The 279,371-nt window shown below is 33.0% G+C and overlaps 4 protein-coding genes across 5 annotated transcripts in view; all 4 read left to right on the forward strand.

The window, feature by feature from the left end:
• LOC114332058 (uncharacterized) overlaps positions 1-9,299 on the forward strand; it is a 20,473-nt gene extending 11,174 nt beyond the window's left edge. Inside the window, exon 2 of the mRNA XM_050660935.1 lies at positions 7,990-9,299. Within this exon, the coding sequence (XP_050516892.1) occupies positions 7,990-9,129 (1,140 nt within the window). The 3' untranslated portion in view covers positions 9,130-9,299. The remainder of the gene's footprint in view (positions 1-7,989) is intronic.
• Positions 9,300-33,350: 24,051 nt separating this feature from the next.
• Positions 33,351-171,333, forward strand: LOC114332053 (lysosomal alpha-mannosidase). Of its 2 annotated transcripts, XM_050660943.1 has the most exons (17): positions 33,351-33,542; positions 35,205-35,307; positions 42,026-42,107; positions 60,394-60,579; positions 66,603-66,808; positions 75,933-76,066; positions 79,715-79,848; positions 81,126-81,348; positions 83,443-83,657; positions 84,346-84,542; positions 103,833-104,032; positions 117,819-118,171; positions 120,572-120,857; positions 135,427-135,559; positions 143,057-143,163; positions 156,945-157,109; positions 170,993-171,333. In XM_050660943.1, the coding sequence occupies exons 1-17, from the start codon at positions 33,453-33,455 to the stop codon at positions 171,167-171,169; spliced, it is 2,991 nt and encodes a 996-aa protein (XP_050516900.1). In that variant the 5' UTR covers positions 33,351-33,452; the 3' UTR covers positions 171,170-171,333. The 2 variants fall into 2 exon arrangements, with proteins under 2 accessions (XP_050516900.1, XP_050516902.1); XM_050660945.1 differs by lacking the exon at positions 60,394-60,579 and having other exon boundaries at positions 33,356-33,542.
• Positions 111,118-114,660, forward strand: LOC126891690 (52 kDa repressor of the inhibitor of the protein kinase-like). Its single transcript, XM_050660946.1, has 2 exons — positions 111,118-111,483; positions 112,045-114,660. Exons 1-2 carry the CDS (start codon positions 111,291-111,293, stop codon positions 114,423-114,425), a joined length of 2,574 nt encoding a protein of 857 aa, XP_050516903.1. The 5' UTR covers positions 111,118-111,290; the 3' UTR covers positions 114,426-114,660.
• A 9,232-nt stretch (positions 171,334-180,565) lies between the features above and the next one.
• Positions 180,566-272,223, forward strand: LOC114332057 (lysosomal alpha-mannosidase). Its single transcript, XM_028281764.2, has 17 exons — positions 180,566-180,779; positions 188,251-188,353; positions 188,413-188,494; positions 203,976-204,161; positions 204,269-204,474; positions 208,755-208,888; positions 216,258-216,391; positions 223,428-223,659; positions 224,251-224,465; positions 235,429-235,628; positions 247,159-247,358; positions 251,041-251,393; positions 252,872-253,154; positions 258,789-258,921; positions 264,521-264,627; positions 269,656-269,817; positions 271,961-272,223. The coding sequence occupies exons 1-17, from the start codon at positions 180,690-180,692 to the stop codon at positions 272,114-272,116; spliced, it is 2,976 nt and encodes a 991-aa protein (XP_028137565.1). The 5' UTR covers positions 180,566-180,689; the 3' UTR covers positions 272,117-272,223.
• Positions 272,224-279,371: the final 7,148 nt, after the last annotated feature.

Here is a 279,371-nt window from a genome sequence, read left to right on the forward strand (position 1 = left end):
TACTTGTGTCAAATAGCATGTAATATTATTTGACAATCTAAATTTATTGGACATGTATGGTACATTAAAAAGTATGTACAGCCGGTTCCTAAAAAAACTGATACGACTCTTAGTAAGATTTGATCATGTTGAGCAGTGTATTTGATTGATCTGACATTATATTTATTATGACAGACAAATAATAAAATAAACAAACAATAAGCAACTGATTACATATTATGTTAATTCATAAATTGTACTAATTATTAAGGTCTAAATGTTTATATTATTTTGAATTCCTGTATTTTATAAAGAGTATATTATAAATGATAGTTTTTACATCAAATAGATCACATAATTATTGTAAACGTGGATTATACAACAAATTATACAACAAATACACAACAAACGTGGATTACGTTACGAGAGTACTGTCATTTGAATCGTAATATGATTTTTTTCGAATCATGAAAAAACTAATAAGTATTTTAGAAAAATTTAAACGCAGGATGAAAGATTACATTATTACCGAGGGCGGAAAGCCCCTTAGAATAAACAATCAGTTTCTATTGAATGAAATATTTGAAATTAAATATCACACTTCTCTTTTATTTTCAGCCCTGTAACTTATTAAAATAAATATTATAGAAGTTTTCAGGGACTTTCAGCCCTCGGTAATAATATAGTCTTTCATTCGGAGCTTAAATTTTTCATAAATATTTATTAGTTTTCTCAGGATTCGAAAAAATGAATACCTACAATTAAAATACATTGAGAATTTTGACATGCGTCACAATTTTGCATTAACTCAATGTAAAATTCTAAACTGTTGAATTCCAGGTTCCCTAATTATTTGACATCAAAAGACATTAGAAACTATTTGTAGAGTATTGAAAACAACTGTTAAAATTGGTCTACATAATTAAACATATTCCAAAATTTTGTAAAAATGTAATACATTTCAGTTTTCAGCCCAAACTTAGGCCACACACAATGCAATAATGTTCACATTTTTGAACTGTCAATATTTTTATTTTATCATCTATTGTTTAAAAACAATACAGTTGATAAGATACCCTCAGCTGCGGAGAAAGTATTCCTAATAATAAAGATTTATAATAAAGTCTAATAACCGTGGAACAGAATAAGCTATCTGACAAATTTTAAGATTTGGCAGTGACATTGACAGTATGTAAATATTTAGTATTTATCCTTCAAAATACACTGCTCAATTTTCTACAAAATACGCTTCAAGAGTCGTATCAGTTTTTTTTGGAACCAGGTGTACCTACCTAATATAATTTCCTTTCTTTTTATCATACTTTGTTTAACAATCAGAATATTATACATTCTATAAAGCAGGGGTTGGCAAACTTTTTTTAGTAAGGGCCACAAAATGTTTTTGGTCTATTGCCAAGGGCCGCAATATTTTTTATCTTTACATGTTCGAATTTTCAACTTTTTATTAATTTTGTTTAGAGGAGGCTATGGTTTGAAATCAACATTTTAAGCATTTCTGTATGAATTTTATTCACAGAAAATTATTATTGCTGTTTTTTTTATGACGATTTTTGAGTTTTTGATCACTCAGAAGCCAAAATAACATTTTTTTGTAAAAAAGTATGCAAATCAACATATTTAGTATTGCTAAACAAAAAATAAGCATAAAACAAAAAATATCTCGACAGCTTTACCTCACGAAATGTCTAAAGAAAATAAATGATAAATTTCAGGTGGATCTGTCAAGTAGCTTTTACCTTTTCAGTTAGATTTTTAGTTGAATTGGTTTTAGTGTGGAAAGCAGTTTTGAGAAAAACTGGAACTTTTTTGTCTATGAAATCGTAAAGTGATGCACACCGGAAAATGTTTTTGAATCGCGGAGTAATCTGCAAAGGAGAAAGTGAACAGCTGTTGAACGTCTTTTACTACGCTCAAGCTGCTGCAAAGCGAGTCGAAGGTGGGGATATCAAGAATGCAGTATTTCCGGTAATTTTACTCCGGTCAAACTGAAATTTTTAGACGGTAGTCTTGAAGTTATGTACTTTCAAAAATAATAGTTTTATTGTAAAACGAAAACTAGAAACGTCTTATATTTCAATTCAATCAGAGAGTGTCATAAACACCCTATACTTCAACTATTTTTAATTGAAGGTGTTTCATTGGCAACATCGCACTTAAAACGAGTCACCAATAGTTCTCTTGTCAGCTTTGCAGTGGCGTACCAAAATAATATTTTAATTATTTATTATTTATATAAACAGGTAGGTAAGTAATTACGTAAAAGTTAAATCTAAGATCTATGTAATTATTAAATTATCATGTATGTTTTGACAGGTATTTTCTAGTTTTCTAACAAAATAAAGTAAATATTCTTCTGAATCTATTTCTTTGTGGCATCTTATGCAATTACGTACAGTATGATGCATGTTTGAAATAAATTCGTTATTTCGTAAGCCACCGACTTTAAGGAAAAGTCCTGAAACAGGTCGATTTTTACTTTTAAATTATGATTTTTGAGACATATCGTACTAGTGACGTCATCCATTTGGGCGTGATGACATGATCGATCATTTTTTTAAATGACAATAGGGGTCGTGTGATAGTTACTTGAACGGTTATTCAATTCTCTATTCAGCAATTTAAACATTAACATAATTATTTATACAGGGTGCTCAAGAATTATTTTTTTTTAATTAAATTGGCTCAAAAAAGAAGAATGTATGAAATTTAATTAATTTTAAAATACATTCTATTGCTGTCAGAAGACAGAAAAAAATGGTTTTTGATAAATAAACATTGCTTTTCGCTTAATTTTAATGTTCGAGCTGCCACCCATCTGCCCCTTGACAGTTTAAACATTATTTAATTTAAGCGAAAAACAATGTTTATTTGTGAAATCAACAACATTTTTTCTATTTTCTGAAAGCATTAGAATGTTTTTTGAATTAAATAAATTACAAACATTCTTCTTTTTGCGTCGATTAATTTATTAAAAATAATTTTTCTTAGACACACTGTATGAGTAATTATATCAATGTTTATATTACTGAATAGATAATTGAATAACCCTTCAAATGAGCTAGTACACGACTCCCATTCTCATTTAAAAAATTCACCGATTACGTCATCACGCTCAAATGGATGACGTCATTAGTATGATATAAATCATAATTCAAAAATAAAAGTCGGCCTGTCTCAGGATTTATCCTGAATGTCGCTGGTTTACGAAAGAACGAATTTATTCCAATCATTTGCACCATACTGTATCCAATATTAGTTATGTATATTAATGATTATACACTATTTTACTTGGAAAATAAGCCACAATATAAGTTGAAAAAACAATTCATTTGACGTTTCGACTTCCACTTCTGAAAGTGATAGGTACCTATTAATATTTTGTATTTTGATAACGATTTCCGAAGTGGAAGTCAAAACGTCAAATAAATTGAATTTTCAACTTAAGTGTGGCTTATTTTCGAAGTAAAATAGTAAATAAAGTAAAATTTTATTAATAGAGAGTACCTATCTATAAAGTATTTATGTATTATCTATTACAGTATGATGAGTGTTTATAATAAGTATTGAGTTTCATTTACTATCCTTGATCTTTGGGAACCGCGTGAATATTATTTTGCAGATATTAAAACGTGAAAGAATAATGGCAAATGGCACCAACAAAAAGCAATGTTTGGTTTCATTTTAATGAAGTAAGAACAAACTTGCTGCAATTTTTGCTCCAAAGTTTTAAAAAGATCAGAAAATATTTCCAATTTACACGCCTATTAAAAATAAAAACATGGTGGAGTTTTTTTTTAATCAAGTAAACGAAAGAAAAAACGAGAATACAAACAAGAGTGAAGACAATGAATCGAAGATTAAGATTTACTAAATAAGTCTACTTTAAAATGTACATATAATATATTATGTCTGAATTGTCAATATTAATGAGTGAAATAAAATTAAATTATTAGAGAAGAATTTTTTACCAAGCATCAAAAACAAAATTTGATTAAATTATTAAAGTTTTGTATTTTGATAGTGATTTCCAAGTTGGAAATTGAAACGTCAAATACGTTTAATTTAAAACTTAAATTGTGGCTTGATCCCATGTCACAAGAAAAAAACACCCCACGTCTACGTCTATGCAGATAAGGACACCTGTTGACGGGTAAAATATTTCTTGGATTTTCACCCTTACTTGGACGTAAATATATAGACCAGCGAAGTATTGATAGGTTACCAATGATTCACAGTGTTCAAGGAATTTGTTCAACTTAGTCGCTCGTAAATATGACCCATAGACCGGAGGTATATTGTTACCGAGGCAAATTTTATGAAATCATCTTCCTTTTTCCCTTATGCACATTGGCAAGGCATACCCAATAAAAATGCCCCCGGTATAAATTTAGTTTTAAAATTTAACATTGTTGCCGATAGTTCTCAGCTCAATTTGTAGATAAGTCGCCTTCAATTAAAAATGGTTGGACTATACCCGGTTTCAAGCTCCTAAGCTATCATCAGAGAGCGTATAAAAATGACTTTATCTGAATGAACTAAAACAAATCCGACTGCTAGTACCGATTCACAACAAAATAACACGAAACGGGTGCCGCGCCGTGGCGGTACCCGTGTCGTGCAGCATTGGTCCGAAATTTGGCTTAATGGCTTGCATTGCAAAAATATACAAATTAATCTATAATTTCTAGTTCAATGTAGACTGGTACGGAATCAATTTGAACTAAAAAATGATTTCTTAGAAGTGATAAGGAAAATTATATATCTTCAAAATCTTTGAAACGATTTTCAAATTCTGTCAACAAATTACAAAGCTTTTCTTTATAAATTTTAAACTTATTTTCTGGTACATTATTTAATGATTTTAATTAGGGAAATTATTGAACTAATTCTTTCTTTTTTATATGATCAATGAATAGTTTTGAATAGTTTGAGTTTCATTTAAAAAGTTTCATTTTGCGTTCAAAACTTATAAATTTAGCAAATGTGTCGCATTTTTTCATATCTAAAAATATAGCAATTTCCTCCCTTAACTCACAGCACCTTTTAAGAACCTTTTCTATACTTAATATGACTGTGGTATCTATAAGACATCAGTATGTTTTGTCTCTAACTCTTCCAAATATGCTATGAATGCACGATGATTTAATCCTCTTGAACGAATAAAATTAACAACATTAGTTGTAATTGAAATGACGTTGTCTACTTGCAAAACATTTTTGAACAATACCTGCTGATGGATTATCCATTGAAAAAGTACCTAATAAATCATGTTCTGGAAATTGTTCATAAACGTAATCTTTAGGTTTTCTCAACATTACAATATTTGCTCCTCTTAAATTTGGTGCTTCGTCAATTGTTACACTTACTAGGTAGTTACGGGTTAATTACGGGAAACTTTGCGAAAAAATCACCCGCTGCGAAAGTGTTAATTAATAGCTGCATTATCAGTAGTAATTGCACAAGAGCTCTAAAATTCTAAGTATATTAATTTTAGAGTTCGAGTGCAATTTGTTGCGATTATTTCATGAATAAAACTGTTCAAAACCAAAATTTTATTGTAATTTATTTATGTAAGTACATATTAGTACAATTAAACACAAAGTTTTTATAAATATTTGACGATTGAAAGTCATCACTTTTATAATTTTTAAAACATTAATTGTCATTAATGTCACTGAATGTATTTTTTCGTAACAACGAAGGGCATCTGACGTAATATACTTAACGACGTGCAATTATCAAAAATTATCGATTTAATTCAGATTTCTGTAGCTTTCCATTGGTCAGAATCTCCTATGAATGAAATAATCTATATAATTATTAATATTAGCGATAATTAAACAAAAAAATCTTTAAATGAAAATAATTCACTTTTTTCCGAGGGCCGCAAAAAAATGTCTAAAGGCCGCATGCAGCCTGCGGGCTGCACTTTACCACTCCTGCTAGAAAGTGTTAACTTAAGAGCTGGACCCCTATAAAATTTCCTAAACTGTTCATAGTGCTTTGGATTTCATTTCTAGTTGGAACTTTTGTAAGTTATGTTTCAGTTTTTCTTATTTTTGCCAAAGTATTTCTGGAGATTTGTTGTAGTGATCTGTTAGTTTTTATACAAAGATATTTGTAAGTTTGTCTTATGAATAATCTGTTTCTGTCTATCTATAAATAATAATCTATCTTCATCTCCCTCTTTATAACCAATTCTGCTTTTTCATTGGCGGATTGATACTTCTATGAAAGGTTGTCACTTCATTTTTTGCGTGGTCTTCCAATACTGCTTCTATCAATCTCTTGCTATTTTGACCATAAGTGTTTCTCATATTCTGCTTAAGTATGTGGTTATTCCATATTCTTTTTTTCTATTTAGTGCCCATTCGTTTATACACTGTTTACATGGTCTTCTAATGTCTTTACTCTTCTTTAGATATTTCTGCGTATTTCCTGTAATTCTTCTCATTACTCTCATCTCTACTGTTTCCAGTATTTTTTGTGTTGTGGCTGTATTGGGTCCTGTTTCTGATGCATATGTCTTTCTTCGTCTGACACTGGCTTTACAAATTCTTAATAGGGCAGTCAGTGAGGGTATTTGGCTCCGAATTCCATCCTAAGACATCGATTTAATACTTGATATTTTCACAGTAAGTAGGGAATAGCGGAATAGCTCAAGAAAAAGTGTACCCTATATACTATGGCGCTTTTATCTTGGGGTCTTTTATCTTCCACTCCTTCAAGGGGGTGGAAAATTTTTTGGTTTCGAATAACCACGCAAGTCGCTAGACAACCTAAGTCTAAGCAAAAACTGTTCTATAACTTTTTTTTGAAAACTCAATTATTTTTAAGTTATTCGTGGTTGAAAATTGGCCGTTTTCATTAAAAAATGACACCTTTTCGGACGGTTCTTTGCGAATATCTTAAAAACCATGCATCTAACTAAAAAAACTATATAAATCATTTTTGTAGACTATAAAAAAAGAAAGAGATTCGTTTCTTCATAAATCTTCTAGTTATGATAAAAAAAGAGATGTGGTAGGTTAGGTGAAAACAGTTTGCTATTTTGGTGCGTGCTCAAATTGGTGTAGTCAACTTGAAATAACAGAGAAACAGTCGATTTTAGGTGTATAATGCTACTAATACCTTTTGTAGTGCTTAAAAAGACCTTTAAAATAAGCAATATTAAATGTCGATTACATTTAAAATAAGCTAGATATGCTCAAAATCCCTCATCCACCAGAATTTAAATGCATCTCTTTCCTTCTGCAATACCTTTTATTATAGTGTTATTTCTATGTTCAAAAAGTTGGACGATTTTAAAATGAATGGTTTTTGATAAAAATAAGTTCAAAGTAGAGAGCGTATTTTTAAATTTTTTTAAAAATCTTCCATTTTCTCCATGAAACTCGAAAATGAAAGAGATACGAAAAAAAGATACCGTATAAAAATGTACGATTTTTTAGGATTTCCTGAGAAAAGTAATAAATATTTTTGACAAATTTAAACGCAGAATGAAAGATTACATTATTACTGAGTGATGAAAGTCCCTGAAACATTCTATAATATTTATTTTAATAAGTTACAGGGGTGAAAATAAAAGAGAAAATTTAGTGTGATTTTTAATTGCAAATATTTCGTTCAAAAGAAACTTTTTATTTATTCTAAGGGACTTTCGGCCCTCGGCAATAACGTAATCTTTCATTCTGCGTTTAAATTTTTCAAAAATACTTAAGAGTCGTTTTCTCAGGATTCGAAAAAAATGAGTACTTTGAAAACACATTGGAACTTTTGACAGCGACATTTTGCGCCTTTCTCCTTAACCAAATATATACTAATATTTTAAAAGCCATTATAGTTTAAGGGTTATAAATACTTAATATTTATATAGTTTTTTGGTTCTTCTCTTTGACTGAAAATTTGAATTATACGTATTTTGATAATATATGTGTTAATACATAAGCGTTTATTGATTATAAAATTATAATTGTTTTATGTTTTTAGGTGTGCTTGGAAAAAATTCACGAATGTCCAATTTGTGGTGAAGAAATGGCGAGTTTTTTTCTGCTTCGACACTTTGATTCCAACCATAAGGATGCTATATTAGATTGTCCCGCGTTTGTTTTCAAGTTAAATGATCTTTTAGAAATGCCTAGTGTTTATATCTATCAAGAAGAAGATAATTTGTTTTTTCTGTATATTAGCTATACTAAGTCGGAAAATACAATAAAATTATATTTGGTTTATATTGGGAGCTATGAACTCGCTAAAAATATATACCATCAATTTACTGTAAGTAGTGAAAACAAAGAATTTGATGTTGTATTGGACCCAAGACTATGTACTGATGATTTTTTTGTTGTGGATATATCACATATGTCAAATTTGATACAAATTAAATTTAAACTAATCGACCGTAATCTCAAAGTTTTGACGGCACCTGAAATTAGTAATGCTGTGAGGAAACCTGTAGTCACAAACGCTCCACTTCAGAATCAAATTCAACACCCAACAAAATTTAATCTAACATGTTATTATTGCAAAGCGTGTTGCATTTTTTCATTGTCTTCATGTCGAGTTAAGTACTACTATCATGACAAAGAATATAATTATGTATGTTACTATTGTAATCAGTTTTTCGTGAAAGCTGATGAAATTGATGGAATAGATATTCCCTCTGACATATCTGGGATAATGGATTTTTTCCAATGGGAGTGTCGTAATTGTTGTGGTGAGATTTATTTTTCTAGTATGCAATCACATGAAATAAACTGTAAACTAGGTAGACAATTTGTTTGCCCTATAAAGAATTGTTGTGAAAAAGGGATTGCTAACCAAATGATCAAACATTTGAACGAAGGGCATAAGTGTAGGGCATATGGGCCTCACTTTAGACTTTCTAAATCTTTTTCAAGTTGTTACGTATTTGCAAAGGAGTATATTGTATTTTTAAGTGTAACTAATACATTAGATTTGCCATCAAGTCTTGACCATGAATCTATTCGCTTGGAACTATTAACAAAAACTGACGATGATGGTAAAATTCCACGCGCTTTGTTTTTTAATAGCAAGAACGAAATTTTAACGGATTATTCCAACATTCTATCTTGCAATTTAGTATTTGTAAAAGTTTTTGTATACTAATTATAAAATACTGTTTATAGGGGAGTCAATAGAAATTTTGACTTCGGAAAAAATCAAACAAGATAGAACTTTTTGTAATTCGATTAAGAAATGTTTAATAAACAACATATCAAAAAATTCTACTCCAGAAGTGGGTGCTTCATTTTTTATTAAACAAATGAACTGCGAAATTAGTTGTTTTTTTAAATAACTCCGAAAATATAAATGCTAGAAAAAACTGACTTGACCATTGAAAAACCATTGAGAAAATTTTACAAAAAAAACCTTATATAAAGATTTTTCTAAAATTAAATCTGTATCTTCTATAAATTTTTATTTATAACGCTAAAGTCGCCCTTCTCACAAACATTGGCGCACTGTAAACTAGCATTCGGCGAAGTGCACGGTTGAGTTATTTTAATATAATTCTTTAACTAATGGATCAAATGAAATTTTACAAATTGGACATGAAAGAAGAACAATTAAGCTATCTTACGGTTATAATAAAAATAAATAAAATATATGGGCATAAGTACGGTGTGGGCAGAAAGTGAGACTTACATGAAATTTGTTTAAAAATGATTTAAAAACGTATAACTAATACAATTTTACCTAGAAAACTCTCAAATTTGCACTCAAACATGTTACTAAATGATGTTTTATTCAAATAAAATATCCAAAATTTAATTCAAATGATACGACGTCTCAAAAAATGTGATTTTTAAAACTTTTTGTAAAATGTATTTTTTCAGAATTACTACCACTTTAAGACAGTATTACTCAAGTTTGAACAGATTTATTACAATTTGATAGGTGTTTTTTAAAGCATAGGATGTAGTCTTTAAAATGCACTTAATTATTTTACTTTAGATGTGAAATAAACAATTTCTAAACTTACCTAAAATACATTTAATAATAAGCTTGAACAATAATAAAAATGTTCAACAAAAAAATTTTTTTGAGCTCTCATACAGTATGTCGGCGTATCTTGGAACCTATTGTGTGTGAAAAAATGGCTTGGATGCGAGTCCGTTAGCCACAGATTTTTATTTTATTTTTACCTTTCCCGTATCGAGTTTTTAATCTGACGATAGTAGAAATATCTTGCTTTGGCAGGTTATATTTAAATATGTATTCAGGTGGCGGAGGAAGTTCTTGATGTAAAGAAAAATATAAATTTTTTGACATGATTGTAATATTTTTCCATTCCTTTCTCCATATTTTATTTATTCTAACTTTGTCATTTATTGCATCTGTCGATAAGATGTGAGTTAGTATCTCACCTTTTTTTATTGCATCTTTGGCCAACTCATCCACTTTCTCATTACCCAGTATACCGGCATGCCCTTTTGCCCATATAAATACTACTTCCACTTTACATAAAATTTTTGATTTGTATGAACTAAAATCAGTATTTTCAATTGCATATATTGCAGATCTGGAGTCTGTTATTATCACAGCTTTTTCAATATTATTCTCTTTGATCCATTCTAGAGCTTTTTCGATGACTATAATCTCAGCTGTAAAAATACTACTAATACTAGATAATTTGTAATTATTATGTTGATGGGTATTTTGCACATACATAGCACATCCTACTCCTGTTTGATTTTTAGAACCGTCTGTATAAATTACTGTGTAATCCACAAAGTCGCTCAGTATAGATTTTACTAAAATATTATTTAAATGATTTGATTCTGTATATTTAGGAATTATGATTCTGGGTTTTTTTATCAAAGTTTGAACCTATTGATAACTTTTTTATTATCAGTTTTAAGAAAAATACTCTGCATGGTCTAAAATCTATGGCTCAACCGTTGAATATCAAATTTTATCAATTTTTATACGAGGTATGTTGTCAAAAATATTAATTTTACTCAAGAGTAAAGTACCTACCTTTATATTTCACAATATCGAAAATTGTTATTAAGAAAAGTTGTTTGCAATTAAAAACTATCTTTCAATGTTCAATTACATCTAGATCTGGATCCCGCGTATGAAAAAAAGTTGATTAATAGCAAGCTGAAAATTTGTTAATAGCTTAAGGGTGTCTAGTCGGACAAACTTTAATATATGGGGACACTAAAACAAGGGAAGTTTTAATTGTGGAACAGGTTAAAAATTTGGAACGGTCAGACCACGAAAACGGCACATGTATTTATCACCAAATGGGCGTTTTAATGAGTGGAACATGTAGAATATGTCAAATGACAGGTGATAAAGAGCAGTCTAATTTTTTGAGAGTTTAATCTCTGTTCGGAGAGTTTAAGTCTGTTCTGTCGTACAAAATACATGTGCCGTTTTCGTGGTCTGACCGTTCCAAGTTTCTAACCTGTTCCACAATTAAAACGTCCCCTGTTCCAGTGTTCCCATATATCAAAGTTTGTCCGACTAGACACCCTTAAGCTATTAACAAATTTTCAGCTTGCTATTAATCAACTTTTTTTCATAAGCGGGATCCAGACCTAATCCTTTTAATTGAAATATTGAGAACTATAAAGGCACTTACCTGTTAAGCGAAATTCATATTTTTTTACATACGTCGTATAAAATTGAAAAAGTTTGATATCTGATAGTTGTATCTTAGATTTTAGAACAGGTAGAGCATTTTATGAAGAAATAACTTTTTTTTTCGTATAATTGATAATAAAATAGTTATCATAATTGTAATAAAATGATGATGGGTACCTATCCGTAATTTGAGAAAGAATGGAATTTTTTTTTTCAATTATAAGGATGTAATTTTATATTAAAACAGATTCTAATTCCAAACAAATTTCATAATAACAATTTTTGATATTCTGGGAATAAAAAGATAAGTACTTTACTCTTTAAGGCTATGGGTACATAATTCGCAAATATTTTACGTGTATCCCTACTTTTTCTGTCTTTTACAAAGGATGGGTTTTGAATGTTCTTGGATAACTGTTATTTTTATAATTGCAAATTATTAATTCAGTTAATAAATGTGATAATTTTTTCACTATGTATTCAGTAATTGTAATAATTTATTTGTACAACAAAGACTAATACTCAATCGAGAAAAGAGGAAAAGTGTTAAAGTGATTTTTTAATAATTTATTGTTATGGAACGCTTACAATTTTGAACATCTTTAACAACAAAATACTTGGATCACAGAATATATTATCCTGATATATTCTCTGCTTGGATCTTCCACAAACAATACACAATAAATAACTCTTTATTAAGTTCACGTCTTAAATCAATTATTTATGAAATACACTATATATCAATAATATTTAATCAATAACTCAACATATTCCCGATGCAATGTCAAATCTTTAAAATTATCACTGATTGTCAGTGTCTGACTGACAATATATGCTGACAATATTATATTCGGCTGAGTGCATTGTAAGACAAAGATAGATTTGGAAAATATTACCACGGCATTGTGTTAATTTTTTTCGAATCCTGAAAAATCAAATAAATATTTTTGAAAAATTTAAACGCAGAATGAAAGACTAAATTATTACCGAGGGCCGAAAGTCCCTTAGAATAAATAAAAAGTTTATTTTGAATGATATATTTGAAATTAAAAATCGCACTAAATTTTCTCTTAGTTTTTCACCCCTGTAACTTATTAAAATAAACATTATAGAAGTTCTCAGGGACTTTCGGCCCTCGCTAATAACGTAATCTTTCATTCTGCGTTTAAATTTTTCAAAAGTACTTATTAGTTTTCTCAGGATTCGAAAAAAATGAATCCCCATTTGAATAGCATTGCAGCCGAAAATACGTACCGATCCTCTTAATGAAATTCATGATGTTGACATACCTCGTATAAAATTGATAAAATTTGACATCTGATGGTTGAGTTTTATATTTTAGACTATTTTTTTGGTATACGTAACTTTTTTTGGTAAAATTGATAATAAAAATGTTTCCCATATGGTTCCTAGCATGGACGTATAAACACAGATGGACTCAGCAATACCATACCTTGAATACACACTGTTTTGAAGCTTCGGTACTCCTGGGCCAGAGGGTAAAGGGGAGTAAAACGGGTATCGATAGAATGTGACGCTTCCTCAATGAGCATAAGCGTGCTTGAATTATTACTCGTGGGGATAATAATTCAGGCGTTAATAATAATTGGAAGTAGTAATAATTTATAAAAACACGTTCAAAGAATTTAATTAAAAAAAACAGTATAAATATTAACAATCACGTTTTTATAGAAAAAATAAAAACAATTTTATTTGTTATTAAAATTAATATAATGTCAATATAGTTAAGCTCAAGTTAATTTTTTAATACGTATCAAATAATACTATGATAAAACAAATCAATTAAAAAACATACATTGGTCAAATTAAAGTACCTACCTACATTTATTGTAGTCCAGTCGGGTTAGACGAATAACAAGCCTAACCTTGCATTAGGAACTGCCTCAAATTTTATTTTTCTAATCTTTAGGGGGGTCAACAGTAGTGTAAATTTTAAATCTCGACTAAATTCCGCCGTTGCGTTAGCCGCCATCTTGATTTTAAACGAGAACCGTTTTGGCTCAATATCTCCGTCATTTTCAAATTTTCGATAAAAAGTATGAGAACCAAAATTGTTAAAAATGTGATTTTCTATCATTTCTATTATCTCGAATTATCTCGTTTATTATTAGTTTTACGACAAAAATGTACCTATACAAAAATGGAGAGAATTAAATTCTAAACAATTTTGATTTCTTTCATTTTTTTTGCTAAAATTAATATTTAAGGTAGTACGTATGCGGTAATCTCGCGAGCGTAAGACCTGATTGATTTAAAAGCAATTGTTTTTGTTCAATATCTACGCCATTTTCAACTAAAATTTTCCAAATATGATTTCCTACAATTTCTCTTTAACATTTTTTTATGCGGTTGATATTTTCCGAGTTAAGTGGGAAAATAGTAAAAAGTGGTGGGGGGAGCATAATTACTGAATTGAATCTTGCTTCCGAGATGCACCAAATTTTATAATTCTCTCCTTTAGGGGAGATTAATATTAGTGTAAATTTAAAATCTCGACTGAATTCCGCGGTTGCATTAGCCGCCATATTGATTTTAAAGGAGAACCGTTGTTGCTGAATATCTCCGCCATTTTCAACTTTGCGACAAAAAGGTAGGAACTAAAATTGTTGGAAAATGCAATTTCCTACAATTTCTTTTTCACAATTTTTTTATGCGATCAATATTTTCCGAGTTAAAGGGAAAAATAGTGGAAGCGGAGGGGAAGTATAATTATTGAATTGTCTCATTTATTATGAACTTTACGACATCACTGTATATAAACAAAAATAAAGAGAATTATATTTTATAAAGTTTTTGAAATTCCCAATGAAACACCAACCAAAGTAAGTACATAAGAGACATACATAATAACAATAACTTATATGCATTAATGTCACTTAATTTTATTAACTAGCCGGTTTTATGGGTTGAAGTTGCCTGTCGATATTTTAAGTTTCATGTCAGCTAATATACAGTAGAACCCCGCAAATCCGAACTAATTGGGGGGACAGCCTGTTCGGATTCCGAAAAGTTCGGATTATCCGAAAGTTAGCCTTAACTAGTAGTTCAAAGCGTTCATTGTGATTTTGAGTAGCCAAACGTTCTCGCAAGAGTGTGGACAATATTTTTGGACTCAAGTTGACTACGAGAGAACCAAAGTAAGTTTGTGTTTAAAACACTTTATAAACCTATATATTAAAGTATAATATTTATTTTTAAGAAATTTTAAATGTCAAAGTCCTAGTAATCCTACATTGTCCAATATTCTGGCTTTACTCTGTATAATAAACATGTTTTTAAGTTTTTGTCTTGAATTTTTAAATTTTTTCACTTTCCGTTGGTTCGGATTTGCCGAAAGTTCGGATTCGCGGGGTTCGGATTTACGGGGTTCTACTGTATTTTCATATTTCAACATTTTTTTTTAAATTTTGGGCTCTGTTGGGGGAATTTCCTCATTTCCCCCCACGTAGACCCGCCACTGGTTCTCTCGAAAAGTTGTAGTAAATCGTAATTGCAACAATTTCAGCCCTTACACTTTTTGTCGAAATGTTGAAAATGGCGGAGATATTGAACAAAAACAATTGCTATAAAATCAATCAGGTCTTACGCTTGCACCTTTACCGGATACGTACTACCTTAAATATTGATTTTATCAAAAAAATAAAAAAAAATTAAAATCGTACAAAATATAATTCTCCTCATTTTTGTATAGGTACTTATTGTTGTAAAACGATAATAAACGAGATAATCCAATAATTCATTAATTATGCTCAAACTGTCACTATTTTCCCCCCATAACTCGGAAAATATCGACCGCACGAAAAAAATTATAATAAACGAAATTATAGAAAATCGCATTTTCGACAATTTCAGTTTCTACACTTTTTGTCGAAAAGTTGAAAATGGCGGAGATATTGAGCAAAAGCGGTTCTCGTTTAAAATCAAGATGGCGGCGAACGCAACGGCGGAATTTAGTCGAGATTTTAAATTTACACTACTATTGACACCCACTAACAATTAGAGAAATAAAATTTGGGGCAGCTCGTAATGCAAGGTCAAATGCTATCCGGACTGGGCTATTTGATAATGTATTAAAACATACTTTTCAAATTTTTCACCAAATAAGTATCATATAGACCTTTCAGACTCTCTTTACAGACAACAAATCCTAGAAATCCAGTTTTTCTTCTGGTTTCTAAAATATTAACTAACCTATAGGATAGATTGATTATATATTCTTTAAGAACATCTAAATAACTGAAAAACTGTTCTTTTGTTTTAGGGGATAATGGTTTTTTGTATAAATATTTAGGAAATATTTTGAAATCTTTATGTTTTCTCCTAAATTTGCTACCCAAATAGTTCGATCGTCAATATTATTTGGAAACCTACATAGAAAAATAAATAATTTTTTATTCATTTCACTAATTGATTTGAATGCATGAGAAATATCAAATTAAAAAGCTACTAAACAGATCTTTTTAAATCAGATGATGTCTACTTACAATTTAAAAATATATAATTTAATGAACTAATATCTTGTTCAATACATTAATATGAAGGACCCAATGGTACGCCTATGAAAGACATATTTCAAAATGTAAACAGACTTCCTCATCCTTCTATAATGTAAATTTGTAAATAAACAGTACTTACAAATGAAATGAAAGATCCGGATATAAATGTTTAGTTTTTTTTTGCAAATGCAACACTGTAGCACCATTATTATGTATGTTTATTTCACTTTTCACAAAATATCACTCAGAATATAGCCAAAATAGCGAAAAACAACTTTTCCTCAATTACCTTAAAAAGTAAACAAACATGGAATATTTGACATGGACGTTTGTAGACAGAAATGCAAACACCGTTGCCATTTATTTATAGTTTCAATGCTTCTACATATACAATAATTGGTTGATATCTATTATTCAATGATATGAACACTTGATATTTTAATTACCATTCAATATGTAAATTAATATAACTGAACAATTATTATTTTAGTTTGATAGCATCTGTAGACACGACATAAAAGAGTAACATTTTCAGCAATACGCGAATAAGAAATTTTAATAAAAATACGTGACAACATGTGAAGGTACTTAGATTGTGACCTATTCAAATAATTTTGGCTTCACAATTTTATGTAAATAGCTGAGTCCATCTGTGTTTATAGGTCCATGGTTCCTAGCTACGCAGACATTACTGTATAAGAGCTTCTGTATAAGAATTTTCAAATTGTAATGCCATAATCAAAAACAAAGTAGAAGTAGAAAGTAAAATTATGAATTCAACGATATTTTTAATAGTTATTTATGTACCAAGTCAGTAAACTTACTTTTTATCGAACTAGTCTGATATTATGCGCATAGCGAGCGAGGCGAATAACAGACAAGTTCTATAAACAGTCTTTACTGACGTGGTGCATAAAAAATTTTATCGCTAACAATTTGATATTTGTTTTAATACTTAATTACAATTTAAGGATTTTTTAAATTTTTGACGTAATACAAATTTCATGACAGTGATCCAAAGATCTTACACACATAGATTAGGCCCAGTTCCGAAAAATAGCGTAACGCGGAGCAGTTCGGGTCGGTGGTCTATCTATCTCTCTCTCTACCGGCGCTTAGCTTTCTCTCTCTAGCATATGATGGCCGCCGCCTCAGTGTTTACGTCGTTCCATTACTCCCACCTCTTGGTACATACGCTCACACTCGCACGACAGACAAAGATAGCTAGACCACCATACTTCATATCGGCGTTACACCCCGATGCATTGAGTAGCATATCCCTAGACAAGTCTATCCTCTTTACATGTCTCTGCAGTGATCACATATGACTTTTGCATGATGGCCGCTTTCGATTTTTAATCGATAGTTATCAATATGAATAATTACGAAATCGGTCAAGTTTTGTGTGTGTGTGTGTGAGTGAAAAAATGGCTTGGATGCGAGTCCGTTAGCCACAGATTTTTATTTTATTTTTACCTCAATTTATTAGTTTTGTTATATTTATACGTATTTCACTTAAATGATTATATTTGTTTCTTTCAAGTAGTTTATGAGTAATTTAAATATTTCCATTTTATGACAACTTAGTAGATATTCTATACTAATTGGAGGTCAAGTTTTGATTTATCTTATATGAATATAATTACAAAATAATATAGAATTTCACCTTTTGACATTTCAAATAACAATCTGTCGTAAATTTTGTACAATATTGTAATAATTAAAGTAAATCAATTGTAAGTTAACTCAAATAAATTTCAAGTAAATTTAAGGTAAAGTAAAATTCTTCTTTCAGTACAATAAAGTGTTACTTTACTGCTTCAAATGAGGGCAAATGAGTACAATAATGAATGACTTTAGTGACGGTTGGCGATAAAATCATTTATACAAAACTATTGTTATTGTTTAAACAATTAATAAACAATTGGCTGTAAAATCTCTGAGTAGAACTTTTTACTTATATAAACTAACAAAAAAAAAACGTTTTAGAAAGATATAAGCTTTTTTGAATAATTCCGAAACAATGCATGTTTTCGTGATACAGTGGACTCTCTCTATAACGAACACGGATATTACGAGGTTTCGCTTATAACGAGGTACATTAGGTGTTCCATGAAATTCCTATTGAACTATAATCCCCTATAACGAGGCATATTTAGTTATAACGAGAAAAAATGAAATCTGAAAATGTTTCTTTACCTGTTTTTAGGGTAGTAATAGCTATAAATAAATACCGCAACTGTCTGTATATAGAAATGCCCAACATCTGTGTTATTATCAAGGCCAGCCAGTCAAACAGCATGTTTTGCCCTTCATACTTCTAAATTTTGTAAGAAATAATATACTAATAAATTCATGTCAGCAACTGAACTGCATAATCGTCTAGAAGAGTAAAAGCGAACCCACAGGCTTTTGTTGCGTTTCCGTTCAAGGTTCGGCCATTTTCCTCTGTTAACGCGCCGGTGTTTCTGTAATTCTGTAGCTTAGTAGCTTTAATTGGTGAGATACAGAAGTCGAAGAAACCGTAGACGATGAAAATCAAATTGAATTTAATTGAAGCTTTTTTTGTGAATTTTATTAAAAGCACTAGGGATTTTTATTTTTACAGAATTAAAAAGTAATAAACCTCTTTTTTTATTTCATAAAAAATGCTCTTAAGTTTTTAAGATCTACCTGAAGGATTTCCATACCGTAGGAAAATATTGTGGTGTAATTTACATAATAGTAGAGAAACTAAATTTGCATAAAGTTTATTGTATATTGTAATTTTTATTAGTACTTGGCGATAAACTTTCCGCTTACAAAGGCGCCTTTCATTAATCTGTTCAACGCTTCTGAGGAAAGATTGTAGTGATGGAGGATTATTTTAGTAATTTTACAAGTTTACTTTATTATATCAATTTACTATTTTAGTTGGGAACAAGCCGTAAAATTAAAATAATAATTCCTAAGATTTACACGTTTTATTCACTTTGTAAAGATTTTTTGCAAGCCTTGGAGGGGATACGAGAAACGATCGTGCGAGAATAGCGGAGAAATATTGCAACTTTCTTAAAGAATTCATATTGTCAATTGAAATTGTCAAATTGACGTATATTTCATTCTTGCTGTCAAGAAGAAAAATTATATATTGCTCCACAATATTGATATGATATGCAATTATTATACCAGATGTCCACTTATATTTTCCCCCATTTTAACTGCCTATAACTTCTAAACGGCTCAAGATAGAAATATGCGGTGTTTTCGCTGAAATGTTTTATACTCTGGGCTAATTAGCAAAATTCATGGAAAAGTTATTTACCAGCAATTTTATTGCTGGAATCGAATTATAAGATCCTATATATTAATAATATAGGTATGCAAAGTCTGCAGATAGTGTGCTACTTTTTTTATAAACAAAATGGCGCCCGAAAATCGTGTTTTTTTCAATTTTTTCTCTATAACTCCAAAGATTTTAACTTTACACCAAAAACACCCAAATAAAAATTTACCGCAATTAAATTTTGCATAGAGATATGTTTTTCCTGATTTGCTCCGACGAAAATTTTCCTCGGAAAATGCGGGTTTTCCCAACAAAATCTCTAATTTACAAATAAAGTTTTAGGTAAGTAATTATTAATCAATAATTAAATAACTTGTAACTAAAGTGAGATCAAAGCTTTCTTGGTATAGATTGTAATTCCAGAAGCCGGTGAAAATTAAACGAATATTTTAGCAACAATTCAATTGTTAATTAACAATTTACGATCGCAATAATAACCAAAATAATCATGATACATTGATCAAACTTATAAAGATTATAAAGATGAGATGCTTATTTAATATTTTATCGGCAAAATATAAATTTTTCGTTTTTTTGCATAATCTTTAAATTTTGAAAAAAAAAATAGTTATAATACGCTGGTCTAATTAGTAAAGTACAAAGAAAGGTTATTTACCAGCAATTTTATTGCTGGAATCGAATATTATGATCCTATATATTAATAATATAGCTATGTAAAGTCCGCAGATAGTGTGCTACCTTTTTTATTAACGAAATGGCGCCCCCAAATCGTGTTGTTTTCAATTATTGGTCTATAACTCCGAAGATTTTAACTTTACACCAAAAACACTAAAATAAAAATTCACCCCAATTTAATTCTTCATAGAGGCATGTTTTTCCCGATTTGCTCCGACGAAAATTTTCCTCGGAAAATGTGGGTTTTCCCAACAAAATCTCGAATTTTCAAACAAATTTTTTGGGCAAGTAATTATTTATCAATAATTAAATAACTTGGTGAAATAAAAGATTTCTTGGTATAGATTATAACTGCAGAAGCCGGTTAAAATTAAACAAATATGTTAGCAACAATTCAATTGTTAATTAACAATTTACAGTTGCAATAACAACTAAAATAATCATGAAACATTGATTAAACTTAGAACGATTATAAAGATGTGATGCCTATTTAATATTTTGTCGACAAAATATAAATTTTTCATTTTTTTGCATAATCTTTAAATGTTTAACAAAAATAGTTATAAACAAATTAACATTTCTCAGAAATTGTTTATTATATTATAATTTAAAAAAATGCTTAAAATGCGTATTTCAAAGGTCTTGAAAACGAATGCTTTAATATTTTTTTCCAACCTTTACAAAAAAGTTATGAAACAGCAAAGTAAACATACGATTACTCCGTTTTTTATAATTTGTTTTAATTGTTTCAAAGCTTAAAAATGAGTTTATGGTACAAACTAATTACTCTCAAAAAATATCAAACAGTTCAATGGTTATATATTAATCAAAGATTAAAAATGTTTTTTTTTGCAATTTTTAGCCCGAAAATAGGCTTGATACAGAGCCGAAGCTTAATTTTATTTATTAACTACTGTACGTCGCGGGCGGTTGTCGCTTCGAGTGAAAATGTTATTAGCTACGGTACTGTATTAGTCTGCTTTCGCGCGTGTAAATTACAAAAAAAAATATTTATAATCTTTAATTAAAATGTAACCATTAAATTAATAATCGATATTTTTTGTAAGTAATTAGCTTGTACTTTAAACTCACTTTTGCGCTTTGAAAGAATTAAAAAAAAATATAAACAACATAGTAATCGTATGTTTACTTTGCTATTTCATAACTTTTTTGAAAATGGTTGCAAAAAAGTTTTAAAGCATTCATTTTCAAGATCTTTGAAATACGCGTTTTACGTATTTTTTAAAATTAGAATATAATAAAAACTTTCTGAGAAACGTTAATTTGTTTATAACTATTTTTTTTTAAACATTTAAAGATTATTCAAAAAAATTAAAAATTTATATTTTGTTGACAAAATATTAAATAGGCATCTTATATTTATAAGATTTCAAGGTTTGATCAGTGTATCATAATTATTTTGGTTATTATTGCGACCGTAAATTATTAATTAACAATTGAATTGTTGCTAAAATATTCGTTTAATTTTCACCGGCTTCTGAAACTATAATCTAAACCAAGAAAACTTTTATGTCACCGAGTTATTTAACTATTGGTAGATAATTTCTTATCTAAAACTTTATTTGAAATTTAAAGATTTTGTTGGGAAAACCCGCATTTTCCGAGGAAAATTTTCGTCGGAGCAGATCGAGAAAAACACGTCTCTATGCAGAATTTAATTTCGGTGAATTTTAGGGTGTTTTTGGTGTAGAGTTAAAATCTTCGGAGTTATGGAGCAAAAATTGAAAAAAACACGATTTGGGGGCGCCATTTTGTTAATAAAAAAAGTAGCACACTATCTGCGGACTTTGCATACCTATATTATTAATATATATAATCATAAGCTTCGATTCCAGCAATAAAATTGCTGGTAAATAACTTTGCCCAAAAATGGCCTATTCTCCGATAATCAGCCCAGACTATTATTTTAGTAAAAGTTTTGTCTGAATGGTTTGAATTTTTTATATCGCTTTCAAATACGAAAAACAAAACGGCGGATTTTTGAAAAAAACGTTCTTGACTTTTTTTTAACGGAACACCCAGTTTTTTTGTAAATTGAAAGAAAAGTCATTCACCTATCCAGCGATATAAAGTTTTTTAAAATCGGTGGTCAAATCACTGAGTAATTGATTTTTAAAATGAGAGGTGCAACATGGATATCACATACTTAAATAACATAACTAAGCAAATTGATATTATGTTATGTGATTTTCACATTGCATCTCTCATTTTAAAAATTAATTGCTCAGTCATTTGACAACCGATTTTTAAAAATTTTATATCGCTGGATAGGTAACTGACCATTTTTTCAACTCACAAAAAAATATATTGGGTGTTTTAATAAATAAAGTCAACAACGTTTTTTTTCTAAAATTCCCGATTTTTTATTTAAAAGCGATATAAAAAATGGTCATTTAGCTAAAAACTTAAAAAACGGTCATTTGCCTATCCAGCGACATAAAATTTTTTAAAATCGGTTGTCGAATGAGCAACTAGTTTTTAAAATGAGAGATGCAGTGTGGAAATCACATAACATCTCAATTTGCTTAGTTATGTTATTTAAGTATGTGAGAGATGCAGTGTGGAAATCACATAACATCTCAATTTGCTTAGTTATGTTATTTAAGTATGTGGTATCCATGTTGCACCTCTCATTTTAAAAATCAATTACTCAGTGATTTGACAACCGATTTTGAAAAACTTTATATCGCTGGATAGGTGAATGACTTTTCTTTCAATTTACAAAAAAATATACTGGGTGTTCCATTAAAAAGACGTCAACAACGTTTTTTTTCAAAAATGCGCCATTTTTATTTTTGTATTTGAAAGCGATATAAAAAATTCAATCCATTCAGACAAAACTTTTACTAAAATAAAACATTTCAGCGAAAACCGCATATTTCTATCTTGAGCCGTTTAGAAGTTATAGGCAGTTAAAATGGGGGAAAATATAAGTGGACACCCGGTATAAAGGTAAATTTAACTAATTGTATTTTGCTTGCAGTAGTGCATTTTAATAACTAATTTTATTTACTACATATACAATTGTTTATGTTTTAATAACATAACCTGAATCTTATTTTTTCTTCTTATTATTTTTTTGGACTATGGCCTTGACAATTATCCAATAACCTGGGCCTGGATTCCGTGCACTGTAGATATTTACACGTCGCTTTCTATCGATGTCAATTTTCGTAAAAATATTTGAATTTTTAACTTTAATTGAATTATTTTCTAGTTTTGTAAAACATTTAGTAAAACAAGAAAATATTTGAATTAAAACTAAAAATTCAATTATATTGACATTAATAGAAAGCGATCGGCGCGATGTCAATATATTTTAATTTTTAGTTTTAATTCAAATATTTTCTTGTTTTACTAAGTGTCACTTCAACATCAATTAGAGTATAAACTAGTAAAACTAGAAAATAATTCAATTAAAGCTAAACATTCAAATATTTTTACGAAAATTGACATCGATAGAAAGCGACGTGTAGATATCTACAGTGCACGGAATACAGGGCCAGGACTAATATAATTGACCAATATAATTAAAAGTGCGAATAATGTTACTGAGCGTAGAAACCAGGTGTCGCTTTGCCGAACTGCACGGTCCCAATAGTATAAATACGACGATAAACCGCATAATCTAAACTTACGTGCATAGAAATCGGCCCACCTAAAAATTTGGTCATTTTTGAAGTCTCGTATATCCTAAACCTGTTTTCCGATGTAAGTGATTTTTTTAATATGTTATAGCCTTATTCTTCAACAATATTGCTGTAATAATATTATTGCTAAACAGGTAAGTGTTATTTTATACCGGGTGTAACAATGATAGTGTGTTTTTCCCTCAAAGTTCGGAACACCCTGTGGAATATTCTAGCGTATATAAAATATTGAAATTAAAACTCGATTGTAGACTTAGGCTTTCTTAACATTTTGCTTTTTGATTCATGCGCTTATGTTGAATAATAAAAAAGTTAGGTATTTTAACAACTAGCAACGTTCTTCATCAATACATACAGGGTGTTTCAAAATAAGTGCGACAAACTTTAAGGGGAAATTCTGCATGAAAAATAATGACCGTTTCATTTATAAACATATGTCCGCAAATGCTTCGGTTTCGAGATACGGGATGTTGAATTTTTTTTACAAACCGACGATTTATTTACTGCTCTAAAACCGGTTGAGATATGCAAATGAAATTTGGTGGATTTTAAGAGGTAGTTATTGCGCATATTTGATATACAATTAAGAATTTTATATTCACCATTGACGTGCATACGGGTCATATTACCGGGTCATACCTATTACCCGTATGCACGCCAATGGTGAATATACAATTATTAACTGTATGCCAAAAAATGTGCAATAATTACCTAGTAAAACCTACCCACTTTCATTTATATATCTCCTGCGGTTTTAGAGCAATAAATAAATCGTCAGATTGTACGAACAAATTCAACATCCCGTATTTCTGAAACGAAGCATTTGCGAACATATGATTATAAACCTAACGGTCATTATTTTTTCATGCAGAATTACCCCTTAAAGTTGTATTGATGAAGAACGTTGCTAGTTGTTAAAATACCTAACTTTTTTATTGTCCAACATAAGCGAATGAATCAAAAAGAAAAATATTCAGAAAGCCTAATGCTACAGTTGAGTTTTAATTTCAATATTTTATATACGCTAGGATATTCCACAGGGTGTTCCGAACCTTGAGGAAAAAACACACTATCATTGTTACACCCGGTATAAAATAACACTTACCTGTTTAGCAATAATATTATTACAGCGATATAGTTGAAGAATAAGGCTATAACATATTAAAAAAATCACTTAAATCGGCCAACAGGTTTATAAAATACGAGACTTCAAAAATGACCAAATTTTTAGGTGGGCCGATTTCTATGCACGTAAGTTTAGTAGCATCACTTGTTCGCCCTTACTATTCTAACATGTTTGTAAATTTTAACTCAGTTTTCCCGAAACATCGTTTTTGCAGTTCGCCCTTACTCCTCCAAGCTCCTGTCCTGATATTCTTCAATATTATCTTCTACAGCAGAGTCGCGGATAATCCGCCCACGGATAAACCGCTCGCGGATAAACGGCTCGCGGATAAACCGGAGTTGACTGCACCAGTCAAGTTAGTCATGAATAAGATCATGGGTAGTAGCATATACATTTAAAAAAAGGCATAAATAGGCGGAATTTACTAAAAAAGCAAAATATACAAAAAAATAACAAGAATACCGGTCTTTAATTATAATATTGTATATTTCATATTTATAAGCATTTGTTGTTTTATCTATATTTTTGTAATAAATAAAATTTATATAACTTATTTGTTTATTTTATTACCCTAAAATTTCAGTCTTATTTTGAAATTCCAGAGTCACTGAATTTTCTTTGCATATACACTATACAGGGTGTTTCATTGGGAAACGGAAATACTTTAACTGTGAATAGAGGTCACCGAGGCGGTTCTAGGTATACGACATTTTTTGCCCTACCGACTTTTATAACCGACTTACAGGGTGTTTTATCGATTTTGCCAATTTCTTTCCTAAGCCATAGCTTTAGAACCACCCTGTATACTTTCTTGATATTTGGTACACATGTGTCTCATCCAAAACCCAAACGACCGACATACAAATCACAAGAAAAATCCAGGTCCCGATTAAAAAAAAAAATTATAAAGTAATTGTGACCTTAAAACAACACCCTGTATATTAAAATTCTGAAAATCTGTTTGCATATTTAAAAAGAGCACAAAAAACTAAGTCTAACCGTTTACTTAAATTTTTCGGCCAGACAATTTTATGACTTTAATTTTGAAATTATATTGAATTTTTTAAGAACTCTGACATTAAAAAGCAGGCATTATTAACTTTTAATTATAAATTATTAAAGCTATTGAATAAATACTTATTTTAAAATTACGCAATACTTATTAACACATTGGAACGACCCAATTATTAATCACAAGAAAAATCCAGGTCCGGATTAACAAAAAAACATAAAGTAATTGTGACCTTGAAAGAACACCCTGTATATTGACATTTTCAAAATTTGTTAGCACATTTGAAAACACCACAAAAATCTGAGTTTATCAGTTTGCTTTAATTTTAATTTAATTACTTTAATTTTAAAATTAAATATATTGATACTTTTAAGAACACTGAAATTAAAAAGCGGATTTTTAAAGCACTTTTAACAATAAATTATCAAAGTTATTAAATAAATACCCATTTTAAAAATAATCAATACTTATTTACGACATTCGAAAGACCCACTTACAAATCACAACAAAAATCCAGGTCCGGATTAACAAAACAATATCAAGTAATTGTAACCTTGAAACAACACCCTGTATATTGAAATTTTCAAAATCCGTTTGCACATAGGTATGAAAAGAGCACAGAAAACTAAGTTTAATCTTTCGCTCAAATATTTTGGCCAGATAATTTAATGAATTTAATTTTGAAATTATGTCGAAATTTTTAAGAACTCTGGCAACTCATAATAAAAATTTCGACATAATTTCAAAGGTAATGTCATTAAATTGTCTGCACAAAAAATTAAAGCAGGACATTAAACTTAGGTTTTCGTGCTCTCTTCAGGTGTGCAAACGTATTTTAAAAATTTCAATATACAGGGTATTTTTTCAAGGTCACAATTACTTTGTATTTTGTTGTTAATACGGACCTGGATTTTTCTTGTGATTAGTAAGTGAGTTCTTCTAACGCAGTAAATAATAACTGATTATTTTTAAAATTAGCATTTATTTATTAACTTGAATGATTTATTATTAAAAGTGCTTTAAAAACCTGGTTATTAATTTCAGGGTTTTTAAAAATTTGAATATATTTAATTACAAAATTAAAGGTAATAAATTTTTGCACAAAAATCAAAGTAAACCGATAAACTCGGAATTTTGTGGTCTTTTAAAATGTGGAATCAAATTTTAAAAATGTCAATATACAGGGTGTTATCTCAAGGTCAAAATTACTCTATGTTTTTTTGTTAATCCGGACCTGGATTTTTCTTGTGATTAATAATAATTGGGTCTTTCCAATGTGGTAAATAAGTCTTGATTCGTTTTAAAATAAGTATTTATTCAATAACTTCAATAATCTATAATTAATAGTTAATAATACCTGCTTTTTAATGTTAAGTTCTTAAAAAATTCAAAATAATTTCAAAATTAAAATCAAAAAATTGTCTGGCCGAAAAATCGAAGCACACCTAAGACTTAGTTTTTTGTGCTCTTTTCAAATATACAAACAGATTTTCAAAATTTCAATATACAGGGTGTTGTTTTAAGGTCACAATTACTTTATAATTTTTTGTTAATCCGGACCTGGATTTTTCTTGTGATTAGTATGTCGGTCGTTTGAATTTTTAATGAGACATATGTGTACCAAATATTAAAAAAATATACAGGGTGGTTCTAAAGTTATGGCTTAGGAAAGAAATGAGCAAAATCGATAAAACACCCTGTAACTCGGATATAAAAGTCGGTAGAGCAAAAAATTTAGTATACCTAGAACGGCCTCGGTGACCTCTATTCGCCATTAAAGTATTTCCGTTTCCCAATGAAACACCCTGTATACCAGGACATTTAGCACAAAATAAATTGATTGAACACCTAGAGACTTGCAACTTTTAGCATTGTGTTCAGGATGATGTCAGGAAAAAAGTACCTACTATAGGAAAATCGGTGAAAATGCATAGTTGCATTTAGTGAATAAAATTCATCCAAAAGTGCACACAGTCCGTATAATATATATAGTGTTATGCTCTGTATGTCTCTCTTTTATGAGATTGATGAGCAAATTCTTATTTTAATTAATTACTCAATTATTTTAATTATTGCTTATGTAAAACAAAACCAAATTTAAATTAAATTTTCTAATAGACTTTATTCTCAGGGCTATTTTATTTTTGATGCCTTACCTTTGGTTTGTGGCTTCTAGTATCTCTAGTTGCTTACTTCCTCCAGGACAAAACAGGGAAATTAAACACACTCAATGTCATATAAATGTTAAAAAATATTATTTATTTATCCAATGTACCATAAACATAAGATTTTAAAATATGCTAACATTTTAGATTTGTTGCAACTATTTCTCATCTACTAAAATTAATCTTTAATTTTGTTATCTCCTCTGTTTTAACAAAAAAAAATTATTTAAATAAATCGTTATTTATTCTTACAAAATTTAATAAAATTTACTTTTCTCCTTTTGAATTGATTACTTATTTCTTCTTTAAAATTTGGAATGACTAATTATATTATAGAACTGTTCAATACAAAAAATAAGCAAATATGGTGTGGATATAAACAAACTCTCTCCGTTTCACAAATGATTTGACTAACCTTTTTTGTTTCTTCTCTACTTCTTTTCCCGGAATGCTTCGTCCTCGATTCTCCCACACGTACTCTTAGGATGTTGCGAAAGGTCCCTCTCGTCCAAACTGCTTCTCAAACAAACAAACAGGACTCGCTCGAATTATCGACTCGGTTTTCTTTCTGCTCGATATCTTGTGCAAATATATACCAATCGGCTACTCGTTCTAGACAGAAACGGGAATCTTCCTCGGTCACAGGAAAATTAACTTCTCAACTCGGTCAACGATTTCGTTTCAACTTGATTCTGCTCGCAAAGGCCAACTTCACCACTTTACACTGACTTCTCACTTTTCAAAACTGGACTGCTGTCTCCAGATATTCATTACACAGTGCCTATTTTTTCTCTCCTCAAAATCAGACTCCACACTCTCATCCCTTCCATCCATCATTTTCCACCAATCACAAAACATCCTTTCTGCCCACTACCCCGTATTATCATTTCTTAAGAACCAATTTAATTTGTGTACAACTTTCCAATTTGTTAAATTCTGGGGGACATCAAATTACTTTCGTTGTTTCAAAATGCTAAACAAAAAACCTTACATTCTAAACTCAATAAATTTGTTTACCGCTTAACCTTCTTCGAATATTTTTTAAAATGTCTTATTGTCCATTGCAAAGCGAAATAAATCTGTATTGTCTAATCTGACCGCACCATTGTTTTAAATCCGTTCAAAAACCCATTAAGAAAAACCACCTTCTTAACGATTTCACTTTCTGCGAAAACACTGATTACTAATTAAATTATCCTAGTACAATTTTTGGTCATATACAGGGCGATGAAAATCTATAATTTCGTGGTCTCTGATATAAATTTATTTTCTAAATTTTTCCCAAAAAAAATTATACAACAATAGATACCGTTGTACGTCATTATCTACGTCAAAGATCTAAGTTGACATTGTTGCCCAATTACAAAAAATTCTTGAGTTCATTTTAAATCAAATCTGGTAATTAAATTTGTCATAAATTTTTCCTTAGGTACTGAGGTTAATTTTTAGACCTATTGTTGAACATACGTTTTCTAATTCGTGTAGCATTTTTGTTGTGCTTCACCCAGATCTTCGGTGGTAAGTACAGTGGAACTCTGATAAGGCCTCCGATAATCCGGAAGTCCAGCTAACTCGGGCCGATTTTCATCACACAAAACAAACATCTTTCACTTCGACTGAGTTTTTTACCAAGAAATTAACAATACTGTATACAACTGTACGTAATTTAGATGTACTGTGCATATGTATTTCATGTTTTTGCAATATAATATGTATTTGTTTATTATTTATATGTATTTTATTAATTTTTAAATTATTCTCCGGATTTTCGATAACCCGAATCGGCCGCGGTCCCCATTAATCCGACTTATCGAGGTTCCACTGTACTACATCGTCGGCAAAACGTAGATGATTGAGCATTTCCCCATCTATTTTTATTCCTTTATTTTGCCACTTTAGCATTTCAAAGGCGTATTCGAGGACTGTTATTAATAATTTAGGCGAGAGAGTGTCACCGTGTCTCACACCTGGCTTGATATGTATTTCTCTGGTAGTATCATGTAGTTTTACACGAATTGTGGCATTCTGCTACAATATTTGTACTAACTTTATAAAGCGGTAGTCTATTCTACTGTTGTTCCCAGCAGTTATAATGCTGTCTAGTTACACAGTATCGAAGAATTTGTGAAAGTCTACGAAGATAAGTACCAGTGATGTGTTATATTTGGTTATATTATATCGATTTTTCTATTATTAGTCCATTCAAATATTACATTTAGGGTTGCATTTCTTAGAGGAGTCAATTTTATTTTTTTAATGTGTAGGGGGGTTCAGTAGAAGCTTAAGTTCAAGTTTTTGGGTTCGCCAACCTTGTCCCCCGGCTGCCATATTGGAAAAAGGGGCGCAAAGAGCTTTCGCGCTGCATCTCCTAAACTAGCAATCCTACAGAAAATTTAATAACACATAAAATGTAGCAAATTAAATTTTCTTTAATTTTATATTACTTTTTATCGTCAAGTGACTAACAAAAAAGTTATAAACAAAAATAAGAGAAAATTTTGTAAGAAGTTTCCTTTTGGAGGTTATAACTTTTTTCCGTTCATTTCACAATAAAATAACATCATAGCGATTTTGTAGAGGATTTTTCAATGAACAATTTTCACTATAAAATTGTTTAATTTTATTTATTATCTAGGTTTTACAGCGCTCCAAACTTGATCAGATTCTCGAATTCTCATAGGAATACAATGAAAATAATATTTTTCTATCCATATACAGTCTGTCTAATTTACTAACCGTTGCACGTCATTATCTACGTTAGAGATCTAAGTTGACATTGTTGCCCAATTACAAAAAATTCTTGAATTCATTTCAAATCAAATACATCACACAATTTTTGCGGAAGTGGTTTCTACAGCAAAACAAATTAATATTCAATGTAAATAAATAAAAACTTTAGAAATAGAAAACAAGAATTAAGTTAGAATCTTACGTTAAAGTACATAATAAAAACAGTAAATATAATGAAACAAATACTAAAGAGTAAATAATATAAACAAATATGAAGTGTCATCACCGCAACTGTCAAATAAATGTTACCAATTTATGCCAAAATATCACCTTCGTTCGATTATAGTTAGTGTATTCCGAACAAATGTGCTTCATAAAAACGCTTTATAATCCATTTATACAAATTAGATGAAACATATTATTGTGTATTTCTTTAAGTTAACATTAATATAAATCTTGAAATATTATTTCTACGCGTATATAATAAAATATTTCTAGTGGCTGTAATGCCAGTGTACTCGGCAAAGTGATTCTAAAAAAGATCACACCTACCGCCTAAACATTTCGTGTTGGTATCATATGACGTCACGAGTTGTGACGCGGATGACGTGCAACGGTAAGTAAATTAGATGGAGTATATTAGGCGAGCGACATCAACCGTTATGCCGACCACGAAAATAAAATTTAAGGTGAATGACCAATTTTGGTCTATTTTTATGTTTTCGAGGTCGCTGAATCCGAATATGAAGTTTATGTTTATCTAGAGGTGGTGAAACATGTTCAAAAATCAAATTTTGTACAAAAAATCCAAAAATTAATTTTGATGATTTTTCAAATTTACCTCGCTGTATCTTTGGTCGCTGTAAATATTTCCTTTTGAAAATTTTACTGTGTCATCTCTGAAGTATGTAGATAACAATGAAATTTATCCAAAACGTTTAAACACATTAAAAAAAAGGAGTTGTTAATTTTTAAACATTTTGTCATCATATTTCGTTAGTTTCATGTTTACTTAAAAAAGTTAAGTGACAAACTTAGTTTATAATTTTAACCAACACAACATAATAAAATATATTTCATGAAAAAGTTTTCTGGAAAATTTTAAGTCAAAATATCCAATAGGAAAAAAGTTATGTTGCTTCATAGACAAGCGGCACACCCCAAAAAACGCTTAATTCTCGAGATCCTGACCACAGTGTGGTGAATGGCTAATTATCATCATACTTTATGATTTTGATATCAAAAATCATTTTTTTACTCTTCTTAAGAATTTTGCGTTTGCGTCATTCTTCTTCTGAACCGGCAAATTTGTCCTCAAACAACTTCTTGGGCCTTTTCTATATATGCTTAGGGTTATAAGTTTTATAGTGGGGAGAAAGGTCAAAAACAGATTAATAATAGCATAGGAATGTTAAAATCGTAATAAATTGTATGAATAAAAATATATATAGATAGAAAAGTAAGCCTAACTTTTGTTTTTATTGTATCCCTATGAGCATTCGAGAATCTGGTCAAGTTTGGAGCGCAGTAAATCCTATATAAATAAATATAATTAAACAACTTTATAGTGGAAATTGTTCGCTGAAAAACCTTCTACAAAATTGCTATAGTGTTATTTTATTTTAAAATAAACTGAAAAAAAGTTATAACCTCCAAAAGGAAACTTGTTAAAATTTTTTTACATATTTTTGTTTATATCTTTTTTGTTGGTCACTTGACGATAAAAAGTAATAGAAACAAAATTGTAGAAAATTTAATTTGCTACATTTTGTGTTTAATTAGATTTTCCGTAGGGTTGATAGTTTACACGAGATATAGCGCAAAACCCCTTTGCACCCCATTTCCAAGATGGCGGCCGGGGGACAAGGGTTGCGACCCCAAAAACTTGAACTTAAGCTTCTACTGATCCCCCCTATACAATAAAGAAATAAAAATGACTCCTCTAACAAATGCAAGGTATGGCTTAAAAAATGTAACATTTTAATGGAGTATATAGTTTTTACTGCTTTGTAAGTGATCGTTTGTTCCGAATTTTGAGCGGAAGTCAGCCTGTTCTCGGGGCTGGTAGAAATCCAACTTTCTTTCTAGTCTTGTTGTAAGTAACTATTCGGGTAAACATTATATAGATGCAACCCGGAATGCAACCATTTTCCCGGAATGCAACAACCTGTTAGACAAAGGTTACATTTTTATTTGGTTGTGAAGGGCGGGTCCGCTTATCTTTATAACTGTTTTTCTTTTTTTTCATTGCGTCCTGGATTTTGCTTAGTGCGATCTCTGGCATGAGCTCTGAACCCTTGTTGATAATTTTACGTGATGTGGCTGCTTCCAAGTTCGTTGTGTCTTCTCTTTTTGCACTTCAGTTCTAATGTATACGAAGAAGATAATATTCAAGATAATAAATATATTATTACAATCAAAATGTCATTAAGCAACAATTTATGTGAAATGCAAATATAGGTACTTGATGTTTATCGTGCTGATAAACAAATATGTAGTTTTGCAATAAAAATCTTATATTATTTCAAATAATCAGTTTTTATTGTTTTGATTTATCAATAAATGTGATCTTAAAAATATGTATAGCTTTGATTAATTCTCCGGTAACATTATATTTCTCATCTATTGCTAAAAGTTGATGTTAGTTCAATATGGAAAGAAAAAGATATATTTCCTTCATTTTTCTCTTTGTCTCGATACTAGAAGTAAACTCGGACTATTTGGATTCTTGTGCCACTAAGGTAAGTAGTAAAAAATTAATTTTTGAATTCTTTAGATAACAAAGTAGGTACCTACATATTCATTAAGGCACCGTTCACATGACAAGCGCTTAACGCGCGTTTTGATAACGCCCGCCTTAAACGTAAACATTTTATTAACGCGTAACATGCGGGAACAATTTTTAAATAACTTCCTATTAGGCGGAATTTTTTTTTAAACTTACCCATCTACTAAGGCTGTAAATAGTATATTGTACAACAAGTGAGAAAAAAGACACATTTCTCACGAGCGCAGAAGTTTGTTGGCACGAGCAAATCAAGCGAGGGAGAAATATGTCATTTTCTCATGTGTTATAATATTATACACTGTACTTTTTCTATGGATGCGGTTTTGTCAAGAGTTCAAACTTCAAAATGAAATAATTTAGGTGCTTTTAGGTATATTATATGCATAAACTGAAATAAAATACATATACATGTAGGTAGGTTTAAAACACCTACGTGATTTATTTAAAATTCTACTTAACAGTTCTTTTTGAACAGTTTTGAAAGGTAATTCATGGTAAATTTTTCTTCAACACATTTTATTTGACAACATTAATTGTGTTTGTATTGTGCATGTTACCATGGAAACGGCGATCATATTATGTAGGAAAACCGGATGAGAACCCGTGAGAAAAAATATTTGTCACTGCAATGGCCGACTTTTCTAACTGCGTGAGAAATTGTTCGTTTTGAATGTATGTAAGTATGTAGTGAGAGAAGTTGCACATTGTATAGCATCCATAGAAAAAAGTTTATTTTTAAACCATTTTTAATGTTATTGATACTGTTTAAATTCTTATAGAGTACCTATAGGTTCGAATTATTTTCGTAGGTATCGTAGGTACCTACTCTAGTCGAATTATTTTAAATAATGGTACGAGGTTAATTTGACCCTTTACTGCCATAAAGTCCGATTTTTATCCATTTGACAACTACGTGGTCGAATAAGCCTCGTGTTGTCACGAGTTTATTCGTGTTTAATATTTTTCAACAATGTCCACGACAAAAAAAAAAAAAATGGAAAATGTATAATTCATAAATTTCACTTTTGTTTTATAAATGAAGGTAATATTGAGTTTTATTTCAATAAATATCTTATAAAAGTTTCATGGAACTTAATAATGAATTTTTTATTACCTAGGTACTATCTAAGAACTGCGAGAAAGGATGGGAAATAAGCCACAATATTATTAAAAAATGATTTTTATTAACTTGGTTTTTATTTTATTAATAGGCACCCGATTTGGGCGTCGAAACGTTAATAAAAATCATTTTTTAATAATATTGTGGCTTATTTCCCATTCTAAATAGTTAAAATTGTAAAAATGCCACAAGAAAATAGCTTCAGAACAACAATGCGAGAAAGGAATATTGTTTGACACTTTTACAATAAATTTTTATAAAAAATATTCAGTTTTCATTTATTATAAAACAATTTTCAAAAATACATTACGATCTCTTCGGGGTCATGCCCCGAACCACCAGATGAGAAAGTTTCTGACGAGGTCTGTTAGATCTCGTATCGCCATATTTGAAGTCTTATAAAAATTCCATCCCGCCACAAACAAAACAAAGAACTTTGACGGGGTCAAATGAACCTCGTCCCGCAGGTAACCTGTTAAAGATATACTATTTTAGGCGTGTTCCAACATAGAGCCAGATAAAATAAATGTTCATCTGATTCCACATTCTCATGATGATGTTGGATGGTTAAAAACTATTGAAGATTATTTCTATGGAGGTGAGTATTACACAGTGAGTGAACTTTTTTACGATAAACAGAACTAATAACATTGGAATGTAGGTTATTAACTAATAGTAGCAGAGGAAGGGGAAGTCAGATATACTTGTGCTGCGAAGGAGTCAGTGAATCAGCTAAAAGTACCAACTGTAAAGTGAAAAAGGGTAAGTGTGTAGGTAGTCAACACCGACCGGTGATAGTGGATATGGAGATAAACGTGAGGTGGAAAGAAAAGCAAGTAGAAGCACTAGAAAAGTGGTGGAAGTGAAAGGATAAGGTTTTAGCAAGAATGTTTAAGAGTAGCCTAGGTACGTACTTATCAGAAACCCAATTCTCTCTCATATATCTCCATTGCTCTCGTCTAGGAACCATGTCGTAGGTCTTCTTAAGATCTACAAATACCAAATGTAGTAGGTATCTTTTTTTCTCGCCGTATTTCCCTATTAACTTGGCTATAGACATATGTTGTCCTCGTTCCTGGTATAAACCCAAACTCTTTTTCTCTTATCTATGCCTATTTCCTTAACCTTCGGTCTACAGTTCTCTACCACATTTTCATTGTGTAAGAGATTAACTTTATCCATCTAGTCCTAAATGTCGCCTTTATCTTTATACAACGATACAATCACACTCTCTTTCCATGCATTGGGCACATGGGTACCCCTTCTTCCTCATATATCCTACTCATCACTTGCCACAAAATATCAACCCCTTCATGACCTTTATCTACTAGGTTCTTCCAAACCTCCACAGGTATACCATCAGGTACTACTACCTTACCATTCTTCATCCTATTTAACTCATCGACAATCTCGTTTCTCGCTATCCCAGGTATTACATTCTCATTTGGGATCCCGCATCCTCTGCCTCTCTTATGTTTTTTATTTAGCAACTTTCTAAAGCAATACAATATTTACTTTATTTTAATATCAGTCCTTAATACACTTCCATCCGCACTCTTAATTTGCTGTACATGAGTCAAGCCCTCTGATGACTTGTCCCTTGCTTTATAAGGCTGTGTAACCTTTTCATCCCGTTGGGTTTCCGACTGTTCATATACATAGCTGTAGAGACGATCTTTCCTTAGCAGTAGCTACAGCGCGCTTTACTTCCTTCTTTGCTACTTTGTATATCTCCTTATCTTCGTCTGTTTAAACCTAAGATTAAGATACCTTTCCTATTCTCTTTCTTCACTCTAACCTTTTGTCAGGCTACGTATACAGAGTGTCCAGAAACTCTACCGACAAACGAAGACAAGAGATTCCTCAGATAATTTTAATGCAATTTAACCCAATTTACCTAGTCTGAAAATGCTTCCTAAGGGAGCTAGAGCTCTTTAAAGATGGCGTCTTTTAATTAATTTTTGTTAAATACCTCCAGAAAGCTTCAATTTAGAAAAACGAAATTTGGTAAGCATATTTATCTTCCAGAGATAAATCGATTTCATCCATTGCAAATTTCTAGTACCGGTCATAGGCGTCCGTTTTGGGTAGAGCAACGGTTATTTTATTGCATTACTTTTTTATCTTCAAGTTTTAAGCACTTTTGGCTCCGGATTAATAAATTGTGAGATATTCTAGTACAGAAGTACTAGAATTCTAGGTATCTAGTACTAGGTATTCTTGCTTTAAGTCGGTAGGACACACCGTCTTCTAGAAAAATCGATTTGAAAATTTTTCGTTTTTTGAATTTGAAAAAAAAAAACAAACAAATTAAAAGAAAACGGCGTATTTTACCGACTTAAAGCAATAGTAACTTTTAGTACTAGAATACCTCATAATTTAATAATCTAGTGTCAAAACTGCTTAAAAATTAAAGACAAAAAAGACGATAAAATAACGTTGACCTACCCAAAACGGACGCATATGACCGCTACTAGAAATTCCCAATTAGTGAAATCTAGTTTTTCAAAATAGTTTTTTTTAATTTTTTTTTTAATTCAAACAACGAAAAATTTGCAAATCGATTTTTCTAGAAAACGGTGTATCCTATCGACTTGAGCAAGAGTACCTTTTAGTACTAGAATACCTCATAATTTATTAATCCAGAGTCAAACATGCTTAAAAATTAAAGACAAAAAAGTTATGCGATAAAATAATCGTTGTAAGTAATGTGTTTCCACCTTTCAATGTATCCTATCTATTGTCTCTGAACAGCAAAAATATATATGATTGTTTAATGAAATTTATCTGTGAAACTAAAATTAACCTCTAAATTTACTAATCCTGATAATTGAATATATTATGTACATATGAAAAAAGAAGAAGAAGAAGATGTATAATTAAAAAATGTGGTGAGCAACTTGGACAGTCCATAGCGGCCAGCTGCAGCTTTTGAACTGAGTAGAGAGCTGTGGAAGAGTTTGATATGGAACTCTAAGGACCTCATCGCCTTCTTTATGTATGAATAGAAAACAAAAAAGTTGTGACTGGCTAATTGACACCCAAGTTTATGCCATAAAACAAAAAAAAACCCTACCCAAAACGGACGCCTATGACCGGTACTAGAAATTGACAATGGATGGAATCGATTTATCTCTGAAAGATAAATAATATATGTACCAATTTTCGTTTTTCTAAATAGACGCGTTCTGGAGATATTTAAGAAAAACTAATTAAAAGACGCCATCTTCAAAGAGCTCTAGCTCAAAGGAAGCATTTTCGGGCTAGGTGAATTGGGTTAAATTGTCTTAAAATTATCTGAGGATCTCCTGTTTGTCGGTAGAGTTTCTGCACACCATGTATACACACAAAAAACTGTACAACACAACCAGAACAATAACAACTAGAAGAAAAAAGTTTAAGTATGGGAATACCAATCAGAGATGGCTTTTTGTATACAAGTTATGCAGATAACAGTGGCGGCGCCTGGTGTAAAGTATTGGGGGTGCACACATAATATTAAAAGATAAAAAGCCCTTGAGGCCCTATTTCCCTAGGTAACATTTTTAGAGTGTCGTCAAACTGTAAAAATCAAAGGACATTTTTAAAAAATTACAATAAATAATGTATTTTATTTACTTAAAATTATAATTTAGTGTTTAAAAGTTACAAGCAAGTTTTGTAACGAAAGTCAAGTCGCCTGTTATTTTTTTTTAGATAAATTCGGTAATAACCAATTCAGTAAAATTTGAAATTTCCTGAATCATTTTTTTTTTTGAAAACATTGCGAGTGCTGTTAGTCGATCCTAGCCCATAGCCATTCTAAGGAAAGTTTTGGTTTTGATAAGTTTCAATGCAGAGAAACATCGTTCTGTTTCTGCAGTTGTCTGCAGTTGACTGACATCGTAACAAGTAATTGAAGAGTTCAAATTATTTCAGAAAAATCATCTTGTAAATTATTTTCAATCAAAAATTCACTTAAGTGGACTCTCCCCGGATAGTTAAAATCGGATATTCTATTTTGTTCTTTATAATTCCTCTTTTCCAAATATGTAGAAACATGGAAAGAGGTAAAAAGTATTGATAGTAGCACCTACACAATCAGTAAGTTTTTCATTAATCTCCATGTTAAAAAATGATCATTTATAATCCCTACCTTTGCACTTTGGTAGGTATATTCGTAATTAAGAAATTTGGTAATTTTTCTTCTAAATATAAAGAAGAAAATTTAATTGATGTTAAATATTCCACGCTAATATTCACATCCACAAATCCCTTCATGCTTATTATTGTTCCGAAATTCGAACTTCACAAAATTGCATAAGGTTTAACTGCACGTTAAAAATTCCATAAGATCACAGTCGATTTGTGCTCTCGTGGGCTATAGCGGGAAGCGGGGTGTGTGGTGAGTTGTATTTTGCTTATGATAAAGTCATAGGGATAGCAGGCCCCGTGAGAGCGGTGATCGAGACGTTCTGTCTAAAGCCTCGCATTCGTGAAGTTTCCTCGTCGAAATAGAATAACAATAATTAAATATTACTTATTACTTATAAACTCCTTGGATCTGTGGTTTGTGATTTAAATTACTGTATAGTTAGATTAAAATGTTTTTTTATAGAATGATAGATTTTACATATGAATGTTTCTCTGAAAATAATTTTGGGGGTTCACGTGCACATGTGCACTTATGGAGAAACCGCCACTGGCAGATAACCAAGTGGTAACGGCTCAAGATGAAGATATATATGCTTCAAAAACAAGAAGAGGAATACACAAAAAATAGACTAGAATAAAACTACAAGAGACCGAATACTTTAGACAAGAGATCGAACGAACAACAGAACCAGTTAGAGACTTGGAAATGGACGAATATAGGGAAATTAACGGTACTAAACCTAAAACACTCAAATACTTAGGATTCATAATCGCAAAGTATGGAACCACTAAGGCCGATGCCACATTATGCGTTTTGACCGGATGCGTTTCCGACGCATCCGGTGAAAACGCATAGTGTGACAGATCGGTCCGGTTGCGTTGGAAGCGGATGCGTTTTGAGTCATCGGTACGCGCTTACTACCTGCACCAGACTAAACGCATAGTGTGACAGGTCGGTCCGGTTGCGTTGGAAACGGATGCGTTTTCACCGCATCCGTTCAAAACGCATAATGTGGCATCGGCCTATGTTAAAAAATGATCATTTATAATCCCTACCTTTGCACTTTGGTAGGTATATTCGTAATTAAGAAATTTGGTAATTTTTCTTCTAAATATAAAGAAGAAAATTTAATTGATGTTAAATATTCCACGCTAATATTCACATCCACAAATCCCTTCATGCTTATTATTGTTCCGAAATTCGAACTTCACAAAATTGCATAAGGTTTAACTGCACGTTAAAAATTCCATAAGATCACAGTCGATTTGTGCTCTCGTGGGCTATAGCGGGAAGCGGGGTGTGTGGTGAGTTGTATTTTGCTTATGATAAAGTCATAGGGATAGCAGGCCCCGTGAGAGCGGTGATCGAGACGTTCTGTCTAAAGCCTCGCATTCGTGAAGTTTCCTCGTCGAAATAGAATAACAATAATTAAATATTACTTATTACTTATAAACTCCTTGGATCTGTGGTTTGTGATTTAAATTACTGTATAGTTAGATTAAAATGTTTTTTTATAGAATGATAGATTTTACATATGAATGTTTCTCTGAAAATAATTTTGGGGGTTCACGTGCACATGTGCACTTATGGAGAAACCGCCACTGGCAGATAACCAAGTGGTAACGGCTCAAGATGAAGATATATATGCTTCAAAAACAAGAAGAGGAATACACAAAAAATAGACTAGAATAAAACTACAAGAGACCGAATACTTTAGACAAGAGATCGAACGAACAACAGAACCAGTTAGAGACTTGGAAATGGACGAATATAGGGAAATTAACGGTACTAAACCTAAAACACTCAAATACTTAGGATTCATAATCGCAAAGTATGGAACCACTAAGCAAGAGATAACGAGTATATTAGCACAGACAAGAAAAAGTACCAAACAAATGAACTGGATCATATTTTATGATTTACAGAAATGAACAGGAATAAAAAATAAAATGAAGAGAATATAAATTATAACACCTTGATCAGAGAATTGGGTAATAAACAAACGAAATATATCCAAAATTACACCAACCGAAATGGGAAGAAGCTTCAGCGTAACAAAAGTAGATGGTAATAGAAATGAGGAGGTGAAAATAAATAAAAAAAGGCAGATGATCAAGGCATACTAAGCTAGATTGACGAATAACGTTTAATTTGGTATAAACATGTGAGAAGAGCAGATAGTACAAGGAGGATATCAAAGATTTCGGATTGAAACCAAATAGAAGAGGGAAAAAAAGAGGAAGACCACGAAGATCATGGAGGGATGAAGTGGATGAGACCATCTTCTTCTTCTTAAAGTGCCCTCTCCTCAATGGAGGTTGGCTACGACAATTGTAAACTCTTCTCTGTCTTCAGCTGTTCTTATTAGCTGTTCAAAATATAGCCCTATCCATTGTCGGATGTTTTTTAGCCACGATAGTCATTTCCTTCCTAGTCCCCTCTTTCCCTCGAGCTTTCCTTTCACTACTAGTTGAGCGTATTGGTACTTATTATTTTTCAGAAGGTGATCTAGGTATCATGTTTTTCTAACTTTCAATGTGTTGAAAAGATCTCGTTCTTTGCTATTGTATGCAGCACTTCTTTGTTTGAGGTATGCAATGCCCATGAAATTTTGAGAATTCTCCAGTAGATCCACATTTCAAAACCCTCCAATTTATTTATGGTTGATATTTTAAGCGTTCACGTTTCAACTGCACCGAGAAGAGTCGACCAAATGTATCATTTTGATAAACATAGTCTAATTTCAAGTTTAATTCGAGAATCACATAGCATTCTTTTGACTTTTTCAAAAGATTTTCTGGTCTGTTCTATTCTCGATTTTGTTTATAGATCAGAATCTGGCTACTTTCGATTGAACAACCCAGGTATATACTTAAATATATTGACCTGTTCTAAAATGTACCCGCTTGTTATGCAAGGTTTAGGTACATTCTGTTACTTTCCGATTGTCATCACTTTGGTTTTCTTAATGTTTATTTTTATATCGAATTGTTCAGAGACTGAGTTGGTCCTGTCGATGAGTTGGTGTAGACCCAAGTCGGAATCAGCAATCAACACCGTATCATCGGCGTATCTGATGCTGTTAATGTTTTCGCCTTTCACCTTGACATGGCGAGGCCATAGGAAATGTTAAATACCTTTTCTGCTTTTATTTCTACTCTATTTATATGTATACTTTCAGAAAGAAACGATATACACAACGCTGGTGTACAATATGTCTTGGATTCTGTTTTACAAGCTCTTAGGCAAAACGACAAAAGAAGGTAAGTATATTTTGAGTTAATTTATTTCTTGTTTTACGTTTTACTCTTATATTTGGAATTAAAGACACTTTTGTTGTACCTACTCATAAATAAATAAGTTTTAGTAAACTTTTAATATCTAATTAAATAGATAGATAATCATCTTGGAATGTCTAATAGTTGTGGAAAATTTTACATTCGAACAATATTTACTGAAGTTGACTAATCTAATCAGTTGGGAACATCTTTAGACATACCACAGTTTTTAACTTTTATTTCATATCTTACTATACTACTTAATGTAAATTAAACATATAACTGCTTATAGGCATACTTTAAATCGGTACTTAGGGCATTAAGTCTTTAAACATAGTAGCATGGAAATAACTAAAGTGTTAACTTTAGAAATTTTCCCACCTAAGTGGTAGCGTGAAAAGTCGCCATCAGTGCCGGTTTAACTTAACTTCGGGCCCTGGGCGCTGGAGGTTTAGGGGCCCCCTTCATCGCTATTCTTTGTCAGTTTTTTAACAAGAAAACACATGCATTAACTATAAAGGTTTATTGTAAAATCCATAAAATATTTTTTTAAACAAGCAAGAAGAGTACCAAGCTTAAAAAATAATCCAAAAAAATACATTTAAAAACATAAATAAAAAACAGAAAGTTCCACAAAACAACACATGACAAGCAAAAAAACATTCTAAAAAATACATAAAGACAAAAATTAGATCACTTTTTTTCTTGACTTGGCATTTGCAAACTGCCATATAATATTATCACAATTCAGTTTCTCCAGTTCTTCATTCTCTATATACAATAGTATAGTGATATTGCGTCTAGGTTTTCTTGACCCAAATTTGACCTTAAATATGTTTTTATTCTTTTTAAAGTCGAAAAAGACCGCTCGCTTGACGCATTAGAAATTGGTATCGTCAAATAAATTTGCAGTAAAGTTAAAATATTGGAAAAAGTTGCTTTTACATCCTGAAAGAATAAAATTTTTCATAAATTATATGATGTTTATTCAAATTTTGGCATAACGTTACAAATGGGTAACTATGCAAGTTCTCTTTGGTTTCATCAACATCGTTTTTATCTTTCTCGCATAAAGTATTAATTGACGTCTTGACTTCTTCTTTATCTCTAGATTAAAAACCATCTTAAAGCTGATGTTAGATCCTTGTAGCATTCAATTCGAGATTCTGCAAACAGCGACTAATTTTTTAGACTCTAGATTTTCTGCGACAGCAATTTTTTGTCGCTGCGATTACAAATCGTAAGTGGAGTGCTAGCCTTAGAGGCCACTGTGTAATGCCAAATTGCAATTTTTGTAATCGTTTTACTTTTGAATGTTTGAAAGAGTGTGTACCTACCTATTGTTTGGGTATTGGCATTTTCGAGAATAATCTATTCTTTATCTATAAATTAGATTTATGTATATCTATTTTTGTCTTTCGTTTAACTATTTTAAAAGGACTTATTTTGTTTCTATTTTAAAAGAACTTATTTTAAAGCCGAAAAGTGAGATAATAGTTATTAAGGTACCAAGGGTATTATAAGGATAATAACGCTTGAGATATATACGTTGACCGAAAGCGTTATTATCTATAATACCCGTGGTGCCTTCAACGTTTAATGTCTGAGTAAATTCTTCTTTATATACAAAAAATTTGAATGAATTTTGAATTAATTAGTTTTCAAATAAGTACATTTAGCAGCAATAGTCGTAACGTAATTGTGGTATGGTCCTTTTCATGGGCATTGTTCAGTGCGTCACAAATGATAGAAAAAAAATGTAAGTCCGTGATAATACACATTTTTGTAACATTTATTCTAACATGACATTTTAGTTAAATCTGACAGTTGTCACATTTTATTTGCAATTTGGCATAAAAAGAAATCAATTGTGTTTATTGCATTTATAAAATGGTATTTTCTTTGATTTGTATAGTCTTATAAATTGTACAGATTATATTCGTAGATATATTATATAATTCGTAAATAATTTTTTTTTCGATTCGCCATCTATCGACAACTAGAATAAATGTTATAAATGTCTGTAATCACGGACGTGCCCTTTTTTCTGTCACATACAATTTAATGCAGTAGAAAGAAATAGAAAAACTGTGACGCACTGAAAGGTGCCTATGAGAAAAACAATAACCATAGTTTTGCTTAGGTTTTTATTTGTCAACTTGACAGTATTTAACTAGTTATTTAAAAACGCCCAAAGTTTTTAATCAATGACATGGATAAATCTAACAACTTTCTGTAGTTTTTGGAAAAGGGCCCTGCCACAAACACTGACACCGGGCCCCTGTGGGGCTAGGCTACGGCACTGTGTATATGCGTGAAGAGATGTAACAATAGAACAAAGGCGTTTGCAGTGTGTTGGCGTATCTGCGTATGAGATTTTTTATGTAAATTATAGGGAGAGTCATAGGAGAATATGTAAATTATTTAGCGACTTTATATTTTTTTATAAATAAAAGGGACGGGTACCATCGGGGCGCTCGGGGGCCCGGGCCCCTGGGCGCCCGCCCCAAGCGCACAGTGGATAAACCGGCACTGGTCGCCATCTACTCTATTATAGATGCCATCTACCATGACCTACTATGGCCATTTCAACCTCGTTTGGTATCAAGACGCATGCGTACATATGTACAAGCTTCAATAAGAAAACCAACAAGACATCCCTAGAAAATTTTTCTCAATTAAATGCCAGTGTGCAAAGGTGTCATCTACTCTGATAGCTATAAACGAAACAATTTGTTAATCATCATTTTCTGCCTTTGCGGTAATCAAAATATGTAAAATCTAAATTTTCGCGGGCTTCTACCAAATTAGTAAAAATAGTATATTTTCTTGACGATGTCTTCTCCTTCCCAGAAGTTCTCGTACTTCGTGGTTCATGAGTTTTCTAAATTCATTATTACCTAAGTTTAGAGGGCCTGCTATTCTCCGAATTATTTTCCTCTCTAGGATCCTTAATCTTTCTTCCTCTTTCTGGGTCAGACACATTACTTCAGCACCATATGTGATTACTGGTCTGATTGCTGCTTTGTAAATTTTCAGTTTAGTATTCTGAGTAAGCTTCTTACCTTTGAGGAAGTTATTGTATTTCCAGTAGGTTCTGTTAAGTCCAGTAATTACGATGCTTATATCATTAGTTCCATTAACTGAGTCTCCAAGATATTTTTAAAGTGTTCTACCGTTTCAAACTCATATTCACCAATATTTAAACTTGTCACATTAACTGGATTTTTTCTTGAGCATATTAGATATTTTGTTTTGTTTTGATTTATTTCTAAACCCCTTTTGGATGCTTCCTTGCACAACTTCGTAAATTCTTTCTTTAAACTATTCAGAACACTATCAGAATCTAGTTTCCTTACGTTCCAATTTTTTCTTTTCGTGTATTTCTTTGTGTCTTTAATTATTTTCATTTACATATTTCCTATTACTAGAAAATGGTCAGAATGTGCATTTGCACCACGGTACGACCTGACATCTTGAATTGTTCTCCTCCACTTTTTTGAAATCAAAATGTGATCGATTTGATTACCCTTCGTTGACCCTGGCATTAGCCATGTTACCTTATGTTCTTGTTTGTGTTTGAAGTGTGAGCTCATTATAAATGTGTCTGTTTCTGCTGCTAGGTTGCAAAGCATTCTCCCATTAGTATTCGTAATTGTGTGGAGAGTTTCCTTACCAGCTACGTCCTTCTTTATATCTTCCTTTTCTATCATTGCGTTGAAATCACCTAGTAAAATGAATATGTCATTCTTGGGTATATTTTCGTATATCTCTTTGAGTTTCTCGTAAAAATCGTTTTTGTCTTCTTCGTTCGCATTCTCAGTGGGATCATAATATTATGCATTAACGAATGTTAAATTAGATTGCTTGTTCTTTATTCTGACATAAGATAATCTTCCATATATGTATTGCTTTGAAGTCTATCACCTTGTTCTTTACTTGGCTGCTAATTAGGAAGGCTGTACCATTATGTCCTTATTTGGTATCTCCGGAATAAAACATTGTGTATTTATTTTTTCCTATTGCTCCTTGATCTTTCCATCGAATTTCTTGTAGCGCTAAGATTTCGATCTTGTACTTTTTCATCAGTGGCGTAGCGTGAGTGTCGGCCGCCCGGGGCGGAAGACAATTTTGCCGCCCTCTTATTTAGATATTTTAATTTATTGTTTACTATACATGTCATTACATACATTAATTATAGAGAACTTTTCGGTGAGAACAGTAATCAATAGAGAGCGGAATATATGCAAAGTGCATATAGATGCATATATTGCATATTTTCAGACAACAAACACAACATTGCATATTTAAGCTAAACACGATTTATTTTGCATATTTTAAAAATAAATTATATAAAAGTTAAAAATTTTCCTCTCTTAGTTGGAATTTTATAACTTCGGTATGAACGAGCTCGTTATTTATCTATCTATCGCTCATTATTATCTATCTGGATTTTCCCATTACTACCTGAATTTAACAATTATGGGTGTTCCCAGAAAAATATTATTTTATTAGCGTAGCAAGTCGTAGGTACCTACCTGCTTTTAAGGGTCTAATATTTATTTTGTCAGTTTCCGGCCAACATTTGTTTAAAGTTATAACGATCTGATGGACACGAGGTCATGAAGGCTGAACCAGAAGGATCAGGACGATATTATCCTTGGATGGAATAAGGAATGACCGAAGATGGAAAGGTCCAATCGTTTACATTGACGAAACAAAGGCCACGTTGCTCAGTCGGAAGAGATGTGGGCATGGTTCTTTGGGTTGGGCTTCTGTTACAATGATAGATGTTAAATGAATAAACAATGGTATGCAAATAGAGCTAATGAAACGACGATAAACAAAAGATAAATAGATAACATTAACTGATGGTTTGACACTTGGACTCTAAGGAAACGGAAATACTTAATACTCAAACGAAAATATAGGGCGCCAGGTATTTTGACCAAAAAATACTCAAAGGAACAATAATTAACGAAACATAACACAACAATAACAAATTAGCAAGAATGCTACGATAAGACATCAATGTACTAATCTTGAGCTGTAAAAAAATTAAATAAAATACGACATCGTAAGTTTCAATGTAACATTTATTAAAATACTCTACGAAATCTCAATATTTACACAATACGTACAGTGTATACGCAGTATAAGATCGCCAACAACAAAATTAAGAAACCAAAAAATACCTAAACCGTTAATCTATAAGACAAAAGTTGGCGACATAATAACAATCACTGCATATAAATTGGTGTATTCACCAACACAGTAATACTAAAAAAATGGAATGTAAGTGAACGAATATAACTATTAATTATTAACTCAAAAAAAAATGAACTGTAGTTACTCGAAAAAATAAAAAATCCATACTCTAAATAAAAACTAGAAATTTTACCGTTCACTTACAACAAAAAAAAAGAGCTCTTTGTTTATATTTATACCTATCTAACAATACTTAATAACACTCTAATAATACTCAGAAAAATATCTACATAATGTAAATGTTTATAGTTTAAATGATCACCCATTTAAAAATAAAAAGATAATCATCAACTTCATACTAAAAGTATGACCTACTTTTCAGAATGTCACTATCACAAACTGGGCGAAAACTTTAGGTCATTGAACTTATTTCACGAAAGCACACAAAATTGTCCTTGCCCTGGACATAACAAAGGCGTCTCTACTAATTTCTTCAATAAGTAAAAGATGAGTGACTTACTTAAAACATCTGTTAGAGGGTAGGATGGCCCTTTGTAAGCCGGCAGGCTCTCAAGGTGTGGAAGATGGTCATGAAGAAATTCAACTTTACGACACAGTCGAAAGAATAATAGTATTTAACAGTGTTCATAAAATAGCAGCTCGACAACATCATGCATAGGTGGAAGGTGGAAGGTGAAAGGTGGACCCTTTAAAAAAATAGAAAACGAAATTGTACAATTATTGTACATACCAATAAACAATCATTAATACTCTTACCTGCCTAATCGGCGGGGCCCACAATACACGAACAAACTTGATCTCACATAATGACTATATTAACTCAACTCACAAATGATGCAGAATTTTGAGAATTTGTGGTTTTTATGAACCTTTGGCGTCCTTTGTTTGTGGTGGGGTTTTAACCAATCAAAATTATGGGAAACTGTGAGAGATATTCAAGAACAGATTTCCTTACCACTCGTAAAAGGGCTTAGCGAACCTAATACTTAAGATGACTTATGGGATGCAAGGCCCATATCATTCACCAGAAAGCTATTAAAGTCTAACGGTCGACTCTATCGATAGCACATATGTGTTTCTAAGAAAAACACGGCACTAGAGATTCTGAAGTCTACAGGGAAATAAGTTAAAATCCATGTAGCAATGAAAACTGAATTAAATTCTACACTGGGAAAACTTAAACGTTATACAGCTTCCCCCCACGATTTAAACCGTGGTGTAATACCACTGTTTACAATCGGAGTCTGCAGTAAGCACCATAAACAAAAGACTGACCATCAAGCAGTAGCCTGACACAGTTGGTAATGATCTAGACACACTAAAATAAATTTTGGTACTTGAGGTGCTTGAACACAAGTGACCAAATCGGAAAAAGCTAATAAGCAATAAAACTCAAACACCAAACTAAAAAGGGTTATCTCTATGATAAACTAAACGCAAATAAAACACAAAAACTATCAACTATATATACAAGGATTACTCTAATTCTAAACGACTAAGTCAGCAAACACCTACAGTGTTGCTTAAATCCTTAACATAAAACTAAACATTCAACTCGAAAGTCGACTCAAGGTATGGTTCGTTGACTCGCAAGTACAACAACCAATGACAGATATCTACGCAAATGGCTCTAGCCAAACTGAAAAGGTGGAACATACCATTGTTGAAGTTTTGGACGCGAAAATCAAAGTTGCTCCAGCTCAACAAAGGCGAGTGACCAACAAGGTAACGTAGGCAAACTTCGTTATGGTTGTCCCCTCAACCGGTAACTAGATAAGCGTCAAGCAATGCTAAGATTTTGACTGCAAGATCAAAGCAAAAAAGTGTCGAAATTCCAACAGCTGGTCGAAATTTTAAGACAGGGAAAGAAAACAGGTTGGCCAAAAGTTCCGTAAAAATCTTGTGGGGTTAACCACGGCAGAAAATTTTCAATCGAGAAACTCCCAGAAAAACAAGGAATGTAATCAGGACAAGATATGTCTGAATACATTATAAGATATTATTATAAATAACTTTAATAATATCTACTCAACTCAAATAAAGTAAACTCCATTGGAATTAACTCAAAACCAAACGCAAAATTAGCACAAGCAAACTCAACACAAAAATATTTGTCATAGTGCGTCCACTAACAACAAACAAACTCGAGTTCTAACAAACTCGACTATACGCATAGGTGCCTTGGAGTCTCTCATCCAGGACTTTATGAGCTACACTCAAAAATTGCCACGAAATCTTTCATTCGGGACTTTAATAATAACAGACGCACTAGTTATTGCTAGTGGTTTGCTTATTTGATTTCACTTTGCCGGTCTAGGACAAAGCATTTCGCAATCAAACGTTCTTAAAATAAGTATAATGTTCACAGAACACTAACTCAAAAAAATATTTACTGCTATCCCGATAACATGAACCGGAAGAGCCTAAACAAATTCAAACAGCAAGCAGAATACAAAAGCAAATAAACACGAGTAATATATAAAATTACCAAAGCACAATTACTATCTCACGTAACGAATAAATTCGAACTCAAACAAAAGGAACAGAGGAGTTAGTAAAAGTTGCCAAGGAGTTCTCAACAAAGATATATAGAAGAAAATGAACAAAGGAAAGTTAAGATAATTATTGTCGAAATCTACCTTTAATTAGGACCGGAAGTAATTACGCATACTAGACGCCTTATTATTATAATATATATGATAATATATTATTATAAAGGTACTTAAATCGTTAGGTTAAATCACAGGCAGCTCACAGGTAGGGAAGCGTCACAATTTAGTAGGGACTGATGTCCTAAATAGATACAACATTTTATCGAAATAGTATTTTATGTAAGCCCCAAGAACAAAATTTATTCTGCAAATACATCTGGGCCTAGTACGTGCCTGTATTTAACAAAAAAATTCAATTCTTAATAGCCGACACAAAATTGCCAAAACATTATCCGAATTCACCCAAGCTATCGACAGAACAATTAAACCATTACTCGAATTATTGTACTCTAAACTCTAAACAAAAATATTTGCATTATCTGCTAACTAAACATCGAAAATTTATATTCACGAGTCAAACTACTTGTGAAATATAAACAAGCAATAAGATGCTACTTTTTACATCTCATTAATACCTAAAATAGGGTCATAGCCCTTTAAAAATATCTACTATCAAAATAAGTGTATCTACAAGCTTTTGCGGTTGCAACATATGCTAAATAAAAGCTAATAAAATCATTACGCCTCTTTATCTGAAATTAGGGTCAAAAGACACACTTAAATACCTCTAGCCCTGACAGATGTTATTGGGGGTGGAACAAGAATTTTGAAATGTCAACCACCTTATCGTAGGCTAGTCGAAAAATATTAAGATTACCTAACGGTAAACGAAGACTCTACACTGAAAAAAGGAATATTTTCTGGACTGGAAGTAGTTTTGTACCGAATAGATTTTAGAATGCTGATATTGGAATGGTAAAACATAATTTCTCAAACATATTTCACAACAGCATGCGCCGAGGTCTTTCACTCGCGACTAATAGCTAATTGTAAAAAACAATTTCTGGAATGGACAGCTTAACTGCTTTCATTTAAGACTTAAATCACAAACCTAAAACAATAGCATGACGGAAAGCTGCAGGACTCTTTCATTCTCCAGACTAACACTACGCCATGACTAAAAACTCTCTAAAACCACTCAAAACATTCTGGTACTGAAAAACATACGATATCAACTAAATAGGATATCATCAAAAATACATAACCACATAAAAATCCAAAAATATACTGCACAGAAATCATTACAACAATACTATTCTACAAGGTCAGAAAAGATTGGTCATAAAACCGGACAGAACAATATCGTTGAACGACGAAGAAGCATGTACCTTAAAATTTTAGAAGACGACGCAATCATAATAGTGATAATTGCTACTTCTGAAAACAGTTACAAAGCATTTCATAACTCAAAAACGGTACCTAAATGCAATAAAATAAACGCAATACAGTACAAAAAATATACCGCAACACAATACATATACAAAAAATATAAAAAGTAAAATGCACTATACATACACTGATATAATGCAAACTGAAATAAATCACAAAAGTTGCAAAGTACTACACAAAACAAAAGTAAAAATCAAAAAGTTAAACAATTACAACTTCTTTGTGATTTGCTACAAAAAATACACAGCTCAAGATCTAGATACCTTTACCTTAATTAGATACATAACAAAAGACGTATCCCTTTGACATAAGGAAATGTAATAAAAATGCTCAAATTTACTCAACTAAAAACATATCTAAAGAAAAAAGATCGATACTATACTATATACTTCAAAAAATGATACTCTAGAATTCGAAAAGGCAGAAATGAAAGTGTAAGGTACTACACTGACATTTAAATACAATAAGCGGAAACAAACAAACTAAAATGTGTCAAACTATTATTATCTATTAGCAAATAATAACACGAAAATATATTGTCAATAAAAATAGCTGCAAATTAGCCAAACTTGAACAAAAAAAGAAAATCAGGTCTAATAGGAACATGATAAAAAAGAAAATCATGCTTCACGCATAGACAAGAAAATATATATAGCCCGTGAAAAGGCAATTGACAAAGCTCTACGAAATTATGTATAAGGCAACCATAGGTAACAGAAGAAGTCCCACGTAATTTGTATAAGGCTCCACGAGAGGGGCGCCATTTTGTATAACGATCTGATGGACACGAGGTCATGAAGGCTGAACCAGAAGGATCAGGACGATATTATCCTTGGATGGAATAAGGAATGACCGAAGATGGAAAGGTCCAATCGTTTACATTGACGAAACAAAGGCCACGTTGCTCAGTCGGAAGAGATGTGGGCATGGTTCTTTGGGTTGGGCTTCTGTTACAATGATAGATGTTAAATGAATAAACAATGGTATGCGAATAGAGCTAATGAAACGACGATAAACAAAAGATAAATAGATAACATTAACTGATGGTTTGACACTTGGACTCTAAGGAAACGGAAATACTTAATACTCAAACGAAAATATAGGGCGCCAGGTATTTTGACCAAAAAATACTCAAAGGAACAATAATTAACGAAACATAACACAACAATAACAAATTAGCAAGAATGCTACGATAAGACATCAATGTACTAATCTTGAGCTGTAAAAAAATTAAATAAAATACGACATCGTAAGTTTCAATGTAACATTTATTAAAATACTCTACGAAATCTCAATATTTACACAATACGTACAGTGTATACGCAGTATAAGATCGCCAACAACAAAATTAAGAAACCAAAAAATACCTAAACCGTTAATCTATAAGACAAAAGTTGGCGACATAATAACAATCACTGCATATAAATTGGTGTATTCACCAACACAGTAATACTAAAAAAATGGAATGTAAGTGAACGAATATAACTATTAATTATTAACTCAAAAAAAAATGAACTGTAGTTACTCGAAAAAATAAAAAATCCATACTCTAAATAAAAACTAGAAATTTTACCGTTCACTTACAACAAAAAAAAAGAGCTCTTTGTTTATATTTATACCTATCTAACAATACTTAATAACACTCTAATAATACTCAGAAAAATATCTACATAATGTAAATGTTTATAGTTTAAATGATCACCCATTTAAAAATAAAAAGATAATCATCAACTTCATACTAAAAGTATGACCTACTTTTCAGAATGTCACTATCACAAACTGGGCGAAAACTTTAGGTCATTGAACTTATTTCACGAAAGCACACAAAATTGTCCTTGCCCTGGACATAACAAAGGCGTCTCTACTAATTTCTTCAATAAGTAAAAGATGAGTGACTTACTTAAAACATCTGTTAGAGGGTAGGATGGCCCTTTGTAAGCCGGCAGGCTCTCAAGGTGTGGAAGATGGTCATGAAGAAATTCAACTTTACGACACAGTCGAAAGAATAATAGTATTTAACAGTGTTCATAAAATAGCAGCTCGACAACATCATGCATAGGTGGAAGGTGGAAGGTGAAAGGTGGACCCTTTAAAAAAATAGAAAACGAAATTGTACAATTATTGTACATACCAATAAACAATCATTAATACTCTTACCTGCCTAATCGGCGGGGCCCACAATACACGAACAAACTTGATCTCACATAATGACTATATTAACTCAACTCACAAATGATGCAGAATTTTGAGAATTTGTGGTTTTTATGAACCTTTGGCGTCCTTTGTTTGTGGTGGGGTTTTAACCAATCAAAATTATGGGAAACTGTGAGAGATATTCAAGAACAGATTTCCTTACCACTCGTAAAAGGGCTTAGCGAACCTAATACTTAAGATGACTTATGGGATGCAAGGCCCATATCATTCACCAGAAAGCTATTAAAGTCTAACGGTCGACTCTATCGATAGCACATATGTGTTTCTAAGAAAAACACGGCACTAGAGATTCTGAAGTCTACAGGGAAATAAGTTAAAATCCATGTAGCAATGAAAACTGAATTAAATTCTACACTGGGAAAACTTAAACGTTATAAAGTAAACGTTGTATCGTATTTAGTGTTTTTGAAGTGATTGGTATATATTAAATTTAAATATGTCTACCATTCAAAAAAGTGCTTGGATAAAGTGTTTTCCCGAGTTAAAGCTAAGTAAGTGGAGACAAAGTATTTTGCAAGGCCTGTTCCAAAATCGTAAGTTACATTCATTTTCACATTTCATTTTTTAAATGAGGAATTTTTAAAGGAATTTACAATTAAGTGATTCGGTTAATCTTGTTAACACTTTTTCTGCTCATTGTCAAAAAATTCCCGGAAATACAGGGATTACAATTAGAAATAAATTAAAAAATGTTTTAGAAAAAAATGAGGGCTTCGATTGTTTGAGGAAAGTTGTACGTATTTTTGAAGGCAACTTTTCTGAAGATCTTACGACTTGGCAAATTAGTTTACTGCCTAAATTAAAATATTGTCCTATAACATCAGTAGATGTAGAACGAACTTTTTCTGTGTCCAAACACGTTTTTAGTGATAGAAGGCAAAAGTTGCTAGTTGAAAATTTTGAAAAATATTTGATTATAAATTCATACTATAATTTAGATTCTTAATTTAATTATAATATCAGTTTTTGTGTGTCATTTCATTTGTTTTTATGTGAAAAATAAATATGTATTAAACATAAATGTAGGTTGAATTTTTTAAACATAAATGTTTATATTTAATATATTGTTTTATTTTTGAGTATTTTTAATATGCATTTGCATATTTAGACAAATTTAGAAAAAATACCTGCATGTTTGTAGTAAAAGTAATGCATATATTATATGCGCATATTTTGGTAATGTTGTGTTGGATATATTCCGCTCTCTAGTAATCAATATTTTGCATTATACAGGTTGGATTAAATAAAAAAGTTTATCTTAGTTTTACAATCACGTTTATTAATACAAAAAATCTTTTACTTTAACCAATTAGATACATTGATATTACTCAGGTACTAATTACTTAAAATTAGATACACCTTGACGATCGACAAAATTAACTATTTGTAATGGGAAATAAAATTAAATAAAATCAATTTTTAATTAGAACTAGAACGATAATATAATGTTATATTTTTATTTTTATTGAAAAGTAATATGAGTATTTGTTAGAATTAAAAACAAAACCTCCGTCTTCAATTAAAAATTTATACGTCTACATTTTTTAAGAGCAAAGTCTTTTATTGCACCGTCAATGTCTATTGCATCACACACCTCTTGCTCAATAGACAAAATAGCCAAATTAGTTAGTCTAAGGGCCGGTTGTTAGAACGCTAATCAACAATGATCACTATCAAATATTTAATTACTGTCACCAAAACTGTCAATGTCATCTTTTATTGGGTTGCTGAAAACATAATTGATTATAATTATGAGATTAGTTAATCAATTAACATAAGAATTATTAACAAAATTGATTAAGTAGTTTCATAATTGTAATCAATTATGTTTTCAGCAACCCAAACAAAGTTGACATTGACAGTTGGTGACAGTAATTAATTATTTGATAATGATCATTGTTGATTAGCGTTTGAACAACCGGCCCTTAGAGTACTCATTGTGGATCTTAAACAATTTTTAATCAAGTTCAATTTTTAAAAACTCATCTCACAGCTGCAATTGCTTATAGCAACTGTGAAAAATATTCGGAACATTATTAAAATATTGGGCAGAGTATCTTCCAGCTTGGATTTAACAATAAATTTAAATAATTCAAGTGAGTCTGCATTAATCAATGTCGTTGCCTGTAGCAGCCTGTAGCCTGTAGCAGCAGCGAAAGTCCGCAGTGGAAGTTTTTCCAGCTTGAAACCCTGCTCGTCAACTTCGTCAGATGTGTAGTCTAGGTCTAGATTACATTCAGTGTGGTCTGGATCTAATAATATACCCGGGCGGCGTTAGATAAACAAACGTATCCGATGAATTCTGTAGCTGTTGAGAACGCTCACGAATTTCTACAATAACTCTATCTAACGAAGCAAACAGCCTTCGTCTCAACTCATTTTCACAAGGCAAGCTAGCACCTCTAGTTCCGTCATCAAAAATATGCTTTCTTGTTATGCGCCTCCGAGGTTTTATGGAAATTCCAAGTTCTTCACACATATTTTTGCATAACCTACAGCGCCATTTGCCCATTCCTCTCTTTTCTCTGTCAATATCATCTGCAAAGCATTTACTTTCTGAGCGCACAATCTTATGTCAGCTCCCCTTGTTTGTAAATATTTTTGTGCATCATTCACTTCATGTAGCACAGGTTGCCACAGACCCAAAAAACAAAGAAAGGAAAATGACTGCATCGAAACTAGTAAAACACCTGCATCTGTCCTAGTGTTTAAGCTTTCACCTGCCTCTGTCAGTTTTTCCAAAGTGACGAGAATGTCTTTGCAATTATTGACATTTACGGCATCGCCTCTTGCACTCCACCGTGTGTCTTGAATCTTTCTTTTGCCTGTAGTTGCTATCAACGATGTGTCGATGAGGAACAAAAGAATAGCAACGTTCTAAAGTGCCGAAAAAAGTTGTGCTGATTGTTAGTCATAAACGGGGAATTTCCACAAGTCAGTATATATGTTGTTGCCAGTCGCTACAAAATATCATTCAAAGAAAAGGAATTCCCCGAATTCGTCACAAAATAACTAATGAAAAAATCCTTGCCTCTTTCAATCGGTTCAAATTTGTAGTTGCGATAAAAATATAAAATGGTTCAAATATTTGTAAAATATTTTTATTATTTATTGTTAAATTTTGAGGCCTTATAAAAAGTGCCGCCCGGGGCCCTGCGGCCCCTACTACGCTACGCCACTGTTTTTCATCTCATTCGCCAGTTTATGCGTTTTCCCTGCTCTTAACAAAGTCTTAATATTCCATGTTCCTATTCTTATCCTGTTATTTTCGTTCCTGATTTTTATCATTTGCTGAATTATTTCCTAGTTTTTTGGAGTATTGTTTAGATTTGTTATTTTTGCTATATTATTTTCCGTGCTTGGGCTTCCCATGGGAGATCTTTGGCTAAATTTCCTAGCATTATTTTTGTTTTTCTGTGTTCGGAGACTCAGATCAAGGCACAGAGACTCAGATGGATGGGACATATAGAACGGAGAAATCCAGAAGCCGTCATCAAGAAAATTTCCAAATGGAGACCTTTATCAGGCAGACCACGAGGAAGACCCAAAACTAGATGGGAGAACCAGATAGTCGAGGACCTTAAGAAGATGGGAGTTAGAGAATGGGTAACCATAAGCAAAGACAGGAACGAATGGAGAAAATTGTAGAAGATGCCAAGTCACACAACCAATTGTAAAATCAAAATGTTAATGAGGATTGATTGACCGCGACAAACGAATCGGAAGAGCCCAAAGAGGGCGGCAATCACTCCGCTAGGAGTGTAGATGCCATGATGATGATGATGATGACTCTATTTTCTTATTTAAATGTCAACTTTTAATTCAATAATTTACAAAACTGCAAAAGATGCGTTGTATTTATAGGTTAAGAAGGACGAAAAGAGAACTAACAAAATTTAACAATTTTTAACTAATTGACAAAATGTAACTAAAAGAGAACGAAAAATGTAGAAGACAGCAGATGAAAGGGTTTTCAAATACCTTTCAAACGGGTATTTGTAAATTAAAATCCATTTAGTATATTCGAAGATATATAAATATACACCGTTTTTTAGGCGTCAACGCCCTTCCGGTAGGGATCTATGGAGGAGTGTCACCGAGCCGCAAGCCCTTATCCCTTGCCGTACTGCTCCTCCATAGGCCGATCAGACACCAGCTTATTCCAGACCAAGTCGTAGATTCTTTTTAGAATTTTAGAGTACGACGTCAGCCTTTTTATTTTTCTATTCACCGGGCTGGGGCATGAACCTCGATCGCCTCGACCGCATATCCACTATAGCAGCGATATTCAACCTTTTTCTTTTCTGGGCCACATAGAAGCTATTGCCACAGCTTGCGGGCCGCAATCAAGATGAAGTAGTATACAGGGTGTTTCATTGGGAAACGGAAATACTTGAATGGTGAATATAGGTAAATGAGGCGGTTCTAGACATACTAAATTTATTGCTTATCCGGCTTTATAACCGAGTTACAGGGTGTTTTATCGATTTTCCCCTTTATTTCTGGAACCATAACTTTAGAACCACCCTGTATATTTTTTTTATATTTGGATACATATTATGTTACATTTAGAACCCAAACCACCTAACTACTCTACTAATAGTACTAATCACAAGAAAAAACCAGGTCCGGATTAAACAAAATTATAAATCCACTGTGGCCTTGAAATAACATCCTGTATGTATATTGAAATTTTCAAAACCCCTTTGCACATTTGAAAAGAGCTTTAATGGAGCTTCCATTTTTTGCGCAGACAATTCAATGACTTTGATTTTGAAATTATGTCGACACTTTTAAGAACTCAAACTTTCAAAACAAAAATTTTGAAATAATTTCAAAATTAATGTCATTAAATTATCTGTGCAAAAAATTGAAGCACGCAATTAAACTTAGTTTTTTGTGCTCTTTTCAAATGTGCAGACGAACTTTAAAAATTTTAATATACAGGGTGTTGTTTCAAGGTCACAATTATTTTAATTTTTGAAGTTATACTTCTTTACGCGCGATATGAGGGTGAATTTTTATATGTTAAAACCTACGATCCGGGCGCATGCGCATTATAACTTTGTTCTGATTGGATGATCAAATGACATGTCAAAAATTATTCAATATGTCTGCTGTGGCAAAGCTGTGGTTTGATTATTTTTGGTTGTTGCGCTTTGAAATTTGTGTGAAAAGAAACAACAAACAAAAGTTAGTTAATAGTTATACTGCCTTTTTAAATAGTTTTCATAATATCTATTTTTGAACTTTTGGACTATTTTGGACAAGGAAAACTCATTCTAATTTGGTAAGTAGTTTTTATTATAATCATATTGTAATTATACATTTGGATTAGGTTGGAATAAATTTATTATCTCAAGAATGGGGATTTTAGAGAGAAATCCGAAATTAGGTCCGATTTTTATTTTTAAATTATGATTTTTTGGCGTAGATTTATTTATCTAGTAGGTATGTAATGCTTTGATTTACAAGTTTTTATTTTTTTATGCATTTTATGATTGTAAGTATATTTATTATATAATTTTTTTTTCAGAAAATGCGTATTTAAAATTTTTACCAACAATTATTATCGTTCAGAAATCATTTTTTCTTTGTGGCATTTTTCAATGTGTTTGTGTGCGTTTTATTCTTTTATTTTTCTAAATTTTTGGTATTGTCTTAATAAAAATTTTTGGAAAGTAGTAAGTATTAAAATTAGTTTAATATTTAAATAAAATATAAATAAACTGTTTAAAGTACATTATATCAATTTCGTTAAAATCACATAATATGTAATAGAAGTATAACTTCTTACGTGCGTACAAAGTACACACACATTTTTTTTTGTTAATCCGGACTTGAATTTTTCTTGTGATTACTAAATGGGCCGTTGCAATGTAGTAAATAAGTATTGATTATTTTTAAAATGAGTATTTGTTTATTAACTTTAATAATTTATTATTAAAAGTTAATAGTGCCCTGCTTTTTAATCAGAGTTCTTAAAAATTTCAATATAATTTAAAATTAAAGTCATAAAAACACGTGAAATTTGACAAATAATTTGATCACAGGGCCCTTTAGTTAGCCTTCAAGCCGCATAAAAAACGCTAGAGGGCCGCATGCTGCCCGCGGGCCGCAGGTTGAGTATCACTGCACTATAGATTTGTCAATCGTGCGCCTCAGTCCGCTTGGCTAAGCTGATCGAAGATACAGCTGTTTAAAAATAGCCATTATTTCGAAAATATCATTTTTTTTCATTTGCAAACTGATAGTACTTTGGCCGACAATCTCAAATTACCTAAAAATTTAGGCGAATATATAATGTATGTAAAAATTTCTACTTACTCGATTTATTTGTTCAAGCCATTAACTATTTTTTTTTGAACCGCCTACTGATTTTTCTCGTCTGTTTAATTATTCTACAATACTAAAACTCAACGAATTATTATAAAAGATAACAAAACATAAATTTTAAGCGCTTAAGCAAGCCTTTAGGAAGTCGAGAACCAAAGGTATGGCAGTTTTATTGTTAATTTTAATCTGACGTAAAAAATACGTGAACGCTAGTACTGCTGGCAATAAACTATATTGGCATTATAGTGCAATAAACTATGCGTCACTGCATAAACTCACCTTAGGAGGTTTAAATAACGGATGCATTTATTTGATACGTCAGATTAATTGTAAAATTAAAACTGCCATATCTCGACCACCTAAAGGCTTGGTTAAACGCTTAAAATTTAGATTTTGTTATGTATTTTAATAATTCGTTAAGTTCTAATACTGTACAATATTCAAGCACATGAGAGAAATCATTAACATCAACATGTGTTGGCTTCCTTATGAAGCAAAATTTTTATTTTTACTTGGTAGAAAGAATATTCATTAAACATACATATTTGTAGATACATACAAGTTGAGACAGCCTTTTTCTGGAAATGGTGGCAAATCCAACCGGAAAACAAAAGAGAGTTGTTCAAAAAATTCGTTGACAATGGGCAGATTGAAATGGTTGGAGGAGCATGGTCAATGAACGACGAAGCCTGCGTTAACTATCAATCAACTATCAACCAATTTACATGGGGTCTAAGGTAATTTTGATCCACAGGTCAACAAAAAAAAATTCTTAATCTGTTATTTAGTAAAAAATATTTTCTGTTTCTATATATCGAAGATTTAGCAGAAACTCCATAAATAATAAATAAAGTTTGCTTTTGTACCTTTAGATAATGAAAGATAAATATACGGTGTTTTGGCAGATTTTTGAGGAACCGTTGCATTTTATATGCCAGATAGGGGAAAGGGGGGACTGTGGGTGTGAAGCGAGAAGTGGCAGACTGACATGGTAGTGTGCGCGTGAGCATTGCAATAGAAATATTTTATGTGTCGTGAGGCCTAAAAATGTCTTCCAAAAAGTGTAAAAATAACGTGGACTCTTTATGCTATATTTGTGGCGAATTCATTAATTCTGCTTCCTGCTTCCTTTGGCTAATTCTGTAATGCCCAAAGAAAATTACGAGAGCGTTAAAACAGTTTTAAAATATGAAGCGTACGTCTGGCCAGTGATAAGGAATTTCAAAATGGTTAGTTTTTTGGTACGAATGCAAGGCTGATACACTAAATATTCATATTACCTTTGCTTATGGGATAGTAGAGCCGATGTACTTCACTACAAGCAGAACTCATGCTCTCATCGGAGCGAGTTTCAAATGGGGAGCCCCTTCATGCTTTAATGTCTCAACTGCACATAAAATTAAGTCTCATTAAGCAAAAGACTAAGTTTTTCAACCTAATAAAAATATTTGTAAAATAAAATATTTTTAAAAGATTTTTAATTGAAAAACTTATTAGTCCATTTCCCTGGTGACACCTCCAAGGCTTCTACAATATGCAAGCCAAGTGGATGCTGCAGTGAAGACAAAATGGAAGGAATTCTACACTATGCAATTCACAACCCCCGTCTGCAGCTTGGTAAAGTTCCAACGGAAAATGGACCTAGTTACTTTATAGCAGTAATACTAATATAAAAATAAAAATGTATACCATTTTTATTCAGTTGCAATGCGAAGCCAAAACCGTCTTAATTTTTACTTAGATTAGAGAGTGCAGCCATCACTCTTATAGTCTGTTCGCTAAACTCAGACGCAACTTTCTAGATATTTTAGTCGGTAATTTTGCCAATTTTAGCAAAATGGGCAAAAAATAATTTTTAAATAGTTAATAATCACTAAATATTTAGTAATTTTGCCAATTTTTGCAAAATTGGCAAAAAACAAAAAAAAATATCGACTAAAATATCTAGCCAGTTGCGTCTGAGTTTAGCGAACCGACTTTATCGACGATTTCACCTCTTGTTAGAGGCTCTTCAGAGAATGCATAGTCTGCTTCCTCTAATCAGGTAAAAAATTTTCGACATATTAGTCCCCCATTGCAACTGACGTGAAGGAAGTAGGTGCGTAGCGGCATCTGCTAAATGAAAGACTAAGTTTTTCAATCTAATAATTATGAAAAAACCTTTTTTGTTCCGTTTTGCAGTTACAAAGTATCACTACCTCCTTATAGTGCTACAACAATTAAAAACACGAAAGGAAATATAATTATAAAATCAAGTAACAATATAAAATTCTTGGAGTAAAAATCGACTCTCATTTAAGATTGGATGCCCACATAGATCAAATAACAAAGTGTTTGAGAGCCTTGGTTCCAAAGTTCAAATTTCTCAAATCTAAAATAGATGTAAAATATTTAAAAATATTATATTATGCACTAGTTGAATCTAGAATTAGATATGGAATACTTGGGTGGGGCGGTGTACAAAAAACTTATTTAAAGAAAGTCGACATCTTACAAAAAAAAATATTGAAAATAATAACTAACAAAAAAATGACATACCCGTCTCATTTATTATTCTGTGATACTAACGTAATGGATACGAGGCAACTTTATATGTATTCCCTGGTATTATACACATACAACCATAAACATATCCTTCATACATTACCTCATCACTATGAGACTCGCACTAAAACCAACCAACACGTACAATTTTGGGAAATATTAAAAAATCAATAGGACAGAGATCTGCCATGTATCTTGCTCCAAAAGTATTTAATCACTTGCCGAACATATACAAGATATATTTTAATACTCTTAATTCATTAAGTATGGTAAAATCTATATTCAAAAAGTATGTATTGAACCTTGATCGTAATATTGTACATAAGTTATTTGATTGACTTAAAAGTGAATGAAATTTAAAAAAAATAAAAAAATGATAAAAAAAAAAGAATGTTTGCAATACAGTGGTTTGTTAAATTTACCCAGTTCCTTTATTTATAATATAAAAAAATAAAAGAAAATAAATAAATACATGTAAGATAATAGAATGTTTGTACCTTGGCATTTAGTATACACATACTATATTCAATAACTAAACATTGTCACACACTATCCCCGTGTTCGACCAATAGGTTTTAACGGGTAGTGAGTAAATGTTTCTTTATTTTCCAGGATTAACATGTAAAGTTAAAATGTAGAATGTAATAATGTAAAACGTAGAATATAAAGTTAAAATGTATGTATTTAATTCTTGTACTGTGAAATTAATAAACATTATTATTATTATTATAAAAAAAAATAAAAATATTTGTAAAATAAAATATTTTTAAAAGATTTTTAACTGAAAAACTTATTAGTCCATTTCCCTGGTGACACCTCCAAGGCTTCTACAATATGCAAGCCAAATGGATGCTGCAGTGAAGACAAAAGGGAAGGAATTCTACACTATCCAATTCACAATTCACATTTGTCTTCACTGCAGCATCCATTTGGCTTGCATATTGTAGAAGCCTTGGGGGTGTCACCAGGGAAATGGACTAATAAGTTTTTCAATTAAAAATCTTTTAAAAATATTTTATTTTACAAATATTTTTATTAGATTGAAAAACTTAGTCTTTCATTTAGCAGATGCCCTACGTACCTACTACCTTCACGTCAGTTGCAATGGGGGACTAATATGTCGAAACATTTTTACCAGGATTAGAGAAAGCAGCCTATGCATTCTCTGAAGAGCCTCTAACAAGAGGTGAAATTGTCGATAAGAGTGCTGGCTGCACTCTCTAATCTAAGTAAAAATTAAGACGGTTTTTGGCTTCGCATTGCAACTGAATAAAAAATGGTATACATTTTTATTCTCACTAAGCAGTTCGTAAAGGCTCTTCGTCAAGATTCTGAGGCTTTTCAATTTTTAAAACAGTTTTTCCGGAACTGTCTTATTTTTAATATGCTTGACAGCTTCAAAGTCATGGGTTGCAAGATGTCTCTTAAAGTACACATGATACATGCTCACTTGGATCAATTTAAAGACAACTTGGGTGCATATTCAAAAAACAAGGGTAACGTTTTCAACAATATTTAATGAACTTAGAACAACGGTATCAAATTGGTTGCTTGAGACACTCTGCATCCGCTCCAGCCAGACCGGCATTTTTGTATTAGTCTGGGCAGGTTATCGGATAATAGGCCATTTTTGGGAAAAGTTATTTACCAGCAATTTTATTGCTGGAATCGAATCTTATGACTGTATATATTAATAATCTAGGTATGCAAAATCCGCAGATAGTGTGCTACTTTTTTTATAAACAAAATGGTTCCCGAAAATCGTGTTTTTTCCAATTTTTGATCTATAACTCTAAAGATTTTAACTTTACACCAAAAATACTCAAATAAAAATTCACCGTAATTAAATTCTGCATAGAGTCGTGTTTTTCCCGATTTACTTCGATGACAATATTCCTCGGAATATCTCCAACAAAATCTTTCATTTTCAACTAAAATTTTAGATAAGTAATTGTTTATCAATAATTAAATAACTTGGTAATATAAAAGCAGTTTTCGTATAGATTATAATTTTAGAAGCCGATGGAAATTTAATGAACAGTTTAGCAACAATAATTTAATTGTTAATTAAAAAATTACGGTCGCTATAATATTCACAATAATTACGATCCATAAGAATAACTATGATTTTTGTATAAAAAGACACTGTACCTATCTAATGAAATTGGACTATTTAAGCGGCCTCAGGAATATTGTAAAATTATAAACAATTTTTTGGCTTACAAATAGAATATCTTGGGAAATGTTAAATTAAATTAAATCATAAAAATGGTATTGAAAAAAAAAACGGCAGGACGCTTCTTTTAAAAGAAAAAACGTTTAATTGTGATGAGTGGTTCCTGAGACACAACCGGTCAAATTTGACCGGCATTTACGGCAAAGATATAAACAATAGGATCATAGTTTTTGAACCATCACCTTTTTATTTTTGTGCTTTTTCTCCACGCCAATTTTCATATCTGTAAAACACTCATAACATAATATATTATTATTATATAAACTATCGATATTACGAGTGAAAATTGACAAAAATGGCAAAATTCCAATAAAAAATTAGGTTGGAGAAAATGTAATCTCAAAGTTCAAAATCGATATACGTTAAAAAAAATGCATTTTCTCGGCTTCCCAGGGAGCAATATTCTTCATTCTTTTTTTGTTCCCAAGTAACTCGAATAAAAGCCATCTAACTAACGCATTATTAAATGTCAAAGTTGCTTTGGTTTTGTTATAATAAATTAATTTATTTATTATAACAAAAATTTTTAATTTATTTAAATAAAGATGGTTTAAATAATTATACAGCTTTCAAATGAGAATATTTGTATTTTTAACGTTAAAAGGTACACTTGTAGTAAGTTTGTCTAAAAAAAGTCTACAACTGGAAAAATATGTAGTTTTCTTTTCTTATAAATAAATATATCTATTATAACAAAACAAAAACAAGCTTATCATTTAATAATGCATTAGTTAGATGGCTCTACTCGAGTTACTTGGAAACAAAAAAGAATGAAGAAAATTGCGCCATGGGAAGCCAAGAAAATCCATTTTTTTAACGTATACCGATTTCGAACTTAGATTACATTTTCTTCAACCTAATGTTTGATTGGAATTTTGCTATTTTTTGCAATTTTCACTCGTAATATCGATAGTTTTTATTATAATAATATATGTTATGAGCATTTTAAAGATATGTAAATTGGTGTGCATTATAAACTATGATCCTATTGTTTATATCTTTGCCGTAAATGCCGGTCAACTTTGACCGGTTGTATCTCAGGAACCATTTATCACAGTTAAACGTTTTTTCTTTTAGAAGAAGCGTCTTGCCGCTTTTTTCCCAACACCGTTTTCATGATTTAATTTAATTTAATATTTTTCGAGATATTCTATTTGTTTATAAGCCAAAAAATTGTTTATGATTTCAAAATATTCCTGAGGCCGCCTAAATAGTCCAATTTTAATTCTGTAAAGTACATTAGATAGGTACAATGTCTTTTTATACAAAAATCATAGTTATTCTTATGGATCATAATTATTATTGTGGTTATTATAGCGACCGTCAATAATTTTTAATTATCAATTCAATTGTTGCTAAACTGTTCATTAAATTTCCATCGGCTTCTGGAATTATAATCTATGAAAAGAGCTTTTATATTACCAAGTTATTTATTTATTATTAATTATTTATATGGGAAATAAGCCACAATTAAAATGAAAAAAATAATTTTATTAACGTTTCGACGCCCAAATCGGGTGCCGTTGTCATTTATTTATTGTTAAACAATTACTTATCTAAAATTTTAGTTGAAAATTAAAGATTTTGTTGGAAAAACCCGCATTTTTGGGGGAAAATTTTCGTGGAAGTAAATCGGGAAAACACGTCTCTATGCAGAATTTAATTACGGTGAATTTTTATTTGAGTGTTTTTGGTGTTTTAAAATCTTTGGAGTTACAGAGCAAAAATTGAACGGCAACATTTTGTTTATAAAAAAAGGAGCATACTATCTACGGACTTTGCATACCTATATTAATAATATATACAGTTATAAGTTTCGATTCTAGCAATAAAATTGCTGGTAAATAACGTTTGATTGTATTTTGCTAATTAGTCCAGAGCATATTAGATTATCATGGAAGAGTTACCTGAAAAATTTTCAGTTTGCCTCAAATACCCGCCAAAAATATCTAATATGTAGCTATCGTGCTATTATTTCAGGCTACTCAACGATACTTTAGGTGAATGTGGACGTCCCAAGGTTGGATGGCAAATAGATCCGTTTGGCCATAGCAGAGAGCAAGCCTCGTTATTTAAACAAATGGGATATGATGCCATATTCTTTACACGTCTAAGCCAAGATGATAGATTGGCTAGAAAACATACACAAGATTTGGAGTTCCTGTGGACGAGCAATGATAATTTTGGTAATAGTTTTTCTTTTAATAATGAATAGACTTAGGCAAATATGCAAATTGCATATTTTGCATATTATGCATAAACAATGCAAAAATGTTCAATTTTGCATATTTTTATATAAGTGTGCATAAAGTGCATATAGTTTGAAATTTTGATTGTAACTCTTTTTATGTTCATGTAACAAATAACTTGGAAATCTCAATATTTCATATTGTTTTCTCTTGGTATTTAAATTTTTGGTATCGGAATGTATGTAGTAACTAATAAAAGATTTATATTCTTATACTTAGTTTTGTTACGTTTTGTCCTTGACGCAAGGGTTCCAAAATCTGCCAGTTTATATCTCTAGGTAAAAATTATTATGTTGACGGTGCATTTCACTTTTGTTGTAAAATAAGCCGTGAACCCGTGTCTTTGTAATTGTTAATGATTATTGTGCTTTGAAAATGCCGAAAATGAACAGTTCAGTGTCATTAATAAAATCAAACTACACTGTGCGTCAAAAAGAAAAGGGGCGGCCCATAAAATTAGTCATTTTTGATGTCTCGAATTTCCTAAATCTGTTGTATGATTCAAGTAATTTTCTTAAAATTTTATAGCCTTGTTATTTAGCAATATCGTTGTAATAATGTTGTTGCTAAACAGATACATTTTCATTGTATACTGGGTGGACCAATCAAACCGTGTTTTTTTCTCAAAGTTCGTAACACTCTGTGGAATATTCTAGCATTTATAAAATATTGAAATTAAAACCCAACTGTAGCCTCAGGTTTTCTTAACAATCCTTTTTTATTCTTCATTCGCTTATGTTGGATAATAAAAAATTTAGGGTACTTTAACAACTAACTTCAGAAAACTATTACCCAATTAGCATCCTCCAAATTATCATTGTTAGACAGTACCTACATGTTTAATAAAAGAATTTGAAACATTGTATCAAAACGTTAAAAGTAATACATATTTTCCATGATGAATATTTGGAAAGAAAATTTTCCAAAAATTTAAAGCAACCATGGGAAAAAACAGTGGTTAGCAGGTTCTTTCTGTAGTGGTTCTAGTATTAGCTGGGACATTTTCCGAACCACTTAATTTAGAACCAACTATAGTATTATTGTATATTTGAAAAATGCCCGTTACATCAGTCTTAACTGGGACATTTTCCGAACCACTTAATTTAGAACCAACTATTATCTTAAATTGGAAAAATTCCCCAGTTACCTAATCAGTTGATGTCGAAAGAAGTGTTTCTTTGTAGTCAGATTAGAAAATTTTGAAGATCATTTGATAATATTTATTGTTACCACAATTCAAAATAATATAATTTATTTGTTAAATTGCTTAAATATTTAATTACATTATCCAAAAGTATGCATGTTTATCTAGAAAATATGCATGTAATCAAAAAATATTTACAGTATCTTCACATGTTTTCTTAACATGTACCTATGTATTTTACAAACTAAGCTTAATAAGTTAACTTCATATGTTAAGAAAACATGTGAAGATACTGTAAATATTTTTTGATTACATGCATATTTTCTAGATAAACATGCATATTTTTGGATAAAATATTGCATATTTATGCGCATATTTCATACCTTTTTATTTGCATATTTGCCTAAGTCTAATAATGAAATTTAAAACGTACTAAGTAGTATTTTAACACATATGAGGCAAAAGATAACATATTCTTTCCAGTTTATGAAAAAAGTAGGATTCGAGTGTGCTTTATACGTAAGTTCAGCATTTCATCCCTCTATTAGAAGACGTTTCGTATACGAATCAGTACAAAATAATAGTTTGTTATTTCATTATTTCGAATATTTTCTCTCTCATACACCGACTATAATACTGCGCATAGACGCCATCCCCCACCGACACCTTCAGAATCTGTGCACTGTACATACATGTAAAAGAACAAGGTTTGGCGCAAGCGTTACAATTTTGAATTGTATAGATAGGCGTTTTGGAGAATCTGCGAATCTGAGACAAGCGACAATTTACGGAGCTGTAAGAGCAGTAAAATGAAGCGCGATCAACGCGAAATGGGTCCCACCGTGAGTGTAGTGGATGGCCAGATTGAGCTGTAAATCCTGGTCAGGTCATCCACTACGCTCACCGTGGGACCCATTTTCGCGCTTCATCGCGACCGCGATGATCGGCATTTTAATATTTGCGTGTATTCAAATGGCTCAGCGCGATATGCTACGATTCCGTAAAGGAGGCGCTGAGCCATTTGAATACACAAAAACATTAAAATGCGGATCGTCGCGGTCCGTTCCGTAGTGGGCTGTTCCGTATAAGTGGGCGCCGGCCTTTAATGTAGCACGCCTTAGATGGATAGGGCATGTAATCAGGCGAGAGGAAGAGGCCATAGTCAGAAAAGTTTTTGAAAAAGACTGTAAGACTTGTACACACTTCTAAGTAGGTCAAAACGGCAAACAGGTGTATGTTCTCAAAAAAACCTTTGATAGTGTGTAAAAAAAGTTTTATTATCAGCTAAGTACTTTCAACACATAACGTGCCATCATCAGAGCTTCGTCCTCTTATAAAACCTTCATCGAAGAGCAATTGCTAAACGACACAATAAGAAACATGGATACTGGGCAAAAGCCACAGATATCGGGTATAACAACCCCTTAAAATGAATAAATTCACATCTAAATTATTTTTTATTTTAAAAAGACAATTTTAAAAAGACAATGTTATCTTCCTCAGCTTTTTACGCGAGCTCAAAATGGTTTGACTCGCCATGGTGTCTTTTTAAAATAAAAAAAGAATGTGTGTGTGTACTTTGTATGCACGTAAGAAGTTATACTTATATTATTATGATTTAAACGAAATTAATATACTTAACAGGTTATTTTATTTTATTAAAATATTAAATTAACTTTCTTTACCTACCACTTTTAAATTTTTTTTATTAAAATGATACCAAAAATATATATAAAAAAAATGAATCGTCCGGGATTTGAACCCGGGACCTCTTGATCTCCGGTCACACGCTCTACCACTGAGCTATATCCCTTTTGCTTTGACAGGTTACAAGATTTCTCATACATACTGACAAATTTAGTAGGCCGAGTGAATATACAAAATACTTTAAATATATATACTTACTATTATTATAAAATATCTTATTCCCGAGGAAGACAAATCCAAAGACACAAAAATTATAATAAATAATACATTTACTAAGAACACTAATATATCCTTTTATACAGGGTGTCTGCGTAACTTTGCACCATATGGGAAACTTTTTTAATATCAATTTTACGAAAAAAAGTCATTCTTTATAAAGTGCTCTGCATAGTCTAAAACCTAAGGTGCAATCATCAGATATCAAATTTTGTCAACAGTATACGAGGTATGTCAAAAAATATTAATTTCGCTCAAGAGCAAACTACCTTTATATTTCAAAATACCAAAAAAATTTATTATGAAAAGTTATTTGTAATTAAAAACCATATTCAAATATACAATAACAGCCATCTACGAGAAAAAAAATTTCTGAGATTTTCCTAAATTACTGATTCCGAACATCATTTTTATTTATTAGACCTGTAATAACTCTTTTATTAATAATTTTAGGAAAAAAAAAGGTATTCTTCATAAAAATCTGTGCATGGTCTAAACCTCAAGATGCAACCATCAGTTATCCAAGTTTGTTAATTTTATACGAGGTGTATCAAATAATATGAATTTAGAAAGAATTCTTTCTATATTCTTTCTAAATTCATATTATTTGACACACCTCGTATAAAATTAACAAACTTGGAAAACTGATAGTTTTATCTTGAGGTTTAGACCATGCACAGATTTTTATGAAGAATAAGTTTTTTTCCTAAAATTATTAATAAAAGAGTTATTACATGTCTAATAAATAAAAATGATGTTCGGAATCGGTAATTTAGGAAAATCTCAGAAATTTTTTTTTACGTAGAAGGCTGTTATTGCATATTTGAATATGGTTTTTAATTACAAATAACTTTTCATATTAAAACTTTTTCATATTTTGAAGTATAAAGGTAGTTTGCTCTTGAGCGAAATTAATATTTTTTGACATACCTCGTATACTGTTGACAAAATTTGATATCTGATGATTGCATCTTAGGTTTTAGACTATGCAGAGCACTTTATAAAGAATGACTTTTTTTCGTAAAATTGATATTAAAAAAGTTTCCCATATGGTGCAAAGTTACGCAGACACCCTGTATGATATAATATGACTTATGTGCTCTGACAGCGCTGATACATACATACCTTGAAAGATTAGCAACGAAATACATACTGTCTGTGTGCGCATGCGCCCGGCATTATAACATTTCACTCTCGATAGTAAATAAGTATAACTTCAAAAAGAATTTAGATGTGAATTTATTCATTTTAAGGGGTTGTTATACCCGATATCTGTGGCTTTTGCCCAGTATCCATGTTTTTTATTGTGTCGTTTAGCAATTGCTCTTCTATGAAGGTTTTATAAGAGGACGAAGCTCTGATGATGGCACGTTATGTATTGAAAGTACTTAGCTGATAATAAAACTTTTTTTACACAATATCAAAAGTTTTTTTGAGAAAAGTTTTTGACCGAAAAATGGGCCGATAAGGAGCAAGAGGAAGACCGAGACTTAAGTACCAAGACAACTTAGAAACTGATTTAAAATCTATTGGAATTAGAGCATAGAGCATTAGAGAAGAGTTGCCAGAGACAGGGGCGAATGGAGGATTGTTCTGAAGAAGGCTTTGGATCATAAAGAGCTGTGACGCCACTGATGATGATGATACATCATCATCGATAGATAACAAATGCACATGGTTTTATATTATAAAAGCTATGCAGCAAAATAAGATGAAAGTGTAGTAATATTACTTATGAGCCATGTATAGATTTAGTCTACAGAACTAAGTCAGTTTTTAAATACATAATTAACAAAGAACTTGGCGGAAACAAAACCTTTGTAAGTGACAAAAACCCTATAAAACTGTGCAGTTTGAAATGTACTGCATTTAGTAGATCTATTGAAGTTGAAATTAGTAGATCTACTGAAAAATCTGTAGACCCAGTCCCCCTAATTGGTAGGCTGTACGCAAGTTTCCCTATTATTATATCAGTCGTAATTCCTGCAAAATTTTGAACTTTTAGAATACACTCAACCAAACTTATATGGAATCATCTGATATTTTTGTAGTTATTCTTCTTTTGGCGCGATTAAGAGTAAAATTTCATAAATCTGCGCGCATGCGCACACAGACAGTATCATATGGCGTTTAGTTGCTAATCTTTCAAGATAGGTATGTATGTATGTTATAGTCAAAGCCCGAATTTCAGGCACTCCTAGGTTTGACTAGGCAATCCTCAGGTCTGACTGACGGTCTTAGTCAAAGCCCGAAATAAATTACAGTTTCGGCTTTTGACTAGTCAAACTTAGGAAAGACTAAGTTGGTCAGGCAAAGGTCAAAATTTAATTTTTTGAAATCGGGGTTTGACTAGTCAAACCCCGATCAGCTATTTAAATGTCGTAATTTGTTAGATTGGGTTTAATAAAACGCCATTTTTTAATGTTAATGTTTATTATTTTATATTGTCGTAATTAAAATAAAAAAAATAGTGTTGATTCTCACAAGTTGAGGCATTATGGCATTTAGTTTTTCTTAAGTATCTCCAGAACACTTCTATTTAGAAAAATGAAAACTGGTACGCTTATTTATCTCCCAGAGATAAATCGATTCCATTAATTACGAATTTCTAGTACCGGTCATAGGCGTCTGTTTTGGGTAGGGCAACGGATATTTTATCGCATAAGTTTTTTGTAATTGACTTCTAAGCACTTTTGACACTGGATTATTCAATTGTGAGGTATTATAGTATTAAAAGGTATTTTTGCTCCGGTAGGTATGCACCGTTTCTAGAAAAATCGATTTGAAAATTTTTCGTTTTTTTTTTAATTTGAAAAAACATTTAAAAAAACTATTTAGAAGAACGAAAACTGGTACGTTTTGGATATGCGTCCGTTTTGGATAGGTCGACGATTTTATCGCATAACTTTTTGTCTCTAATTTTTAAGCATTTTTGATACTTGATGATTAAATTATGATTTTTCTGATTATTTCGTTTAGAGGAAATTCTGACCATTAGAAAGCTACAGAAATAAAAATTTAAGTGATTATTTTTTGATGATTTTAACTTCCAATCGTATAGTAGGATATTTGATCACGTGTTTAATTCTGTCCAATCAGATTAAAATTATACTGAGAATTATCTACTGTAGAAAATTACCGATAGAATTTTTGTAAGTAGATTGTTTCTGTTTAATGGCAACCAGTTTCCTAGTTTTGACAACTGTCACATTTAAGAAAATATCCATAATAAACGTATTAAAATATAATCTTACGAATATCACACGACAGTAAGAATAAATATGAAAATAATGCTTCATTTTTACTCAAATCTGTTGTCATTTGGAAATAGCCACTCGAGCCCTGCGGGTTCTTGTGTCTATTGCCAGACAACAAATTTTCGAAAAACTGTCGCATTATTTTCAATTAATATATATATTTTTGATAATATCCCTTCGTCAAGCATTACGTCAGATGCCCTTCGTTACTATGCAAAAATGAACATTCAGTGACATTAATGACAATTAATTTTTTACAACTTGTCACAGAGAACACCAAGAAACACGTTTAGCAAATATTCGGGTAAAGATATCAATAAAATATTAGTTAAAATTATTTAAAAAGACAGTTTTATTCATGAAATAATCTCAGCGAAATACACTCGATCTCTAAAATTATTATCGACTTGTTGCCCTCGTGCCACTTTGGATATAATTTCACTCCCCTTCGGGTCGTGAAATTAAAACTGTCAAAGTGTCACTCGGGAAACAAATTGATAATTTTAGAGCTCTCGTGCAATTACTACTAAAATTTTTTTTCAAATTCAAAAAACTAAAAATTTTGAAATCGATTTTTCTAGAAAACGGTGCATTTTATAGACTTAAAGTAAGAGTACCTTTTAGTACTAGAATGCCTTATAATTTAATAATTAAGTGTCAAAAATGCTTAGAAGTTAAAGGCAAAAAAGTTATGCGATAAAATAACCGTTGACCTACTCAAAACGGACGCCTATGACCGGTACTAGAAATTCGTAATTATTGATGGAATCGATTTATCTCTGGAAGATAAATAAGCGTACCAGTTTTCTTTTTTCTAAATATAAGTGTTCTGGGGATATTTAAGAAAAACTAACTGCCATAATGCCTCAACATGTGAGAATAAACACTAATCTATTTATTTTATCTACGACTGATACATAATATATGTATTATACTTGTGGTGTTTGCAATATAATGCCATATAATAATCCCTTAGGGATTAATAATGCGGGATTAATAGCTATTAATCCCTCTGGCACAACAATCACAAAATTCACCACGGAAACAAAATAATCAACCTCAAAAAGTGTCACTGTCAAACGAATAGTATATTTGACAGTTTGTGTTGAGATGGACGAAAATGAAGAATCTTTTAATTGTACACCACCAGAAATTGTAGAACTAGCTACAGCAACAGCATCTACCTTAATACCTTATGTAAATATTTGTATTAAAAACTCTACTAAAGTTAATGATGATTCTCAACCAATTCAGTTTATTAATTATTAATTATTACTATTACTAATTTTAATTATTTTTAACAAATAAAGTTGTTCATTAAAAATCTTAAATTAATTAATTTGTCGTAGATAAAGTAGAGTATAATACTCGCAATAATGGCTCTCATTCCCTCGGAATGTTACTCCCTCGCCGCTAACGCGGCTCGGTTCGTAAATATTCCTCGGGAATAATAGCCATCATTATTGACTCGTGGTATAATCTACTATTAAAATTACGACCATATAAAAATAATAAACAATAAAATTAAAACATAACGTTTTATTAAACCTAATGTAACAAATTACGACATTTTAATAGCTGATCGGGGTTTGACTAGTCAAACCCCGATTTCATAAAATTAAATTTCGACCTTTGCCTAACCAACTTAGTCTCTCCTAGGTTTGACTAGTCAAAGGCCAAAACTGTAATTTATTTCGGGCTTTGACTAAGACCGTCAGTCAGACCTGAGGATTGCCTAGTCAAACCTAGGAGTGCCTGAAATTCGAGCTTTGACTATAACATGTATATTATGTATCAGCGCAAATAAGTCATTAAAAGAATATATTAGTGTTTTTAGTAAATGTATTATTTATTATAATTTTTGGATTTGTCTTTCTCTGTAGTAAGATAATAAAATATTATATAGGTATAACATTTTTATATGTCTATTTGTCACCGTGTTGTTAATTATATCCGAAACTTACGTGTCACTCCGTGGTGTAGTTGGTAGATCAGTGGGTTAGAGAACGGAAGGTCGCGGGTTCCAATCCTGGACGATTCATATTTTTTTTTAATTTTTGGTTGTTTTAATAAAAATTTTTTAAAAGAGGTAGATAAGAAAGTTAGTTTAATATTTAAATGAAATACAAATAACCTGTTAAGTATATTTACGTCGTTAAAATTATATAATAGAAGAATAACTACTTACGTGCGTACAAAGTACACACACATTATTTTTTATTATTTTAGGCGAATTAATTCTAAATTAAATTTTTTTCCATCTCATCTCTCACGAACCTAACTACAGGTTATAGAACCAAATCAACATACCTGCGAGCTATTAAAGCTGGTTCCTCCTCAAATTCCCCCCCAAAACATGACCCTTTGTCTTTTGTATTTATGAACAAATCTGGCAGTTTCTATTCTTGCTTGTTTTCCTCGCCCTCTTAGTACACGAATTCGTTAATCATCTGTTTTTACACATCCTATTTTTGTTTGAAAATAGCACACCTTTCCAATTTCCAATATTCCAGTTTTGGTGTTGAAGATACCAATTTACGTGATCAATCTTGTGCTGTCTGGTTAACCCGGCATCCCGTAACTTCTTCCTGCTATATAATCCTTGGGCACGGTAACTCTTCTTCTGATCATTTCAACTAAAATATTTACACCTAGAGCTTCCAAAAGCTCTAGGTGTCTAGGTTTCAAGTACACAGTGATTCCATATAAGTTTGGTTGAGTGTAAATATATTTTCAGAGGACAGCAATATATTCACCAGTATTATGGACAGCTATTATGCACCAAGTGATTTCTGCTGGGATTATCTTCAGTGCAACTCAGACGCCATCAACGATGATCCTGACAGTTTTGACTTTAACTTAGATAAAAAGGTAAGATAATTTCATCATTATTAGTTGGTGGTACACTTTGTGAGCCTTGGCCTGCCTCAAAACATTCTTCCATCCTTTACTAACCACAATCTACCTTAAATCTTCCTGTACATCGTCCAGATATTGAGTCTAGGTCGCCCCCTTCTTCTTTTCCCTACCGGCCTAGTTAGTACAGTTGTTATTTTAGCAGGATCATTTTCATCCATCCGCATAACGTCAAGCACCCATCTTGGGCTGTATATTTTGATGGCTATCACGATATCTGCATCACCAAAATGTCTATAGAGTTTGAAATTATTTATGATTTATAGATTTTGATCTTGGAACTTCTTGTAAGATTTTTTGATTTTATAAGCTTATCCAGTGCGAATAGACAGCGATTTGCTGATTGGATTCTGTCTTTTATTTCTTCAGTAACATCGTTGTCAGCTGTGATTACGGCCCCAGATACTTAAAACGTTGTACTCTTTCGAAATCACATTTTCGTCGTCACAAATCGACCGTCACATTTTGTCCTATCCTGTCTCTTCGTGTTGTTCTATTTATACACATATATTTCGTCTTCTCTTCATTAATCCCCAATCCTACTTCGCTTGTTACTTCTTCCACCTTATTCAAAATGGCTTTTGCCGATAGGATGGAGTCTCCAACGAAATCAATGTCATCTGCGTATGCTAGTAATAACTTGGGACCTTGAACCGATAGCAGTTCTGTTTTTATTTCGGCCGACCTTATGGCTTTCTCTAATACAAGGTTAAAAAGTAGTGGAGATAACGCATCACCCTGTTTGAGTCCACTGTTGATTTCGAAGCTGTCAGACAGTTTATTATTTACACGTACTTTTGATTATCCACCCTCCATACAGACTTTAGTCAGCCGAATGAGTTTCTTTGGTATTGAGAACTCTGCCATGGTATTCCATACTTGGCTTCTTTCTACGCTGTTATATGCCTGTCGAAAGTCTATGAAGAGATTGTGTATGGATCTGTTATACTCCCATCCCTTTTCTAGAAGCTGTCTCACCTTTTTTCTTATTTATTTGGATGTATTGTTTGTGCAGTCTACCAGTGACCCTAACTAGCAGAATTATGCCACCGTTTCTATAGTTTCGTGTTGCACCTTTAAGTTATTTTGTTGAATTCTGGGTATAGCCGGCAGACCTGGGTGTTAATCAGAAGTCCGATGTTTTCTGCGGCATTTTTGATACGTGTGACAGCTTCCACTGCTTCATTTTGGGTACTTCCAATGATCACGATATCATTGGCATATGCCATTATTTTGTATACTACGGGTATAGATCGTACCCTTTTAAGTTTATTCCAGAATCTCTCATAACTTTTTCTAACGGTAGGTTGAACAGCGTACATGATAGCGCATCTTCCATGCGCAGTCCTCTGTTAGTCGTAAATGGTTCTGAAATATCTCCTTGTACCCGTACTTTACATTCGACTTTCCATATTGCCTTCTTCTTCTTGTGGTTCTGTCCCCCTTAGGAGAGGTTAACGGCTACACTGGCAAATCTGTCTCTGTCCAATGCCGCTCTAAACGCTGAATCAAGGTCGGTCCAGTCTCTGATATTTTTAAGCCATGAAATCTGGCGCTTACCGGGACCCCGTTTTCCTTCAATCTTCCCCTGGATGATAAGTTACGCGAGACGGCACTGTTCGTTTCTCATTATGTATCCTAAGTAGCTAACTTCATAACTTTGATAATCTTTGGCGGATCCCTATCTATACATATTCTCTTTAGGACTTTTTCGTTGACGGTGTGGGTTGGCCAAGGTATTTTCAAGGTCATTCTATAAAACCAGACTTCAGAGGCTTCTAAGGCTTTTAACTAGTTCATCAGTGTTTCATCGAGTGTTCAGGCAATGCAGGAAACGACATCTAAGACTGATATTAATGCTACTGTTACAAAATAAGCTTTTCATTTTGATACAGTCTTGTCGGGCTACCTCTATTCTTCCTTCATCATCGTTATTTTAGGTAAGTCTACCAACCCTTTTGTTATTATAAATTCGAGCATAGCCGAATATTATTGTGGTCTCTCAACAGTGTCGTACGCTGCCTTAAAGTCTCCGAAGATGTACTGACAGTCTATGTCGTACTCCATCGTTTTTTCTAATATTTATCTGATGTATCATATGAGATCAATGGTAGATCTGTTTTTCATAAAGCCTTTTTGGTAGGAGCCTATTATATTGTTAAAATACTGTGCCAATCGTTATTTAAGTATCAGGGGGATACAAACTTTTGTATGCTGTATTAAGAATGGAAATCCCTCTAAAGTTGGAACAGTCAAGCACCTTTCCTTTTTGGTATACTTATAGAGCATATAATTCCAGTATTAAAATCTTCTGGCAAAGCGCGTTTTTGGCAAACCTGTATTAATCCTACTTTGCGAGAGAAGGTTACAAATGTTTGACCGCCACGTTGAAATATTTCTACGGGTAGGTTGTCTGCTCCGGGTGATTTTCTTCTGGCTAGAGACTGAATTGCATTTATTTATTCCAAAGTTGGTAGCTCAATTTCACCCTGTTCTAGTTCTATTATGTCTTCAGCTCTACTGTCTTCATTAAGTACCGTACTTAAGTATGAATTCTTCCTACCTTTTCAGTAAGTAAGATAACTTACTCTTTCTAAATAAATTATTTCTCGTAGTAAAGAAAAGAGAGACGTTCTCACAAACAATTTATTTTACAACTGACGACCGGTTTCGCTGTTTACACTTTGCACAGCATCTTCAGATCCCGGTTAAAGTAAAATTAAATGCTACAAACAACAAAAAACCAGAGTTAGTTAAGTGGTCTGGTTTAAATCAAAAGTTAATGATCAAGCCAATATCAAAGTACATATATTTATGCATACACATAAATACCCACATGTGCGTGCGTATGGTGTGTAACCCTCACACTCACATACATGCACGCATTTATATACAGTGGTAACAACACTATGTCAAGTACAAGATACACACTTACTTTCCGGTATAAGGGAAGAACATATTAGTAGTATTCAATATCATACTTTTTCTCTGCACTTTGCTAAAGGGAAGGTTGGTAGAGGGATAGATTTGAATATAATATATTAACAAAACATTGGCAGGATCTTGAGGGGATTAGTAAGAAATTTAGTAAGAAAATTTGTTTGTTAATATATTACATTCAAATTTATCCTTCTACCAACCCTCCCTTTAGCACAGTGCAGAGAAAAAGTATGATATTGAATACTACTACTATGTACTTCCCTTATACCTGAAAGTAAGTGTATATCTTGTACTTGACATACTTTTGTTACCACTTCATATAAATGCATGCATGTGTGTGAGTGTGAGGGTTACCCACCATACGTACGTACATGTGGGTATTTATGTGTATGCATAAATATATGTACTTTGATATTGGCTTGATCATTAACTTTTGATTTAAACCAGACCACTTAACTAACTCTGGTTTTTTGTTGTTTGTAGCATTTAATTTTACTTTAACCGGGACCTGAAGATGCTGTGCAAAGTGTAGACCGGTCGTCAGTTGTAAAATAAATTGTTTGTGAGAACGTCTCTCTTTTCTTTACTACACTACTATGAACTCACATGCAACCCATTCATTATTTAAATTATTTATCCTTCAAACTACTTTTTTTCTTTCAGGTTGAAGAGTTTGCTGCTCATATTGCAAACTATTCTTCATATTTTAGAACCAACAACATTTTGTATGCCATGGGTGGCGATTTTCAGTATCAAGCAGCTGAAATTAATTATTTAAATATTGACAAGCTAATAAAGTAAGCAACACTTTTATTGCACATAATTTTTTAAATTCCAAAATTATTCTTTCGTCTTTATACTTAAAAAAATATAAATAAAAATTCAAAAATTTTGAAAATTTTTTTATAAAAGGAACCCTTTGTGAAGGTAGGTAAAATTCCTTCTCTTGCAGAATTCAATTTTCATTTTTTTTATGTTCTATGTGTTTAAAAGACTAAATTAAATTCCACCTCCAGCACCTCCCTTCCCCCCCCCCCTCAACAACAAAAATGTCATTTTTTCGTTTTTATTTTTTTTAGGTGGGATGCAATCAATTTAAAAATTTCAAAAAATTCTCACGCATTATTGAGGCTTTTACAAAACTTGTCTATTTTATACACCCGCCGGTTAAGTAGCTATACATAACCTCAAAAAATTTATTTTTTTTAAGCGTACCTATGTATAATTTGTTTTGTGGAGATGCCTGCAGCTCTAATTTTTTTTTGTAGTTTATCAAAAACTTTGTTTACTTCTTTTAAATTTTTCTGTAAGGTCAGCCACCTTACCTAAATTTGAAAAATTGGGTTTTTAGGGGGTTTGAGGTGTTTTCCCATTTTATAGACTTGAAAATAAATCAAGGTTTTTTTATGGGATAGGATATAAAATTTGAAGCAACTAAGTTGTTTAGTACCATTAGGACCCAGTTACTTCAATTCATAAATTACTTCAAACCCATAAAAACCTATTTTGAAGTATATAAAATGTGAAAAATACTCAAAAACCACCTAAAAAACCAATTTTTCGAATTCATGAAAGTGCACACCTTTCGAAAAAATCTAAAAAAAACAGAAATATAGTTTTTGATAAAATACATAAAATAAAAAATATACCTGTAGCCATTTCCAAAAAAATATGCTTTTTTCAAAAAAAAAAAAAAAAAAAATACATTTTTTTTGAGGTTATGAATGCTCAACCTTCGAGTCTATAAAAATAGTATAGTAATAGTAATAGTAATATATAGTAGTAAAGTATTAGTAAAGGTAGTAAAGGTAGTATAGTAATAGTAATTTTGTAAAAACCTCAACAATGCGTGTGAATTTTTAAAAAATTTTAAATTGATTGCATTTTACTTATAAAAAAATAAAAAGCGAAAAATGACGTTTGTGGTGGAGGGGTGAGGTGGAAAAGTTACGGGAAAAAAAGTGTCATTTTTCGTCGTTTTACTGATTTTCATGATTTTTTTTTTATGAAACGATGTTAGGAAACAAAATTATTTTAGTTTTTTAAATAACTACATAATACATTTAAATTTCAGAGGTTTCCAAACGTATCCCGAATACAACAAAACATACAACGTCTTTTATTCCACTCCTTCGTGCTATGTAAAGGCAGTCAATCCAGCTAATGCTCAATTGGATGTTAAAAAAGATGGTGATTTCTTCCCATATAATGAAAACAATCATATCTTCTGGTCTGGTTACTATACATCAAGGTCTACGCTGAAGAGGTTTGAAAGAACTGGAAACAATATTTTACAGGTAATAAATAATGATTTAATTTAATAATTACAGACAATAAATAGATAACTAAAAGCCGAATTGCAAAGCACTTGGAACAGAATATGAAGACACACAAAAGGGGTATGATATTGTCCCATTAGCCAAGCTATGGCAGGTGCTAAAAGACAAAAAAAATCCGCCGATTTACATTGCTGTGAGTAAGTTGTACGATGATAAATATGACGAGTTTAATAAAGATTGAACAAAAAGTAACAAAAAAGATAAAGGTGACCAAAGAACTTCGCCAAGGGTGCTGCATTGAACCTAAGCTCTGTTTAAGATTTATTTGGGAGGGTCGAAGTAGAAAAACAATGGAACAATCATGTTAGTAGAATGGCGAACACAAGAGTCTTTTAAATAGTAAGCGGCAAATCACCAAGTGGTAGAAGAAGCACAGTATATAGAGGTTCCACCTCTATATACTGGAACCTCTATATACTGTGAAAGAAGTATGGGCCGACCGCGCAAGAGGTGGAGTAGCAATCTACCATAGATTGAAATATTATATAATACAAAATGAAGAATTATATAATACACTAAATCATTTAGCGTACATAAGAGTTCACAAACACTGTTCGATGTTATTTATGCGGACATAATATCAAAGAAACAATTAGAATTATATAATATCAGACGAAGAAGAAATCAAGTAAATAAATAACCTATATGAATTTGAATAAGAAATTATAAAATAAAAAATTAAAATTATACATAAAAATATGGAATAAAATAATGGTATACCTATATAAATAATTATATAATAAAAAATTAAAAATTAATATCAAATATGAAATAAAATACAAAAAATAAAAAATAAAAAATTATTAATCAAACAAAAAAAAAAGATATAGCTAAAAACTTGAAATTTTAAAACTCAATGGATATTTTCGGCCAAGGGTCTGAGGCTCACCGAAATACCATTGAGGATATTATACAAGTCAAATGATAACTGAGAACTGGAAGCACTATAAAAATTATATTTTCACAAAAAAAAATAAAATTTAAAATAAAAAAAAAATTAAAAATTATATTTTGTTTATTAAAATTGTTTAGAATTGTTGATTAAAATTGTTTATTATAATTATTTATTAGAATTATTTGTATTTTATAATTTTCAAAATTAGTAATAGATTAGGGCCATTATTAATTAGTTAAATTAAATTAGAAAATTGTTAAAATAAAAATTATATGTATCAACTATTGTAATCCCATCAGGAAACGACCTGGATTAGTCTCAAGAGGTAAGGTCATTTGTATTTATAATAAATAAATAAATAAAAATTTTTTTTTCCATAGACCAGACAGTAAAGCAGCAAGATTGCTAATATAAAGGAAGAAGAAGTAGAAAAAGAGAAAGAACAAGAATTTCTCTTTCAAAGATATTTAAAATATCTGTAACAAGCTAATTGTTGAATAATATTAACCAGATTTACTGCTTTAGCTTATAGGTCTGGATCCCGCGTATGAAAAAAAGTTGATTAATAGCAAGCTGAAAATTTGTTAATAGCTTAAGGGTGTCTAGTCGGATAAACTTTGATATATGGGAACACTGGAACAGGGGCAGTTTTAATTGTGGAACAGGTTAAAAATTTGGAACGGTCAGACCACGAAAACGGCACATTTATTTTGTCCGACAGAACAGACTTAAACTCTCCGAACAGAGATTAAACTCTCATGCAAAAATCAGACTTCTATTTATCACCTGTCATAATTCCTGTCATTTGACATATTCTACATGTTCCACTCATTAAAACGCCCATTTGGTGATAAATGGCAGTCTGATTTTTGCATGAGAGTTTAATCTCTGTTCGGAGAGTTTAAGTCTGTTCTGTCGGACAAAATACATGTGTCGTTTTCGTGGTCTGACCGTTCCAAATTTTTAACCTCTTCCACAATTAAAACTTCCCCTGTTCCAGTTTTCGCATATATCAAAGTTTGTCCGACTAGACACCCTTAAGCTATTAACAAATTTTCAGCTTGCTATTAATCAACTTTTTTTCATACGCGGGATCCAGACCTATTAGCTAACTAGACGAGGTAAAACATTGTTTTCTAATAGAATTTGGGTTGTAGGCTGCCCAGCAAATCAATGCTTTTGGAAAAATGATGAACTTTGTCGATGGAGATCAGGCTGAAGAAAATTTACGCAGTTTGAGGGAAGCTGTGGGTACCATGCAGCACCATGACGCAATTACCGGAACGGAGAAAGAACGGGTTGCCAAAGATTATTCGAGAATTTTAACCAGTGCTATTAGGACGACCGAAGAAAATATCGGAGGAATTATAGGGTAAGACACTTCTTTAGATTGAATGTAAATGTGCGCGAATTCATCAAAATTGTTGGTGCTACGAGCAGATACGTTATAATATGTGTGCTCTGATTGGATTTTCCAATGACATGTCAAAAATTATCCAATATGGCGGCTGTGGTTAAAGAATGTGTTACGGTTGTTAGTTGTGTTTTAAAAGTTATGAGAACAGAGACAAAAGTAAGTTTATAGTTGTACTGACTTTTTAAATATGTAGTTTTTATATAAATTTTTGGACCTCTATATTAATATAGAAAAAAGAATGTGTGTGTACTTTGTACGCACGTTAGAAGTTATACTTCTATACTATTAAAAATTGTATAGAAAATCTGACGTTTTTTTTTTAGATTTTCTACCATTCCTCAAGGGAAAAGCAATTGCTAGGGCACTCCAATTCGTCAAAAAATGACGGATTAACATTATTTTTCGAGAATTTACCAGTTTTAATGATTTTAAAATTTGACGAAAATATAGTAGAAAATTGAAGGGCCCATGAAAAAATTATATTATAAATTTTTTTTCGAAAAACGACTTTTTTAGAGTTTATACGATTCCTCACGAGAAAAGCAATTGCGGGGACGCTACTGTTAATAAAAAATGACGTATTAATCTTTCTAACAGACTCGTATATTTCTAACAGTTTCACACAAATTTTTCTTTGTTTCAGGAAAATTCTTAAAAAAGAAAATGCTACAGATATTAATCTACCATTATCGACATGCTTACTAGCTAATATTAGTGTTTGTGAAGACACAATGAAGGATCGTTCTATTATAGTGCTTTATAATCCTCTGCCACGATTCGTATGGTACGATATAAGAGTACCTGTTCAAAATGCAAACTTTACACTTACCGGTTGTTATGGTAAGTACTGAATATTTAAAACTAGTAGTCTTCTTCTTTAAGTGCCATCTCCGCGACGGAGGTCGGCAATCATCATAGCTGTTCGGATTTTAGAGAAGGCTGCTCTGAAAAGTTCATTTGATGTACATCTTTGCCATTCTCTCAGGTTGCGCAGCCACGATATTCTGCGTCTCCCTATGCTTCTCTTTCCTTGAATCTTTCCCTGCATAATCAATTGGAGCAAGCTGTATCTCTCTCCACGTGTAATATGTCCGAGATATTCCAATTTTCTTGTTTTGATCGTATTTAAAATTTCCATTTCTTTATTGATTTTTCTCAGAATCTCTTTGTATGTGACGTGTTCTGTCCACGATATTTTCGGAATTCTTCTGTACACCCACAGCTCGAATGATTCTGGTTTTTCATTGAATCAGCATTCAAGATTCAAAGTCGAGAAAACGTAGCACCTAGCCAAGCTAACTCTTAGCTCTAACTTAAAATCTCTTGTGCATAGCACTTTTCTCATTTTGTTAAAATTTGTAAAAACAAAACGATTAGCAAAATTATTAGTCATCATCACACAGCCAAATTTGTCCACTGTCGGACATAGGCCTCTTCAAGATATCTCCACCCTTCTCTGTTCTGCGCAGCTGCAATTCAGTTTGTTGCTATTTTTTTGCGTCTGGCAGGTGGTCTTCCACGACTTCGTTTGTCTGCCCTTGGCCGCCACTTTAAAATCTTCTTTGTCCATCTGTTGTCTCTGTCTGGCGACGTGTCCTGACCATTTCCACTTCAACTTCGTAATGCGTTTTATGATGTCTTCCACTCCAGTTCTTCGCCGTAACTCGTATTTCGTATTCTGTCTCTCAAAGTTATGCCAAGCATGGATCTTTCCATTTTTAGTTGTGCTACTTGTCATTTTCTTATCGATGTTTTAGTCAATGTTAGTGTTTCAGCTCCATAAGCAAGCACCGGAAGTACGCACCAGTTAAATGCTTTTCTTTTTAGCTTTATTGGGATGTTTTCCTTGAACACGTCTCTTAGTTTGCCATACGCTGCCCATCCTTAAGCTATTCTTCTAGATAATTCGCATGTTTGGTTGTCTCTACTTATTTGTATTTCGTGGCCCAGATAGACGTATTTGTCAACTGTTTCGATATGGCAGTCCTCCAGTTTCAATGGTCCGCTAGGTACTAAATTGGTCATCACTTTAGTTTTTCCAAAGTTTATTTCCAACCTTACTTTTTGAGAAACTCGATGTAGTTCTTGCAGCATTTCGTAGGCTTCCTTTAGGTCATCGGTTATTTGAATTATATCACCTGCAAATCGTAGGTGGTTTAGCCTTTCGCCATCGACATTCAAACCTCTTTTTTCCCATTCTAACATCTGAAATGCATGCTGCATTACGGCATTGAATAGTTTTGGTGACATGTTGTCTCCTTGTCTAACTCCCCTTTTTAGTTTTATTTTTTGAGTTTGGGTATGGAGGTTTATTGCTGTTGTGCCATTTGCATATTATATATGTTGGAATATCGGTAGTCGATTCTACAATCTCTCAAAGCTCTTAAGATGGCTACCATTTCGATAGTGTCAAAGGCTTTTTTGTAGTTAACAAATACCAGAACTAGCGGCCGGTTGTACTCCACAGTTTTTTCGATCAGGACCTTCAGACAAGTCAGATGGTCATTTGTAGCATACCCAGGGCGGAAACCTGCCTGCTCTCTCGGTTGGCATGCCTCCAGTTTGTTCTCAATTCTGGCAGTGATTATTCTAGCAAACAATTTATACAGGTCGTTTAGAAGACTAATTGGCCTATAGTTTTCGAGGTCTGTTTGATCTCCTTTTTTATGTATGAGGAGCGTTGCAGAATTATTTAGTTCAGCTGGTATGGCTTGTTTTTCTAAGCATATATTGAAAAGGTGTTTGATTGCCCTGTTGAGAGCAGAGCCTCCGATTTTTAGCGCGTATGCCACTACTCCGTCCTCTCCTGGTGCTTTTGAACCTCTGAACCTTGATTCATAATTTTTTGTTCTGTATGTTCTGTCCGGTTTAAGTTAAGTTTATTTGTATATAGTATTTTATAGAAGTCTTCCACTGTTTCTAGCATTTCCTCTCTATCGGATGTTAGTTTGCATTTTTTATGCCAAAATATGGCAAAAAAGCTATTAGTAGAGACGTTATAAAAATTATAAATGTTGCATAACTAGATTCTCTGAGGTCGTGATCGGTTGTACAGAAGAAGCACACACTACAAAGAATTGCGCTAAAAGGAAGACCAGCTGGCAAGGACAAACAGGGAGACCACCAAAGAGATTAAGAGACGGCCGGTAGTCTTTTCTTCATGTGCCTTGTCCGTTCCGAACGTTGGCAATTAACGTGGCTATTCTGACTTTGTTTACGGCAGATCTGAATAGTTCGGTAAATGACAAACCAAACCATTACCGCAAGTTTTGGAGCCACGTGTGTCTCCTCCTGCCTGGACCCCTTCTGCTGTCTATTTTCCCTTGGATGATGAGCTGTAGTACTCTATATTTATTGTGCCTCATAAAGTGATCCTTCTTCTTCTTGATGTGCTTATTGGTGACGAATGTTGGCGATCATCATGGAAATCTTCACTTTATCTGCAGCAACGTGGAAAAGCTGCACAGATGTTGTGTTGAACCAGGTTCTGAAGTTCTTTAACCAGGATGTTGTTCTTCTTCCTGGACCTCGCTTTCCAAATATTTTCCTTGCAGGATGGCTTGTAGGAGGGCATATCTGGATTCATTTCGCATAATGTGTTGTGTCCAAAGTATTTCAACTTCCTAGATTTGATGGTGGTTAATACTTCTCGGTTCTTCCCCATTCTTCTAAGGATTTCCTCATTATTTGTGACTCGATCAGTCCATGGGATTTTAAGAATTCTTCGATACAGCCACATCTCTAATGCTTCCAATTTTCGGCACATATCTTCGTTCAAGGTCCATGATACTAGACGTTTCAGCCTACGGATTTCATTGGCATCGCGCACGTTTAGTTGGGCCACTAACCGATTCGGGTGCACTGACACTTTTTCACTATAGTTGACACTAAAACGATGTATGGCATCTTTGATGGATTCTAAAGGGATATCATGCTGAATGATTTCGTTACTGACGTAGTAGGGAGCATGAACAATATTTCGTAGTACTTTATTTTGGAACCTCTGCAATATGGATATGTTGGAGTTGCTAGCAGTTCCCCACAGCTGGATGCCGTAGGTCCACACAGGTTTTAAGATTGTCTTATATAATAATATTTTATTGTCTATGGAGAGTTTTGATCTGCGACCGATGAGCCAATACATGTTTCTTAATTTGAGGCCAAGTTGCTTGCGCTTAGTGAATATGTGTTTTGTCCAAGTCAGTCGTCGATCCAGGTGCATTCCGAGGTATTTGGCGCTATCAGATTGTGGAAGTTGACAATCAATAAGTTGAACAGGTGGGCACGTTTCTCTGCAAAGGGTAAACGTCACATGTGTTGATTTCAATCCATTTGCTTTAATACGCCATCTTTTTAGCCAGTTTTGGATCTTGTTTAGACTAGTTTGCAGGTTCCTAGAGGCTGATGTTGAGTCAGTGTGGGACGCCAAAATGGCTGTATCATCGGCAAATGTCGCAACAGTGGTAAGTCGTGTTGATGGCACGTCTGCAGTATACAATAGGTACAGAATCGGTCCAAGTACTCTACCTTGTGGAACTCCTGAATTTATTGGATGCAGCTCTGTATATTCACTTCCATGTTTTATTTGGAAGTGCCTATCTGTCAGGTATGATTTTAGAAGTTGAAAGTGGGGATGGGGCAGTAGCTTCTTTAGTTTAACCTGCAATCCTTCATGCCACACCTTGTCGAAAGCCTGAGATATATCGAGGAAAGCTGCTGAACAATATCTTTTACTATTCAGATCCTTATTGATTTGATTTACCACTCTATGAACTTGTTCTACTGTCCCGTGTTTATTGCGGAATCCGAATTGGTATTGCGGAATCCGAATTAGTGATCCGGAATTATCTTCTTTTCGTCTATTATAGTTTTTAGCCTTTTAACATATAGCTTCTCAAAAACCTTGGAAAGAATTGGCAGTAGACTTATCGGTCTGTAGGAAGACAACTCTTCTGTTTTCTTTCCGGGCTTGGCTATCATAACGATCTGGGCAACTTTCCAGATGCTAGGAAAATAATTTAGTCGTAGTATAGAATTAAAAATGTAAGTAATAAGTCTACAGCACTTTTCGGATAGTTCTTGAAGAATTTTTCCAGATACCAAATCGAAACCAGGAGCTTTTTTTATGTTAATTTCTTCCAGAATTGTTTGTTTGACTTCTCTAATAGTGAACTTGTTATGAGGCAGGTCCATTTGGAAGGGTACATTTAGATAGTCGGTGATTTCGTGTTCTTCTTCAGCAGATAATTCTGAAGGAAAGGGCATGAAGACTTTTTTCAGATATTTGCTAAAAGCTTCAGCTTTTTCTTTATCATTTCTGGCCCAGGTGTTATCATTTCTGATTGGTGGATTAGGCAAGTAAGACCTTTTTAGTTTTTTCGTTGCTTTCCACAGCGAATAATCTGTGGCTTCTGTAGGTGTAAGGCTTTCCAGGTAACACTGGATTCCCTGATTTTGTTCTGCTATGATTAGCTCTTTCAATTCTTTGGTGGCTTTGTTCAATTTTTTCTTGTTTTCTGTGGTCCTAGCTTGTTGTCATTGTTTCCTCAAGTGTCTTTTTGCGGCAATTTTTTCTCTGACTGAAGGAGATATTTCATATTTTCCTTGATGCGTTTCATATTGTGGGGTAGCAAGCCGCCTCCTGTATAATCTTGGTCAACTTTTCTGCCTCTACTTCTATGTCAATTTCATTTTTTAATGGCTGATTTAAGGTGATTAAATGATCTAATTTTTCCCTGAATACTCCCCAATCGGTTTTATTATTATATAGGGATGGTCGTTTTGACTGATCCAATATTTTTGAATATATTGATATTATTACTGGAGAATGATCCGATGATAACTCATGGCAGGATTTTGCTATGCATTTTTTAGTATCAACACCTTTTGTGACGCAAAAGTCAATAGCATCGGGAATCTTGTTCCTGTCAGATGGCCAGACTGTTGGTTCTCCAGTAGATATTTGCTGTAGATTATTCGCCTTCATTGCTGAGATCAATGCTCGCCCTTTTGTAGTTGTTAGTCTGGAACCCCATTCTGGATGTTTGGCATTATAGTCGCCACCAGACAGGAATCTGTTTCCGAGTGTGTAGAAAAACCTTTCGTAATCTTCCTTATTATTGTGTTTTGGAGGACAATAAATGGCAGATATCGTTAGTGTTCTATTATTTTCCTCAATGGTCACGCTTGTTGCTTGTAGATAATCTTTGGAGAATTTTTCTCGTTCGTAGTGTTTTATGCTGTCTCGTATGATTATTGCAGTACCTCCATATGCTTTTTCATCTGGATGTTTAGTGTAGTACAGGTTGTATTTTGGGATTCGAAGATAATTTTTGTCAGTAAAATGCGTTTCGGAGATCAGCATGATGTCAATATTTTGATCTTGTAGGAATATTTTAAGCTCTTGGGTATGTTGTTGCAGCCCGTTGGCATTCCAAATTGCTATTTTAAATTTTTGATATTCTGCCATTAAGCTATTTTGTTGATGACAGTGGTGAGGTGGTTCAATATTGTGCTCATCTGCTCCATAAGTTTACGAAGCATGTCTTCGAGTTTAGTCATATTTATCTCTGCTTGATTATTAGCTGTTAACGTTTCGGTCACATTATTATTATTATGAGTACTACTACTTGGAGCCTGGGTATTACTTACTATTTGAGCAAAGGATACGCCTGCTTGTATTTGCTGTGTTGCTGTTGGATGTACTTTCGTTTGTGGGTTGCTTCTTTCTCTTAGTGCTGGATATAGCTTTTGTTGTAGTTGCTTGTGTACTAGACATCCTCTATAATTTGCCGGATGATCACCTCCGCAATTAACACATTTAACATTTCCATCACGTACCTTGCGAGTGCATTCCTTCGTGGCATGGAAATCTTCACATTTTACGCATCTAAACGATTTTCGGCAGTAGGCTTTAGTATGTCCAAATGCCTGGCATCTTGTGCATTGCGGTATTATCCTTTTGGTATGTGGGGGTTCACATTTTATGATGCTGTTGCCAAGTTTTTCTATATTATATATTTGTTTGTTATTTTCTTTGGATTTAATGTCTATATAGAACATCGGCAATGGTAATTTTGTAGTTCGGTGTTGTATGTTGTGGGTATTTACGACTTCATGGCCGAGTTCTAACAGATTTGCTTTTAAATCATTATGGTCCGAGCCATGGTGTAATCCTCTTAGTACGAATCTAAATGTTTTTTCACTTTTCGGTCTAAATGTGTGGTATTCCGTTTTTCTACTGTCTAACTCTTTTATAAATGTGGTAAAATGCATGGCTTCATCAACTTGGACTTTTACTGTTTCAAATCCAGTGGTTTTTATTGTATATTTACCATCTGTAACTTCGTTGAGTAGCTTGTGTATAGGTTCGATAACTCCAACTTTGTATATGGTTACAGGTGGCGGCTTAGGTACAGTTTTTGTGTCCCTTGGTTTGTCATTTTTATTGTTCGATTCACCTTCTTCAGATAAACTACTGAATTTATTTTGTAACTCTAGCGGTTTCTGCAGCCAGTAATCACTGATTTTGGTTTGTTTCCTAGAGCCAATAAGTTCAGGGCTTCTTAGTCTCTTATTATTTGAAACTTCTATCCATTCTTGTTGAGAAGATAGGTCTTCTTGCTGTTGTGGACCACAAAAATGTTGTGTTATTTGTTGTTGTGTATAATTTTGTATGTTTGAAATTTCATTATGATGTATTAAATTATTATTTGACGGGCCGCCACTGCTATCTTGCATTATTAGTTATTTTACTAATGTTAATAATTGATATATGATGATAAAATAATTAAATAAAAACATTAAATAAAACTTTCAGTTTGTGAAGCGAAAAAGTCGTAAATAATAACAAATAAATACCTTTTTACGTTCGCTGATATCAGCTCTCACAGAAACGATAAGTCTGCCCACACCGGATATTTCGCCGTTAGATGCAGTTAAACCTCTTTTTATGGAGCTTATGTTGCTGTTTTGAGTTTTTAATACACACTTAACTTTTGTCTATATTCTGAATGCAAACACAAACTATCTTGATGAGTTTTATTTTCTTTAAAAACACGGCACAGATTAAAAACAGTTTAAAAATGTTTCGTTGAGTCAAAAGTACGACACTATCGGTCTCTTAAAATATGAGGTTTTGTAATATTATACAGGGTATTTTAAAAGATAATTACGTTTTTTTTATTAATTTCGTAGCAAAATTCACACCCTGTAGAATTGTAGTAGTTTGACATCTAAAACTCTACTTAAGTTCAAATGATTTTTAATATACTCTACTATTGTTAAGAATCATTAGTATAGCTAAATTTATAATGTTAGTCTACAGGGTTGGTCGACACTCGGAATGAGTATTTTCTGAGTTTTCTTAAATGGAACACCCTGTATTTTAGTATTGTAATGAAATGATATTTTATGGTACTTTTTTATTTCTTAAGCATTCCCTATACCTAACTGCTTTAATTTGTGCTTAATTGTTAATCGCACCAACAATCCTAATTACGTAGGTATTTTGATAGCTAAACCATTATTGGTAATTTTACGGACCAGTCTGGATTAATATGTATTTATTTCTGAAAAATTATTTGGGATTGAGTATTTTCACGGCCAACCTAATAAAATTTTACGTATTTTTTGTTGCAATTAATGTTTAGCTTGAATCACCAATAACTCACAAATTAAAGCAGTTAGGTATAGGGAATGCTTAAGAAATAAAAAAGTACTATAAAATATCATTTCACTACAAAACAAAAATACAGGGTGTTCCATTTAAGAAAACTCAGAAAATGCTCATTCCGAGTTTCGACCAAACCTGTATACCAAAATTAAAAATTAGCTATACTAATGATTTTTAACAATGGTAAAGTATATTAAAAATCATTTGAACGTAAGTAGAGCTTTAGATGTCAAACTACTACAATTCTACAGGGTGTGAATATTGCTACGAAATTAATAAAAAAACGTAATTATCTTTTAAAATACCCTGTATAATATTACAAAACCTCATATTTTAAGAAAGAAGACATCGAAGAGAATCCAAAAATGTAAAAATATACAGGGTGTCCCATTTAAAAAACGAAGTTATAAGCAACTTCCGGTATAACCGGAAGTTGCAAAGAGATGAAAATATTTTCATTTAATAGATCATCCTTCAAAACCCCTTTATTCCAATTTTCATAACTCTGTTGCCTTTAGTTCTCGAGATATTTCTAATAGGCCAGTTATCTGCCTCACCCTATATAGACTGTGTAAATTGTTACTCTGTATAGTCTGATATGAAATAATTTTCATCCGTTAAACAAATTAGTGAAGGTAAAAATAAATTAAGGGTAGAGTGACGCTAACACCATTTTAACTGTTTAATAATAAACATCCAAATAACATTTAGTTGTAATTACATTAGTCTTATCTCTTTTACTGCGACAAGTAAAAAGAACTGGTACATATACTACAATATTCGGTACATATTTGCCGTCAACTCTGAGGTTTGAAGTCTGATTGCAGTAAAGGTTTCTAATTATTTTCAGATCTTGGTTGTTAATTCCTGCTTCTTTTAGTATTTGCATCATCTTGGCGTGTTGTACTCGATCAAACACTTTCTCGTAATCAACCAGACATGCGTATACGTCGCAATTGACGTCTCTGCATATCTGGAATAAGACTTGTAATTGAAAACAAAGCCTCTCTCGTACCAACAGCATTTATGAACCCGAACTGGTTGGGTGAAATTTGACTTTCACATATCTTGTAAATTCTCGTATGGATTACCTTTAGGAAGAATTTTAGGAGATGACTCATCAGACGTATCGTACGGTATTCTTCGCATTTTTTGGCTCCTGGTTTTTTTGGAAGTGCAATAAACTCAGACTTCAGCCATTCTGTTGGTATTTCTCCAGAGTTGTATATGTTGTTGAATATCTGTGTGATTATTGCTATTGATTCGTTGTCCATCAGTTTGAGTAGTTCTGCTTGTATATTATCGGGACCTGCTGCATTGCCTTCTTTAGCTGTGTTATAGCAGAATAAACTTCCTGCTGTAATATTATTGATATATCATTTACCTCTTTTTCTAACTCAAAGGTGTTATCTCTTTGGTGTTCAAATAGTTTTTCTAGATATTCTTTCTACGTTCTAATTTTACACTGTTTGTCTATAATGATGTTTCCGTCGGAATCAATTAGATTTCCTTTCTGTCTCCGCGATAGTCCACCTGTGAGTTATTTAACATTGTGAGTATCGTACTTTGACTGTAGAGTCTCAATTTCTTGGCATCTCTCCATTGCTTGTTGCTCTTTCGCTTCTCTAATGTTCCGTCTTATTAATATATCGATTGTTTTATATGTGTCCGAGTATTTTTGGCATTTTTTCTTTCGTCCATTAGCCTCAGGATCTCATCTGTTATCCATGATTTCTTCTTGGTTCATCTATCTGCCTTTAAGTGTTTATCCTTTACATTTTGAACTATTTCGGTTATCTGATTCGTCTCTAATTGCAGTCACTTGCTCGTTTAACGTGGCTTGAACCCTCATTTTCGTGTCAGGGTCTTTTAGCATACGTAGGTCGTATGATTGTGATTTCTTTTTCTGCACTATTTTGACGCGAAATATAGGGTGAGGCAGATAACTGGCCTATTAGAAATATCTCGAGAACTAAAGGCAACAGAATCATGAAAATTGGAATAAAGGGGTTTTGAGGGATAATCTATTAAATGAATATATTTTCATCTCTTTGAAACTTCCGGTTATACCGGAAGTTGCTTATAACTTGGTTTTTTTAAATGGGACACCCTGTATATTTTTACATTTTTGGATTCTCCTCAATATCTTCTTTCTTAAAATATGAGATTTTGTAATATTATACAGGGTATTTTAAAAGATATTTACGTTTTTTTTTTATTAATTTCGTAGCAACATTCACAACCCTGTAGAATTGTAATAGTTTGACATTAAAAACTCTGCTTACGTTCAAGTGATTTTTAATATAGTCTATTATTGTTAAGAATCATTAGTATAGCTAATTTTGAAATTTTAGTATACACAGTTGGTCGAAACTCAAAATGAATATTTTCTGAGTTTTCTTAAATAGAACACCCTGTATTTTAGTATTGTAGTGAAATGATATTTCATAGTACTTTTTTTATTTTATAAGTATTCCCTATACCTAACTGCTTTAATTTGTGAGTTATTGGTGATTCAAGCTAAACATTAATTGCAACAAAAAATACGTAAAATTATATTAGCTTTGCCGTGAAAATATTTAATCACAAATAATTTTTCAGAAATGAATACATATTAATCCAGACTGATCCTTAAAATTACCAATAAAGGTTTAGCTATCAAAATACCTACGTAGTTAAGATTCTTGGTGCGACTAACAATTAAGCACAAATTAAAGCAGTTAGGTATAGGGAATGCTTAAGAAATAAAAAAGTACCATAAAATATCATTTCATTGCAATACTAAAATACAGGGTGTTCCATTTAAGAAAACTCAGAAAATACTTATTCCGAGTTTCGACCAACCCTGTATACTAAAATTAAAAATTTAGCTATACTAATGATTCTTAACAATACTAGACTATATTAAAAATCATTTGAACGTAAGTAGAGTTTTAGTTGTCAAACTACTACAATTCTACAGGGTGTGAATATTGATACGAAATTAATAAAAAAACGTAATTATCTTTTAAAATACCCTGTATAACATTACAAATCCTCATATTTTAAGAAAGAAGACATCGAAGAGAATCCAAAAATGTAAAAATATATAGGGTGTCCCATTTAAAAAAACGAAGTTATAAGCAACTTCCGGTATAACCGGAAGTTGTAAAGAGATGAAAATATTTTCATTTAATAGATCATCCTTCAAAACCCCTGTATTCCAATTTTCATGATTCTGTTACCTTTAGTTCTCGAGATATTTCTAATAGGCCAGTTATCTGCCTCACCCTGTATATCCACCAGTGGAACGTGGTCCGTCTCTAAGTCTGCTCCAGGATAACTCTTGACAGATGTAAAGCTGTTTCGGAATCTTCTGTTTACCAAAATATAATCTATGTATTTGATTTCTAATAATTCTCCCGGGTTTGTCTTGAGGGGATTTCCACGTGTACAGCTTTCTAGGTGGTAATTGGAAAAATGTGTTGGTGACAACGAGTCCTGATTCTTCTGCGAATTTTTCTAGGAGGTCTCCTCTGTCGTTTCGGACTCCAAGTCCATGTGCGCCGATGTACTGCATCTTATCTCAGTAATATGATCCATAAAGTGATCCAAGTATTCCAAATTTATTTTTTTTTGAAGTTATTTCTACCTCTCTCTCTTTACCTATCCCGCGTAGTACCTCCTCGTTGGTCACGTGCTCGGTCCAGGATATAAGTAATATATGTCGGGAAACCCACATTTCGGAAAATATGGGAGAGAGTAATTGATAGACGGATACGTGAAGAACCGAAATATCCGATAATCAATTTGGCTTTATGCAGGGCAGATCAACAACAGATGCAATTTTCATTGTAAGGCAACTGATGGAAAAATACAGGAATAAAGAGACCAACGCTCATTTGGTATTCATTGATCTTGAGAAAGCATATGATAGAGTTCCTTGAGAGATTCTGTAGTGGGCACTCAATAAGAAAGGAGTCCCTGACGAATATGTTAAGATTGTGAGAGATATGTATGAGGGAGTAACGACTAGTGTTAGGACAGGTGTGGGAGAGACTGATAAATTTCATGTGAAACTAGGATTGCACCAAGACTCGGTGCATAGTCCTTATTTATTCTCATTAGTTTTGGACCAGATAACAGCGAAACTACAGGGTAGCATTTCATGGTGCCTAATGTATGCTGATGATGTAGTGTTAATAGGAAATAGTGAAACAGATTTAGAACAAAAACTGGAACAGTGGAGACAAGCTCTGAAGGAAAGAGGTTTAAAACTTAGGACAAAACAGAGTATTTGGAATGTTCATTTAAAGATGGAGTTACTACAAATAAAATGGTATCTTTGGATGGTGAAATGATTGTGAAAAGCAATAGTTTTAAGTACCTAGGATCGGTATTACAGAGTAATGGAGAAATATATGAAGATGCATGCAGTAGAATTAGGGCTGGATGGATGAAGTGGAAAGAAGCGAGTGGTGTGTTGTGTGACAGAAAAATTCCAATGAAGCTGAAGGGAAAATTCTATAAAACAGCCATAAGACCGGCTATGATGTACGGAACTGATTGTTGGGCAGTGAAAAAGAAAGAGGAACAACGAATGCATGTGGCGGAAATCAGAATGCTTAGATAGATGAGTGGAGTGACAAAGAAGGATACAATTAAAAATGAGTATATTAGGGGAAGTCTAGGTGTGGCACCAATGGATGCCAAAATGAGAGAACATAGGTTAAGATGGTTTGGTCATGTTCAACGTCGAGACGTTAATCACCCAATACGAAGAATAGCCGAAGTGCAGATTCCTGAAAGGAGTAGGAGAGGAAGACCAAAGAAGACCTGGGGGGAAACGATAAGGCAGGACATGTTGGTAAAGGGGATTAACATTGATATCAACCAAGATAGAATTGTGTGGAGAAATGCAATTAGGGAAGCCGACCCCGTATAGGGATAAGGCAAAGAGAATGATGATACGTATTTCCTTAGATTGATCCCAACTTGAATTAACTGTTGTTCCTAAATAGATGTACGAATCCACGCGCTCAATTCTTTGATTGTCTAATATCAGTTGTCTTGGCCGTTGTTGGGTTTTGCTTACTGCCATCCATTTGGTTTTTGTGATGTTTAGTTTGAGTCCGTATTGTGCCGGTAGTCTACCTCTCAAAAAATACTTAAACAAAGGAATTAGCAGATCGTCAAATCTACTAGAACTAAATAAGAAAAAGAGGAAGACTATATCTTAAAAAAAAAAACTAAAAATTCTTCTTCTTTATAACGTGCCCTATCAAGTCCTCTTAACGTTGGCGATTAACATGGCGAAACTGTGTCTGTCTCGAGCTATTCTAAATAGTTGCTGTGCTTTCTTAATGCCTGTCCACTCCCTGATATTCTTCAACCAAGAGGCATGTTTCCTACCCATTCCTCTGGTCCTTCGATTTTACCCATCATAATAAGTTGAAGAATATTATATTGGTCTCCCCTCACTACGTGTCCAAAATAGGCCATCTTTCTAATTTGATATTATCAAACAGCTCACGAGTAGCATTTGCTTTTCGACACCGTATAAGAGGACTGACCAAATGTAACATTTAATCATACGCTTTCGAAGTTGAAGTTGCAAGATATCATTACAAAAGAATGACCTCATTTTTAAAAAAGTTGTGCGGGCTATCTTTATTCTAAATTTTATCTCTTTATCTGGATCTAGTTGTTTAGTAATATGGCAACCAAGATATTTAAAACTGGGTACTCTTTGAATTATAAATATGATCATTAACATATAACCGTGAATCTTGATGTTCTAAACGGATAAACACCATGTATCCCTAATAACACCAAACATTCCATGAATGTTCCTAGAATGTACACACAGGACATTAAAAACATTCCTGGAATATCCTCAAAAGCACAAGAACGTCCTCTGAATGTCCCAGGAAAGTCCTCTATCGGCATTTTAAACATTCCCTGAATGTCTTATTGGGACATTCCATGAATGTCCATGAATGTTCATAGGACATTCAAAGAATATTTTTTAGACATTCCCTGGATATAGTCGCTGATGTGACATAATACCTCCGATTTGTATTTTCATGAGTTTTGTAAGAGAGACTAAAAACTTTTTTTATAGTCACCTCCTGTTTTCATATGATATTTTTTATCATGTTTTGTAGTAAATTCAACTATCTATTTACTACAAAACATGTCAAAATTTACATGTGAAAACAGGAGATGACCCTAAAAATGGTTTTTCGTCTCCTACAAAATTCATAAAAAAGCAGATATGAGGTATTGTCACATCACCGACGATATACCAGAAGTATATGTGGCCATACCAAATAATACATCCTTGATAAATATCAACTTTTTGTTGCACAAAATATTGTCATATATTTTTTTCCATAATCATCACTACGATGATGATTCATTGTATTGAATTGTACATTACAATTACAATCTGGTCATAACTCACCAATGAGCAATTTTAATTTAACCTAAATTACTACTGTTCCTTAAAATGAAGAGCTTACCCCATAGCGTATTTTATCTAATCTAACAAGATCGTGCACTATTCTAGCATACTCAGGCACACAAGCACTATGCTCTGCTTTTCACTATCACCTATCACTCAAAATAGTTCAAAAGGCTTTGTCCTCTTTAATTTTCTAGTTTGCCCAGTAGTATCGAGGAGCTGGATTTCCTCAATATTCTCGTACTTATGAAGTTGTTGCTCGTGACTTCCTGCCATCTTCTTGATGATTATATCCAGGTTCCATTCCTAGGTCTTAATATTTGTTTGTAAAGTAATAACTTATTATGAATCGACAATGTGGAGTTTCTTCCAACTAGCCAATACACTTGTTATATCTTTCTTTTGCATTTCATAGCCACAAGGCTATACGTTTCCTTCCTGGTTTTTTTGTAGACCATTTTCAGCTGATACTAAAAAAAAAGGACGAAGCTGTTGTGACCAAGTGCTGTCCTTAACTACATTCATCGAAGCTGGCTTTGAAAGACGTGAAAAATCTGCCATAACATTTATAGACCTTACGGCTGCCTATGACACTGTGTGGAGAGAGGGTCTTATTTATAAGTTGATGAAAATCATACCCTGTCTCAAAATTTGCCAGCTGATAAACAATCTACTAACTAACAGACTGTTTCAGGTATATATAAATGATGCACGAAGTAGCGTTAGAAAACTTAACAACGGCTTACCTCAAGGCTCAGTGCTAGCTCCTTTATTATTTAACCTTTATACGGCGGATATACCTGAAACAAAATCGAGAAAATTCGCTTATGCAGACGACCTGGCCATTGGCTTCCAAGATAATAGTAAGGAAGCTGGAGAACGAGCTCTAAACGAGGACCTAACTACACTTAGTAACTACTTTAAGAACTGGCGCTTACGTCCTAACACAAGCAAAACTGAAACCTGTCTCTTTCACCTGTCGAATCAACTTGCGGGCGATACCCTCAATGTAACTCTAAATGATGCAGCTATCAAACATAACAACAACCCCAAATATCTAGGCATCACACTTGATAGAACACTCACCTTCAAAAGCCATCTTACAAACGCAGCCGGTAAACTGAGAACAAGAAACAATATAATAACAAAACTTGCTGGAACAACTTGGGGTGCTTCTGCAGATACTCTTCGGACCTCTGCTCTAGCTTTGGTTTTTTCAGTGGCAGAATATTGTGCACCAGTATGGTTAAATAGTGCACATACAAACAAAATCGATGTCCAACTTAATCAAACCATGAGAATAATCACTGGAACAATAAAATCAACCCCAGTGAGATGGCTGCCTACTTTGAGCAATATTGCTCCACCAGATCTACGCCGTACAGCAGCATTAGTGAGAGAGTATCAGAAAATTGTAGCCAACATACAATTACCAATCCATCAAGACATACCAGACATCTCAAAAGAGCACCAGCGACTGAGGTCTAGAAATCCTCCAATCAGAACTGCCCGAACAATTGGTGATCCCTATGATATACAAAGGCAATGGTCCACAAGATGGATGCCAACAATAGCAGCAGACTATATTCAGATATCCATCCCAACCCAGGGTTTCATCGGATCGGGTCTGCCCCGGCCCACCTGGGCGAGGCTTAATCGCATACGTACCGGACATGGTAAATGTGCTGATTCTCTGTTCAAATGGGGTCGTGCAGAAAGTCCATAGTGTGATTGTGGATCGCCTAGACAGACCATAAGTCATTGTGTTTCAGATTGCCTAAATCGTGCCTACCGTGGAAACCTCCAGGACTTTGTGGAATGCTCCCCAGATGCAATTGAATGGCTATGTAAATTGGACATTAATATTTAGATTCATTCATTATGTTTTGGTGTTTGAATAATATATATTATATTTGTGTATTTATCGTACTGAAAAAGTCCATACGCTAAATAAATAACTAAAAAAAAAAAATAAAATGAATGGTAATTTTTCTATTCTTTACAATTAAAAATCAAAAGAAATCAAAGAAATAGTTACTATTTACAGGTAATATGCATAAATAATTCGTTTCATAAAGAATAAAGAAAATTGAAAACGGATTTTATAATTCTTCTTCTTCTTCTTCGTCTAGCCATTCACGTCCACATCTGAACATAAACCTCTTCAAGTCTTCCTTTCCATTGTTTTTTGTTGTACGCTACTTGTAGCCAATTTTTCCCGGCAGTTCGTTTCAGATCATCTGTCCATCTCAGAGGAGGTCTGCCTCTGGGTATTTTGTGTTCGTATGGTCTCCAGGTTAGAATTATTGTTCTGTGCCATCTGTTAAGATCGCTCCTAGCTACATGTCCAGCGTATTCTCATTTCAATTTTAGTGATTTTTGTACCACATCGGTGACTTTGGTTTTCTGTCTTATCCATGTGTTTGTTTTCCTGTCCTTAAGTGATATGCCAAGCATTGCTCTTTCCATCGCGTGTTGAGTGACTCTGAACATGTCCATATTCTTTTTTATGATTGTCCATGTTTGTGCCCCATATGTTAATATCGGAATAATGCATGCATCAAAAACTCTAGATCTAAGATGTAGTTGAATTTGCCGATTTCTAAGTATATAGTTCAGTTTGCTGAATGCTGCCCATGCTAACTTTCTTCTTCTTTTTATTTCTTCCGTTTGAATTTCCCTATTTATTATTATTTTTTTTCCTAAGTACTAAGTATATATATTCTTCAACTTTTTCTATAACTTTGTTTTTATTATTGTCATCGTTTCTTTGGAGTGCATGACTTTTGTTTTGTTTAAATTTATTTTCAGTCCTATTTTAGAAGATTCTGTGTGTAGTTCTGAAAGCATGGTTTGCAGTTCCTGTAGGTCAGTAGCTATCAGGATTATGTCATCCGCAAATCGTAGATTACTGAGGTAGCGGCCATTGATGTTTATTCCCTTATATTTCCAATTTGGATTTTTAAAAACGTCCTCCAAAACTAAGGTGAACAGTTTGGGCGATAGAGTGTCTCCCTGCTTGACTTCCCTGTTTAATGGTACAAGGTTCGTATATTCATTTTCATTTAGGTAGTATGTAGCTGTAGCTTGGTTCAGAGTTTCTTTTATTAAGTTAATATATCTGCTGTCTATTCTACAATTTTGCATTGCGTTTATTACGGCCGTGTGTTCTATAGTGTCGAAAGCTTTTTCGTAGTCTACAAATGCTATAAAAACTGGAAACTTGTATTCGTTACATTCTTCTATTAATATTTTTGTGGTTAACAGGTGATCGGAAGTTGAATAGCCTTTTCTAAAACCTGCCTGTTCATATGGTTGGTATTCATCTAATTTTCTTGTTAGTCGGGTAGTTATGACTTTGGTGAGTATTTTAAATAGGTGTGACAATAGACTGATGGGCATGTAGTTTTCCAACTTTAGATTATCACCTTTCTTGTGTAATAAGATTACTTTAGAGTTGTTCCAGCTCTTAGGGACTTTGCCCTGGTGTAAACAACTGTCTATAAGCTTAGTTACAATTGCAATGAGTTGCTTACCTCCTTCTAATATCATATCTGTGGTAATCATATCTTCTCCTGCAGCTTTATTTCTTTTCTCGTTTCCCAATGCTGTAGTTACCTCTGAAATTGTTACTTTTGGCATTATTTCCGATCCAACATTTTTTATTAATTTCCGTGCTGGTCTCATTTAATCGTCTTGTTGATGTGTTCTGTAGAGTTCCGTGTAAAATTCTTCTAATCGTTTCAGTATGTTTTCTCTCTAGTTTGATTCCATTTTCGTCTTTTCTCATTAATGATATTATCTGACGTCGTCCTAGTGTTGGTCTGAGGCATTTCATACTCTCATTTTTTTCAATAGTTGTTGTGATTAATGTTTCTTCTTCTTTTCTTTTTGGTTTTCTGATTTTTTTTCTAATCTGCCTATTAAGTTCTCTATATTCTGCGGTTCCCTTTTTGTTAGATTTATTTAAGATCTTCCTTTTTTCTATTTGTTGTAATATTTCTTTGTCTAATTCATTGTGTGTTGTTTTTGGTTTTTTCAGTTGCAGAATGCTTTTGTTTACTGTTTCAGTTATCAGGTTATTCAAATCTTCAATATCATTGGAGTTTATCTGCTGCATGTTAACTTGATTTAATGCATGCATTATCTTTTTATTAAATTCACTATTTTTTATTTCTTCAGATGTCCATTTGTATCTTTTTTCATGTATTCTTTTTCTTTCTAGTTTTTTGTTTATTACTAGTTTTGTTCTTATTAGTCTATGGTCGCTTCCTAGGTCAAACGGATTTTATAATATTTACATAATAATTGTTTAAACAAAAGAGATCCAGCCAGAGCAAAACTAAAAGACAGAACAGCAAAAAAGCCACTAATTTCCATTTTCCAATCAAACTTTTTAGGTTATCCTGAAATGTGATGACCACGGCCTACATAGATACACGCGCGGCAAATGTGAAAATGAACGCAAATCGAATAGTAAATGGCCTCTCTTAAAATATAGGACATTGGTAGTATGTTCATAGAATGTCTTGTGGTAACATTCCACCCATAATTTAATCAGATGTTCACAGAATGTTCCTTGAATGTCCAGGACATTCAAACATTAATAGAACTTTGATAGTACATTCCTGGAATGTTTTGTGTTGTTAGGGATTTTGTTTTTGAACAGTTTATGTTTAGGCCAGACTCTCTTCCCATTGTGTCAATGGCATTTAAAGGGCAGTGTAATCCATTCATGCCATCACTTAAAATAACTGAATCATCTGCATATATGATTGTATTTATCAGGGTTCCATTAACTTTCACACCCCATTCCAAATTATGCAGCGCTTCTTCAAATATTCTATCTGAATATAGATTGAATAACAGTGGGGACAGTATACAACCTTGTTTGACACCTTTTTGAATTTTACATATTTCTATTGAAAATTCACAAACTAAAATTTATATAAATCGTGCAACTTGTTTCCAAAAGCTTTATGATATTTTATGCTTAATGCTATTATTTTAGGTGAGGAAGACTTTGAAATTGTTAAACATATGAAGTATCCATTGGAATTCAACACAACAAGTGAATATGAACTTGTAAGTCACCTGCAACTTCACCCGATGGGACTAAAAGTATTTTATTTGGAAAAAACTAGCAATAAATCAGTGGCTTTAGAAACTAAGTACCTTTCAGGAAACAAAACTTTCACTTTACAAAAGGAGGTATGTATTTATAACCTGAAGGTAGTCACTGTATTAACAATACTATTGATATAGTAGGTACCCAAGTAGCAATTTGTCGACGCGACAACGTTGTCTACCGCGTGGCAACGTTTTCTTACAACGTTGTTATTGCCTAGAAGACGACCCTATTCTGCACTGATTTGGTGGACGATTTTTGAGTTGTCTTAACGTTGCCTAGGCAACCTCCTGTAAGCAACATCGTTTCGTAAGCGTTGCATAAGACAACTGAAGCGACTATAAAAAGCACCTGAGCGTGCAATGGTTGCTCAAGGAGTCAGACTAGTTATGTTTTTTTACCTATATTTTTAACACCTGTATGGTGAATGCGAAAACCAAGAAGTAAACTGTTTTGACATCGTATTGGGTATTTAAATTTATATAAATACATAAAGGACTTATTACCTGATGTGAAATTTATTCTTTCAATGCATCTCAGATTACCGTCAAATATGGATATTTCACCTTTAAAAAACACACGCGCTCCTTTTTTTATTACATTTTTGACAAAAATATGCAAATTTAAAAAATCTAATTTTAATATAAATGTCAAAATTTATGTTAAAGATGTTCTGTATAAATTTAATGTATTGATGGTGCTTTTAAAGGTATCAGAAAATGCCTGCATTTTTTATATTCTGTGTTTTCATTTTCTTTACATCCCAAAAATCTCAAGTAAAACCAAAATGGCGCATTTAACAATATTACCAATATTACTAAAAAAATACCTTATAACCAACCTTAGACGGACGATACAACTTAAGTCCAATCGCCAACCAAACCCGACCGCGCCGACTATCAAAACCATTTTAGAACGCACCCTCTTATTGGGCGACAGAGGTCATGTGACTAGTGTCAAAAGTGTATCATTCTCATTAACAGCGTTGCCACATTTAGTAGATTTCTACTTTTTATGGTAGATTTTTGATATTTTTTATAAAATTCTATAGTTTATTTTTTAACCAGGAGGAGTAAACTTAAAAAGCAGATTCACGCCTAAGAAAGTCACTAGAATATCAACCAAATACATCTTCTTTTTTGGTTGATCATGTCGGCCCTCAACGGTAATCCATAAATATTATATTATATTATATTAATACGTCGCTAAAGAGTTCTAAAAATGACTGCTTTTTATATAAAAGCAGACTAACAATCATTAAAGGAATAACACAGTTAACACAAAAAATCGCCGGTATAACTTAACTAACCTATGAAATTCCACTAGTGTCAAAATTTGATAAATGTCATTACTGTCAAAATTTTATAAGAGTGGAGTAAACTTGCCTGCAGTTGGACCAATTACAAACAAGCATTACAGCGCGGTAAATTTGAATCACTCCTCTTGGTTAAAAACAAACCATTAGTAAGCAATATTTTTTAGTAGATTTTTGGTATATTTTAACAGAATTTAATCCATTTTTTCGAATCATGAGGAAACTGTAATAAGTATTTTTGAAAAATTTAAACGCAGAATGAAAGACTGCATTATTTAGAAAAACCGAAACGTTTCTTTTGAACGAGATATTTGGAATTAAAAGTCACACTAAATTTTTTCTTTTTTTCACCCCTGTAACTTATCAAAATAAACATTATAGAAGTTTTCAGGGACTTTCGGTCCTCGGTAATAACGTAATCTTTCTTTGTGCGTTTAAATTTTTCAAAAATACTTATTAGTTTTCTAAGGATTCGCAAAAAATGAAAACATTTAAAATACATTGAACATTTTAACAGACGATTTGCGCCTATCCCCTTAAGTTAGCTGTTGTTTTTATTATAAAAAATCCCAAATATATCCCAAAAATCCTTAAGTATATTTTAGTTTTTGATTTAGTAGATTTTAGCTAAAAAATGGTAATTACCAGTTAGTGGTTTGGAATAATTAGGTTTCCAATTTTGTGGAATTCCTCTTGGGACATTTAGGACGGATGTGCATATCACTGTATCACTGTATATTTACATGGCCTAAAAAGAATCTACTGATTTTGTGAAAACAAAACTACTGAAAGAGTAAAAACTGACCTGGCAACCCTGTCTACGAAAGCTGATACAAAGATTAAGGTTATCAAATCTCAAATCTACTGATAAAACAATGGAATGGAAACCAGCTATTAAAAAAACAAATAAACAGGTTAAATAAATCGAAAATTTCCATCAAAATAAAATATATAATAATAAGAAAAAAATAAGGTTATACTAAAGTAAATTCTTTTTCTCCTCTGGAAATTGCCGCAAACGTATCACACCTCTAGAACAACACATGATCGTGACGTGACAGACAATTCTACTCAAACTCAACTACAGAGTCGGCCAGGGCGTAAATTAGTTTAGCATTATAACATTTTTAAGTCGTTGAGATTGTTGAAAAAACTGAACTGTGATATGTAGTTGTCACAATGGTAATAAATTAGTTGCCCGCATAACTAAAGGTTGTAACATCGTAATGTCAGTTGGGGTAGGGGACATTGGCCGAAACAACTGAAAATGCTCTCGGGCAACGTTGTATACAGTGCATTTGTTTGTACTGACAACCAATGCGTCGAAAAATTGCTACTTGGGTACTTTACTTCAACTTTTCCTATGCACGAAAATATTTACGAACAACTTCTTATACTAGCTTTCTTTTTAACTCACAGAAACTAGTATCGCAAAATAAAGCCCCTTCATAGAAATCACAATGAGTTAAACAAGGATAAACAATATCGAATGTCTTTGATAACTTATGAATTTTGACGTTTATAATTTTCAATGACAGTGATAGTTATTTGATTTATTTGCATTTATTGTTTATTTGGATTTATAAATCAATAAAGTTTTATTTATTTATCAATAAAGTTTATTTGGTTTAATATTTATAAAAAAGAAATATAATATTTTAGTTAAATAGATGAAGAGTTGCAATACTGACTTTTGGGTCCCCAGACAAAGACGAGTATTAGTAATAACCAAGGACCGGATTAAATTCAATCTGCATTTTTTGCATATTTTTACATTTTTTTTGATAAATTAAAAATGTTGCATTTTTCAAACATTTTAAACATTTTGCATTTTTTCTTGATAAATTCAGAAAAGTTGCATTAATTCGATATTTTAAATCTCAAAGGTTCACTTTCACTTCCAATTAAAAAATTATCAGTCGTAAATTCAATAACTGTGTATAATCCATTTCTTAAGAAAAATGTTTAAATCAGGTAATATTCTTATTCTATTATCTATTTTTGGGACTAGCCGACTAATCCCTAATATAACTGGTCGGTAGGACAACAATTAGTTGACATAGGTTGTAAAAACCTGTTTGCTCTTTGTAGGGGGATAAGCAGGTACAGAAATTTAGATTTTAATATTTAAAGCTGAAGTTCATTTCGTGTTTTAATTCGCGTGTTTTAATTCGCAGTGCGTTGTTGCGTATTATCTTTGACATATAAGTAGTTTAAATTGTGTAAAGAATCATTTTTTCGCCAAAATGCCGAAAGTGACAAGTATTAAACATTTTAATATTGCATTTTTCATAAAGGCTCTTGCATATTTTACACAAATCAATTGCATTAAAATGCGCATTTTTTTACATTTTTTTGGTGCATTTTTTCCGGTCCTTGGTAATAACGTAGTGTTGATAACTCAGTTCAGAAAAATTTGCATTTGTGTCACTGCTTCTCCAAAGGTTTGAATAATATACAGGGTGAGGCAAATAAAGGGCCTATTAGAAATATCTCGAGAACTAGGCTTACCATAATTACGAAGAGCCAAACCGGGACGCAGAAGATGAAGAGGCTCATTTTCGTTTTGCTTTTCGTTTAGTTTGTGTAAAAAATGTGAATATATTTTTTATGAGAAAAAGAGATAAAGTACAATACAAACAACACTAAAAATTTGACCAGTTATATTATTTATTTATTTATTTTTATAAAATTATATTTGCCATAAAATTCAGTACATGACATGTTTAAGTTGAGTTTGCACGTAAACAAGGCATATTCTTCCTCCCGATCGTCAGACCACATTTTTTTCATCCGTGAAAAAATTCTCTCCAGTGGCGCTGAAGTACCGGGTAGACACATAGTAAACTCCATAATTTTTTTAATTCAGCACCTCAATACGATACTTGTGAAAATGGGTGAATAGCTGGACCCATTTCTCGGAATAACTAGTTTCATTAGAATTTTGGAAGAAGCCTTTTACCACAGTATAAAGAGGGGCAGTAGAACCACTCTCCGAAAAATTGGAAGTAAAATCTGTAGTCGCGCATGGCGACCGCGCAATGTTCTTAGTCGCTTTTGCCCCACTCTCGCATTGCTAGTCGCATAGAAACGTACGGGTTTTAACAGGGAAAACCCGCATCCACCACTGGTGAATTATCAAGTGCGTACTGCCGGTATTACTTCTTGAGATCAAAGTGCCGACAGAGAAGTGGTTTTACTGTCCCTTTTTATACTGTGCCTTTTACCATTAACACCTCATCAAATAACTCATCAATCTTTATTTGGGTTTTCGATTGAGGTTTTTGCATTTTATTTATATTTTTTGCTGCTTTTTCGATGTCACTCCAGTTAAGCTCATTTTTCAAGCAGAACTACTCAAAATCTTCGGCTCCGCCGAAGATCTTTTCCCACAATTCTAAATAAGAAATGCAGCGCTCATAGAAAGCGTGAACGTCACTAATGAAGTTTCCGACATTTATCAACATTTATCGACATTTCAACATTATCATTAAATTTATTTAAGAGTTTTAAAAAAATTTGTTTTTCATCCTGTTTTGAAGATTGTTTTTTAACTTTTGTGAACTCCATACCTACATCTGTCACAGTTGAGTTAGTCTTTTCCATAGACTAAACGGTTTTGTTGAATACATTTAACTGTCCGAGCACAAACCAAAAGTAAAGTGCTCCCAGTTCTGTTGTGAAGAAATTTAGCAATGCGAGAGGGTAGTTTACTTGAGCAAGAAAATAAGATTTCAAGCATTAGTGTAGCGGCAGTATCCTTTCCACAGCTGGTAATAAAGACAGCAATCTTGTATTTCCATGTTTCACTAATTTTTTGAACTCGATGACAGCTGTCTCACAAAACTCTTTTAAGTTTGTAACGCGTACTATACGGTATATATACAAAAATATTTGTATATTTTTACAATGATTGCTTGTATTTCGACAGGAAGACCATTAACTGCATGTTGAATTATTTTGTGAACGATGTGTGCGCTGGAACAAATGCCTTTTATGGTAACGCCGATAACTTCCTTGAACCTGGAATAGACGTTGTTGTTGTCTCGCCAGTTTTCCCTCCGAAATTCGTATTACAGTTATCACCACAGAAAGCTGCCATCTTGTTTTCTATTTAGTGTTTTTTTATTATCGACATTATGTGATTTGCCAAGATTTCAGACGTTTCACCGGCGACAAATTAAAAATCGAGTAACTTGACAGACAGATATTCTGTCTCAGGTACCAAGTACGTAACAACTTTTGGTGCCTGTAAATTGAACATCATGTATGTTTGATGTATCTGTTGAAATGCCCGAAAATTTGCATTCTTTTAGCTCGTTGTGTAGTTCATCTCTTGCCATCGGTGCGAGGTGCAATCATTCAGGAGCAATCAGATGTCTTAAATTTATGTATTATTGTGGATTGCTATATGGAATGCAAAAGTAGCTTCTTTAGCAGCAATGGAAAGTTCATTTTCTACGGGTTCAGCATTTTTGAAAAACGATGTTATGGTAGATGAGTTTGCAATGGTACTTGCGCTGGATTTGTGTTTTGAGCACTTTAGACGATCCTTGATCAATGGCTTGGGTGTCGGTGTGGTTCAAGTTTGACCGGGACACTAATGCAAACCGGCCGGGACGCCGGGACAGGGATCTCAAACCGGGACCGTTCCGGTCAAACCGGGACGTATGGTAAGCCTATCGAGAACTAAAGGCTACAGAATCATGAAAATTGGAATAAAGGGGTTTTGAAGGATGATCTATTAAATTAAAATATTTTCATCTCTTTGCAACTTCCGGTTATACCGGAAGTTGCTTATAACTTCGTTTTTTTTTAAATGGGACACCCTGTATATTTTCACATTTTTGGATTCTCTTCGATGTCTTCTTTCTTAAAATATGAGATTTTGTAATATTATACAGGGTATTTTAAAAAATAATTAAGGTTTTTTATTAATTTCGTAGCAAAATTAACACCCTGTAGAATTGTAGTAGTTTGACATCTAAAACTCTACTTACGTTCAAATAATTTTTAATATACTCTACTATTGTTAAGAATCATTAGTATAGCTAAATTTTTAATTTTAGTATACAGGGTTGGTCGAAACTCGGAATGAGTATTTTCTGAGTTTTCTTAAATGGAACACCCTGTATTTTAGTATTGTAATGAAATGATATTTTATGGTACTTTTTTATTTCTTAAGCATTCCCTATACCTAACTGGCCTATTAGAAAAATCATCCCCTAAATATTCATCCCTTAGTTACAACTCCTAACTTAAATTTTTTTAATAGCACCCTGTACCAGGCGCGGATCCAGGGGGGGGGCAGAGGGGGCAATTGCCCCCCCCCCCCGAGAATCTGAGGACAAAAAAAAAATGTGTATTTATTTCTAAATTGAGGATAACGAGTGCCACTGGCCACACAGAAAAGAGCTTTATATATTTAGCGATTGTCCTATTCAAAGTTTGTTTCCGCGTGCAAATTTCCCGTGCTCTCTCGTCGAATAATATTCATTGAAACAGTTCCGTAAAGATTTTAATTTGCTTGCTGTAAAGCTTATAACCGTGCGCACGCCCTAGCGTTAGAAATTAGAAACGGAACTTCGATTAGATTAGATTGCGCTCGACATAGTTCCTTATTCTGACGCTAGAACGCGCGCATGTACAACAACAAATAAGATGCCATTTTGATGTCGGTGCTTATTTGTGCTTTGTTGTTGTTGTGAGCTGATGTTATGAAACGAGCTGCCAAAATTACAACGTTCTTCAAAAAGTTGAAGACAACGTCAGGTAAGGTTACTCTATTTCATAAGCCATAGTAATAAAAGCTAGTAGGTTAGTAGGTTTAATAGTTATTTTTTACGCTTGCTACGTTTTTGTTTACTGTTTAGGCTATTATTTAGGACTCACTAAAAATTAGTTTAACTTTACTTTTATTTTTTATTTATATTTAACGTTTTTTTGTGTTTAATTAGTCTACCCTTTTAAAGTAAAATACATTTTTTAATGTAAGAAATCAGATAAAATCAAATTTAATTGATTAAATGTTAATTTTGTTTGATTTTCACTTTAAAACAATTTCAGATAGCAGTAATGGTGAGACTGAGGGTGCAAAACGAGACGATGAAGATAAACCCGAATCACTTACAATAATTCGAGATGAAGTGGAAGTGGGACAACATGAGCAAAGCTCGCTTGCTGTGTCACAAAACCCAAACTTCGAAGTGGAAGTTTTCGGTAAGCCTTTTTTGTAATAGCGAGCAACAACATATAATCCTGCAAAAGACACATATAGAGGATAAGAGCTTTAAAATGATACCCAATTTGCCTAGAAAAATAATTATTTAGGGGTTGATTTGTTGAGTACGAAAATCAAGTAAATTGTTTTAATAATGTGGATGATAACTTTTAATACAAGTTACATTTTAAATTAAACAAACTATTTCAAGTCTTAAGACCGCGTCCCACCATCAAATAATTTGATCAAACTTGACAGTTAGTGACACAAAGTGACAGTTAGTGACGTCACATCCTGAGTGTTCATTGTGGATAATAATGAAAAACTTTAATTTTAAATAAAGTACAAACAAGTTAGACAACACAATACAAAACATTTGATTAAACTAGACTGTTAGTGAGAGCACAGATTTTTAGAATTTAAAAAAAAAAACTGCAATTGTGACGTCACTTTGACGTACTTGCGGAGTTTGCTCAAACTGTTTGATCAAATTATTTGATGGTGAGACGCGGCCTTAATAGGTCTAGTCGATCAATTATTTCAAGGTTGTGTTTTTTTAGGAGATCCTCTGGCCTTGGATTCACACTCAAAAAGCAGTGGACCTACCAACTCCTCAAGCGAATCCAGACCTACAATTAACTCTGAAGGTAAAGTGAAAGAGCTCTCTTCAAATCATATCATCAAAGATATAGGGCTATATGTAAATAACAAGCCTGATGATTACACAAAATATCTTCTTTTGGAAGAACATTGGAAGCCACCCTCAAACTACGTGTATCCATATTCAGAAAACTCAAAGGGCGTTAAAAGGTATTTGTCTAAAACCCACCTAGAAAATCATACATGGCTTGTACTTTCAGAGTCGAAGAAAGGTTTGTTCTGTAAATACTGTGCACTTTTCGCCCAAGAAAAGGCAGGTCACAATAAGGGCGTGAAGCTGGGGAGACTTGTAATTGAACCTTTGACACGGTTTAAAGACTTAACAGGAAAAGATGGCGACTTGCAAACCCATGAAAGAAGTTTATACCATAAAACCTGTGTAGAAATGGGGAAAGACTTTTTGAAAACTTACAAATCACCTAATAAAGAAGTTATCAATCAGGTATGCTCTGAGCGGCTTCGTCAGGTTACAGAAAATCGTGAAAGGCTAAAGCCCATTATCAAAACCATTATTTTGCTCGGGCGTCAAAACATACCTTTTCGAGGTCACAGGGACGATGGTCCTATCAACCTAGACATTGAGACTTCAGCAGCAAATCAGGGGAATTTCAAAGCTCTCTTGCAGTTCAGAGTAGACGCGGGTGACAAAGCTCTCGAAAAACATCTTAATACATCATCTTCTCGAGCAACATATATTAGCAAAACAACGCAAAATGCTTTAATAGAGTGTTGTGGGGATGAAATTCTGAAAAGAATACTCGAGTCCAAATATTGGTCTATGATGTTTGACGAAACCAGTGATTTGTCTCATAAGGAACAGATTACATTAGTTGTCCGTTATCTTTGGAAAGATGCCGTAAGGAAGGAATTCATAACTTTTATTTATGCATACAATGCAGCAGCAGATGTAAATGGTAAAGAGTGTAAAGAGAACAAACTATCAGGGAAAACTCTAGGTGAAATAGTCTTAAGGAATGTAAAAGAACTTGGCTTAGACCTTAGTTACTGTGTAGGCATAGGTACAGGTGGGGCTTCGGTAATGACATCTGAAGAATCAGGTAGTGTAACAAAGATCCAATCAGAGGCAGTTAGTGCAAAACGGCTTCCATGCTACAACCACGCCTTGAATAATTCTATTTCTAAATCTAATAAGATTCGATCCATAAATAATGCCGTTGGCATTATGAAAGAAGTCATTCACTTTTATAATCAGTCAGCAAAAAGGAATGCTGTTCTAACTGAACACGTAGGAAGGCAACTAGTGAGCCTCTGTGAAACTAGGTGGGTAGATAGACATGATGCAGTAATTTTATTTTTTTGTGCATTGCCAGAAATTGTCGATTCATTTACAGAGATAAGCGAATGGAAAGAGTCCGAGTCAGCCAAAAAGGCCGTATTGTATATCAACTCAATAACAAGCACTGAATTCATTTTTTCTTGCGTTTGTCTGGTAGATATTCTGAAAAGGACCCTTCCCCTAAGCAAGTTATTGCAAAAACCAAACTTAGACTTGAACAAGGCTTCCAATGCAGTGACAGACACACTGACATGTCTGAAGGATAGGAGACGAAATTGTGATGATCATTTCACAGAGTTATACTTGGAAGCTCTAACTACCTCTGAAAAGCTGGGCGTGCAGCTCAAAATGCCCAGAGTAGTGAAAAGCCAAAGGCATAGAGAAAACTACGAAGCAGAGACAGTGATGGAATATTATAGGATGTCCATGTATATACCACTTCTCGACAATGTCATCACTGATCTACAAACCAGGTTCTCCGAAGAAAACCTATTGTGCTTTGACCTCAACCTTTTAATGCCTGCAAATATGTTGAACACCAATGTCAGCGAAAAATGCTTGGAGTTGAACGTGAGGCTGCAGAAAGTTTGCCAGAACTTTAAAACTCTTTTGCCCAGTGATTCTGAAGTGGTACTTGAAGGAGAGTTAAGCATTTGGAGAGCGAAGTGGTCAAGGGAGAAAGAAGAAGGAATGAAAATTCCAAACTGTGCCATAGAAGTACTCAAATGCTGCGATGGAGATATGTTTCCAACTGTACGAACACTTCTACAAATACTTATCACACTACCAGTAAGTGTTGCAAGTGCTGAAAGGTCATTCAGCAGCCTTAAGCTCGTTAAATCCTGGCTACGGACAAGAATGGTTGAAGAGAGGTTGAATGGATTGTGCCTTTTATACATACATCGTGATATTGAGGTGAATGTTGAGAACGTAATTGAGCGTTATGCTAAAGGAGGAAAAAGAAGGCTGGACTTTATTGTTTAAGTTTTATGGAGAAAGTATGTAAATAATAAAGTAATGCTTTGAATCTTCAAAAAAGTGTTTTGTGTTTTTATTTCCCTAACCAAGTAGGCTTTAATGAATAAATCCAATTAAAAACTATAGATTTAAATTACAAAATATGATCATGTTTTAGTCTCTAGATTGTCTAAAAACACGAGTTTTCAGTTACATTTTTCCAGACCCAGACCCCCCGGAAGGTTCCCCACATAATCCTCCTTGCCCCCCCCGAAATCATGCCCTGGATCCGCCACTGCCCTGTACATTTTTTTATAGTTTTGGATGTGGTCTTCGATCGTCTATTCAACTAATTTTCTAAAAATAAAATCGGTTCGTAAATAATCAAGAAAATATCAGTTTATTTTTGTTAATTATGTGTCCCAGACTAATTTGTCCAGGCTATATTTCTTAAACGAATAAAGATTTTCGAATGGGACAAAAACTGATCTATTCCATTTGTATTACACTTTAATATAGTGTAGAAAAAAAATCATCCCTACATATTCATCCCTTAGTTACAGGGTGCTATTAAAAAAAATTAAAGTTAGTGGTTGTAACAAAGGGATGAATATTTAGGGGATGATTTTTTTCTACGCCATATTAAACTGTATTACAAATGGAATAGGTTAGTTTTTGTCTCATTCGAAAATCTTTATTCGTTTAAGAAATATAGCCTGGATAAATTAGTCTGGGACACATAATAATTATCAAAAATAAACTGATATTTTTCTTGATTACTTACTAACCGATTTTATTTAAAAAAAATGTATTGAATAGACGATCGAAGACCACATCCAAAACTATAAAAAAATGTACAGGGTGCTATTAAAAAAATTATAGTTAGGGGTTGTAACTAAGGGATGAATATTTAGGGGATGATTTTTTTCTACGCTATATTAAAGTGTATTACAAATGGAATAGACCAGTTTTGTCCTGTTCGAAAATCTCTATTCGTTTAAGAGATATAGCCTGGCTAAATTAGTCTGGGACACCCTGTATAGTGTAGGAAACAGAGGTTGAACCTCGCAAAATGGACACAAGTCCGGTTTTATTTTTTTTCTGGTATATCAAGGGGTGCTTATTATAAGACTAACTTTTTCTTAAAAAAATTCGCCCCGGAACCCCCTTTTCACCCCTTTAAAGGGGGTAATTTGTGGTTTTTGCGAAACGTAGCCTTTCCTGTAAGTTTTGCAAAAAATTTACTTAATATAGTAAAACGAAGAGAACTATATTTCCTACTATTTATTTCCCGACAGCATATATCTATCACCCACCGTTTAGCGGGGGTGGCGCCCCAAAATTGACAGATTTTTAAAAAAGATGTTTTTAAAAAAATATGTTTTTCCCTAACTGTAATGAAAATTAAGAAGAAACCCTGCGGCAATTAATCACAAATAAGTGGCTAATTTTTTGGTTTAAGTTTCATTTAAGGGCAATTGCAAAGTTTTTAATTACAGGGTGTTACATTTTAAAAAACCCCTTTTTATACTATCTGAACCGCCTATGCTAGAGTAAAAAAACTTTCAGCGACTATCTATGTACTGGTGTTATTTATAAATTTGTATAATGTACCCTAATACCTTGTCATATAGTCCTGTCCTTATTCTTCACGCTGTAAATGTCCAAAGCACGCACTTTTCACTGAATTTAGATAAAGAGTAGTACAAAAATGTTTATTTCCATGAAAAGTTTCAGCAAAAAATAAATAAACTTCCAAATCTGCTCATATTGACTTTTAAATAACCTTTGAGGTATTTATGATTATCTTTAGTACTTAATCCATAACTGCTTACAAAAAGAAACTTAGGTAGTATAGTATACACTAAAATAAACTGGCTCTTTGCCTAACAGCGGCATTTGGCTTGAGTCACGAAAGGAGAGCAGTTTCTAACACTACATAGGTACTGCTTCTAATACCCTACATTTTCAGGAACTTAGAAAAAACTTGATTAAGAACTACGTCAGAACTTAAACTTCCAACTTAACTTTCTCAGAAAACCACTAAAGCGGCTTCTGCCGAGGCTACAACAAACGTCGCTCTTTGAAAACCCAAACTTGAATGACTCTCCTCAAACAAAAAGGCTTCCTTCCAAAATCCCACTCCATTTCTCTCATTCTACCCTACTCATCCAATCAACCTATAAAAAAAAGTTTAATCCTTCCTTATTTCATCATTGACTAATAACAATAACTAACTTCCTACATTTATTATTGACCAATAGGGAAAAACAAAACATATTCTAAGTCCAGCCTACTTAGTAGGGAACCATCAAAAATCGGTTTGCAAAGTCAGAAAACCTCTCCCAGTTCCACAGTTCTCAATAAAAATATTGATGATACCAGGATTCGACACCTGTGCTCTTGATACTCAAAGTAGCACGAATTGTGTATCTAAACTCCAAAAATCGTGGCGCCAAAGACCATTAACTACAATGTAACTCTTTTTTACATCACAAACTGAACGTTAAAAGTTCAATTTTCGAGCGATAATATAAACACAGAAAACCGAAATTAAACATGACTGCAAAATAATATAACGTATTTCTTTAACAAAACTGACAAACTACAATCCCATATTAAATTATACTCATGTTTTTTTTTGGAACAGAAATAAATTCCTTACATTCGTTCTTATGTCTACAGGGTGAGGCAAAATATGTTACATTATACATACACAATATATTTACGATTTTTTTGTTTCTGGGCGAGGCTTAAATAATTGAGTTCTTTTGAACCGTTTCAAAATTCAAGTGATATCCGATACTTCTTCTACCAATTGGTAATTTATCTCTTGCTATTTTGACCACAGGGGTCTACCCCATTCTGCTTATGTGGTCATTACATTCTTTTTTATGTAGTGTCTATTCTTTTACATACTGTACGTTATATTTTCTTCTAATGTCTTCACTTCACTTTCGATCTCTAAGCGTAAGTATTTCCTGTAATTCTTCTAAGTACTCTGATCTCTGCCGTATCCAGTAGTCTTTGTGTTGTGGCTGTTTCGGGTTTTATTACTGATGCATATGTCATTATTGGTCTTACAATGGCTCCATAAATTCTTGATTTCATCTCGGTGTTAATATGTAGGTTTCGCTATATAGTGTTATTTAGGCATCATGCCAATTTATTTATTTTATACTTGATTTTTTTAACTTCTTTGTCCAGGTCTTCGTAGCTGGACAGTGTAATTCCAAGGTATTTTATTTCCAGTACTTGTTCAATACTTGAACCATGGCATCAATTTCTATTTTACATCTGATTGGTTCTTTATGGATTACTATTGTTTATATTCATTCCAAAGATAGTTTTAGATAGATTTATATTACCAAGCTAGTTGTAGATAGGAAATATTGTACCTACTTTATTCTTTTTTTTTAGAACATGAAATTAACATATGATAAAACAACTTCAAAACAGAAACTAACAACAAGCAAAAAAACTGAAAATATTGTTCAAGAATTTTTATATTATCGCAGCAATAATGGTTCAGCTGATAATATTACCTCAGGAGCGTACATTTTCAGACCCGAAAGTGGTACTCAAGCCGTACTCATTCCAGAAGATTCAGACGAAGTTGGTTATATTCAAGGAAATATAGTATCAGAAGTACAACAACGTTTTGGAAAGTATGTAGTACAGACGATGAGGATGATGTCTGATAGTATCAATGGTGTGGATTTGGAGTATATTGAATATGATTGGATGGTAGGCCCACTGGATAACACTACAGTGTAAGTATGTCAACAGAAGTAAGTACACCAGAATACTTCATACAGGGTGCCCGGAAAGTCATTTTACCATAATATTAATGTTTCAACACCGCGCCAATGTTTACTGGCGTTCCAGCGCATAAACCGCAGTTGAGAGTTCAGGAAACTCTCACCTCATTTTGTTCTCACTGTCTGCATGAGAACTTCCCGGCCGATAGATTGGACGAGGCCCTCCAAAATGTCCTGTACCAATGCCCTGGCCTACAAGAATTCCAAATTTGACAGCGCTGGACAATAATGCAATATGGGGTTTTCTTAAAGAGGAGGTTAGAAAAGATAGATATGTTTTGAATGACGATTTTAGAAACGGAGTTCGCCAAGCTTTTACGACGTAGCAACTGTTGTCTTCACAGGTAGGCCAGGGTAATAAGACAAAAATATACCCTGTTCGTGACACTTCAGCAGCCAGGGTACTAAAGCGTTTTTTTGACAAGTAATACCTATAGGAACAAATTGTAACTATTTCCTGCGTAGCATCTGGCGGCCATTTTTATTTATAAACAATTAACTGTCAAAAAATGGCATTTTTCCCTTTTTTTCAAATCAATGGAAAACAGTGAAACTGATGATTTTTTTAGTACAAATATCTTTGAGATTATGGAAAAAGCTTTAAAATGACATATTACAAAGTTTGATATACTCATTTATTGTTAATATAATTGCGAAAAAAGGTCGGAATTGCAAAAAAATTATTTTCGCAATAACTGTTGTAAAAATTAGTGTACAGGTTTGAAATTTTTGTCAATTGAAGGTTCTTTGGAACTTAATATGTGATAAAAATTTCAAAGCGATTCATTCAATTGTTTAAATTTTATTCGAATTGTTTGTCTCAGAGAGCATTTTTTTTGCAATAACATAAATCAGAAAAAAATAACGTTAGAACCATTCAACAGGTGTCAAATGGAAGAGCATGAAGCTATATTTTCAACTTGGTTTAAAAAAAGCGAATAAAAATGCATTTATTAATAATAAATGATTATGCAAATGTATCGTAAATCTTTCCTTATAAACTTTTTGAATAACTTTTTCCAAAAAAATTAACTTTTTTACCCTGTTTTAAGTGCACAACTACCAAGTAATGTTATTTATATCATAATTGATAAAAAATTGTAATAAATATATATAATTTCTTATAAAACAAAAAGTTAAGCTTAATATGTGATAAAAATTTCAAAGCGATTCATTCAATTGTTTCAATTTTATTCAAATTGTTTATCCCAGAGAGCATTTTTTTTGCAATAACATAAGTCAGAAAAAATAACGTTAGAACCATTCCACAGGTGTCAAATGGAAGAGCATGAGCTATATTTTCAAATTGGTTTAAAAAAGCGAATAAAAATGCATTTATTAATAATAAATAATTATGCAAAAGTAACGTAAATCTTTCCTTATAAACTTTTTGAATAAATTTTTCCAAAAAAATTAACTTTTTTACCCTGTTTTAAGTGCACAACTACCAAGTAATGTTATTTATATCATAATTGATAAAAAATTGTAATAAATGTATATAATTTCTTATATAACAAAATAAAAAGTTTATAAGGAAAGATTTACGATACTTTTGCATAATTATTTATTACTAATAAATGCATTTTTTATTCGCTTTTTTTAAACCAAGTTGAAAATATAGCTCATGCTTTTTCATTTGACACCTGTGGAATAGTTCTAACGTCATTTTTTTCTGACTATTGTTATTGCAAAAAAATGCTCTCTGGGATAAACAATTTGAATAAAATTTAAACAATTGAATGAATCGCTTTGAAATTTTCATCACATATTAAGCAGCAAAGAACCCTTATATGACAAAAATTTCAAAGCTGTACACTAATTTTTACAATAGATGTTGCGAAATTATTTTTTTTTGCAATTCTGACCTTTTTTCGCAATTATATTAACAATAAATGAGTATATCAAACTTTGTAATACGTAATATATATAAAGATATTTGTACTAAAAAACCATACCATAAGTTACACTGTTTTCCATTGATTTGAAAAAAAAGGAAAAATACCATTTTTTGACACTTAATTGTTTATAAATAAAAATGGCCAAAATATCATACGCAGGAAATAGTTACAATTTGATCTTATAGGTATTACCTGTCGAAAAAATGCTTCAGTACCCTGGCTGCTCGAGTGTCATGGAAAAAACCTTATTACCCTGGACTAAGGGTATTTTATATAGATTCAGTTCTTTGATCTATCTTGTCTGTTGTTAGGTTTCATTTTGGACAGGACAGATCTGAGTGTATGGTTTTTTAATGGTGTGGTAATGTTGTACTTATTTCCTATCCTTTTTTATTTTTCTGATAAGCCACACGAAAATATTTTCAAAACCAAAATTATCATGTACACATTTTAGCGATACGGTTCACAGCATCGGAAAAGAAATAGTTAAACGTTACTATATCGAGGAAATTAAAAACAACAAGACCTTTTACACTGATTCCAATGGCAGACAATTAATTAAAAGAATAAGAAATGATCATGAATTCCACGATGATGATGTAGAAGCTGCTTCGTCTAATTATTATCCAGTTACGTCAAAGATTTCTATAGAAGACATCAAAAGTGACTTAAAGCTCTCCATATTAACTGACAGATCACAAGGAGGAACGAGTTTAAAAGACGGGGAAGTAGAATTAATGGTAAGTACAGTAACACCTGCCAATAACGGTCACTAAAATGTAAAGTCACTACTGGCCGTTATATGAAGGTGGCCGCTATTTTCAGGTTTTACACTCCACAAATAGTAAAAATTATTTAAACTAAAAAGGGGTAGTTCCCTAGGTTGGCTGTATACCATATAGTTAAAAAACTCTAACATGAAGTAAAAACCACTTCTATGTAAAGGGGCGTTTTCCTACAAATTCGCCGGTCGCTGGTAGCAGCGAATTGGTAGCCGCTACCAATTGATTCAGGCATCGTTAATGCGTTTTAAATAGAACTATTCTCCTCGAAGCTACTGGGTCGCTGCTACCAACGACTGAGTCGTCAGTCGCCGGTCGCCAGTCGTAGGTCTCGTTGGGAAGCAGACTATCGTCCCCAGTCGCCACAAATAATAGTGTTTTTGTTTGTTGCATATTTCTTTAAAGACTATGGAAATAGGTTTAACAGGTAAATATTTGTGTTTATTGTTTATATTTGGTGTATATTTTTTATAATTGGTACGTACTATATATTAGTTGAAAAAGTCGCCGGTCGCCAGTCGTAGGTCTCGTTCGGAAGCAGACTAGCGTCCCCAGTCGCTACGAATAGTAGATAGTGTTTAGTGTTTGTATTTTTTGCACATTTATTTAACGACTATAGAAATAGGTTTAAAAATAAATACAGTGCTCAACAATTGATAAGAATCAAAGTAACATTTTACGCCAAAAATAGTTGTGAGTTTGTAAAAGTTTAATATAATTATTAAAATATTATAAATATATGCAGTCTCTGATGATCAGCCTTATGCTGTTAAAGACGAATTCTTTGAGAAAATCAATGACGAAATTACTAAAATTGGAAGTACTAGGGAAGTGATCATAGCAGGCGATCTGAATAGTAGAGTCGGACAGAAGGTAAACAACAAAGTGGTAGGTCCACATGGAGAAATAACCCAAAATGACAATGGTGAAAGATTAATTCAAACCCACATAACAATTTCATGTTCTTAGTAGATTCATAGAACATACTTTTCAGAAAAAGTATATACTTAGAATATGCGTAATTACCATTGCGAATGTGCAGAGCATATTCTGAGTATATACTACATTACAGTACTTAAACGTTCTATGTATATACTTAGAATGTACTACCGCACTTCTTTTCAGTATATACCAAGAACATACTTTTTAGAAGATTCTAAGGAGGTGCTATAAACCTTCTATTTATATACTTAGAATGTACTATCGCACATATTTTTAGTATATGGGAAGAATATTCCAAGGAAGTGCTATATACCTTCTAGTTACATACTTAGAATGTACTAGGGCACATATTTTTAGTATATGGGAAGAATATTCCAAGGAAGTGCTATATACCTTCTATGTATATACTTAGAATGTACTATCGGACATATTTTTAGTATATGGGAAGAATATTCCAAGGATGTGCTATATTTCTCAGAAGTATGTTTTCAACATCACCCAATCTCATAGGTTCTACTAATATATTATATTTACATATTCTAATTGCATATGAGAATGTATAGTTATTACATTCTACAATATTACGTAAAAAGTAAGTATAAAATATATAAACTTTAGTTAGTTATATAGGTACCTATGTATAATAAATATTATATGGGTAAGTAGCCTAATATATAAAATGTAAGTAATATATTTAGTTATTATGTGCACATCAAAATAAAAATGCTGCTTATATAATTATATAATAGCCAAATATATAATATAATATGTATGTAAATTACTAAAATTTATAGGTATCTATATACATTATACATACTTTTACTTACTAGGTATTTAGGAAATATTGAAGTACCAATATGAATTTATTATTTTCAAGCTGCTTTTTATGTTCTTAAAATGTTTTAGTCCTTGTAGCTAGAAATAGAGTCGCTTCTTCCTCACAGCGTAGACATAAATGCCTTAACTGTACTGGAAACTATTTTCATATTTTGCCTTTTTGTTACCTACCCCCTTCCCTTGTGCAGGTATAAAATATGCAATGCAAGGGTCAGAATAACAATGAATGGCCGTTTCCGGATTCCCGAAAATTATACTTAGGTAAAAATATTTTTATGGTATAAACTCAAATCAAAATGGTGTATTCACTTCAATTGAAAAAGAAACGAGAATTTCTCATTTTTCTTCAATAGAATTAAGTTTTAAACTTTTTTACCATACAATTAAAACGGTTTAAAAAAATGATGAATTAGATAGTTCAGTAGTACCTACCAAAATACCCAAATTTTATTAATTATTCTTAACGCGAAGTTGATAATCTATAGGCTATAACATTCTTCTTCTTCCTATAGGTACATACAGTATATTCTCTTTAAGATATTTTAAAAGTATATACAAGTATGTGTTAAGCATATACTTTTGCATATACTTACGCATATACTAAGAATATTCGATTACGGTATATTCTAAGAATAAACTTTTACGAACATTCCGAGATACTACGTACACGAATGTGCTCAGTATATTCGGTGCAAGAATATTCTTCGAAGCACATGCAAAGAACATGAAATTTAGAATGTTTTTTATGGTACATGCTATGCTTGTACTACGCATATACTAAAAAGGATATACTTCGACGAATGTTGGCAGGATATGCTTAGAACATGATGCGAACATCATTGTTATGTGGGAATATGCGAAAACCATCAGCTAAAAATAACAAACGGGTTTTTTAAACACAAGGAGATACACAAATATACGTGGATTCAGGTAACCAGAAATTTAAAATCGATCATAGACTACGTGATTACAAAACAAAATACAACATTACAAGTAATGGATACAAGAGTATATAGAGGAGTATCATGTGATTCGGATCACTTTATGGTAAAGTCCGAAATAGTTTTTCCGTTTAGATCCAAGAAAACAAAAGAACCACCTGAAGTCACAGAAATTTTTAACACAACAAATTACAACCTGGACAGCTTACAACATGAAAGTACGAGAACACTATATCAACGAAGACTAAATGAAAAATTAGAAGATATAATCCAAAATGTATCCGTGGAAGAAGTGTACAAAAATATAATAGACAGTATGCAAACAGCCGCAAAAGAAGCGCTTGGTTTAAAATCCGAACGCCACAGTAAAAAGCTATGGTGGACCGAAGACATACAAAAGCTAATAATAGAGAAAAAGAAAGCGTACGCACGGTGGCTAAGTACTAAACATCAAGTAGACAAAGACAAATATTTGGACCTACGAAGAACAACAAGAAGAGCAGTAACAGCAGCAAAAAAAGAAATGTGGGATAGGAAATGCCAAGAGATCAACACTTATATAGGCGGAAGGAAGTGTTCAGAGACATGGAAATTTTTAAACAAAATAAAGAACACAGAAAGAAATACTACTTCTATTCAGTTAATATCAACAGAAAAATGGAAAGAATACTACGAGAGTTTGCTAACAGAAAGTAGAGACGAATATACCACCCAATCACCAACAGAAGTATTCGTTGAAGGCGAAGAGATAGTAGTGGGAGTTGATATGGTGAAGAAAGCTGTAAATGAACTAAAAAATGGTAGAGCTCCAGGGCCAGAAAATATTCCTGCCGAATTAATAAAATGTGGCACAGATAAACTCTTTCAAGCACTTACTTGGTGTATGAACAAATATATAAACGGTGTCACACCACCCAGTTTATGGAAAGTAGCTTATATTTCTTCCATTCATAAAAAAGGAAATAAGTTGGATTGCTCAAATTACAGAGGAATATCGGTAACTAGTACACTAAGCCGGGTGTACGGGCGCATTCTTAGAAATCTCATTGAGATGGAGTATAGGGAACAAGAAGAAGAAGAACAGGCTGGTTTCCGCGCTGGAAGGACTTGCACAGATAATGTCTTCTGCCTAAAACAATTAATTGAAAAAAAATCAGCAACCAATCAAGAGACCCATCTCATGTTTGTTGACCTCCGTAAAGCATACGACAGCGTTCCTGTGACTAAATTGTGGAAATCACTACAAGAAACTAACATCAGCTACACTCTAGTCAACGCCTTAAAAAATCTATATGAAAATTCTACATCACAAGTAAAAATTGGCAACACACTATCTAAAAAGTTCATAGTTAACAAGGGTCTGCGCCAGGGCTGCTGTATTTCACCAACTTTGTTCAAGATATATGTTGCAAAAGCACTAAACCAGTGGAAACGTAAATGCCACGGTATGGGTATAGACCTCGGAGAGGTTTGTTTATATACCTTACAATTTGCTGATGACCAAGTGATCATAGCTAATGATAAAGACTCTTTATCATAATAAAGACGACCTACAGTATATGGCAAGAAAACTAAAGGAGGAATATGAACAGTGGGGCTTGGAAATTAACGTGGAAAAAACTAAATACCTACCCATAGGAGCTGAGTTATCCAATATCGAACTAGAGGATAATGAACAAATCACATCCTGTAGTGACTACACGTACCTGGGAGTAATATTCGATAGAACGGGAAAAGACGATGAGGAAATAAAGAAAAGGGTAACACAAGCTAGAAGAACAGTTGGCTGCCTAAATGGAATACTTTGGTGCTCCGAAATAGGAATACAGCGAAAATACAATATCTATGAAACACTTATTAAAAGCAGCATACTTTACGGAGCAGAAACTTGGAGAATAACCGAGAACAACAGAAAAAAATTAGAAGCTGTAGAAATGGATGTGTTTAGAAGATCGTTAGATATATCCCGTAGGGAAAGAGTTCGAAATGAGGAAGTAAGACGACGAATTGGAATAGATGGCTACTTAACAACAGACATTGAGAGGAAACAGTTGATTTGGTATGGTCATGTTCAAAGAATGGAAGACACAAGATTGCCCAAAAAGATCATGCAGTGGGTACCACCAAACCGCAAAAAACGAGGAAGACCCAAAAAGACATGGAAAGAAGGGGTAACCAAAGCAATGAGTGCAAGGGATCTTAGAGAGGGCCAATGGGATGATAGAAGGACGTGGACGTTAGGCATCGGACAACGTCGAAAGACGTTCTAAAACCGATACATATATATATATTAAAATATTAATAACCTGACTTTGTTATCAAGTTTAAACGAAATAAAATAAATTTTGCTATTGTAGTCATGTAGTTATTGTTATTGTCCGTTTTTTCTCTTTTTTACTATCTTCAGCATGGAGTATTTTTACTAACTTTTAATAATGGAGTATTTTTACTAGTCAGTTATAAACTATGACTCGAAGACGTTTAGATATTGTCCGAATGCAACAGATTGTGAGGTGGGTCAACGAAAAGTGAAGTGGCTCAACGTTTGGGGTTTTTACAAATTGGTGAAAATAGAGCTTGGAATCGTTATATCATAAATTGTGTAGGCTCATAACGTTCATGGTGGGGGGTGACAACGGAGTACCAGGCCTGTTGATGACCGATATATGCGAATTATTGCTAGATGGAACCCAACATATTATACCTATTGCTCGCATAAACAGAACATTGCGTAACGCCACTGAAAGAATAATTTCAAACCAAACCGTTAGAAGAACGTTGCATATTATGCGTGGCTTAAGAGCAAGAATACGTTCATATCGTCCAGTAATAATCAGGGAACATCGCGGATTGAGAAGACTATGGGCCGAAGAACACAGCAACTGGACAACTAACGAATGGAGAATCTGTTTATTTACAGATGATTTGAGATTTCGCATAAACAATTCCGATGTTCGTACTTTGGTTTGAAGGAAACGAGGAGAGAGGTAAAATGAAAATTATAGGGTGCCTACAACTACTTTTGGGGGAGGCTCTATTTGCGTCTGGGGTGGTATTTGTTTTGATGGCCGCACCGACTTAGTGGATCTGACAAATTCTACGATGATGGCATAAAAATATAGAGTATGGGCTGTAGAACCAACTATTGTACCATTTGCGGGTTTAATCGGAGAAAGTTTTGTCCTTATTGACCAGTATCCCGTGTCCAGTATCACGGTATTGACAGAATGAAGTGGCCAGTCCTGTCACTAGATATGAACTGCATAGAACTTGTCTGGGCTGCTATAATACAACTATGTAGATGTGTTAGATAATAATACGCTTATAATACGTTAGATGTGAATACGCTTCAACAGTTAAGTGAAACTGTGAAGCACATATGGACAATTTGGCATCAACATTTTTTGAATGCATTAATTGAGAGTATGTAATAGGGCAAAAAGTATAACCCATTCACGAGGAAGTCCAATAAAATATTAGAATTTTTTATTTAAGTTTTGTAGGCCAATTATCCCGGTATTTTTGATTTTGTAGGACACAATTTTAAGTTCCCTTATTTTAATAAATTTATTTTCTTGTTAACATATATTATTTTTGCTTTTGATTATTTATATTTCAAAATATATGTATATTGTCTAATTATAACCAACGAAAAAATACTGCAACGTCAACAAACTTTTAAAATATTTTAAATAATAATTATTATGTATGATCCTTATCTATTGTTGAGCAGTGTATTTGTGTTTATTGTTTATATTTGGTGTATGTATTTAACTATTTTATAATCTACTATTTATAATGAGAAATAACCCACAATTTTACCAAAAAAATATTTTATTAACAACGAAACCCGATTTGGGCTTCGAAACGTTAATAAAATATTTTTTTGGTAAAATTGTGGCTTATTTCCCATTATAAATAGTAGATTATAAAAATGCCACAAGGAAATAGCTTCAGAATAACAATAACTATTTTATACTACATTATTTGAAAAAAAGACACATTAATAAATTTTGGAAAAAACTGTTAAGTACATTGTTATTATGCCTACCTACCTACAGTAATGGAGGCTTTTACTACAGAAGATGATGAGCAACTGATTCATGTTGTTGGCAATTATCCTGAATTTTACGATCCAAAAAATGAATCATATAAGTTGACGGTAAAGAAAGACATTTAATTTCGGTAAATTTAATTAAATAGAGAAGTATTCGCAGCTACTAGCGACTCGGTAGCTGCTACCAATTCGCGGCTACCAGCGGCCGGCGAAGTTGTAGGAAAACGTGCCTTAATTGGTATATTTATTAATGGTATATAATTATACCAATTACATATAAGTGGATTTTACTTCATGTTAGAGTTTTTTAAAAATTATTTGGTACTTTGTTTATTTTAAATTAAAATAAACAATATTATCAGGTGGCTGCCTTTGACAGGTGGCCGTTGACACAGGTTTTACTTTATATTTTTTCTTTTTGTTTCTTTATTTTTAACAAATTAGTTATTTGGTTGACTTTCTCATAATGTTATATGTATGGTACATTCCGTGTCAAATCACTCAGGCAAAAAATTTTGGATCTCCGATTTGTCTGAAAATTGGTATATAGCTTCTGCGGAACGTAAAAATAAGATATTTAAGGTCAAAAAATCTTCTTCTTCTTTTTTTCTCAAATTGTTATTTTATGCGATTTTACAGTGACTTGGTGTTTATTTAAACAAATTTGCATTTTCTGTCGTAAAGTATCAATGAAAAACATTATATTTTAATAGAAAGGACTCAAAAAAGTCATTATATGGCATTATAACAAGTTATTTTGAATCAAAACAAGTTTTTGATCAAATTTTATATTGTAAAAAAACGTTAAAATACCGTTTTTTACATTTTCCTCCATTCCCAAAATAAATCATAATCGATTTGGCTGAAAATTTGCCCACAGATAGCCAAAAGATATGACTTTAAGTGGTTAGAAGGATTTGAATTATATTACAATACCAAAAAAGTAACTTGCAGTAATATCAGACTCAAAAGTATATATTAGTTCAGTCGGGATAGCATTTGACCTTGAATGCCGAGCTGCCCAAAATTTTATTTTTCTGATCTTTAGGGGAGTCAATAGTAGCCTAAATTTAAAATCACGAATGAATTCCTCCGTTACGTTAGGCGCCATCTTGATTTTAAAGGAGAACCTGTTTTGCTCAATATCTCCGCCATTTTTAACTTTTCGACAAAAATGGTAGGAACTGAAATTGTTCCAAATAAATCGTGTTTACAATTATTACAATTTCTTTTTAACAATTTTTGTCGTGAGGTCGATATTTTCGAGTTAATTTTACTTACAGTAGACGCCTATATTTTTGACTATATTATTGCATGTAACTTTTTTGGTATTGTAATATAATTCAAGTCCTTCTCACCACTTAAAGTCCTACGCTTTGTCTATCTGTGGGCAAATTTTCAGCCAAATCGATTATGATGTATTTTGGGAATGGAGAAAAATGTAAAAAACGGTATTTTAACGTTTTCTACACTATAAAATTTGATCAAAAGCTTGTTTTGAATCAAAGTAACTTGTTATAATGCCATATAATGACATTTTTGAGACCCTTCTATTAAAATATTATGTTTTTCATTGATACTTTACGATAGAAAATGCAGATTTGTATAAATAAACACCAAATCACTGTAAAACCGCATAAAATAACATTTTGAGAAAAAAAGAAGAAGATTTTTTGACCTTAAATATCTTATTTTTACGTCCCGTAGAAGCTATATACCAATTTTCAGACAAATCGGAGGTCCAAAATTTTTTTTTGCTCCAAAATTGAGTGATTTGAAATGGAATGACCCATATAAAAGAAATAATAAGTTTTCTTGTTTATTTAAATTTTTTTCTTGTTTAATGGTAAACCTACATCGTAATCAGCAGCATTATATATAGTTCAGCTCAACAGGCCTTAGGTGCCCAATGCTTCAATGGTTTTCTTCCATTTCTTTCTGTCTTGTGCTAGGTTTTTTCAATCTTGTACCCTCAGCGACTTCAGATCTTCTTTTGTTGACTCCAGCTATCTTCTTCGGGGGCGTCCTCTTTTTCTTTTTGTACCAGCCTCCGTGTTTATTAATTCATTGGGAACTCTTCCTTCTTTCATTCTTGATTTATGCCCGAGCCATCTTAATCTTTGAATTTGGGCGAGTGTTGTTATTTTTGGTTGTCCATATATTTGCATTATTTCTTCATTCGTTCTTCTTCGCCAGATATTCCCCTCTTTTAGACCTCCATATATCCTTATAAGGATCTTTCGTTCCCATCTATCTGATTTAACTTTCATGTCTTTATTTAATGTCCAGGTCTCGCTAGCCTAGAGTACCGTAGGTCGGATAACTGTTGTATATATTCGTTTTTGTTGCTTTTCTGCATATTATCTTCGACCTCAGTATCTTAGTTAGACTCCCAGCACTCTTACTACCTTTCGCCATTCTTTTTCCGATTTCTTGGTTCTCTTCGTTCCTATTTGTTAGTGTTACTCCCAAGTAATCGAATTGACCGACAATTTCGAAGTTATATTCTTTACTTGGGCTTCGTATCTTAAAGGACTGTCTCAGATGATTTTCATTTCCCTTCATCACCACATATTTCATTTTGTCGTTTTGTCTTCGTTTATTTGTAAACCATATTCCTCGGCTGTTCTTTCTAGTTTATTGAAGATTTCTCTTAATTCTGCAGGTCTCCTTGTTATTAAGATCAAGCAATATTAAGACAAAATAAAATATTTTAAAAATTTTCTGTTACAATGTAGAAGTGAGTCTTCTACAGCGTTTTCTGTAGAAGAAGTCTTCAGTTTTTAGATCTCTGGTGGTCATTGCACCTTCGACATCTTTTCTTCAGGACCGTTTTGGTCTACCTCGTTTTCTTCTAGTGTACGGAGTCCATTTTTCTAGTATTTCTGGCTATCTATTTTCAGACAAAGCTATATGGAAAGACAAAATGTTGAAAATTAAACTATCAAACAGGAAAAGAAACGAATGAATCCGCAACAAAACAAAAGTGAAGGATGTCTCAACCCAAGTAGCAAAGCTTAAATGGTAGTTCACCGGACACACCCTACGGCAGAAGGATGAAAGATGGACTAAGACAATAATGGACATTGGAGACCTTGAAACCACAAACGAAAAAGGGGAAGGCCACAGATGCGATGATCAGAACACCTGAAGAAACACACTGGGTCAAAATGGATCCAAATTACCCAAGATAGAGAGGCATGGAAGAAGGAGGGGAAGGCTTATATCCAAGGATAGATGTTCAGGCATTCTGTGCAGGTGTGCATACCAGTTGTCTTTTAGCTTTGATTGTGTCTATTATGTCTAGATCAATTTCCATTTCTCTCCTCATATCTTTGTTTCTCACTCTATCAAGTCTAGTGAGTCGCCAAATATTGTCTTCAATAGTTCATTTTCATGGCCTAAATTGTTCATTTGTTTTTTGATTTATTTCTCCAACTTCGGCGCCGAACAACTGAATACCTTCTATTATTGTTTTATAAATTCTTCATTTTATTCTCTTCAGATTTAGCCATACGGCTCACACTCCCTCTAAGGGGAAAATTGACTCATCCCAGATACCTACGGTATCAAAAGGATTGAGCTCTGGTGGGACTCTTTTCGTGTTATCGAGCCCTAGGTGACTTGGAATGCAGGTGTATCTCCCAAAAATTTTCGTACACTTCTGGCCGTTGCGAGTAGTACCGCTTTCTGCATGGTCTTATAAAGATGTTTATTCAGACCCAGCTTTTTAATGTTTTCGAGGAGGGTCTTCGGAATGACTCCAGTAGTAGACATAATAATCGGTATCATCTGGGTACTTTACATTCTCCATTGCCTTCCTATTTGAATTTCCAGATCTCTGTACTTGGTGATCTTTTCAGTAAATTTACTACGTAGATTATTGTTGTTGGGCATCGACACATCAATTAGTGTAGTTTGTCTTGTTAATTTATTAACTAGTACGAGATCTGGTCTATTATGTGCCACTGTTTGGTCTGTGAGCACAGTGCGGTCCCAGTATAGCTTGTAGTTGCCATCCTCAAGCATACTCTCAGGGACGTATTGATAATACGGGAGATGGTCCGTTTGGAGAAGTCCCAGCTTAATAGCTATCTCTTGATGAAGGATTTTTCCCACTGCGTCATGCCGTTCCTTATATTCAGTTGCAGCAAATGCCTGGCAGCCCCCTGTAAGATGTTGGATGGTTTCTTGGGCTTGACATCCATATCAGCATCTGTCGTTTTGAACCTGGGGGTCGTTGATGATATATTTCAGGTAATTTCTGGTTGGTATAACCTGATCCTGAATGGCCAGTAATGAACCCTCCGTTTCAGAGAACATCTTTCCTGATGTCAACCAATAGTTCGACGCTGTATTGTCGACATAGTCTTGGCTGACTCATTGGGATGTCGCCCGTGCAGAGGTTTACCCATCCAGGTGCGCATTTTTTCGTCTTTAGTGAGGTGGTTTACGCATTTCTGGTTCCCTCAGTTTGATCGGTGTTGTGTCATCTCGTAGAGTAGATGTCTCAGCTTGCAACTGAAAATAATTTCTTAAATTAGCAATTTGTTTATCTAATTGCTCACCTATATCCATAAGTCCTCTTCCTCCTGGATTCCGTGGTAATGTTGTTCTTTCTACTGCACTTTTAGGATGGTGTTTTTGTGCCTTTGTGAGGTGTGTTCGTTGAAGATTCTCTACGTCCGTTTTTGTCTACTTAACAATACCAAACGAATAGCTAAGCGCGGAACATGCGTAGGTGTTTAGTGCCTTAAACAAATTTGTACTGTTAAGGTGTGAACGAAGCAGCTGTTTTACCCTTCGTATAAACTCCGCCGTTATCTCAGTTTTCATTTACTTATGGTCAATTTTCCGCGCTTGCTTTACTCCAAGATATTTATACATATCGTTTTCACCCATGGCCTCAATGTTCTGGCCATTTTGCATATCGAATCCTCCGGGCTGTACTTTTCCTTTGACTATATTTAAAACACTGCAATTGTCTAGTCCGAAGTGCATACTTTTGTCATTTGAAAAGGATTCTACAGTTCTTAGCATCTCATCTAGTTGGTTTCGAGTGGAAGCCATTAATTTCAAATCATCCATATACAACAGATGATTAAGCTTCGCCACCACATTGTTGTTATTTTTGATGCTAAAACCTGCGTCAGTGGAGTTCAATAGCTGAGACAGTGAGTTCATAGCTAGACAGAACCACAGTGGACTTAACGAATCTCCTTGGAAAAGGCCCCGGCTGATTGCGATATTTTCAGTTTCGATGTTATTTTCACCAGGTATTTGAAGGTGAATTCTACTCTTCCACTTTGTCATTATATGCTGTAAAAAGGTCACTATATTATCATCGACTTTATATATTCTCAATATATCTATAATCCATTCATGCGGCACTGAATCAAATGCCTTCTTTTAATCAATGAAGGCAGTAAATAGGTCCCTCTTTTTGGAATATGCTTGATTAGAAATGACTGAGTCGATGATAAGTTGTTCTTTGCAACTCATGGAGCCCTTGGTGCATCCTTTCTGTTGAGGCTCTATGATATTGTTCAGTGCACAGTGTTGGTAGATATGACAAGCTACAAAGGATGTGACCAATTTATACAAAGTTGGATGACAAGTAATTGGGCGGTATTTGGCTGGATCTTGAGTGTTATTTTGATCCTTCGCTATTAAATAAGTGGTTCCCTGAGTTAGAAATAATGGTGTTTCCTGCGGATTAGAAATAACATTATTAGTTAGTGTTGATAAGCAATCATGAACACTCCAAAACTTCTTAAGCCAGAAGTTTTGAACTCCGTCTGGTCCAGAAGATTTCCAGTTATGAAGCTCATTGATGATATTTGAGACTTCTTCCGTGGTGAAGGGTTCGTAGAGAGTAATAGTGTAGTATTGGCACTTCTGTGACGTATCTTCTATCCAGCCAGCATTGTTGTTAAGAGCAGCTGGTCTGGAAAGTTGATTTCCCCAAAACTCATGAATTTCTTCTTGGCTTGGATAAGACTTATCAAGATTTTCTACGGTGGAATTGAATCTTCGATAAAAGGCCTTCTCAGCAGTCTCAAAAAGGGCATTATCGAATTTTCGGTTGTTACTCACTTTGTACCTTCTTAGTCGTCCTGAATAAACGGAGAGTTTTTGTTTTATTGTATCCACGCACTGTTGGGCTGTGTTGTTTTCTGGATCATATCTTGAGTGTCTTGCAGTACTCAGTATTATTTCTTCAGCTCTCCTGATAACTTTTCTACTTCTTACACCTCGTATATATTCTGTGACTTGACCAATATCCCTACGCAGTAATTCAATCTTTCCGAGCAGTATTTTTCCCCAGGGTGCAATTCTGTTACCAGTCCTTCCGTTGTTAGTACCACGTCGTGTTTTTATCTTAACGCCCATTACATTAGCAATTGCTGTTGCTGCACAGTAGATTAGCATGTGCAAATATTCTAATGTGTGGGCTTCTACGACATAATTGGGTAGGACTTAGGGGTGTCATGGTGCGGGAACGCCGTTCCGGCACTGGTTAAGAAAAGAAAAAAGAAATAAATAGAGAATTTAGGTTTTGTAAACAAAAATTGGCATTGCGTTCCGGCACTGTGTTCCTGCACTGCTAATTTTGCCATGACACCACTGGTAGGACTTCAGTGTTCACAATTTGTAACAGCGCCGCTAGTTCCTTACAAGAGTTTATTCGTGGTAGCGATGGTCTTCTAAGTGGGTTTGTTCCATTAAACTCCTGTACTGCACATGCCATTTCGCTTACTAGGTTATCACGTAACTCGTTGTTTTCCTGCTCTGTATTGTAAGGTTGAGTTTCTTGTATGGCAAGCTCAGGAATCTGCTCATGACCTTCAACAGGGACTTGATCTTCAATTACTACATCGGTATGAATCTCCCGTTCGACTTCGCTTCTGATGGTATTGCGTCTAGTCTCTGGGATAAGGTTGTTTCTTATAATTACCCGGTATTGGTCTGATACTCGTTGCTCCGATACTTGAATATCTGGGTACGTCCTGCAAAATTCGGCATACAGCTGTTGTCGGTAGCCGATTTTTTCTTGACCGAGGTTTGTCACCTTGTAGTAGAAGCGCAAAATGTTTTCATTAATGGACACAGTCTATTTCATGCGCTGCCTCGGTCGTCCCGCTTGAGTGAGCGCCGGCTGATGATCCAGCGCAGCACCTTCGGCGGGTGGAGCTCTTGTTGTTGTTTGGCTCGCTTGTGGTTGTGTTTGTGGTTGGGCTGTAGCTGATTGTATGACAGGGCCCGCCTCCTTAACACCCTGCCACCGACGTCCCGCATGCTGTCACGTCCAACGCCGGCTCCAGACGTGCCCTGGCGATCCCCAGGCAGCGATCCTAAACATAAATTATTATTCTCCATTCTCATGGGTGTGCATTTTTTACCTACTGCCAGGTGTCAGTTTTTGTTCCACGGCAAGTATCCCTGCTACTCTCTGGCGCTACGAATTGGCGCTACGAATACCCAGAAAGCATCCCCCATTCGCAGGGGGCCGCGCCTGATAGAAGAACTGACAAAAAACTCCCACAGGTTATTCTCTTTATTATTGTGTTATTCCACAATAGTGGTTGTAGCTGCCTGGTGGCTGATCTTGCTTTTGGCCAATCCTGGAATGTATTTCTTCATTACTGCATGCTTTTGATGATATTTGGACTCCCAAGTATTTGAAGGTTTCGGATGGTTTTATAGTTCCCATTTCTAGATAAAATGTTATTAAATATTTCATTTTCAGCTCCATCGAAGGACTTTAAAGGACGACTACAAAGGTGTAGAGGAACCTCTACAAGAAATGGAATTTGATAATTATATTGTCGTTAGAGGTTCGCATTACTTGACAATGGGTTCTTCAGGAGTTTCTAAATATGGTAAGTATTTAATTTTAATTATTATATGAAATTTATCGAATATATTAGGATTTTGTTTATTTTGGTTTTAGCCATTATTAGAGGATTGATATTTTTTGTTGCTTGTTATATTGAACAATTCTTAAAATCTAAAAATATAAAAAAGTTCATTTGACACTTTGAAGTCTGACATTTTGATTTTAATCAATATACAGGGTGATCAACTTCTGTGACAAAGTCCAATATATCTGTTATTATACAATATATGAAAAAACGTTATTAATAAAAGTTATAGACACCTTTAATGTACACATTTTAAAATTAGTGAGAAATATACAGGGTCCTCCATAACACGGTGCCAAACCAAAGTTATGTTTTTTTAAATGAAACACCCTGTATTTTATTCAAAATCTGGTTTCTCTACATTTTTCTGATTCTAGAAATATAACACTTGTCTAGGATTATACTGAGTGTTTCAAAGTTACGAGCACTTTTATTAAAAAATCATACTGATTTGATCGCCCTGTATGTTTCTAACGGTGTAATATAAACTTATTTCTTTAATGCTTTTGACTGTCAATATTAAAGTAGTTTTGCAAAAATGTACAATTTTTTTATAACTACACAAATTGTATACAGGGTAAGTCAAAATTTAAATACAAGATTTTCTTCATAATTTTAAATGGAACACCCTATATTTTATATTATTATCGAAAAGTTCTATCACTATACTTACATATCTTTTAAATATTCCCTATACCTAAAGTTATTAGTTTTTGAGATATTTTAGTTTTATTGTTGATAGCAACATGTATTACTTAGTTATTAATAACAATACTTTAATTTATCAAAATTTATTAAAAAAACTAAATTAAATAAAGAAAAATGTTCATCGTACCTCTTATGTTATAAAAGGTGTTCAAAATGACCTCCCATAACGTCTACACAAGCCTGGAGACGAGTTTAAAAAGACCTACAGATGTTTGTAAGCATTTGTTGTGTGACACTTTGAAAGGCGTTTTGAAACCTTACTCTCATATCATCAACTATTGTTGGAGGTGCCCTATAGACTACGTCTTTAATATAACCCCAAAAAAAGAAGTCACCTTCGTTTAATTCTGGTGATCTGGGTGGCCAGTGAACTGGCCCATCTCTTCCTATCCATCTTTCAGGAAATAGTTCATCGTTGAGAAGTGCGTTGTGGTGAGCAGGGGCTCATATGTTGGCGGATGTTTAATGGTACATTTTCAAGTAGAATAGGTAAATGATTCACTAGAAAATTTAAATAAACCTCACCACTTACCGATTCCTCATAGAGAGAAGGACCTATAACGTAATTGCCTCTGATTCCACCCCAAACATTTAAGGACCATCTTGTTTGACTATGTGTCTGAGCACAGTACGGATTGGTTGTGGAATAATAATGAAAATTGTGTCTGTTTACACTACCATTTTTGTGGAATGTTGCCTCGTCTCCAAAAAAAAAAGGACAAACTCAAAAAAATCTCTCAGTATCACTATTTGTTTTTGTGACCATTGACAAAATTGTACTCTTTTGTATATGATATGGGTGCTTGTTGTTTTTCTTGACTATGTTCTGGATAGATCCATAACTTATATCTTGCTCTCTTGTAATATTTTGAATACTTGTATGAGGATTTTCTGTAACAGGCAGTAAAACATTTAATTAATTTTCATTCGTAATAATGAATTTTGTTTTTTCCTTTGCTTCATAAACAGAGCCAGTACGATTAAACCTGTCTAATAAGTTGTCAAATGCTATCTTATTTGGTTGCTGACGCTGTGGACACCATTCCTTATAAATTCTTGTGGCAACTAATGAGTTTTTGAAACACTCTCCTAAAAACCATATCATGTCTGTCATTTCTTCACGACTAAAATTCATTGTTGGGTAACAATTATAACAATATGGCAAACAATTATAATCAATAACAAAAGTAAAAACGTACAGATATTTAAATTCTTACATCTGACAGTTCTTGTGTCAATTATTTCAAAGCCACCTTAAACAAAAACTTGCAGCAATTTATAGTTTCCATTTCTTCGCGGAAAATTAATATCATTTTGTCAGTAAATATAAAATTGTCGTTATTGTATATAATTTACCATAAAATTGGAGAAAAAATGAAATGCAGTCTAATTTTAATTATCATTAACAAACTCATTGGAGGTTTCTCATATTATGGGTAATTAATTTACTGTAATAAACGTATCTATGAGTTATCGACAATTAAACTAAAATATCTCGAAAACTAATAACTTTAGGTATAGGGAATATTTAAAAGATATGCAAGTATAATGAAAGAACTTTTCGATGGTAATATAAAATACAGGGTGTTCCATTTAAAAATATGAAGAAAATCTTTTATTTGCATTTTGACTTACCCTGTATACAATTTGTGTAGTGATAAAAAAATTGCACGTTGTTGCAAAACTACTTTAATATTGACAGTCAACAGCAGTAAAAAAATAAGTTTATATTATACTGTTAGAGTCATACAGGGCGATCAAATCAGTATGATTTTTTGATAAAAGTGCTCATAACTTTGAAACACTCAGTATAACCCTAGACAAGTGTTATATCTTTTTAATCAGAAAAATGTAGAGAAACCAGATTTTGAATAAAATACAGGGTGTTCCATTTAAAAAAACATAACTTTAGTTTGGCACCGTGTTATGGAGGACCCTGTATATTTCTCACTAATTTTAAAATGTGTACATTAAAGGTATCTATAACTTTTATTAACAACTTTTTTTCATATATTTTATAATAACAGATATATTGGACTTTGTCACAGAAGTTGATCACCCTGTATTTTTTGTACATTTTTGGATGCAAACATAAATTGATTTTCACATAGTAAACTAAACTTCTGCTAAACACGTAGTAAACTACCTGTGGGTGAGGCGTAAAAGACCCCTAAGGCTGGCTACAGCAATATTTTGGATTGTTTGCAAAGTTTGCATTGCTTGTATTTTAAAAGTGGTTAAATGATAGATCCATAAACTGAGCCATAATCGGCTTTAGATCAAACGAGGTTAATACGGAAAGAAAATAGGAAAGTCCCAGATACAGAATCCATTAATAAATATAATAATAGACACTAATTTAAATCTAAAACTTTCCTTATTAGAACCTCCTTCTGTTAACATCCTAAATCTCTGCCTGTCACAATTTACAAGGCATAGAGACGACGAATATAAAAAGTGGAAAGGATTCTACAATATGCAATCACATCCCGCTTTCATTCGTCTAGGAAAAGATACGAAAAAAGGTTTCTTAGTACTCACAATCTGAGTAAAGATAGAAGTGAAGTAAAGGACAATTTATGTTTCATTTCGATTCAGAGGCACGGCACAATCTACAGACAGCTGTTTCTGTTTTAGAACTTCATCAGTGTAGATGCTTGCCCGCCTCTAAATCAAAACGAAACGGGATTGTCCTTTCTCTGTATCTGGGACTTTCCTATTTTTTAATAGATGTCTCGGCAGCGTTCTCATGGTGGATTTTAATCTATTTTTGAAATTTCTCTTAAAAAGACAATCTCCTTTTGTTTTTGATTCAGAGACGGGCAAGCATATACACTGATGAAGTTCTAAAACAGAAACAGCTGTCTGTGTATTGTGCCGTACTTCTGAATCGAAATGAAACATAAATTGTCCTTTAATTCACGAAGTTAATACGATTATTTTATTCATTTGATTCAGGAGATTCATGACATTCAGGAGATTCTGACCAAAAGAAAGCTACAGAAATCTGAATTAAATCGATAATTTTTGATAATCTCCCGTAGTTAAGTATATTACGTCAGATGCCATTCGTTGCTACGAAAAAATACATTCAGTGACATTAATCACATTTAATGTTTTAAAAATTATAAAAGTGATCACTTTCAATCGTCAAATATTTATAAAAACTGTTTGAACACTGTGCCGTCACTTTTCAGTGGCACGTGCGTCGACAGTGGCGCATCAAACTTTCCACTTATGGACGGGATAAATAAATTAAAAGTTAACAGAACTTACTAACAGAATTAATTTTTTTTTATTTTTTTAAGTTCTATGTGATTAACACATAGGATTCATCATGATTTTAACCCACCACCCCCTTCCCCCTGCCCCCACCATCAAAAACTTCATTTTTCGTTTTTATTTTTTTTTTGGTGGGATGCAATCAATTTTAAAATTTCAAAAAATTCAGACGCATAGTTGAGGCTTTTATAAAACATGCCTATTTTTTATAGACCCATAGGTAGAGTGTACATAACCTCAAAAAATGAAAAGAATTTTTGAAGTTATACTTCTTTACGGGCGTAATGACGGTGAAATTTTATATGGGAAAACCTAGCGACCGGGCGCATGCGCATTATAACTTTGTTCTGATTGGATGTTCAAATGACATGACAAAAATTATCCGATATGGCAGCTGTGACACAGCTGTGGGACTGTGCATGGTTTGGTTATAATGTATGCTTGTTGCGTTTTAAAATTTGTAGGAAGAGAAACAACAAACAAAAAGTTAGTTAATGGTTATACTGCCTTTTTAAATAGTTTTCATATTATATTTTTGGACTTATTTACATAGAAGAGATGATTGTTGCATGCCAATGTGAAAGCTCATCAAACTGTGCCTAGTATGAGTGCCGCAGATCTCGCTTATTCAAAGCTAAATAATCTTTCACTGGTAAGTGTTTTATAAATAGTTGATCAAATTTTGTTATGATATTTGAACATAGCCACTTCGCACGACGCAATTGATTGCGAAATTTATTAGTCGTTATACGGGCTCCGATACCTACCTTGAACCTACCAAAATACATAAGTAGTATGTAATACTTTTATTTTACACCTTAATATTCACCTAATATATTGTCTTCTTACCCTATGTTTTGTTGTATTTTTTCAATTCTAAATCATTTCAATTCAAAATCAAAATAATTTGATTTACATAAGTTAAAAATGTCAAAAGGTTAATCTGTTTAGTTAGACGATCTTCGCACATAATGACAAGCTGTGTCTGTAGCGCAGTTTTAATGCGGGTGAATCCCAATACAACGCAAATACCAGCCGCGTGGTAAGTTGGTTCGAATCCCAATAGAAACTTTTATTTTTTTATTTTTTTTATACATTTTATGATTGTAAGTATATTTATTATATAATTTTATTTTCAGAAAATACGTATTTAGTTAAAAATTTTTCCGACAATTAATGTTCAGAAATCATTTGTGGCATTTTTAATGTGTTTGTGTATGTTTTATTTTTTTATTATTTTAATTTTTGGCACTGTTTTAATAAAAATGTTTGAGAAGTATTAAGTATAAATTAATTTAATATTTAAATAAAATATAAATAAAAAGTATATTAATTTCGTTTATAATCATATAATCATATAATCATATAATAGAAGTATAACTTCTTACGTGCGTACAAAGTACACACACATTCTTTTTTTTTTTCAAAAAAGCGTATAACTTTTTTTGAGGAATAGCTGCCGGTCTAATTTTTTCTTAATCTTGTGAGTTTTATCAAACACTATATTTTAAATTTTTTTTCAGATTTTTCCGTAAGTCTCCCCACCTTCAAAAATCCGAAAAACTGTTTTTTGGGGGGTTTTGGGGGATTTTCCCTATTTTATAGACTTCATAATATATAAAATCAATTTTGTTTTTATAGGTTATATGTAACTTGAAGTAACTGAGTTCTTTAGAATATTTAAAAATCAGAAAAACACGTTCAAACCCCCCAAAACCCCCTTAAAAAAAGTTTCTTTGGATTTTTGAAGGTGACCAACGTTACAGAAAAATCTGAAAAAAATTAGAAATATAGTGTTTGATAAAATACACAAGACTAAGAAAAAATTAGATCTGCAGCTATCCCCAAAAAAAAGTTATATACTTTTTTTCAAAAAAAAAATTTTAAAATTTTTTTGAGGTTATATACACTCAACCTACAGGTCTATAAAAAATAGACGTGTTTTATAAAACCCTTAACTATGCGTGTAAATTTTTTGAAATTTTAAAATTGATTGCATCCCACCAAAAAAAAAATAAAATCGAAAAATAAAGTTTTTGATGGTGGGGGCAGGGAGAAGGGGGTGGTGGGTTAAAATTACGATGAATCTTATGTCTTAATCACATAAAACTTATAAAAATGAAAAAAATTAAATTCTGGTAATTAGGGAGGGTATTTTTTAATTTATGTATCCCGTCCATAAGTGGAAAGTTTGATGCGCCACTGTAGACGCATGTGCCACTGAAAAGTGACGGCACAGTGTTCAAACGTTTTCTTTTAGGTTCTACTATTTAAGTTATAGGGTCCCGTCGTGCCTAAAATGATTAAGAATTTTCACCTATAGCGGCTCTTAGTCTATGTGTGTTTAATGGTACTTACATAAATAAATTACAATAAAATTTTGGTTTTGAACAGTTTTATTCATGAAATAATCGCAACAAATTGCACTCGACCTCTGAAATTAATATAGAATTTTTGCTCTCGTGACACTTTGAGATAATTTCACTCGCCTTCGGCTCGTGAAATTAAAACTGTCGAAGTTTCACTCGGGAAAAATTCAATAATTTCAGAGCTCTTGTGCAATTACTACTGATAATGTTGATCTAATCCCTAAATTTTAGTACATAGAATTTTCATTATGTTCAAATGTTGTTGACAAGATTAAGAAAACATATTATGGTGCTTGAAATTTAACCCTCCGTTAGTCGCTAGGATAAACGGAGCATCAAGAGTCGCTACGGTATCAGAGACCGACAATTTAAAAAAAAATAGTTATTGCTATAAAATTCATACAAATATTTTATATTGTGTATAGGAATGACTGAAAAATATTTTTGAAAATGTTTTATTGAAAAACAACAGATATAAAATGAAAAACCCTAGTATAACAATATACATATTGTTATTTGTAATATAAAAATATTCGCTAGGAACCATTTCCCGCAATTCCAGCAAACGTTTTTGTTCGACTTCAAAGGACATCTATAAATAAAATTTGACCAAAACTTACCGATAAAATGCAATAATAAGATGATAAATCTTTACCTGAACTGCAAGTTATGCCAATAAAGTAATAACCACACCGTTAGTCGCTACGGAGTCTTGCACCGAAAATAGCTATAAAACTCGCACAACTGTACCCAAGTAGGTAAGAATGTATACTAACACGAGGTTAGTTGATAGGAAGAGGTACAGAAAGTGGCGGTATAAAATACCAGTTATTTTGTAAATCCCGAATGAATAATTCTGTCGTCGGTGTGTGACACCGATAGCGACTAACGGAGGGTTAAATCTTTGTCAAAATTAATTTCAAGAAATATGGTACTATCCACATATTCTATTTTTTGATTAAAGGTTGTAAGGTTTGTACTATTAATATTACATTTCTTGGTGAAATGAATACATAAGTCTTGTCTATTATTTTATAAATTATATAAAATTACATGCATAAACAGTCATTTTAGCAAAATTTATTTATTATTTCAGAAAGGATTCTGGCTCTTAACAAATTAACACAACCATGGGTGCTAACAGCTGATGCTACTTCTGAAGACTTATCTCTAGAACAACTTCAAAAGAATATTAACTTCGAGGTAATATAACATCTTCGTACTGTTGAACTTCGTAAGTCCTAGGTTTTCACCCAGTGTAACCGAAAGTAGAAATGGAAGTCGATATTTGAACTCTTCTTGTAACTTTGCGTCGATTGATATACGATTTCACTGATTTTGAGTCATTTTTCCAAACTTCCGGTCATAACTTTTTAACCGGAAATGACGTCAACTAAATAGAAATACCAACTAAATATTCAAGTTCGACTTTTCAATACGCGATGATTGATATATCACATTACCCCAGGCTGTGGGTGAAAATACGTGATATAATTCAGGAATTTTTGAAACCTATCAGGTCTTGTAAAGGACGATGCCAGGAATAACTTCTACTAAAATGTAACCAAAAATATTGTGCGCTTTTTTTTAATTGCGATTTTCATTTGTTAAATTTGCAATTTTTATTGATTTTTAATTTTGTAGCTTAGGATATTGATTTTACAGAAAAACTTCTTAAAAGAAAGTTGTAGTAAATTAGAAAATCAACAATTTGAGCTATGGCAAGTTTAATTTTGTTAATTGGTTATTGCAAAACAGCCTGCGAAAGGTCCAAAATGGCCGTTTTTTACAATTGCATTATTAATTGTAAAAATTATTTTTTTTTATTTTTTTAAGCTTTAAAACGAAGTTCTTTCAATTCCAAACATAAAAAAAATTGTAAGGCCAGATTAACTAATTTGTTGCTTAGATATTATAAATTGTTTATCCCAAGAGGTCAAATGTCGAAGGCTATAACTTTTTGAAAAAAACATCGTAGAAAGTTGGTGAAACATCCAATTTCCTTCTAAAGTGTTATATTTTCATATTCTGATGTAAATAAATGCGTAAAACATTTTTAAACGTCTAATTTTTGGATTTGAAAATAAGGGGGCAAATTTCGTTATAAACATTTAGAGCTGAAGCGGCCCTGTTCATCCTATGAGTTTTTAACTTACAGATTATTGTTGCTGAAGATATAACAAATATTTATAAAAAAATAAAAAATTTCTACGACCAACTGAAGGCGAGATAATTTTTGGGTTTGAAAATAAGGGAGCAAATTTCGTTATAAACATTTAGAGCTGAAGCGGCCCTGTACATCCTGTGAGTTTCTAACTTACAGATTATTGTTGCTGAAGAGAAAACGAAGATTTATAAAAAAAATAAAAATTTTATACAACCAACTGAAGCCGAGATAATTGTTTTTTTTTCTTTAGTTGTAGTGCCTTTACTTATAACAATTAAGAAATTATTTTACAGTCATTGACTAAAGAAAAACTTATATTATCTTAAAATAAAAATTATTATAAAATATAATTACATTTAATTATTAAAAATTATTTTTTAAATCGGTGCTTTTGAAACCGGCCGAATTTTGCAAATCGCCCGGCTCGCTTAAAATCCGCGCCCTCGGAAAATTTTTACGTTACTTGTATTACATTTTGACAGAAAACAATTTAATAATATTACCATTATAATATACAGTCTATTTACCACTGTATTTGTTTTTCTTGATAAACTTTTATATGTGAAATCCAAAAAGAATAGTCACTACAAGAAGAAAAAGTTTTATATTGTATTATAGTAAGAAGTAACATTATTATTATTATATTTATATAACAATGAAAAAATTAAAAATATAGTTATATATGTCATATATACATGTATCATTGTTGTAATATTATTTCTTCAGAAATGAAATTTCACGTATAAAAGTTTATCAAGAAAAACAAATACAGTGGTAAATTGACTGTATATTATAATGGTAATATTATTAAATTGTTTTCTGTCAAAATTTAATACAAGTTACGTAAAAATTTTCCGACCGCGCGGATTTAAAGCGAGCCGGGCAATTTGCAAAATTCGGCCGCTCGTGAAAGCACCGATTTTAAAAATAATTTTTAATAATTAAATGTAATTATATTTTATAGTAATTTTTATTTTAAGATAATATAAGTCTTTCTTTAGTCAATGACTGTAAAATAATTTCTTAATTGTTATAAATAAAGGCACTACGACTAAAGAAAAAAAAAAAAACAATTATCTCGGCTTCAGTTGGTTGTATAAAATTTTAATTTTTTTTATAAATCTTCGTTTTGTCTTCAGCAACAATAATCTGTAAGTTAGAAACTCATAGGATGTACAGGGCCGCTTCAGCTCTAAATGTTTATAACGAAATTTGCTCCCTTATTTTCAAACCCAAAAATTATCTCGCCTTCAGTTGGTCGTAGAAATTTTTTATTTTTTTTATAAATCTTTGTTATATCTTCAGCAGCAATAATCTGTAAGTTAAAAACTCATAGGATGAACAGGGCCGCTTCAGTTCTAAATGTTTATAACGAAATTTGCCCCCCTATTTTCAAACCCAAAAATTAGAGGTTTAAAGATGTTTTACGCATTTATTTACATCAGAATATGAAAATATAACTCTTTAGAAGGACATTAGATGTTTCACCAACTCTATACGATTTTTTTTCAAAAAGTTATGGCCTTAGACATTTGACCTCTTGGAATAAACAATTTATAATATCTAAGCAACAAACTCGTTAATCTGGCTTTACATTTTTTTATGTTTGGAATTGAAACGTCTTCATTTTAAAACTTTAAAAAATAAAAATAAATTATTTGTACAATAAATAATGCAATTGTAAAAAACGGCCATTTTGGACTTTTCGCAGGCTGTTTTGCAATAACCAATTAACAAAATTAAACTTACCATAGCTCAAATTGTAGGTTTTTTAAAGTTTTTCTCTAAAATCAATATCCTAAGCTACAAAATTAAAAATCAATAAAAATTGCAAATTTAACAAATGAAAATCGCAATTAAAAAAAAAAGCGCACAATATTTTTGGTTACATTTTAGTAGAAGTTATTCCTGGCATCGTCCTTTACAACACCTGATAGGCTTCAAAAATTTCTGAATTATATCCTGAAATCGACCTATTTTTCACCCACAGCCTGGGGTACATGTACTATTTCTGCGACTATAATGTGGCACTTCCGATTAGACCTTTTAACCGGAAATGATATAAAAACGTGCAGTACATATTTATTCTCGTCTTGATGAGGCGCGTCGAGTAATATACAGGGTGAGGCAAATAAAGGGCCTATTACAAATATCTCGAGAACTAAAGGCAACAGAATCATGAAAATTGGAATAAAGGGGTTTTGAAGGATGATCTATTAAATGAAAATATTTTCATCTCTTTGCAACTTCCGGTTATACCGGAAGTTGCTTATAACTTCGTTTTTTGAAATGGGACACCCTGTGTATTTTTACATTTTTGGATTCTCTTCGATATCTTCTTTCTTAAAATATGAGGTTTTGTAATATTATAGAGGCTATTTTAAAAGATAATTACGTTTTTTTATTAATTTCGTAGCAAAATTAACACCCTGTAAAATTGTAGCAGTTTGACATCTAAAACTCTACTTACGTTCAAATGATTTTTAATATACTCTACTATTGTTAAGAATCATTAGTATAGCTAAATTTTTAATTTTAGTATACAGGGTTGGTCGAAACTCGTAATGAGTATTTTCATGGAACACCCTGTATTTTAGTATTGTAATGAAATGCTATTTTATGGTACTTTTTTATTTCTTAAGCATTTCCTATACCTAACTGCTTTAATTTGTGCTTAATTGTTAATCGCACCAACAATCTTAACTACGTAGGTATTTTGATAGCTAAACCCTTATTGGTAATTTTAAGGACCAGTCTGGATTAATATGTATTTATTTCTGAAAAATTATTTGGGATTGAGTATTTTCACGGCCAGCCTAATAAAATTTTACGTATTTTTTGGTGCAATTAATGTTTAGTTTGAATCACCAATAACCCACAAATTAAAGCAGTTAGGTATGGGGAATGCTTAAGAAATAAAAAAGTACTATAAAATAGCATTTCATTACAATACTAAAATACATGGTGTTCCATTTAAGAAAACTCAGAAAATACTCATTCCGAGTTTCGACCAACCCTTCAGGGTGGCCCTTAAAAATGAAATTTAACGATTGTTACCTCTCACCCCCTAAAATTGTTCCAATTATGGAGAAACTTTAAAATATAAATTTTTATTGAAATCTGAAAATATTTAAAGGTGGCCCCGGGCCCCTGAGACTCCATGCAATTGAAATTAGTCATGTACTACGAATTTCTGCCAATAATGTAAAAGATATTAATAATTAATCGCCTATCAGCTACAATTAAGCACAGGAATAAAGAATATTAAAATTGGTGAAGGTTAAATGGACTTGGACAACAATGATGATGCTAACTTTGGTGCCGCTGCGACTTCTGAAGGTGAAACCTTACCTAAAAGAGCACGAATCAAAATCATGACATCTGAACTTTCGTCTTGTATCGATAGAACCCAGGTATCGTACAAGACAGCCACATTTATTATTAGTGATGTAGTATCCAGTCTTGGTCATGATGTAATCTCGTTAGTCATCAATCTCAAATATATTCAGCGCGAGAGAGAGATAACTCGATTCAAGATTGCAACTAAATTAAAAGAAAATACTTCTTAATTTCTGGACCTGTAATTGTTCATTTGGACGGCTAATGGAGGACTTAACTTCCAAGAAACATGTGGATCGCCTTTCTGTTGTTGTGTCAAATGTCAATCATAGATATGAACAGCTGCTGGGTGTTCCAAAATTACACAATGGAACGGGAATTGCCCAGGCAAATGCCATTTTGGAATGTTTGTAGGAATGGAGTATTGTTCATGACGTCGCAGCTCTATGTTTCGATACTACTGCATGCGACTCAGGGCCGAAGTCTGGAACATGTACCATTCTTCAGCATAACTCCAGAAAGGACTTACTTTTTTTAGCCTGCCGCCACCACATTTCGGAACTTATAGTTGGATCTGTGTTTGATGAGGTAATGAGCAGTAAATCATCTAGCCTCCAAATAAGTATTTTCGAAAGATTCAAGACAGCTGTTCAATTATAGACAAAAGTACTTTTGAACTGGCTTTCAACTGGTTCGTTTCTATTATCCTGGAGCCATGCAGAGGAGAGATGGAGGTGTAAAGTTATCTATGCCATAAAGATGTGGTTGCTTCACATCCAATTAATCACAGCTGCGGAGCCGAAGCGAATTGTAAATCAGCGCTCTTCGCAGTCAGCGTATACTTGAGGGACTAGATACAAGCACCATTAGCTATTGAAGCGCCATTCAATGATTTCGACTTAGGAAACAGCTCCTTAACGAAAGAAGTGCCATCGTAACGAGCCAAAAACTTCAAAAACACTTATGATATATATTTGAACATCCCTTTCCGATGAGTCTTTTTGATTCCAGGATACTTCCAGAATCCAAAAGATTAATGGTTGCAGCTATGGAGAATGAAGCTGCTGAACACTCTCTAAAACGTCCTACTGATATGAAATCTTGTGCATTTTTGGAGAGCAAAGGTCTGGAGAAGTTTTTACTGTAAACTCCAAACAATTCTTCAACATGCTTGGACTTCCTGATGACTTTTTAAAAAGAGATCCGGTTCAATGGAAAAATGCTGAAAGTTTCAAGGCAGCTTAAACGATGGTGAAGAATTTCGTGACGACAAATGATAGGACAGAAAGAGGAGTTGCACTAATTCAAGACCTTAACAAAAACTCACTAATAAGGGAGAACAGTTACAATACCTCTTGCAAGTAGTCGCGGAGCATCGAAAAATGTTTCCGGGCTATATAAAAAGCGAAGTCTTGAAAACAAAAAACAACATAAGAAGTAATAACTGTAGTGAATCTTTCTTATAGGTGTTAAAGATCATAGAAATTATTTATTTTTATTAATAAATTATTAAAATTATTTTATATATCCCATTATTTTATAATGGTAAAATATACTAACATGAATAACGAATATACAAAACTTCCAGACCCGGGGCCACCTCTAAATATTCACCGATTTTCATGAAATTTTGCACGTTTAAGTTTCATGTATAATGGAACACTTTTGGGGGGTGAGAGGGTGAAATTTAAAAATTTAAATTTTCTCACATATGTTAAGAGCCACCCTACCAACCCTGTATACTAAAATTAAAAATTTAGCTATACTAATGATTCTTAACAATAGTAGAGTATATTAAAAATCATTTGAACGTAAGTAGAGTTTTAGATGTCAAACTGCTACAATTCTACAGGGTGTTAATTTTGCTACGAAATTAATAAAAAAACGTAATTATCTTTTAAAATACCCTATATAATATTACAAAACCTCATATTTTAAGAAAGAAGACATCGAAGAGAATCCAAAAATGTAAAAATATACAGGGTGTCCCATTTAAAAAAACGAACGTTATATCGGGTATAACCGGAAGTTGCAAAGAGATGAAAATATTTTCATTTAATAGATCATCCTTCAAAACCCCTTTATTCCAATTTTCATGATTCTGTTGCCTTTAGTTCTCGAGATATTTCTAATAGGCCAGTTATCTGCCTCACCCTATATACTTTGTACTATTTCGGGGACTTTAAAACAGTGTACTTTCAGTTGTAACTCTGCAACCCGATAGTCCTCTAGTCCTCTAGTCCTAGATAACATTCTCTAGCCCAGCGATCATCAACCTTTTTTTCCTTGGGCCACATAGCAGCTATTGCCACAGCTTGCGGGCCGCAGTATGTTGCAAATGAAAGGAATAAATTCGTTATTTCGTAAGCCGGCGATTTTAAGGAAAAATAATTTTCTTTAAAAAATAATTATTCTGAAACAACGATTTTTAGTTTTAAATTACGATTTTTTGGAATATGTATCATACTAGTGACGTCATCAATCTGGGCGTGATGACGTAATCGATGATCTTTTCTAAATTAGAATAGGTGTCGTTTGCTAGCTCATTTAAAAGGTTATTCACAGGATGCCCAAAAAATTTTTGTTTTGAATTGAATTAATTGACACAAAAAGAAGAATGTATGTCATTTATTTAACTGAAAATATAGCTTATTGTTGTCAGAAAACAGAAAAAAAATGTTTATTTCACAAATAAACATTGCTTTTCGCTTAAATTTATTGTTTAAGCTTCCACCCACCTGCCTCTTGGCAGTTTGAACATTAGATTTAAATGAAAAGCAGTGTTTATTTGTCAAATAAACATTTTCTTCTGTTTTCTGACAGCAGTAAAATGTATTTTAAATTAAATAAATTAAGTACATAAATTTTTCTTTTTTTGTCAATTAATTTAATTCAAAACAAAATATTTTTGGGCATACTGTATACTTTTTTTTCTCTGATTTTGGCCTTGGTTTAGAACTAGAACCTTTAGCCACGTAATTGTATAACTTATCACTAAGTCAGGGGAGTAATGTGTAGTGTGTGTGTTGAGTAAGTGTCTTGTTACTTTGCAAAGTCGACGTCATTGTCTTTGCAAAGAGACGCTAATTGTATCCGAACGTCTGCGGTCCCTCCGGTGAGTACCGATCCCACAAGGACAGAAACCATATTCATTTATTAATTTATAATAAATTAAAAAATTTCTGACCCTGGTGAGATTCGAACCCACAACCTTTCAGATTTTTTCGATCCAAAGGCAGGAATACTGTATACTTAATTATGTTAATGTTTATATTACTATATAGAGAATTTCAAATGAGCTAGCACACGACCCCTAATCTCATTCAAAAAAGATCGATTACGTCATCACGCCCAGATGGATGACAATAGTATGATATATAATATGTAAAAAAATCATAATTTAAAAATAAAAATCGACCTGGTTCAGGATTTAAAGTCGCCCGCTTACGAAATAACAACGTCGTCCAGGTGCGAATCAGTGTCAGGATAGGTAAACATTTTCTTGCATATTTCATTTCTGAATATGAGGATTCTGAATATACCTATATGATGAAGCGAACAACGCGAGGAACAAGTAAGCGCAACTTTTGAGAGTTTTATAGTTATCCGGTACTAATTTCCAGAATCCTTCATACTGATTTGCGTCTCTTTTTTCTTTAAGAATTGCCTCCAGATTTGTATAATTTTTAAAATTAATTAGTTCATGTGACAACTTTGCGCTATTAAATCCCAACGGCCGCAAGTTGTATAGTAGCGGCTACTTCTAAGTGCCAGGGATTATCCGATAATAGAAGACATTTCCTAATGTTTAATAAATCATTAAATCTGTTAGAAATAAATAGCGTAGTTTTCTGGAGATACATCAATTTCATCTTGTTGAGCTTTCACCAATGTCGGAAAGTTATGCAGATTTTTTATATTAATTTCATCGATGTACATCTTTAGCTTGTCCACGAAAGCAAATACTTTATTTTTGTCAACTACGAAAATAATTTTATGTTTACCTTTTAATGTATAAACGACGACGATCAAGTTCGCCAAGTTTTTCTGTTATGTCGCAAATAAATGCTAAAAGCCACCACCAACTATCTTACTTGAGTTCAAAACAATTGGATCATTTACAGGGCCTTTTAGTTAGCCTTCGGGCTGCATAAAAAACGTAAGAGGGCCGCATGCGACCCGCGGGCCGTAGATTGAGTATCGCTGCTCTAGACTGACCCTTTTTAAAAAGTCTAATAGCTTCGAGACTGAACCTTCCATGTTTGTTCTCCTAATGCAAAGAACCGCACATTTGCCAGACTGTCACACTGACATAAAATGTGCTCTGCTGTTTCTTCTTCCAGGTGACAGAATCTGCACAGGTCATCATCTGACAATCCCATCAGCTTCAAGTGCCTATTCAGCTTACAGTGCCCTGTTAGCAGACCTACTATGGCTTTGACTGTTTTAGTCCAGAGAAAAAAGATTTTTCTCGTGACACATCCCCTCCAGGCCGAAACCAAATTTTTTGAGTAGTATGGACATCTATATTATTAACCTATATGTTTCCTGCAGACGATTTTGATGATATACATAGTTATAAACAAATGAAGATCAAAAAACGCTAAATTTTCGCTTTTTCCGTCTATTACCAAAAAGTTAAGCACTTTAAACAAATTTGAGTGTAAGAAATTCATAAATCGTATAAAAAACTTCAATATGGCGTTCGCTGAATATGTCTATCCTTATTGGTTGCTTAGAAAATTGCAAAATAAATAATAAATTTTGAGTTTTTAAAAATATTCATAACTTATGTAAAAATTAACTTAGAACCTTCTTATTACACGGAATGCTGATACTTCTTGTACTTAAATTATATTTTAAATTTCAAAGCAATTGGTCAAACAGTTTAAAAGTTATTTAATTTGTTTATCCCAAATTCATTTTTTTGCAACACTACAAGTCAGAAAATTATGAGGCTACAATCATACTTCGGACAGTTTATGAAAGAAGAACATTTATACTATTACCATTATTAAAAATAAATGACAAAAAATCATTTTAAACAGTGTAAAATTATTTTGAAAAAACATGTCGATTTTTTGCTTACTTATAAACAATTAGAATAACTTTTTAACCGTTGCCTGTAGAAAAATTATTTTTTCATATTTAGAAAGACTGAATTTTTATACACATTTAGAAAGAAAAACAACTGTCATAGAACAATTAGGGACAAAGTTAGCCCCCCCATTTATTTAATTCACATGTTTTTGCAAAATAATTTTGCAATATTTATAATTATTTTTTGTAATTTTTTTTAAATTAAATTAATACTGTAAATTTCCTTCTTCCATAAACTATCCAAAGTATTACTGTAGCTTCATCATTTTCTGACTTACAGTGTTGCAAAAGAAAATAAATTTGGGATAAACAAATTAAATAACTTTTAAACTATTTGACCAATTTCTTCGAAATTTAGGGTATCAATTAAGTACTATAAGTCTCAGTATTCCGCATAATAAAAAGGTTCTAAGTTAATTTTTACATAAGTTATAAATATTTATAAAAACTCAAATTTTATGATTTATTTTGCAATTTTCTAAGCAACCAATAAGGATAGACATATTAAGCAAAGGCCATATTGAAGTTTTTTATACCGTTTATGAGTTTCTTACTCTCAAATTTGTTTAAAATGCCTATTTTCTTAGTAATAGACGAAAAAGCGAAAATTTACCGTTTTTTGATCTTCATTTGTTTATAACTATGTATATCATCAAAATCGGCTGCAGGAAATATATAGGTTATATTTAGAGATGTCCATATTACTCAAAAAATTTGGTTTCGGCCTGGAGGGGGTTGTGTCACCAACAGACTATTTTTTTTCCTTATTTCTCTGAACTATTTTCCTATCTTTGCTTATTAGGTCTGCCCTAATTTTGGCGAATGTTCTGTAATTAACTGTTTCGCCTGTCTTTGACCTGGTGAATTCCTCCACCATTCCAAAGATTTGTGAGCTACCCAATTTCTTGTAGCTCGTGCCTCGGTACCCAAGCTACCGTAACCCTGCTACGATCTCCTAGTTTATTTAGGGCACACGCACAATCCCATACTAGCCTAGAATTGACCTCTACAGAATTGAGTGTCTTAAGCGCTGTCTGACTATCTGTGAAGATGGCAACTAAACGGAACGTTCCTTTCTGCCTTTCTATTTCTTCCACGCAGTGATGGATTGCCGTTATTTCCGCCTGGAAAACTGTGACATCCTTTGATAGACTAACCAGGAACTGAATTCCTTGATTTGTCCCTACTATGTCGGCTCCCACACCTTCCGATGTTTTTGAGACACCAGTGTACCAGGTAGCAACAGCTTTTATGGATACACCTTCCTTCCCGTCTTCTCTGCCTGGTATATTAATTTTGAACTTATTGTCAAAGTTATATCTCGTTGCTGTTGCATCGATAGGCTGCCCCATTCACAATATCGGCTTTTAGCTCCTCGATTAGCTTTCTGTTGTCAGCACCATGCACCTGGCTTATATGTGGCTGACCATGGATTAATCTGTGCATCACTGATCTGGCTTCGCCCTGCATAAAGATATGAAGTGGTGGTAGATTCAGCAGGACTTCTAGCGCTGCTGCAAGAGTGGTTTTTATGGCCACCGTAATCCGTAATACACAGACATCCTAGCCGTTGTGTATTACCTAGCAGCCTTATTGCTCCCACTTGCTGCGTCTTTGTCCACCACGTCACCGAGCCATAGGTTATCATGGGTCTAATAACCCTTGTGTATAACCATAGAGTCATTTTGGGGTTAAGCCCCCAATTCTTACCACACATTCTTCTACATCTGTCCAAGGGCATAGTAGCTATTTGTGTGGTTTTTAGGATGTTAGTATTCCATGTAAGCCTATAATTAAAATAAACCCCAAGGTATTTTGTTTCTTTGGCAAATGAAATCTCTTTTCCTCCCAGCACCGGTGGTTTTAGGCCTTGTAGTGCTGTCATTTTGGTGAAGTTGACGATTTGTGTTTTCTGAGCATTGACTATCAGTCTCTCTTGTTTACATCAGTCGTCAACTATATTTAGGGCTGCTTGAATTCTTCCAGACACCACCTGGAAAAACGTGCCCCTGACAAAGATTGCCATATCGTCAGCGTATCCTACACAGTAACAGTCTTCTGTGGACAGATTTTTGAGAAGATCATCTACCAATGTTGCCCAAAGTAGAGGTGAAAGAACTCCTCCCTGTGGACAGCCTCCACCTACTCTTGCTTTGATGGTTGCTTTACCCAGAGTGGATATTACTATAATATTCTCCAGGGATGCCCTTATCCATATGCAAATTACCGCAGGTGCGCCTCGTCTACTCCTAGCCCATATCAAAGAGCTCTTTGATAGAGCTAGCTGGTAGTAACATTATAAAATGCCCCTTCAATATCTAAAAAGGCGGCCATTGCTATCTCTTTGTCTGCAACCGGAAGTTCGAGGTTAAATTTCTCAGCTTCAATACTGCCCTTGAGTTATAAGTTCTCACTTGATGCCTCATTTGTCCCTCTATCACTTCTAAGAACATATATAAGTTATATTCGCGGACAGACAGACGGACGAACATATAAACATGGAACCAGAAATATATATTTGTTTTCGTTTTGCTAAAGCGCTTTGAATAATATGTCGTTTGTACTATTTCGGCAACCTTAAAACAGTAGTTCCAGTTGCAGCTCTAAAACTGGAAGTCCGATGGTCAAATTTCTCCCGTAATACCAATTTTGGGTTATAATCTCTCATTCGACAACTCATTTGTCATTCAATCTGTTTTAATAACGTTATATTCGCGGAAAGACATACGGACGGAGAAACATGCATGAAACAGTAAGTAGGTATATATTTGTCGTAGTGTTGCTATTTCGCGTCGAATAATATTTCGCTTATACTATTTCGGCGACTTTAAACCAATACTTTCTGTTGCAACTCTAAAACCGGAAGTCCTAGGTCATTTCCACGTTTAATACCATGCCGGGTTAAAAGCTTCCTTTCGATACTTCATCTATCATTCTATCTGGTCTATTGACGTAAGAGTTCTGTGTAGTCCTAGGACATAAAGACATGGATAATTAAAGGTTTTCACATTTTTTAAAAATTGTGAAGCAATAATGATTGATGAAAAAGATTTTCAAAAAACTTATAATATTTCTTATATACCCATACAGGGTGTTTCATTAATAATTGTCCATATAGTAACTGGAGAAACCTTAGCACAAAATACGAAGATTTAACCTAAAACACTTAAATAAAATGTGGTTCCTTACTGAGTTACAGGGTGTTTTATCTAAAAATTTAAAAAATATTTTTGCTCAGCATTTTAAAACTATTCAACGTATCCTTTCCATACTTGGCAGGAAGTATAGCTACTGTACAAACTACTAAATTATGTTAAACAAACGTTTCTGGCTATTACCAGAGGCGTACAACGGGGGAAAGTGAATGGTTGACCCTTTCCAAATTCTACACGCCACTGGCGAAATTCCTATTTTAGTTCCATTTTTGGATTCTCCAATACTGTCTATGAAAATAATATACTCTTCATTCGTAACCATAAAGTCATTAGTTTTCGAGATCTTTGAAGTTAAAAATGAATCGACACGGTTATTTTAATCAGTGTATTGTGTCGCTTCATTTTTAATTTCAAATATCTCGAAAACTAATAATTTCATCGTTACGAATCAAGAGTATATTATCTACATAAAAATTATTGCAAAATAAAAAAATTACACTAAAATAGCAATTTTGCCAGTAACGTAGACTTTGGGAAGGGTAAACCAGCCACGATCCCCTGTCGTACGCCTCTGGTAGCAGCTAGAAACGTTTACTTATCTTAATTTAGTAGGGTGTACAGTACCTACACTTTCTGCCAAGTATGATAAGGATACGCCAAATAGTTTTAAAGTACTGGGTACAAATAATTTTAAAATTTTAATCATATTAATCATATCATAAATTAATCAAAATAACTGTGCCGTTTCATATTTAACTTCAATTATCTCGAAAACTAATCATTTCATCGTTACGAATAAAGAGTATATTATCTACATAAAAATTATTGCAAAATAAAAAAATTACACTAAAATAGCAATTTTGCCAGTAACGTAGAATTTGAGAAGGGTCAACCATCCACCATCCCCTGTCGTACGCCTCTGGTAGTAGCTAGAAACGTTTGTTTATCATAATTTAGTAGGGTGTCTAGTAGTCGCACTTTCTGTTAAGTATGAAAAGGATACGTCGAATAGTTTTAAAATGCTGAGCAAAAATAGTTTTAAAATTTTTAGATAAAACACCCTGTAACTCAGTAAGGAACCACATTTTATTTAAGTGTTTTAGGTTAAATCTTCGTATTTTGTGCTAAGGTTTCTCCAGTTACTATATGGACAATTATTAATGAAACACCCTGTATAATATTATTTAATGGTTTTTCATTCCACATTCCACGGAAAATTTTAGTGGACTGGTCTACAAGAATACGATGGTTATCGTGGACTAGATTGGCAAGTTAACATTTTGAATTTCGAGCCATGGAAAGATGATACTTATCTTTTGCGATTGGAACACATTTTTTCGTATGATGAAGACACAGAAATGGCAGAAAAAGTAACAGTAGAGTTAAAGGTAAGATAATAATATTACTCTGAACGATACTTTTCAATATACACTAATATTAGTTCATAGGCGTAACCAGGATGATCCTAAGGGGGGGGGGGGGTTACAACTACTGGAAGGTCTCTGCGGGGTATGGTGTTAAGCGTATAAAGCTCAAAGTACATCCCAATGGGGGGTTATAACCCCAAACCCCCCTGGTTACGCCTATGTATTAGTTACATCTGTACATATAAAATGTTTTCCTCTGTATTGGGATACACTGCATCTCTTAGTAATCATCTTATTAAGTACGAGACAAATTCTTTTAATATTTAAATGTCCTTGGTAAAACAACTACGTTTGTTTATAATAAACATGATTGACCCATATTACCACACCAGTGTATCTGTTTTCGATACAAGGTCAGCTTGCAATAGCAAATATTATTCTTTATTTATAATTAAGTCGACACATCATTTTTAATACAAACACTCTCACTTTTATATATACCAAAACATTAAACAGATTCCACATTCTTAGTTCTAATTTCATTGCGTAAAGATTAGTCATTGGTATTTGAGATCCCAACGGGTAAACATCACAGCGGATAAATATTATACCACCAGCTCTTTACCGTAGTTACTTCAACGTACAAATAAATGAATTTACAGTGAGTAGTGTTACTTCATCAACCCTTATGGTAGGTGGTAACCACCCCTCAATTATCTGAGATGGTTCAGATACACAGGAACCACCATACCTCTATTTATAGATATATAATGGCACGTAAAGGTTTGAATAAATTTATTTTTTCGTGAAGGGGCCATTTTGAAAATAAATCCCGAAACATGTCGATTTTTAATAGTGGGATTACATATTCTATTTTCAGAGGTGTAACTGGGATGATCCGAAAGGGGGGGGGGGAATTACAACTACTTGATGGTCTCTGGGGGGTATGGAATAGTAATGGTGTTAAGCGTATAGAGCTCAAAGTACATCCAAATGAGGGGGGGCTACAACCCCCAAAACTCCCCTGGTTACGCCTATGTCTATTTTAGGATCATTGATGATGGACTGATAGGTCCGGAAACGTTCGTTCTGAACATATTTTATGCAATCCATTGGAACTTTATTAAATTATACCTACTACTTAAAAGTTGTTTTACTTCGATGTTTATATTAATAAATAATTATTAATAATATAAATAATTTCATCACTTAAATAACTAGGGTTTTATAAAGACAATTTCCCAAAACGAGAGGGCAATCTCATAAATCTGTGTCTAAATACTTTTACCCATTACATTGTCAGAAGTAAGAACAAATTATTTAAAGAAAATGAAGAACCAGAGGTCGCCTGGTGATGATAGTACCATGATAGATTTGTTATTATGAGAATCTTTCTCCTGTTTCTTCAATCCTGACCTCCCGGAGGAAGTGTAGTGGCCGACATGATGTCGTGTATTGTCCGTCTGCTCCAAAGATTTCTGTCTCTGGTCATTTCTTTTAACTCATAATATAGTCCAGGGTAATAAGGTTTTTTCCATGACACTCGAGCAGCCAGGGTACTGAAATGTTTTTTCGAGAGGTAATACTTATACGCTGTGAGCTCGTACGTAGAGGGGATATTTATAAATTCGTGAGCGCCAGTAGTGACAAGTCTGTAAACGTTTACCGGAAATTTGACATAAATGTCAATGTGATTAATTTAAAATTAAAATTAAAAACATTAATTATAAAAAGTATTAGTTGATCAAAGCTGTTGTATATATTTTTACCTTAAATATACCTACGTTTTAAATACTGAATTTGCGTTTTTTAATGTTCTGTAATATGTAATTATAAATTAATCTTGGCGCCATCTACATGATAATTGTGAAAGTATCCGAAGTAAGAAATTAATATTTCATCAACAGAACGTCAAAATGATTAGCCAAATCTTAAAAAAATCTATTACAATTTAATTACTTTTTAGCGTTGTAAATATTAAGCGATAACAATTAAATAATAAATTTAAAAATTACCAGTGAAAGTTGAATTAGTAACCGCTAGGAGCGACACCAGCGAAGCTCAGAGCGTATAAGAGCAAATTGGCGGCCATTTTCATGTATAAACAATAAAGTGTCACAAAATGGCATTTTTCCTTTTTTTTTAACCAATGGAAAACAGTGAAACTTATGGTTTTTTTAGTACAAATATCTTTGAGATTATGGAAAAAGCTTTAAAATGACGTATTACAAAGTTTGATATACCCATTCGTTATTAATATAATTGCGAAAAATTCGGAATTGCAAAAAAAATAATTTCGCAATATCTATTGTAAAAATTAGTGTACAGCTTTGAAATTTTTGTCATATAAGGGTTCTTTGGTGCTTAATATGTGATAAAAATTTCGAAGCCATTCATTCAATTGTTTAAATTTTGCTCAAATTGTTTATATCAGAAAGCATTTTTTTTGCAATAACATAACTCAAAAAAAATGACGTTAGAACCATTCCACAGGTGTCAAATGAAAGAGCATATTGTCAACTTGGTTTAAAAAAAGCGAATAAAAATGCATTTATTAGTAATAAATAATTATGCAAAAGTATCTTAAATCTTTCATTATAAACTTTTTATTTTGTTATATAAGAAATTATATATATTTATTACAATTTTTTATCAATTATGATATAAATAACATTACTTGGTAGTTGTGCACTTAAAACAGGATAAAAAAGTTAATTTTTTTGGAAAAACTTATTCAAAAAGTTTATAAGGAAAGATTTACGATACTTTTGCATAATTATTTATTATTAATAAATGCATTGTTTATTCGCTTTTTTAAATCAAGTTGAAAATATAGCTCATGCTCTTCCATTTGGCACCTGTGGAATGGTCCTAACGTCGTTTTTTTCTGAGTTATGTTATTGCAAAAAAAAAAATGCTTTCTGATATAAATAATTTGAGCAAAATTTAAACAATTGAATGAATCGCTTCGAAATTTTTATCACATATTAAGCACCAAAGAATACTTATATTACAAAAATTTCAAACCTGTACACTAATTTTTAGAACAGTTATTGCGAAAATAATTTTTTTTGCAATTCCGACCTTTTTTGGCAATTATATTAACAATAAATGAGTATATCAAACTTTGTAATATCTCATTTTAAAGCTTTTTCCATAATCTCAAAGATATTTGTACTAAAAAAATCATAAGTTTCACTGTTTTCCATTGATTTGAAAAAAGGGAAAAATGCCATTTTTTGACAGTTAATTGTTGATAAATAAAAATGGCCGCCAGATCCTACGCAGGAAATAGTACAATTTGTTCCTATTGGTATTACTTGTCGAAAAAACGCTTCAGTACCCTGGCTGCTGAAGTGTCACGAACAGGGCATATTTTTGTCTTATTAAACTGGCCTAATAGGTATTTTGCACATTTCTCTAATTTGATTAACTTCATCCATCGTGTTCATCGGATCTTCATCAACATCAATCTTGTTGGGGATCTTCCTCGTGATCTTCGGCCTTCCACCTCTCCTTATAGAATGAGTCTTTCCATGTTTTCTGTGTTTGCTCTCATAAAAGGTCCAACGTATTTTAATTGTTGGAGATGGACTTTACTGGAAAGGCGTTGGCTAACTTTTAGCTCTCTTCGTAAAGGAATTCGTAACTTTCGTCTCCAAAAGAACATTTCAGTGGCGTCTATCTTTCTTCTGTCCGATTTAACTTACACCAACGCAGATCTCGCCACACTCCTGTCTATCTTTACTTTAAGCCTTTTCCCGATAATTCAGTAAAAAATTCTTCTAATAATTTATTTAATCTGACTCATTTACATCGGCAATTCAGACATATATTATACATTTTAAAGTAGAAGACTTTAAAAATGATATTGCCAATATTTATGAGTTGCGTTCCTGGAACGACTTTACTGAAAGATAGTTCATTCGATTACGTGAAATCTCAACTCAAGAATATCCGCCACAAAAAATCATAGCATGTGATCTGTCTTTACAAAGACAACCAAATGCAACGGTGACAGTAAAATTCTCGCGTTAGACATTCCATAGTAAATCACGAGGGAAAACCAGGAAAAAACCTCGTGATACTATCTAGTCCTGTCGCCAGGGGGCTACAACGGCCTCCTTAATTCAGATGGACTTACCCAAGTTTTTTTTATACATTTTGACCCGTAGAATACGAATTTTTTGGGTAACAGTTGATCCGGATGTCGATAAGATTGTTATAGACAAAGAACTTGAGGAATTACATCACAGCGATTTCTCGCAAAACAAAACATCTTTTTGTATTTTTTGGGTCATTTTCAGCAAAAAATATTCCTACAAGTTTTTTCGTAGAATGCATAGTTTTCGAGATAACCGCGGTTGAACTTTCAAAAAATCGAAAAATTGTAATTTTTGAACCCGAATAACTTTTGATTAAAAAATAAAGTAGTAATTCTGCTTACCGCATTTGAAAGTTTAAGTCAAATTATATCGGTTTTGATTATTTGCATTGCTAAAAATTAATTTTTTTATTGATAAACAAAGCTATAAACACATAGTGTTTCCCGTGCCTAATACATGCGTTTTAACGCATGCTACGTAGAAATTGCCTCGCTTGCACTTGTAGCTACTCTACATACTCGTTCGATTTTAAATGAGAAATCATTGAAAACATCACTCACGCACTAGGTGGTTATAGCTTTGTTTAACAATAAAATAATAAATTTTTAGCAATGCAAATAATCAAAACCGATATAATTTGACTTAAACTTTCAAATGCGGTAAGCAGAATTGCTACTTTATTTTTTAATCAAAAGTTGTTGTTGTTTGTTTGGGTTTATATGACTGCGGACACTAAATCCATTCGCCAATTTTACTATTTTTTATTTTATTAGTCATTTTTTCGTATCTTATCCTAAAACTAATACTAATATAATAAACAATTCTACTAATAAATAATTATTTTTGTATTTTTTTTTTAATAATTTTTTATATATATATATTTTTATTAATTTTTTTCCAAATGATGTTCTCAGAGTTCCACAGCAAAAACTGCAACATTCTTCTTTAGCCCTCTACTTCATTCGAAAGCTATTTTACTATGGACTGTCCAAGTTCGTCATTCATTTTTATCTACATATTTTTTTTATATTTTTTTAATTATTATATTTTTTTTCTATTTTTTTTTTATATATCTTTTTTTATATTTTTTCTTTCTTTTTTTTTTATTATTTTTTTATTTTTTTTTTATTTTTATTTTATTATTTTTTTTTATATTTCTTTTCTTTTTTTTTCTTTTCTTTTCTTTTCTTTTTCTTTTAACATATAACAATTTACAAGAAATACTTACTCTATATTTTACAATTACAATTTAAGCTTAATATCTAAAATATGTTTATACAATAGTCGGTATACCAACTCATTATTTTCTAATGTTAATAAATAATTTAAATTAATGGGATGGTGGACATCAGTCAAAGAATACAGTGAATTTAAAAACATATTAACTTTATTAGAGATAAGAGAACAGGTCAAAATTTTGTGTTGTAGATTGCCCAACTGTCCACAAATACATTGTGGACTATCAGCTATATTAATTTTAAATAAATATGATGGAGTAAGACAGTGGTCAAATCTCATTCTGCATATGGTTCTTATCATATCTTTTGTCGACTCCATTTTAGAAAACCAAGGTTTATCCGTTATATAGTTTCTGATTGATCTGTAGTGGTTTCCTGTATTTACGTTTTCATCAATATACCTTTCTTTCCATTCTTTCTTAATCTCTTTGAATAAATTTGATTCAATATCTTTTGGCGTACAAAGATAATGGGTTAATACTCCTTGTGTCACCGCGTTTTTAGCCAATTCATCTACCATTTCATTTCCAGTTATTCCACAGTGGCTTTTAACCCATGCCAACTTAACAGACTTTCCTTGTTGCTGAAGTTCTTTAATTTTATTTATGATATATAATTCAATGTAGTTCACTTTTGATTTAGGATTTATAGCACTAATTTTACTAAGAGAACTTTTACTGTCACTAAAAATTATAAACTTTGAATGATTTATATTAGATAAATATTTTAGTGCTTCCATTATCGCTATTAATTCAGCTGTGTATATACTCATAATAGAATTTAGTTTAAAAATTTTACTAATTTTATTACTGCTAACCCAATAGGCACATCCCACACCTTCAATATTTTTTGATGCATCTGTATATAGCATACAATAATCTTTGAACATTTGTGAACTGTCGGAGATAAACACTAATTTTCTTAAAGATATAGGCAACTTGCTATAGTCCCTTAAAAAGTATACCTGAACTTGTTCCATACTATTAAAGTCAATATTATAATTTGGGTTTATGTCATATTTATAAAGTTGTTTATCATATATTGTCATTTTTGAATATAAATCTACCATATTTAGAGTTTTCTTTTTTATCCAATATTTTTCTGTCAAGTCTGCTAAAAACAGTTGATGTATTTTGGAAATTAAACTTGCCTTTTTTTCATACAATCTAACTAAAAGGTTGATGCCAAGTTTTTTTCGTCTTATATCCATCGGCATTTCACAGCATTCAACTTGTAGATTATTTATCGGTGTACTTCTTAGGGCTCCTATACACAATCTAAGGGATTTATTAATGATTTTGTCTATTTTATTTAAATGACACTGTGATGCGTCACTGTATAATATTGATCCGTAGTCGAATATAGCTCTTATATTATTTTTAAATAACAACAAAGAAATATTTGGATCTGCTCCCCAACGTAAGTGTGATACGAATCGAAGAAGGTTTATTCCTTTTTCTGTTTTTTTAACTATATGGTCTATATGTTCTTTCCAGAGAAGCTGTCTATCCAGAGTAATACCCAAATATTTAACATAACTTTGTACAGGATAGGATATATTGTTTATTAAGATGTGATTGGGTATTTCTTTTCGTTTTCTTGTAAAAATACATAATTTGGTTTTGGAATCAGATATATTTAGTCCATGTAATTCACTCCATATTTTAATATGTTTGTCTCCTTCTTCAATGGATTTGACTGCATTTTCTATTTTAATGTTTTCTTGATAAATAACTATATCATCTGCAAATTGTAAAATTTTTGTTGAGTTTAAATTTTTTTCTATATCAGAAGTGTAAATTAAATATAACAAAGGGCTTAATATTCCTCCTTGAGGTAAACCACCCATCGCTAGTCTTGGACCAAATGTGTTATTATTTACCGATATATAAATTTTTCTACAGTCATACAATTTTATTATTTTTTGACAGAAGCATTCTGGCAGACCTATTTGTATCATTTTGTTATATAGTATATTTAAATTAACGTTGTCGTATGCTGCTTCAACATCTAATAAAAGAGCGATTACTGAAGAATTTTTCGTAAACGCTAAATTTATATCTGTTACCAAATGACTCACAGCTTCCACAGTAAAATGATTTTTTCGAAATCCAAATTGTGTTTGTGATAATTTATTGTTTTTTTCTAGCCAACTTTCGAGCCTAAGTTTTATCATTCTTTCCAGTGTTTTTGTTATGCAGGAGCTCAATGAAATACCTCTATAAGATTCTGCTGAATCAGGATTCCGATTTGTTTTGAGAATAGGAATCACCCGGTACTCTCTCCAGTTATCTGGAATATCTTCTGATAACCATATTTGATTAAAAAAATTTAATAGTGTTTCTTTCCCTTTTTGATGTAAATTGGTCAACATAATATAATGTACATTATCTATACCTGGAGAAGTATTTTTCTTATTCTTAAGGCTTATTTCTAATTCACAGAAACTAAATGGAATTGAAAGTGGATGCATAGAGTTTTTTCTTTCCATTACATTAATTTTTGAAAATATATTATCTGGACATAATTTTCTTAAAAACTCCTCAACCCATTCTCCTTCAGTCACTGGATTTACTTGTGGTTTAAAAATGTTTTGTAATCGTTTGGCTTGATTCCACATATCTTTAATTGGTGTATTTTTGTTTAAAGTTTTACAAAAATTTCTCCATGCATTACGCTTACTCTCTAATACAACTTTTTTGGTTTTCGCTACACATTTATTATAATTTATATAATTTTGTATATTAGACTGTAGTTTAAACTTGCGTAAAGCTAGTTTTTGTTCTTCTATTACCTTTTTACAATTGTCATTCCACCAAGTTTTTCTAAATCGTGGATTAGTCCCTGTTCTCTTCTCCGGTATACATATCTTACAATATTCGTTTAATTTATTTAAAAATTGTTGGTAATTTAAATTATTATCTATTTCCATGAAATTATCAGTGATAGAAGAGAAAAGAGACCAATCCGCTTTATTTATGTTCCATTGGAATTTTGTATTTACACATTCCGCTTTATTAACATTAATATTTGACTTAATAATAATAGCAAAATGATTTGATCCTAATGTCTCGTCCACAACATCCCAATCGAAAAAATGACTAATATTTGCTGAGCATATTGTAAGATCTATTGCAGATTTATTATTGCTATTCGGTCTACGCATCAAAGTTTCTTTACCATTATTTAAAATTACAAGATTACAGTCCTCAATAGCTTCTAACAGATTTTTTCCTATAGTATCTACAGTACTACAACCCCAAACATAATTGTGGCTATTAAAATCACCACCGATTATAAAAGGCTTCTCTAGACTATTAAAAAACTTTTTCCATTCATTTAGAGTGATTTTAAGATTTGGTTTTACGTATATTGAATAAATGTTTAACTTTTTTCCGGATTGAATTTTAATTGATATGCTATTGCACATTATGTCATTAATTTGGTGAAAAGTAGGACTGTTGTAAAATTTTATTAATTTTTTCAAAAGGATGGCTACTCCACCATATCCATCATCTCTATCATTCCTAAAGACATTATAACCAGTAAAGTTAATAAAATTACTTTTTTTTAACCAAGTTTCTGATATTAATCCTATATCTATTTTATTGTCATACAAGAATTTTTCTAAATAACCCTTATTTGTTTTAATTGATCTCGCATTCCATTGAAGAAATGAAACGTTAGCCATCACGAGGTAATAATAATTGTGAAATATTGTTTTTTAATAATTCCAACGTTTTTTGATCTAAATTGTGATTAATTTGATTTAATGTTGCTGAAATAAAGTTTACTATTATTTCTCCTATATTATTTTGATTATCGTTTTGTGTTTGTGTTGTGTTAGAATAAATGGGATTATTAAAATTATAACAAGGCTGACTTTGTATTCTTGGTGTTTGCAAAATTTTTCTGCGTGCTTCCATTGTTTCTTTATCTACACTACTAGAATCAATACTACTTGATCTTTTTCGTTTAGATATTGTATATTTATTTGAAGTATTTTCTTGGTCTTTACTTACTGTTGAATAACATTTTTTATATTTATTATTAGCTTCATAATATGTTATATTTTCATTATTCATAACTTTTTTAATATATTCCTGTTTTTGTCTTTCTGTACAATCTGCTCCCTTGTCAGTAGCGCTGTGTTTTCCTTTGCACAATACACAAAGTAAATTATTCGGATTGGAACAATTAGATTTGTTGTGTTCTTCGCCACATCTTTCACACCTATCTTTTCCTCTACATTGGGCACTTATATGCCCAAATCTCAAACACTTTAAACATTGGATTATTCTGGGTGTATAATTTTCCACCTCGTATATCATTTTTTCTATTATTACATTTTTTGGTATAGACTGACCTTTAAAAGTGACAATTACGGTTCCTGTTTTTACATAATTAGTATTACCATTATCTTGAATCACTTTCCGCATAATTCTTTTTACATGTAATACTTCGAATTTAATTCCAAATCTAGGTTTAATTAATGATAATAAATCATTATCTTCTATCTCTTTATCTACCAATTTTATAACACCTTTCTTTTGAGTAAAAAACGTTGGAATATATGCCTCATACTCTTTGCTTTTAAGAATTTGAGAATCAATTAATTTATTAGCACTAGCAAAATTATTTAGTTCTACCTTGATTTTATTTCTACCAACTACTGTAATTTGTGTGATATTATTTTCAATTTCAGGTACTGCACTTAAAATCAAACGGGCCGTGCCGATCCTGTGTAATCGACCAATGTTACCGTTTTTATTTTCTATGTGTACTATATAAGGTGCATTATCTCCAAATTGATATCTATGTTTTAATCTTAAATTTATTACTTTATTTAAATTTTGCTTACCTGACTTATCTGTTTGATTTAAATTTGTCAAAGTTTCATCGTTATTACAACTAAATTTGTTACTTACCTCAATAGTACTACTTGTTTGGTTTTGTTTGTTTGTTACCTTATTATTTACTCTATTGTTATTTTTATTTAATTCCTCATATTCCATCATCCCATCTCCTTCCATTTCTACATAAAATTTACCTTTATCTGGAGGTTCGGGTGGTATACCTTCCATATTATTTGTTTTCTGAAATTTAACTTCTAGGCGCTAAATTTCACACTTTCTTACAGATCACTGGTTTAGTACTTCTTTATACTACTCGTAATACTCAAAAAGTTAAGAAAAAACCTTAAAAATTAATAATTTTTAGGAGAACTTCTAAATAAACTGCCTTTCAATTTGACGTTTATTTGACATTTTCTAATCAAAAGTTATTCGGGTTCAAAAATTGCAATTTTTCGATTTTTTGAAAGTTCAACTGCAGTTATCTCGAAAACTATGCATCCTACGAAAAAACTTGTCAGGACATTTTTTGCCTAGAATGACCCAAAAAATACAAAAAGATGTTTTGTTTTGCGAGAAATCACTGTTATGTAATTCCTCAAGTTCTTTGTCTATAACAATCTTATCGACATCCGGATCAACTGTTACCCAAAAAATTCGTATTCTGCGGGTCAAAATATATAAAAAAAACTTGGGTAAGTCCATCTGAATTAAGGAGGCCGTTGTACCCCCCCCTGGCGACAGGACTAATCCCGACATCGTAAGTATTTGGTCTTACATTTAGTTTACTCTCAAAACTAATACCAAATTCTGACTTTAATATACATATAATGTATATGTTGTTTAAATTATAAATAATATTAATAATAGACATAGATATATAAGTAATACTAAATATTTATATTTATATTTATATTTATATTTATATTTATATTTATATTTATATTTATATTTATATTTATATTTATATTTATATTTATATTTATATTTATATTTATATTTATATTTATATTTATATTTATATTTATATTTATATTTATATTTATATTTATATTTATATTTATATTTATACTTATATTTATATTTATATTTATATTATATTTATATTTATATTTATATTTATATTTATATTTATATTTATATTTATATTTATATTTATATTTATATTTATATTTATATTTATATTATATTTATATTTATATTTATATTTATATTTATATTTATATTTATATTTATATTATTTATATTTATATTTATATTTATATTTATATTTATATTTATATTTATATTTATATTTATATTTATATTTATATTTATATTTATATTTATATTTATATTTATATTTATATTTATATTTATATTTATATTTATATTTATATTTATATTTATATTTATATTTATATTTATATTTATATTTATATTTATATTTATATTTATATTTATATTTATATTTATATTTATATTTATATTTATATTTATATTTATATTTATATTTATATTTATATTTATATTTATATTTATATTTATATTTATATTTATATTTATATTTATATTTATATTTATATTTATATTTATATTTATATTTATATTTATATTTATATTTATATTTATATATTTATATTTATATTTATATTTATATTTATATTTATATTTATATTTATATTTATATTTATATTTATATTTATATTTATATTTGTATTTATATTTATATTTATATTTATATTTATATTTATATTTATATTTATATTTATATTTATATTTATAGTTATATTTATATTTATATTTATATTTATATTTATATTTATATTTATATTTATATTTATATTTATATTTATATTTATATTTATATTTATATTTATATTTATATTTGTATTTATATTTATATTTATATTTATATTTATATTTATATTTATATTTATATTTATATTTATATTTATATTTATATTTATATTTATATTTATATTATATTTATATTTATATTTATATTTATATTTATATTTATATTTATATTTATATTTATATTTATATTTATATTTATATTTATATTTATATTTATATTTAGTATTACTTATATATCTATGTATTATTAATATTACTTATAATTTAAACAACATATTATATAGTATACAGTGATGAGCGCGCTAATAACCGGAAAAATAGCACAAAAGATGGAAAACATCATACATTGCGAAACAAAAAGAGATGAAACTAGTGGAGTTGGAAATTATCGTTATAAACGTATAAATTAACATTACATTACATAGTTTCCCACCTTTAGACGTCTGTGACAGGAGTATTTTATAAAATTCTACTGTCACAGTGACATTTGTCATACTCCTCTGATACCTGCGTCTAAAGGTGGGGAACTATGTAATGTAATGTTAATTTATACGTTTATAACGATCATTTCCATCTCCACTAGTTTTATCTCTTTTTGTTTCGCAATGTATTATGTTTTCCATCTTTTGCGCTATTTTGCCGGTTATTAGCACGCTCATCATTGTATATTAAAGTCAGAAATTGGTATTAGTTTTGAGAGTAAACTAAATGTAAAACCAAATACTTACGGGGTCGGGATAGTATCACGAGGTTTTTTCCTGGTTTTCCCTCGTGATTTACTATATATGGAATCTCTAACGCGAGAATTTTACTGTCACCGTTGCATTTGGTTGTCTTTTTAAAAGACAGATCACATACTATGATTTTTGTGGCGGATATTCTTGAGTTTGGGTTGATTTCACGTAATCGAATGAACTATCTTTCAGTAAAGTCGTCCCAGGAACGCAACTCATAAATATTGGCAATATCATTTTAAAGTCTTCTACTTTAAAATTATAATATATGTCTGAATTGGCGATATAAATGAGTCAGATTTAATAAATTATTAGAAGAATTTTTTACTCAGCAACAACATTTTTGTTTAATTTAGTAGTATTTTGTATTTTGACAACGACACCCGATTTGTGCGTCGAAACGTTAATAAAGTTATTTTTTTCATTGAACTAAAGAAACACAGACTTACTCACAATCATTTAATAATACTTCGACGACCGGTTTCGATCTCTACACTATTCTGATCATCTTCAGGTCGGCGTTATAAGTAGTTAGATGATGCCGTTACAAGGGATGCTTTGTAAGTTCATCGGTATAGTCGGTTCGCTAAACTCAGACGCAACTGGCTAGATATTTTAGTCGGTAATTTTTTTGTTTTTTTGCCAATTTTACAAAAATTGGCAAAATTACTAACTATTTAGTAATTATTTTTTGCCAATTTTACTAAAATTGGCAAAATTACCGACTAAAATATCTAGCCAGTTGCGTCTGAGTTTAGCGAACAGACTATAACATGTTTAAACGTTCAAATTATGCTAATAGGATAGCTAGGTGAGGGACTGGGTCCTATTAGCATAATTTGGACGTTTAAACATGTTATCGATGAACTTACAAAGCATCCCTTGTAACGGCATCATTTAACTACTTGTAACGCCGACCTGAAGATGATCTGAATAGTGTAGAGATCGAAACCGGTCGTCGAAGTATTATTAAATGATTGTGAGTAAGTATGTGTTTCTTTATTTCATTTAAAATGAACTCATATATGCAACCCATTCAACATTATTTTTTTCCATTTAATTGTGGCTTATCTAAATAGTTAATTATTTAACTACTAGTTACATAATAGTTAATGATAAATAATTTTGTTTCAGAATTTGTTCAGACCGTACTTAATTTCATCAATAAAAGAATTGAGTCTCGGAGCCAATCAGGAGATCGAAGCGGATTTTGAGGATTATAATTATCAAATTACCTTGGGACCAATGAAGATAAGAACTTTTTTGGTAACATTTGAAAAGCAAAATCCCAAACATATGGATGCTTTATAAAAAAATATTAAAACTTTAAAACCCAACCATAAACATTCTGCAATGTATAAAAATAAATAATTGTATTTAGCAGGTCCTTATTTTAGTACACATTAATGTATTAATCTGTATTTTATTAACCCCTATGTTATAAGTTACTATTAAACATAGTTTTTCAATACAAATTGTTTAAATCAATCCCTTCCATTTAACCTGCTGATAAAAAAATGGGATATCAAATGACAGTGGATCAAGATTCATGGATTTTGCGACATAACAGTTTAGTCATCAAAAGCACCGAGTTCGCTAGCAAAAAGATCCACAAGGCAACATGGAGATCAAACGGAAGAACAGGTAATCAAATAAATCATGTATTGATTAATGGGAGACATTCTAGCAGCATAATAACAGATAACAGCGAAACTACAGGGTAGCATTCCATGGTGCTTAATGTATGCTCATTATCTACTGTTAATATGAAATAGTGAAAGATACTTAGAACAAAAACTGGAACAGTGGAGACAAGCTCTGGAGGAAAAAGGTTTAAAACTTAATAGGACAAAAACAGAGTATTTGGAATGTTCATTTAAAAATGGAGTTACTATAAATAAAATGGCATCTTTGGATGGTGAAATGATTGTGAAAAGCAATAGTTTTAAGTACCTAGGATCGGTATTACAGAGTAATAGAGAAATAGATGGAGATGCATGCAGTAGAATTAGGACTGGATGGATGAAGTGGAAAGAAGCGAGTGGTGTGTTGTGTGACAGAACAATTCCAATGAAGCTGAAGGGAAAATTCTATAAAACAGCCATAAGACCGGTTATGATGTACGGAACTGAATGTTGGGCAGTGAAAAAAAGAGGAACAACGAATGCATGTGGCGGAAATGAGAATGCTTAGATGGATGATTGGAGTGACAAAGAAGGATAAAATTAGAAATGAGTATATTAAGGGAAGTCTAGGTGAGGCACCAATTGATGCCAAAATGAGAGAGAATAGGTTAAGATGGTTTGGTCATGTTCAACGTCGAGATGCTAATCACCCAATACGAAGAATAGCTGAAGTGCAGATTCCTGGAAGGAGTAGAAGTGGAAGACCGAATAAGACCTGGGGGGAGACGATAAGGCAGGACATGTTGGTAAAGGCGATTAACATTGATATGACCCAAGATAGAATTGTGTGGAGAAATGCAATTAGGGAAGCCGACTCCGCATAGGGATAAGGCAAAGAGAATGATGATGATTCTAGCAGCATAATAAGGGCAAGAACTATGAGAGGGCCAGATATTGGCAGGGACCACTTTCTCGAGGAAGCCAAGCTCAGAGTAAGAATTTCAACACAAACAATAGATAAAAAGACAATGATCGAATTGTGGAATTGGCGAAGTTGGAAGAAGAAGATAAGGAAAGACAACATCAAGTAGAAAAAGAAATAGTTTTCAGGTTCTGGAAATCAGTGAAAATGAAAGTGAAAATGTAGATCAGCGAAGGCACTCTTCAAAAGAGACAAAATCTACAACAACGAATTAAAAAGGTATAAGAAAAACATAGACACAATCAAAGTATGTAAAACATTCTACAGAGAAGTAAGATAGCATAAGAGAGGCTCCTATACAGGGTGTCCCGAAAAGATTGGTCATAAATTATACCACACACTGTGGGGTCAAAAATAGTTCGATTGAACCTAACTTAACTTAGTACTAATGTGCTCATAAAAAAAGTTACAGCCCTTTGAAATTACAAAATGAAAATCGATTTTTTTCAATATATCGAAAACTATTAGAGATTTTTTATTGAAAATGGACATGTATCAAAACACCCTAAGACAAAGTAAAACAGGGCGAAAACAGGTAAACCGCGACGTCAACGTTGGCAAACTGCCTGCATATAAACAAGCCCTAAGAAACTAGATGCGGTAACACGAATCTGAATATAACTCATTTGCCCAAGTTAGAATAGGGGGGAAAACATCAAATTTTTTCTGTGTAAATTCTGGACTAAGAGTGGGAGATGCGCTGACCCCATTGTTACCATTTAATTAAAAAAGGCGGCCATAAACTCATAAGTAAAACCAAACAATTAATTAATAGACAACAAGAAATAATGCCGACAGAATGGCATGTCATGCGCCTGTCATGCGAAAAATGTATCAAAAAATCAAACCAGAGTCAATGTGGTGAGACCGCTCCCGTCTGAAAAAAATTTCTGATTCGGTTTCTTTGTGGATTTGTATTAAAAAATGTCCCATTTAAACAAATCTGAAGGGCGCCGGGCGGAATTTTTGTGCAGAAATTGTTTAAACAATTTTTTTAAACAAATACAAAATATCACATTTTTTTCGCTCTAGAATATATAATTTTAGGTTTTTTGGGTCATTCTAAACAAGAAAGATATCTTGTAACTTTTCTTAAACCTTGATAGTTTTCGAGTTACTAGACAATATAAAATCTGAAATATGCGAAAATACGCATTTTCGAGACTTAAAAAGCTCATATTTAAATTAGTATTTTTGAGGTTGCCAGATAGTTAAATTTAAGACGAAACATTCAGCTTCAAGATTCTGAAGAGTGATCGCGTATAACCTGATTTTATACCGTTGTTTTTAATTGTTAAATATGCGTGTTCATCCGATTTTTTTGCCGATGCGGCGCGCTCTATTTCAAAAATCTCCTATTTTCCTTCGAAAAATATTTTTTCTAGATTCTTTGGGATATTGTAAATAAAATAAGTTTCCTTACATTTTTCTCAAAAGTTAATAATTTTTAAATCCAAAAAACCCCTTTTTGGATTTTTAATCGCTTATAACTTTAAAACTGTTAACTTTTGAGAAAAATGTCAAGAAACTGATTTTATTTAGAATGTCCCAAAGAATCTAGAAAAAATATCTTTCGGAGGAAATTTTGAAATAGACGCCGCACCGACAAAAAAATCGGATGGACATGCATATTTAACAATTGAAAAACAACGGTTTAAATTAAGGTAAGAGGCAATCACTCTTCAGAATCTTGAAGCTGAATGTTTAATCTTCAATTTAACTATTTGGAAACTTCAAAAATACTAATAGTCCAGGGTAATAAGGTTTTTTCCATGACACTTGAACAGCCAGGGTACTGAAGCGTTTTTTCGACAGGTAGTACCTTCTTCTTCTTGTAGTGCCTATCCGTTTCGGATGTTGGCGACCAGCATGGCAATCTGAACTTTGCACACTGCTGCTCTGAAAAGATTTGTAGTGGTTGTGTTGAACCACGTTCGTAGATTTCTCAGCCAGGAAATCCTTCGCCTTCCTGGTCCTCGCTTTCCCTCTACTTTTCCCTGCAAGACCAGATGCAACAGTCCATATCTCTCACTGTTCCTCATGATGTGACCGAGGTATTCGATTTTGGCTGTTTTTATTTTGATTAACAGCTCTTTTTCTTTTTTCATTCTCAGCAAAACACCCTCATTAGTAATGTGGTCGGTATAAGATATCTTCAGGATTCGACGATAAAGCCACATCTCAAAAGCCCCAATTTTCTTGCAGGTGGCGTCTGTGAGAGTCCACGACTCAACTCCGTACAACAGTATAGGAAATATATAACATCGTAGTAATCTGACTTTTATGGGTATCGACAAATCATGACATTTGAACAACTTTGCCATTTTTTGAAATGCAGATCTTGCTTTCTCTATCCTACATTTGATTTCTATAGAATGGTCCCAATTTTCATTGACGTTCGTACCAAGGTAGGTGTATGTTTTTACTCTTTCTATTTGTTGACCATTCTCACTGATTCGTCCAAATTGCTGTTCATTCTTAGAGATCATCATACATTTGGTTTTCTTAGTGTTAATTAGTACCTATAAGAGCAAATTGTAACTATTTCCTGCGTATGATCTGACGGCCATTTTTATTTATAAACAATTAAGTGTCAAAAAAATGGAATTTTTCACTTTTTTTCAAATCAATGAAAAACAGGGAAACATGTTTTTTTAGTCCAAATTTCTTCGAGATTATGGAAAAATCTTTAATATGACGTATTACAAAGTTTGATATACTCATTTATTGTTAACATAATTGCGAAAAAAGGTCGGAATTGCAAAACAAAATATTTTCGTAATAACTGTTGTAAAAATTAGTGTACAGCTTTGAAATTTTTGTCAAATAAGGGTTCTTTGGTGCTTAATATGTGATAAAAATTTCAAAGCGATTCATTCAATTGCTTAAATTTTATTCAAATTGTATATTCCAAAGAGCATTTTTTTTGCAATAACATAAGTCAGAAGAAAATGACGTTAGAACCATTCCACAGGTGTTAAATGAAAGAGCATGAGCTATGATTTCAACTTGGTTTAAAACAAGTGAATAAAAAATGCATTTATTAGTAATAAATAATTATGCAAAAGTATCGTAAATCTTTCCTTATAAACTTTTTATGTTGTTATAAAAGAAATTATACATATTTATTACAATTTTTTATAAATTATGATATATACAACATTACTTGGTAGTTGTGCACTTAAAACAGGGTAAAAAAGTTAATTTTTTTGGAAAAAGTTATTCAAAAAGTTTATATAGGAAAATTGACGATACTTTTGCATAATTATTTATTACTAATAAATGCACTTTTTATTCACTTTTTTAAACCATGTTGAAAGTGTAGCTCATGCTCTTTCATTAGACATCTGTGGAATGGATCTAAGGTCATCTTTTTCTGACTTATATTATTGCAAAAAAAATGCTCTCTGCGATAAACAATTGAACGAATCGCTTTGAAATTTTTATCACATATTAAGCACCAAAGAACCCTCATTTGACAAAAATTTCAAAGCTGTACACTAATTTTTACAACAGTTATTGAGAAAATATTTTTTTTGCAATTCCGACCTTTTTTCACAATTATATTAACAATAAATGAGTATATCAAACTTTGTAATACGCCATTTTAAAGCTTTTTCCATAATCTCGAAGATATTTGTAGTAAAAAAATCATAAGTTTCACTGTTTTACGTTGATTTGAAAAAAAGGGGAAAATGCCATTTTTTGACAGTTAATTGTTTATAAATAAAAATGGCCGCCAGATCCTAGGCAGAAAATAGTTATAAATTTGTTCCTATAAGTATTACCTGTCGAAAAAACGCTTCAGTACCCTGGCTGCTGAAGTGTCACGAACAGTGTATATTTTTGTCTCATTACCCTGGCCTATAATTTAAATATGAGTTTTTAAGCCTCGAAAATGCGTATTTTCGCATTTTTCAGATTTTAAATCATCTATAACTCGAAAACTATGAATTTTTAAGAAAAATTTCAAGGTACCTTCCTTGTTTAGAATGACCCAAAAAACCTAAAATATATGTTCCAGAGCAAAAAAAGGTGATCGTTTGTATGTGTTTAATAATTTCTTTTAAACAATATCTGCCCAAAAATTCCGTCAGACACCCTTCAGATTTGTTTAAAGGGGACATTTTTGAACAGGAATCCACAAAGAAACCGAATCAGAAATTTTTCAGACGGGAGCGGTCTCACCACATGGACTACATAGCTGACGTAGACGTCTAGAAAAAGTCTACAATAGAAAAAGGGGTAGAAATGCATAATTGCATTTGAAAGTGCATAACATGCATCGAAAGTGCATAAACATGTCAAAAAAAAGGTTTTTTGGGGTCACTGAAAACGTATTATGATATCAGAACCGACCCTCGTGCCTATGACTAGGATTTGTCTTGATGGGCACTAGTAGTACCTAGTGCACTAGATGACTGTTATATACGTCATCTTCTGGAATTTCGAGGCTTTCCGACGCTATATTGATACAAATATATTAGTCGGGCTTTTTGAGTTTTTTGAACACAGATACGTCATCAGAACCGAACCGACCTTCTAAAACAGAAAACCCTGGAAATTCAAGATGCCATGCATATTAGTTACCCTTGGGTACTAGGTGCTCCGAGAGCCGGTTCTGATGTAATATTTGTGTTCATAACCCCAAAAACCTCCCGAGTAATCTGTTTGTATCAACTTAGTGCCGAAAACAGTCGAAACTCCAGAAGATGACGAGTCTCAGCATTGACCCTGAGGTCGTTTCTGACGACGTATTCGTGTTCTGCGATCCCAGAAACCCTCAAGTAGTCTGCTTGAATCAATTTTATCATCATCATCACGTAACGCTACAACCCTGGGTGGGTCCTGGCTGACTGTACAACTTTCTTCCAATTTGTTCGATCTTCCATCAACCTAGGGTCAAATGGGATGTTCATTTTCCGAGATCTGCTTGGATGCTATCTCTCCATCGTATCTGGGACGTCCTAGTAATCTTTTGTCTGTAGGAATCTCCTCCCATTACTCTCATACCAGTCTTACAAGTCTCTCGTTATGAAGTCTGTGCACGTGGCCTGCCCATCTTAGTCTCTGCGATTTAATTTCTTGGACGATATCGGTGTCATTTTAGAGTTCTTTTAATTCGAAGTTGGTTCTGATCCTATACTGTTTTGTGCTAATGTCGTGGTTGAGGTCCGAAAATTTTTCTAAGTATTTTTCGTTCAAAACATCTGACCTTTTCTTGATCTTTTCGTTTGATTTGGTCATGGTCCACGTTTCGCAACCATATGTTAGTACAGGTCTGACGATGGATTTATAGATTTTGATCTTGGAACTTCTTGTAAGATTTTTTTTTTAATTTTATAAGCTTATCCAGTGCGAATAGACAGCGATTTACTGATTGGATCCTGTCTTTTATTTCTTCAGTAACATCGTTGTCAGCTGTGATTACGGCCCCCAGATACTTAAAACGTTGTACTCTTTCGAAATTGAAGGTATTGACCGTCACATTTTATCTTATCCTGTCTGTTCGTGTCGTTCTATTTATACACATATATTTCGTCTTCTCTTCATTAACCTCAGCCCTACTTCGTTTGTTGCTCCTTCCACCTTGTTGAAAATGGCTTTTCTGGATAGGATGGAGTCTCCAACGAGATCAATGTCATCTGCGTATGCTAGTAATAGCTTGGGACCTTGAACCGATAGTAGTTCTGTTTTTTATTTTGGCCGACCTCATGGCTTTCTCTAATACAAGGTTAAAAAGTAGTGTAGATAACGCATCATCCTGTTTGAGTCCGCTGTTGATTTCGAAGCTGTCAGACAGTTTATTATTTACACTTACTTTTGATATTCCACTCTCCATACAGACTTTAGTCATCCGAATGAGTTTCTTTGGTATTGAGAACTCCGCCATGGCATTCCATACTTAGATTCTTTCTACGCGTCATATGCCTGTCGAAAGTCTATGAAGAGATTGTGTATGGGTCTGTTATACTCCCATCCTTTTTCTAGAAGCTGTCTCAGCGTGAATAGTTGATATATTGTGGATCTGTTTGCCCTAAAACCGGCTTGATATTCTCCTACGACATTTTCAGCATAAGGGGTTAGTATACTAAGAATGATGTTTGAGAGGATTTTATATGCCGTGTTTAAGATTGAAATTCCTCTGCAATGCGCGCATTTTGTTTTGTCCCTTTTTTTGTGGATAGGCACTATGATGTTTTCCTTCCATCTTGCTGGCATCCTTTCTTCTAAGCATATGTGTGTTATTAATTGGTGGATTTGGCGATGTAGTGTTTCTCCGCCATATTTCAGAAATTCTGCTGGTACCCGGCGCTTTGTGATTTTTCAGCTTATTTAAGTCCTTTCGGGTTTCTTCAAAAGAGGGATTTTCGACGGGCATGTCTGCTGTTTTATAGATCTCTTCTTTGTGCTGTTCTTCCTGTATGCTATTTAGAAGGTCCCTGAAATACCCTTTCCATTCTTCTGTTAGTTCTTTATCGTCAATTATCCTATGGCCTTGATGGTATCTCAGTGTATGGATAGAATTGGTTCTATGTCCTCTTTTATCAGTGGAGATTGCTTTATAGAATTCTCTGGAGCCTGGTTTGGGTCGGTCTCTCCATAGCTTCATATTTTTGTTGTTCATAGTTTCTCTTCTTTGTGCGTATCATTTTTCTTGTTTCTTTTCGGCAGTCGTCGTATTCCTTTTTACTTTTGTCTGTTTGTAGTTGTATCCATGTCTTCCTTACTGTTTGTCTTTTATCCAGCTGTTTTCGACATTCATCGTCATACCATATTTTTGCCCTCTTCTGCCTACTCCTTCCAAAGATCTTGTCAGTTGTCTTGGTTATTATTTCGGCAGTCGTTTCCCACAGCTCTTCTATATCGTTGTAAACTGTTTCAGAGTTTAAGGTTTGTTCAAGTTGTTCTATATATTTTTGATGCTTCTCTGTGATCTGCATTTAGTCCATGTTCCATTGTGGGTTCATTGTTGTTTTGTTGTATATGTGGCTAGATATTCTGGATTTGACTTTTGCTCTGACTAAGTAATAATCTATGTCTCCGTCTATTCCTCTGAGGCTTCTTACGTCTATGATATTGTCCCCATGTCGGGCATCTACACTGATGATCCAGGTTTGCTTATGAATGTCGTTATGCGGAAACATAGTTGACTTTATTAACATATTATTAGCTGCTGAAGTTTCTGTGAGTCTTAAGCCATTGTCGTTGGATATATTGTGAAGGCTGTGTTTACCGATTTGTTTGAATCAATTTGGTGCCAAAAACCCTCGAAATTCTAAATGACATGCCTTAGGCTACGGCCAGACAAGCGACAATTTACGGGGCTTTAAGAGCAGTAAAATGAAGCACGAAAAATGGGTCCTATCCTGTGTTGCTATGTTGCTGTGCGATATATGACAGCTTAGTCTGGCCATCCACTACACTCACCGTGTGACCCATTTTTGGCGCTTCATTTTACTGCTCTTGCTCTTACATCGCTGTCAATTGTCGCTTTTCAACCTGGGCACCAGGTGCATTGGGGGTCGGTTCTGATTGCGTGTTCGTGTTCAGTGATTACAAAAAACTCCCGACTAACAATATCTGGCCCTTAATACACTGATTTTGATATATTTATGCACTTTTGTGTGTATTTTATTTTTCCCCATTTTTCTATTGGCGTCTTTTTTTCTGGCGTCATCCTGAACAAAATGCAAAATGTTGCAAGTTGTAAAAATAAATTTATTTTTTCCTAAATGCCCTTATCAATTAAGGATATTTTTTCGAGCTTTGAAGAAGCTGCATTAAATATTTGTTTAAAAAATAAATAAATAAAGACAAAGCAAGATACATGGTGGTCTCAAAACGACGGCGAATTAGTCAAAACGTTACTATAAAAAATCATATCTTCGAACTAGTTAAAAATTTAAATATCTAATGTATGTACTGACTACATTGTTTGTATAAATGTAAAAAACATGATAATAAATCAAAAGAATGTTTGCAATTAAATTTAAATTTAATTTTTAAGATAACTACTATTCAAATTCAATCAGTCTATATATCTATGAAATAGAAACAATAAATGCTATCATTATTATAGATACTATTATTATTTCAACAACTGCTATTTAATTTCATAAATATTTAACAGTTTATCGTAAAATAATTATCAGGTACTCTGTTTTTGTATGGTACCTACAGATATTCATTTGATAGTTCAAACAAATTATTCTATGTAACAATGCAAAATAAAATATCTATGTTGGGTATTTTACTTCTATTATGTTTAACATCAATAAATGCAAAATACTTTGAATCTTGTGCTCTAAAGGTAAGATAAAAATAATAAAGTTTAAGTTTAAACAATTATTATTTATACTTCGTCTAATTTACTTGCCGTTGCACGTCATCCGCGTTATAGCCTGTGACGTCACATTATACCAACACGAAATATTTAGGCAGTAGGTGTGTTATTTTTTAGAATCATTTTGCCTAGTACACTGGAATTAGAGCCACTAGACATATTGTATTATATACGCGTATAAATACACATAGTTTCAAAAGTTATGCATCACCCCTTGTATTCATGATGTTTACGCTTTTATAAATCCGTATCTTTATCACACGTTTAATGGGCCTTTTTTGTAAAAAATATACCATTTTTGGTTTTTTATTTTATTTGATTACCGATTTAATTGACCTGGTTTTGCCAAGGTGTAAACATTTGGAATATTTATTCTGGTGAAATTTTTGAAAATTTGATTAGAAATGAATCGTACTTTAATTATTTCAGAGTTGGACCGTATAAGAATTATCGATTTAGTTGAAGAAGGCCATTCACAGCGGTTCGCGGTGGAAAGAGTGGGTGTTTCTCAGAGTGATGTCTCACGGATATGCAATAGGTTCCTGGAGACAGACTCGATACGGAATAGAGCTCGGTCTGGTAGACCCCGAGTTACCAATGATCGACAGAATGGATATATCAGAATTTCCATCCGTAGAAATTGTTCTACCGTAAAACGGGTTTACTTTGCACTGAGCAGGGTAACTTTGCACCGAACGTGTAAAAGTATATTTTGTGTAAATCTACGCTCAATTTTCTTTAGATATTTGTACTACCTTTAGAACACATAGGCAACATCGCAATACATCAGTAAGACGCGCGCGATTGTCCCTGCGGTCGTCAGTTATTCATCAGCAACGATTCAAATATCAACCTTAAAAATTTATTATTTTCTGGCTTTGCAAAATCATACAGTACAGACAGTCACAGCGGTCAAAAATTGGTAAGTACACATCTAATGATATATACCATAACCGATTGCGATTTTTAGTTGTTAAAATAACGGTTTTAAACCAGGATAGCACTAACAAAAAAAAAACATTGTTGACATGTGCACTTAGACGTGAAATTGGGTATACTTTGCACCGCCAACTTGCAAGTGGTGCAAAGTATCCCCAGGAATAAAAGTTAAATATAAAAATTGTTTCAGGAAATGCCCAGACATTATAAAAGGAAACTGGGATCTCGCAAATATGCCGACTACACAGAAGAAGATCTGAAGGCATGTTTGTCAGCCATAAAAGATGGCATGAGCACAAGAGTTGCAGCTGAAACCTTTAAAATCCCAAGGAGAACTATATTTTATAAATTAAAAGGAGTACACGCTGGAAAACCAGGATACCCAACAATATTCTCGTACGAAGAGGAAAGGTGCTTCGTACAAAGTATTCAGAGCCTTAGTGATGCTGGTTTTCCTGTTACTGGGATGGAATTGCGGCAAATAATAAAGAGCTATTTAAATCGTCAAGGAAAAAATATTACTCGCTTTAAGGATAATACTCCAGGTATCGATTGGGTCAAATCATTTTTAAGTCGTCATAAGGACCTTACTGCAAGGATAGCCCCAAACATTAAACGAAGCAGAGCAGCGCTCAATGCAGACCAAATGACTGAATACATTGAAAATTTAAGACAAACCATAACTGGTGTGGAGCCACATGCTATTTTTAATTATGATGAGACTAACTTAACAGATGATCCCGGAAAAAAAAGGTGGGGTTAAATATCTTGAACGAATTTGTAACTCTTCAAAAAGTAGCATTTCTCTTATGATGTGTGGAAATGCAGCTGGTGAGCTACTACCTCCTTATGTGGTGTACAAATCCAAGCATTTGTGGGACACCTGGACTGAAAATGGCCCCCCTGGTACACGTTATGCAAATACTGCCTCTGGTTGGTTCGAATCACAGACATTTGCAAATTGGTTTAACACTATTCTATTGCCCAGGCTTAAAAAATTCAGGGAAAGAAGGTCGTTTTAGGAGACAATTTGTATTCTCATATTAATGTTGAAGTCCTGGATTTGTGTCGAAAACACGACATTCATTTTATATGTTTGCCTCCGAATAGCACCCCCGTTACACAACCGTTAGATGTTGCATTCTTTGCTCCAATGAAAAAGGCCTGGAGGGAAATTTTATCTCAATATAAGGAAACTCATGTAGGCAGTAGATCAAATGTACTTGAGAAACAGCATTTTCCAACGCTTTTACGGTCATTAATCGAAAAAATACAAAAAAATGGCGATCAGATATTAAAGTCCGGATTTAAGAAATGTGGTATCGTTCCTTGTGATGTAGCACCGCTCTTGGAGCGGTTAAAAACAACTAAGCGATCTAATGTGATAACTGATAGTGATTCAACAAATAATAAATCAAGTTCGTCGGATATCGAAAACACTTTCATTCAGTATTTAGAAGATAAAAGAAAGGAAGCCACAAAGTTTAAGACACGTGGGAAGAAAAAGAAAATAACTGTTCCGGCAGGACAAAGTATTGCCCATTCTGAAATTACTTTAAAAGATCTAACTGAAGCATCTACTTCCACACCTCATAAAGCTGTTGAACCAGAAATCGTAGATGATTCAGAGGAGGACAATGTTTTGGACGACCACTTTCCACTAGGCAGGGATTCATCAGACGATGAAATAAATGAGGTGCAAGAGATGGAAGAAGAAAGCGAATTTAATGAAAAACTCGCCTCTGGTTCTCTTGGAAGGAATATTGCTGAAAAAGTTAAAAACTCTGAATTAGATGTTGTTAAAAAAAATATTGGTGTACGTTTTATTTTTCTATGAAGATCATGTTTACCCCGGCGTAATAACAGCAATAGAAAATGATGGAGCGATGATCAATGCCATGGCAAAATCGTTAAAGTATTGGAAATGGCCAGAAAGGCGCGACGAAATATGGTATTCGTGGGACAATGTGATTGGTGCCATAAAACCTCCCAAAAAAATTTCTAGACGAGGATTGTACATTGTTCCAGAATGCGACAAATTGTGGTGGGATTAGTTTCAAACTTTGTATTTTCACTATTGTCGTTATAATAAAGATTATTAATTTAAAATGTAGCAATATTTTTTCCTTTTATGTTTCTTTTATAAATGTAGGTAGGTTTAAATTCAAAAAATTTGCCAATAAACATTTTTTTGCATTTAATTGGTGCAAAGTTTAAAACCCTGTAGGATTACTATGCACCAGCAAGCATCTTGTAGACAAATACTATTAAAATATCGAATGGTGCAAAGTATGACTCTTCTAGGGTATACTTTGCACCACTAATAAAACTAGGTTTTTCTTTTAATTATGCAATATACCTAAAAAATAGCTAAAATAAAAGCTATATTACGACCTCTTCAATAGATGTATATAATAAAAAGTTCAGATCTTCTTTCAAGTAACTTTATATCCACTCTAAGAAAAAAAAATAATAATAAATGGTGCAAAGTAACCCCGCTTTACGGTATGTCTGTACCAATCCTCCAAAGAGAATTCAGGCATGCTACAGGAGTCAGAGTATCGTTGGCTACAATAAGAAGAAGAATTTTAGACTCAGGTTTGAGGAGCCGTCGACCAATAAGAGTTCCTCAGCTACAACCTAGACATGTTTTTTACCGCCTCCAATGGGCTTAACAACACATACAGCTCCCCCAACAGTTTTGGAATTTTGTGCTTTTTTCAGACGAGACCAGAATCTGTTTAAATAGTGATAACCGGCGAATTCGTGTGTGGTTAATTATGCAGCTCTTGTTGACTCTCGCCACACACGAATTCGCCGGTTATCACTATTTAAACAGATTCTGGTCTCATCTGAAAAAAGCACAAAATTACAAAACTGTTGGGGGAGCTGTATGTGTTCTTAAGCCCACTGGAGGCGGTCCAAAACATGTCTAGGCTGAGGAACTCTTATTGGTCGACGACTCCTCAAATTTGAGTCTAAAATTCTTCTTTTTATTGTAGCCAACGATACTCTGACTCCTGTGGCATGCCTGAATTCTCTTTGGAGGGCTGGTACAGACATAGAACAATTTCCACGGATGGAAATTCTGATATATCCATTCTGTCGATCATTGGTAACTCGGGGTCTACCAGACCGAGCTATATTCCGTATCGAGTTTGTCTCCAGGAACCTATTGCATATCCGTGAGACATCACTCTGAGAAACACCCACTCTTTCCACCACGAACCGCTGCGAATGGTCTTCTTCAACTAAATCGATAATTCTTATACGGTCCAACTCAGAAATTAAAGTACGATTCATTTTTAATCGCGTTTTCAAAAATTTCACCAGAATAAATTTTTCAAATGTTTACACCTTGGCAAGACCAGGTCAATTAAATGGGTATTAAAATAAAATAAAAAACCAAAAAAGGTATATTTTTTATAAAAAAGGCCCATTAAATATGTGATAAAGGTACGGATTTATAAAAGCAAAAACATCGTGAATACGAGGGGTAATGCATAACTTTTGAAACTATGTGTATTATTTGAAGATTTCTATTAATGTTAACTAAAGAAATACTCAATTATATGTTTCACTTAATTTGTATAAATGGACTATAAAGCGTTTTTATGAAGCACATTTTCTTGGAACACTCTGTAATTGTAATCGAACGAAGGTGCCATTTTAGAATAAATTGGTAAAATTTATTTGACAGTTGCAGTGATGACACTTCATATTTGTTTATATTCTTTACTGTATTTGTTTTATTACTGTTTTTATTATTTACTTTAACGTAAGATGATAACTTAATTCTTGTTTTATATTTCTAAAGTTTTTATTTATTTACGTTGAAAATTAATTTGTTTTGTTGTATAATCCATGTTTACAATAATTATGTGATCTATTTGATTTAAAATGGATTCAGGATTTTTTTATACTTTGGCAACTATGTCAACGTAGATCTCTGGCGTAGATAATGACGTGCAACGGTAAGTAAATTAGACGGACTGTATGTTACTATTTCTCCATTTTTTCCCATAAATTTTAATCCAAGCCTCTTTTCAAAAACACAAAAAACGAAAACCCTCTTCAAAAAATAATTTAATTTTGTCTGACTCATTCATATTGACAATTCAGACATATATTACACATTTTAAAGTAGATGACTCTAAAATGATATTGCTATCTAATATTTATGAGTTGCGTTTCTGGGACGATTTTATCGGAAGAGAGTTCATTCGAATACATGAAATCAACTTAAAACTTAAGAAATATCCGTCACAAAAAGACAATCACCTGCAATGATGGTAGTAAAATTCTCGTGTTAGTAATTCCATACTAAATCACGAGGAAAAAATCAGGGAAATTTTATAATACTATCCCCGTATGGGAAGTATTTGATCTTACATTCAGTTTACTCTCAAAATTAACACAAAATTTTGATTTTCTATGAATGTTATTTTAACATATAAATGATGTATCATCTACACCCACCCAAACTTATATAGAATCATCTGATATTTCTTATTATTTCGCACGAATTAAAAAAAAACAAACACACGAAGTAAAACAATATTTATTTTAAAGCAATTTAATAACAAATACATAACAATTAAATAAAACAATAAAGTATTTAAGAAAAAAATTGAAACTACTTGTTTTAAAGTCAATAGCATAAAAAATTTCAATGTAAAACGAATAATGTTTAAATTATTTTTATTTATTTTTTTTTGTTTTTTTTTGGTAGTCAGTGTTATCACCTCTAGTCCTTATGCAAGCTTGTTTGCGTGGGCACGCTCCTAATCAAATTATCAACATTTTTTTATGGTATAAAGCATATCCCACAAATACTCTATAGGGTTAAGCTCGGGTGAGCAAGCAGGCCACTCCAAACAAGGGATACCTTCTGCTTTAATGATGTCTCTAGTCACTCTAATGGTATGTGGAGGTCCATTATCACGCATGAAAATTAAATTTTCCCCTGTTGCACCTCTCCACAATCAGTGGAGCAGTTGTGAGCAGTTAAAGTTTACTGGATGAAAATTATAGTTTTTTACCGATCACAATTCCTCTCCAGAATATTACACTTCCCCTTGTATATTTGTGAACAGATCTGACAGTTTTCGTCCTTGTTTGTCTTCTTCGACCTCTAAGTACACAAATCCTGACTTTTTCTGGAAATAGCACATTTTGTCAATTCCTAATGTTCCAGTTTTGGTGGTGAAGACACCAATTTAGGCGATCAATCTTGGGCTATCTGGATAACTCGAGAACCCATAACTGTCTTCTGCTGTATACTTCTTGGCACGAACTCTTCTTCTTATCGTTTCAACTAAAACAGTTACACCTGTAGCTTCCAAAAGCTGCCTTTGGAGCTGAAGGTGAAAAATGGGTAGATGTCTTCCAGCTGATTGGACAATTAAACGATCGTGGCGAGCTGTGATTACTTTTTGGCGACTTTCCCTTGCTTTATTTTTGAGCTTCCTAGTTCCTGTTACCTAGCATAGGTTTTGGACAGAACGCCCTGTATTACGCCTAGCTCTACAGCTTTGTCCCTCTGAGAACATTACTTGCTCCACAAGACCAATAATCTTTTCCCATTATAAGTTCTATAACCCCACATGAGGCATATTTTAGTTTTTGGACGCAAAAGTTTATTTATTTGTTTTCGTTCAATTTGCAACTCAAGCAAATAACCTATACCGTACCGAGCTATACTATCTGATTCTGATTGTCTTATCAATTTGTTTATTTTCAATAAAAAACCCTTATTCTTCCTAACAATAACAAGTTTTTTCAAAAGAAATAAATATTGCTTTGAAATACATGGTGATTCCATATACGTTTTTGTGTGTGTATATTATTGACTATTGACTTATTAATCGTGGTATTTTATTTCTATTTATTTCCTCTTTTAATATGGGTAGACACATCCTACAGCATTCTGCCAAGGAATTTGCGACACAATTGGTTTCATTTAACATAAATAAAGCCGCTTCTTTGATTTTTATCTTTTTACCATCTGTTTCTGTCAGAACTATACTTGAATCTTTCCACTGAACTCTATATTCATTGTCCCATGCGTGTTTACATATTTGAGATCTCTCAAATTCTCTATTTTTAATATAATACTGATTTATATTTAATATAATACTTATTTTAACGTTTAATGGTCTTGATGTTTCACCTAAATAAAACTGTTCGCATTCACAAGGTATTTTAGAAATACAATTCTTTGTTTTTCTTGTTCATTGTTAGGTTTAATTTTAGATACAATAGATCTCAATATGTTTGTTGTTTTGAATATTGTTAAAATGTGGAATTTGCTTCCCATTGTTTTAAGTTTCTTGGATAGTCCTTTTATATAAATATACGGTATTGTTATTTTCGTTGTATTATTTATTGTGAATGTTATAGGACTCCGTTCCAAAGTGCTTAAAGAATTTATGGTTGTGAAAGCCTCCATAAAACATACTAAATAATTTTTTTTGGTAAATACTTTACCTATTTTTAGGCATGTGCCACAACAAATTCCTCAAAAATAAATGTTCATTTGATTCCACATTCCCATGATGACCTAGGTTGGTTAAAAACAGCTGAGGACTATTTTTATGGAGGTAACTATACTTTTTAATTGAAGCAAAATAAGAATTAAAAAAACAACTTTTTTTTTCAGAACACAACGATATACAAAATGGAGGCATTCAATATGTTCTAGATTCTGTTTTGCAAGCTCTAACGCAAAATGAAGATCGTAGGTATGATATTTATGTTAACTCACAATCTTTTAGTAATGCATGAATGAAACACTAATATTTAGAACAGTTAGAAAGCAACTTAGTTTGCTTTATAGAACTTGTAAGACGATCAGACGTAATCAGACGATCCACACAAATTCATGGTCATGGTAATAAAACGCTCTAGTATCTCGAGAAATACACTTACAAATAAAAAACCAAAAAATACGTGTTTAATATTTTTCAAAAACCTATCGAATAACATCAAACACGACCCTCCACTCCACCCCTGGAGGTGGGGGGGGGGGGGGGGGTAACTTAAAAATCAAATATAAATCCCCATATTTTATTGCAGATTTGGATTCCTCATGAAAAAATAAGTAGCATTTATTCGAAACATTTTTTAGAATTGTTGATAGATGGGGCTAATAAATAGTATTGTTCCGATTATAGCGCCTTCTATCTATAATTCGAAAAAATGTCTCGAATAAAAGTTACATATTTTTTCGTAAGAAATCCAAACCTGCAATAAAAAATGGAGGCTCCTATTTAAGATTTTAAAGTTACCCCCACCACACCTCCAAGTGAAGAGTCTTGTTTGATGTTGTTGGATAGGTTCTTGAAAAATATTGAAAACGTATTTTTGGATTTTTATTTGAAAGTGTATTTCTCGAGATATTGGACCGTTTCTATAATGACCTATGGTATCACGATAAATCGTTTTTTCCGATTATAGCGCCATCTATCCACAATTCGAAAAAATGTCTCGAATAAAAGTTGTTTATTTTTACGTAAGCAATCCAAATCTGCAATAACAAAGGGGGTTTCTATTTGGGGTTTTAAAATTACTCCCACCTCACCTTCAGGGGGTGGAGTGGCGAGTCTTGTTTAGTGTCATTGGATAGATTTTTGAAAAATATTGAACACGTATTTTTCAGTTTTTCGATCCAATATTTATTTCGCGAATTGTTCGATCGTCTCTCGAATTATTCGATCGTCCCAGTTCCACCCTGGGCACCAGGTACCTCGGAGACCATCGCCGTTACGAAATTCGTGTTCAGTGACCTCCAAAGCCCTTAAGTATAAAAACTGAACTCATTTCGGTCAATATTTCCTGAGTTCTAAATCTTTCATTTTCCATCTCTTCGAGATGCACTTTGCAAATGCATTTTCCTATGCACAAAATTTTTTGCCGGAGATCAATTTAGTTCACAAAATTGCCTGACACGCTTTCGAATCGAATGCAGAAAGTTGCATGACGATTCATCTTACTGCACAAAATTCCTAGGTTTTGGGCTTTTTAGTGCTTCGTTGCTTCGTCTAATAAATGCGCCGAAGAATATTATTTTACACTGACAAGGTAGGTTGGTAGGGGAAGCGGCTTGGAGTCCCCCGATTTTGAGATTGAAATTTCAAATTAGAGCGTGATTTGCAATATCTCCGGCCTATAAATCGTAGATTTATTTAGCGTATGGCTTAAGTATATCACAGAATATATTTAGATTTATGCATTATATGATGCATCACAAACAGATGTCCAATTTTTTTATATATTCGATTGACCCTTCGGTTGCCATTACAAAGTCTATAGGGTCGCCTGTGTATGCTCTGCGTGGGCAGTCCTGAACAATGTGACTGATCGTCTGTCTTGCAGCGCCGCAGTCACAAGAAGGCGAGGGGAGTTTACCCCATCTCTGGAGGGAGTCGGCGCATCTTCCACAGTTTGTTCGAATTCGATTAAGGGCTGCCCAAATCTTACGGGGACGTTCAAATTCGCCAGGTTTCCCTATGATGTCCGGTAGACTATGGTAATGCGGATCTGTCCTACTTTCCCAATCTTCTCTCCATCGGGTATTTAAGTCAAAGTTGGATTGCTGCAGCGCTTGAGCAGATTGTAGAGGGGGTAACTTGGATCGGAGACGGTTTCCAAGAATATCGGGGATGTCGTTGTGGACTAGAAGCTGGCGACTGTCCATTATTTTGTTATATTCTTTAACCAATGCATGTTCGCGGCGTAGGTTGGGTGGTGCTATATTACTAAGGGTAGGTAGCCACATTGTAGGGGTGGGCTTAATTGTGCCTGTTATCATACGCATAGTACGGTTTAATTGGGTGTCGACCAGGTGGGTATGCCTGCTATTTAGCCACACTGGAGCACAGTATTCTGCCACCGGATATATCAGGCCAAGAGCAGAGGATCTTAATGTTGATGCTGTGGACCCCCATGTAGTGCCGCAGAGTTTCTGTATTATATTGTTGCGTATTTTCAATTTTGCTGCTGTTTTCGTCAGGTGTTCTCTGAATGTGAGCGTTCTGTCTAGAGTAACCCCAAGGTATTTCGGGTATTTATTGTGTTTTAACAGCTTGTTATTAAAATACACTCGCAATTCTCTGTTTGCCAACTTGTTGTTTAGATGAAAAGCTGATACTTCAGTTTTTGTAGTACTTGGCTGTAGTCTCCATTTCTTAAGGTATTCGCTGAGGATGGATAAGTCATTCGTGAGAGTGATTTCTGTAGTTTCTAAAGATTGGTGGCTTGTTGCAAGGGTCCAGTCGTCAGCATATCCAAACTTCCGAGATTCGGTTTCAGGCATGTCAGCAATATAGAGGCTGAAAAGTAAAGGGGCAAGGACAGAACCCTGTGGAAGACCATTGTTAAGTTTCATCTGTCTACTCGTCTCCTTTTCCATTATAACCTGGAAGGCTCTGTTGGTCAGCATGTTGTCAATGAGGTTAATTATCTTTCTGCAGGGGATAATGCGGGCCAGTTTATATATTAATCCCTGTCTCCAAACAGTATCATATGCTGCTGTTAGATCTATAAATACTGTTGCTGTCTTTTGTTTCTTTTGAAAACTAGCTTCTATAAAAGTTGTTAATGACAGCACTTGGTCCGTACAGCTTCGATGAGGGCGGAAGCCAGCTTGTTCAATGGGGACATTTTCTAGTATCCTGTGACTAATTCTGTTGAGGAGAAGCTTTTCTAATAGTTTATATACCATGCTGAGTAGAGCTACGGGGCGGTAGTTTTCTGGCTTATCGTTTGATTTGCCCGGTTTCGGAATTGCAATTATCTTTGTTCGCTTAAGTGAGAAAGGAATGTTACCTGACTGAAGTATATCATTAAAGAACATTGCAAGCCACTGTTTCGTGTATGCACCACTGTGTATCAAGAACTCTGGATGGATACCATCAAAGCCAGGTGCTTTACCTGATTTCATTTCTTTCAGCGCATGTGTGATTTCAGAAATAAGTATTCTTGCTGAATATTCGGAGTTCGTTCTGTTCATTTGTTTTAATGCCCTTAAGTCTCTTTTCACGTTGGTAGTATGTGTTCGATCTCGTGGAGCTCTGGATAGAGATACTATATGGGAGGCAACCTTGTTAGGAGACATTTTAGACTCTCTGGATTCCAGCTGGTTAGCTCCTCCAATTTTCCGCAACAAGGACCATGCCTGCCGGCTTGATTTTTTGAAGTCAAGGTTTTCGACAGTCTTTATCCATTTTTGGCGTCTAGCTGTATCGATGTTGTGTAAAAGCTCATCGGCTATTTCTCGGTCACCACTTTCGAGAAACTTCGTGTATAAGTCTTCACATGTTTCAGTCCATCCAGGCACATATTCTTTACGATACCCCCTAGGGATGGTTTTCTTGGCAGTGCTTATTACTGCGCCCACAAACCTCTCATAATGTTTGCTGGTTGGAGGGACCCAGCTCAAGGTCCGGTCTAGTTGTTCAGAGAACTTCTTCCAGTTTGCTTTTCTAAGATTCCACCTGGGTCGAGGATATGATCTAATTATTGGAATTGATATTCCGATGGTGATAAGCACCGGACGATGTTGAGTATGTGGGAAGTCTGCAAGGACACTTCTCGCAGTTGTTAGTGATCTGTCATTGGTATCTTTTGAGACAAAACATAGGTCTGGGTTATATTCTTTTCTCCATGCAGCTGATTTAAATGTTCCTCTGTCTTTGGCATCAAAAACTAGGTATGTGTTTTGCTCTTCGGACCATTCTACTAGTGCCTCCCCATTTTCATCATTCGTGGTGTACTTCCACATTTCGTGGTGGCTGTTGAAGTCGCCGATGTATATAGTAGGATGTGGATGAGTCTTTAGCACTTCTGGGTTCCATGTAGTGGCTGGAGGTTTGTATATGTTAACTACGGTAATATCTCCAATCTTGGTGACTACTTCATGTATATTATTTTCATTGGAAGCAGAAAGTAGGAAACCATTTTCTATATTGCAGCGAATGTAGGTTGCGACGCCGTAATGTTTATCATAGGTGGCTCCCAGTAAATCGTAGCCAGGTATCTTTCCCCTTAAATCAAGCTGGACTTTGTCTTCAGTATGGGTCTCTTGTATGGCAACCAGGTCAATGTCGTTATCGTGTAGGATTTTTTGCAACACTTGGCATTTTGCCTGGCTTATGCCCTCGATGTTAAGGTGACAGACTCGGATACACGGTCCGAGATCTCTAGTCAGTTGGTTCTGAGAAGAACCTTTATTTGTTCCCATCGTATGTTTACGTATAGATAAGATTTCTGTTTGTGATCTGTGATGTTGGCAGGATATTGTTTTTTGTTTTTCGTTCGTCTGCCGCCAAATTTTTGCTAGTTCATTTAGCGTTACCCAGGGTGCACCACATGGAGGCGAACTAGCATTACACCCTAAATCGTAGAAACTTCATTTTTCAAACCGTAGTAACTCGACAAAATATTAATAATAATAAAATGGATTATTCCATTCATAGGAGATTCTGATCAATAGAAAGCTACAGAAATCTAAATTAAACTGATTATTTTTTAATGGTTTTAACTTCCAATCGTATAGTAAGATATTTGATCACGTGTTTAATTCTGTCCAGTCAGATTAAAATTATACTGTGAATTATCTACTGTAGAAAATTACCGATAAAATTTTTTTAAGTAGATTGTTTCTGTTTAATGGCAACCAGTTTCCTAGTTTTGACAACTGTCACATTTAAGAAAATATCCATAATATACGTATTAAAAAATAATCTTACGAATATCACACGACAGTAAGAATAAATAAGAAAATATTGCTTCATTTTTACTCAAATTTGTTGTCATTGGGCAATAGCCACTCGAGCCCTGGGGGCTCTCGTGTCTATTGCCAGACAACAAATTTTCGAAAAACTTTCGCATTATTTTCAATTTATTCTCACTCTCTTGTGATATTATACCCGATAATTTTTGATACTTTCCCGTCGTCAAGTATATTACGTCAGATGCCCTTCGTTGCTACGAAAAAAATACATTCAGTGACATTAATGACAATTAATGTTTTAAAAATTATAAAAGTGATGACTTTCAACCGTCAAAAATTTATAACACTGTGTGTTTAATTATACTAATTTTTACTTACATAAATAAATTACAATAAAATTTTGGTTTTGAACAGTTTTATTCATGAAATAATCGCAACAAATTGCACTCGATCTCTAAAATTAATATATAATTTTAGAGCTCTTGTGCAATTACTACTGATAATTTTCGATTATCTACAAAATAAGAAAAGTAGGCTACTGATAATGTTCAAAATAGGAGAGCAAAAAGGAACTACAACGTTAACGGGATCTTATTGTCTCATATGGTCAATGGATGTCTAAATTTGAAAAAACCGCTGAGTGCTACCATTTAAATGGGTGCGTTTTTAAGAAAGGGGTGAATTAGTCCCTAGGCACAGGGTGCATTAGGGTAAGTTCTATGCACTTGTGGTACCAATATGTCTACAGAAAAATTGTTCCAGATTAAATTTACTATCGAAACGTCACCTCTTAAAGTCAAAAATATTTTTTTTACAAAAATATATTCAAAAGAAAAGCAAGGAAAAAACACGAAAGACAGCAATTTTGTTTTTTGTCCCATAACTTTTTTCCACAGGGATGTAGGTATAGGCAATGCTTCAGTGAAAAATAACTTCTATCTTTCCTCTTTAAAATAAAGTTTGGTAAAAGTCTCTACGATTTATAGTTTCTGAAATAGGATTTTTTAAAATTCGCCGCTCACATCATTTTTTGGACATTTTCCCCATTATTTCGGAAATATTGTTCTGTAACTTTTTTCTACGCATTTCTAGGTATATGCAATGGTACATTTAGTAGAAAGATAAGTCAATTACCTTTAAAATGGTCTATTGTATAAGGTTACATGACTCTTTATAAGCAAGTTATGCTTTTTCAAGGTTTTATACTTTTAATAATTTTTGATATTTTTAATGATTATTTTTTAAATTTCTCACTGTGAATTTTTTCCTTGTAAATTTAGGTATGTACATTGTCAAATAAAACAAAAGGTTGTTTTCTTTACTTTAAAATGGTGTATTGCAAAAAATTCTAGGACTATTTTTAAACAAGATCTTCGTAGGATATCCAAGGGTATCCGTAATAAGAAAAAATTTAAAATTTTTTAATTTTTTTCAATTAGAAGAATATAATTGCATATTATAACATAATTTCTAATTCCAAATAACTTTTCTTAATAACACTTTTCGATATTGTGAAATATAAAGGTACTTTACTCTTGAGCGAAATTCATATTTTTTAATATACCTCGTACACTATTGATACAATTTTATATCTGATGATTGCATCTTAGGTTCTAGACTATACAGAGCATTTTATAAACAATATTTTTTTATAAAGTTAATAATAAAAATGTTTTCCATATGGTTTCAACTTACTAGGACCTATTGCATGTGTATATGTCACATTTTGAAAAAGCATATCTTGTTTAAAAATAGCCCTAGAATTTTTTACGATACACCATTTAAAGTAAAGAAAATAAGCTTTCTTTTTTATTGGACAATGTATATGTAAGTGAAGTTTCTAAGTCCAAGAACAACGTTTTTAAAAAGAACTTTATTGACAAGGGACTACTTACTACAGTTAAATGCAAAATAAGAGTGACGCTATATAATGCAAAAGTTTATTTATAAGCTCGGTGACGCCGAGGTGTGGTCGAGGTGAAGCTTGCTGACGCTGTCCTTTTATTATTGGTGATTTAGCAGTTCTGGTTTCTTAACTCCTCCGGGGCTAGATGAGAACTATGGGGTAGCATAGTTCGAAGAAACGGAAAATTTTCTGGTACCTTCTTTTCTTGTTCTGTGGATTCTTTTGGTGATTCTGGATTCGTATTTTTTCTGTATATTTGCCAAATGGTGTAGACAAGGAAGATGATTGCTATGACATATAAAATTATGGTATAAAAACTGACATGTTGAAAATGAATGGGAACTGTGTCTACATTGTCTATTTTGTTTTCTTGATCTGCTAAAGCACTTTGAACATTATTTAATTCGTCTAATTTTATTGAGTCTATTTTTATTGTTTTAAAGTTTAGATCACTGACCGGGGTTTTTAGTAACACTTCTAAATTTGGCAGTTCCATTTTAACAAAGTTTGGAGTTTTTAGTTCAAATGATTTTAAAACGTAATTGTCTATATAAATTTCGCACGCACTATTGAGTTCGATTAAGTAACTACCGTTTAATGGAATATTGTCCGAATTTTTGTCGCATTTTTGAATACTAATCACTTTGTTTAGAGTTATTACGATCCACTTATTGTTTTCAAGTTTTTGAATTTTTATATTGTTAATTTCTGTTGGCACTGATTGACATTGATTTACAAATTTTGAGTACTGTATTAGTTGAACTTCGCAAGGGGCTGTTGGTGTTACTTCAATGGACTGGACATCGTGGCATAAATATTCTTCTTCTAACAATTTTTGACATTGAACGTTGGCAAGTGCATATTGGTATCGATTGGAAAGTAGGAACTTGGATTTTGGAATAATTGTTCTAAAATGAGTTTGGTATCGGGTCGGAAAGGAATAAAGATGATAATAATCATAGTCATTGATCTCAACAATGGGCAATTCAAGTACAAAAATTATTTTATTTGCTTTACTATAACTTTTTATTTTTATTATTTTTTCGAACAACAAAATATTTTGCAAAGATAATTCAAAAGGGAATTTGTTATTTTTAAGAAATTTACTAACGTTTAATATTTCGAGAAATAGTTCATCTGGGTCGGCTATCGAATTATGAAATGTATTTAGTTTCGAAAAGCTGATAGCAACTTCGATTTTTTCTAGTAGATCATAAATAATTTGGAAACTAGTGTAAAATTGTGACACAAGTCTTTCTAGTGCAAAATAATGAAATGTCTCAACTTTTTCTATTTTTATATCTTTAATTAAGTTTTGAACTTCTGTTATGCGTGAACTTAAAATTAACTGGTTATGGGCTAAGATTTTTGTATTATTTTCAAAATTCTTTATTGAAGATCTTAATAAGGTGATTTGATTTTTAACTATAGTTTTAATATTATTTTGATTATTTGTTAGAGTTGATATAGCGTCGTTGTAACGTTTTGCATCGTTTTGGTCTAGGTTTCCGGTTATAAATTTTATTGCGGAACCTACACCATCAAATAGAGATCTTTTAGATCTGGTATTCCAAAAGGGATTTAATTGTCTTAATTCAAGATAAATTTTGTTTTCTAAAATTTGGATTAAATGATAGGAGTCTTGAAATTCTTTATTAAAGCTTAGAATTTGAGAAGTATTTGAAAGGGTATTTATCATGGAATTATATTGATTTTGTAGAGTAAGGAAATTTGTAGTAATGTTTGTAATGTCATAGATATGTATAAAAGTCCAAACATCTGTCTGAATTCGGGCTGTGCCTAAATGAAGGGGTAAAAGTCCGGGATTGTCGTTTAAGTTATGGAATTTGGATGTGTCTCGTCTTGCGTCGACGTTTGTTGTCCAGAGGGTGAACCTGCAACGGGAGGTTTCTTTAGTTCTTTAATATGTATAATTTCTGTCTGGTTAATGTCTTTTTTATATTTAAGTCTTTGTCGTACAAGTTCTACTCGGTTTCTATCAAGAATTTTGGTTATTTTGTAGGGACCTAAGTATGGTTGATGTTTTTTGTTACGTTTTTGGGTATTAACTTTATAAACTACTTGTCCAATTTTAAATTCTGAATTTATTTCTCCTTGATCGTTTCGTTTATCAATTACTTTAGTTTTATTTTGTGTTAGATTTTCATGTACATTTTGGTAAACGTGTTTTAATTTGTCTTTATGATTATTTATATATTCTGAATAGAAATTTTGGGAAAGAAATAGTTCGTTGGGGTTTCTAGAATCTGTATGTCCGAAAGTTAGTTCAAATGGGGTAAATTTTGTGGAACTATGAATAGAATTATTGTAAGCTATAAGAGCATAGTCCATTAGGTCATCTTCGTTAGGATACGTTTGTTTTAGAAGTCTTAAATGTTCGATTAGTGTAGAGTGTATTCGTTCAGCTATTGAATTTGATTCATGGTGACCAGGAGTAGTAAAATGAACTTTGATTTTGTGAATTGCTAATAAATCTTTTATTACTTCATTATTAAATTCTCTACCTTTGTCTGCTACTATTAATTGGGGAATGCCGAAAGAAGTGAAGTATTTTATTAAGGATTTCGTAATGTGAATTGCGTTTTTACCTGGAATAGAATAAGCTTGAGCAAATTTAGTAAATGCGTCTGTGAGGGTCAAATATTTGTTACCGTCATATGTAAAAATATCTATAAGAATAATTTGAAAAGGTTTGCTGGCGGTTTCCGTAAGCATTAGTGGGACATAAGGGGTGTGTCTACCATATTTATTTTTTTGGCAAATAGAACATTCGTTAATGTAATTAGTAATAGTTGTCTTCATATTTTTCCAGTAATAATTTTGACGTAATTTTTCAAATGTTTCGTTAATTCCTCTATGGTTAGTTTTTCCTTCGTGGTAGTTTTTTAATAAAATTATTTGTTCCTCTTCGTTTGCTACTGTATTAATTAATCTAGTGCATTTAATTAGTTTCGGACCATTTTCAGAAAAATGTTTTAGGTAATATTTATTAAAATCATTATACAGGTTGTCTTTACTGAAGTACAAATAAAATGTAGTGTTAAGGTCTGTGTATGCCATAAGAAATTCAAAAATATCTTTTTCATTATCAGTTTCAGGGATTTTTACTTTAATTATTTTATGGTTTTGATAAGTTTCATGAGTTATATCGGTTTTTGGGTAAACGTTAGGGTATACTAAGATTTGGTGAACTTTGTTATTTATTATTTCGTCTAAAATGGGTATTCCTTGATTCGTTGTTTCGTTTGCGGTTGTATGTTGTGTAGATTCGTCTGAGCTTTCGTCTTGTGTATTTATTTTGTCTGGAGGTATTCTTATATCAGAAATAATGTTAATTTTTCTCGATTCGTTATTGTCACTTGTTGAAGGTTGTGGCTCTAATGGATTCTCTGCAAAATTTTGGAGGTACTTTAAAATATCTTCGTCTACGTCTCCAGGATTATTTATTATTGATTCATCTTCTAATGCGTTAATTGTAATGCGAGATAGACAGTCTGCGTTTGTATTGTGTTTTCCTTTTTTATAAATAATTTTATAATCGAATTCTTCTAGTTTTAGACGCCAACGTATTAATTTTGAGTTTGGCTCCTTTAGACTAAAAAGCCAAGATAATGGTTTGTGATCCGTGTAAATGAAAAATTTTCTTCCGTAAAGGTATGGTCTAAAATGTTTACAGGCCCATACAATTGCTAATAGCTCCTTCTCTATAGTTGAATAATTTGTCTCTGATTTATTTAGTGTTCTTGAGGCGTATGCGACGGGTCGATCATTTGGTACATTTCCTTGTGATAATACGGCTCCAATTGCATAATTGCTAGCATCTGTCGTTAATATAAATGGTTCGCTAAAATTTGGGTATTGTAAAATAGGGTCATTTGTTAATATTTGTTTACAAGTTTCAAAACAGTCAATAAAATCTTTATCGTGGTTTACTTTCGAACCTTTTTTCAAACATTTGGTCATTGGTTTAGTAATTTTTGCAAAATCTTTTATAAATCGTCTATAGTAACCTAGTAATCCTAAAAAGCTTTTTATTTCAGTTTGGGTTTTTGGAATGGGAAATCTTTTTATAGCTGCGATTTTATCAGGGTTTGGTTTTACGCCTTGAGGGGTAATTACATGTCCTAAATACATAACTGTTTTTTGTAAAAATTCTGACTTGTCTAATTGTACCTTTAAATTACTTTTTCTAAGTCTTTCGAAAACTATTTTTAATTTTTCAAGGTGCTCTTGTAAAGATGTGCTATAAATTAAAATATCGTCTAAATATACTATACATGTTTCGTCTGTTAGTCCTCTTAAAACATTGTCTATTACTCTCTGAAAAGTTGAGGGTGCATTTTTCAAACCAAAAGGCATTCTTTTAAATTGAAAGTGACCTTGTGGGGTACTAAAGGCTGTTTTTTCAACATCTTGTGGGTCTACTTCTATTTGGTGGAAGCCACTTGCAAGATCTAGTGTCGAAAAATAATTTGCTCTTCCTAATTTATCTAAAATTTCTGTTATATTTGGTAATGGGTATTTATCATCTACGGTTCTCTCGTTTAACTTTCTGTAATCTATTACTAGACGCCATTTTCTTTTTCCTGTAGCATCTTGTTTTTTCGGGACCACCCAAATGGGACTCGAAAACGCTGAATTGCTATCTTCTATTATACCTTCTGCTAACATCTTATTTATTTGGGATTTAACTTCTTCTCGGTGAACTTCCGGGAAACGATATGATTTTGTATATATTGCAGAATCATCAGTAACTTTAATTTTATGTTTAATACTATTAGTAAAACTTAAGGGTATGCCTTCACAATAAAATATGTCTCTATATTGGAAACAAAGATTTTTTAGTAATTCTTTTTCTTCTTTGTTGCAATGATTTATCCTTATATTTTTTAAATTCCTTTTTAACATATTATCATCATTAATAGACGTTTCTTCGTCAGTTTCCATCTTTCTTATAAAATTAGTATTTACTATATCTAATGGTTCTATATCTAAGGGTTCAATATTACTTAACGTTGTCTTATATTCGCTCATATTCGTAATAGTGGTTATAGCAAAATTATTTTTTACGTTAACTACTGCTTTGGGCATTTCGATTCCTTTACCGAAATTTTTATATTCTAGTATACCTAATCCTTCATTTAATTTTACCGGTATTTTGACTATTTGCTTAGTTCTAGGGGGAATAATTATTGTATGATTAAAAGTTGCTTTGGGATATAATATATTCTTTTTACTGGGTTCAAAAATTATGGGTATTGTTACATAAGGCGTTTTCATTTGTCTCGTGTTGACATTAATTGAAGCTTTTAATTTTTGTAATAAATCTATACCAATTAATCCATCAAAATTTTCGCTAAATTTAAAAACATAAAACTTATTATATTGGTTTACTTTAAAAATGTTAAAAGCTGGAATATTAATTATTTCATTGTGCATGGAAATTCCGTGAGCTGTCTGTATATTAAAATTTTCATAGGAAATAAAATTTTTATAATATTTATGCGCTAACTGTGGAGAGATTAAACTTTTGGAAGACCCTGTATCTAATAAAAATCTGGCATTGAGTTCTGGTATAATAATATGTGGTAAATCTGCTATCGTTGTATTTAAGTATATTATGTCGGATTTTAATTTTCTTGGGTCATGCAAAAATTTACGTTTTCAACATTTTGAGTTGGACTGTGATATGATCTTTCATTTGTGTTGTCTTGAGTTTGATAAGGACTGGATTGGGTTTCATAATTGTTCTCGTAAGGCGGTAATGAATAGGGTAATGAACTTTGAGTCGGATATTCGTAATCAGTGGGAATATTATTATTTTCAAAGGGATTTTCGAATTGTATTTGATCGTTATTAATTTGTTGATTAAATAATTGCGTGGAGGTAAAATGTGGTTTAGATCTTAAAGAAGTATTTCGTGAATTTGTATCCATCGGTTCTGGCTGGTATTGATTTTGATTTTGGGGTCGATTATTAACATATCTTTGTTGAAAATTAGGATTATTATTATGGAAGTTCCTTGGTCGGAAATTAGAATTATTATTGTCGAAATTTCTTGGATTGAAGTTAGAATTATAATTATTATTGAAATTTCGGAAATGATTTTGGTGTGGTTGAAAAGTATTGTTAGGATTAAAATTATTATTTTGGTATTGCGGTCTGATATTTTGATATTGGTAAGGTGGAAATCTCATATTAGGGCGATTTTGTTGAAAATTATTTCTAGGAATATAAGTTTGATTAGAATTATTGTTTCTCGTAGGAGTATGTCTCGATGAGGGTCTAAAAGAATTTTGTGAGTTTAAATTATTTCCGCGTTGTAACGAATATAGAAAATTCTCTTCTTCGATAACGAAGCACATAGCTTTCTCTAAACTGTCTGGGTTTCTCAATCTAATATTTGTTTGTAACGATAAGGGTAAGCCTCTAATGTAAGTTTTTAAACATAAGTCATCGTAACTTTGTATTCTAATTAATTTTTCTGGTGCTTTAATATTAAGGGTATTTAATTTTTGTGCTACTAAACTACGTGTTTCTTGGCATCGCATGCCGAAATTATAAGGGGTTTCATTTTTGAAAGGCCTCAACGTTATCAGGTCTTGGATAAGGCAATCGAGATCTCTCTGATCTCCAAAACTAAGATTTAGGGCATTCTTTACAAGTTGCCATGTATTTAATTCTGTCCTAGAGCCTATTAACATTTGAGCTCTTCCATTTAATTTACCTAATATAGCTCGAAGTAAAAATGTATTCAAAGTGCCATCTGTTTGGCTAGCAAAATTAGTTATTAAATTTTCACAATTTTCTATAAATATGGTTAAAGTATGTGGATTACCATCGTATGCTGGGATAGAATCTAAGTATAGTTTTAACAATTGGTAGTTTGTTTGAGCCATTTCGTTATCTTTATTACTATTTGGTTCTAAAATTGAATTTAATTCTGCTACAAGGCTACTTAAATCTAAATTACTATCAGTTTCACTCATTAAATATTTATTCTTTTTGTTCAGATACTATATCAAATTGTAATAAAATATTAAATATGTTTCACTTCAATATAATCAAATATTTTCAAAAATATAATAATATAATAATAATAATCTTTTTCTTATTTAAAATGAAAATCTTGTAAAATCATAAAATCTTTAAAAAATATTTACTCTCGTTAGCTCTCTGACTATAAGTATTTTCAAATATGTATAGGAAAATATAAAATGGAAATATAAAAATGGAAAAAATTAGGAAACACTTACATTAAAATGTAGAATTTCAACATTTCTGCCTATAGGATTCGGCGATTTTGTTCTTCTCCCAGGTCTCGTTGAACTACTGCTTAAAATCTACTGCCTCTAGGGTTCGACGATTCTTGTTCTCTCCCCAGGTCTTGGTGATACCTTGTCTAAAGCTGATCTTGGACACTTTCACAAAAAGTTCGGTTTTCCGGTAAATCGTTAAAACGAAAAACTACTCGCGAAATCGTTCGATTTTTGTAACGTAAGTTTGCGACGTAATTCCCGAAAAATCCTACTGACTGCGCCAGTGAAGTTTCTAAGTCCAAGAACAACGTTTTTAAAAAGAACTTTATTGACAAGGGACTACTTACTACAGTTAAATGCAAAATAAGAGTGACGCTATATAATGCAAAAGTTTATTTATAAGCTCGGTGACGCCGAGGTGTGGTCGAGGTGAAGCTTGCTGACGCTGTCCTTTTATTATTGGTGATTTAGCAGTTCTGGTTTCTTAACTTGTATATACCTAAATATACCATAAAAAACGTTCTAATAAGAAATTTACAGTAATCGTAAAATATATCAAAAATTATTAAAAGTATAAAATTTTGAACAACCGTATCTTGCTTAAAAATAGCCACACAGCCTTCTGTAGGAGACCATTTTAAGGGTAATTAACTTTTCTTCCTATTAAATGTAATAATGCATATACCTAAAGCTACGTAGAAAAAAGTTACAGAACAATGTTTGAGAAGTAACAAGCAAAAATTGGTCAAAATCGATGTGAGTGGCGAACTTTGAAAAATCATATTTTGAAAAATATAAATCAAAGAAACTTCTACCAAACGCCATTTTAAAGAGAAAGAATGGAAGATTTTTTCTATGAAGCAATGCCTATACCCACATCCCCGTGGAAAAAAGTTATGGGACAAAAAACAAAATTGCTATCAATTGTGTTTTTTTCTTGCTTTTCTTTTGAATATATTTTTGTAAAAAAAAATATTTTTGACTTTAAAAGGTGATGTCTTGATAGTAAATTTAACCTGGAACAATTTTCCTGTAGACATGTTTGTACCAAAAGTGCATAGAACTCACCCTAATTCGCCCTGTGCCTAGGGACTAATTCACCCCTTTCTCAAAAACGCACCCCTTTAAATGGTAGCACTCCGCGGGTTTTTATTATTTATAGGTCCGTTAACCATATGAAACAATAAAACCCCGTTAACGTTGTAGTTCCTTTCTAAAATACATAATCAATAGCCTAAAGGCAGTAATAAAATAATTAGTCTACATAAATGTGCATATCCTTGTTTATAGTAAAATTATTTTAGATTTATACAAGCTGAGACCGCATATTTTTGGAAATGGTGGCAAATTCAACCTGAAAAGAAGAGACAAATTTTCAAGAATTTTGTAGACAGTGGACGAATTGAAATGGTTGGTGGAGGATGGTCAATGAATGACGAAGCTTGTGTTAACTATCAGTCTACTATTAACCAACTAACCTGGGGTCTTAGGTAACTATTTTAAATCATTTTTTAGTGGTATAAATTGGCAATGTTACAGCTAAGATATTATTTACCTTTACATTATTTTTCAAACAATACTTTGTTCAACATTTCAGAATACTTAATGACACTCTGGGCGAATGCGGTCGTCCCAAAATTGGTTGGCAGATAGGGACATTCGGCCATAGCAGGGAGCAGGCCTCCATATTTAAGCAAATGGATTACAACGGTATCTTCTTTACTCATATTAGTGAAGATAAAAGAAGCTCCTTGAACATAACCCGAGAACTTGAATTTTTGTGGAACACCAACGAGAATTTTGGCAAGTGATTTCTTTTGTTAAATTCTTTATTAGAAACCTAAACTTTTATGATTATTAATAAATAATGAAATAAGTATTTGGTCGTACATACCTTAAAAATATCATACGACATTAGAAACATAGATAATGAGAGAAAAGTAAGCAAACCTTACAAATACTTGACAGAAACATATTGAGAAGAAAAATTGGAAAAAATCCTTTGTAAAAGGTATAAAATTTTTATTAAAAATCCTTTTAAGGGCTACGTCACAACAAAACGTTTTCGATTTTATAAAAAAATCAGCATCAGTGTTAGACATATTGGATGCCAGCTGAGCCACCAAAGAAATATTCTGGTAAAAACCCTTTAACTATTACACGGATGCATTAAAAGTGCATACTTAAATAAAATGCCTTAGGATGGATACATAGCAACAAGGATAATGCCCTTATAGGTCTGGATCCCGCGTATGAAAAAAAAGTTGATTAATAGCAAGCTGAAAATTTGTTAAAAGCTTAAGGGTGTCTAGTCGGATAAACTTTGATATATGGGAACACTGGAACAGGGCACTTTTAATTATGGAACAGGTTAAAATTTTTTTAACGGACAGACCACGAAAACAGCACATTTATTTTGTCCGACAGAATAGACTTAATCTCTCCGAACAGAGATTAAACTCTCATGCAAAAATCAGACTGCTATTTATCACGTGTCATAATTCCTGTCATTTGACATATTCTACATGTTCCACTCATTAAAACGCCCATTTGGTGATAAATAGCAGTCTGATTTTTGCATGAGAGTTTAATTTCTGTTCGGAGAGTTTAAGTCTGTTCTGTCGGACAAAATAAATGTGCAGTTTTCGTGGTCTGACCTTTCCAAATTTTTAGCCTGTTCCACAATTCGATGGTGAAAGTTCTCAACCTCCTATGTTAATTTTTGAATATTTTGTTCTGTTACCCTTAAATTAAAGAGAAATATGTATTTTTACTGTTTAGAAGCTCCTATGTCGATATTTCATATATGGGCATCTATAAGCCAATTAATGAAATAACAACATAGGAACTTGTAAACAGTAAAAATACATATTCTCTTTAATTTAGGGTAACAAAACAAAATACCCAAAAATTGACATAGGAGGTTGGGAACTTTCACCATCGAATTAAAACTTCCCCTGTTCCAGTATTCCCATATATCAAAGTTTGTCCGACTAGACACCCTTAAGCTATTAAAAAATTTTCAGCTTGCTATTAATCAACTTTTTTTTTAAATGAAATGAATTTTATTTTTATTGACTTTTTATTTTAAAACTTTTTTTAATACGCGGGATCCAGACCTATTAGTTATGGTATTGAATTTCCCAACACATGGGATGCAAATTAAGTTGTTTACATTACAACGACTTAATAGCAACTGAGAATATTGAGAAGGATATTGGGACCCATATGCGACATTGGTTAGTGGAGAATAAACTTCAACCACAAGTTGTATCAATATTACAAAGAACCCTCTATAGCAAATTACTCAAAAACACAAAGATTGCGATGGGCAGGTCACCTTATGAGAATGGATCACAGAACACCTAGTATAACGCTTTGTGGAACTATAGTAGGATGTAGGCTAGTATAAAGATCAAGAAAGAGGCGGACAAAGAAGTGAGAACCGATACTAAAGAGATATTGAGGATGGATAGAGGACTGGAGGATAGCAGCCAGGGACATCGATACTTGGAGGCAGATACTGGGAGACACCAGGGCCCGACTTGGGCTGTAGAATCATAGAAGAGTGAGTAAGTGAGTATATACCTTCAGAATATAAGGCTCTGTCAGTTTCCAGAACCGCTTTTAGAAGGATGTCCAAGATCTCTCTAAGAACTAATAAGTTTAGGTATAGGAGATGCTATATAAAAATGAGAGAGTATCATAAATACAATGTTTCAAAAAAATAAAATATAGGGTGATCTATTAAAAAAAATTGAGAACATCGTAATTTTGTTTTGTAATTTAAAAGTGCTCATAAAAATGAATGTTCTACAAAAACATTCTTGGCTTAGAATGCTGTTGATATACCAATCTAAAAACTGTTACATCAGTTGTATATTCTTTTGATTTATGTTTCGTGTAAGTTATTTATTGAATAAAAATAATCTTGTTATATTATTATATACAATACAAAGTTTTTTTTTGTAGGAATTTTACGATTCTTGTATATTAGGGAAATAATATGATAATTTCTTAATATCACATTTACTGGTATATTCACTGCATATTGCTATGGTTTATATTTTGTGTTAGTTATTTATCTAATAAAAATAATTTTATTTAATTATCACTCATTACTAACTTATTTCTACTAGAAAAATTGAATGTAATCCCGAAATTTGAAGAAAACTAAAAATATCTCGGAAAGTAATCAGTTTAGATATAGGGAATGCTATATAAAAATAAAAGAGTTAAATACAATAACGTTGAAAAATAAAATATAGGGTGATCCATTTAAAAAAAATAGAGAAATCGTAATTTGGTTTTGTAGTTCACCCTGTATACAAATATTCGTCAATGATGTGAATTTTACTTATTTTCAAAACTACAGTATATTGTTTATCTTAATACATAAAGCAAATTATTGTCTACGAATTACTTCTTTATATACAGGGTGTTAATCTTATAGTGATTTCTAAATAAAAATGGTCATAACTTGTTAAATACCCTGTATAGTAATGCAAAACCGTATATTATATGAACAATAATTATGAGGGGAATATAAATATGAAAAAATATATAGGGTGTCCCATTTAAAAATTATATGTTTGATATACCACGCAGTTACTGATCACCCTGTAGAAATGGATATATTTTCCAAGCGTGGAGAATATCATTGCCTACATTTTTTTTAAATAACTTTTCTCTATATTTTATACCATAATGGAATTATCGACCGATCCCGCACTAAAAACTCACCCTGTATATGTAATCCTTTGTCACCTAATAACTGTAGTATTTTACATGACATGGTACTGAATCAATACCTGGGGATTTATTTCTATTTAGTGATTTAATTGCATCTTTGACTTCAGCGAGTAAGACCGTAGATTCTCTAGGGTAGTCAGAAGTCCACTGATTTTCTGCTGATACCTCGTTATTTTTATATAGCTCGCCACAGTAGTTTCGCCATGTTTCCAATATTTCATCAGTATTGGTCTTTAAATTACCTTCCTTATCTATTACAGACCACGTTTGAAGTTTAAATTCTCTGGTAACGAGTTTGATCTTCTGGAATAAGTCCCTCGGTTCATTTTGACAGCCATGTTCCTCTATCTCTCTGCATATTTGAGAGATGTAATCAGCTTTATCTTTGCGGCACTGCTTTCTGATTTCTCTCGATAACGCTCTGTATTCATCGTTTGTTCCGTATCTAGTTTTATGTTCTTTTCTGCGTTGAATCACAGTCCACGTATTATCGGATATCCATGGCTTACGGCCAGTGGAAACCGTTGCCTCACAGTCTTTTGCAGCCTCGATTACCTTATCTTTGAGTTAGATTCAAGTGCTCTCAGCGTCACTATCTACTTGGTTTAAAGAAAGAGCTTCTTCTAGGTTTTAATTTTTGATGGATTTAGAGACATGACTTTTCTCCATGTCCAAGATATTATGTAACAAAAACCTAAAATTGTCATTACGGATCCGCCTGCCTCGCTGCTACGTGTTCTGGGTTTTACTTTGTGCTGTGAAGTCTTGGACTATGAATAAAAGTGATCTAGAGAGCTTTCGAAATGTGGTACTACGGAAGAATTTTAGAAGTTTCTTGGGTGGAGAAGATTGGAAACTCCACAATACTAGAACGTATCAGCAGGACTATGAGATTATAAAAACCACCAAGAAAAGAAAGGGGGAGTACTTCGGACAAGTAATGAGAGGTCCCAAATATAGGTTGCTACAAAATATTATGCAAGGGAAAATAGCAGGAAAACGCAGTCCAGAACGAAGAAAGACTTCACGGTTGAAGAACTTGCGAGATTGGTATGGTATTGATACAAGCATGCTATTATAAATTTTAAGATAGCAATGAATAAAATTAAGATAGCTCTCATGGTAGTCAACGTTATGAAAGGCCAGGGTACATGAAGGAGAAGAACACTATTCCTACGAAATCACAACGCCACCTGCCGTACTTTAGTATCTACATGGTAAAACAATGAGAATCTTGTACTGACGTGAAACTTAGTAAAAAACAATATTTTTTATCTAAATATCTTAATAATAATTTTCTTTTGTTTTGTAAATGTCTTTTATAATTTCAGAGAAGAGCAATATTTTTACCAGTATCATGGGCAGCTATTATGCTTCAAGTGGTTTTTGTTGGGATTATCTTCAATGCAGTTCAGATGGTATCAATGATGATCCAGACAGTTTTGATTATAATTTGGATAAAAAGGTTAGTAAATTTATTAAAAGAGGTAACTGAGATATGTATCACATTTATAAGTCGATGTCTAATACAGAGTGTGGGCCAAAGAAAACAGTCCACCTCGATATTTGGCAGTAGTTATCAGATTTTAGGGAAATGCCGAAACAGGTCGATTTTTGATCTAAGGGGAACACATTTTTACGGTACATACATTGTCAACCCTTCTCTTCCACTTCCCCAAACCCTTAATTTTAAATAGAGAATAGAAGTCGTAATTTTTTTCTGTTTTGTGACAGCAGTAGAATGTATTTTGAATTAAATAAATTACATACATTCTTCTTTTTGTGTCAATTAATTTAATTAAAAATTTTTATTCTTGGACACCCTGTAAAAATAATTATGTTAATATTTATATTACTGAATAGAGAATTGAACAACCTTTCAAATGAGCTAGCACACGACCCCTATTCCCTATTTAAAAATAAGTAGTGGTGGAAGGGGAAGGGAGGGGGTTGACAAATGATAGATGTATGTACCGTAAAAATGTGTCCCCTTAGATCAAAAATCGACCTGTTTCGTCGTTTCCTCAAAAATCTAATAACTGCTGCCAAATATCGAGGTGGACTGTTTTCTTCGGCCCATACTGTATAAAAGTCAGTGGTATCTAGATTTCATTATTATGTTTGGGTTCGTCAGCTAATAAAAGGCTTTCCTGTGGATTTATCCCACATAATGTCTTCTGCTACGAACTTTGTCCTTTCTTAGTCTATTTTTCAAGCTTACTCCAAGCAGTGATCTCTCCATTTTACGTTGTTAACTCAATTTTTTGTAGAAGAACACTAGACAAGACATGATAATTTTAACACACATAAAAAAATTAAAGAATTAACTCAGAACAACAGAAAAAGAAAACCGGGAATACTAAAAGATTCAAATGGGAAACTTGTGTTGAGTACTAACGAAAAATTAAAGAGATGGACAGAATACATAAATAAATTATTCAAAGACAATAGAAGAGAGCTGATGAAAGTCAAAGTAGACGGTAATATGATTTTAAAGATATTAAAAGGGGAAATTAAATCGGCATTAAAAACAGCAAAAATGGTATAGTATTAGGTCCAGACTAAATCCCAGTAGAAAGCTTAAAATGAAAGATGAAACCTTAGACATTATAGTAGATTTGTTTAACACAGTGTGTACAGAACAGGAAACATACCTAAACAATGGTTACTCTCAACCTTTTGTGCTTTCCCTAAAAATACAAACGCTAAAGATTGCAGTGAATACAGAACAATATCATTAATAAGTGATATTCTCAAATTATTCTTGAAAATAATACATGGTCGTATAAATAAAAAACTGGAAGAAGGAATAGGTTATAGTCAGTTTGTGTTCAAAAACGGACTAGGAACCAGAGAGGCGTTATTTGCTTTTTATGTGTTAGCTCAAAGATGCATGGACATGAATGTGGATGTGCATGTGTGTTACGTTGATTTTGAGAAAGCATTAGACAAAGTAAGACATGAAATAATTACACTTTTATAAAAAATAACTTTTTATAATAAAACGTTTTTATTATTTATAAGACCCAATATAAAATGATTTATATATGGGATATATCAGATTTTTATTAACATCCTAAGTGCTCTTAAATTTGTTGCAAACAAAAGCTAGACACAGTTGCTCGAAATAACATAGTTTAGTTTACCTCCGAGGTCCAGATTATAATTCCAAAAATTACACTAGTATAAAAAAAGTACTTTTTATAATAACACGGTTGTTTAAAATGGCATAATATATAATAATTAACTTATAAAATATGAATTTTAAGTATATTAACTTTTAATTATGTATTAAAAAAGGTAATGAGCGGCAGCTACATTAAAAAACAGAACGTTTTCGCTCTAAAGAGAGCATCAGTGTTTTAAGCCTAAAATAAGTATAACCATAATTAGTGAAGACAAAGCAAAAATTTAAAGGTTGACTAAGATACAAAATAAGGTTATACTCACAAGCTCCACATGATAAACCGCCAAAAATACATGGGTTAAAACCAATGAACTGTCAATACGGATGGAATGGCCATGTCCCATTCAAATAGTGAAGCAAGATTGACACCAACATACAAGAGAGAGGTCCTAGAGAGAGACAGACAAGGTGGTGGAGAATTTGACAGGCCGTGTAATTTGAGTTGCCTATATAAATGGACCCGATTGAATCAGTATTTACAGTTCGTTGAATATTTTAACTTGGCTAAGGCCTAATGCTGATTGGCAGTACATATTTCAAAATTTAACCACTTTTTTGTATTTAGGGGATAAATAGAGTACACAGTGCCATACTTGGTGTTTAGATACTTTTCAGAATTGTTATTTGTATTTATCAAAACAAATACCTACTTTCCTAAAGTATTTGGGAGTTAAATAATTTTAAAACTATTTAAATACTAAATTAGTGACTGTTTTATACAAAGTGAAGAAGTCCTTGATTATGTTTTTATGTTACTTTTATATTTAGTCTTTTATATTTCCCCGATTTAAGTTGATATAGGCAACTCAAATTACACGGCCTGTCAAAGTTTCCACCACCTTGTCTGTTTCTCTCTAGGACCTCTCTCTTGTATCGTGGCTGCATTAGTTGTCTTTGTGCCTATTCCATCCGTATTGACAGTTCATTGGTTAAAACCCTTAAAATATCGACTAAAAGTCTTACATTGACGTGTTGTATGTTAAATCCTGGCGATGGATGAAATTTAGAAGGATACCTCAAAGCATCGCATGACTATTCCACGAGCATGTGGGTGATTGAGTCGATTTCTCTGTCTTTACAAAGAGAAAAGTGAAAGCAACTGATTACAGGTGATGGGTGTGAAAGCGTTTCTGACTAATGACAGTACGAGACAGACAGTGTAACATGAAGTTTTGTGAACTGATATGTTGTTAGGTACACTAGCCACTAGTTTTAAAGTTAATTGTAGTAAAATTCAATAATAACAACAAACATCGTGTGCTGTGATTACAAGTATTTCCTATTAAGCTAACAAGAATGATGTACGGATGAAAATAACGTTATTTAAAACTAATTGTCAGTTCAAATAAGTGTATTATTAAAGATAGGCAACCAACTATACATGCGATGTATTTTAAAATAAAGATATTATTTTGTTTTGATAGTTGTAAAAATAATAATTTGCCCATATGATCAAATGCATTTAGGGCAGAGAAAATAAGTAGGTTTTTAAACTATTAAATATGATGAGGGCAATGTATAGGTTAAGGTTTATATATTCCTATAAGTATGTAAGTATTTGAGAACAAAGGTATGACTAGTGGTAGAAATATGAGACAGGGAGCTCCCTGATGATGCTCTCTTTAGAGCGAAAACGTTCTGTTTTCGAATGTAGTCCTTTATTGGGGTTTTAAAATAAGTATACCTTTTACACAAATTTTTTTTTTCTTCAATTTCTCTTAAGTTTGTTCCAAACACACGCTAAACATAGTTACTCGAAATAACATAGTGTAGTTTACCTCCGAGGTCCAGGTTATAATTCCAAAAATTACACTAGTATAAAAAAGCACTTTTTATAATACCACGGTTGTCTAAAAAGGCATATTTAATAATTAACTTATAAAATATGAATTAAGTATATTAACTTTTAATTATGTATTAAAAAAGTAAAAAAAGGTAAGCGACAGGCAGGTTTCGAACTCAGGAACTCTCGATCTTCGGTCTAACTCTCTACTACTGAGCTACTCGATGTCTTAACTTACGTTAAAATGGAATTCAAATGTCATAGCATTAGTCACATTTTTAAAATAGTTTGAAATTATTAAAAAGAAATCCATGTATCCATATAATAGCAGTTAAATATTGCACTGTTAGTCAGCTCTGAGCTATTCTGAAAATTTCAAGTACCTAGTTAGCCTAGAACCATTTTTAAAATGGATTACAAAATTTGCGGAGTCCGTGACACCAACCAAGCCAAGTATATAAAAAAGTTTTAAAATTAGTCCAAATTCTAAAGACAAAAACATAGACAACAGGGACTTTTGTTATAACGAACCTTTACTGGAATAAAAGAGCACAAATTGTAGTAGATAACGAACCCAGTCCATAAATTGAAATCAAGAGAGGAGTTAGGCAGGGATGTATTATGTCTCCATTACTCTTTAATGTATATAGTGATGCCATTTTTGAAGAAGCATTATTATCTCAAAGTAAAGGAATAATAATTAACGGAAGATCTATTAATAACATAAGATATGCAGATGACACCGTGATTATGGCAAGCTCTGTTGAACAACTCCAATTACTAATAAACAAGACAAACAGTTTATGTGAAGAATATGGACTAAAAATGAACATAAAAAGACCAAATACATGATTATAACTAAGAAAACAAACATACAAACAGGCATACATTTGGGAAATGTACCGATAGAAAGGATTGATAAATATAAATACATAGGAGCCTGGATTTCAGAGAAAAATGATCAAAACACCAGAAATAAGGACCAGGATAGAAATAGCAAGAAATGCGTTTGTAAAAATGAAAATAATTATCTGCAACAAAGACCTTAGATTATAACTGAGAGTAAGAGCTTTGAGATGCTAGGTGTTCTCGAAACTGCAATATGGACTTGAAAAGTGGACATTGAAGCAAGAGCACATACAGTCGGAAAAATGAAAGAATACCCATGAACGAACATATAAAACACGCTGTATTTTCCTGCCACCGTGTCACAAAGAAAATTGCCCAGTGCAAGTACATGTAATAATAATTATTACATGTAACTGCGCTGGCCAATTTTTTGTGTGACACGGTGAAAGAAAAATACAGCGTGTTTTATATGTTCGTTCATGGGTATTCTTTCATTTTTCCTACTGTAAATAAGCTACAGTCATTTGAAATGTAGTGTTACAGAAGGATGCTTAGAATAGTGTGGACACAGAAGAAAACGAACACGGAAGTATTGCGAGAAATGGGCAAATCATGCGTAATAATAAACACAATAAAAATAAGAAAGTTACAATATCATCTCAGACAAGTAATGAGGGGACAGCGACAAGACTGATAATACAGGGAAAGATAAGATGCGGAAGGAATATAGGAAGATGGAGTGTCATGGTTGAAGAATTTAAGGGACTGGTTTAGATGCAGTTCTATAGAACTCTTTAGAGCAGCGGTAGATAGAGTAAAGATAGTGATAATGATATCCAACCTCCGATTAGGAGACGGCACTTTAAGAAGAAGACTCAATTTTTCCGCCCGTCTTTTTGGGAGTTAAGGTTTCTGCTCTGTATGTGAAGAAGGGTGAAACGCACTTTCACTATTTACTTATTAAGAACGATTCGTCATTGCTCAGTAGAATTAGTCTAGGCGCCAAATAGAGGTCACCGTGTCCTTTTCAATTCTGATGGACAAACTCAACGGTTTCTTATGGATTTTTGGCTGCTGATTACGAATTTCGAGGGTGGAATTCGATCCGATTGGTCAAAAAATTGTTATAAACAATTTAATTGTTTATAAATTGTTTATAAAGCTCTGGCTCATAAACTAAAAGAGATAAAAAATGTTTCAAATAAAATTTGTTTATCAACAATTAGAACTCAAGATATTGTCAAATTAGTGCACAATGCAAATTGCAAATTGCAAAATAAGTAGTTTTCGAAGCTTTATCGATCGTAACTCGGCTTCTACTCATGCAAATGAGCCTTAGTAGGTCTCATTTTAAAGTTTAATGAATATGCTTCCATATAATATGTTAAATTATTTGTCTTCATTTGTTTTAAAGTTATATCTGTTTGAAGGTAAAAATTTAAAAAAAAATTGTACATTAATTTGTTTATAAGGGTTTCAAGCAAATTTGAGCTATAAACATTTTTATTTTAATTAACAATAATGATAGAATAATGCAAAAGGAACATTTTGAGCTTAAGAAAATGTTCGTATGTTTATTTTTGGCCAAGATATTGAATTTTTAATAGCGCGCTCTGAGGCGCGAGATTGGCTCACCGCGTAAAGGTTCACGCGCTAACTTCTGGATGCAAATTATAATTTCTATGTATATATACGTTATCTTCATTTTTCATTTTTGAAGATCCTAATAAAATTTTATCACAATATTAATATTAATTAAATCATCATACTGTACCTCTTATCACCTTTCATTCTATTTACTTTGTCTTCTATTTTATGTACTTAATGAGAAAAAAAATATTAAAAACTAATATTTCAGAAATATAACTAAAAAGTAAGTTATTATTATTTATTAATACTATTTTTACAAACACTATCTTTCATGCATCTCCATCGATATATTCAGAGAATCTCAACTTTTTTACATCTGCATAAGTTCTTAGAGCAATTTTTACAGTTTCATGGTGGTACTAAGTCTGTTCTTGTAGGCAGTAAAACTAAAACTTTATGGGGCTTCAGAGTCTAATTACCTATATGATATCCATATAAAGTGGATCTAGTTCTTTTGCAACATCATCAAGGCACGTCAATTGTGTGTATGCCGCCACAACATAAATGCTCGTCTTTTATGCAATGATGATGCTATAAAAGAACTCGATTTATTTTTATATGGATATCACATATTGGCTCATTCACATGCGTAGAAACCGAGTTACGATCGATAAAACGTCGAAAAATCCTTACAAAGTTGAATGTGAACCGATTTTGCGCTTCATAGCGCGCCATTAAAATATCGATATCTTGACCAAAAATAAACTTACGAACATTTTCTTAAGCTCAAAATGTTCCTTTTGAGTTTTTATATCATTAATGTTAATTAAAGTATAAATGTTTACAGCTCAAATTTACTTGAAACCTTATAAACCAATTAATGTACAATCTTTTTAAGAAAATTATAACTTCAAACGGGTATAACTTTAAAACAAATGACGACAAAGTAATTTGACAAACCTTGTTTGGAAGCCTATTAATGAAGATTTAAAATGAGACTTTCTAGGGCTCATTTGCATGCGTAAAAACTAAGTTACGATCCATAAAGCTTCGAAAAATTCTTATATTGCAATTTGCAATTTGCATTGTGCACTAATTTTACAATATCTTGAGTTATAACTGTTGGATTTAAGTTTAGTAAACGATTTTTCTTCGTTTTTTATTAAAGAACAAATTTTATTTGAAACATTCTTTTTTATCTCTTTTAGTTTATGAGCCAGAGCCTTATAAACAATTTATAAACAATTAAATTGTTTATAACAATTTTTTGACCACTCGGATGGAATTCCACCCTCGAAATTCGTAATCAGCAGCCAAAAATCCATAAGAAACCGTTGAGTTTGTCCATCAGAATTGAAAAGGACACGGTGACCCCTCTGGCGCCTAGACTAAATTTTTAAAACTCTTTTTTATTTTGAATTTTAGGTAGATGAATTTGCGCAAAGTATAGACCATTATGCCAAATATTTTCGAACAAATAATATTTTATATCCCATGGGAGGAGATTTCCAGTACCAGGCCGCCGAAATTAATTATTTAAATATTGACAAACTTATAAAGTAAGTAAATATGGTACCACTATAGTATGCGGTCTACCGTCGAAGTTTCTGCACTAACTTGCGGTCTATTGAGGCATGCGGTGTACATCACATATGACATTTAATTATTTAAATATTGACAAACTCATAAAGTAAGTAAATATGGTGCCTCTATAGTATGCGGTCTACTGTCAAGATTTCTGCTATAACTTGCGGTCTACTGAGGGATGCGGTGTACATCACATATTTACAGTGCCGGCAAAAAATCTTTTACAAAGTGAATAAATCTCAAAAATCAGAAGAATTAATATTTTAATTTTACAAACTAATACTTTGTCATATCAATTTACTATTTCAATTAGGAATATGCAAATTGTGTGGCTTATTAACAACTGTCTGGTAGATTAGTAAAATATCCATAAGAGTGAGCCTTCAAGACGGAAAACGCGTTGGAAGATTGCGCCTTTAATTTTGAATATTCTGATATTTTTGATTTGGCACACGTATAAGTAATATAATAAAGAATAGCGGTACAGAGCCCAAGTTGAGAAATATGTTAGTATGTGGAAATTACTCAGGTCTACTAGTTCAAGTCTTAATCAAGTACTAGTCTTTTTTTATCCCATGCCTAGATTTTGTCTGACATTGGAACTACTTCTTCTTCAGGTGCCATCTCCGCTACGGAGGTTGGCAATCATCATAGCTATTTTAATTTTTGAGGCAGTAGCTCTAAATAGTTGTTTCGAGCTGCATCCAAACCACTCTCTCAGGTTCTTCAACCATGAAATTAGTCTTCTTCCGATGCTTCTTCTGCCATCTATCTTTCCTTGCATTATGAGTCGTAGGATGCCATACTTCTCGCCCCGCATCACATGTCCGAGATACTGTAGCTTCTTTTCTTTAATTGTAAGTTCAACTTCCTTTTCTTTACCTATTCTTCTCAGTACTTCATTGTTTGTAACTCTATCTACCCAGGAAACCCTCATAATTTTTCTATAGGTCCACATTTCAAAGGCGTTAAGTCGTCTCATTGTCTCTACATTTAACGTCCATGATTCCACTCCATAGTATAGAACACTGTAGATGTAACATTTTGTTAGGCGTACTTTAAGAGCTAATGTTAAATCTTTGCTACATAGGACCTTTTTCATTTTTATAAAATTAGAACGTGCTTTTTCGATTCTGACTTTTATTTCTGCAGTGTAGTCATTATTTTCTGTTATAAGTGTTCCTAGGTAAGTGTACTTTTTTACTCTTTCGATCTGCTGGCCCTCTACTATCAAGATTTCGTTAGTATTATGGTTGTTTTCACTAATTTTCATAAACTTCGTCTTTTTGATATTGAGAGAGAGTCCGTACTCCCTATTACACCTTACTATTTTACTCATGAGTCTTTGCAGGTCTTGTAAACTATCGGCTATTATTACTGTATCATCTGCATATCTGATGTTGTTGACTAAGACTCCATTTACTCTTATGCCGACTGTTTCATCTTCCAGAGTTTCTCGCATTACCTCTTCAGAATAAGCGTTAAATAATAGAGGTGATAGTATGCAGCCTTGCCTGACTCCTCTCTTTATTTCCATTTCTTCAGATGTTTCTTTTTCAATTCTTACTTTGCTCGCTGATTGTAATAGAGGTGTGTTATTAGTCTTAAATCTCTTTCATCTAGGTTTTTATTTTTTAGGATTTCCATGAGTCGATCATGTTTTACTTTATCAAACGCCTTATTGTAGTCTATAAAACAGACGTAAAGAGGATGGTTAACATCCAAACATCTCTGTGTCAGCACGTTGAAGGAGAATAATGCCTCTCTGGTACCCATACCATTGCGGAACCCATATTGAGTGTCACTAATATCCAGCTCCAGTTTAGAGTGTATTCTAGCGTGGATAATTTTCAATAGAATTTTCAAGGTATGTGACATTAAGCTTATGGTTCGGTAGTCACTGCATTCTTTTGCATTCACCTTCTTTGGCAAACACACAAAGGCTGATGTCAACATTTCTCTAGGGATGATTCCTGTAGTATAGATAGCGTTGAACAGTTCTACTATTATGTCCAGGTTTTTCTCGTTGACCAACTTTATCAGCTCGCTAGGCAATTCATCTGGACCAGCAGATTTATTGGTTTTCATAGAGTTTATTGCCTGACTAACCTCTGATTTGGTTATCTCTGGGCCTACATCTCCCGTTTGGCTATCTACGGATGTACTAGCTTCTCTCTGGTCATGAAATAGTTCCTCGATATACTCTTTCCATCGTCGTAGTTTTCGTTTTGTCTCCATTATAATATTTCCATTTTTGTCGAGCAATATATTTGAGGTTCTTCTATTTCCTATTCCGGCTAGTTCTTTGACTTTTTTATGTAGGTTGAAGTTGTCATATGTGTTTTGCAGTTCTTCTATTTCTTTACATTTTTCAGAGAAGTAGGTTTCTTTAGCCTCCCTAATTTTTCTTCTTATTTGGTTTTGAAGCTGTTTATAGCGGGTCTTATTAATGGTTTCTTTCTTACATTTGGTTGTAGTAAGTACTTTCTTACTTGGTTCTAATATAGAGGTTTTGAAGAATTGCCACTGCTGTTCTACGTTGCAATTATTTCCTGGGTTTCTGTCTAGATTTGTGTTGATTTCGTGTTTCAGATTTTCTTTTGTTTCTTCTGACTTAGTTTCTGTATGTTAAGTTTATTGTTGTTGCGGCTTTTTTGCGTCTTTTTTAGTTGAAGTTGAAACCTAGCAATAAGAAGACTGTGATCAGAGGATACGTCTGCTCCTGGATATGCCTTTACTGCCTGAATTGAGTTTTGATATCTGTGCTTTATTAGGATGTAGTCAATTTGATTTCTGACAATTTTGTGCTCTTTGTCAGCTGGTGATTTCCATGTATATTGGAACTACTAAAATCGATTAATTAATAGCAAGAAATCGAACTTAACTGACTGCTTTGGCAATATTTAGCGCTCTTATGAGTACATTATTATCATAATATTTATTACGTTCGTTAACGGTAAAATATTCCAAGACCTCTAAATTCTAAAGAACCGCTCCGATTTAGAAGAAATTTTGCAAATAAGCTCATATTATCCTTCTCTTCAAAAGTGATATGACTACAATGTGTGCTTTTTATTTTTAAGGGGTGAAAACTACCCTTGTTAACCAAAAATTAAAAACAGCCGATATAAGCGTTATTTAAATCTAAATTATGTGTAGGTACGTTAAATAGTATGTTAAATATAGGAATTTGATTGTTTCTCATATTGAAATGTATTTTATAGTTTATAACTATTTTTTAACCCTTAAAAACTACCCTCTAAATAAGAATTTGTATAAAAAATATTTTGTAACTTATTAGGTAATGATGTATTTTGATCTAAACTTTATTTTATGTTTGCAATTTAGTTTATTAAGTATTTAATATTTTCAACCCTTATAAATTACCCCTACAAATAGATTTATTAGATCATTCACTCATGGTAAAATATTGGAAAACCTGTGAATTTTAAACAACCGCTTGGGTTGAGATGAAATTTGGCATTCACATAGCTAATAAGTTAAGGAAAAAAAGTGATATAGTACTGATGTGTACTTTTGCCCTGGAGGTAAGTTTCACCCCGTCTCGGGGGTGAAAAAATATAGGTCCAAAATAAGTCCGGAAATGGATAAACTGACTAATTCTAAGCAACTTTTGTTCTATAAAGTTTTTTCACTAAGTCAATACTTCTCGAGTTATTTGCGAGTGAATATGTTCATTTTTCAACAAAAGAACCACGTTGTTAGACGGTTTTTTGCAAATAACTCAAAAAGTAAGTATTTTTTTGAAAATATTCGGAGCAGAAATATAGATTATGAAAAACTGAAAAAATCTGTGTATGTATGAAGTTTGGAGACCTAGTAGAACCAGAGTCGTAGCTAATGAAGTTCCAAGATACGGGGTGTTGAAATTTCTCTTACATAGTGAAGATTTATTGATTGCTCTAAAACCGGTTGAGATATGCAAATGAAATTTGGTGGGTTTTAAGAGGTAGTTATTACGCATTTATTGACAGACTTACTATTGGGAATTTTATATTCACCATTGGCGCGCATACGGGAACTAGTCTGAATTAAAAAAAATAGTACGCCACTGAGGTATTTCAAATTAAAAAGCATTTTTGAATTACTTATTTAATTTATGACAGAAAATAAATCTTCCCTTTTTTTCATACGATGCGCCTTTTTCATGAAAAAAAATAAAATACTTACATAAATGATTAAAAAGTATTCGACATAAGTTTCAATATGGTTTTTTAACGATAACTTCTGTAATTTTCAAGATATTTCATTGTTCCAAAGCTTATTTTGTGGGGAATTGTAAGTGCTAAAACAATTCAAAAGCTGGACTTTCTGGAAGTCTTTGATTTTTAAAGCATGCGAGTCAAACTGCTTCTCACACTTACGTGCAAACATAAAATATAAATATCTCACTCAGTGTTTACCATAGAGACATTGAAAAAACTGAATAAGTTTAAGTATAAAAAATACTACATTTTAGTGTTGATATATATTTTTTAGATTTCTTTTAGTTTTCAAGTAATTTTGGAAAAATGGGAATTATTTATAAAACATCAAAAAATAATTTAATACTAAATTAAAATTTTTTTCAAACCTAAGCACTTTAAACTGGTTAAAATCTCAGAACGCGTAGTCAGGCTATAAATAAACCTAATAGTGTATGGAATAATGCTAATTTTTATTTTTGTGGAAATTTCACCAATTTAAGTAATTATTCTTTTGATTTTTCAACGACATAATCGTTTTGTTTTTGTAATAACTTAGCCATTTTTTATCCAAATCACTTTTATCATAGCACCTTTTAAAGGTATCAGTAAAATATTTAAAAGATGTCTTCGTAATTTTTTTCTAAAAATCTCTATTTCTTGCGTTATTTAATGATAAAATGTTTGATTCAAGATTAATTCGAAATAACCCCGATTTTAAGTAGGCTGTAACTTACTTTGTGTTATTGCTATAATAATTTAAAGAACACCACTCCATTCACTAATTTAATAGGTTTCTTTTTGATTATAACGACTTTTTCGTAAAAATGCATAATTTTAGAGATATTTTTGAAAATCCACTCAAAAACATGCATTTTTCATGTAGGAAATCATCAATTTCGATCGTGAATAACTTGCTAAATATCAATTTACCGAAAAGTCGTATATAAGATTTTTTACTCAGAATTAAAATATCTATCAACTTCCGAGGTTATTTTGAGATTAAATATTTCCACCCTCGAGAACGGGTGGTACCCACCCCCACAGCAAAAGCACACATCGGCACAATATCACTTTTTTTCTTTGATATATTATCTATATGTCTGCCAAATTTCAAGTCAATCCAAGCGGTTCTTTAAAATTTACCGCAAAAACCGTCAAAGAATGGACTAATATTGTGCCTTTGTCTTTAATAGTGTAACGGTAACGTACTACGGACGCACTGTTTCCAAAGGTTCGCAGAACTTTCGAAAAATGGCGCGGCTCCTATCTCTCGAATAGGGGGGGGGGTATAGTATTTTTGATTATTTTTTTTCGATTTTTTTTATTGGCTTATCGATTGTAAATATTTTCAAGAGTATACCATTAAAATTTCAAGTTAATCCGAGCAAAATTGACGGAGATATGAATATACGAGTATACAAAAATTTTGTTAGTATTATTGACAAAACTACATTTTTTTTAAAAGCGTTTTCTGGAAAAAAAGGTTTTTTTGGGGCGGTGTACATCATATCTCAAAAAGTAATGCTCCGATCTTTCTGAAATTTTGCACACTTCTTTTTTTAGATATTTTACTAGGTAGCGACGTCAGTTTTTGCTTATTTTAACAATTTTTTTTATATTACCATTTTTATCTTTACCGAACAATTTTTTTTCGATTTTTTCGCTTTAAAGTTATACCATGAATTTAAAAATCAATATAATCATAAAAACTCTACGTCACTACCTCAAGAAACTCTTAAACTAAAATAATCCTTTCGGTTTGTATGTTTCGGATGATTCTGTCCGAAGATATACTAGTGTACACCGCAAATCATCTTTTTTTGGATCGTTTACTTAAAAATGACGCCACCACTTCATTTTTTTAATATTTTTCAATAAAAATTTAACTGAATAATCTTCAAGTGTTGCTCTTTAAGAGAGCCTTTTACACATTTAACTTAACTCCACCACTTTCAAGGGAGAACGTATTAAAATTATGCAAAAAAAAACACAGAATTACCTATACCCCCCCCTTAACACTGATGACGCGCTGATCTAGCCTCTTAAGAGCGTAGGCGGGAAATTTCTGGCCAATGCTTTTTAAATGAATTTTTCTTATTTACTAGAATATAAGCTATGAGAATGGCTTTCGAAGGATAGTTTAGCAGAATATCGTTTCTAGTTCCAAATCCAAGTCCTCAATTTGTTGACCTACATATGCATTAAAATCACCACTGATAATAGGTCTGGATCCCGCGTATGAAAAAAAATTGATTAATAGCAAGCTGAAAATTTGTTAATAGCTTAAGGGTGTCTAGTCGGACAAACTTTGATATATGGGATCACTGGAACAGGGGAAGTTTTAATTGTGGAACAGGTTAAAAATTTGGAACGGTCAGACCACGAAAACGGCATGTGTATTTTGTCCGTCAAAACAGACTTAAACTCTCCGAACAGAGATTAAACTCTCATGCAAAAATCAGACTGCTATTTATCACTAAATGGGTGTTTTAATGAGTGGAACATGTAGAATATGTCAAATGACAGGAATTATGACAGGTGATAAATAGCAGTCTGATTTTTGCATGAGAGTTTAATCTCTGTTCGGAGAGTTTAAGTCTGTTCTGTCGGACAAAATAAATGTGCCGTTTTCGTGGTCTGACCGTTCCTAATTTTTAACCTGTTCCACAATTAAAACTGCCCCTGTACAGTGTTCCCATATTTCAAAGTTTTTCCGACTTTTAGCTTTATCCAGCTTGCTATTAATCAACTTTTTTTTCATACGCGGAATCCAGACCTATAATGTCTTTCAAATTTTTAGGGGATTCCAGAATCACCCCGTTTATAATCAAAAGTACAACATATTTTACTCGACGCCATCTTGTTATGTAAAAGAAATAGAGCAGTCAGGAGTTCAATTGTTAAAGATGAAAAGTGGAGACCTTGAAGACTTCTTCCCGTATAACGAGAACCAACACAGCTACTGGTCAGGAATGTACACATCAAGGCCTGCTCTAAAGAAACTTGAACGAACAAGCAGTGGTATTTTAAAGGTAAGGCTTTGTTCTTTAGAGGTCAATATTGGCAAGTGACAAGTGGTCATCATCATCATTGGCTCTACAACCCATAGTGGGTCTTGGGCCTGTTCGAGAATCAGCTTCCACTCCTTCCTATCCTTCGCTTTGGTTTTCCAATTTCGTACTTTTAACACTCAAAGTCGCTTCCACCTCGTTCTTAATTCGTGCTCTGGGCCTATTACCTCTTGTCATCAGTCCGCGTCAGCCATCTTCATTCAGAGAACCTGTTGTTGAAAAATTCAGGAACGTAGTATTTCTTGGATGGATAGGGCATGCCATCAGGCTACAGGAAGGTTCAGTTAGAAAAGTTTTTGACCGAAGATGGCGGATTAAAGAAAAAGACAAAGAAAGACAGAGACGCAGATGTCAAGACAACTTAGATTACGGTTAAAAATCTGTTGGAGTTAGAGCATGTAGATGAGTTGCCAGAGAGAGGGAGATAGGGGTGAATGGAGGATTATTCTGAAGATAATTTTGGCTGATACGACATGTTGACCGTCTATTGTTACTCATATATCCTATCTCTTTCTTTTATTAAATTTCCTACAGAAATTAATCTTTTTACAGGCAGCTCAACAAATTAATTCATTTGCCAAAATGAGAAAAATTATAGATGGTACCGAAGCCGAAGAGAATTTAAGAAGCCTGAGAGAGGCAGTTGCTACTGTACAAGACCACAACGCCATTACTGGTACTCATAAGGAACGAGTGGCGCAAGATTATTCTAGAATGCTAAGAGATGCCATAAAAACTACCGAAGAAAGTGTTGCGAATATAATAGGGTGAGTATTATTATTATTTAGGTATACTTATGAAACATAGTTACCCAGTTTACTGTCAATACTCAACGTGAAGTATCTACAATATTAGTATATAGTAACTACAATATTAGTATATTCTTCTTTAAGTGCTTTGTCCTCCTAGAATATTGGCGATCAGTAGAATGATTCTTACTTTGTCTTGTCCACAGCTGACCTAAATAGTGTCGTGCTGCTTACTCCATACCACCGACGGAGGCTCCTAATAGTCCAAGAGGCAGCGCTGAAAAATCTCTTTGAATTTACTAAAGCTAGATTTTTCACAGTTGATTACTGTGATTGTGTAGCTAAACATACTGCGGTCGGTCAAGCGAAACGTAGAACAGGGGTTACTGAGAGGGTATCAAAGTTGCTTTCCCACGAAGGTAATTAAATCCATTTATTAAGGCTGAAAATCATTCTAAATTGAATATAAATAAAGGTTATTATAGTCGGTCAGCTGTATGACAGGACAGAGCCGGTCGGTCGGCCCCAATGAATGTACAGGGTTAATCACTATATTTTGACCCCCTTGTAAACTACTTTATTTACAGAATTAGAAAAAAATGTAAAATACAAAAGTTATTCAATTTTTTCATTATGATTTTTTGACATATATAAGCCTCTCCGCCTACAAGTCAGTATGTTTTTCTGCGTCCGGGGCCGTGCTTTTCGTCTATCTTTCCTTGGATCATTTCATGTATCATTTCATATTTCGGATTTCTCCGATTTCTCTTTGCTGTGGGCAAAGTACTTTAGTTTTCTTCTTTTACTGTAGTCTATTTTGACGTTTTTATTTTCACATAGACAAATGGTATAGTCCAGTGGTCGGCAACCACACTACAGGAAAGAGCTACTAAAAAAAATCCCAAGCATCAAAGATCTACCTTGTTTTAAAAACCTTTATTATAGACGTACACTTAAGAGAACAGGAAGTAAAAACTAAACATGGTGCAAAAAAACTACATACGTATTTTGTTTTAATGGGAGGATTGACAGTCCATTATGTCCGTTAGTTTTTTAACATCCGGTTGGTAGTTTGTTATTCCTAGTCTAATACACGAGTCCAAATGTTCATCCGTTAGTCGGCTTCTGTATTTGTTTTTAATGAACTTCATGTTTGAAAACGTTGATTCACAAAGGTAGGTGGAACAAAACAGGGCACTAATTTTCAAGGCTACATTGACTAGGATTGGGTATTTCTGTTTGGACACTAGACACCAAAAATTTTCTTTTCCGCCAACGCTCTTCAAACTTAAATCATTCTGCAGTGTGACTATTTCTAATTCAGTCTCTGGTCTGCTTTCGCTGAAATGCTGTTCGATGGTTTGGGATAAGCTTTCTGCATCGAGGGGCATGTACGGATAAGATACAAACTCAGCAATCGCTTCAATTTTGTTAAAGTCACCAAATCGGGTAACGAATTCATGCCTCAGTCTGGTCAACATTTCTATATGCCCCTCTCCTGTGTAAGGTTGGACGTTTACTACTTCTTTTTCGATTACTTCTTTTAAACAAGGAAAATGTTTTAAATTTCCTTCCAGTAGATTTTTTCCCATAGTTCAAATTTCGCAATGAATGACTTTACTTCGGAAATCATTTGAAGAATACTTTTTCTTAACCCTGAAGCTGCAAATTTAGTTCATTCAGCTTTCCTGTGACATCGGCCAAGAATCCAAAATCTCTCAACCATGCGGGTTCTTCTAATGTTGAGTAGTCTTCTTTACGCTCCTTAAAAAAAGCGATTAAAGCTGGTAGTAGCTCATAAAAGCGCCGAAGAATCTTCCCCTTGCTTAACCAGCGTATCTCTGTATGCAGGAGCAATTCTCCGTATTCTAGATTCATTTCTGCAATTAGAGTTCGGAAGTGTCTTCTCTGCAAAGCATGAGCTCTTAATTGGTTTACAAGTTTAACAACGACTTTCATAACTTTGTCGGCATTTAAAAATTTACCACAAAGTGCTTGCTGATCCACGATGCAGTAGTATGTTAAAAAATTTGGAAACGTGTCGTCTTTGCGGCAAAGGGCAATGAATCCGTTATGCATTCCAGTAAACGCTGGGGCTCCGTCAGTTGTAATGCCAACCAGTTTCTGAAGTGGAATGTTTTCAGAGATAAAATAATCTTGAACGGAAGAAAATATGTCTTCACCTCGAGTCCGCCCTTTTAAAGGAATAATTTTAACAAGTTCTTCCTTAGCAGTAAAATCATCGAATATCATTCTGACAAATATGGCTACTTGGGACGTATCACTAATATCTGTGGACTCGTCAAATTGTAAGGAGAAGAAAATACATCGCTGTAAGTCCGTCTTCATCTGGGAAACAACATCTTCCGACATATTTTCCACTCGTCTAGTTACGGTTCGCGCTGAAAGCTGGAGGGAGTTTATAGCCGACATTATTTCGTATTTATTTTTAGAACCTTCAAATAGGCAGTTTGCAGCTTCTACAAAACATTCCTTGATGTACTCGCCATCTTCAAAGGGTTTCTTCTTTTTGGCAATAACTTGAGACACTTTGTAAGAAGCTAGAGTGGTGGCTTTAGTTTTATCGCTGACTTGTAATAATACAGACTGCTGCCTAACTAATTGATTTTTCAACTGTTTCACTTTCTCTTTTCGGATGCTACTATTGGCGGGATATTCTGTGTTTATTTTCGGAAGAGTACTATTAAAATGTCTTTCCGACGTTACCTTTTTTTCCAACTGCGATACTTGCGTGGCACAAAAGAGATATTATACACTTGCCTTTCACTTGAGTAAAAAATAATCGTCTGCCCACTCTATATGAAAGTGATAAACTTTTGATTTCTTTGAAGGATTCATTTTTATAAATAATGGGTTCACTTCACGATTAAAACTATGGTCTAGCACTCGTGAAGGAACTAACAAATAATAGTAACTAAGCCGATAAGCACGTTTAGGCGACAACCGCCAGTGAAGACTAAGAATTGCGCAACTGTGGAAAAGATAAGTATTTTCAGCCACGGCACGTTTTAGCGATATCGAGACGGCCGGGATCATCGCACGCAGTGTTGCCAATGTCCGGATAATTATCCGATTTTCGGATAATTTCGTGGACCATCGGATAATTTTCGAATTGAACAACTTTTTGGATAATTTCGGATAAGTCAAGGGTCTATCTATCTACTTTTTATATGTTTATATATCTTATATTTTTTATTTTATTCGATTCGCACGACGAGCGACTCGAACTAAGGTTAAGATCGACTGGTCGATCGCGATCGACGTGTTGCCGACCCCTGGTATAGTCGATTCTCTAATCTGAGACACAACTGTCTACACTACAATTACAATAAAAATGCACTAGAAATAAACAAGCACGAGGAGCACTCCCAAATCATGATTTGTCGAGCTCCTCGAACATTCAACGTGTCTTGGTTTGTTTATTTCTATATAGTACATTTTTATTGTGATTGTAGTGTAGACAGTTGTGTCTCAGATTAGCGAATCGGCTATATCTAGATCTTGATAAATATATTGATATGCTCATCATTGATATATGATAACAATATATATTATTTTCATCATCAATATTATAAGTCAGTGGTTACCACAGAGCTGGATATTTGGTTTCTTCGGGATTGTCATAAATGTCGTCTGCAGCTAGTTCTCCTGAATTTTTCACCTTTGTAATTAGATTATCAAGGAATTGTTTATCTGATTGACATAGGATTTTTAGTATTCAGACCTGTTGCCTCCTTGTTTTTTAATGCTGCAATAGCATCTTGTATCTTTGATTAAAGGATAGAAAGTTCTGTTTCTCCTGCTTTATATGGCTAATTACCAGTTCTGTCCGATGCATATAATTTTTCTATGTAGAATTTCCATGTTTCTAAGATCCGTGATTGCTCCGAGATAAGATTTCCATCACCATTTTTCTCCTATACCGGATCTTGAGGACCCGGGGAGTTAATTCTCGAGAATGATCGTTCCCTGAGCGTACACGCTCACGAACGAATGAAATTGAACGTCTAGTTCCCGCAATGTTAATTCTCGAGGATGTTTTTAACTACTCGCTCCGATGAACGTATTCGCTCATTTTAACAGATCTATAGATTTGGCATCGTGGTAAATATTATTGAAAAGTTTGTGTTCCATGTGAAAAAACTGTTTCGGTGTTTATTTAAAACCTGATTTGTCACATTCATTCACCAATATTGAAATATATTACATTATGAAAATGGAAAATGATTTCAGTTTAATAATTAGTAAAAGTCAGTAAATTTTCAATTTATTTCTTTAATTGTGAAAATAATTCATAACAATATAACAGTACTAATTAAATCTTATTATACTAATTCAGGGTCAATTCTCAGGCCATACCCACATAACAATTTCATGTTCTTAGTAGATTCATAGAACATACTTTTCAGAAAAAGTATATACTGAGAATGTGCGTAATTACCATTGCGAATGTGCAGAGCAGATACTGAGTATATACTACATTACAGTACTTAAACGTTCTATGTATATACTTAGAATGTACTACCGCACTTCTTTTCAGTACATACCAAGAATGTTCTTTTTAGAACATTCCAAGGACATGCTATAAACCTTCTATGTGTATACTTAGAACATACTACCGCACATCTTTTTAGTTTATACCAAGAAGGTACTTTTTAGAATATTCCAAGGAAGTGCTATAAACCTTCTATTTATATACTAAGAACGTACTACCGCACATCTTTGTATGGGAAGAATATTATAGTTTTAAGAATATTCTAAGAAAGTGCTATCAAGTGCTATATTGCTTAGAAGTATGTTTTCAGCATCACCTAATCTCATCTCAGGTTCTACTGGTTCTACCAAATATCTATTTACATATTTTAATTGCAAATGAGAATGTAGTTAGTACCTACATTCTACAATATTACTTAAAAAGTAAGTACATATTTATAAATTTTAGTTATTTATATAAATCATTATATAATATTTAGCTAAACTAAACTATGCATAAATAAGTAACTAAAATTTATATAATACTTATATGTACTTACCTATTTAAGTAATATTGAGTTATCAAAATAGATTATATATGTATTTTGAAGCACCGCAAACAAAATAAACAGATTATGTATGTTCTTTAGTCCTAGTACTACTAGGTCTGGATCCCGCGTATGAAAAAAAAGTTGATTAATAGCAAGCTGAAAATTTGTTAATAGCTTAAGGGTGTCTAGTCGGATAAACTTTGATATATGGGAACACTGGAACAGGGGCAGTTTTAATTGTGGAACAGTTTAAAAATTTGGAACGGTCACACCACGAAAACGGCACATTTATTTGGTCCGACAGAACAGACTTAAACTCTTCGAACAGAGATTAAACACTCAAGCAAAAATCAGACCGCTATTTATCACCAAATGGGAGTTTTAATGAGTGGAACATGTAGAATATGTCAAATGACAGGAATTATGACAGGTGATAAATAGCAGTCTGATTTTTGCATGAGAGTTTAATCTCTGTTCGGAGAGTTTAAGTCTGTTCTGTCGGACAAAATAAATGTGCCGTTTTCGTGGTCTAACCGTTCCAAATTTTTAACCTGTTCCACAATTAAAACTGCCCCTGTTCCAGTGTTCCTATATATCAAAGTTTGTCCGACTAGACACCCTTAATCTATAAACAAATTTTCAGCTTGCTATTAATCAACTTTTTTTTCATACGCGGGATCCAGACCTATACATCATTCGCCTTCATCCTTAACACTGCATAGTATAGATCCATAGATGATACAAATAATGAAATAATGCCTGTTTTCTTTTTCATATTTTACGGTTTTTTCCTATCCCTGATCCATTCAGGTAAGAATAGAAATGGTCAGAATATGGGGGGGGGGGGGGGGGGGTTATGAATGTATTGTGGAATAACAAAATCGGTGGTCAGTGTTGCCAAACGGAGAGAAATTTCCCTTTTTGCGGGAATTTTCAACATAAACGGTGATAAAGGGAAAAAGTTAACTCAAAAGGGAATTATTGTTCCAGTCCAAATTGTAAAATATTAAGAAAAAATCAAAATATTTGAAAATAATTCAACATATCTTCTCAGATTTTGTAAACAGGAGGGAAGTTTTTTTTATAAAAGTGGGAATTTTTAAGGTAAGTTGACGGAAAAAGCTTACTCGACGGTTGGCAACGCCAAATCCTTTGGTTGCTTTGGTTGTGCAGTTTGGCACGTTTTGGTTCTGCGAAATGGTCTATTGAATTGAATGTACGTAAATTCAAATTCCAAGGATGTAACAATACTAATGATTCATGATAAACTCGGAATGGTAAAGTCATTTTAATTATGAAAACGAATTTTTAATAGTATCTATGTAAACGTTAATACAATTAATGTTTAAACTTTTTTACCCTACAAAAATTTTGAAATGAAATTCGTCCAATACTACCTACATACATAAATTTTATTAATTATGTATTCTAAAAAATAACGAAGTTGATAATATGTAAGGCTAATATTATACTTCCTATACATACAAATTATTTTTAAGATATTTTAAAAGTATCTACTTATAAGTATGTGTTAAGAATGTACTTATAAGTATGTGTTAAGAATATTCGATAAAGGTATATTCTAAGAATAAACTTTTACGAATATTCCGAGATCCTACGTACACGAATATACTTAGTATATTCGGTACGAGAATATACTTTGAAGTATATACAAAGAACATGAAATTTAGAATGTTTTTTAAGGTAGATGCTATGCTTGTACTACACATATACTAAAAAGAATATACTCCGACGAATGTTGGTAGGATATGCTTAGAACATGATGCGAACATCATTGTTATGTGGGTACCTTGTGGTAAATTATAAATAAATTCTGACCTAATAGGTAAAATGACCTTGATCTTAAAAAATGATTTCGTGGCACATTTTGGTAGTTGTAAGTTGTATTGAGTATTGATTCCAAATAAGTTCATCATGTGTAGCGCCCGGATAACGTGTATTTTCATTCATTACCTTATAATTACTCATATATCTAAAAGTAACTTATTTACTGTACCAATCAATTTATGAAAGAATGTAAAATTACCTGGAATCTAACCTAAATCTATCATAAAAATGTCTTTTGCGGCCGTCTTCCACTAAAATTTCAGCTTCCCTCACAACACTCATCATATTTTCTAATATCAAATCTTCCACATTCATTTTCCCAAAATCTGATTTACAACAAAAAACAGAGTTGAGGTTAAGAAGAACGCCGTTACTATTATCGAACATATGATGAAGACCACTCGTTGTCGAACGATCACTTGGAGCGATGATTTCGAACGAATCGTTCAAGATTCATTCCTCCAGAATTGCATTTTTTAGAAACATTCGCTCATTACGTCACGAAAGTATACGTTCAGCGAACGATCGTTCTCGAGAATTGACTCCCGGTAACCATGATCAGTAAAGTTTATATCATCGTAGTCTATTTAGCCCGATCAAAGAACAATTTTACCCCAAAAAAATAAAGGAAGGATGAAAATTTGGGAATAGGTAGTTGAAATTATCTATTATTATATAAGAAAAAGTTTACAATTCTACATCCCCCATACATTTTTGTAAAATGGAGGGGAATACCCCCCTCTCGAAGATAAAAAATACATTCAAAATAAGACCGGAATTGGATAAAATGACTGATTCTAAACAACTTTTTCTCTATAGAGTTTTTTCACTAAGTCAATACTTTTCGAGTTATTTGCGAGTGAATATGTTCATGTTTAACAAAATAAAACATGTTTTTGGACGGTTTTTCGGAGATAACTCAAAAAGTAAGTATTTTAGCGAAAACAATATTCTTAGTGAAAATATAGCTTATAAAAAATTGAAAAAAATGGTGTATGCGTAGTTTTTTTTGTTAAAAATGAACACATTCACTCGCAAATAACTCGAAAAGTATTGACTTAGTAAAAAAACTCTATAGAACAAAAGTTACTTAGAATTAGTCATTTTATCTAATTCCGGACTTATTTTGAACGTATATTTTTTCAGCCCCGAGAAAAAAGTTTTCACCCCGTATTTTCAAATTTTTGTAAAATGGAGGGGATGTAGAACTGTAAACTTCCTCTTATATAATAATTGACAATTTCAACTAGAGGAAAGGATGCAAATATGGGCTACCCATTTTATTTTTCTTTGTAAAAAAAGAATAAAAATTCTATTTTATTTCCAAAGGTATGCAAGAATACCTACATTTAGTTACTTATAACCTGCCCAAAGTGCAAATTGATTAAAAAATATACAACTGTTTTAAATGTATAAATAATGAAAAATTGTACTTTTGCGCCGTTTGAATAATTACCCTAAATATGGGCTACCCCGAAAAATGTGTCTTAAATTTGTGTGAAATGAGATAAATGCGTGACAAATAGATTTTAATATCTAAAATACAAAAAATACATTAAATAACTCATAGGCTAAAACTATTTGCAAAAGTCACACACATATTCTTCTTTTTCGGCCCCAGCGCACTCGTTATGTGCCCACAAATGGAACAGAAGCACTTGACCCATATTTCACCAAGATTATCCTCTGAAAAAAGTACTTCCCAAAACATACACATACGTCAGCTGCGTTTTGTGGAGGCTGTGTGGAAGGAAACTCATTGTAATCGCTTTCATCATCTGCAGGCACATATTCCTCCTCATCCTCGCTACTAGAAATCGATTTCTTTTTTTGGTTCTTTGTGACTTTGGTAAGCTGCTTACGTTTTCCTTTTTTTATTTCTTTTCCTTTTCTTTTTTCTTTGCCTTTTCCTACTTCGTTTTGCCTACATTGCTACATTGTTCTAAATATAGGCCACTAGCCCATAATCAAAACAGAGGCATAGCCCACATTGTAAACACGCTTGCTTTGCACAACAAAAGAAGTTATGTCTAAAATCAGACAATTTGAAGAAAACTCATTAGCATATATCAAAGACTCATTAGAGCTTCAACGTGACACAGACTTCTTTTTGAAATTCGTGTTTATTTTTAAATACTGGAATTTATCAACTTACCCGAAAAAGTTTTGATACTCGCATCAACCGACAAACAATTATTATAAACTGGGAAATATCTACCACAGTGGTGCCATCGCTACGGTGATAGTTTAACTTCGCCAAATACCATTTGAAATAGTCAAAATGTAGAGATCTGCAACGAATAGCTGTGAAACCCACCTAGCCCATATTACAAGACCAGCCCATATTTTTTACAGCCTTTCCTCTACCTATTGCCAAATTGTTATCCTTCCTTTATTTTTTTGGAGGTTTTCGTACATTTTGCGTTCCCTGATCGGGCTAATTGCCATGATGACGGTTCTGGGAATTCTTATAGGATGGTTTAATGGTGCCTTTCCCATCATGGTACCACAACCATCCAAACTGTACAAGTTATGTTTGTGGTAGGTTTGTGGTTAGGCAGTATCATTTCCTCTGCGCCTTGAGCTGGTACTGATGTTGCTGCTGTCGTTTACCAGGGAGGGATAGGAAATAAGTCATTAGATTTTTTAAGGATAAACTAATGAGATACTGTTAGTCCATGTGGTGAGACCGCTCCCGTCGGAAAAAAATTTCTGATTCGGTTTCTTTGTGGATTCCTATTCAAAAATGTCCCCTTTAAACAAATCTGAAGGGTGCCGGTCAAGATTTTTGGGCAGAAATTCTTTAAACAATTTTTTTAAACAAATACAAAAGATCATGTTTTTTTGCTCTGGAACATATATATTTAGATTTTTTGGGTCAATCTAAACAAGAAAGGTATCTTGTAATTTTTCTCAGAAATTGATAGTTTTGAAGTTATAGGCGATTTAAAATCTGAAAAATGCGAAAATACGCATTTTCGAGGCTTAAAAACTCATATTTAAATTAGTATTTTTGAGGTTGCAGGATACTTAGATTGAAGACTGAATATTCAGCTTCACGATTCTGAAGAGTGATTGCGTCTAACTTTAATTTATACCGTTGTTTTTTAATTGTTAAATATGCGTGTTTATCCGATTGTTTTGCCGGTGTGGCGCGCTCCATTTCAAAAATATCCTATTTTCCTCCGAAAAATATTTTTTCTAGATTCTTTGGGACATTCTAAATAAAATAAGGTTCTTGACATTTTTCTCAAAAGTTAATAGTTTTTAAGTTATAAGCGATTTAAAATCCGAAAAATGACAAAAAAACGCATTTTTGTATTTTAAATCGCTTATACCTTTAAAACTATTAACTTTTGAGAAAAATGTCAAGAAACTTATTTTATTTAGAATGTCCCAAAGAATCTAGAAAAAATATTTTTCGGAGGAAAATAGGAAATTTTTGAAACGGAGCGCGCCGCACCGGTAAAAAAATCGGATAAACACGCATATTTAACAATTAAAAAACAACGGTATAAATTAAAGTTAGACGCGACCACTCTTCAGAATCTGGAAGCTGAATATTTAGTCTTCAATTTAAGTATCTGTCAACCTCAAAAATACTAATTTGAATATGAGTTTTTAAACCTCAAAAATGCGTATTTTCGCATTTTTCAGATTTTAAATCGCCTATAACTCGAAAACTATCAATTATTGAAAAATTTACAAGATACCTTTCTTGTTCAGAATGACCGACTAAATTTAAAAATATATGGTCCGGAGCAAAAAAACGTGATCTTTTGTATTTGTTTAAAAAAATTGTTTAAACAATTTCTGCCCAAAAATTCCGCCCGGCACCCTTCAGATTTGTTTAAAGGGGACATTTTTGAATAGGAATCCACAAAGAAACCGAATCAGAAATTTTTCCAGACGGGAGCGGTCTCACCACATGGACTATGTATTATTTCTCTCAATAAGGAATTGAGGGCAAGGCATGACAGGATCCCTCTCCTGAAGTAGACTTACTTTCTACCAGGATCGTAAAAAGTGTCTAAGCGATAAACCTTAAGGTCATATTTGTGCTTTATATGTTATTGTTTATTTTACAGAAAGCTACTTAAAGTAAACAAATCAGCTGACGATGTTAAATTACCACTATCAACATGTCTTCTAACTAACGTAAGCATTTGTGAAAATACAATGAAGGACAGATCTTTGATTGTTGTTTATAACCCTTTGACAAGGCCTATAGATTATTTCCTGAGGATACCAGTAAATAATGTTAACTACACACTTAGCGGATCAGAAGGTAACTTATTTATACAATTTCTTTATCATACTTGTTTCTGCTGAAACTGTTCAACAGTTAACGAAGGGAATAATAGTCTAAGAGCTAGTGAACCTTTTGACTAACGGTCGTCCTGTAAGGCTAGAAATTTGTAGAGTGATAATTCATAGCACACCAAAGCTAAAAACCATGACCTGGCAGGCCTCAGCGGTGCACGTGTATCTACCAGGTGAATCGAAAAGTGCAAATTTAGGGGGTAAAATAAACTTTCTCCTGTAAGGTTTAAATTTAAGTATGTGTTTGAGTAAGTCATTTAAAAGAAATGTGTAAAATGACAGGCGATTCTGAAGAGCATAAGACCTTGCCAGGCGAGGGGAAAGATTAGGGGTTTTTCCTAAATTTATTTTTTTTGCATCGAACAAATTTTTTTTAAGTTTTTTGAATCATTCCAAACAGAAAAGGTCTTTAGTGATTTTTCTCTTAAGTTAATAGTTTTTGTTATATAAGCGATTGAAAATTTTGAAAATTGCGAAATCGACCATTTTTAACCCCAAATCGGATATTTATCTAAAAATCTCAAAGTTGCCAAGGTAGGTAGATATTCTTTAAACATTGATTGATGAAATCCCAAAGAGTTTTTTGCAATACAATATCGGAAACCCCTTTGTTTTTTAATTGCTAATCAAGCGGACGCTTCACTGTAGTATAAGTGAGGACGTTTGAGTTGGCATAAATTCATTATCTCGAGAATTGGCAAATTTCAAGAGCAATCTTCAGACAGGTCGATTTTTATTTTTAAATTAGGACTTTTTGGCATATATATAATACTAGTGACGTCATCCATCTGAGCGTGATGACGTAATCGATGATTTTTTTAAATGAGAGTAGGGGTTGTGTGATAGCTCATTTGAAAGGTTATTTAATTCTCTATTCACTAATATAAACAATAACATAATTATTTATACAGGGTGTACAAAAAATTTTTTTTTATTAAATTAACTTTGATTAAATTTGACAAATAGAAGAAAAATTTTTTTTTGTACACCCTGTATAAATAATTATGTAAATGTTTATATTACTGAATAGAGAATTAAATAACCTTTCAAATGAGCTATCACACAACCCCTACTCTTATTTAAAAAAATAATCGATTACGTCATCACGCCCAGATGGATGACGTCACTAGTATTATATATATACCAAAAAGTCCTAATTCAAAAATAAAAATCGACCTGTCTGAGGATTTCTCTTCAAATTTGCCCATTCTCGAGATAATGAATTTATGCAAGCTCAAACGTCCTCAATTATACTACAGTGTAGCGCCCGCTTGATTAGCAATTAAAAAAACAAAGCGGTTTTCGATATTTTATTGCAAAAAACTCTTCGGGATTTCATCAATCAATATTTAAGGAATATCTGCGTACCTTGCCAATATTGAAATTTTTAGATAAATGTCCGATTTGGGTTAAAAATGGCCGATTTCGCAATTTTCAAAATTTTCAATCGCTTATATAACAAAAACTATTAACTTAAGAGAAAAATAACTAAGGAACTTTTCTGTTTGGAATGATTCAAAAAGCCTAAAAAAATTTGTTCGATGCAAAAAGAATAATTTTAGGAAAAACCCCTAATCTTTCCCCTCGCCTGGCAAGGTCTTATGCTCTTCAGAATCGCCTGTCATTGTACACATTTCTTCTAAATGACTTACTCAAACACATACTTAAATTTAAACCTTACAGGAGAAAGTTTATTTTACCCCCTAAATTTGCACTTTTCGATTCACCTGGTAGATACACGTGCACCGCTGAGGCCTGCCAGGTCATGGTTTTTAGCTTTGGTGTGCTATGAATTATCACTCTACAAATTTTTAGCCTTACAGGACGACCGTTAGTCAAAAGGTTCACTAGCTCTTAGACTATAAATAAAGCTTGTCACGCACAGGGAGCTATATAATAATATACAGTCGGAAAAATGAAAGAATACCATGAACGATCACATCAATCACATATTTTGTATTTGCTGTTTTTTTTTCGGTTTTTAATAATTTGAATAATATGTGATTAATGTGATCGTTCATGGGTATTCTTTCATTTTTCTGACTGTACAGGGTGATTGATTAGTGTGGTAAAGCTCAATAGATTCGCTATAGTAATAGATAGCAATAAAAGCTAATAACAAAAATTTTAGTTAACTTTTAGCTTCATATTACAAAAATAGTTAGAATGTTACAGGGTGTTCGATAACACATTGGCAGACCAAACTTACGTTTTTTTAAATGGAACACCCTATATTTTATTTTAAATTCAAAATCCTGTTAACTTCGCCATCACAGAAATATAAAGGTTTGTTATGTTATACAGGGTATTTACAAAGTTACAACCAATTTTATATGAAAATGGTAACAAGTTCAACTCCCTGTATAAATAAAAATAAGCAAAACAGAAATGGTTTGTTAATGCCATATTTTTTACGTATCGTCAAATTTTCAAGAATGATTGGTATTGCTAATTTTCTTTATATAAAATACAGGGTGAGTCAAAACGCAAGTACATTATTTTCTCAGTAATTTTAAACGGAACACCTTGTATTTTATATCACTACTGAAAAGTACCGTTACCGTACTTTAATTTTTAGATACGTTCCCTATGTCTAAATTTATTAGTTTTCGAGATATTTTCATTTTTCTATGGACCAGTAGCGTGGCCACCCAAATCACCAGAATTTAATAAACTGGACTGATTTTTTTGGGGTTACGTTAATAATGAAGTTTATAAAATAACTCCAAAAACAAGGGCTGAGATGAAAAATAGAATACAAAGTGTATTTTGAATATTTCGATGTATTAATTTACAAATGGTTCGTAGAGTAAGTAGTTCATTTGATCATTCAATGATCGTTTTTAGGAGTGCATAAATGTGTTAGGAGGTAATTTTGAACACCTTATGTAATTAAATATTAAAAATATTTTATTAAAAGTAGCTTCTAATTTTTTCAAAAATGTTTCTTTTGCAAAATGTATTACTGATAAATTATTCTTTATTTGTTACATTGTTACATTTACATAAAAAAGTAGTGTTTAATTGTCTTCACAAAATGTTGTATTTTGTGTTTGTGTGTTTTTTTTTGTAAAATTTATTAATAATTTTCTTTGTTTATTTGTTGCATTTACATAAAAAAGTAGTTTTTAATTGTTTCAAAAATGTTGCATATTGTGGTTGTGTTCTTTTTGTAAAATGTATTACTAATAAATTATTTTTATTTCTTTATTTGCTACATTGTCACATTGATTACAAGACTGATAATCAGTAATCGTCAATTGTCAATTCAGTCATGGCTTACTTAAAATTTAGGTAAATTTAGACACCTAAAATAATTTGCTCTGAAAAATGAAAATATCTCGAAAACTAATAAATTTGGACATAGGGAATGTTATATAAAAATTATAGTACGGTAATGTTACTTTTCAATAATGATATAAAATACAGGGTGTTCTATTTAAAATTACTGACAAAATAATGTAATTGCGTTTTGACTCACCCTGTATTTATTATTTATCGTATGGCATAGATACAACAAGAACACATAATTTTAAAAAATATATATAAAACACTACATGAAGTATCACAAACGAACATCTAATGTATTAACGACGTTCTACACCTTCGTTGCGGGGTATGCCTCTCGGAGGAAAGGGGGGGAAACTTATATGCAAGCGAAAGTTGGTAACAATGCATCTATAGCAGAATACTCAAATCATATGTTTCAGTTTTGAATACTTTATAAAAATAAATTATAATAAATTACGAAAATTACGGAATTAATTATAATAAATAAATTAAAAATAAATGGTACGGTAAACAATCCTCATTTTTTAATATGTTATTCCTTACAAAAAAACCTTTAATTTAAGCACAAATAATTAAAAATCGTAAATTTGGGTCAAAAGTTATTAACTTTTTAAGAATTCCCATAAGAGCCCATGTTAAAACTTAACTTTGACCCTTAATAGTAATTAAACGGCACGGTAAAACAATTTTTAAAAAATCAAGTCTTAGTTTTTTGAAGTAAACTATAACATACTAAAATTTCATGCAAATCCTTAATTCTTTGCCGAAGGTGTAGAACGTCGTTAATATACTGTAAAACATTTTCGGTCGCATTCAGGAACTCATCGAAAACTCCAGGGTATCGCCTTCGGGAGCATTCCTCAATAATGTGGCGGATGGTCTGCCGTTGCTCACCACAATCACACTCAGGAGTAAGGGCCTTTCCCCATCTATGCAAGCTGTCAGCACATCTACCGGTCCCTGTCCTTATTCTGTTCAGCGCCGTCCATGTATTGCGGGGCAGTTCAAAGCCTGGCGGTTTCTGATCGATACAGGCCATTTGGTGTGATTCCTGTGGTGAGTGGCTCTCCCATTGTCTTCTCCAAGCGTTGGTGAGGTCGAAATGTTCCTCATGTAGGGAGGTGGCCCTTAACAATGGGGGATATCTGGAGCGCAGTCTTTTCATTTCGATATCAAGCTTATCATGGTGGATGGGTAGTTGATGGTTAGCCTCGATTTTTCGATATTCTCTGAGAAGAGAATGACTTCTTCTTAGTTTAGGCGGTGGAATGTGACTCAGAATGGGAAGCCAATAGTTCGGTGTTGGTCGAATTGTACCTGAGATCATTCGCATTGTCTGGTTTAATTGGGTGTCAATGATCTTCGTGTGTTTGCTATTGAGCCATACCGGCGAAGCATATTCAGCCGCCGAGTATACGAGTCCGAGAGCGGATGATCTGAGTACGGAGGCTGAGGACCCTCATGTGGTGCCACATAGCTTTTGGATTATATTATTTCGCGTCTTCAGTTTTTCTGCCGTTCTTTGTAGGTGTTCCTTAAAACTTAAGGTTCTGTCAAGAGTCACTCCAAGATATTTTGGTGTTGAGTTATGAGCGAGTAGTCTGTTTTCAAAGTGAACGGAGAGTTTTTTGTTGGCTTGGGCATTATTCAGATGGAAACAGCACACTTCAGTTTTCGTTGCATTGGGCCGTAGCCTCCATTTGCGAAAATATTCACCCATAACAGCAAGGTCATCCGTCAGTATTGTCTCTGTAACATTCATGTTATTATGTCTTGCTGCAATGGCCCAATCGTCAGCGTACCCAAATTTCTACGAAGTTGTCCTAGGTAGGTCCGCGATGTATAAACTAAAGAGTAAGGGTGCCAAAACAGATCCCTGTGGCAGTCCATTGCTGAGCTTCATTTGGAAACTTCTTAAGTTGCCCATTGTGACGTAAAAAGGTCTGTCGGTGAGCATGCTATCAATGAGTTTGGTTACCTTTTGGCACGGGATGGCACGGATCAGTTTGCAGATTAGTCCTTGTCTCCAGACGGTGTCGTATGCAGCTGATAGGTCAATGAAAGCGACGGATGTTTTTTGCTTTCTTTGAAAACCTGCTTCGATATGTGTTGTTAGGGATAGGATCTGATCTGTGCAGCTGCGGTTAGGTCTGAACCCTGCTTGCTCAATAGGTATCACCCCCAATATGGTGTTACTAATTCTGTTGTGGATTAAGCGTTCCAACAGTTTATAGACACAGCTCAGCAGTGCAATCGGTCGGTAGTTTTGGGGTTGATCATTTGCTTTTCCTGGTTTCAATATGGCTATAATGGAGGCCTTTTTAAGGAAATGGGGGATTTCTCCTGATTTTAATATATCTGTGTAGAAATCAGCCAGCCATTTCCTAGCATATTTGCCACAATGGAGTAAAAATTCTGGATGTATTTATCGGAGCCGGGTGCCTTTCCAGATTTAATTTCTGATATTGCTGAGGTAATTTCTTCTGGAGTAAACTCGTCAGAGTATTCAGATGTAGGCGGGCATGCAGACTTTAATATTTTTAGGTCATGTTTTACTTTGGTGGTGTAGTCACGATCTCTAGGTGCCCTTGAGTTTGCTACAATGTGGGAGGCCACTCTATTGGGAACTATTGGTACTTTGTCTCTAAATGAGTGTCTGCTACTACCAAGTTTTCTAAGTAAGGACCACGCTTTTCTGCTTGATTTACTAAAGTCTAATTTTCCACAGTTTCCATCCATTTTTGCCGTCTGGCTGCATCCAAACTGTGCAGCAGTTCATCCGCAATTTCTCGGTCTTGGCTTTCGTTGTATTCTTGATACAATTTTTCGCATTTTTCATCCCATCCTGGGACATAATCTCTACGATATCCTCTGGGTATAGTTTTCTTCGCTGTAGATATAACTGCGCCAACAAACCTCATATAGTTTGTACGTGTTGGGGTTATCCATCCGAGACATTTGTCCAATCTCGCAGTAAAAGTCGCCCAGTCTGCTTTTTTAAAGTTCCACCTAGGTCGAGGGAAAGATGTTATTATTGGTATTTTGATGCCAACTTCTATTACAACTGGTCTATGTTGGCTATGTGGAAAATCTGGGAGCACTGTACGTGAAGCTGCCAGGGGTTGATTGTTTTCGTTTGTGGAGACAAAGCATAGGTCTGGGTTGTATTCTCGCCTCCAGGCTGCAGATCGAGAAGTTCCCCTATCTTTAGCGTCAAAGACTAAATACGTGCCAGCCCCTTCGCTCCAATTTACCAAAGCCTCGCCGTTTTGATCACTTTGTCTATACTTCCAGAGTTCGTGATGGCTGTTAAAATCTCCAACATACACTGAGGGGTGTGGGTGGGCGTGAATAACATGCGGAGGCCACAGGACTGCCGGTGGTTTATAAATATTGCTGACAGTAATTTCGCCAATTTGTATGGTAACCGTATGAATGTTATTTATGTCTGATGTAGAACATATGTGTGCATTTTCTATTTTGTTCCGTACATAGGTTGCTACTCCATAAGCTGGATGGTAAGTTGTACCCAGTAAATCGTAAACATGAATTCTTCCTCTAGCGAGAATTTGTTCCTCGTTTTCTACATGGGTTTCCTGAATTGCGACTACGTCGATATTATTTTCAATGAGTACCTTTTGAAGGTACTCACATTTACTTCTACTAATACCTTCTATATTTAAATGGCATATTCGGACGCTTGGTCCGAGTCGTTTTGTTGCTTGGTCCTGAGAAGGTCCCTTTAAGTTGTTGGTTGGAGGCATATCTTATTATTTTAATTATTTTAATGTGTTCCTTGCCAGGAGATCTAGAGATTCTAGATTGTCTGGCTGCCTATTGTGCTAGTTCATTTAGCATTACCCAGGGTGCACGTGTAGTATTCTACTACGGACGCGAACTAGCTTTACACCCCACTAGCACTCACCCTGTATTTTATATAAAGGAAATAAGCAATGTCAATAATTTTTGAAAGTTTTGATAATAAATAAAAAAATATAGCATGAACAAATCATTGCTGTTGTGCTTATTTTTATTTATACAGCGAGTTGAACTTGTTACGATTTTCATAGAAAATTGGTTATAACTTTGTAATTACCCTGTATAACATAACAAACCTTTATATTTTTGTGATGGAGAAGTTAACAGGATTTCGAATTTAAAATAAAATATAGGGTGTTCCACTTAAAAAAACCTAAGTTTGGTCTGCCACTGTGTTATCGAACACCCTGTAACATTCTAACTAATTTTGTAATGTGAAGCTCAAAGGTGGCTAAAGTTTTTGTTATTACCTTTTATTGTTATCTATTACTATAGCGGAGCTATTGAGCTTTACCCACTAATCAATCACCCTGTATATTATATCTAATAAACAGTGATGAGCGTGCTAAGAACCGGCGAAATTACGCAAACGATGGAAAATATTGAAGTTGTGAAATAAAAAGAGATAAAACTATTAGAGGTGGGAAATTATCGATAGAAACCTATAATATTACATTACATCACATAGTTTCCACCTTTAGACGTATCAGAGGAGTATGACAACTGTCAATGTGACAGTAGCATTCTATAAAATACTCCTGTCACAGACGTCTAAAGGTGCGAAACTATGTAATGTAATGTAAATTTATAGAAAACTTAGAATAATTAGAAAACATGAAGTAAAATCTTCGGTTTGTTAAATAAAAAATTATTTTTATTAAAAAACCCTCCATATGGATTATAAAAACATCAGAAAGTTTTCGAACTAGTCAGATCATCTTCAGTGACATTCTGAATAGTAATTATTGAAACTAGCCCACTAGTTAACACATAGCTTTCAAAATTACATAGTTATTGTTTAAATTGTACTATTGTACTACTACACAATGCCGATGTTAATAGATTATGATATTAAGTAGTACTCGAAACAGCCTTTCAGCTGTTTTAAGTAGGGTAGCCATGCTGCTTTCGAGTTCTACTTAATATCATAATCTATTACGTAACATATCTATGACATAATCATAATCTATTATATTTATAGGTTCCTATCAATAATTCTACACCTCTACTAGTTTCATCTCTTTTTATTGCACAACGTATTATGTTTTCCACCTTTTGCGTTATTTTGCCGGTTATTAGGGCGCTCATCACTGTGTTACAGAAATATCGCTCACTACTATGACGAGTAAAGCTCAGATTTGTAGATCAATAATAAATCTATAAATTAATGAAGAAAATTAGTAGGTTAATTCACCATAAAATTACTTAAATGGAGCGTTTTTTCTACTTCCTGAAAAAAGTTGATTTGTGTGTTTTTACCTTTTACCTTTCAACCGTCGACATCAATTTACAATCAAAGGGTATCCCCCGTTAAGATAGGCAAAATGCCCTCACTCCCAGAATTCAATTTTTTTCATTTTTTTTACGTTCTATGCAATGGGGAACTTGCACATTTTTTTTTATTACATAATAATGTTCAGTTTTGTATAAAAATGAGATTTCCAAAATTTCCCGCTTCAAAAACTCATAATAACTTAGAAATACAAATTTAAAGTCTTCTTTATTTTAAAGTAGTTCAGACGGCCCGTGACGTCACATAGTTTTACATTAGTTTTTTATATGGTTATATCAGTGATGTGGGAGGGTTATATGTAAGTATATTCTTCTTCTTCTTCTTTAGTTTATTGGCCTCCACCTACTTGGGTATTTGGCCACAGCATCGTCGCGAAATATGGGAAAATATTTATATTGTAATGACATTTTTTTATAGTATGTCATTGTAATAATATAAAAAATATACCAGTTTGTTGGGATTGGAGTTTACAGTTTTTGAAGGAAAAAAGAGAAAGATTAATATGGAAAATAAAGAAAAACTTTATAAGTATTGTTTAGTGCCATTCTGTACAAGTGCAAGCATTCAAAACCCCAATAAAATATTTATTATTTATTATAAATTATCAAATATATTTATAAAACTTAGTGTCAGTGTCAAAACGAATGCCAAACCTATGAGGGAACTTACACATTTTTTTATTACGTAATATTATTAAGTTTCCTTTAAAAATAATATTTCCAAACTTTCACGCGGTAAAACCTCATAATAACTTAGAAGATAATTTAAAATCTATATATTTTTTTCTGTTTTCTGGCCTTGGTTTAGAAGAACCCTTAGCCAATGTAAAATAGTTCAAACGATCAAAAACGCTTGTGACGTTACATAACTGTATTTTCTACTGGCGTTTATAATGTCTAATTTAACATTATATACAATTTTGTTTACTTTGTTGGTGCAGAATGTACATGCACAACTATATGACGTCACTATGCGTTTTGGACCACCTGTTTTAATTTGAATTTTTAATCGTCTTTAGGGGCCAAACGAAAGACAAAGAAAACTTTTTTTATCTTTGATACATGTTTTAAATTATGTTCTGTTGTGATTTATAACATTTTTTTCGAATTTAAAAATTTATGCAAGTTCCCTATTAAAAAAATGAGATTACGCGAATTTTTAGCTCGCCACCCCTTATCCCTCCCCCACAGCCAAAAACGCAAATTTTTAGATTTATTTTTTTTTAGTAGGGTTACAATTGATTTACAACTTCAAAAAATTCACACGTGTAGGTGAGGCTTTTACAAAACATGTCCATTTTTTATGGACCCGTAGGTCGAGTGTACATAACCTCAAATTTTTGTTTTAACTTTTTAAAGTTTTTTTTTAAAAACTTTTTTAAAACCTATAACTTTTTTCGAGATGGCTGCAGGTCCAATTTGCATGTTTTGCATGTTGTGTATTTTATCATAAACTATCTTTCTGATTTTTTTCAGATTTTTCCGTCAACTGCGCCATCTCGAAAAATCCGGAAAACTGTTTTTTAGGAGGTTTTTGGGAGATTTTCTTCATTTTATAGACTTCAAAATTGACCAACTTAAGGATTTGTTAATAGATTATGTATAATTTGAAATAACTGAGGATTTTAGGATATTCAAAAATTGGGCGAAACACTTTTAAACTCCCCAAAAACCATGTTTTTTAAAGTGTTGTAAGGGTTTTTGCGGGTCTAATCATATTTTTTGAAGTCGATACAGCCTGAATATTTTTTTTTATTTTTTTACGTTCTATGTGATTAAAAAATTAAGACTAACCGCAATTTTAGTCCACCACCCCCTTCCCCTCAGCCAAAAACGCCAATTTTTAGATTTTATTTTTTTTTAAGTTGGTTTGCAATTAAATTACAAACTACAAAAAATTCACACGCACAGCTGAGGATCTTATAAAACATTTATTTTTATGGACCCGAAGGTCGATTGTACATAACCTTAATTTTTTTTGTTTTTTTTTAATAGGTACGTGTAACTTTTTTTTGGTGATGGCTACATGTCTAATTTTCTTTGTCATAAATCCTCATAAAATTTTTAAATTAATTGCAACTTAACTAAACAAAAAAAAAATAGAAATATTTACGTTTTTGTGGGGCAGGGGGAGGGGGTGGTGGTCTAAAAATGCGATGAGTCATATTTTTAAATCACATTAACGTAAAAAAGTAAAAAATATATTAAGATCTCAAAAAACATTAAACCCGCAAAAACCCTTACATAACTTAAAAAACATGATTTTTGGGGGGTTTAAAGGTGTTTTGTCCAATTTTTAAATATCCTAAAATACTCAGCTATTTCAAATTATACATAATATATTAACAAAACCTTGAGTTGATCTATTTTTAAGTCTATAAAATGGAGAAAATCCCCAAAAACCCCATAAAAAACAGATTTCCAAATTTTTCAAGATGGCGCAGTTAACGGAAAAATCTGAAAAAAATCAGAGAGATAATTTTTGATAAAATACACGAAATGCAAAAAAAATTGGACCTGCAGTCATCTCCAAAAAAAAAGTTATAAATTTTAAAAAAGTTAAACAAAAATTTGAGGTTATGTACATTCGACCTATGGGTCCATAAAAAATGGACATGTTTTGTAAAAGCCTCATCTACACGTGTGAATTTTTTGAAGTTTTAAATCAATTGTAACTCAACCAAAAAAAAATAAATCTAAAAATCTATGTGTTTGACTGTGGGGGGAGGGGTAAGGGGGGTGTCAAGCTAAAAATCCGCTTAATCTCATTTTTTAATTACATAGAACGTAAAAAAATGAAAAAAATTGAATTCTGGGAGTGAGGGCATTTTGCCTATCTTAACGGCGGGTACCCTTTATTTATTTTCCTGTAGGTTCTGTTGACTTTGACATTGTTAGGCACATGCAGTATCCCATAGAGTATCCCTCATCCAGTGATTATGAACTGGTAGCTGCTATAAACATCCCACCAATGGGTCTAAAGGTTTACTATTTAGAAAAAGTTAATGATAATTCCGTAGCTATAGAACCGCAGCCAGTTACAGGAAGTGATCCAGTCTTCTTGAAAAGTGGGGTAAATATTTTTAGTTTTTTTTAAATATTATGATAAATGGTAATCGTAAAGAATAGTAAATCTCCGTGTTTAACAAATTTTCGCTTAAATGTTGACGGAAAATACTGTAGAAACAATAAAATTTCAAGATTAAATTAAACATAATATATCAAGCAATTAACCGGAAGTAGAACCAGAATTAGATATTTGAACTCGATTAAATTTCTAACCGCTAATACCATCTTTGAATTATAAGCTTTCATTTAACACATTTGTCATTATATCTCGTTTTAATAATGAAAGAATAATTATATTCGCGGACAGACGGATGGACAGACATGCTTGAAACTAGAAGTATATTATATTTGTTCTCGTCTTGCTAAGACGTGTCGAATAATATCCCTTCCTGAAAAAGTGACTCAAGAGGGAAATGATCTGTAGCTACTGGGATGTTCTTACTCATTTCCTGATTTTAACAAGGCTATTACTTTAGATTTTCTATATGATTTTGGAATTTCGCAGGTTTTACAGAATGTGTTGTAGTAATGCAAGATTAGATGTTAGATGCCTTATTTGTTCATTGTATATATCATCCATACCTGCAGCTTCCCGTTTTTAACTTGGTCATACCGTCGTGAAGTTGTTTTAGTGTAAAATGAGTTCCTTGGTGGTTTATCCCCTTCTTCTTCTTCTTCATGTGCCTTGTCCGTTGCGGACGTTGGCTATCCTCATAGCAATTTTAATTTTCTTTGCGGCGTTTCTGAATAACTCGATCGATGTTAGTCCAAACCATAGGCGTAAGTTTTGAAGCCATGAGTGTCTTCTTCTTCCGGGTCCGCGTTTGCTTTCTATTTTACCCTGTATTATCAATTGGAGTATATGATATTTATCATGTCTCATAATATGACCGAGGTATTCAAGTTTCCGTTTCTTAATTGTGAAAGAGATTTCTTTCTGTTTTCCCATTCGGCGCAGTATCTCTACGTTGGTGGTGTGAGTCGTCCAGGATATTTTGAGGATACGTCGATACATCCACATTTCGAATGCCTCCAGCTTTCTCATTAATGTTTCCGTCAGTGTCCATGCCTCTGCGCCATACAGCAAGACTGGAAATACATAGCACTTTAGCAGCCGCACTTTTAGGGGGAGGGATATGTCGGAATGGGTGAATATATTTTTCATGTTGTTAAATGTTGCTCTGGCCTTTTAAATTCTAGATCGTATTTCGGTTGTTTGATCCCATTTCGAGTTGACGACTGTTCCAAGGTATATATACGAGTCAACGTGTTCAATTAGTTGGTTTTTTATCTTCAATTGCCTGGCAGGTTTTTGAGTTTTGCTGACCAGCATCTATTTTGTTTTATTTATGTTGAGGTTAAGTCCTCCTTCTTCACTCGCTCTTTGTACCCTGTCCATAAGATACTGAAGTTCATTGATACTACTGGCAAGTACGACTGTATCGTCCGCATATCGGATGTTATTTGTCAGTTCTCCATTGATTTTTATAACTTCGTTCGCTTCATCCATTGCTTTTTTTAAAATTTGTTCGGAGTAAATATTAAAAAGAAGAGGGCAGAGAACACATCCCTGTCGTACACCTTTTCTGATATCAATGCTCTCTGTGGACGCATTGCCGATTTTTTCCCAGGCTGTCTGATTCCTGTAGAGATTTGCCATAATTCGGATGTCCTTATCATCAATTCCTATGCTTTGTAGAATTTCAATTAGTTGGTGGTGTCTCACATTGTCAAAGGCTTTCGAGTAATCTACAAAGCACATGTAGACATCCTTGTTCATTGTGACCTAAAACCAAATTGTGACTCATTGATTTCCGCTTCACACTTGTGTTGTAGATTCTGTTATATATGATTTTGGTGAAGACTTTGGTGATATGATTAATTATATAGGCTTATCAGTCTATGTTGGTCACACAATTAAGGGCCGGTTGTTCGAACGCTAATCAACAATGATCATTATCAAATATTTAATTACTGTCACCAACTGTCAATGTCAACTTTGTTTGGGTTGCTGAAAACATAATTGATTACAATTATGTAATTACTTAATCAATTATGTTAATAATTGTTATGTTAATTGATTAACTAATCTCATAATTTTAATCAATTATGCTTTCAGCAACCCAATAAAAGTTGACATTGACAGTTTTGGTGACAGTAATTAAATATTTGATAGTGATCATTGTTGATTAGCGTTCGAACAACCGGCCCGTAGTGTTTGGTTTTTTAGGAATGGCCACGAAGGTTGATTGTAACCAATTTTCCGGAATTCTGCCGCTGTCGTATATATATATATATATATATATATATATATATATATATATATATATATATATATATATATATATATATATATATATATATATATATTATTAAAAAGAGTGGTTAGGGTTTCTAGGAATGAGTTGTCCGTTTCGCATAAGAGTTTTAGCACTTCAGCATGAATATTGTCAGGTCCTGGAGATTTGTTATTTTTAAGGGAGCATATTGCTTTTTCTACCTCTGAATTGAAAATGGAAGGACTGATTTCTTTTCGGTGATTTCAATTGAGTAATTATTCGGGCGGTCTGAAGCAAAGAGGTTTTCAACATATTGCTTCCATGTTTCTAGAATCTTTGTTGGTTCTGAGATCAAAATTCCGTTGGTGTCAAGTATGCCCGTTGCTGAGCTGTTGTATTTTCTTTTATTTGTCATTTATTTTATCTTCTCGTGCATGTTTTGGTAATCGTATTTCTTTTCATATTGTTCAATTTCTTTGCATTTTTCCGACAGCCATTCGTCTTTAGCTTCTCTGATTTTTGTTCTTATTTTTTTGTGTATTTCTCGATACTTTGGTTCGTTTTTGTTTTTGTACTTCCGTCGTCCTTCCATCATGTCAAGGATATCCTCAGTCATCAATTCCTTTTTCTTCACTTTTTCTTGTTTCAATAGCTGCGCACATGTTGTATGTATAGCATGCTCAATTTGATCCCATGTTTTACTTACTTCAGATATATTCTCATTTATCCTGTTTAATTCTTTGTGTAGGGATTCTTGCACTTTTCCTCTAATATTAGGCTTAGAGAGTTTCTTAATGTCTATTCTCTCACTTAAAGCTTTTTTCTTGATACGCTTCTCTTTTACTTCGAGCTTGCATACAACTGGATTATGGTCTATTGACACATCGGCTCCTGGATATGTTTTTGCAGATTTGATTGCGTTTCTATATCTTATTGGTATAGCGATGAAATCTATTTGATTTCTTACGATGTTCTCCGAAGTATCTGCTGGTAATTTCCACGTATAGATTCTGCGGACAGGAAGCTTAAATAGGGTGTTACTAAGTATCATTTTGTGTTCTTGACAGAAGTTAATAAGACGGTGTCCTCGGTCATTCCTTTCTCCTAGCCCGCAGTTTCCAACTATATTCTTAACTTTACCTTGGCCAATATTTGCGTTGAAGTCGTCCATTATGATTGTTATCTCATGTTTGTTGGTCATTTTGATTAAAATTTTCAGTTCTAGTTCTTTAGAACCGTTGGATATACCGAGAAAATATTGTTTTCTACATCTCCTGGGGATAGATTTCCTAGATACATTTTTTATTACCTCTACAAATTTTTCGTCGTTTCCTAATTTTGGTTTAAGCTCAAACTCTAGCATGTCCATATAATCTTACTTTTTACATAAGATATTGCTTGTTTTAGAGTTCAACACTACGTTTTGATCCCACATCTCGCACTCACAACGTAACAATAAACAATCGTACAGAAAAAATAACACAAGATTTCTTATTTTACCGAAGTAACAACGGCTCTGCAGATGGAATCAGTTCTGGAGCTTATGTCTTTAGACAAGTAGCTGGTAACCCACCAGTAAAAATTTCAGAAGATAATGATGAAGCTTCCTATATCAAAGGCAAAATGGTCCAAGAAATTATACAACATTTTGGTAAATACGTGACACAAACCATAAGACTACACAGTGAAAAAGCCAACGATGATAGTATAGATTATGTTGAATTCGATTGGATGATAGGACCTTTAGATAACAAGACTGTGTAAGTATTGTAATTAAATAGTCTTTTGTTAAAATATGTTGTATATGTTACCTATGTATTAGGGATATTCCTCATTTTACAGATTTCAGAATAGATCAAATCACGGTTTGGATGAGTACCTGAGTCATTTAGGACCTTCAAAAATGGGAGAAACAAGTTCAAACCAGCCAAAAACGTGCGTATTTTTTTTGAATAGCCTAAAGGACTCAGTTCCTTCAAAGTATATATAACCATAAAAACCCCTGATTTGATTTATTTTGAAGTCTATAAAATTGGGAAAATCCAAAAAAACCTCTAAAAACCAATTTTCAGGTTTTTGAACATGGCGCACCTTTCGTAAACATCTGAAAAAAAAACTAGAAATATAGCTTCTAATAAAATACACAAAATAAAAAAAAACAGACATCTCAAAAAAAAATTATACGCAGTTTTCCAAAAAAAAAACAAAATGTATTTTGAATTTATCACATAATAGGCACACTTAACAATCTTAACATACGGTTTTTTGAATATACATAGACATAGTTTGTAACAGCCTCAACTATGCCTCAACTAAAACGCAAAAATGTCGTTTTTGACGTTGGGTGGAGGGGAGAAGGTGATGGAGAGTTAAAATTTAGTCTTATTTTTTAATTACCTAGAACGTAAAAACATGAAAAAATTGAATTATTGGAGTGAGTGAATTTTGCCTATCTTAACTGGTCTATTACATCTATTCCTTTTGCCTCTATTGGTGCGACATTCTGACTTGCCTGGCTTGGTAATGAAACTTCTTCTTGAAGTTACTTTTAAACCTATTTGGAGACTTACATCCAAAATAGAAACTTTTCGATTTGTTTGTTTATTACGAGAGACGGACTAAAGGCGACTCACGGTATATCAGCACGTGGTCTATAGCATTATATTGTTTGTGAGGATCAACACAAGAGGGAGTTCGCTATTCAAAAATGTCTGTACTTGAGTAGGAATAGAATTAGGTAGTATTCAGGATTGGCCTAAGTATTATTTAAAATTAACCGTCGCAGTTATCGAAAGATACAGTGAAAAATATATTATTTTTCGCATCTAAAAAGTTGAACATGCTACAGTTACATTTTCTTCTTATGTGTTCACTCCTCTTTGGATCTGTCATCGTATTTGCTGTAATTCTTATCAGTGCTCCGAGATCTACTGTTCCCAGTAATATTTGTGTTGTGGCTGTGTCGGGTCTTGTTTCTAATGCTTATGTTGGTCTTACACTGTCTTTATAAATTCTTGAGTTTTTCTGTACTACATCCTAACAGTCTATTTGCTTTTTGTACTTTTGATCTCTCACTTGTCTGTCCAGGTAGCTATCCATAGTTGGAGATCTCATTTAATTAATCTCATTTAGTTAACTAATTTAATGCACAAAAAGCTTTAAATAAGTCTATCATTATGATGTGTAGTATTTCTGTTAAACTCAGGTTTTCAAATTTCTTTTATCATCTTAATTTTAGAGATATTAAGAATAACATCGGAAAAGAAATTATTGCACAATATTCCTTGGCTGGTATTGAGAGTTATCACTTCTATACGGATTCAAACGGAAGACAAGTGGTTGAAAGAAAGAAGAATGATATTTCTTATACTGACTTAACCAAGGAAGCATTCAGTTCAAACTATTATCCAGTTACATCATTTATAGCTCTTAAAGATTATATGAACGACCTTAAGTGGTCGATTTTGACAGATCGGACTCAGGGTGGAGCTAATATAAAAGTAGGATATCTGGAGTTGATGGTAAGTTCCAATAAAATTAAATATCTTTAAAACATTACAAAGACTGGTAAATTTTTATGCCACAAAGAAAATTTAACAAATACTGGACTATGAATTATTTTTTTCAAAGTATAATTCCTCTGCTCTTGTTCTTGCTCATATTTGAACGGTAATATTCGGTGACAACTGTGAAAACGGTATTTTATGAAAGACATACAATATGAGACATAGCAAACAGATATCTGGTGATAAAGACGTGATCATCATCATCATCCAGCCTCAAAAGGCCACTGCTGAACATAGGTGTCCTCCTCTTGTTTCCAACCCTGTCTATCCTGCGCCGATCTCATCCAGTTTTTATTAAACCTTCTTAAATCATCGGTCCATCTTGAAGGCGGTCGACCTACGCTTCTCTTGTGTTCTCTTGGTCTCTATTCCAATAACCTCTTTGTCCATCGCCCATCTGCCATTCTGGCTATGTGTCCTTCCCATCTCCATTTTAGTCTGGCAATCCTTTCGATGACGTCAGTTAAAGACGTTAAAGACGTGATACCTCCCATAAAAATAGGAAGAATCACATATGAAGGTCTTCTACCCAGATCGCAGCAGAACAAATCCTTATATTACAGTAAAGTCATCAATTCTACAATCACAGTTGAAAGCCAAAATTTAGATGTAATGAGTTTTGCCCAAAAAAGTGCTTCGTTTTTTGGTTATGGCACGTTAAAATATTCGATTTGGAATTTGACGAATATGAACCTATGTTTCATCAGCTTTAACTCTGCTTCTACTAGGTATAGTGACCTAATATATACACCATGTTTTTCACTGTTTTACGTGCTATATTTTTGATAGAAATTTTTTTTCGACCAAATACTTACTTTTTGAGTTATTTGCGAAAACCGTCTGAAAACGTAGTTATTTGTAAAAAAATTAACATATTCACTCGCAAATAACTCGAAAAGTATTAACTTGGTGAAAAAACTTTATAGAACAATAGTTGCTTAGAATTAGTCATTTTATCCATTTCCGGACTTACTTCGAACATATATTTTTTACCCCCAAAAGGGGGTGAAACTCACCCCTGGGGCAAAAGCACACATCGGCACAATATCACTTTTTTTCTTTGACTTGTTTGCTATGTGTTTGCCAAATTTCATGTCAATCCAAGCGGTTCTTTAAAAGTTGGAGGTTTTGCAATATTTTTCCTTTAAAGAACGTACTAATCTTAATTTTCTAGCATGTAATGGTGTTCCTCCTAAACTAGTCATAATCGAAAGTCCGAACAAATGCTCAGCTTGCTTCTGGAACATTTACCTTAGGAGATGCCATCATTTCAGTATAATTTTTATTAGATTGGAGTTAGTATGGTGTCACTTACCGATTTAAATGCGAAGACTTACACATCGTGCTCCTATCGTCAGTTGTCGCACTTAAATAAGTAAAAACCACCAAATTATGATGTCATTTCGACCTCATTTTGTCTCATTGGACATGAATAATAGTTGTGAACAAACACAAACATGCAGACCAACAAAATGTCTTAATGTTGTTCTGAAGCTATTTCCTTGTGGCATTTTTACAATTTTAACTATTTATAATGGGAAATAAGCCACAATTTTACCAAAAAAATGATTTTATTAACGTTTCGAAGCCCAAATCGGGTTTCGTTTCGTCAAAATATAAAATACTACTAAAATAAACAAAAATGTTGTTGCTAAGTAAAAAAATTCTTCTAATAATTTATTTAACCTGACTCATTTATATTGGCAATTCAGACGTATATTATACATTTTAAAGTAGAAGACTTTTAAAGATATCGCCAATATTTATGAGTTGCATACCTGGGACGACTTTACTAAAAGATAGTTCATTCAATTACATGAAATCAGTCCCAACTCAAGAATATCCTTCACAAAAAAATCATTGCATGTGATCTGTCTTTAAAAAGACAACCAAATGCAACGATGACAGTAAAATTCTCGCGTTAGAGATTCCATAGTAAATCACGAGGGAAAACCAGGAAAAAACCTCGTGATACTATCCCGACATCGTAAGTATTTGGTCTTACATTTAATTTACTTTCAAAAAACTAATACCAAATTCTGACTTTAATATGTTTAAATTATAAATAATATTAATAATACATAGATATACAATAAGTAATACTAAAATATAAAATTTGTACTAACTCGATATGTTATTGACTTACTAATTGTGGTATTTTCTTTCTATTGACTTCCTCTTTCAGTATGGGTAACCACATCCTACTGCATTCTACCGAAGAATTTGTGACACAATTGGTTTTATTTCGCATAATTGAATGCGAACAATTTGATTTAGGTGAAACATCAAGACCATTAAACGTTAGAATAAGTGAAGATCAGTCTTATATTAAAAATAGAGAATTTGATAGATCTCAAATATGTCAACACGCATGAGATAATGAACATAGAGTTCAGTGGAGAGATTCAAGTATAGTCCTGAAAGAATCAGATAGTAAAAAGGGAAAATCAAAGAAGCGGCTCTAATTATGCTAAATGAAACCAATTGTGTCACAAATTCCTCGGTAGAATGCAGTAGGATGTGGTTACCCATACTGAAAGAGGAAGTCAATAGAAAGAAAATACCACGATTAGTAAGTCAACAACATATCGAGTTAGTATAAATTTGATATTTTAATATTACTTATTGTATATTTATCAGTAAATTTATATATAAGGATAAATTTACTGAGCACTATACTGAAACTCACAACAAAAATACTTATGGAGAAAATAATGGCGTGCATAAATATATCGGATGAACAACAAGGATTTAGAAGTGGAAGATCATGTAACGATGCAGTTTTTGTGATAAGGCAAATAGCGTAGAAATCATTAGAATATAACAAACCAGCCTTTTTCTGTTTCATAGACCTAGAGAAAGCGTTTGATAGAATCCAATTAAAAGATGTGATACACCTTCTATATGAGAAAAATTTACCACTGGATATCATAAAACTGATAGAAAACATATATGTAAGAAATAAAATAGAGATGAAAGTCAATGGAATAATAACAGAACCCATAGAAACAAACACAGGAATCCGGCAAGGAGATTCACTAAGCCCTCTACTGTTTAACATAATATTGGATGCAATGATAAAACAAGTGAAGAAAAAAAGAGGGTACAAAATGGGCAATAGAGAGATAAAAATACTCTGTTACGCTGATGACACCGTGTTAGTAGCAGAGTGCGAAGACGACCTACAAAGATTATTGCACGAGTTCAACATTAACGCAAAAGAAATGAATATGACAATATCAGTCCAAAAAACAAAAAGCTTAGTAATTGCCAAAGAACCAATAAGATGCAAATTGGAGTTAGACAATAAAATTATACAACAAGTAATGACTTTCAAATATCTGGAAATTAATCTATCAGCCGACAACAATATCGAAGAAGAGGTAAAAGACCAAATAATTAAAGCCAGTAGAACGGCCGCATGCCTAAACGACACAATTTGGAAAAACAAACACCTAAGATTGGAAACAAAGGCCCGAATATATAAGTCAGTTATTAGGCCAGTTATGACTTACACGGCCGAAACAAGACCAGATACAAGCAAAACACGAAGACATCTGTAAACCAACGAAATGAAGATCTCAAGAAGGATTGCTGGAAAAGGACTACAGGATAGGGTAAGAAGTGAGGAAATCAGACGCATATGTGGAGTAGACAATATAAATACCTGGGTAAAGAACAGAAAAGAAGAGTGGAATGAGCACATAAGCAGGATGTCTGAATCAAGGATAGTAAGAATAGCCAGGGACAAGTCACCGTTAGGCAGGAGAAGTATAGGACGCCCAAGGAAAAGATGGAATGACAACTTAGGGGCAGAATGAAAGGCACCGTTGAAGAAAAACAGGCAGTACTGCCTATATAAAAGAAGAAGAAGAAGAAGAAGACTTATTGTATATCTATATTATTAATATTATTTATCTTCTTCTTAAGGTGCCTATCCGTTCCGGATGTTGGCGACCAGCATGGCTATCCTAACTTTGCTTGCTGCTATTCTGAATAGTCCGGTTGTCGATGTATTAAACCACTTTCTCAGGTTTTGAAGCCAAGATATTCTTCTTCTCCCTGGTCCTCTCTTTCCAAATACCTTGCCTTGAAGAATGAGTTGCAACAAGCCATATCTCTGTTCATTCCTCATAACATGGCCAAGATATTCTAGTTTGCGCTCTTTGATTATGTTAATAATCTCGCATTCCTTGCCTATTCTACGTAGAACCTCAATATTAGTCACACGATCCACCCACGAAATTCTCAAAATGCGCCTGTAACACCACATCTCAAATGCCTCGAGTTTTCTCAAAGAAGCCTCGGAAAGTGTCCAGGCCTCTACTCCGTATCTCCGTATTATTTATAATTTAAACATATTAAAGTCAGAATTTGGTATTAGTTTTTTGAAAGTAAATTAAACGTAAGACCAAATACTTACGATGTCGGGATAGTATCACGAGCGTTTTTCCTGGTTTTCCCTCGTGATTTACTATGGAATCTCTAACGCGAGAATTTTACTGTCATCGTTGCATTTGGTTGTCTTTTTAAAGACAGATCACATGCTAAGATTTTTTTGTGACGGACATTCTTGAGTTGGGATTGATTTCATGTAATCGAATGAACTATCTTTTAGTAAAGTCGTCCCAGGAACACAACTCATAAATATTGGCGATATCGTTTTAAAGTCTTCTACTTTAAAATGTATAATATACGTCTGAATTGCCAATATAAATGAGTGAGATTAAATAAATTATTAGAAGAATTTTTGAAGTTATACTTCTTTAGGTACGAGGGTGAATTTTTACATTCCCTGGCGCATGCGCACACCGATAGTAAGAATATATTAATAGTGTTTTTAGTAAATATATTTATTATAATTTTTGTGTGTTTGGATTTGTCTTCCTAGGGAATAAGATATTTTATAATAATAGTAAGTATATTTAAAGTATTTTTGTATACTTCACTTGGTCTAATAAATTTGTCAGTATGTATGAGAAATCTTGTAACCTGTCAAAGCCAAGGTGAATCTAGCTCAGTGGTAGAGCGTATGACCGGAGATCGAGAGGTCCCCGGTTCGAATCCGTATGTTTTCTATTTTTTTTTATTTTTGGTATTGTTTTAATAAAAATTTTTAGAATGTAAGTAAAAATTAGTTTAATCTCTAAATAAAATACAAAATCATATAATAGAAGTATAACTTCTTATGTGCGTACAAAGTACACACACATTATTTTTTTTACTTAGCAACAACATTTTTGTTTATTTTAGTAGTATTTTGTATTTTGACAACGAAACCCGATTTGGGCTTCGAAACGTTAATAAAATCATTTTTTTGGTAAAATTGTGGCTTATTTCCCATTGAAAATAGTTGATAACAAAATGTCTGTAGAAATTTTTTCACATACGTGACAAGCGTACAAAGGTGTCATTTACTTTGATAACCATGAACGAACGCAATTCATTAATTTTTGATTTCTGTCCTTACGCTTACGAAATGTGCAAAATTTAAACGATTAAATTTTAACTATTGAGTATTGAGATACTATAAGTTCTCGTGTAATAAATACCTAAATTTTGTAGTAACCTCATTTTTTAATGTTTAAGCTTCACAGAAGAACTTTAGAAGATGATCACAAAGGCATTGGGGAAGCGCTTCAAGAAATGGAATTTGGCAAATATGCTGTTACCCGAGGTTCTCATTATTTGACGATGAGTAACGTTAACAATTTAAAAGTTGGTAAGTTGACAAGAAAATAGGTGTATCCTAGATATGTGAATTTTTAGACACTTTCTAGTGGTTTATCGTTTATATAAAAATGGTAGTTTACATATAGTAGGATTTTGAAAATACCATGGATCCAACGAGTTACGAACTCAGAAGTGGTAAGAAGGCTACAAAAAGGATTGTGAGGTGATAAAAAACATCAAAACAAGAAAGCTGAAATATTTGGGCCATATTACTAGAGATGCGAAATATGAGATATTATGGTTCATAATGCAGGGCAAAATTAAGGGGAAAAGATCCATAAGTAGAAGAAAAATGTCCTAGCTGAGAAACTTAAGAGAGTGGTATAGTTGCAGCTTAGTAGATCTTTCAGAGCAGCCGCCAATAAGGTACGAATAGCTGTGATGATAGCCAAACTCCGATAGGAGAAGGAACTACAAGAAGAAGAAGGTAGTTTACATTATGGTTTTTGCTGATTATCATCGTTTTTTTTAGTAAAATTAACACTCATTCCGAAATTTCTTCTAGTCATTTCATTTGATTCATTAACCTTTGAAGTCCTGCTGATAAATATCCCATTTACCAAAAGTTCCTCTTCAGTATTTGTCAAAACTCCTCCTAAATAGGTATTGTACCACTCTTAAAAAAACATGAATTTTTAGGTTATCCACACTCAATCTGCGGATATATAAAAATTAGTTTTGTAAAAGCCCCAACTATCCGTGTGATTTTTAAATGGGAATTTTTTGCCTATTTTACTCAGATCGTTACCTTTGCTCCCAGTTTTTTTCAGAATATCAATAAGTTTACTGTGGGATACTTTGTCAAAAGTATCCAGAAAAGCAGAAAAATACTTATATCATTATTTACATTCTTAGCTCTATCCTCTATTTTAACCTCTTCCTGAGTTGCTGAAACTTAATTTTTCCTCCAACTATTGTGCTGAAATATAATTTATATAGATTTCCACTTTCTCCTAAGCTTTTCTCTTTTCAGGGGGCGCTGTTCTTTACTCTTCTTCGTCACTCATTTATGTACATCACATTTTTTTTTTCACCTAAACATTTCTCTCTTAAGTTAGGTACCTGCCATATAGTCTTTCCGTCTTCTACACGGTTTTCCTCGACCTCTTCCTCCATCAACTTCTAACAGATATATCCTTCCTTTGTCCACATCGTGTTCATTTCTACATATAACGTAACCACAGCATTGCAGTCTTTGGTCTTGAATCTATCTTGAGTTTGTAGTCACCCCGGCTCTTTCCCGAATCAATCTTTCCTGATTCTGTCCCTTCGAAAGTCTCACCACACTCTTGTACACCTTTCGTTTTAACCCTTCTTCAATCAAAGGATAAGTACCCCACTCATTTTGAAACAGTCTCAAAAATCACAGCCTAAATATCGCAAAGTCCGACCCTGTCGTTATGGATAGAAATACGACGTAATGTAACACCCAAGGCGTTTCTCATAGACCACCCGCAAAAGCGAAAAGATTAATATTCTACGAAATGCTACATGCCTAAGTGGGTCATTTGGCTATTGCAGTAAGTAGAGATACAAAGAGATTTTAGGGCTTTGGAGACACGTTTCCTAGGAGTTGTTTATTCTGTGACAGGAAGTTGTCTCATAAATAACCATAGTAGGATATTGCTAAGTGCTCAGTTATAGAATTCTGGGAATCCAACAGAATTGCGACGTAGTAGAATTCGTGGAAACCCTTGGATGGTTACAAAAAGGATAGCGATTGTGATTGGCCGAAAAAGAAACTTATGACAATAATAGGATGGCCTAAGTAGTACTTTCCAACCACCCGATTGGTAGGGAAATGTTTGGAATGATGACTATTGGTCAAAGTAGGTTATGACTGTTAGATTGGGAGTTAACTTTCTTTTTTTGAAAGTGAGAACCAAGTTTGAGAAGGTCGAGAGAGTCAGTTCCATGAGGGCCGCCACCAAGTGAAGTTTAGTTTTGAGTTCCTGGAGGGCCATCATCATGTGCAGTTAAGTTCCTGTAGTGCAGCCATCGAGTTAAGTTTAGTTCTGAGTTCCAGTCAGTTTTTTAAGATGTAGTTACCAGTTTCCTGGCCGGCTGAGAACTCAGCGCGGCAATGCAGTGTGGTGGATGAACGGAACTCCGACAATTTTCGTTGCTATCAGGCGAATTGTCGTTAATTTGTAGATACCATTTTTGGTATTTTGTTTTTTCGTGCAGTCAGAATCAGGAATGATGTCGTATAAGCTTTCTTGTTTTGTTTGTTACTAGCTCAACCCCCCAGTTGAATACTAAGCTTAGAATTAATTTTTGATCCAGTTTAATGAACCTTAAATAATTTTGTTCGAGTTGAACGCAATAGTTTTTTGAGAATGCAGAATGCATACATAGCTGAATTTTTCTATGTTAACGTTTGTAATGAACTATGGATAACCTAATGTACTGTTGCTGTAGCTATTAACAATGTGAAGTGTTTTTCGCGTAGTGAAATAGCGTTTTGGACTTGCGGACCAACCGGCAGACAGAAGAAAACAGGTCATTTTAAAGGTATAATTTTTATGTCTGTAAAACTTTTTCGTTTCATCTTTGTTTATTTGGTAATCTGGTCTCTAACTGTAACACAGAGAGATCAGAGATTCATTTTTTTTGTATTTAATAAATAATGTTTGATTTTCAACATATAAATTTATTATTTCTTTCCTTCTCTCTTGTATCGTAAGAACATTAAAAAATTGACTGAGTATAGAATTTTGAGTATAAAGTAAATAAGGTAAGTTACATTATAATATTTTGTATATTATGTTTATTTTTTATTTGACTATGTGTCTTTGTTTTATTTTGATTTATCTTTCTTTGTTTTATTTCGATTTTTCGATCTTTTTAATTTTTCTAAGCTAATAACACCTTATAAATCAACATATCAACATCTTGTCCAATTTTAATTATTTCTTGTTACATAAATCACACCTTTGACGTAGGGACGTTACAATTTTCTTCCAGTTGAACCGGCCAGCCTGTATCCCGTGGTCAATTTCTTGATCTAACAGTGTCCTATTTTTCGTTATATAGGAGCCAAGGTATTTAAATTCTCCTATTCGTCCTAGTTTTTCTCCCAGCAATTCTATATAACCAACTATTCCTCTTCCTCAAATCCTCTTCATCTCTCCAATAGCCCTTCCCCAACCCTCCAACTTTTCCTCCAACATGATTTTGCTTTCCTCTACTAACACGATGTCATCAGCACAGAGCATTGTCCAAGAAACCTTCTCCCTTACCTTCTTTGTCAGTACATCCATAACAAGTTTAAACAAGTAGGAACTTAGTGAAGAGACTTGATGCAAATCAGCCCTCATCGTCACTGAAAAAATTTAGGTCAGTCTGACACAAGACAGGACTTTATAGTACGCTCCCTGATACGAATCTTTCACGAGCCTACATATTTCTCAGGAATCCATTTCTCTCCCATACATTCCCATAGCTCTGGTCTACAAACCGTGTCGTATGCCTTCTCAAGATCAGTAATGATAATATAATTTATTTAGTGTTTCTTTCTTTATCGGTTAATATTGAGTATATCCTGTTTGTAAACCACCCGTACAAGCTATAGAAGAAAGCCAGTACACTGCCAAAAGACATCACATAACAAAAGAGTAAGCCCCCAAACACAAGCATTAATGGAAGAGTGGAGAAAAATGCAAAGTAATAGAAATAAAGAACACCACGAACTTAGAGAGATAAGTAAAAGAGTACAAAAATCTATTAGGACGGACAACCGAAAATATAAAAACGAACAAATTCAACAAACAATTGAAGATAACAAGAGCCTCAAAGTTCTAAGAAGAAAATTAACAAATGGCAAAAAAGAAATAACCAAATTAAAGGATAGAGATGGAAATATCATCATCAACAGAGATGAATTATTAAGGGTAGTAGAAGACTTCTATACAGAACTGTACAACAGCCAACAAAACCATGATGAGTTACTAGAAGATTCAGGAAAAAGGTTAGTCAACCAAGGATCGGAATTGATGCCTGATATATCAACAGACGAAATCAGGAACGCATTGAAAAAAATGAAAAGAAATAAAGTTCCGGGAGAAGACAATATCGTTATAGAAGACGTAAAGATTGGAGGAGACAGACTTTTAAACAACATAAAGGAATTGTTCAACTTATGCCTGCACCAAAGTGAAACACCTACAACAAGATGGCACAGTGCACTTACCATCTTATTACACAAAAACCTCGAACAACAGACCTCGAAAATTACGGCCCATAAGCCTATTAGACCACCTCTACAAGTTATTCACAAGAATAATAACAAATAGACTGGAAACAAAATTGGATTTTTACCAACCTAGAGAACAGGCGGGTTTTAGGAAAAACTTTGGCACTAACGACCACCTACACTGCATAAAAGGAATTACAGAAAAATACAACCGGCCATTGGTCCTGGCTTTCGTAGACTTTCGCAAAGCATTTGATCCGATTGAAATTAACAGCATAATGAGAGCATTGGAGGAAAGTCGTATAGATTATCGGTACTCCAAACTGATAGCGAACATATACAATAATGCAACCATGGCCGTCCGACTACACAAAGATACCAAATCTATAAAAATCAAAAGAGGAATTAGACAGGGAGATACGTTATCTCCCAAACTCTTTAAGGCAGTTTGAACATGCTTTCAAACAATTGGAGTGGGACGCCAAAGGAATAAATGTCGACGGTGAAAGGCTGTATCACCTACGATTCGCAGACGACATAGTTCTTATAACAGACAACTTAAAAGAGATTAAAACTATGCTTACTGAGTTAGATGCCGCCTGTAAAAAAGTTGGTTTAAACGTAAATTTTGGAAAGACACAATACATGACAAACCTGGTACCAAGCGAAAATCCAAAAGTCGACGTCAACGAAATAGCATTGGTCCATAAATATAAATACTTAGGGCATGAAATCCAAATTGCCAGGGACAATCAAACTGCTGAATTACAGAGAAGGATTACCTTAGCATGGGCCGCATATGGAGCTCTATCAGACATCTTCAAGAGCAACTTGCCAAATTATTTGAAAAGGAAGACGTTCAACCAATGTGTGCTTCCAGTCATGACTTACGGCGCTGAAACATTATCGTTAACCCAGGCCACAGCAACGAAACTTAGAGTGGCCCAAAGAAGAATGGAACGGTCACTACTTGGACTGACTCTCAGAGACAGGGTCAGAAACGAAGAAATCAGAAGAAGGACAGGCGTCACAGATGTCATAGAGCGAGTAGGATGGCTGAAGTGGAATTGGGCGGGCCATGCAGCCAGAATGAAGGACGGGAGGTGGACCCAAAAAATTACAGTGTGGAGACCAAGAGAAGACAGAAGAAGTAGAGGTAGACCACCTACACGATGGACAGACGACGTCAAAAGGATTGCTGGGAATTGGTTGCAGAAAGCCCAAGACCGACAAAATTGGAAGAAATTAGGGGAGGCCTATGTTCAACTTTGGATGCAGAAGGCTGGATGATGATGAAACCACCCGGGTGTTTCCTTAATGATTTATTAGCATATATTTTATTTTTTTGTATTTTATGAGTTATCTAATAATTAACAATTGAAATGTTTTTTAGAAAGAATTCTAGCACTAAACAAATTGTCTCAACCATGGGTATTAACAACTGACGCTACATCTGAAGATCTGGCTCTTGATAAACTACAGAAAATGATGAATTTCCAGGTAAATATAGTGTAATATTTTATTGAGTGTCCAGGTTTTTTCTTTGACCATTCGGTAGGTACTACATAAAAGTCTTTATAATGCTACATAGCAATACATTTACGTATATATTTTTTATTTTCATGAAATAATCACTTTGAGAATAATTTTGTGCACTCTTTATTTGATAAGTTGATTTACTTCTTTTAAAATAATCGAGTTAATAATCATCATACCTCGTTTTTGTGCGTATGAAGCCACTGCCAGAATCCTGTGGCCACTAGGCAATCCAAGCTATGAGGCCCCTTAAGATACCTAGGTTTCTCCGTTTTTAATAATTTTTATTATTGAAATTGTCCGTTCGCCTGTTCCGAAATAACCCAAAATGACTGTGAAGCAGGAATAAATTGTTTTCCCTGCAAGTTTGAAGCTGGGCTATAAAATATTTGAACTGTGCTAGTTCATTTTCAAGTTCAGATTCAATATCATCAGAATAGTTTTCATGTAGTTTTGAAGCACACGCCTTTATTTGAGTATCACTCAATTTCGGAAAAACACAAAAGACCAAATACTGAGTTCATTGACCCGTATACTGTCAACCGACGACTCAGCTCAGTAATTAGAGTATATTAGAGAATATTCAGAGTATTGTAGAATTTAGAAGCTGAACTGCAGTTTGAAGTTCAATCTCTTCTCTCTGCAATGATTTACTGACAGCGTTGATGCGTTCTAAAATTGTTACCCAAAACTCATTCATTATGAATGTTTTTTCTTTTTTTGACATTTATTTTAACAAATAATTAGCCTCATGAACTTTTTCAGCTTGCTGAATAGTGTCTTCAGCAAGAGTATGAAGAGCAGATTTGAAAGCGTTTTAACCTTTAGGCAAAGGTCTTATGGCATGTGCTGCTTGTATAAGGACTAGATCGTGGCGAATGAGATCGCTTAGTGGAGTTTCATTTGCATCTGATCATAACTTCCCAACGGTGGGTAGAGGATGAAAAAAAGTTGTACACAGACTGAACAAACACAAAATACGATATTCTATTTGAGGGAAAATACGTCAGCCAATCTCTTTTAATTTTTGTTCAACTGATTTGTTTTCGAAAAACCATAGATTGTATAAAAATCTTGTAATGCCTTCAAAATTTCTTTTTGACGCTGAAACACTTTCATCAAGATTTTTACATTCTGAAGAGCTTTCCCAATCCAAAATGTACTTACTACTTTAGTTACTGTATTCCGTAATCCTATGCCGTTTTCCGAATTTAGGACCCAATTTATCTGTAACTTCAATTTTTAACGTAGTTTCGGTTTCTGGTTCTTTAACTTCTTGAGCTGGAATAGAACTGTCGTTACATGTCTTTTCATCTTCTTCAGTTAGGGAAGCTATGTTTACTTCAGTTATTTCTATTCCATCACGTGCATTTTCATTGGTTGCTTCTTCACTAGCTATGGATTTCCGTGTGAAACTGAGTTTAAATAAGTTTTGCTTCTGTTTTGGATTTTGATTAAGGATCTTTTCTTTCTCCTGATTTTTCTTGTGTTTTTTTACTCACTTTCGATTCTTGTTTCCATCTGTAGTACTGGTCCTTCTATCAAAGGGACGGTATTCAAAGGGTATTCATTAGCGATGTATTCCCACAGCATTTACTTTATATGTGAACAAAATGCATATTGATAAAATGATAAAATATGCATTCTAATGTAGCTTTATACGTCCACCATAACTTTTATGGTATTGCGCGATATTTGGATCTTTCAACATTTTTTCGTTTTGGTCCCCACGAGGCCCCCTTTGGGTCCGAGGCCCCAAGGCAATTGCCTACTTTGCCTAATGGTTAATCTGGCACTGTATGAAACACATGCAAAAATTATTAACCAAAATCTGACAACATGAAGAAACACGCGCAGACAGGAAATTAGTCATACTGTGTCAACTTCACAAGGGAGATATGATAGTGTGTGATAATAACAGAGGCATCTGTCCTGCCCTGTCTAAAGGTACGTATCCATACAAGGGTGAACCACGCTCTGTGTAGCAGCTCCACATATTGGATACGTCGGTGAAATCCGCTCGGCGCTCACCCTCTTCGTTTCAACCGGTTCCCGGTTTATATGTAGGGGAGCGCATGCCGTATCCATTTGAGCTGCTACACGGAGCGGGGTTTACCATTGTATGGATACGTACCTTAACGTATTGTACAAAAAATGCTCCTCTATGCCGAGCGAATAGTCGAATGATATCAGTATATATGTAACTGTTTTTGTTACTGCTATTCTGTAATTTTTACCGTTTTCTCAATGGTCTCAGTGGCATTAAGATATTACATTTTCATGGCTTTAGAGTAGGGTGGTGCGAAAAAAGTCAAGTTGATAATTCCTTGTCGCTATAGTGCTGAAAAGTTGCGATTGGTAATTACAAGAAAAACAAAAAAAGAATTATTCAAATCGGACTTTATCTTCCGATCCCGCAACAGGCCTACAGATTATGAAAAAAAAAAAAAAATTAAATTTTACCTTTTTTACAAAATTTTTTATTTATCCTTTCCGTACGTTTTATTTATCGCTGTAGTAAAATTTATTTACAGTTTGTATGGTAGAGTAATAAAAAAATAGATTTACGCATTTAACGAATATCTTCCGATCCCGCAACGTCAATCAAAATCTATAAAAAATTGAAATTTTTTATGATTTTGATAAATTAAAAAACATTTAGTTATCTCATTTTTCTGTTACATTGTGAAGCTCTTCGGTTGTTTAAATATTGTATGACAATATTTAAACAACCCAGAACTCAGAACGAGGGGGTGGTTGCAGTTCTAGCTCCACACGCACACCTCTCTCCAACGAACCAATGAGTGTGTGTTTTTTACATTATTTACATATGTACATTTCTTTTTCATCTGTTTGTATCCAGCTCTTAAACATCAACTTTGTATTGTGATTTCTTGGTAAAATCTGGCAGCATAGACCTTGATTTAAATGTTTTCCTAATGAATCCATCTGTTGATTGGGGCCCACATACATTAGCATTAGACGATGCTTTCGTGGGCAACTTTAAACACCGCTCGTCAGCTTGCATGTGACAGGGATAGTTTTGTACATTCCAGTCTGGTATGTCTCCCGTTCTATTGCAAGAAGTTATATCTTCATTTGAAACTCTTCGAAGAACTGGTGGAGAAGATAGTTTTGCAACATTCCAGTCTATTATTTCAGTGTAGTTCTGTTTTTGATAATTTAAAGTAAGAGGGATGAAATTTCTAATACTTTTTCCCTTGTCTTTAGTCTGCCCGGCTTTTAACACTCTCCTTGGCCCTAGCTCGGTAATGTGGTTCCTTTCTCCCTACTACTTGAAATTTTGAAGCACAGGACTAAACTAAAATAAGAGACTGGAATGTTGCAAAACAATCTTCTCCACCACTTCCTCGAAGAGTTTCAAATGAAGATATAACTCCTTGTATTACATCGGGCGACATGTCAGACTGGAATGCACAAAACTATCCCTGCCACAAGCCAGCTGATGAGCGGTGTCTAAAGTTGGCCACGGAAGCATCGTCTAATGCTAATGTATGTGGGCCTCAATCAAAAGATCGATGCATCAGGACAACACTTAAATCAAGGTCTATGCTGCCAGATTTTACCAAGAAATCACAATGCAAAGTTGGTGTTTGAGAGCGGACACAAACAGATGAAAAAGAAATGTACATATGTAAATAATGTAAAAATTACACACTCATTGGTTGGTTGGAGAGAAGGGTGCCTGTGGAGCTAGAAGTGCTACCACCCCCTCGTTGTGAGATCTGGGTTGTTTAAATATTGTCATACAATATCTAAACAAGCGAAGACCTTCACAATTGTAACAGAAAAATGAGATAACAACGTTTTTTAATTTATCAAAATCATCAAAAATTTCAAATTTTTATAGATTTTGATTGACCTTGTGGGATCGGAAAATATCCGTTAAATGCGTAAAACAATTTTTTTAGTACTCAACCATGCAAATTGTAAATAAATTTTACTATAGCAATAAATAAAACGTACTCGAAGGTTAAATAAAAATTTTTGAAAAAAAGGTAAAATTTCGTTTTTTTTTTCATAATCTTTAGGCCCTGTGCGGAATCGGAAGATAAAGTCCGATTTGAATAATTCTTTTTTGTTTTTCTTGTAATTACCAATCGCAACTTTTCCGCACTATAGCGATACGGAATTATGAACTTGACTTTTTTAATAGCCTATATCCGTTAAAGAGATAGACGGGGATAGACTAATATTCGGAAAGATTTCCGCGGTTAGTACAATTCAACCTAAACCTAAGATCAATATTATTACAAAAAATGCTCCAACAAAAACTTTCATCTGTTGTCTGATCAATCAAAGACATCATTCCAAATGAACAATACGGTGTTTATGAAATTATCTGAATATAATCTAAAATAGGATTTATGAACATTCCATTTCTGTTCGTAATTTCTATTAAATTTCAGCTCTAGGTCAACTTCCATCTTCATGCAGGTCACAAAATTGATTTCGAAAACTTCAGAATCATAGCCCCTACCCGCCTCTATGAATCTAGAATTATTCGAGAAGCCATAGAGATTGAAAAATGGCCGAAATGTCTCAATTACAGGCATCCAGAGATCACGTCATCCAGTTACCTTCGACATAGAAACCTAAAGAGAACATCGCTCGCTCCAGCTACCAATAAAAATCTCACAGTAAGAAATCTTCGCGCCAATCTCGACCCAAGCGCCACGTCAGTGAACCACGTCATGGACGGTATAAATGAACCATCCGCCGTCCCTAACCGCTGTAGTGCAGAAAGCAGAGAAGAGTGCAGTGTCTGGGGGCTCAGGAGACTGAGACGCAGGAAAGTCTGAGGAAGACATCAGGATGTCGAAATCTTGGTACAGTGACAACCAACGCGGTTGAACCCGGAATCCCCTTGAGTTTACATTCATTTTGTAATAATATTAATATTAGTTTTAATTTTAGGTAGTTTCCTCCCTGTATATATACATTGGTATGTGATAATAATACTTTTTTTAGTGGAATGGATTAACAATTAATGAAGGTAAAGGTTTAGCTAACAATATCCACATTTTAAATTTTGAACCATGGAAAGAGGATACTTATCTTTTGAGATTGGAACACATTTTTGCTATTAGCGAAGATGAAGAGCTCTCGAAAAAGGCTTCAGTTGACTTAAAGGTAAAAGCTTTAATAATAATTAATTTAACAATAATATACTTGAGTGAATATGATTCAAATATACCAATAAAGCTTTCTAAAAGAAATGAATCAAGACCAAAAGCGTTTTATATAAAAAAATAACCACAGATGGATTAAAATCACAATTCAAAATCGTTTAACATTAAAATAAAAGGAATTTTTTTAAAATATAGGCATATTAAAACATCCAGTGTTATCCCTAGTGCGGCGAAAAATTAACAAGGATTAACTTTCACGTCATTTGTATTTGTATGTGGAACACCATGTAAACAAATTATCCGGCACTCCAGGTAGGGGTTTAGACTTTGGGCCTACCCCTAATTACTTGTAAAAAAATTATGGCAACGAATCCCAGAATACAGAAAAAACAGGACACATAGGACGTACAGGGATCTCGAGGTAAAATGAAAGACGTTAGTAAAGGACTAGGACAACAAAACATATCGATATCTGTCCTTACAGAAACTTAAAAAAAGGCTAGGGAACTACACAAACTGGAAAATTTGTACGCATTTTTAGCAACGCGACAAAAACAAGAGTGAGAGGAATGAGTCAGATAAAAGTAAATATACAGTGTGAGGCAGATAAAAGAACTATTAGAAATATCTGGAGAACTAAAGGCAACAGAATCATGAAAATTGGAATGGAGGGGGTTCGAAGAGTGATCTATTTAATGAAAATATTTTCATCTATTTATTACTTCCGATTATACCGGAAGTTGCTCATAACTTCGTTTTTTTAAATTGATCACCCTGTGTATTTTTACATTTTTGGATTCTCCCTGATGTCTTCCTTCTTAAAATATAAGGTTTTGTAATGTTATACAGGGTAATTTAAAAGATAATTACGTTTATTTTCTTAATTTCGTAGCAAAATTCACACCCTGTAGAATTGTAGTAGTTTAACATGAAAAACTCTGTTTATGTTTTAATAATTTTTAATATAGTCTACTATTGTTAAGAATTGTTAGTATAACTAAATTTTAAATTTTAGTATACAGGGTTGGTCGAAATTCGGAATGAGTATTTTCTGAGTTTTCTTAAATATTTTTAATTGTATTTTAATATTGTAATAAAATGACATAATGGTATTTTGTTATTTCTTAATCATTCCCTATCCCTAACTGCTTTAATTTGTGAGTTATTGGTGATTCAAGCCAAACATTAATTGCAACAAAAAATACGTGAAATTTTATTAGGTTGGCCGTGAAAATATTCAATCAGAAATATATTTTCGGAAATAAATACATAGTTATCTACATAGACTGATCCCTAAAATTACTAATAATGGTTGAGTTATCAAAATACCTACTTGGTTAAGATTGTTGGTGCGATTAACAATTAAGCGCAAATTAAAGCAGGTAGGTATAGGGAACGCTTAAAAAATAAAAAAGTACCATAAAATATCATTTCATTACAATACTAAAATACAGGGTGTTCTATTTAACAATATTCAGAAAATACTCATTCCGAGTTTCGACCAACCCTGTATACTAAAATTCAACATTTAGCTACATTAATAATGTTTAACAGTAGTAGACTATATTAAAAATCATTTAAACAAAAATAGAGTTTTTGATAAACTGCTACAATTCTACAGGGTGTGAAAATTGCCACGAAAAGGATAAAAAAACGTAATTATCTTTTAAAACACCCTATATAACATTACAAAACCTCATATTTTAAGAAAGAACACCTCGAGTAGAATCCAAAAATGTAAAAATATACAGAGTGTCCCATTTAAAAAAACCGAAAGTTTAAGCAACTTCCGGTATAACCGGAAGTAGGAACTAGATGAATATATTTTCATTAAATAGATCACTCTTCAAAACCCCCCCATTCTAATTTTCATGATTTTGATGCCTTTATTTCTCGAGATATTTCTAATAGGCCCTTTATCTGCCTCACCCTATATAATTAGAAGAATTTTTACCAAGGAAAAAAAAAACAAAAATTTGTTTAATTTATTCTTGTTTTGTAATTTGGGAACGATTTCCTAATGTCACATAAACTTAATTTTAAAATAAAATTGTTGCATATTCACAACAAAAATATTAAATTATTATTAAATAAAATATGTTGATAAATAAAATAGCTTCTTTTAATATTTTGTTATTTTTTAGTACTTGTTTGATCCATTCGTTATTTCTTCCATGTCTGAGTTAACTTTGGGAGCTAATGAATACATCAATGACAAAGACATAGTAGGTTGGAATTATACCATAGTATTGGAGCCAATGGAAATAAGAACTTTTCTGGTTACTCTATGTCAAAACTAATGTATTTGTCTTATTATATACTTGCCCTATGCAGTTATGCTATAATAAAAAGCTGTAGTACCTACTTTTGTAGAATTATTAATAAAGCCGCGATGACGTATAACAAATTTTATATTAATTAAAATTTTACCATCAGATTTAAAAATGACAATATGACTTTACTTTGTGAAACCGACGGTTAGTAAATTGATATTAAAATTCATTCAAACGCCTTAAGTGAAACTACAATAAAGCGTGTGTAAGACAGGGTTGTGTGCCGTCACCCATGATATTCAACTTATATTCAGAGAACATCTTTCGCGAGACCCGATATGGTAGAAAGATAAAAGGAGTAAAAACTGGAATTGAGATCAGAAACAACAAATGAATCGCCGATGATACTGCCATCATCATAAAAATCGTGGAGGACTTAGATGTATTGCTGATAGAGTGCTTACGGCATGTGGCATTAATATTAACACCAAAAAACAAAATGGATGGCTGAAGGTAAAATAAACATACAAGTGATCCCGGTAAGATCCAACGGGTACGATATTGAGATGGAAGTTGATTGAGTCATGAAAATACAATTCAACGAACAGATAATGGTGAGGATTGAAATGACACATAAAATATTTCGTAATTGGATACATACTTCGAACCCTCCCATTTTCCGATGAGAACCCTCCCATTTTCCGATGAGAACACTCCGATGTTCCATTTGGACCATCCTTTTTTACTGATGTAACAAATTGCTGAACTGATACCATGAAAAAATTAGAAAAGGCTTTTAAAACGTGGTGCTATACGAGTAATGAGCCAGTACTCAGACAGCTAACAAAGATCGAGAACTCCTGAATATTGTCAAAACTAGAAAGGTTAACTACTCTTAGGCATTGTTGTTGATTATATGCGATATGCCCTTCATTACATATAGAAATGGTATCTGAACGAGAACCTCTCTGTGGACCCTTCCAAAACTAAATTAGTAGCCTTCATTATTGGGAGGAGGCTTACTAGACTGAGTGAGCTGAAATTATTTGGGGAAGAACTAGAAAGAACCAATGAGCTCAATTATCTGGTGTAACCCTGGATACCAAACTCAATTGGAGCATTCATATTAACTATATAACCAATAAGATTACGCGATTCTTCTGCAACTGTAGATGAGTTGTATTAACACCTGAGGGTTAAAACCAAAGGCAATCTTTTAGTTATACACATTAGTGATATGAGCAACAGTTACTTATGATTCAGTAGGAGTATTCAGGTAGAGTAACAGGATCAGGAGTTTCAGTATAATGGCCATCATGGGTTTTCAGTACTGGATCAGAAGGGCAAACATGTAATTATGTATAATAAATTTTATAGCCTGGAGTAAGTTCCAAACTGAAATTTTTGATTTGGTGTCCTGCATTGATGAAATGGTGACATGGTGATAGGTTGAAGGGTAGCCAGACATGGTGATAGGTTGGACAGTGGCAGCTGGCTGTTACAAAACTGACCATGCGGTGAGAATGATAGCCACAGAAACGGTACATATACAGCGGTGCAGAAGGCAAAGGGAAACCACTGCACTATTTTTCCAAGAGACTTTCTTTCCATAACGATGACAATTTCAGTAAGTGAAGATGGAATATGTAGCGACCCGACTCACGCTCGGTGCCATCTCGGTTCCGGGTCGGATGGTGTGAAATTTGCTACCGGCTGCCAAGGTGTGAGGGACCAGACACCTGACAGAAATTGTGCGACTGAATCCAAATTTTCATTTAATTTAAGAAAATGTCAGCGAATTGGTACATGGAACGTCTAGGGACTGATCCAAAACCTTGGAAAGTTACACATAATTGAAATAGAAATGGCAGGCCACAATCTTTCGGTACTGGGACTCTCAGAAACTCACTGGAGAGGAAAGGGGCATTTTAAAACCACTGCTGGCAACGTCGTCTATTTTTCAGCCCAGATAACAAAAGTACAAATGGAGTCGCAATAATTGTACCCTCTAAACTTAACGACTGCGTAATTGGATATAATACTATTGATGACAGGATAATATCCCTTAAAATGAGAATATTCACCAATACCCTACACATTGTCCAGGTATACGCTCCTACAACAGCTGCACAAGAAGAAGACATCAACACGTTCTATGGTCGTCTAGAAGAAACTATTCGCGCTATTCCTAATCGTGAACTCGTCATAGTTTTAGCAGATTTTAACGCCAAAGTGGGGTAATCTAATGAAAATATTGAAGGAGTGCTGGACAAAAATGGACTGGGACAGAGAAATGGGAATAGCGACCGTCTAGTAGAGTTCTGTGTAGAACAACATCTTAAATTACAAACACGTTGTACCAACATCATCCACGGAGATTATACACATGGCGCAGCTCAGATGGACGAACAAGGAATCAAATAGACTATATCCTAATAAGATCAAAATGGAAGTCGTCGTCCATCAACTGTAAAACATATCCTGGCGCAGACTGTGGAAACGATCATCAACTCCTGGTATTGAACGTTCGACTTCGTTTTAAAGTCCCGAAAAGAAGATCCCAGAGAAAAGTCATGTCTCTAAATCCATCAAAAATCAATGACTTCCAACAAAACCTAGAAGAAGCTCTTTCTTTAGACCAAGTAGATAGTGACCCTGAGAGCACTTGGATCTATCTCAAAGATAAGGTAATCGAGGCTGCAAAAGACTGCGAGGCAGCGGTTTCCACTGGCCGTAAGCCATGGATATCCTATAATACGTGGACTGTGATTCAACGCAGAAAAGAACATAAAACTAGGTAAGGAACAAACGATGAATACAGAGCGTTATCGAGAGAAATCAGAAAACAGTGCCAGAAAGATAAAGCTGATTATATCTCTCAAATATGCAGAGATATAGAGGAACATGGCTATCGAAATGAACCGAGGGACTACAAACGTGGTCTGTAATAGATAGGGAAGGTAATTTAAACACCGATACTGATGAAATATTGGAAACATGGCGAAACTACTGTGGCGAGCTATATAAGAATAAATCACTAAAGAGAAATAAATCCCCAGGCATTGATTCAATACCATGTGAAATACTACAGTTACTAGGTGACAAAGGATTACATATCATTCATTCTATCTGTGTCGCTGTTTGGAATTCAGGAAAATGACCATCTGATTGGTGTACCTCAATTTATATCCCACTACACAAAAAAGGAACTACTACCAGATGTGAAAACTACTGCACACTGTCACTAATAACACATGCTAGTAAAATCTTGTTGCATATCATCAAAAACAGATTTAAAAACCTATCTACATTACCAAATACCTCACGAACAAGCGGGGTTTGTAAAGGGTAAAGGTACAAGGGAACAAATTCTGAACCTGAGACAACTCATTGAAAAGTCTAGGGAATTTTAAGTACCTATGATTATATGCTTTGTTGACTACCAAAAGGCATTTGATTGTGTAAGCTGGATAAATCTGTGGCAAATTTTAATAGAAATGGGCACACCAATGAACCTGGTGACACTTATTAAAAATCTGTACCAGTCTAATATAGCGACAGTACGACTAGATCAGAAGTTCTCAAACCAATTCCAGACCGAGAGAGGTGTTAGACAAGGATGCATGTTGTCACCTGACTTATTTAACATTTATGGTGAACATGTCATGAGGATGGTTTTAGAAGGATGGGCCGGTGGAGTAACAGTAGCTGGTAGGAAAATGTCCAATTTAAGATTGGCTGATGACACTACATTTATAGCAGCAAATGAGCAAGAAATGTTTGATCTTCTGCGAAGAGTTGAGTACGAAAGCAATAAAGTTGGTCTGAAAATCAATAAAGCTAAGACAAAAATAATGGTGGTCGACAGATTCGACACTATTCAACTGACTAACATGTTACAGGAATACCAGATAATAAACACCTTTGTCTATCTCGGGTCTAGTATAACTAACGATGGTAACTGTGAAGCAGAAGTTCGGAGACGTATTGGTATGGCAAAAAATGCGATGAGTAGCCTAACTAAAGTTTGGAAAGATAGATTTATCTCTTAAAATATCAAGATGAGACTGGTGAATGCCCTTGTATTCTCAATATTTATACGGAGCAGAGACTTGGACTCTTCGCGCATGCGAGCGCCAAAAAATTGATGCCTTTGAGATGTGGTGATGGAGAAGAATGCTGCTCATACCTTGGACCGCTCATAGGACAAACGTTTCTATTCTAAACTAACTCAATATTAAAAAAGGCTGTCCACAATATGTCTGCAACGAATTCTGCAATTCTTTGGTCACGTGGTTCGCAGAGGTGATGACAGTTTGGAGAGATTAATTGTTTCTGGAAACGTTCCGAGGAGAAGATCAAGAGGACTATCACCAACTAGATGGTCTGACCAAATAAAGCATTCAGCTGGAAATTCATTCTGCGAAGCTGTTAGAGCAGCTGAAGATAGAGACCAATGGAAAAAAATTGTTAGGAATATTGGAAGAAATCACGATTCTCAGTAATGGGGAAACGACAAGAGAGAGAGATATTGATGAAATGTTGTATAGCGACCCACCAACCAATTATATCAACATTGGTATATATAGCCAAGCGGATATTCTGTCAGTAAAGAACCCACTCACCAAATCCCAACTGTAAAGGCTGGCTTAACCACCTAGCAACAAATAATAAAGTGTTTTTGATGTGGGTGCTTGGTGATGGAAAAGTAGAGAATCTTTTTTAGGCCCTGAAATATTTGTTGCTACAAAAACGAGGTTTAGACGTAGCTGAAAAAGAATCATCGAACGAAATGGAGAGCCACTCAAGGACAAATCTACACTAAGAAAATAATCAAAAATATTGATAAAACACTCTTGGATAATTTGATGATCCTCAATAAAAAAGAGAACATAATGGTCACCGAAATGGTGACTGAACATTATCTTTTAAGAAAACATCTATAACAACCAGGTAAGGTGAATGAACCATGGTGCAGAAAATGCAAAATGGAAAAAGAGACTGTCATGTAAATCCTATGTTATTGCAATGTGCTAAGTGATATGAGGCAGGAATTAACTGGTCAAATTAGGATTGAACCAGAAGAAATCCGAACATAACCAATAAGGTAACTGTTGGTCTTCGTTGAGACCACAGGACTTCTTAGAGTTTAATAGAAAAAACAAGGTATGGTAGAAAGGTCTAACGATCAAGTGCCACATATTAACGAGTCTCGGTTGGACTAAGAGGAAGAAGAAGAAGAAGAAGAAGAAAAATAGAAGTTTAGCTACTTTATCAGATAGTAAGAGCTAATAAATATTACATGCATCGACTGATTATTCAAGCAAAAGCAGCGCAGCAATAAACAGTGATTATTTCAACGAAATTTTCACGGAGACAGAAAAACGTCTGAAAATAGGCACGGCACTGATAGAAGAAGAAAAGGTGTCATTCACATTTTTGGGATCAACTCAAGTCTTGGCATCTTTAGAAAGACACAGTGCTCCCTTTTTGTAATCTTAAATCTGATATTTGATACATTGTATATTACATTTCAAAGCTTTTCAAGATTATTATCAAACTATTTTGCTATTTTTGCATATCTTCGAATTTATTAAGATATAATAAACTTTACATAGTGATTTAAATTCCACATGTAATACTAATTTAATTATCTCATAGACAATGCACTCTTGAAGTGTCTATGTGCAATCTGCATCGTACAAACACATACTTACCATATAATTAATTTTTAATCAACAAAAAGTTGTGTAATTGATATATTACAAAAACATAAGTTTGAGACGTACTTGATATAATTCCATCAATTATTGGATTTGTACTCAATTATCTCTCATGACACTTATCATCTTGTATTTGATCTAATAATTATGCAAAACATTTTATCTTCTTTCATTGTCATATCTTGAAGTCGTTTTAAGACTTATTGTTCTATAAATAAGTGGTAGGGATTTATAGACAGTGGAATAATTTCATTTCACATTCAAAATGTCTACTTTTTTCTCAAATTTTTCTCAGATAGTTAATTTAAGATATACCAGAAGAGATCCATTCCATAATGGATTTATGGAATTAAATGAGACAGTATGACAGTGAGACAAATGAGAAGTAAATGGAGATCGTGACACTAACAAAATTAGCAAATACGTAGATTAAAAACATACAGTAGCGCGTCATCAATATAACTTCGGGAGATAGTATCATACCTTTTTTCGTAAGCTCTGCGAAACTTTGGCAACCGTGGTAATCTTTGACAATATTATTATCTAAGATCAATATTTTGACAATTATACTCATAGGCGCGCTAAATGGAAACAATAGAAAACAAATTTGGTATTAGTAAATAAATATTTATAAAAATAAATCAAAATGGGTGAAAAATAATAATAATAAATAATCATTTCGTTGTGAAGCGAAACAAGAGCCGTCTTATTTTATTGAGTTCATAGAGCGCCAAAGGCACTCTAACTGTATAAACTCGCATTCGAATTCGAAATATTTTTATGTAAAATATACGTACCTACCTACATATAACTAAAACTCACAATTAAAAATGATCTATTTTTTCAAATAGGCCAAGAACTTGGTTCTATTACATAAAAATATAATAAATTAACTATAAATAAACACTACTTTCCTATGAAACAACAATAACGAATTCTTCAAATAATTCACTACTGCACTGAACAGATATCGATAAAAATAACAGAACAATAATAATAATCTAATAAGAGAAAATCTGACGCAGGTTTGTCAAAATCACAGTGACAATTTCTTTGTGTTGCCTAATTAGTTATTATAGTCTAAGAGCTTGGAGCGGATTTTGTGCGTGATAAGTAATATGGAAAAACTATACGGGGATATGTTGAATTAGTTGTGTACATGACTTTCACCAACGGCCGGAAACCAGAGTTGGGGCCGAGGGTAGTTATAAGGGGTCAAAGTCGCGGATTTTATTATTTTTTTTTGTGACGCTCATGATCGAGGGAGTGCACCAAAATTTGGGAATAAGTAGGTCATGACTTAACTAAGTAAAATCTGTAGGGGCGGAACGCTGCGTGGCCGACAAAGGGGTGGGGGTAGGTGTGAATATAAAAAATATAAAGGGTTTTTTGCGCTGTTCGTGATTGAGATAGTGGACCAAAATTTGGGAATAAGTAGATCATGACATTACTAAGTAAAATCCCCAAAGCCGTAAACCAGAGTTGGAGATGAGGGTAGTTATAAGGGGTCAAATTCGCCGTTTTTATTATTTTTTTTGTGACGCTCATGATCGAGAGAG

Source organism: Diabrotica virgifera, chromosome 9 (genome assembly GCF_917563875.1).
Source record: "Diabrotica virgifera virgifera chromosome 9, PGI_DIABVI_V3a".
NCBI lineage: Eukaryota > Metazoa > Arthropoda > Insecta > Coleoptera > Chrysomelidae > Diabrotica > Diabrotica virgifera.

What these genes read in the sequence shown, in the direction of transcription:
- LOC114332053 (XM_050660943.1), top strand. Translation starts at nt 33,453, where the DNA reads ATGGAAAGAAAAAGATATATTTCCTTCATTTTTCTCTTTGTCTCGATA. An exon ending in TGGATTCTTGTGCCACTAAG is followed by an intron (nt 33,543 to 35,204) that starts GTAAGTAGTAAA and finishes ATACTATTTTAG; the next exon opens with GCGTGTTCCAACATAGAGCC. An exon ending in AAAAGAATATTAACTTCGAG is followed by an intron (nt 143,164 to 156,944) that starts GTAATATAACAT and finishes GGAAAATTTTAG; the next exon opens with TGGACTGGTCTACAAGAATA.
- LOC126891690 (XM_050660946.1), top strand. Translation starts at nt 111,291, where the DNA reads ATGTTAATTTTGTTTGATTTTCACTTTAAAACAATTTCAGATAGCAGT. An exon ending in CTTCGAAGTGGAAGTTTTCG is followed by an intron (nt 111,484 to 112,044) that starts GTAAGCCTTTTT and finishes GTGTTTTTTTAG; the next exon opens with GAGATCCTCTGGCCTTGGAT.
- LOC114332057 (XM_028281764.2), top strand. Translation starts at nt 180,690, where the DNA reads ATGCAAAATAAAATATCTATGTTGGGTATTTTACTTCTATTATGTTTA. An exon ending in CCTTTAGATAACAAGACTGT is followed by an intron (nt 251,394 to 252,871) that starts GTAAGTATTGTA and finishes TCTTAATTTTAG; the next exon opens with AGATATTAAGAATAACATCG. An exon ending in TAGGATATCTGGAGTTGATG is followed by an intron (nt 253,155 to 258,788) that starts GTAAGTTCCAAT and finishes TTAATGTTTAAG; the next exon opens with CTTCACAGAAGAACTTTAGA.